The sequence below is a fragment of the Amphiura filiformis genome, chromosome 14 (assembly GCF_039555335.1).
Source record: "Amphiura filiformis chromosome 14, Afil_fr2py, whole genome shotgun sequence".
NCBI lineage: Eukaryota > Metazoa > Echinodermata > Ophiuroidea > Amphilepidida > Amphiuridae > Amphiura > Amphiura filiformis.
This window is the reverse complement of record NC_092641.1, coordinates 14,418,667-14,672,435: the sequence shown is the minus strand read 5'-3', so window position 1 is coordinate 14,672,435 and position 253,769 is coordinate 14,418,667. Positions and strand designations below refer to the sequence as shown.

At 36.4% G+C, this 253,769-nt stretch overlaps 4 protein-coding genes and 1 long non-coding RNA gene across 6 annotated transcripts; 4 read left to right on the top strand and 1 right to left on the bottom strand.

Annotated features, from left to right (window-relative positions):
- The first annotated feature begins 9,142 nt into the window (after positions 1-9,142).
- On the top strand, positions 9,143-13,355 carry LOC140169219 (uncharacterized). Its single transcript, XM_072192475.1, has 3 exons — positions 9,143-9,382; positions 11,582-13,144; positions 13,302-13,355. The coding sequence occupies exons 2-3, from the start codon at positions 11,735-11,737 to the stop codon at positions 13,353-13,355; spliced, it is 1,464 nt and encodes a 487-aa protein (XP_072048576.1). The 5' UTR covers positions 9,143-9,382; positions 11,582-11,734.
- Positions 13,356-24,639: 11,284 nt separating this feature from the next.
- On the top strand, positions 24,640-28,845 carry LOC140169763 (uncharacterized). Of its 2 annotated transcripts, none has more exons than XR_011861397.1 (3): positions 24,640-24,723; positions 26,072-26,190; positions 27,236-28,845. It is a non-coding gene; the product is annotated as an uncharacterized lncRNA (long non-coding RNA). The 2 variants fall into 2 exon arrangements; XR_011861396.1 differs by lacking the exon at positions 24,640-24,723 and adding an exon at positions 24,792-25,091.
- Positions 28,846-52,141: 23,296 nt separating this feature from the next.
- Positions 52,142-175,222, bottom strand: LOC140169762 (uncharacterized). Its single transcript, XM_072193068.1, has 29 exons — positions 175,008-175,222; positions 150,552-151,080; positions 150,279-150,444; positions 148,933-149,236; positions 140,172-140,317; positions 134,793-134,845; positions 133,076-133,222; positions 130,471-130,562; positions 128,432-128,507; positions 127,603-127,693; positions 125,318-125,441; positions 121,986-122,061; positions 120,400-120,490; positions 119,451-119,574; positions 118,386-118,461; positions 116,809-116,899; positions 116,038-116,161; positions 110,252-110,327; positions 109,130-109,220; positions 107,395-107,500; positions 101,820-101,886; positions 101,307-101,397; positions 78,426-78,536; positions 73,079-73,164; positions 65,261-65,400; positions 63,574-63,687; positions 62,339-62,510; positions 53,766-53,900; positions 52,142-53,332 (listed from the first exon to the last, which is right to left on the bottom strand). The coding sequence occupies exons 2-29, from the start codon at positions 151,054-151,056 to the stop codon at positions 53,154-53,156; spliced, it is 3,654 nt and encodes a 1,217-aa protein (XP_072049169.1). The 5' UTR covers positions 151,057-151,080; positions 175,008-175,222; the 3' UTR covers positions 52,142-53,153.
- Positions 154,167-155,288, top strand: LOC140169217 (craniofacial development protein 2-like). Its single transcript, XM_072192474.1, has one exon. The coding sequence runs from the start codon at positions 154,167-154,169 to the stop codon at positions 155,286-155,288; it is 1,122 nt and encodes a 373-aa protein (XP_072048575.1).
- A 9,324-nt stretch (positions 175,223-184,546) lies between the features above and the next one.
- LOC140169216 (vitamin D3 receptor B-like) lies at positions 184,547-226,672 on the top strand. Its single transcript, XM_072192473.1, has 9 exons — positions 184,547-184,659; positions 205,360-205,576; positions 206,904-207,187; positions 209,723-209,946; positions 213,054-213,382; positions 214,858-215,090; positions 219,911-220,141; positions 222,442-222,563; positions 226,311-226,672. The coding sequence occupies exons 2-9, from the start codon at positions 205,395-205,397 to the stop codon at positions 226,428-226,430; spliced, it is 1,725 nt and encodes a 574-aa protein (XP_072048574.1). The 5' UTR covers positions 184,547-184,659; positions 205,360-205,394; the 3' UTR covers positions 226,431-226,672.
- Positions 226,673-253,769: the final 27,097 nt, after the last annotated feature.

The window sequence follows — 253,769 nt, the reverse complement described above, 5'->3', positions numbered from 1 at the left end:
CAAATGGTGATGCTTTCCAATCGGGCGTCTTAAACGTGACGCTAGAAACACCTGTTAAAAGTGTTCCATGCAAGTATTATTAGTTCAGCTAGGTAAAATTGTGCGCGGCATATGAACCTGTGGCTAAAACAGCGCCCACTACAGCGTCGATTGAATAATAGTAAAACAAAATACTATAATATGGTGGCAGTATTTATGAGATTTCACGCTGCGAATGCATGTAAAAAAAACACAGAAGATTTTAGAGGGTTGTGGAATTAAACACAATTTGAGAAAATACTAATGTTAATAAATACACTTTTCATTTGTTGATTGACATTAGAATGAATAATATGATTATGAAACTGTATTTGGTCAATTCCAGCGAAAGCGGGACAAAATTCTCTCTATGTTAACTTTCCACTTTAAAATGTCATTAATAAAGGAAATCACGTTATTGATGGAGCATATCATGTCACGTCCAATGTGCTCTCTTTGGGCATATAGGCCTTTACTAGCAAGTCATTCCAGGGGACAAGTTATGATAGCTTAAATGAATTGGCGTTACCCACGAATTCAAAGATAAAGCACCATATATGTCATTGAATGTCCTTCAATCAAAATGAAATTATTACCGTTAGAAAGACGTTTGCATGATCTCTCATCATATGTAAAACGATTGAATTCCACCAAAGTTTGTGGACTCTAGAGGCCATTAAGTCAATTTGGCTAATAATTTTGTTACCCGCGTATCAGAAATAAAATGATCGTTCTGAAAAATGTTAAGTGAATATGCCATAAATGACTATATCATGAAACGAAGTTTCGTTCTATAATTCTGAGGTCCAAGTGATTATTTTATGCAAATACGTTTTACCCATAAAATTCCATAAAATCAAATTTGACGTTACCCACGTATCAACTGTTACCCACGAGTCCAGCAAATATAATTGCCATAACTTAAATTAACATTTAATGACTTTGGACACTGAATTTAGTTTGACAAGCGCTTAAAATAGTAAATCGTAAAAATACGTTCACCGCTTTAAAAAAGAATCTACGACGGTTTAAACTTTTGTTACCCACGAATCCCGAATAGATGCTAACCTTGAAAAATAACGAGATTGTTTATTTTAAGTTTAAATCAGCACATATTCAAGCCATGGGTATGCTATAATTTTGACAGTACTTACAGTTTATACACCTAAGAAACGCAAACCCCAAACGGTACTATAGTACTTATAGCTTTACCCACGAATTCGGCGTTACCCACGAATCCAAGGATTTACTCGTAAATTATATGTTTCTTATGTATCTTAACATTTTGAAAACATGCGAAATAGGTTCCAAAACAGTCCTGTTTAATAGCGTCCTCTTGAAGGTATACTGAAGCTGCATCATGAAGTTTTGATTGATTATCCTAAATTACCATTTTTTGGGTAAATGCAATTGGTTAGAGAAACGGGAATCATTGAAACACAATGGAGGAATAACCGCATGGTGGTTTCCAACCTTCTGTAATATTTTCTATTTTGCCGCTTACCAATACATACCTTCAAATATGTGTTACCCACGAACATTTTGGTTACCCACGAATCCCTACTTAAATTATAGTTAACAATGTATTGATAGTGTTTTAGTTCATAGGAACTGTCAAACACGAGTTAATAGAATATTGCGGCATGAAAATATGGAATGATTTTACTAAAATAATAATATAAAACTGTTTGCTCTGTCTATTTGAATTTGGCAACTTCATTATTCTCAAAATTTTTATACCCAAAATGCCATAATGATCCATTCTAAATATTCCATGTAGTCTGTATTTTGATTAAAATTCATTTTAGTGCCATTGCAGCCTGAATTATTGACATACGGAAAAGTATTTTTTATTTTTATTTAAAAAAATTAATAGGAATTGCTATTTTCCAGACGCTGTTACCCACGAATCCATCCGAGATCCTCATCCTGCGACGAGATACAAAATCTAACTTTATATTTATATGAAGCATTTATTCTAATCTTTCGAAATAATACAGTAATGTTAAATGACAGCCACTTTGGAAAGAGTTCGAAGAATTGACACAATCTTAACTGTACACCTGGTTCTTTCTTAAAATTTGTAATAACCAAAATATTTCTTTGTAGATATATGTAATAAAATTCTATTTTACGTTCAAAGTCTTCACCGATTTTTAGTGTATATGAGTCACACATATAATATTGAAAGATATTAAAGAAAGTGAAATTTTATGGCGTAGCCTACAACAGGTGAAAAATGCTTGAATTCGTGGGTAACATGCATATGCGCATTTAACACTTTATTTGGTCTAGCAAGAAAAGTTATTTTTCAATCCGATGGCACTTCCACCTGATGATGCACTAGATATGATCGTCTCATTTGATAAGTCTAGAATTGAAAAGGAAAACATTTTCAAAATGGCCCCCAGAGAGAATTTTGGCCCGCTTTGGCTGGAATTGACCATTTATCTCGAAAGTATTTACTTTACTTGTAGGCTCTTCATTAGACCAAAACCAAATATAATTTCTATGTAAAGGGTTTGAGAAGCCAGTAACTTAGACGTCATTTAATACAATTTAATGTAAGTAGATTTAGTCATTTTGTTTTGATATTAGTGCTGGAAGAGTAAGTACACAAAAGAATATTACTGAGTCAGCTGACTCATTTGGATGAGTCTCACAGCGGCATTCGTGATCGGGCCAAGCGTTTTTAAAATACGTAAAACAACAACTTGATTTTAATGCTAATTATTGCATATTCTAAGGAAGTCTGATTATCTTTGTGAAATAGCCGAGTGGGCGGGTTTTCGCTGAAATATTTTTGTGTAAAAACTGGAGCATTCTATGTTTAAAGGAATTTATAAATAATAATTTCACAACATTTATAACGATTCGTGATACCCAATTGTGGTACAGTTGGTGTTGTTTAGGAGGCGGAGAATTTTATTTCAATTTTAAATACGTCAAAATATTTTTTGAATTTAGTGAAAATGAACGCTCAAAAATGCACTGTCGGGTCGAACCCAGGACCTCCAGGACCTCAATGATGCAAGGCGAGGACAGAACCGCCCCCCCCATGATATAAACATGACTCATGTCAGTGACACAATATGATACAATCAGGCCGAAGTAGATAATCTTGAAAATTTAGTTATCATCGTTATCAGCCTGCCAGTAGTGTGCTATCCTTACATCCATAACTTTCTTGGTTGCAATATTGAGAGCTTTTTCAATGACAGTTTTATGTTTGTACTGTTTTTGCGCCCTTTTCAATTTTTTTTTTTTTTTTGCCATATACCTATGTTACAATTATCGACTTCAGTCGTATCATTGTAGCAGACCGCACTAGTATAATTATGCTGGCAAACATTTGATTATAAAACTCAAAGATTAAATTTATCACAGAAATCGCTAAACAATTTTAATAAATTGTTTTTTAATTAAACTTTAACACGTGCTTAATAAAATTTAATATTCCTGCTAATGATGTTTTCATTCGTAAAGTACTTGGATTTTGAGCTTTCGATCTACAATACCATTCTAAAAATAATTTGATTTGATTATAAAGCATAAGGATTTAACTAACAGCATTATAGCCATCAATGTTTACTTCGATTAATTATACTTTCAATTAAACTTTAAACACGTGTTTTATGACTGTTACGCCTAGGACCAGTGCACACGGTTTTAATCAGATTTTTTTTAATCAGTGAAAGAAAAGTTTAAATTAAAATTTCCAAAAAAGTTATCTATGCAGGTGATTAATTGACTTTGCATTGTATTCCTCTGTGTAAAGATATGTTGTTATGACATCATAGGCGTAGATCCCGGGGGAGGGGGTAAATACCCCAATATTTTGCCAGGGGCGATGATCCATACAATCATCCCCCCAATGTTGACGCCTGATGGGTTTCTAACCAAATTAACCACATATTTTATTTGGCCATTTTAGCCCCCAAAGTGCCGATTTTTTCAACTTTTGCGAATTTTGTTCAACTTTTGCACCATATGTTACCAGTTTAACTTCCATAATATGGCCATTTTGGCCACAAAAGTATCAATTTTTTGGTGCTGCATTCATTATAGTTCAAGATATTTGTTCCAACACCATCCCCCCATGTCGAAAAGAAATCTACTTATACAAATAATTATGCAAAAAATAACTAACTAACTAACTAACTAACTAACTAACTAATGAGCTAACTAACTAACTAACTAAATAACTAACTAAATAAATAAATAAATAAATAAATAAATAAATAAATAAATAAAGTGAGTGTACTTTTTTAACGACCCTGCACTCACAATAAGTATAAGTCTATGTATATTTTTTGTATATATTTTTTGTGTGGATCTCGTCCCCACCCGGGTCAAATTTCGGGGTGAGTCAGATCACAGATATTGGAACACAATATGTGTTCCAATATCTGTGGTCAGATATGTAGACTTTTGAAGATTTTTGCCTACAACTTTTAAACATTTTCTGCCACATATGCATGCAGTAGGCTATATAGAAACCGGGGTGCGTACCCATGTGGAAAATAAGTCTTTGTTTTTACACAGCCGTGACGTTAGTCACGGCTGTGTCTTTTTTCTTACAGGTTCTTTCTTCTTTCTTTCTTCTTCTTCTGCCGACCACTACATTTGCTCTAGCACTAACATGCTTGTACCGATTTTGACCTAACTTGGTCATAACCATCATTGACCATGCTCCTACATGTCATATGAAACTCGTGGGGTCAAAGGTCAAGCAGGGGTCATAGGGGTCAAAAACGTGATTTCAACTCAAAATGCTTCTTCTCTCACAGATTACGTAGAACCGTGACACCACTTGCACACATGCATTGCTATTATCCAGTGTCTATGGGGTCCTCACAGATTTGGGGTCAAAGGTCATTAAAGGGTCACTTCCGGTATAAAATGAAAAACCTTCAAAATGTTTTATTTGCTAAGAAAAACATAGGACAGTAACGGTATGTTCACACATAAATTGCAGTTACCCTGTGTATATATGGTATTTTTTTTATTTAGGGTCAAAGGTCATTAAGGAGCCACTTCCGGTATAAAACGAAATACCTTTAAAATGCTTCTTCTCCCACAAATTACGTAGGACAGTGACACCACTTGCACACATGCATTGTTATTACCCAGTGTTTATGGGGTCCTCACAGATTTGGGGTCAAAGGTCATTAAGGTCATTAAGGTCATTAATGTACATGCATATTTTCTCACATTAATGTAGTGTGCACGTTAAAGAACGTCACAGGCTATTCGAAAAGAGCAGGGGATCATCCCGGTCATGTTGACTGTACTTCAAAATACACTCATCTACTCTAGGTTCCAGAGTAAAAAAATAAGTACAGCTTGTCTGTACGCAGTGCGATAATACTCATACATATGAGGGAGGCACTTATAAGGAAGAAGAAGGGGTCACTTCCGGTATAAAACGAAAAACCTTCAAAATTTTTTATTTGCTAAGAAAAACACAGGACAGTAACGGTATGTTCACACATGAATTGTGGTTACCCAATTCATATGTGGTATTTTTTTAATTTGGGGTCAAAGGTCATTAAGGGGGTCACTTCCGGTCTGAGACGAAAAACCTTCAAAATGCCCCTTCTGTCACAAATAACATAGCAAAGTGGTGCCACGTGCACCCATATATTGACATTAGCTAATGTCTATGGCCGTTTTATATATTTTGGGGTCAAAGGTCATTAAGGGGTCACAACACGGCTGTGTTCGTGGTCTTAGACCACAGCTAAGTCTAGTTTCTTTTGTTTTTGGTGTGTTATAACAAAAAACAATAGGCCTACATACACCCCATAATTTGTTATAACAAAAACTATAAATACACGCCCCCCATAATTTGTTATAACAAAAAACAATACATACACCCCCATAATTTGATACACATAGGGGAAAGTGGGGTAATGCCGGACTGTGGGGAATCCCGGACACGTCGATTGCAGCTAAACGGAGAAGGGTGGCACTACTACCTTAGGGTATTAGCTACCTCAAGGTGTACCTCACGTCTCACGTGTATAATACCAGCGCTTTGGGTCTCGCCTTTCTTTGTGAAAATTACGAAAAAACAGAAATTGTCATTTTTGACTTTTTATCTGAAAAGTGATTTATTAGCTGGGTGACAGTTAATGCGACAAGGGACACAGATAAAGTATGGATGAAAATTATGTTTGATACTTGATTGTTAGCCGGATGTATGAATTTTGGTATCTTAAAAATGGATTAGTAGAACAAGCACTGAAAAATAAATCGGGACCGTGAGGGGTAATCCCGGACACACATGCGCCTCTATACATGTGTTTTTTTTCATAATTAAATGTCAAGCCATTCAAATCTGTTTCATGAGAAACCCAACTTCTCATCCCATTCTGAAGATAGGCCATTCATTGCTTTCTTTTGTTTCATCTGCCAAAGTCCTGGGCATCTTCATACAGCAAGATCTTAAATGGGATGCCCAGGTGGATCACATGTGCAAGTGTGCTAACAAACGCCTCTTCATGCTCCGTTCTCTGAAACGTTTTGGTTTCAACGTTTCGGAGCTGACCACAGTTTACGTTGGTTACATACGTCCCCTGTTGGAATACTCTGATGCCATTTGGCATTCATCGCTCACTGTGAAACAATCAAATACACTTGAGCGAGTCCAAAAAAGGGCATGTAGAATCATTTTGGGTGTTAATTATATTTCGTATGATAATGCAGTTAGTGTTTGTAAGCTAGACTCTCTCTCTGCCAGGAGAGAACAACACTCGCTTAAGTTCGCGCAATCGCTTGCTAAATCAGAGCGTACCAAGATGTTGCTCCCTCCTAGTAGAAGTGAAGTCCATGGAAGACAGCTGAGAAATGCAGCCCATATCTCCAAATTGCTTGCACGCACAAGCAGATTTGCTGAAAGCCCCATTCCCTACTACATTAATCTGTTGAATAAGCAGTAGTAGCTTGTGTGCTGGTGGCTTCCCATTGTGCCCTTTTGCATCTCTCTGCTGTTTTTCCATGCCAAGTTGCTTGTTTTTTACTTTATAATTATGTGTATTTGATTTCTTTCATAATATTTGTTTATTGTCTCTTGTATAATGCAATTCGGCCGTTTGGCCGCGATGTTGTGCAGGTTAATAAAATCATATCATATCATATACAGATGCCGGACACTTGTTATTTCGAAAATATAGATAACAACAACAGCCCCCCCCCATAGTTGTATGCTTGAGGTAACAGAAGTACCTAATACATTCAGGGGATTATCATCCTACTCCACTTTCCCTCTTAGCAACAATCATGTGTCCGGGATTACCCCGTGTCCGGCATTACCCCATCATTTTTTTCCATTTTGTTTTTTAATTATAACTTATTAACTATAGATGTTGAGTTATTAAAAACGGGTTACTAGTTAGAACATTACTCCTACTTTGCATTAATATATATATATATTAGACTTTATTTCAACACGGAAAGCCCAATTCAACCAAAGTTGTTCTTCCTTGGGGCCGTGCATAAACAAACATACATGTACAAAATAACAAACAATTACAAAAGCTTATTATCTAGGCTTAAACATATTACAATCACAAAATTATTAATTGTCAAAAGCCATTATGATACTCTTATGGTTACTTACCATGCTTACAGGCATGTCATTATGTTTTTTTTTAGATTATTTTTAAAAGTGGATATGATTTTCACTGATGAACTTTATTTAATCTGGTACCTGTGTAGCCTTAACGAAATGTGCCCAGGATTACCCCCACTTTCCCCTAATGCATATGAAATAAAAATGAATTTGGGGTTTTTCCCAAAAAAATTCTCCCTCCGATTTCATACTGGCCTTATCTTATTTTAATATTATTATGCCTTCTCTGCCTCCGTAGTACTGTAGGCCCTACTGGCATGTACGGCAGGCTACAAGTCATGCTTTTTACCTTGGCTAGCAGTGACACTTTTGTGTTTTAGGTCACGATATTTGCATGCAGCTTGTCCGTTTGCCATTCAGCTGATCCATACAAACATATTGGCATTGATCAATTGCTCTATTATCGATAATCATTGATAACAAACGATTAATGGAATTGAAATGTTTGACGAATGGTATTGATTTACTCTTTGATCTTTTTATCCTTGCAAGGAATCATTGGTTCGAGTGCAAAAAGTTCGACAATTTGCACTATTTTTGTACATTGCTGGATGGAGTCCACTTTAATATTACTAGATTTTGTCAACACTTTGAAAGAAATATGAACTGATCAAATCATATAGGTATGTCACATTTCTATGGGGTAGCCTATATTTGAAGTTTTGCTGGGATTCATTTTCCAAAAAGAACAAACGTTAAAAATACTCAAAATAATAATTTCATTGCCCTCGGATGTTGTTGGTAGGAATTGAACCTCTCAATATAATTCAATTATAACGAAAAATGATAACCTTAAATTATGATATCAATATCATGCATATTCAACTAAAAGAAAAACAAAACAAAAATCTATGTCAGCATTTACCTATCGGGATTATGCACTTTCAGTTTCTCGCGCGTTTGAACGGGAATTGGATTGCGTACTTTTTCGATGTCTAGTGAGCAAATTTCTTCAATATTTTGAGAAAATGATGTCAAATTTTCTATTCTATATTGTTTGGTAATAATGTCTTTTGCCAATAGTATGTTTAAAGTTGTAATTTTGTGTTTTTGATCGCAAAGATCGGATATTTTCGTTCCCGATTCGAATTCTGAACCCTTCGCAAGGGTGCCGATTTCGGCAGAACTTTGACGATAATTTTGCCTTTTGGACACTAAAATGCATTCGATCCTTAATTTTGTTTCAACCGAGTCTTAAATTAGCAAGCACAATAAGGTTGGTACCACTTTTATATACATTGATAAAATTTTAAAGATTTTTTTTCAAGTTTCTAACCGGCGCAAATCGTTAAGTGTGTATTTCCCATTGACATCCAAAATGGGAAATACGAGTCTGATGGACATAGGAACGGCGTCCATGAGACTCAGCGAGTCTACATTTACCAGTGTTCTTATACATACTTTTCTGCGTGAGTGTTCGAACATAATCAATATTCGATCAAAAAGAACGGACACCAGGGGGTTAAAGATCAGTAAGTGCCATGACTACGGGCGACGCCGCTCGTGTCACTTATGTTCCGTAGTCGACCGTTACCAATAATATAGAAGCATAACGCCGTGGAATATAATACAGGAGGAATAACTTGTATTTTTTAATACGAACTAATCAACTTTTTATATCGCAATGCTTCGTTATTGAGACATCGTTATCATCATGTTCGTGATCATGAGGAAACAATCGACATTTGGAAACATCATGTATCATTTACTTAATTAATAAATAGCAAGGTAAGTTATGTTATTTTCTTTATAAATAAGTTATACATGTAATATACCGTACTGACGTACACACTGTCAAAAATTAACCGATAACCATGATAACACTTAATAAACACTAAAACACGTTTGCTTTATATTTTACACTTAAAAATATAGGAGGCGTTGCATACGATTAACACTATAACACATTTATAGAGGTATTTGTGATAAAAATATAAACACTCCATCGATATCACCGATATAAACATGTTAAAATGTTACTAATCCATCAATAAATCCTTCTATAAACGTGTTATAGTGTTAATTGTATGCAACGCTTCCTATACTTTTACGTGTAGAATATAAATATCAACGCGTTTAAGTGTTTATTAAGTGTTATCCGTTGTTTTTATACAGTGTATGTACATGTGCTGTTTAATGCAAGTGTAAAATCAACAGGCCAAACTAATAAACAACAGCTATTATAGCGACAACAATGCATAACTTTGTTAAAGGTACATGTATAATATTCCAAATTCACTTTTATAACAAATTTCTTTGGCGGAAATTGGTGAGTTTGGGAGAAAAATATTTGTTTGGTATCTTATTTTATTACAACGGCATCATGTCAACGAAAATTGTACTTTTTTGGGGCCTTTTTTAAAAATAATTTTCCTTTACCGATATGAAGATGCGTTTGAAAAAGAAAAAAAATGAAACAATGCCGTCACATGTTACAGTGACATCCCAGCAAACACAAAGCGTTTTTGACATCATTCGCAAAGGATTATAAAAGGTCAGAAAACGTTTAAATGTCGGGTTATATAAAGGGTATAAAACGTTTTCATAACATTAAAAAACATTTATTGATAATATATTGCCCAGTAAATACAAAATGTTTTACAGAAAACGTTTAAATGTTGGGTTATATAAAGGGTATAAAAACGTTTTAATAACATTCCAAAAACATTTAGGAAAACTTGATACAAAACATTCTAAAGAGAATGTTATTTTGGGGTTGAAAAAATATTTTTGCGAAAAATCTTTGCTCTAAATATTTGCAATAACGTTTTAAAAATGTTTTCATGACCTTTATATAACCCGACATTTAAATGTTATTAAAACGTTTTGAAAATAACATCTTAAGAACATTTCTGTGTCTGCTGGGTGCAAATATTTTAACATTATGTTATTTAAGTGTTGACAAAATATTTGGCAAAAAATGTTTGAAAAAAATATTTACAATAGCATTTTGCAAACATTTTAAAAATATTGTTGTTGCGTGTTTTCATACAAAACGTTTTAAAACGTTTTAATGACCTTTATATAACCCGACATTTTAATGTTATTAAAACGTTTTTACCTAAACCAAAAGCCAAAATATAACTTATTTAAAACGTTTTTGTGTTTCTGGGATAGTTCATTATTTCGTTTTCAATATAGGCAAATTATTGCGGATATCATGATATGTGTCGTTGCTGTTTTGCGTCCAAAAAGTTATTTAGCATGTTTAGGGACGCACCATTAGGACATCAAGGGGGGTATGAAGTTGGGGTCGGGGAAAAAATTTCGCCGCCGAAGTTTGGTTTTTTTTTCGCCGGCGAAGGCGGCAATTTTTTTTTTCATTTCATGCATTTATACACAGTTAGGTGGGGATGGTTGGTTTTTTTTAGTGTTGGTTGGGAAACTTTTTTTTGCTCATGTAGTGAGGAAAGTTTTTCTTTTTTTCAAAACTTCCTAGCCCACCTTTGAAGTCTAATGGTGCGTCCCTTAGACCTTTTTGTTCTCATTGCTTCAGGTGCATCACATACACTGGCGTATGTGATATCTTATAATATATATTAGTTAATTAATTAATGATTAATTAATTAATTTATTAATTATTAATTATTAATTATTAATTATTAATTATTAATTATTAATTATTAATTATTAATTAATAAATAAATAAATTATTAATTAATTAATTAATTTCTTTTCATTTATTTATTTATTATTAAAATTATATTTGTCTTAGTTATGTTTCAGGAACCATAGGCACTACACCTCAACAAAAAGTGTTCATTTCGTCTTTGTAACAATACCATTTAAGCACGTGACACACAAACATACATGTATTGGCTATGGACTAAAATGATTTCACAAATTTCATAACGTTTTGATTTTTCAACTTCTAGAGCATTTATCTAATTGTCAGCTGATTATCATTATTCTTTTTTTTTCTTACAGGTGAAAGAAAAACACTCTTCAGGAAGAAAAGAACCAAATAAACGGGCCACAAATCCTACTACACGTACACAGGAATAAACCATGATATAGCTGGTCTTCGCAGCGGATTTTACTGCTCATATCACTTAAGCTTTCTACCTGACAAAGTCCAAAATGTCTATTAAAATGAGTGACATAAGCAAGGTGCTTGGCCTTCCCCAAGCAACCAAGAAGCCATCGACCTTAAAGAAGCTACGCGACCCACCTGCGCCCAGATACATCGACAAGCAACGTGCAATAGCCATAGCCAGACAACTCAAGCTAGAAAAAATCGGCAAAGTGTCACTCCGCGTATCCGATAGGTCTGGATTGTCTGAGATCCATCAAACATCCGAGAAAGCACTTTCACGTCGTAATATTATAGACCAAACTAAAGGCTTACAAACGGCAAGTGTGACTAAAGATAGCGCAGTTGGGAAATGTATATTGGGACCTAATAAATATCATAATAGACGATTGGCTAATAAGATGGATAAAATACTAGAAGATCAAGAGAAAAAGAAATCTATGTTAAATAGAAAGACGCGCGAATTTAAACACCAAAGAAGGAAAGCAACGTCTGATACAAACGACGCTAACAAGTCGCATGAATTGAAGCAAAGTGGGTCATCGGATATGAAATTACCGAGTATAAACGCGTCTGATGATCCAATCAATGGACGAAGATCAAAATCACCTGGTTATATGCGTCCGAGGAGTTGTAATGGTACTCGATATACAGAGACGTCAGTTGCAGAAGCGGAGAAGTTTCTAAACAGCAATGTCATTCGAGCAACGTTGGATGCTCCTGATAATAAGAGTACTGTACGTGCTATAGATCTTGTTGAAGCTAGTAATACAGAATACAGACCTATGAGTGCGTCACAAATTGCTGATGGTGACTTTGAGAGTAAGGAGCAAGGAGGTGAAGATCAAAGAACTGATGATGCTATTTCAAATCAGTCACCTTCAAAGAAGAAACCATTCAAACCATTAACACCACCTGCGAGTACATTTGCAACCGCTGGTATTACGTTGCTGCAAAATAAGTACGCGCAGGACAAGTCATCGACTGCAGATGAAAAATTGTCTGATATTGACTTGTCAACTGGTAATGAAACGCGAACATTGAGTCCAGACAAGACATTTGAATCCGGTGTGGAAGTCATAGGTATGAGAGGTCAAACTTTCTCTAATGAGCTACCACGAGCAGATGTATCAGTACCGAACGAAACATCAGCGTTGGGAGTAGATCAAGGTATCGATAAACAGAATCGTGAGGAGTGGAACTCTTCTGAAAACATCCAAAACACAGACGAACCCCAAATTGTTCCAAAGTTAGAGGACAACTTTGCTGCAATTGACACAACCGAAATTTCAACAACTTTTATAACAAGCATGGAGTCTGAAGACGAGAATGACATTGACATAAATACTGTTCCGAATTCAGACCCAACGAACATCCAGAAAGGTTCCGAATCCAGTTCGAGCCCACGCAAGGGTAAGATCAGACTTTCGGAAATCAAACAACCATTAGGATTGATTGTAAGAAAGCAAAAGCCTAGTTTCATGGAGACTATTCTCGATGAAAGTCCAAGATCCTCTCCAAGTGGAATGAAGAGCCCTCCGAAACTTCAGGGCATAGTTACAAAAGGCATTCTTAACCGGATGTCAACTTTGACCTCGGAAATGAATGATACAGATGACGCTGATAATAGTGCAAAGGAAGGACGGTCGACCCAAAGGAGTAGTATGAGCATGCGTCGTGCTGCGACAATCGCCGCGCAGATGATGGAATTGAAAAACAAAGCTCGAAAAGGTCGTAAAAGGAAAAATGTTGCTTTTTCTAAAACGGTTCGTGATAGTGCAGATCATAATAAACCGGATTATAAGGTGACTACGGACCCGAGATTTTTGAAATTACAATCGTCATTGATTCCCGATTCGGCTAATTCTCGTCATTTGTATGATGAAATGTGTAATGAATCAATAGCAGACAGACCAATCAACACACAACGAGGAAATGGGCTTAAAAGCACGTTAGTTTATTCAAGAAAATCCGAGAATATGGCGAAATTTGAAGAACTGTTCGGAAAATGTTCATTCTAGTGATTGAACAGATTCATCAGGATCGGTATAGTAAACTCAGTAGACAAGATTCTTAGTATCTGATCCAGAATGTTCACTTAACTGTGTACGTGTCAGCAAAACCTGTTGCCTTTATCAACACTTGATGAGTACCCATGAAGTTTTGATAAAGACAACAGGTTTTGCTGAAACGTATATACACGTAAGTGAACATTCTGGATCAGATACTAAGAACCTTGTCTACTGTGTTCGTTCTTGTATTTCGGTGGAGAATCTTAAGGAAAAAAGAGGTCTAGGCCTATAGGTTTTATATGCAGGACAGCTGGAGCTCTTTGAAATAAAAAGAACCACAATCTGTCTAGTATATTTATGGTTCTATATGTACACACATGGCAGCTTCCCAGCAAACACAGAAATGTTCTTAAAACGCTTATTCAAAACGTTTTATTAAGGGGGTACTACACCCCTGCCCAATATTGTGCCTATTTTTGCATTTTTCTCAAAAATTATAGCGCATTGGTGACAAATAAGATATGTATATTATTGGGGCAAGGATGTCAACTACTGTACTGCAATTTTATTTCAGCACTGACAACAGTTGTGGAGTTACAGTCAAAAATGAGGGAAAACCAAGATTTGATCAATAAATCAATAACTACTTGCCTTGAGTTGCTGAATTTTCAGTGCAGTAGTTGTAGTCTTTGCCCCTATAATATGCATATCTTACTTGTCACCAATGCGCTATAACTTTTGAGAATAATGCAAAAATAGACACAAAATTGGCCAGGGGTGTAGTACCCCCTTTTAAAACATTCAAATGTCGGGTTATATAAAGATCATAAATACGTTTTTAAAACGTTATCATAAACTATTCTGTCAAACATTTGTGCAACATATTTTGTCAACAATTAAATAGAATAGAAAAATTAGAAAAATATTTATGAATGTCATTAAAACGTTTTAATACCCTTTATATAACCCGACATTTAAACCTTTTCAATTAAACATTGAAAAGTTTGATGGGTTAAGATTAAAGAACCTTCAATCTTCTAATTGGAAACTTTTTTCTAAGAGTGTAACGGAAGAAATAGGGAAAGTGTTCTCGCCAAGGAATCGAACAAAATCAGGTGTGCGAGGCATGGGCTCAGTGGCATAGCATCATAGGGGCACGGGGTGGGGTACGTACCCCCAATCGGTATGAAAATTTATAAAATCCCATAGGAAATTTGCCGAAAACCGGCTTGTGCATGCTCCTCCATCAGGCCCGGTGCCGCCTCTCCCCAATCATGGTCGGTGCCCCCTGACCTCCCCAATAGTATGGGCGGCCACATGGGTCAAAAAGGGTCTAAGACTAAGAAAGGGGTGTAAAATTCAAAAAGGGTCTAAGACTCAGAAAGGGTCTAAACGCAGAAAGGGGTGTAAAATCCAAAAAGTGGTCTAAAATGCAGAAAGGGGTCTATACACATCAGAAAGGGGTCTAAAATTCAGAAAGGGGTCTAAAACTCAGAAAGGGGTGTTAACTCCAAAAGGGGTCTAAAGTTCAGAAAGGGGTGTTAAATCCAAAAAGGGGTCTAAGACTCAAAAAGGGGTCTAAACACAGAAAGGGGTGTAAAATCCAAAAAGGGGTCTAAAACTCAGAAAGGAGTCTATGCACAGAAAGGGGTCTAAAATTCAGAAATGGGTGTTAACTCCAAAAGGGGTTTAAAGTTCAGAAAGGGGTGTTAAATCCAAAAAGGGGTCTAAGACTCAAAAAGGGGTCTAAACACAGAAAGGGGTGTAAAATCCAAAAAGGGGTCTAAAACTCAGAAAGGCGTCTATGCACAGAAAGGGGTCTAAAACTCAGAAAGGGGTGTTAACTCCAAAAGGGGTCTAAAGTTCAGAAAGGGGTGTAAAATCCAAAAAGGGGTCTAAGACTCAAAAAGGGGTCTAAACACAGAAAGGGGTGTAAAATCCAAAAAGGGCTCTAAAACTCAGAAAGGGGTCTATACACAGAAAGGGGTCTAAAACTCAGAAAGAGGTGTTAACTCCAAACGGGGTCTAAAGTTCAGAAAGGGGTGTAAAATCCAAAAAGGGGTCTAAGACTTAGAAAGGGGTCTAAACACAGAAAAGGGGGTAAAATCTAAAAAGTGGTCAAAAACGCAGAAAGGGGTCTATACACAGATAGGGGTCTAAAACTCAAAAGGGGTCTAAACACAGAAAGGGGTGTAAAATCCAAAAAGGGCTCTAAAACTCAGAAAGGGGTCTATACACAGAAAGGGGTCTAAAACTCAGAAAGAGGTGTTAACTCCAAAAGGGGTCTAAAGTTCAGAAAGGGGTGTAAAATCCAAAAAGGGGTCTAAGACTCAGAAAGGGGTGTAAAATCCAAAAAGGGGTCTAAAACGCAGAAAGGGGTCTAAACACAGAAAGGGATGTAAATTCCAAAAAAGTGTCTAAAATTCAGAAAGGGATCTAAACACAGAAAGGGGTGTAAAATCCATAATGGCTCTAGAGCTCGGAAAGGGGTCTAAACGCAGTAACGGGATGTAAAATCCGTCGGAATCCAAAACCGAGAAAGGTGTGCGTCTAATCGGTGTATAAAAATTCAGAAACGGGTGCAAAACCCTAAAAGGGGTCTAAAGCTCAGAATGTGGGTATAATCGGAGTATACATGTAAAAACTCAGAAGGGGTGTAACATCGGAATAGGGCTCTAAAACTGCGATAGGGCTCTAAAACTGCGATAGGGGTCTAGAGAACTTCAACTATGAGAGACGACACCAAAAATACTGAGTTAGCTTTTAAAAATCCTCCAGTCTCGAATACTACGGCATGTTTAGCCGCCATATTAGATATTTGGCGAGTGCGAGGCCGAGGGACTCAGGCTAAATACTGAGTCACACTGTTGTCAGCGTATTTTTTTTGTTTGTGATCCCAAACAAATTAGCAGGCAAATTATATAATTATATTGGCCATAGAATTCCTGAGCATGAGCAACGTAGTATCCGTCTATCTATCTATCACATCTTTTTTTTTTAAACTATAAATGTTATTTGCTAATAGTAAACAAAAGCTATAGATTGAAAAAATCGCCAGCCTTCTACACTATAATGATGATATTGCCTATGTCATTTTTTGTAATTTTGAGAACAAGAACAAAATGTGGTTCGAGCATGCATCAGTTACGTCATCACCCTAATTATTTCGGATTATTCCCTTTCATTTGTATCATTATCATTTGTTCTTGTCCAAAGATTGGTGAATAAATATGTTCAAATGCATGCTTGAACCATTATTTTGCACTGTTCTCAAAATTATAAAAAATGACTTAGGCAATTCGTGTAGCAGGCTGACGAAATGTATTTTGAGCACCGTCGTCCTTTAAAGTTTACACGGGAGGTAATAAAAATAAAAATAAATAAATACATGATTAAATGAACAAAACAGACAAATAATAAATAGATAAATAAATAAATAAATAAATAAATAAATAAATACAAATAATAAATAAATAAATAAATAAATAAATAAATAAATAAATTAATAAATTAAGAAAGAAAGCAATAAAGAAATAAAGAAAAAAGAAAAAGAAGAAAAAAGGAAAAGATAGAGAGAAAGAAAGAAAGAAAGAAAAATAAAGAAATGAAGAAAAAATGAAAAAGAAACAAAGAAAGGAAAGAAAGAAAGAAAAAAGAGAAAAAGAAAGAAAAAGAAGTAAATAACTAAATAAATAAATAAATAAGTAAGTAAATAACCATGGTATTAAGAAGGGTTCATTGTATTTAGTCACTTATTTTATTGTTTCCGATTTTTGACAAATTACCAACCATTTTGGAACATCTGTCAAATTTTAGGAATCGATAAGAAGCAGCGATTTATGCCGGGTAATACCCAGGGAGCTAGGACCACTGTCTGTGCACCCCCACAGGACCAAACCAAACCAACTTTTTTAGGTTCCTGAGATGACCCCAAAACATAATCGGGATGTTCCCAAAAATATAAACTGGCCCCCAAGGGGGTAAAAGGTCATCGAACTTTGCATAGGGTCAAAATTTTAAACTTGCTCAAATTGTAATATCTTGGATGCTTCGTTACCTAGGTAACACAGCAAAATAGGTCAAGTAGGCCCTACCATTGAGGCCTATAATTGACCTTGACCTACCTAGGTAACACAGCAAAATAGGTCAAGGCCTATTGACCTTGACCTATTTTGCTGTGTTACCTAGGTAACGAAACATCCGATGGTGCAATCCTATCCTTATTTGATTTGTTTCATCAAAACGAACATTTTGACACCTTTTTTGGCAAAATCGGAGCACTTTGATGTTTTCGACCCCCCCCCCACGTGACCTTTGACCTTTTTGGTTATAACTCAAGAACGGTACATCCTAGATAGGTCAAACTATACATTTTCTGAATCCTTGTGACTAGGGGAATACATTGGAATGGTTTTTAACACAATTTGAGCAAGTTTGAAATTTTGACCCTATGCAAAGTTCGATGACCTTTTACCCCCCTTGGGGCCATTTTATATTTTTGGGAACATCCTGATTATGTTTTAGGGTCATCTTTGGAACCTAAAAAAATGGTTTGGTTTGGTCCTATGGGGGGTGCACAGAAAGGTGCCCTAGCTCCCCGAGTATATTACGGAGCACTGCCTAATACCTCAAACGGGGTGAACATCCCGTTTGGCGAATTTACCGAACTGGTCGCGCGACGTTATCAAAAATTTGTTCGTCAAGACCGGTCAGTGGGATATTGAAATGGCCGTGTGTCCGATTTATTATCATGTTATCGTCTACGACTGTGGAAACTGGCCAGAAACTGCAAGTTCGTGTTAATCCCGTCAATTTACGAGTCTTAGTTCATCATCATTCAGACTGAATCAGGAGTAGAACTAGGTAAGCTTAAAAATACTTGTTAGTTACTTATCATGCATGCATGCCATGGTGTATACATGTCAGTGCTGTAGTGTAGGTATGATAGAGTCCCGGGATAAAGTTTGCACGTGGACTATACCCGGGGGCCTATAGCATACATACATGTCAGACTTGTAGTACCCGTACCCGTATTCGAGTCCCAATTTGGGTACCCGTACCCATGGCTCCGTACCCGTACCCATGGCTCCGTACCCAAACCCAGGCCATGGCTCCGTACTCGTACCCGTAGTCCCGTAACACCTTCTTTTGGCTTCAGACCCGTACCCTTGCTCGAGAAGTCTAGCCAAAAATTTGCTCACCGATAGCTTCACATTCTAGGCTAGAGACCATTGCATTCAAAATCTAGTCGGATTCGCTGAAGCATGACACCGTATAAAGCAATGGAAGTTCAGAAGTAAACACAGCCGATCACAACAGGCGATCGCATCAAAACTGTTGCTAAAATTACACTTCAGCAAAATTTTAAACTGTCCAAAATAGGCAAATCTTGCTCAAAAGATACCGTTGACTCATCAAAATAACTTTCATCCAAATTTCAACATTAACAGAATAAATAACCTCCGGTGCAAAAAAAAAAAAAAAGTTTCTTTTTTTTTGGTTTTGGAGTGTCCCTACTTAAATAGGCAGTCGTACCATAGAGTTAAATGCTTCGAAGACATTTAAAATTGGCAGTTGCACTTGCAGTAAATTATGCAGTCATGTAGTTTAGCCTGGGAAAACAAGTATTAAACTAGAACAACTGTGCCCTTTGCAAGGGGATTGTGACGATCTGATCAAGCAGCAATACTGTGCTGGATAAGATTAATTTTAATAAGACTGTTTCATTAATTGCAATTTTAATATACATTGATCATGGAAAGCTGTCATTTTGAAAACTTGACCTTTGACCTCTGTATGGCCCCTTAATGACCTTAAATGAATTTAAAAATATTTAAAACATGTTAAGAATGTCATAAGGATCATAGTATTTAAATTTCACCTAAATTGAAGCATTTTGAAAACTTGACCTTTGACCCCTTTATGATCCCTTAATGACCTTAAATGAATTTAAAAACATCTTTAACATGTTTAAAATGTCATAAGGATCATTGCATTTAAATTTCAGCTCAATTGGAACATTTTGAAAAACTTGACCTTTGACCCCTTTATGACCTTAAATGAATTTTAAAATATTTCTAAAATCTTTAGAATGTCATAAGGATCATTGCATTTAAATTTCAGCTCAATTGGAGCATTTTGAAAATCTTGAACTTTGACCCATTTATTACCCCTTAATGACCCTCAAACTTAAATAGATTCAAAATAGGCAGTCATATGGCATGTATGGAAGACAAAATAGGCAGTAAATAATTTAGGATCTACCACCAAATAAATCTGGGTATCATCAGCATATATATGGTCATTTTCACAGTAAAGGGTGTAACTTTTGATTTTTTGGGTCAAAATTTCAAACCACTTAAATATGTTTCTGTTTACTGAAATCAAATCATGCATAGAAGCAACTTAAATTCCAGTAAAATAATGTTTCAAGGCTTAAACCTTTTGATTTCTAATAAAAAAATTGACATTTCCATAACATTTTGGTTAAAATCTAAGAAAAATGTATTTTACATAACCTATGAAAATTATGACATGAAAGCTGGAATACATGTGAAATCCCATTCCAAAGTAAGTCAACAGATATAAGTTAAATTTTATACCATGTTTTGCTATGTTTGTAATTGCAGTTTTGAAAATTTTTAACATCAAGTGTCATTTACAATGGAAATTTCCAAACCTTAAACATATTTTTTAAGTTTTAATTGGGTTCCTAAAATAATTTGAATGTCTAACTTCATGTACAAATACTACTTGATGAAAGGAACCTCCCAGCCAAGTTTCACAGAAATTGGAGTTATTTTTTTTTTTGGCAATTCAAGCGATTTGTGTTTCGGTGGCTTCAGTTAACAACACAGGTGATCATAAAAGTAAAATATTTGGCTAACCACTACAAGTTGACATAAAAAATAGGTAAAAAATATCACAATTACCAATTTTCATGCTTTGCTTCTAAGTATTGAATTTCAGTTGTGACAAAAATTAAATTATCACAGCAAGTCATTTTTTCTGTTTCGGAGGCTTCATCTTACTATAAATAGGCGAATGTTGTATGTATCTATCTATGTATCTATCTATGTATGTATCACTATAAAGGCTCCGTCAGTTTCGATCCAAATGTCGCCAAATTCATACGGGAGATCGATGAATATACGGGAACGTGTTTAAACTTTATTTGGTTGAAAACGGTCAAGAATTGGCTGCAAAAACAGTGAAAATATGGGTAAAAACGGGTTTTTTGTTATGAAAATCGGTTGTCGGCCTACGCGTCACTGCAGCTGGCCGGCAGCGCGTCGGCGCCTCGTGCGTAACGCGCACTACGCCAATGGGCGCGTAAACGGCGCAGAGCCACGCGACTGCGAGCCAGAGACCAGTGGACATGATAATACGGAAAGAAGGAAAAAATAATAAAGGACAAAAAGGTACATGGACGGGTCACTCACGTGATTATGATAAGGGGTGCATGAAAGTAACTAAATGAAACGGGAACGAAACAAAGAAGGAAAGAAACTAATCAGGAAATGTAAGAAAAAAGGAAGCCAAAATAATGAGAACAGAATTAAATAAAAAACATGGAAACGGGAAATCACAAGCAGCAAATAAAAAAAGAAGCTAACAGTGAAATGTAAGAAAGAATAGATTTAGAAAATAATGGGAACGGGGTTAAATGGGTTGCAGAAGAAACTAAAAAAAGAAAATGTAAGAAGAGACAGATTTAGATAAATAAAATGTACCTTTTCAATGATTCTACCTGTTCAGAAATTCTTCCTGTTATAGTGAACGCCCCCATTTTCTGATTACTCATCTAGCGGGGACCCGCGCGAAGCGCGGGTATCCCGCTAGTCTTACTATAAATAGGGGAATGTTGTATGTATCTATCTATGTATCTATGTATGTATCGCTATAAAGGCTCCGTCAGTTTCGATCCAAATGTCGCCAAATTCATACGGGAGATCGAGGAATATACGGGGACGTGTTTAAACTTTATTTGGTTGAAAACGGTCAAGAATTGGCTGCAAAAACAGTGAAAATATGGGTAAAAACGGGGTTTTTTGTTATGAAAATCAGTTACCAGCCTACGCGTCACTGCAGCTGGCCGGCAGCGCGTCGGCGCCGCGTGCGTAATGCGCATTACGCGAGTAAACGGCGCAGAGCCACGCGACTTGCGAGCCAGAGACCAGTGGACATGATAATACGGGAAGAAGGAAAAATAAAGGACAAAAAGGTGCATGGACTGGTCACGGGATTATGGTAACGGGTAAACATAGTGAACACGTCCGCAGACATAGACACGCTATGAGAGGACGTAATAAATACGGGAAAAAGATGTGTGTTGTATAAACAACATGAAGCGGTACTATAAAGAAAAATTAAATTAAAATGAGGACAAAAAAGGTATGAGTAGGCCTAATAGGCCAACGGGTTAAAGTAACTAAATGAAACGGGAACGAAACAAAGAAGGAAAGAAACTAATCAGGAAATATAAGAAAAAAAGAAGCTAAAATAATGAGAACAGAATTAAATAAATAAATAAATAAATAAATAAATAAATAAATAAATAAATAAATAAATAAATAAATAATATGGAAACGGAAAATCACAAGCTAAGCAGAAGAAACTAAAAAAGAAAATGTAAGAAGAGACAGATTTAGATAAATAAAAATGTACCTTTTCAATGATTCTACCTGTTCAGTAATTCTTCCTGTTATAGTGAACGCTCCCATTTACTCATCTAGCGGGGACCCGCGCGTATGGGGTTATATCAGATGAGAAATTGTTTTTAGGTACCGCACCGCTCCCCGAACCGCTCCCCGCAGCCCCGCACCGCTGCCCGCAGCCCCGCACCGCAGTCCCGCACAGCAGAGGCTTGGCTATAATAGTCGTCCATTGGCTAATTTTTTAATTTTAAATTTTTTAAATTTAGAAGCCCATTGGGTTAGGGTTATGGTTAAAGTTAGTGTTTATTATGAATATTTATAAGTACAGGGTGTCCCAAAAATTCCTTTACCATTAAAGTGATCTCTTCTACAAATTATCATGATAGGCCTATGGATGGATTCGTGCAAAGAGGAAACTTGAACAATTACCTTTACTTGACCAGTTTCCTTGTGAATGTTGAAGCATATCAAATCACGTGTAATGTTTTTTAATAGACTGTGTTTTAACAGTGTTGATCACAAAACGATGCATAGGCCTACAATGTTTAAAAATGCTTTACGATATCGACACCTTTTCCTAATTTCAAGTTGGTGTTTCTATCGCTGCTGAAGTTCAAGATTGTATAAATTAACAGAGCAGCTTTTCATTGCAGGGAAAAACACATCATATCATGAGTAAAATTAAATCATTTACTTTAATAAATTATTATATGCCTTTTCCTTGGTCTCAAATGAAATTGCTTTAAATATAAATGATAAACGCAGTACCTCAACTTTGAAGTGTATGCAGGATGAGGGTCCAACATGAAAATCTACACAAAGGGCTTGCCATTTCAACCATTTAGCTATTCAAAACCATAGTTTAACCATGGGGTGTTTTTGTGGGATTTTTAAAACCCTCCTTTTTCCACCCTCCCCCTCTTCCACACTCCCAGAATAATGAATACATTATGTAGTGTCAAAAATAGCTCTACGATGACCTTGACTGGGGTGTATATAACTTTTAGCGGTGCGGTGCGGGGCTGCGGTGCGGGGCTGCGGGGAGCGGTGCGGTACGTAAAAGCAATTTCTCATCTGATATATTATAGCGGGGCTGCGGTGCGGGGCTGCGGGGAGCGGTGCGGTACCTAAAAACAATTTCTCATCTGATATAACCCCATACGGGTATCCCGCTAGTGTTAACAATTGTTAAACATTGCAGAAGTAGTTTTTTTGAAAACAACAGTGTTGGGATCATCTAAGCTGTTATTTTCTTGTGTATATAATTGAATCAATGATTCTATGCGGCAGATATTGTAGATTTATCACATGTTAATTTTTTCACCCATTTGTTAAGTATGGTGTTTTTTGCATGTGAAGCCTCCGAAACAGGCTTTTTGGATATCAGTATATTTTTCAAACATTAACCATAATGTCAAAAATTTTTTAATTTATGACATTCTGCACATATCAAGTAATAATTACAATGCAGATATCAGTATGAAACACACCAATTTAGATATGCATAGATGATAATTAATCTTATTGTTGTTTCGGAGGCTTCATTTGTTTCGGAGGCTTCAATTGTTAACGGAAAGTTTGTATTGGGTCCCATTTTCAAACGGTGATATATGTGATGCGATCAAGCAAAATCAGTCGGAACTCGGCAATAATAAATTTTCAGTTTCTTACAGGATAGTAAAAAACATTTACAAAGCTGGATTTTGCAGAAAACCCCACTGAAATTGAACAACCAGTTCCAAAGATATGAGCAATTAAAGAGTTTCCAAAACAAGAAGAAACAAAAGGAAACATTTCCTTTATTTGGCTATATCTCAAAATCAATATTTCCGAGTTCCGACTGATTTTGCTTGATCGCATCACATATATCTCCACGATTTAAAAACATGTGACTTGAGGATCTACTTTGCTACATTTTGATAAATAGATTTGATGAGCTCTTTTATTTATATTTGGTATTATATAACTCTTACAAAGTTTCTTGTCATTTGATTGGCTCACTACTAAGAAATTTCTGCTATTTTTAACGGCCAGCTCTTGCACTCCACGTCTGTGCAATAGTAATTTTTCCATTGCACGGACGCGGAGTTGCCATAGCAACGCTGTCAGACGTGCGAGCGTATAGCGTGAAGTTTCCCCTTTGACTTGCTAATAGGTGCGGGCACACCACCTCAATGCCTTCGGCAAAATATTTCCCTAAGTTCAGGTGTGCCATTTGCGCATGCGCGAAAGTAGTTTGATTGACAGATTTCACCTCTGACCTCGATCAGCTGTTTTGCGACAGTCATAACACTGACAGAAGTATCCAGTTGCGAAAATCGAATTATTTGCCTCATTTTAGCGACGTGCTTGGACTAGTTTGCAATAGTAATATTAGTATTCAATTCACTGAATATTTAGAGAAGCATATGACATGATGGATAAGGACAGTTTAAGGCCACGGACATCGAATATACCACGAAAACTAGCTCGTTCACGTAGCGTTTTCGTTGACCCACTGGCCTACTACACGTAGATTGCCTGGCGATCGGAGTGTTATCGTCAGAGCACCTCGGACTACACGAAAACATGACGAGATTTGTCCCATTCACCACTGCATCACACAGATCTGTTGTTCATGCACTGTCATGACTGTACATTCATGATCATTGCAATACAGTGTATGTCGTGTATGTGTATACCCGTTCTCCTGGCTGAGTATGTTGGGTGTGTTGTTTGTACCTCGACTCTGCAAGGTGAGTTTCTTTTTATAACTCATTAATTTTTTTTATGCACAAGGAAAACTAAACGACACAACATTAATTTTAACTGGCAGTGAGGATTCGCTATAGACGAATCCAACGAGCCAAGTCATGGTCAGGATTTGGTCGGCCATTAGGCCAAGTAAAATAAAAAACATGTTTCACGTCCGGGTTTTCGAAAAAAAAAGGAGGAAGAGGGGTCTTTTTATTTTCTATTTTTTATCACAAAATTGGTGTAAATAGCCATACTTAGAGCTCAGTGTTTTAGCGTATACAATAATGCCTGGAAAAAGGGGGGAGAGTTACACCCCCTCAAATGATCACAAAACCTTCCTAACGTGTTTCTTGTATCTTAACAAGGCTATAGAAAGCATCCTAACTTCCTAGACATATATTTTGAAAAGTTATAACCGAATTTCAAAAATAAAAATATATTTGAAGAAACCTCAAAAAAGGAAGCGGGAGGGGACGTGAAACATGTTTATTTTTTTATTTGGCCTTATTAGGGTCCCTGCATGCACCAAACAGGTGTTGTGAGTGCCCAATTGGGTGGATTAAACCCGCTTAAAATTTGATGTGAGATTCTTTTGTGTTGTAAACTGTCATCATTCTTTTGTCTGTGTGTAACACGGGTGGTAGAATGCAGTTTAAAATATCCTTCAAGGGCGCATCATTTCACATTTTAGGTGAGATAGTTTGGTCCCCGTCATGCTATGGCTGCCATTAAGGTGCAGGAATGCGTGAAATTTGATTAGTCTATAGGAAAATATGATTTTGACTTCATCTTCAGTCTCAATCCCAACCCACAGCAAGTGAGCAAACATAAAGTCTTGATTTTTGCAGAGTATGTAGGCCTACTATATGTTTACAAAGCAATCGTGTAAAAAACAGAATTTTGAAAAATATTCAGGGCTTTCCCTTAGCAAATGTTACAATGGCTTTAATTACAATGTCATACTGTATTGTCTTTCCAGAAACTGGCACACGAAAGGTCCATTCTGCAAGGCATATCTTCCAAAAATCTGAACTATAAACACACGCTGAAGCAAAGCACCTGCAACCGAACAGCACAGCTTTCCTTATTGAGGAGGATGTAAGTAATTTCATTTACAAAGTTGTAGCCAAGGGGTGCAGCACACCACACAAAATGCCAATACCTTATTCCTATGTGTTCCTATATTTAATTCTCAGGCACGACAGGTATATATGAAATGAAAGTGCCCCTCTGACAAAAAATAAAAGAGAAAATCAGAAGGGCAAAAGAAAGAAATTAACCTGATCATGACCGAAAATAGTGTAAAATACGAAATTTTTGCATGCTACGTCCCAATTAAGCCTTTTTTAGAAGCTCAAAGACATACAACCTCTCTATGTATAATTGTATGATGCAACTTTTTTTGCAATGCAGAGTTTTTTTGTGTACCACCTAAGTTTTATTTTGCCCTCCTTACTAAAAAAGATGGCTATGCCCATGAAACTAGTAGACTTAGTAAATTACAGATTAGTGCTTTAAATCTGTCTCCGCTCTCACAGTTCATAAAAAAATTAAAATTGCAAAATGATTGCAAGTGACTACTTTTGACTTTATGACCTTTGACCTCACACCTATTGAAATAGCATATCATGACTCTGCTACAATAATTTATCATTTTGGAAGGAAAATCTAAAAATTTAAAAAGATAGTACATTAAGGCTTTAAGGGAGTACTACACCCCTGGCCAATTTGTGCTTATTTTTTTGCATTTTCATAAAAATTATAGCACATTGGTGACAAGTAAGATATGTATAGGGGCAAGGACTCCCAACTACTGTACTGAAAATTCAGCAACTCAAAGCAAGTAGTTATTGATTTTTTGATCAAATATTGGTTTTACCTCATTTTTGACTGTAACTCCACAACTGTTGTCTGTGCTGATATAAAATTTCCAGTGCAGTAGTTGTAGTCCTTGCCCCTATAATATACATATCTTACTTGTCCCCAATGCCCTATAATTTTGAGAAAAATGCACAAATAGGCACAAAAATTGGGCAGGTGTAGTAATGTCTTAAGGCACACAAACAGCCTAGATACCATAATCCTGATAATAATGTGTAATAATTAATCATTGGCTATTATTTTATTTTATTCCAATTTCCAGGTGCAGCAGTACTACTGAGGATACTGGTTTCATGAAAGACAAAGAGGATGATGGTTTGGAAGTCAACAGCTGGCATCTGTTATCTGTCGCATCACTCGCTAGCCGTACTATAGGGCTTTTTAAACACACTATATCCGAGAACTGCTAAAACCCACTAACCGCTCCACCCAAAAGGGGGAATTAGCAGTCTGGGTTTAGCAGTTCTCTGGATATAGCCAGGTTTTACGATATAGCATGGTTTTGGACCACCACAGTCAAAAGGCCGTAGTAGGGCTATCACTGCATGCATTGAAAACTTTCCCAACATTATGTCAACAATTAAATTTTTTGAAGAAAATCTTTTCTGGAGGGTGAACATTTGATGAGAACTTAAATACTTGCATAGTAATTTATGTGGTGCATAAACTAACTAGTAAATGTTTGCTCCAATTATTAAAATAATAAGGACCTCAACAAATGACTCTGACATCATGTGATGTAATCGTAATGCATAGTTCCTTACAGGCTGTAAAAGTTGCATGGAATTATTGGAAATGTTCTAGGCACTTTTCTTTGGTTTGCCTCAAATTCAGCAGTGACGTCAATGTCTTTTCATTGCTGCGCCACACGAACCACCCTTTTTTGCTACACAATTAACTATACGAACACGATTCAATACGGCGCCCACCAAAATATGCACCTACGTCACTACTGAACTTGAGGGGAACCAATGTATAGCCAAGGTTCCCTAGTCCAAAAATACGGATCGCTAGTCCGAAAAAATAGGAAATGGTTCACAAGTCCAAAAATAAATAAGGTTTACAAGACCTTAGCAATGGAAAATCTGCAGCCATTAGGACTAGCGACCATTTTTTTCTTGGACTAGTGACATTTATGACTAGCGCACCTTAGGATTAGCGGATGCAGGATAGAGTAATTGTAGACCAAATTGTTTAGTAGCTGCTACTGGTTTACCTTCATCCCCGTCAATATGATGAGTATCCAGTCCACTAATCAAGGGTTTAGGACCAGAAGGCCTAACTGCAATAGCTGCCCCATAGACATTTTGATAATTTATCTAAAATATGACACTTGGCAGCTATTGCAGATAAGGCCTCGTTAATGTCTGTTATTTATTAAATAAATACAAGAAGACCCTACATGTAAACCCTTAACATAAAACTAAAATAAAAGAAGGTCCTACATGTAAACCCTTGACTTATAAATGCTTTTAAAGGAGTGTAAGTGTTCATAGTTTATTATTGGCAGACACTGTTTCTTTCATGAAAGCTGTGACTGTGCATCAATGCATTCACACCCAAAGCCTTCAGGAAAGACTAGCCGATGTCAGTCAATGCTACAATGTAGTCTTTTGTGAAGGCACCATATTAACACACAAGCTGGACTCGAATTTCAGTCAGGGCCATTGCCTGCAGTTTTTCAGTTTTGGCCTTTGTGCCCCTGATCTTTGTTAACTTCAAGGTGTTCTTCATTCCTCTTGACAAGTGGTGCCAAATGGCCTTGACAAAGGGTCCCCCCAAATGAAGGTCTGAACAAAAGCCTTCTCAAAAGACTAGTGGCTGCCAATAGACTGTAAATAAATGGTCTTTTTGCACTCATTATCTCATACTTCATTAAAAAAGTATGAAGAAGGAAGTCCAACAAACCAAAACAGTTGAACACACCTACTTAATAGATAATAAATGATGGGGATTTTTTTACTACATGTATCCTCTATTGTGTGATGGAAGATATCCAATAAAGCTGCACAAAAAGTAACACAGCTGAAATATGCCTATAAGTTCAGAACTAGTAATCGTTTCCACAATATTTCTACATAGAAAGAAGGATGATTTATTTACGCTCATTTTGATACCCCATTTGTGAAATGTCGTTCAATACTGATAACACAGTACATAGTGCTTTTAAAGAAAAACCACAAATTTAAAAGTTGCCATTTGCAGCAATCAATGGTTTCAATCAATGACTTCATATCAATACAAATAACCGCAACTTTCAATTCGGGTATTTTTCTTTAAAAACCCTGCTGTGTTGTTATTATTGAACGAGATTGGACTAATGGGGTATCAAAATGCGCGTAAATAAATCATCCTTCTTTCTATGTTGAAATATTGTGAACACAATTATTAGTTCAAACGCTACAGGCATGTTTATAACAGCTGCGTTACTTTTTGTGCAGTCTTTATTTTATAATACAATTCAGCATATTCCTCTAAGTGATTGTGATCTGGGACAAATCCAAAATTGGATCTAATCTATTAGAAATATTCAATCTAGAATTCAATCTAATTTTTAATCTAAAAAACATTTGGATGGATTTTTAAAATCTAATTTGAATACATCTAATTTGATTTTAATCTAAGGGGTTAAAAATCAATCTAAGCAATTTTAATCCCATATATTAAAATTGAATTAGATGGAATTCTAATCTATTGGATTGAATATTTCTAATAGATCTTAATAAATTTTCACACATTCTGTTACACCTAATTTATGAGTCCCGACTTTCAACACAAGTATTGTTCTTCAATTAGTGAGATTGAAGTGCGTTTCTGAATCCGGTCATTATTTCAGTCCTTTTTAATCTTTCATTTGTTCCATGACTTCCATCTGCCTCCGCTGCAAAATGTGACATGAAATGGCTCACAGTGGCATTGGTTAATGGTGTCTGGCAGTTGGTTGTTACTTGTACAGTGTAGCTTTGACCTTTTAGTAGGCCTGAAAAAGAAAAAAAAGAGGATTTTAGAAAATTTGTCAGGGTAAAGCTGGGACAGTGGCACAATCCCCCGCATGGGGCTGTTACAGCGGCTTGGTTTGAAATCCTTGCCCACCCACTTCCCCCAAATGAGCACATGCATCTGTATTCCCCAGCCCCCCCCTTGGCGGTGGTGGCAGATTTACCCCAGCTAGCTGTTCCCTTGATTGCAATGAAAGTGTAGTTTTGCCACTGGTGCCCCAATCCCCCTCCACCATCGGTTGCACACCACAGGGTTCATTTATGTGCCATATTAGGGGCTGTGCAATAATTATCGGGGGTAAAAAATGTCCGAACGACCCACCAAAAATAGCTTGCCCCCCCTCTCAGCCTGCAAAATAATCGCTTTCCTCCCTCTTTTGCCCTGCCAAAATCTTTGCCCCCAACACATGCCAAATTTTTGGGATCCCAATTTGCAAACCTTAAAAGGTCTAGATATGTTGCGAGCATGAAAATTTGCATATTTCAGCGTTTCCATACTGTTTTCCTAAGCCTTTTTAGAGCATTTTATTTAAAAGGCACCCCATGAATGTGTGCCAAAAATTGCTTGCCCCCCCCCCCCCCTCGGATCGCTTGCTTGCCCCCCCAATTTTACCCTCCTTCCAGGGCTCATAATTATTGCACAGCTGAGCCCCTTATAGGTATAAGGGGGCTATCATTTTCTTCAGAAGGGGGGGTCATGAATATACTGGGGGGGTCATAGAATTTTAAGACCAAAAATAGGGGGTTATAATTTTGTAGCAATCAAAATAGGGGGTTATAGAATTATTAAGGGCTGGCGACTGGTGTAACTTTTCTTACACTTTTTTGAACAAAATGTGCACACAATCTTTATACAATGCAAGATTTTTTTGCTCTCCGTGCGCCTTCTTTACGCTTATGGTCAAAAATTTTAACGCGTTTCGTGTACTCCGCTCTAAAATTTTGACAGAAGGGGGGTCCTAACATTTTTGACCCACGATAGGGGGTCGTAAAATTTTTAGCCCGCGATCCGCGATGGAGGGGGGTCATAAAAAATTGACTTCAGTCACCGACATATTCATGACCCCCTGCCGAAGAAAATTACATCCCCCTGAAAGGTGAATTCAGTCAAATTTTGCCATCAAACACTGCATCATTTTATATCAAATTAAACTCCTTGATTATAAAGAAAGCCAAAACTGAAAATCGTTTTGTCATAGCACTTTCCGTAGCAAAATTACATCTTGTCACAGATTGACTTTCATGATATCATCAAAAACATTCAGCCAACATTAGAAGCTTCAATTGGCAAAACAAATCAGGATCTAGGCTCATGATGGAATTTCCGGCTCATGACAGAGCAGCTTTTCTACGGTGCGGGAACTGCTATCAAAATCCTCTAAAATTCCATGTGCGATTCTCTCATTACAAAAATAAATCATATATTTGGGTCAAGTGAAGTATTGACAACATATTCATATAGGTTTCCTTGACCGATCTTTTCTTTTACGAGGAAAATTTACAAAATATTGTTGTATTTTAGCCTAGTCGTAAGAGATTCCCATTGAGTTTACATGTACGAACCTGTTATTCCCACCTAGACCATGCCAAAAACATGCCCACATTTCAACTCGATTATCTACCAAACTGGTCATAGATCTCCTACAATTTTTTGATATGACATAAATGAAAGTGTTACTTACCTAATGTATCCATTTTCAGTCGAGATCTATGACTGGAATTCCTGTAATTCGTTGCCAAATATTGGTATTTTCCTCATTTTGCACCACACAAACCAATGGAAAAAGTTACTTCCGGGTTGCCGAGAAGGCAGGGAAAGTAGGCGGGGCTTGTGAGAAAAACTTCTAGAATCGTTTGAGTCGGGACGGTAGAAACACCGAGTGCATTAAAATATACGAACCCAATGTGGTGGTGTGAGGTGCGGGTGTTGCTTCTAAAATAAATATCGCATTTAGATATCTTTTGATTTATTTTGTGTTCCTGGTGATTTATAAAATTAAGTGGGAGCAATGGAACTTAAGATAATGAGTTTGAATGTTTTTATTTGTTCAATGGAAAAAATATTTGCATTCGGTGAAATATGAACTGTTTCATTCAACTCGGTAAAAGCCTTGTTGAATGGAACATTCCATATTTCACTTCATGAAGATATTCATACCTTTGAACTCGTAAACATTCAATGCTTGTATACTAATCATTTATAGTACTTTAGGCTAGGCCTCCCATGTAATTTTGGGGTAGGATTATTTTATATCATGATTATGGTAAGTGCAGCAGGGAGTTCAGCCCAATTTCAGGAACCTAAAAAACATGTTTGCTCTTGTAAAATGTTGCCACATTTTAAGATCTTATTTTTTGAATTTTCATAACTAGGTTTCAGTGATGTCAACTTGAAGTGAACTGTACAGTTGCAGCAACTACTTTCAGGAAATGTTCATTGTGACTTCAAATCATGGTGTATGAGAACTCAACCTAACTGTGAAGCTGTGAACCTGACTGAAACATCAAAAATCTGGTATGTGCAATGAGCTTAGTAATCTTTTTTATTGGTTAATAAAAAGGATTAGGCCACAAAGGTCTAATGTAAATGAATGTATACCTCACTTTAAATGGTCTATTGAAGGTCCAGAATACTTAGTCATTGATCCCTGTCTAGGTTTTCACAAGTTGCACTTGCAGCTACCTACTTGCAGCTGAATTGTACTTAGCTCTGTATATATTATATGCAAAAATCAAATGTGCGAATTTCAAATTTTCAACATAGTCATATTATTTCAACTTTACTGGATAATAAATTGAGTATCATAAGGCATTCAAATTTCATAGAATCATTCTTTTTCTAACTTACCAATTTGGGGCCCGGAGATAGAAAGTTAGGGCCCTGTGATAGTAACTTCGTATTAAACTTGGGCCCGACTTAGTAGTTTGGGTCACTACTTAGTAACTCAAGGCCCAAGCTTAGTAACACAGGGCCCCAACTTAGTAACTCAGCGCCCCTAGGTACTAAGTCGGGCCCTGAGTTACTAAGTCTGGGCACAAACTAATAATTTGAGGCCAAAACTAACTACTGAATCGGGCCCAAGACATTTTTTTCTTTTTCCATGGCACTTTGTGGGCTCAGCAGGGTTTACTTTAACGCACAAAACATGTGTATTTACGCGTTCAGGCACTTTTCTGACTCCTTCAAATCCATAGTCCCAAAGTCCAATGCGTACAAAATCTTGAAAACGTACACGTTCAGATATTGCAAGATTTGAATAGAGAAACACCAGATATTGTGCATTTATTCTCGGCTTTTGGCATTTAGGACCTACTCCCGATATGTAGGGCCCATCAAATTTTGGCAGCATTGATCCATGTATGTTTTAGTGATTGCGAGTCTCTAAAATTGCATAGTGTCAGTTTGAAATCTTGCAAATTGGGTTTGGTCCTTTTCTGTTTAAATGATGCACCAAATATGTCTTCAATTGGACTTTAAATGTCTTGAAGTATAGTGAATCCAGCACCTTTTGGATAAAAGAATAAGTTTATGGTACAAAAAACTTTGCCATTTTGAAGCTAAACTGTTGAAATATGGTACAAAAGTGGAATAAATTTGCACTTTGGGGGCTAAAATGGCCAAATATGAGGATAATTTGGTTAGAAACCTACATACAGGCGTCAACATTTGGGGATGGTTGTATGGACCATCCCCATGGCAAAATATTGGGGAGACCCCCCCCCCTCTGGATCTACGCCTATGGCTCCAAAAACACACATATTGTTAAAAATGTGTTCAAAAATAATATTATAAAAATACCCCATGAGCAATGTTTTTGACTCCTTCAGATGAAAAATTTATAATTGAAAGGGTCAAAAATTTTGAAAATACCCCTTCAGCAAAATGCTTAAAGAAAACCCTGGGGCTCAGTAGGTTGTTCAATTTAATATTGGTGAGAAAAATGTATTTAAACATTTTTTATTGATATTTTGGTTTATTTTACAGATGAAATTTGTACTGGAACTGGAAGGAACCACCTGCAGCAACACAGCAGCAAGCTAAAGCAAGAGAAAGATCGAGATGATGATAGTGATGATATGTGTAAACTTCCAGGATCTGCGGTGTAAATCACATTTAAATTTGAGTGAAAAACAATTGACAGAAAAAGACAACTTGTCAACAACATGGCAGGTAGGGCCTACATGTAGGCCTACCTATCAGGCACTAGTAGACATCACCTGCTGAATTTGACCAACGGGGTTCTTCAAAACATTTTGTACAAGGATGCGCCACTGCCACACAGACTAATGGATGCTGACATTAAAAAAAAGCACCAAAATTTGCCTAAATTAGGTGCTTTTAAAATTTGCAATATAATACACATTTTATGGCAAATGATTAAAATTGATATACAACAGTCCTCGAAGTAAACTTTCCAAATCTAATGATATGTACTTAAAGTGTATCTGTATGTAGCTGGGATGAAAAGCCGACGATCCATTGAAAATTTTGACCGTTCGTAAATTTGTATTGAAGATATGGATTTTTTTTCCCAAAACACAAAAAATTAGGTCTTTTTGGGAAAAAATGTATATCTTCAATATGAAAGGTCAATATTTTCAACTGATCGTCGGCTTTTCATCCCAACTACATACACTTTAAGTACATATCATTAGGGACCGTTCACAAACACTTGTAAGGGGGGGGGCCTGATGCAAAAAAATTTCATCACGAAAAATTTTCGGGGCCCCCCTTACAGACCTCAAAAATTTCAGGGTCCCCTCTTTTTGACATGAATATTATGGGTCAACCCCATAGAAAAAGCATATAAACTTAATTTTTCCAGGAAAATGTGTGGTCATTTTTTCAGGGCCCCCCTTAGGAGGGTTAAAATTTGTCAGGGCCCCCTTTTTTTGCATCAGGCCCCCCTTACAATTGTTTGTGAACGGTCCTTAGATTTAGAAAGTTTACTTTGAGAAGTGACTGTTAAATATCAGAAATTTAAAAAATATCAAATTTTAATAATTTGTCATGAAATTTGTATTATATCGCGAATTTCAAAAAATCAAAATTATTTGATATCAGAAGGACATTCCTCATATCCAGAATGCAATTCGATATGTCTGATGTACTCTCAGCTCCCACAAATAATACTGTACAAACATTAATATCCCATTCATTAAACAGGGGAGTCTATTCTTCCATTATTCACCCCCAAAGGGAGGGAATAATTTTACCTCTTTGGGGGGGGGGGGGGGAATTTTGTGTTATTGATTTTAAAAAAGAGAGGAAAAAAATCAACAGGATTCAAAGATTAAAATAAAATGAACTAATTTGGTGAAATAGATAGTCACTGGCTGGCAGTAATTGCTCTACAAGGTACCTGAATCAAGTGTCATTTAGGGAAGAATTATAATGGGTTCATAGCATTATAGGCCTACATGTAGCAGTCCGGTCTCTTGGCTTTTACCCATCCCCATCCCAAAAATAATTATTTTGAGGGAAACCAGGGATGCTTTAGCATAAAAACGAGTAAGTCTTCCCTGCCTAGGCAATATAGTGACTTGTGGTCATACTACAGGAAAGGTAATAATGCACACAAAGATTAAAGGGAGCTGATTCCTGCTTCGCATATTTCATACAAAATCTATTTTCTTTTCAGTTTGGACACCTAACTTTCTAGGGAAGCATTTGGGATTCTAAGTGAAGATAGAACTGCCAGTTAGCTAACTTAAGGGGCTACTATACCCCTGTCCAATTTTGTGCCTATTTTTGCATTTTTCTCAAAAATTATAGCACATTGGTGACAAGTAGGATATGTATATTATAGGGGCCAGGACTACAACTACTGTACTGAAAATTCAGCAACTCAAAGCAAGTAGTTATTGATTTATTGATCAAATGTTGGTTTTCCCTCATTTTTTACTGTAACTCCACAACTGTTGTCTGTGCTGAAATAAAATGTCCATACAAAAGTAACAAAATAACAGTACATTTAACTTTACATTTCTTAAACATGTCAAAAGCAAGTAATTCAGGATGAGTGAATGGGCTAAAAGTCCAAACACATAAGTGCCCACTCATCCTGCACATGAATAAATAGTTAAAACTCAAAAGTACATAAAATAGCAAAAAATACATTTCTCAAAATAAAACCATTATGAAATCTTGAAACAAATATAGGCCTATACATAAAATACAGGTATTTGAATGTATATAAGTCAAAGCATGTAATACCACAAGATCATTTAAGCATATTCAAATAAAAAGATTTACATTCATACTTAAATACAACAAGATTATTAACATGATGCAATTCAGAGGGAATTCCATTCCAAAGCCGTGGGAGGGAAACAAACATAGAATTAAAGAAAGATGAAGATTTGGCATTCTTCACTCATACCTCCCGACCCTGAGATCCCCCACCGGGCCCCCCTCACACAAACGAATAAACATACCAAAACACAATAAATTAGCATTAATTGTCGGTACTGTTATTGACCAGAGCACTACTGTAATGCTCCATAATTACCATTATGTTAAACATAATGAATCCATTGTCTTAAACTACTACATAGATCAGAATATTTGAATATATTACAATAGGACAGCCTACACAGAATACGAACGCAGCAACTAGGGAGCTACGAAAACTCGAAAAACTTGAACTTTTTATTATTATTAATATTTTGTATTATTGATCAAGAACAAGAAAATTTGAGAACGTAGATTGGCCCAGCCTAGTCACCCCATGCCAATCTGGTGTTCGATTCTCCCTCCCGCCGCCAAAGTTTCACTTGCCAAAAGACCTTCTCATCCAGACTACTAACCAGCTTGACCACAGCAAAAAAAAAATATATATAAAAATTGTGTGTTGTAGGCTCCAGCTACCGACGTGAAGTGATCTAACCCCGGAACAACCCTTCACAATCTCATTCCCGATGACGTAATCGTGAAGAAGTTTAATTTATTCTAATTCAACGAGGGCAGTATCAACCGAATAAATTTCCAAGTTTGGTGCAACAGCCTAGAATTATCCAAAATACTTCTTTGAACCAGAGAACTAAAAGAAGCAGGCCCAATCTCATTGATTATTTTAAATCCCAAGACTAATCTTTGACACTTGTAAACATCCTCAAGCTTAATCAATTTAAGATCTACAAGCCTCTCAGAATATGAAGGACGATCATCAAAATCAACTTCAGGAAAATCTTTGTAGAACAAAGTACGTGTGATTTTCCTCTGGATTTTTTCCAACCTATCAATATGATTCCTTTGAAATGGAGACCAGACACAAACACAATAAACAATATGTGGCAAAATGAGAGATTTGTAAAGATTAAGTAAGGCATCAGAAGTCATATTTCTAGTACATCTAACTATGAAACCAGAGAGCTTAGAAATTTTATTAGCAACATTACCAATATGAGAGTCAAAAGAAAGGTCCTTACTGAAAGTAACTCCAAGCAACTTGAATTCATCAACTTCTTTAAGCTCATCACTTCCCATAGTATAAGAACTACAGAATTTAGGAGACTTAGATCTAGTCATGTGCATGGTGGAACACTTTGAAAGGTTCAAAGGAAGTTTATTACAAACTGACCACTGGAAAATATTTTCAATGTCCTGCTGAAGAATGTTATGGTCTAAATCACCATAGATAGGACGGACAATTGAATTATCATCAGCAAACTGGAAAAGAGAAGAAGAAACCACATCATTTAAGTCATTTACAAACAGAAGAAATAGAATTGGGCCAAGAACAGAGCCTTGAGGAACACCAGAAGTTACATTACACCATTCCGAAGCTACACCTTTGAAAGTAATCCTTTGCTTACGCATGAACAAAAAGTTTTGAATCCACTGAAGAAGTTGACCTCTAATTCCCATAGAATGAAGTTTACCAAGCAAAAGATTGTGATTGACTTTATCAAAGGCAGAACTAAAATCCAAGAAGATACCATCAACAAGCCAACATTTACGATCATCCAATGATTTACAAAGCAGATGGAAAAATTTTGACAACATTTGCTCACAATTTCTGCCACTGCGAAAACCAAATTGATTATCAGACAAAATACCATTTTCATTGACATAATTCATTAAACGAGAAGAAACTAACTTTTCCATAACCTTGCCCACAATACTTGTCAAAGAAACTATAATATACATATCTTACTTGTCCCCAATGTGCTATAATTTTTGATTTTGAGAAAAATACAAAAATGGGCACAAAATTGGGCAGGGGTGTAGTACCCCCTTAAGACACGGTTTCAGATTTGAAGCAGGTTTGACTGCCAAAAATGGCAAAATATAAAGTTTCAAAAAATATTGTTTTAAATATGTTTTCTAGACTGAAATTTTGTGCAGAATTCATTTCTGAAGTCAGAAATGCACAATCTGTCATTGTTTTCCTGATATGAGCATTACAGTAGAGGCATATGCTTTTGACGGAAATAAAAATATGAGATCCATAAGTGACAACATCATCACAACATATTTGAACTCTATTGGCACACTTATAAAGGCTCTGCAAGGCTCACATCATGTTGTAGTGCAAGTCTGACATCTGATTGGTGCACACACATTGAATATAGGTCACATGATTGCGCAATATTACAGGTACTAATTGTTCCTGATTTTGCTCAAAAATGGGGTGGCGAGTCAATTTGATAAAAAACTTAGAACTTAAAAAATATGCATTTTGGCACAAGTTTGATACTATATCCCTGTAGTACTGTATCATGGGAATAACTGAATAGTTTTTCTGAAGTCAGAAATGCAAAATCTGTCATTGTTTTCCTGATATGAGCATTACAGTAGAGGCATATGCTTTTGACGGAAATAAAAATATGAGATCCATAAGTGACAACATCATCCCAACATATTTGAAATCTATTGGCACACTTATAAAGGCTCTGCAAGGCTCACATCATGTTGTAGTGCAAGTCTGACATCTGATTGGTGCACACACATTGAATATAGGTCACATGATTGTGCAATATTACAGGTACTAATTGTTCCCGATTTTGCTCAAAAATGGGGTGGCGAGTCAATTTGATAAAAAAATTAGAACTCAAAAAATATGCATTTTAGCACAAGTTTGGTACTATATCCCTGTAGTACTGTATTATGGGAATAACTGATTAGTTTTTTAAACATGTCGCCCTCATATTTTTTTTTTTTTGCGATTTTTCGAAATGCCAAATTTTACGTAATTTACAGATGTCACAAATTGTTAAAAAAATTAGAAAAGAAAATTGAGAAGGAATGGAAAGATATTAATGTTATACCCAAGTAGGAACTTATACTGTGCATAACTGATTAGTTTTTCAAGCCTATAGCTCTTGTAGTTTTCTTGTAATCCCGATTTTTATAAATGGCGGGAATTTTTACACACATCAAAATTTTAAGGGGTAGGGAAACATTTTTACATTTTGCAAGTTTTTCCCTTAGTTAAAATGAACAAAGTTAGGTATCAAATGAAAGCCCATTCAATACTGCATAGACTGGTAGGTCAACCATCACTGCAAAAACCTTCCTATCAAGAGTTATGATTTTTCAAATAAATTTTTTGCCGAAAACAGCTTATTTTGGCATGTCAATTGTCACGAGGCATGTCATATTTGAATGATTCTGGCACGCAAATGATTAAGTCAATCACAAAACAAATACCTGAATCCATCAAATAGTACCCTCAGCTGATATGTTAACATTTTAAAGGGCCATATCTATGTATATTGTAGACTCTATGAGTATACAAAGTTGGCATGTGAAAATTTTTGTCACCCAAAAGTGCATTTTTCGGGCAAAATCGGCCACAAATCAACATTTTGTAGCAAAACGATGTATGATGCACGCGTTTTGACAAAAAAATCATGTTCTACAAACAATTTTACCCTAGAAAAGACACCTTAGAAATTAAACATAGCTATTTTCACTCTGGAGTGAATTTTTACACACTTTGGCAGTGAAACCTGCTTCAAATCTGAGACCATGTCTTAACAGCTCTATGAACATGATGGATATTAACTTGTCCAAGTTTGTCTTCCCTTTAAGCTTCAGATCCAAACCATTGATTATCCTTCCCTAGATGAGTGGCAATCTCGAAACTCTGCTACAGAAGAATTTTAATTCTAAAGAGCTAAACAAAAGATGAAAACAGCTAGCAAAAAGCTGAAATCAGCCAGCAAAAATCTGTAATTTGGAAAGATCCTATACTTTTGTATGAGCAAGTTAGTGTACCAGGTACAAAAAGTTGAAAATCAAAACCAAAAAACTGAACTCTCACACATCCTGAAAATAATAAATCAGTCCTGAAAATAAGAGCCTGGAGGTGTTTGACAGTCTGAGTCTGTCTCCCCTTTAAACCGTTAGTCCTTAGCAGGGCCGTTCCGACCATTAGGCCAGGTAAGGCGGTCGCCTAGGGCGGCGAACGCAGAGGGGCGCAAAAAAGGGGGCGAAAAAAGAAAAAAAACGGGAATGGAGAAAGAAAAGGGAAAAGAAAAAATGAGGGCGGATAAAAAGAAAAAATGGGAGGGATAAAAAATACAGAAAAGCAGGAAAGCGGTCGTGGGCAGCAGTGGCGTATATATAGCGACGGGGGAGGGGGCAAATGGGGGAACCATCCTTAGGGGGCGCCGAATTGACCAATTCAGCATCGATTCTGCGCCCCTCCAAGCGATGAAAGTCAAAATTTTCGCGCGCTTCGCGCGCATTTCATTACAAAATCATTTCAAAGATCAATTAATAATTAATTACAGCCAAAATTTATTTGTGGTAGACCCTATTTAAAATCAATCAATTGACCAATTCAGCATCGATTCTGCGCCCCTCCAAGCGATGAAAGTCAAAATTTTCGCGCGTTCGCGCGCATTTCACTTCAAAATTATTTTAAAGATAATTAATAATTAATTACAGCCAAAATTTATTAGTGGTAGGCCCTATTTGTGGAAATTTTCGCGCGCTCAGCGTGCAATAGTTTCAAGAATCAGGGGGGGTGCGTCACAAGCCCTAACTACGCCACTGGTGGGCAGTATACAAATAGGTCAAAACTGACCAGTTTGCAAGGGGGTAACCACCTTTAACACTTTTTTGGTATGCTTTGGTGGGGCGTCAGGGAGAGGCTTTGCCTAGGGCGGCAAAATCCCTAGGAACGGCCCTGGTCCTTAGATGCAATTCAGTGTCCAGACTGTACCATCTAAGGAAGGATTTCATGTTTAAAGGGAAGACAGAATTAGAACAATTAACTTACAACACCTAACAGTTGATGGGCGTAGATCTCGGTGGGCGCCGAAACACTAAAATTTTGCCAGGGGGGGTGGTCCATACAATCATCCCCATGTTGATGCCCCCCCCAACGTATTTGTACAATAAACTTATTCTGTTGTCAAAAGGTGTTGGATTCACTATACTTCAAAAGTTTTTTTCCAACCCCATCTACGCCACTGATTAAAAGTTTCTGGGGCTGACAAAATAATACGCACCTATATTCAGTCAGGGAAGGGAGGGAACAAGAAAACTAGAAGGCTATATATTTGTACACAAATACGGCTATACCCGCATGTTATCGGTGTACCCAAACTTACAGTCCTTATTTGCTGAGGACTTAAAATAAAGAAATTGTAAAAAGTCGCCCAATTGGGCAGAAAATGTGTAAAAAGTGAAAGTCCAAGTCACAAGCTTTAATTGAATGTAGGTTGCACTGTCGTAGCACTTAAAATAAAGAAATAGTAAAAGGTCCCTCCCAGGGAGTCGTCTCTCTTACTCTCCATAGGTTGCTGTTGTCAGTCTCTCTTACTCACAGCGAGGCTATACAATATGATTAGGGGAAACTATTCCAGAGGGAGTATGTAAATTAAACGGAACAGCCAATTCAGAGGGAGTATGTAAATTAAACGGAACAGCCTTTTTGGGGGCCATTTCAGAGGGAGTATGTAAATTAAATGGAACAGCCAATGGGTATGTAATTTAACTGGAACAGCCTTAACGCTTCACGCTGGTATTTCCAATTATGATATAATACGGTCTGTCTGTTTAGTCCTACGTGTGTGGGGTGGATGGGTGCGTGCGTGGGTGTTAGTAACAATATAATTCTCAGGTGCTATCTGTGTACAAATTGCTGAGGACTTAAAATATAGAAATTGTAAAAAGTCGTAAAAAAAGTGTAAAAATTGAAAGTCCAAGTCACAAGCTTTAATTTAATGCAGGTTGCACTCTCGTAGCACTTAAAATAAAGAACTTGTAAAAAGTCCCCTGCCAGGGGAGTTGTCTCTCCATAGATTGCTGTTGTCAGTCTCTCTTATGATTAGGGAAACTATTCCAGAGGGAGTATGTAAATTAAACGGAACAGCCATTTCAGAGGGAGTATGTAAATTAAACGGAACAGCCTATTTTGGGACCATTTCAGAGGGAGTACGTAAATTAAATAGAACAGCCAATGGGTATGTAATTTAACTGGAACAGCCTTAACGCTTCACGCTGGTATTTCCAATTATTATATTAATAATTATAATACGGATATGTCTGTTTAGTCCTACATGTGTAGGGTGGGGGTATGTGGGTGTTAATAGCAATATAATTCGCAGGTGCTACTGTGTACAAATTCTGAGCCCGGAAGCTGCTTTATTTGATCAGAAACGGCCGGCCCTTTGTTTTAACATTTGGGGCCATGGGGCCCATAATATTTGACTTATGAGGTCCATGGACATATGTTGAAGTTTTATTCTCTAGTGCTATCAGTAGACTCAAGCTGGGCACTGTAGCTGCTTTATTTACTGAGTAACGGCCGGCCCTATGTTTTAGCGTTTTGGGGCCCATATAATGTAATATATGAGGCTCACATGTACATATAACAATGTGATTTTCAGGTGCAATCTGTGTACTAACTCTGAGCCCTAAAGCTGCTTTATTTACAGAGTAACGGCCGGCCCTATGTTTTAGCGTTTGGGGCCCATATTATGTGACATATGGGGTACATATACACATATGACAATATACTACTGAAAACCTATCTGTGTACCAAATGTGAGCCCTGTAGCTACTTTATTTGCTGAGAAACGACCGGCCCTTTGTTTTAACATTTGGGCCCCTGGGGCCTCTAGCCTTGTATATCTGGGGCCAAAATGGGCAAAAGGCATATCTACAATTTAGGGCTTATACATGTGCAACATATGAGCCCTAGTGCCCTTGTAGCTTTAGAGCTAGGTTTATCAATCTGTTGCCCCATATTTTTGGGGCCCATAATATATAACATATGGGGCTCATGTATACTTGTATTTATAGAGTACCCTTGGGACTATCAGTGTACCAACTTATGGCCCTGAGGCTGCTTCATTTGATGAGAAACGGTGTGATTTGTATTTTCACATTTGGGCCCCTGGGGCCCGTGACCTTTGACCTCTGGGGCCAAGATGGGCAAAAGGCACTTCTACGGGGTAGGGCCCATAAGTGTACCACATATGGGCCACAGGGCCTTTGTAGTTTTAGCGCTAGCCTTGACAGAATGATGTGTTTGATGGAGAAGGAGGAGGAGAAGGAGAAACCACAGGATAACAATATACCCGTCCATGCTTCGCATGCGGGTATAACTACAGAAAACTACACATAGATAGCAATCAGCATAACATTTTCCATTTTGATTCCAGTAGAGAAAGAATCTGGGTAAGGCTGTGATACACCGCGGTAGGGTGTAGGAATATTTTCTGGAAGAATAGACACCCCTGTCCCAAATCAACAAAAACATTGAAAGACAAAAACACCTCTTAATGTTAAGTATGCATATTCCACTGGGGCGCATCAAGCGGGTGGACGAAGTCCATGGGCTACGTCCCTGATCTTCAGAATAATACACTGCCAGTAAAATTTGTAACAAATCAATGTTCACTTGTTTTAGGTGTTATACTGTTACATTCAACTTTGGTGTATTTTTGGTTTGAATCATATGCTGATTGCTGACCACATAATACTTTGTGTGTGTTTTGGCACCATGTCAATCATGTGTTAAAAAAATAAAAAGACACTGAATAAGAATATAAGTTTACATAATATGTGTTTGTTTTCGTGGTGACGTGTGCATTATGTCATCAGTCATGAGTCATGTGTTAGAAAAATAAAGTGACAATTACCAAATTGAAATGTATCTATGTGTTTGTTTTCAATTCATGGTGACTGGTGTAAGGACCGATCAATATTGGACTAAATTAATGGGTGAGCTTTTTTTTAATGGAACGGGGTGATCGAACATGAAAAAAAAAAAAAGATATAGGCTACGTTTGTAAAATTTATGGGGAAAACAATTTTAAGCAAAAAATGTCGATGTTTTTGAGCTAAAAACAATTGAATTAATAAGTTGCCTCCAAAAATTAATGGGTTCCTTTTGTGATGCTTTATTAAAATATTTCACATTCACCCCTTGCACTAACAATGGGTGTCAAATTTGACATTCCGGCAAATACGGTCACCCCTCTACTGCAAGGATCATGATTCACGACGACCCTGTAAATTTTGTTTCTATTTTAGCTAAATTTCTCATAAAGGATCGTTTACCATTTAGAAAAAGGTGCAAGGCCTATATTTATCTCAAGAGCATTTATTTCGAGAGCATAGTATTATTATAATACTACTACTAATAATACTTAATAGGTCTATCTCCACGATACGGGTAAGTTTCTTTTTTTGTGTGTTATTTTTTATTCAGTGTTTATTTCGCTCGAAATTATCGGCTATCTACAGTAGACAGCAAAATAATTCATAGTCTCCACCGCGGCCGGTTTAATCCTACTCACTCCATTATTACCGGCGGAGGAGGAGACTATATGCCACTCTCAGCCTGCCAAAAATTCTTTCCCCCTCTCCCCTTGCGCATGCCAAATTTTTGGGATCTCAATTTACAAACCTTAATAGTCTAAAAATGATACATGTTGCGGGCGCAGCGAGCAGGAAAAAGTTGCATAAACGTTTCCGTATTGTTTTCCTTTTACTTTAAAGGCGCCCCCCCCTCTCTCGGCTTGCTAAAAGTCCCCCATTTTACCTTCCCAGGGCTCATTGCACAGCCCCTAAGCTGATTTAAAAAGGGGGTCATCGGGTGGCAGATTTGCCTCACTGGAAAAATGGGGGTCTATTGACAGGCACATGACAGGCACCAATATTATAGGAGTGCCCCCTCCCCCGGAACAACGGTTTGAACGAGTATGAAGGGTAGGCCAACAACTAAGCGTAGGCCTTAGTAAAATTGCACCAAGCCGAAAGTGTGTTGACCTTTGCTATATTTCTGCTCATGCATAGCGTCGTAACTAAAGGTCCGGCACAGATAGAGCAAACTACATTTTAAATTGGGATATATATTAATTAAAAGTTTATATTAAGGGAAGGGGTATGAACGTTTGGACAGTATTTATTGTGGGACATTAGAGCACATCAGACATATCGAATTGCATTCTGAATACGGAGAATGGCCTTCTGATATCAAATAATTTTGATTTTTTGACAATGTAATACACATTTTATGGCAAATCATTAAAATTGATATTTAACAGTACTCGAAGTAAACTTTATAAATCTGATGATTTCTACCTAAAGTGTATGTAGGTGGGATGAAAATCCGATGATCAATTGAAAATTTTGACCTTTCGTATTGAAGATATGGATTTTTCCCCAAAACACCAAAAAAATTAGGTCTTTTGGGAAAAACATCCATATCTTCAATATGAAAGGTCAACATTTTCAATTGATCGTCGGCTTTTCCTCCCAGCTACATACACTTTTAAGACTATATCATTAAATTCATAAAATTTACTTCGAGGACTGTTATATCTCAAAATGTGAAAAATATCAAATTTTAATAATTTGTCATAAAATTTGTATTATATCGTGAATTTCATAAAATTATTTGATATCAGAAAGACATTCTTCGTATTCAGAATGCAATTCGATAGGTCTGATGTGCTCTCATGTCCCACAAAAAATGCTGTCGAAACGCTCATTTCAGTTCCCTTAATGAAATATTTGATATCAACATCAATTATGGTCTAAAATATAATGGATCCCCCCTTCATGTCCTAAAAAGAAACCAAAAATATCATATACATCATTAACAGTGGCATAGATTTCTTTTTGACATTGGGGTTAGAGAACCAGTGAATCCAGCCCCTTTTGCCGCCAAAATAAGTTGGTGGTTTGTGGCAAAAAATTGCCATATTGAAGCTAAACTAAAATTATTTGATATCAGAAAGACATTCTTCGTATTCAGAATGCAATTCGATAGGTCTGATGTGCTCTCATGGCCCACAAAAATGCTGTCGAAACGCTCATTTCAGTTCCCTTAATGAAATATTTGATATATTCAACATCAATTATAGTCTAAAATATAATGGATCCCCCCCCCTTCATGTCCTAAAAAAGAAACCAAAAATATCATATACATCATTAACAGTGGCATAGATTTCTTTTTGACATTGGGGTTAGAGAACCAGTGAATCCAGCCCCTTTTGCCGCCAAAATAAGTTGGTGGTTTGTGGCAAAAAATTGCCATATTGAAGCTAAACTAAAATTATTTGATATCAGAAAGACATTCTTCGTATTCAGAATGCAATTCGATAGGTCTGATGTGCTCTCATGGCCCACAAAAAATGCTGTCGAAACGCTCATTTCAGTTCCCTTAATGAAATATTTGATATATTCAACATCAATTATAGTCTAAAATATAATGGATCCCCCCCCCCTTCATGTCCTAAAAAAGAAACCAAAAATATCATATACATCATTAACAGTGGCATAGATTTCTTTTTGACATTGGGGTTAGAGAACCAGTGAATCCAGCACCTTTTGCCGCCAAAATAAGTTGGTGGTTTGTGGCAAAAAATTGCCATATTGAAGCTAAACTGGTGAAATATAATACAAAAGTATATGACCAAAGTATTTATGAACACTCCCTTAATAATATTTTTATACAGTATTGAAATGCCCATGTTTCCATTTTCAGTTCCCGAATTTTTAATACTCCGAAGAGTAAACCACTGTTTCGCTTTTTCACAGTTTCAAGTTTCTTTACTCCGAAGAGATACCCCTGTTTTCATTTTTCACCGTTCCGAGTTTTTATTACTCCGATTAGATACACATGTTTTCATTTGTCACCGTTCCGAGTTTTTAATACTCCGATTTAGATACCCCTGTTTTCATTTTTAACCTTTCCGTTTTTATAGTACTATACTCCGATTAGATACCTTGTTTACAAGTTTCACCGTTCCGAGTTTTTTTCCCTTTCTGTGTTTAGACCCTTTCTAAGTTTTAGACCCTTTTCTTCTTTGACATCCCTTTCTGTTTTAGCCCCTTTCTGAGTTATAGACCCCTTTTCTTAGTTTACATCCCTTTCTGTGTTTAGACCCCTTTCTAAGTTTTAGACCCCTTTTCTTAGTTTAAATCCTTCTGAGTTTTAGCCCCCTTTCTTGTTTTTAGACCCCTTTTCTTATTTTATATCCCTTTCTGTGTTTAGACCCTTTCTGAGTTTTAGACCCTTTTCTTATTTTACATCCATTTCTGTGTTTAGACCCTTTCTAAGTTTTAGACCCCTTTTCTTCTTTTACACCCTTTCTGTTTTTAACCCCTTTCTGAGTTATAGACACCTTTTCTTAGTTTACATCCCTTTCCGTGTTTAGACCCCTTTCTGAGTTTTAGACCCCTTTTCTTTTTTTATATCCTTTCTGTGTTTAGACCCCTTTCTGTTTTTAGCTCCCTTTCCGAATTATAGACCCCTTTTCTTTGTTTACATCCCTTTCTGTGTTTAGACCCTTTCTGAGTTATAGACCCTTTTCTTAGTTTACACCCCTTTCTGTGTTTAGACCCCTTTCTGAGTTTTAGACCCCTTTTCTTATTTTACATCCTTTCTGTTTTTAGCCCCCTTTCCGAGTTATAGACCCCTTTTCTTAGTTTAGACCCCCTTCTGTGTTTAGAACCCTTTCTGAGTTTTAGACCCTTTTCTTATTTTACATCCTTTCTGTGTTTACACCCCGTTCTGAGTTATAGACCCCTTTTCTTATTTTACATCCTTTCTGTGTTTAGACCCCTTTCTGGGTTTTAGCCCTTTTCTTATTTTACATCCTTTCTGTGTTTAGACCCTTTTCTGAGTTTTAGACCCCTTTTCTTATTTTACGTCCCTTTCTGTGTTTAGACCCCATTCTGAGTTTTAGACCAGTTTTTGGATTTTACACCCCTTTCTGTGTTTAGACCCCTTTCTGAGTCTTAGACCCCATTTTGTATTTAACAACCCTTTCTGAGTTTGAATTAACACCCCTTTCTAAGTTTTAGACCCCTTTCTGATGTGTATAGACCCCTTTCTGAGTTTTAGACCACTTTTTGGATTTTACACCCCTTTCTGCGTTTAGACCCCTTTCTGAGTCTTAGACCCCTTTTTGAATTTTACACCCCTTTCTTAGTCTTAGACCCTTTTTGACCCATGTGGCCGCCCATACAATAGGATGACTCGCGCTACGCCACTGCATGCGCCGTTACTTTTGTGTCTATATGGGAGCTGCATGTCGGTCTAGTCATGAAGCTTGCTTGAACCCGAGCTCATGGGTTCCATTCCAGGACGGGAACACATTTTCTGTTTCATCCTTTAAAGATACGTTATGACGATTGAAATGAACTAATTCCCGTTATTTGATAAGCCTCCGTTTTTACTTAGAATTCACATATTAGAGTTAAATGCTGTGAACGTAAAGGAATGCCTCGACTTGATTATTTACTGTCATTCACATCATTTTTTTCTGAGTATACATGATAATAGGCTATCACCAAAAATTGTCTTCTATACTATTTCGGCAGATATACCCGATATTTGCGGGTAATTCACCCCTATGTACTCTATAATAATATAGACACAAAATATGTTGTAATGGAGATTTGGATTAATTGAGTGTTTTGGTATCAAAAACATTATATCACATTGCAACTTTTGCAAGTGCTCACTGATCATCGGTTACATACATTAAATATTCAGTTGATTTTGATTGTTTCTAAAACATTGGTATAGATTTGATCCATTATCATGCATTATAGTTAATGTTCAGCTGATAATAGATATTGCTATCAGTGCTATTCAAGCATAAAGTATTGTTTACTCCAGTAATCAGGTATATTATGAAGTTACAACATGTACAAGGAAAGTAAGTTTTGGTACCAAACAACATACAACTAAATTTCGTTGTGTATCTATACCGTAAAGATTCGCATAATTGGCGCCTATAAACAATTTCGTTGTATATCTATACCGTAAACATGGTAAAGATTCGCCTATGGCGCCTATAAACAATTTCGTTGTGTATTTATAAAGTAAAAATTCGCCTATAATGGCGTCTATGGGCTCCTTTACCTTAGGCAAATTTCACGTACAAATAGTGAGCTGCCTCCTCTTAAAATCCCACCAAAAATTATGTGTCCGTTCCCTTATTTGCTAGGGATTTTTATGGGAGGGCCGTGCACTTTTAGTTGGTGCCTACAGTTCAGTTATGTCAAGGAAGCCCATATGCGCCATGCGAATCTTTACGATATATGCCGAAATATTACAGAGGCCTATATTTTGTAATGCTACGCTTTAAAACTGATAATCTTCTTATAACACCTATATACAATAATTGTACTTCTTTATTCACTGTTTCATACCTCCGAGCCTAAATAATTACACCATCAAATGTTTAAATCTAAACGTGTTAAGTAATAGGGGCCGAAAGTCTAGCGAAATGCAGACATTAAAGCTACCCAAAGGTGAGATGTTTTAGCTGTTTTGAGAAACAAGATTCGTTCAATATCTAAATTGATATTATACAGGGTGTTTCAGAAAGATTGGTACTGGAGTTAATTTGGTTCATTGCTTACTGGCAAGGATAAATATCCAAATTGAAACTCAGAAATACAAAGTATACAATCCAAAACATGAGTTAAGCCATTGAACACATTATGGCCTTCACTTTGTAAACATGTTTAAAAGCTAAATATTACGTGTCGAATTCCCCAACATCAATGTTCAATGGCTAAACATTATCCACCAATACTCTAAATATGTTCGGCATTTAAAAACATACAAAGTGAAAGCACGAATGTGTTTAGAAAAGTGTTTAAATTACTACCAAACACTGGTTTTTGCTTTTTTAAATCATTTTTTTAGTATCCTTTTTAAATTATAGAATTTACGTCCGCTGTTTCCAAATTCCGGTACAAATGTTTCAGAAGTTCCGGCTTTGTAATTATACCCAAACCTAATTTTAAACATTTTTAAATACATTAACCAACGGTCAAGTAACTTCTTACAAATTGTTATATCATCACTATAATACTACTTCCTTGTTTTTTATTCTGTTGTGACAATAATTCGTTACATATCTTATCAGCATGATCACTTCACCTTGATGTTAATTTTATGAATGGCCAAGTGGTCCAAAAACGTGTAAGACAAGCGTGTAAGGTTACACGTGTAAGATTGAATCTTATACGCGTAAGATTACATCCTATACGTGTAAGGTTGCATCTTATACGTGTACGAATGAAGCGGGATTCTTAAATTGACGAATCACAGGGCAAGAAATCACAAACAACCAATCATCTCACGCGTAACAAAGTTGGACAAATAATATGTAAAGACGTTTTGGGATTTGTAACACCCACGACTTCTTATACGCGTAAGATTTGGGTTTTAGTGATGGATGATACGCGATATTATTGGCGGCGTACCGAAGTTAAGGAGAGCTTTAAACATAGTAAACGAGACATCTTGTTTTTAATTTGTATTAGTGCTACTTTTAGTTTAAGCTTAAATAAATGTTAGTACAAAATACTATGTCCGCATGAAATTGCATTCAGCATGGCAGACAGTCGTGTCATTTTATACCTCCATCTATGCAAGAGTAAGGCATCACTGATAAAAGTGATGTACCGTACAGATGTATGTATAAAAAGTGTTGACAATACAAATTACAATGATGCAATATAATTTGAGACTGATTTTTATATTTTGGTGCGCCTTCACATTCATGACATTACGTGTCAGTCTGAGACGTCGTATGTACCAGTCAAAATACCGTCTCTAGTAGGCAATTCTTACGCGTAAGAAATGCTATGGCGAGATTTCATTGGTCGAATATGAATACGCGTAAGGTTGTTTTGGTTTTAAATAATGGGTTCTTTATATATGATTCGTCAATTTAAGCATCCCGCTAGATTTTAAGACGTATAAGATGCGGTCTTACACGTATAAGATGCAATCTTACACGTATAAGATGCAATCTTACACGTGTAAGATGCCATCTTACACGTGTAAGGTTACACGTATAATCTTACACCCTTTTTGGTCCACCTAGGTATTCATACTAATTTATGTCCTTCGTGCTAAACGCTAGAAACGCTGTGCTTCATCACTTGTACGCCATGCGGCAGCGTGCTTATTTGAACGTTCAATTCACCATGTACGCCAATATTTACGAAGTTATACATCGGTAATAAAATAAATACGAGTTATACATAAAATTAAATTGAGTGATTATGCCGGGTTACTACTTATAAAATAACATAGTAATACTGGGATGTGTGCATCATCTTGTCATTATGATAGTTAAATATATCATAAATTAATTTAAAACAATCAAGTAAAGATCAAAGTTTCATTTTCCTACATCTTAGTTGTGTCAAATTCTTCCTTTAATCCTTCCCCTCCTTTGTTCCCTCCATCACGGTTGTTTGATGGGATCATTTATTAGTTTTTCAAACAAAACATCATGTACAACCAAATTGTAGGCTTAAACAGCTAAATATGATATCATGCTAATGTATACAGATACTTTTGAGTCATTCTCAACTTTAATTTCCCCTCTTTTACAAAATTATTCACTTTTATAGCATTTTTATAGCTTTTTCGTATATAAAATGTATCCATTAATGACAAAATTGGTGGCGCTATTTAGTTACAGAAAATTACTGTTTCAAGCTTTTAATACAAATAATTTCTTTTATTGTTTGATAAAATATGTTTATAAAATTTCCTTGTTGCTTGTTACATATATTCCAGCTATTTTAATGGCAGTATTAATCACCTACCCCTTGCAAATACAGAAATATGATTTAGGATAAATAGCGCCACCTATAGTTTGCATTTAGTTAATAATGAAGCCAATTCTATATGCATCAAACAACCGTGCCATGTTGCACGCTCTTAAATCTGGTATGTCTCTGCTGCCTGTCAATTTCACTTAGTTTCAGAATTTCAGTTATAATAATTCTTAACACTTTTATTATTAAGATTGATATTAGGTTAATACAATAATATTTCCCTCATACTGGTATAACTGGTTACTCAACAAACTATCATATTGTTAATACATTTCTCTGAGTTGGTCAAAACGTTTTAATAACATTTTTATTAGGTTATTTAAAGATCACGAATTGTTACAAAGTTGCAATATAACTCGTCGTCGCGTCGTCTTCTTCTTATCGTGTCCACACACGCAAGATGTAACGCGTCGTAATTGTGCATAATAACATATTACTATCTATATATTATTTATTAGTTTATTATCTACAGCCCTTTAATATTTCAATGCCAGTCCTCTGTCATTTGTCATTTTCCAGGTTTTGGAAATCATTCTGAAATCAATATTTCTCAATCTCTAATCATATTTACACACCTGCATTTGCCAAGTTTACTATAATATTCTGTGTACATGCAGTTTTAAATTGTCTTATAATATAATTGATTGAAACTTAAATTGTTTTGTTTCACCTTTTCATTTTAATATTACTATAATGTGATCATTGACTTGCCGTAACATTGTAACTGTTAAACGTTACAGCTGTGATTTCAAAGTTGTAATTGTGTATGTTTTGTACTTGTACAATAGGATAAACGTATACGTAACTCCTCCTACGGGTCTTCAACTTTGGGTGGGGATGTGTGCCTGGGACTCCGAAAAACTGCCAGACTTTTAAACCAACTTTGACCAAAAGCAGACCCAAAGTTATACCAATATTTAGAAAATATTCACAAACTTTGCTAAAAAACGATGAAAAATGACACTTTTTCGAAAATATTTTGGAAAAAAAAACAACCTTAGGGCCATCAATAAACACGTGGAATAATGCACAGCTCGTGGGCCTGGCTCGTGGGCCTGGCTCGTGGGCCTGGCTCGTGGGTGGTGTATTTGATTGTACAACATAGTCTATTCAAAGATAACCCTATCATCCAAATAATGAAACAGAAAATTAAATGTCGGTCGACTTTGTGGATCTTTGTGCCATGTTTGCAGCATTAACTCATAGAGTTTATCTGGACATCCTTCAGGCTTCGCCATAGGATATCCTTGTAGAACTTGTTCCACTGCCTCTCTGTTGTCCATACCTGAAACAAATAGGACAATGTTTATGGCGCATTTGATATATTAGTATGAAGCTAAATATATATGAGAACGAACAATGCAAAATTTATGGCGTAAACTTTGATTGATAAAAACTTCATCAAATCATTTTAGAACACCCGCAAACGCAAAACATTCATCATTGACATCTTCCTATGCTCATCGTTTTAACTCGCTTGTTGCATTATATGAGTTATATGAGTTGTGGAAGTATTTTACCATGTTTACTAGACTCAGTCATCTGGTGCTATAGGCTATAGTACGCATGATTGCTGCATGAGACCAATCCAATTTCACGCATTCTTAATCCACCCAATTGGGCAGTTACAACACCAGTTTGGTGCGGCAGGGACCCAGTAATGGCCAAATGAATTCTGACCATCACTTGGCTCGTTGGATTCGTCTATACCACTTTACCTGGATATGGTATATGTCCATATGTTACTAGCTCAGTCAACAAGATTCCAAATGACCATACGTCTGACTTGAAGCTAAATTTATCGTAAAGTATAACCTCTGGCGCTGTCCACTTGATAGGAAATCTTCTAGCACCTACACCATAAATGATAATAAGAATAATTTGAGAACGGGGCTCCCTATTAATGCTATGAGGAAAATGTCGTTATCTGTCCACAATTGAAATTCAATGCCTGGATTCCCAGCAAACACAAAAACGTTTTAAAAACGTTTTAAATAGGTTATATTTTGGCTTTTGGTTTAGGTAAAAACGTTTTAATAACGTTAAAATGTCGGGTTATATAAAGGTCATGATAACGTTTTGTATGAAAACACACTACAACAATATTTTTAAATGTTTTCAAAAAATGTTATTGTAAACTATTTTTGAAACCATTTTTGCCAAATATTGTGTCAATACTTAAATAACATTATGTTACAATATTTGAACCCAGCAAACACAGAAATGTTTTTAAAATGCTTTTTCAAAACCTTTTAATAACATTTAAATGTCGGGTTATATAAAGGTCATGAAAACGTTTTTAAAACGTTATTGAAAATATTTTGGGCAAACAATTTTCGCAAAATATTTTTTCAACCCCAAAATAACATTCTGTTTAGAATGTTTTGTATCAAGTTGTCAAGAATGTTTTTGGAAGGTTATTAAAACGTTTTTATACCCTTTATATAACCTGACATTTAAACGTTTTCTGTAAAATATTTTTGTGTGCTGAGCAGTGTATTATCAAAAATTTTTTTGAAGGTTATGAAAACGTTTTATACTCTTAATATACCCTTTATACAACACGACATTTAAACGTTTTCTGACAACCTTTTATAACCTTTTGCGAATGATGTCGAAAACGTTTTGTGTTTGCTGGGTTAACAGTGGCGTAGCGTCATAGGGGCGCGGGCACGCCCCCCCAATCGAGACAGTGCCGAAAGCGATTTGTGCCCCAAATCAACCCCCCCCACTTAACAGTGGTGCAACTCACGCTACACCACAGTTGATTAACCCCGACTCTACCAAACGCCACAGGCTGGGTGCCTCCCCTTCAGCAGGAGTGCTAAGTGCTCAACATTTGACTTCCAGCGGGTACATGGGAGTATTTGGGGGGGGGGGGGCGCCCCTTATATTGGTTTGACTTTGTAAAAAGCTTCTAATTTCGGTCTTACTAGATTTACTTCGCAACTGTTTTGCTTAAAGTATGCCCAGCTTAGAAATAAAAACACAACTTGCTTGATTTTGATTTTGATGCTATTACTGTTTACTATAGTATGCATTGAATGCAAGTAAAGTAGTTCTATATACAGTGGGAATTAACGCTTGAAACACAAAATTATTAAAAATGCCTTTATGTCTTTTAAAAACGCTTTGAAGAGATGGCGCTATTACGATCGCAGAGTAGGCCTATGATCCAGGTGGAGAGCGACATGTTATTTAAAACAGTTACCTTTACAAAAATCATTAAAATCCGTGCGTATAGGCTTGTCATCTTTGTTTGAAATACAAAATTATTGGCTTAATAAAAACACAATACACTGTGACTTTTGTGTCGCTTAAGTTTCCTTTAAATCAATAACCAGGCATGCAATATTGTCAGGTATTACAACCGACAGTTATAATTATCATAATGTCCACTTGGAAAACAATCCTTAACAAACCTATATTTTAAATAAAATAATTCTGCTCCAGCAACCCCACAACATGATTTCCTAACAATAGTAACTGAAATGGTAAGATCTTTATTCCTTTTTATTTGAAACCAACCCTCTTTCGTCCCATGCAGTACGATTTTACACCTCTCTCACTGCAATAAATATGCTTTACTTTTCCTAATCTTTCTTTGCTTACTATTCTAATGTTACATTATTGTTTTAAAGAAAATAAATTGTATCCAAACGGTTACATTTCAGCCCCGGGGTGGCACTTCGATATGAAATGGATAGGTGTATAGGGCTGGCCAATAAGGGGCATCCGGTGATAGCAAAATATAAAAAAATATAAGGTCATTGCAAGCCTGAGAGCATGATTTTTGGTATTTTATGAGAGCAACAATCAGTGTACAAAATATGGGGTCATTGGGTGAGAGAGGGACCGTTTGGATCATTAGGGGGCATTGGGTGAGAATATAACCTTTTTTAATGGGGTCTTTGGGTGAGAGCCAAAGGAAGCCTCGAGTGATAGACGACTCGTTGATGTTCAGATGGTGTTACGAGCCGTACTGACCCAAGGCCAAAATCACCTTTTACCCGAACTCACACGAATGCACAACACAAATACAATGTTTTATTAAGCTAACAAAATATAAGTCTTTAATTGAAAATAAAGTATGCTTGGTACATGTAACAACAATATACACTAAAATCACACAATCACAGTTTTATTCTATCAGTACTTAACCAGCGGTATTCTTGTTGGTGATCCTAGAGTTCTTGCAATGTTCTGGACGACTGATATAATATATCCTTATTCACTTGTCCAGCGAAAATCAGCGAAGTCCAGTGTACACTTGCGTTTATAAATATCCTTGCGTATGAAATCCTCACACGAAAATGATGCTGCTTGCTCCTATTACTTATCTTCTTGCGCTGCTTTCTCCACAATATATCTCCTTGCGCTGCTTTCTCCAATAATGGTGTTTATTTCACCAATCACTCTTTTTCCAGGGAACAGGTTTCTTTAACTCAGCTCCGCTGTTTTTTGACAGATGCGTGGCCTTCACAAACCCAGCAAACTCCAGCAATTCGACAGAAGAACTTTAATCCTTTGATGAGGAAGAGCACTTTTGTGTGCTCGCAATCTCCTTCGTTGCTGTATTAAAATAGCTCAATTATTGGCTATATAAAGTGGTTAAAATGTACTTATTTTTGAAGCACGAAGACCATTACACACATGTGGAGTCTACGATCTCCCATGACATTCTGCAATGTCCAAACAAAAGCCTAGAACTTTTATACCAGTACTCATGCAAAACCCATCATCTATTAATAAACCATTACTTCAAATCAGTCAAAGGACTTGACATCTCTGAAAAGTTTGGACAGAACTTTCTATAATAGCCAACCATTCCTAGAAATCTCATGAGTGCCTTCTTGTTCACAGGTGTTGGGTATTGATCAATTGCTTCAACTTTGGCTTTGATAGGTTTCACCTGACCTTGACCTACAACATCTCCCAAGTATGTGACTGTGGCATGGCAAAACTCACTTTTTACCAGAATGACTGTCAATTGTACTTCTGACAGCTTCTTAAACAAATGATGGAGTTGTTCCATGTGTTGTTCCCAAGTTTGACTGTAAACAATCAAATCATCTACATACGCTTCACATCCCTCTATGTCTGCCACAATTTGGTTCACCATTCTCTGAAATGTTGCTGGCGCGTTTTTCAACCCGAATGGCATAACTTTGTATTGGTAAAGACCAAATGGTGTACAAAAAGCAGAAATCTCTTTGGCACGGTCTGTGAGTAGAACCTGCCAGTACCCTTTCAAAAGATCCAATTTGCTAACAAATTTTGCATTCCCAATTTTGTCTATGCAATCATCAATTCTTGGAATTGGGTACGAGTCTGTCTTTGAATGAACATTTGCAGCGCTCATATCTGCTACTAATATGTATGAACCATCAGGCTTAAGGGCCCGCGCACTGTGTGTCCAAACACTAACTCAAAAGGACTAAATCCCAAAGTTTTCTGAACAGCTTCCCTAGCAGCAAACAACAACAAGTGTACTCCCTCATCCCAGTCCCTCTGAAATTCCAAACAGTATGTTCTGATCATGTTTTTCAAAGTTTGGTGGAACCTTTCTAGTGCACCTTTGAGTCTGGATGGTAAGCACTTGAGGTACACTGCTCTATACCTAATTGATACATGACCTGCTGAAATACTCCAGAAGTAATGTTTGATCCTTGATCTGACTGTATGGACTTGGGGAACCCTACACATGTGAAGAACTTAGTTAAAGCTTTCACTATAGTCACTGCTTTAATATTTCTCAAGGGCATGGCTTCAGGAAAGCGTGTTGACGCGCACATAATTGTAAGAAGGTACTGTTTGCCTGACTTAGTCTACACAATCAATAATAACCCTACTAAATGGTTCATCAAAGGCTGGATTTGGCTTTAATGGAGCAGGAGGTATTTTCTGATTTGGCTTCCCTACTACTTGGCACATGTGACATGTTTTGCAATATTCAGAAACATCCTTTCTGAGAGTGGGCCACCAGAAATGTCTCAGAATTCTTTCATGAGTTTTCTTAACACCCAAATGCCCTGCCATTGGACTGTCATGTGCTATGTTAATTACTTCAGTGTGGTATACATTTGGTACCACAATTTGGTGCACTACCTTCCACTCTTCATCGGCAGGTACATCAGGTGGGCGCCATTTTCTCATTAGCACACCATCTTGTTTGTAAAAACAGACAGAATTTTGTTCTGCTTCTAGGGTCAATGCCCTTTGATTGATCTCTTTGAGCTCTGGGTCATTTTGTTGCTCCAGAATCAGCTTGTCATGACTTTATGGGTCTTTCAATGTTTCCCCAATTTGTTCATACTCAGCGGCTGTGTCATTTTTAGGGGTATTTTTATCCCCAGGAGAAGGAAGTTTATCTTCTTTCTCATTCAACTTTGACACAAATGTGTCTTCCAAATTGTAGCCTAAGTCATCAATTTGGTTGTCCTCAATTGCTTCTACAGAGGCTCTCTTACTCATTGCACGTGTCACTGTACATGCAGGAAATATCTCCTCTTCCTAACTATTATTATCCTGTATACAGGGCTTATCTGCGACTATTGGGTCAGGAAAAACTTTCCCCACTGCCAAATCATTTCCCAGCAACATGGACACTCCTTTGACTGGCAATTCGTGTCTAACTCCTATGGTTACAGGACCAGAAACCAAGTCAGATGTCAAGTTAATTTTGTGGAGAGGTACATTAAGAATTTCCATCCCAATACCCTGGATCAAAGCATTACCTGCTGAAATATCCTCATTAAAGGGCAAAGTTCCTTCCAGAATCATAGACCGTGCACAACATGTGTCTTGCACAATCTTAATGGTCTTTGGACTACCATTATCACCAAGTGATACTACTCCCTCTAACACAAATGGTTCCAATTCCTCACACACCTTGCCTGTCTCACCTTCTTTTGTGAGAATTCTTGTTTCTTGATTTCACTGACTTGTTTCTTTGACCCAAATGACACTGCACATCCTACGGTATTATTAGCAGATGGCTGCTGTTTCTGTGCGTCTTGTCTGCCTTTTAAGAAATAACACTGGGTCATCGTATGCCCTGGTCTCTTACAGTGAGTACAAGTTACTTTGGTTTTAAATTCAGTCCTAAATTTTGATTTGTTACCTGAACTTCCTGGGGTCCCTCTACCACCAGCACTATGTTGTGAATTAGACGGAGCTTTCCCTTCTTGTGTGCCACCCTGATTTGCTCTAGGTTGATTATGGCTGAACCTGTTTGAATAATTTCTGTTATGACTAAATTTACTCGCATTCAATTTGTGAGTTAAGCCATAGTCGTCGGCCATTGTCGCCGCTTCACTTAGCGTTTTAATTTGGCTAGCGCTTTCATCCAAATGGGTTTTAATGTCAACGTGGACACATTTCTTGAACTCTTCTATAAGAACCAATTGCCTAAGTTGGCCGAAATCATCTTTGACTTCTTTTGAACCAAGCCACCTATCAAACATTTGTTCTTTTACTCTACATGAGTTTGAGCTTGCTTTCTTGAATCTCTGAACTTTAGTCTGTATGCTTCAGGCACCAGTTCATAGGCCTTAAGGACTGCTTGTTTGACTTCTTCATAATTATTACACTTCTCTATTGGTAGAGCTGAGTAGGTCTCCCTGGCCTTCCCACAAAACTACTTAGCAAAAGTAGGGTCCAATGCTCTTTAGGCCATTTCAAATTTGTAGCTACTTTTTCAAAATGTTGAAAGTACTCGTCAACTTCATTTTCTTTGAATTTAGGCACAAGCTTCACATACTTTGTAACATCAAACCCTGACTTTGAGGAGAAACTTGATGAGTATTTGTCACCTAACTTTGCCAACTTCTCTTGTTCAAACTTGCATTTTGCCTCAATTTCTTTTTCTTTCAAATGTGCTTCTATTTGCAGCTTTGTTTCTTTTTTCTTTTTCTTCCATTTCCAACTTTTGTTTTTCAAGTTCCAATTTTGCACGTTTTTCTTTTTCTTCAAGCGCCATCTTTTCATGGCGCGCATTTTCTTCCATAGCCATTTTCTGTTTTTCATTCTCTAACTTGATCATTTCCAGTTTTTCTTTTTGGTCCATTTCTATTCTCTTTTGATCCATTTCCATTTTCCTCAGTTCTAATTGAATTTCCAACTCTTTCAATTTAAATGCTGAGTCCCCACCGATTTCAGTTTCTACCTCCATTTTCTCTGCCAACAAGGATTCATCAAAAATGTCCTCCCCGACCAAAACATCAATCAAGCCATTTTTGATTGCCTGCTTTCTTGTAGCTTGCTTTACTTTTAAGCCATAATGTTTGGCAAATGCTAATAAATCAGGCTTCTTCAACTCATCAAACTTCTCCCAATTTATAGTTTCAAGAAACTCTTCTGCTTTGAACTCTGCCATACTGTACTTTCTTTTTCAAGACTCAGTATATTAATGTCAACTTTTTACAGTGTATTTCCCGGACGACGAGCCCCCAATTTTTGTTACGAGCCGTACTGACTCAAGGCCAAAATCACCTTTTACCCGAACTCACACGAATGCACAACACAAATACACTGTTTGATTAAGCTAACAAAATATATGTCTGTAATTGAAAATAAAGTATGCTTGGTACATGTAACAACAATATAGACTAAAATCACACAATCACAGTTTTATTCTATCAGTACTTAACCAGCGGTATTCTTGTTGGTGATCCTAGAGTTCTTGCAATGTTCTGGACGACTGATATAATATATCCTTATTCACTTGTCTAGCGAAAATCAGCGAAGTCCAGTGTACACTTGCGTTTATAAATATCCTTGCGTATGAAATCCTCACACGAAAATGATGCTGCTTGCTCCTATTACTTATTTTCTTGCGATGCTTTCTCCACAATATTTCTCCTTGCGCTGCTTTCTCCAATAATGGTGTTTATTTCACCAATCACTCTGTTTCCAGGGAACAGGTTTCTTTAACTCAGCTCCGCTGTTTTTGACAGATGCGTGGCCTTCACAAACCCAGCAAACTCCAGCAATCGACAGAAGAACTTTAATCCTTTGATGAGGAAGAGCACTTTTGTGTGCTCGCAATCTCCTTCGTTGCTCATAGCTCAATTATTGGCTATATAAACTGGTTAAAATGTACTTCTTTTTTGAAGCACGAAGACCATCACACACATGTGGAGTCTACAATCTCCCATGGCATTCTGCAATGTCCAAACAAAAGCCTAGAGCTTTTATACCAGTACTCATGCAAAGCCCATCATCTATTAATAAACCATTACTTCAATCACATTTTCACAACAGATTGCTGCAATCTTGGGATTTCCCAATATTAATTATACACATTAACCTTTCACATTACATCACTTCCTGGGGGGTTTTCCTGATGGTGCAATAATGAACTGGGGATTTCCAAGCTCCAAACATAAATCTGACTGTGTTTACAATAATTTGGGGGAAATTCCAAAATAACTTTCCACACCAACTATTACAAGTACAAGGGGCTTTCCCATCTCATGAAATATCTTCAGCTTGTAAACAAAGTTAAATAATTAAATTAAATTACTCAGGGCACATCACAATGGAAATATTATGGTGTATGTCTTTGGGTGCCATGCAGATCCAAAGGACAAGTATGGGGTCTTTGGGTGACAGAGCACGTGCTGGTAATGGGGTCTTTGGGTGACAGCGATGTTGAAAAAGGGGGTCTTAATAGCCCTACATACGGGTAACCTCAAAAGTGGAAGTTCCCCCACCCCCCATTACAGCACAACACATCAAACCTCCCATTTGGCGCACCATTCCTTTTTTAAAGGAATTTTTATTTAAACAACAGCAACAAAACAATTTGCCCACCAGTCAGATGAAAACAAATCGCCACATTGATGATTAAAAAAATCGCCACTTGCAACGGCAAAATAAAAATAAATAATAAAAAAAACACACCCGCCCCGAACTCCCATGCCCAATGAAAATCAAATGTTGCGTTCCTCTCTGCGTTAACAAAATCATAATTATCTTGAACTCTGTCTTGAACTATAGCTAAGAAACTTTATAATTATAAGTGTCCATAAAACCACTCAAGTAGTGAAATTGTGAAAAGGTATTGACCACAACAGAAAAAACACGTGACAAATAAAGACAATTAGGGAAAGTGGAAAGAATTAACAAAATGGAAGAAGGCTAAAATGGAGAAAAATAGAATAAAATGGGAAAAATAAAAAATAGAAAAACGCGAAAAATCAAAATCAAAATGGGCAAATAATAACAAATTGGAAAATAGAATAAATAAACAAATCAAAACATTGGAAAAATATTGCGTTCATCTCACTTTCTTCTTCATATAGGCCTAGATCCAAGTCGTCGTACAGTGAATCAAGCTCTTTAGCCATGCCAAAACCCCCAAGTTTTGCAATGTTGTTTTCGCCAATGTAAACATTCCTTGCGGCTACATCCCTATGGATAATTTTTTTCTTCTCTAGTTCTTCCATGGCCGATGCAACCTAGGGATGTGACAACAAGATGTACGAGTATAGTTGATATTAAACGGCGACAAACACTTTTAGAATAAAATTACTCTCTAAATGTAAAAGAGTGAAAAACTCACTCCCAAAAACCACTCAAAAATGAGTGAAATGTGTTTTTTAACTTCACAACCACTCAAAAAGAGTGAAAACCACTCTAAAAGAGTGAATTTCAACTCGTTCAAGGAGTTAAATAAAGGACAATTCTAAAAACGTGTTGTCCTTTTTATAAGTGAACCACTCTTTTTGGGAGTGAGTTTTCACTCTTTTACATTTAGAGAGTACGGTAAACATGTTGAAAGAAAAAGGTCACCATGATCTCATTTTCCTTCTCTTGTGAACCTTTTAGCTCTTGTGGACGACCGTTGTCTTTGGCTTAGGAAGATTTTAAACATGGGGGGGGGGGGCTGAAAGTTGAAACGATTTTTTGGGCCACAACGGGGTGTGCGCGAGGGGGGTTTCTCGCAGTCAGAAAATTTTGCAAAATATTGGGTCACAAAGACCCATTTTCCCTCTATCTTATCACAATTTTTTAACTTCACCTAGGATTATTGGGGGGGGGGGGGCTGAAAGGTATTCCAGCTCCGCACCAAAATTATTGCGGGGGCTGAGCCCCCTCAAGCGCCACCCCCGGTTCATAAGCCTATGGTTGTTGTATTGCAGTTTTAGACCCATTTCTTGGGACTAATATTGTAGCAAGCACTGGTGAAGCTCAGTAATAATGTATTTAATAAAAAGTGATAAATCAAATTTGCTTATTACCAAAAAAGCTTCAAAAGTGGCAATGACTACTTCTAACCAGTTTGATAATAATTGGTAAACGACAACAATTTTTGACCGTTTACCGTGTATAAATAAAATTGTAATAATAATAATAATAATAATAATAATAATAATAATAATAATAATAATAATAATAATAATAATAATAATAATAATAATAATAATAATAATAATAATAATAATAATAATAATAATAATAATAATAATAATAATAATAATAATAATAATAATAATAATAATAATAATAATGATATCCTACCTGCGCGCCAATGTCAATGAGATTTTCCATGGTTAGTGCTTTTCCTTTGCCTTCTCTTAGAAAGTCAAGAAGACAGCCATTGACCATAAACTCCATTACAATGTATGGCGGCTCCTGGTGTATGAAGTGTAGAAAAAAAATCATTCTTGTAATATATTTTACTTCTGTTATCTTAACCTTATAACCAGTATTGTGTGCAATTGTGACCAGATCGACAGCCTCATCCCCCATATTTGTCCTCATCAAAGCTGAGATTTGGGTTCTGAATCTGATAGGTAATCTCAACACTCCCTTCGGGGATCAGACGAGAGGATGATGGGGGTGCTTTCAACTTTCTTAGAACACTGCTCGTTGGGTGCTTTCTTCTTGGCTGTAGATGTGCTCAGCCACTGCTGTCTTGAATTGAGTTGTTGATTCAATGTCTATTTGTTGCTGCGGCAAGTTATTCCAGCTCTTGAGTGAGAGCGGAAAATAAGAGTTCATATATTGGTCGGTTCTACCGGTTAGTCTGCTGTATGATTGAACATGATTAAGGCGTGAGGATTTGCGTGTTTGGACCAGCCCAAACCTGTGACCATGCTCAAGGAATTGCAAGGCCCCACACACAGTGTCATCGCCCCGATATCTTCATGGCAGAAATCGCCATGGTAGGTTGAATCCACAGACACGCATGGTCATTTTGTTCCGACCTGTTTAATAGTTTTGAGACGCATAATGGGCCGAGGGATATCCGACTATGGCTATTGAAAATAGCCTGGTGACTGACCTCTCTGTGTATGAGTGAGAATGGTATACGCCATGAGGTCATCTGCTTTTAGACTGCCTCCACGAGTGGCCTACGCTGCGCTATAGTTCGGCACATATAAAATCTGAATTTTGTCAGTTTTTTTTAGCTCAATACGCACGATTCTTTCTCAATACGAAAGCTAACGACTATCCTTTCAACATATATATTCAAGTGCAAACAAAAAAATATGGACTATCGTATCCTTTCAACACATATATTCAAGTGCAAGCAAACAAATATAGCTTCTTTAGAATAAAACATTGCGGGAGATATCATTTTCTACCCCGGTATCCAAAGATTTATCGCCTGAATATCAAATCGTGCATAGCACATTCATGTGTATCGATCCCGGGTGTTGATTTTAGTGTCTCTGCTGTACAAAGTAATGATTAAGCAGGCGATGTAGGTGTGCCACATTGCTTCGTGTATTTTGACCAATTGCTGAGCTTCTTATCATGGTCAGTGAGCACATAACTCGCTCACTGAATAATGGGTCTGGTAATTAAAATTGCGTCGTGTATGTTCTGCTTCATTAAACATTTAATAAAGTAAGGTTGAAAGAATAAATAGCAGGACCAATATCGTTCCTCAGTGCAGAATGTATGGAGTACTACAGATATAACAATTTGAGGTCTTATATCTTTAATACGAAAGGTCAACATTTTCATATGATAGACTGCTCCCAGCTAGATACACTTTAAGTACATATCATTAGATTTATAAAGTATTTATTGGAAACTAAGTTAAGAGAAGATAAAAACATTTCCAAAGATTATGCTCAAAAGATTTTGTCGAATATTTTTAGTGATATTCAGCCATTATAGCCCTAGATGCACATAGGTGCGCAGAATGGGAGGTTGTGGTGGTGAGGGGGAGTGAATGAGGGCAGCAAAATTTTACCTTACAGATTCCAACGAAGTCAACGATGTTTTTGTGATTCAGCAGCTTCAATACATGTTGCTCAGCAAAAAAATCCGTTTCAGACAACGTACCGGGTCTCAGGGCCTTAATTGCCAGCACCTCTTCAGTGTTACGTATCGCTTGATTTTGAGTACATTGAAATTAAATAAAAGGCATAATTAGTTATTCTCTATAATTTTATTCAACAATCTCTCAAAACTGAATGTCCAAAAATCAAATCTATGTAAGAGGCACATGGGTACCTCCCCCCCCCCCCCAAGTGATAACAACACTGAAACGCGTCTTATCGCTTGCGGTAAAATATGTAGGCCTATATAGATGAGTTGACCTCAATATTTATCAACAAAGGCAAGGGACTGGTATGCTTGAGTGAACCCCATGCAACCACTGCACTGTTCAATAGCCTCATTGTCATGTGGCGGGAGTTTTAAAAACACGAGCCCTAAACAAAATATGATGCACGCGCATACTGCCAGGCAAAAAACAAAGGCAATTGTGATGATGTGTGCGCATACTGCCAGGCATTGACGCCAGATGTCAACTCATCTATAGGGCCTACAGTTAAAGGTCATATACATGTATATTGCTCGGACAACATCATATCATTGGCAAGCTAATATTATGAGGACAATGAAAATGACTCTTTTTTGGACCTAGACCTAGAAAAAAGTTGACGTCATGAAATGACTGTGCCTGCTTTGCGAGAAAGGACTATAAACTTTCTCAATGCACAGAACGTATACTGTTGTTGTTCACAGAAAAAAACTCTGAATTAAGTATTACAAATTTAATGGTTTTTAAACATATGGATAAAATCAGCCGCTTTTTTTAATTTTTTTTATATTAGTAAATTGCGATGTTACATTCATATGTGTATCAATATCATGAGAAATATTTGGGCTAAAAAATAAAAAACAATTTGAGCTTAGAATTTCAGCGTTATCAATCTGAGACTAGCATATAAACCGTGTTAAGTCCACAAACTCATATATCTGATTTCCCTGTGCGATATTGCAATGATATAGTTATTATAGTTTCAGTTGGATGAAATATTACAAAGTAAACGCATAGTAACAATACTGTGTGTCGCTTTGTTTCCCAAATGAGAACAATAGTTTGCATATTGTTATGCAGCATTGTTATGGTAAATAATAGAACAACTCATTGTTGCTAATGTCAAAGTTGTCAAAGTGATCACACAAGTAAATGAGAGCATAATACAGTGTCCGCTTCATTTACTTACGTCATCAGCAGCTGCCTTGAAAATTAATTTCGCTTCAAACGGGGGAAGAACACGTACGAGCCCGAACTTTACCCACACACTTTTTCTTTTTTCAGGAGAAATACGCATAAACAAATTGCAACGAGTGTCAACTTGTAATATAATAATTATTCTCTTCGAATAGAGATAAACTTGTTTTTGCAATAGACCTGCCCTTTAAGGATTAAATCAAAACTCGACCGTAAAGTCTACGGGAATAATACACAGTAATGAGGTCATTCGTTAGACCCTGGTTCCAATGACCGGCTGGTATCAACGAGTGAGGGAGTGTGGAGTGATTTCAAGTGGTTTTTATCAAATTTAGTATAATCGATTTTCCTTCCCTGAGTTCTTCTCAATTAATATAGCCTCTTTTAGCATTTTATGTTAATACGCAGAGACTTGAGGTCTTTTTATCTTTTCAGTATTGTTCAGACACGAAAACGCAAGGGATTAAGCTCGGGATTAAGAGAGTTGATTTGTATCTTGAATTCATTGTTAAGCTTGAAGTACCAATAAGCTTATTTCAATAGAGGTGGATGCCTGTGTCAATAAAGGCTAAATAAGGCAAGATTATGGAACACCGGTGTTCCAATGGTGTTTAATAGTGTTAAGGGGTTGTCTGGAATGGCAGGTGGGTCAGGGAACAAACACAAAATTGTGACCCGTTCTGACAAAATCAGGAACAAGTCGCATTTTGACATTTGCATAAAAATGTAAGCACCGGACAATATGCTTTAATATCATATCAAAATTATATACACAGCATCAATACTTTTCAAGATATGGGTTATTTTATAAATGATACCTTGATATTTTCGTGAAATTGCTGAGAAATTGGGCTAATAGTTTCCAGCTTTACACGGGATTGAATAGGGATTATCATAGTTTAGCTGTCAATTATTGATTAAATAAACCTCTCGTTAATAAGTACTTTCAATGATTTGAAAGTACATTTAGTCCCAAGGTCAAATACCATGAAATTAGCAATTCCAAAGTTTGATTTTTTTATGGGAATGTCACCTTTAATGGCCTATAACTCAAAAACATGCCTGGCGGCCTGTTCCGGGTTTTTTTGGAGCTGGTCACAATTGTTACCTTTTTGACCACAGCACATGTGTATGTATGATGTGCCATACAGAAACTAAGCAATACCTTAAAGTATCATTTTTTAATGTTTTTTGTCAAAATCACGCTTTTTCACAAGTTACAACTATTTGTATCTGGGTATACCGTCGATGACAGAATAGAGGCCCTGCATGCTTTTATCGATTGGCTCCAACAAAGGATTTGAACCTGTGTCCTTACCGTAATCATGGCGCAGTGCAGTCCATTCAATCAAATGTTGTCATTAACCTACACGTATTTGATCGTATATACTGTGCCAATAAAGTATCCTTACACTTGGAAAAATAATCACAATTTCAAAACTGAACAATATTGAGGTAAATTTGTTTTTTAATAGATGCACTATCTAATCCTGCACATTATGACACCACATTGAATCCAATGTGACCTCAAGAAAAAAGTTACAAGCAATTGAATAGACGAAGGTCCCGTTTTAAAAGTGACAAACTGGCCTTTACAAATATTAGGAAATCCGTCCTCGGGAACGTAATGAAATCGAATCTCAAAAATAAAAGTGCGCGAGCTGAAATGCAACCATCACATTACAGGCCTATTTAAATAATTTCCCATGACCTTACACAAGTGACCATGCTCAAATATAAAACTAGAGAGTTCGGTCATTGATGTGCACCATCAATGTTGAACCTGTGATCAATATTGCTACTGTCTGTCCAATTAACTTAGAGACTCGGTTTTTCCACCATGGTGGGATAATTCTGAATTGACACTTAATTTGGGTGTACTTTGTCTTGGGTCCAATCTCTATCATGGAAAGTTTGCTATATCTTTCTAAATATATGATTGTTTGTTCTAGATTTGGGTTTTAGCGTTTCATATTTGAAAGAACTAATGTTTAATTGCAACATTTCGAAACCACAAACCAAAACTGGGTGCTATGATGTACAAGATTGGGCTACAGTATGCATTTTACCAAGTTAGCAATAGGTAATTGCTTCATTTTGCATATGCATAACTTTCTTTATTATACTCAAAATCGGATTTTATTATACATGTTATAAGGAAGTTGTTTACGTGCATTAGGCTCCTTCACAGCCGGTTTCTGTCGTGTATGTTTGTGAGTGAGCCACAAGCAGACTGGGTTGCCAGGGACTACAGGACAAAATACCTGTTTCTGACTATAACTATTAGCAAGGTCTTGATTTGGCACCCTACCAGATAATACTGATAATGGTTAATTGGAAATCTGAAAATAAACACTTATTTTGTAAACAGATGATACTCTGTGATTATTTATGGATGGAAACTTAGGAAATTGCTGTTAATGGAATAATTGATATATTAAACATACATTTTGTTTTGTCAACTGTAAAAATCCATTCACAAATAAGGTTTTTAGGAACCATTTGACATTAAATATTTTGAACAATTGCTCTATGAAAAATGATATAAATGCACCCCTGTTGATCCAGGCTACTGATAAGCTGTCAACAAGTGACCACTAATTCAACAATTATAATGAGCAATTATCTGACCAGACAGGAACCAAGCTGGGTATAAGGTGCCCAGGCACCTGCACTGTTAACTAGGGTTAGTTTATACCATCACTAATTGATGTTGGAAGTGACACTAGTGGGAGGGGGGGGGTTAAATACCAGTAATTGTGGTAGATAGTTGCTTTGGTTTTATACATTTTGGTAGAGCAACTGGGCAGTTAGTAGTAACAATTATAATCAACACATTCAGAAAATAAAGATTGAATTGAGCCAGGGAACCCCTGGGATTGAGTAATCAGTCTTTTTGATTATAATTGTTACAGGTCATCTGAGCCTGAGGTGGAATAAGTATATATTGTTGGATTGTCAGAATGTTCAAAGTCATGTCATAAAACGTAATCACAAAGTCGTCTGAATATAGATTGATGGATTGATGCGAAACTCGGTGGATGTGATTTCCATTGATCCCTTTGTTTGTACAAGTATAAATTAAGTATAAATTAAATGTAGACCTATTTAACACACATTTTTCAATTTAGCTTATAGTATGTCATTGGTGGTATTCGTGGTAACAACATTTCCAACCCGGTTAGTTGTGCATGTGCTACACACAAAAAATTACTAGCATTCCAAGTACTTGTCAATGTAAAATTATGAAACATGAATTTCATCCATGGTGTTGTCTTTTTAAAGACATTTCTTGTTATTATTTATTTGAAAAAAGTCATGAAAGAAAATGTTCTAGTGAATCTCGGACCTAACAAGATTTTTGGTAAAATTTTGAAAATGTTTTTCTTCATGTCGACTTTTATTCAATTTTGACTACATTTCGACAATAAAACAGAACCATACAATTAATTCTAATGATTAAAAACTTTTGAAATGAAAGTCCATTTCACAGTTAATGGCGATTAAAATAGAGGTCACGCAGTGGCAAATGATATTGATCAGCAATGTATAGGCTTTCTGCTATACTGATTCACCTTTAGGCCAATTATACTAAATTCATTTTACCTTGACAGTCGTGGGGGTCGTTTAGAACGTTCCGATAGAGACATTGCGATTTCCAAACGTAGACATCGGACGTACGTTGATCTATTCAAAACCACTCTCCTGTATCGAAGCGAGGTCACGTATTTAGCTATTTATGAAGATGTGTTAAAAATGGACTAAATTTAAACGCAATATTCACACGAGATTGCCCATTGAAATGTGTGTGATACTTTGCATTAAAAATGACATTGCGATTTTCCATTTTGGATTCCAACGTAGAATAAAAACGCAGATGCTACGTTGAAATATGCTGATTTTACCTCATGTCTAAGTCCATGCAACGCGCCCAATTTTCCGGACGAAAAAGTCTCATTTTGAAAGTAAAGTCATGATGTATGTATGTAGTGATATTTAATCTACCAAAATATATGTTTTGGGGCAACTATAATATTTGGGGAGCACAAAAACTATTAGGTTTAATCAGCATGTAGGTCAAAATTTTAATCAAAATCAAAAGCGGTCTGTTTGAATTTAAGCAGAGACTCAGTTGACTGTTATTTTTTCAATCACTATGCCCTCTATCGACCTAGGTTAGAAGCTGTTAGATTAGATCAAATATTATAGTCTTTATTCTGGCTGTCTTGTTCTCCTTCGTGACGAATGAGCACAATCCAGTCTGGAATCGAGACTAACAATATTTAACACCGTGTTAACGTACGTAAAAACGTACGCGAAAACGTACGTTCCACGTGCTGCGTTTGGAAAATCGCAATGTCTCTAATGAGTCCAATAGGACCCAACTTAAACTGAATTTATAATACATCGCTGAGCGATAGCGATTGGTTTTTAGCCAATGAGGTAGGACATTTTTGTGGCGTTGGGAAAAGCGCGCTACTATATTGGTCAACTACCAATTGCTCACCGCTCAGCCATGGAGTATAAATTCAGCTTCACGCTAGAATGAATACGATAATGCGAAAATATTGTATAATTATGGGGTCACGGTTGTTCGATGTATATAGAATTGGCTTCATTATTAAGAAAATGCAAACTATAGATGGCGCTATTTATCATAAATTATATTTCTTAATTTGCAAGGGGTAGGTAATCAATACTGCCATTTAAACAGATGGAATAGGTGAAACAAACAACAAAGAAATTTTATAAACATATTACATCAAAAAAATAAAAGGAATTATTTTTATTAAAAGCCTGAAAGAGTAATTTCCAGTATCTAAATAGCGCCACCAATCTTGTAATAAATAGATACATTTTATATCCAAAAAAGCTTTAAAAAATGCTGTGAAAGTGAATAATGTTGTAAATAAGGGGAAATTAAAGTTTAAAATGACTCAAAAGCATCTGTATACATTAGTATAATACGGCTTTTTAAACTGTTTAAGCCTAAAAATTGTGTTGTACAGGATGTTTTTTTTTTGTAAAAATAATAAATTATCACATCAAACAACCGTGGGGTAGGGCCTACTATATACAGGGTGTCTCAATAAAAATAAGCCCTATGGAAAGTGGTGCATAACTTAAAATATCGGCTGTAAGATAAAAATTTTCTTAAAGATTCAAACACCATGAAGTGTGTACTTAACAATGGTTAAATTTGTACAAATAGACACATTTTTGGACCATTCCAATGGGGTAATACACATTAACAATAATGTGTAGTTTATTATAAAAGAAATAAAATGAAACGCCAAGTGTTGCTGAGTAGGAGCTCATAAGCAATCAATCAATCTCACAAAGAATGTTTTTCACACGTTTTTCTTTGGGTTAAGGGCTCGGATAGCAACGTTTGCACAGTATTTTTTGTGGGACCTGAGACACATCAGATATATTGAATACGAGGAATGTCCTTTAAAAAATCTTTATCTTCAATATGCTTATCATGAAATTAACGCGAATATCTAGTCACGCTCCTTTTAGAATGTTTACCTGATCGTCGGCTTTTGCAGGCAACAGAATGCAGATTGGCTCACGATAGATGTCGTATTCCTCTATATGGGTCACTTGATGATAAAATTACTTTAAATTCCTTGTAACAACATACAAATGTTCGTCTGGAAACAGGGTATGGAACTGATTATGGAACAGCTAGAGACTTCAGCGCCGTATCAAATCTCATAAAAAGCGCATGACTGGCGAGTATGTTTTTATGTTTCCCGCACGAAAGCTTTCGTCTACATCTATACTGTACTTCTTTGGAAACGTTGACCTTTGACCATTATTTGAATAATGCCTTGTTATGAACTTGATATGTACATTTGATTGGATACTGTATAGCAGCCACTTTATTGAGTTGTTTAGCACCTGGTCAGTAGATAATCCTACAGGGATACAGTAGTTTAACTATGGTGTGAGCATGGTGATAGACTCATTATTGATTAGGCGGACCCAGGGCGCGGATATTAAAAGCACAGGTCCTTTGCGTGTATAGTAGAAAATTATATAATAGAATGTTTGGAATGTATGCTTGATGATAGTTTATAAAGGGTATGTGACCATATTTAATGGTTTAATTTGTATTTTAAGTAATACTTATGGCCAATATATTTTTTTTGTGGTAAAATGTGGCTATTTTGCCGACCATTTTGAATGATCACCCATATATTCTTCCAACCCACCCTAGGATGCGCATGATAAGGACTCAAGAAAACATTGTGTCATTAATATTTATTCCAGGTGGCACCTAGCTCAATCTGAAGCCGGTCTAAAAGGAAAAAAAAGAAAGGAAAAGGGACAGAAAGAAAGAGAGAAAGATAGAAACAAAGGAAGAAACAAAAAGGGAGGGGGAAGAAAGGGGAACAAAGAAAGATAGAAAAAACGAAAGAAGCAAAAGGTTGAGAGAAAGGAAGAAAGAAAAAACCAATGAAAAGCCAAGAGAAGTAAATCGGGAATTTGATAGAAAAACTACTTTACTTTAATTCTATGCCATTTTATATCTACTACCTTTCCAGACATCACCGAATTGACCACATCCGATTTTTGAAAGAAGGAAGATCAAAGATTCGTCCACTCCACCAAGCTTGAGTTCACTAGAGAAATCAAAAATGAAGCGTCATTGATTAAAGTGTAAGTCCATTGATCTATTTGTTCAAATACCACAAATTTTCTATTACATAGTTTTCAATGGAAAACTTTGTAATTTCAAGCACGATTTTTACATTAACGCGCAAAATGTACAAAATTTGCCTTCACTTATTGTCGAGCCCTACAGTTGATCAGTTGCTCTTCCGTTCAACGGTTAGTGTACATGTATTTTAACATGTGTATAGTGGGTCTAGGTCCAAAAGTACGAATCAATATAGGCCTATAGAGGTTTTTTGGCAGCATGTGCCCTTAACTAGAACTCAAATGATAACTGATATAGCTGTGGTCTAAGACCACGAACACAGCCGTGTTGTGACCCCTTAATGACCTTTAACCCCAAAATCTATGAAAATCATATTGACATTGGCAAATGCTTGTGTGCACTTGGCATCATCACTCTCTCATGTTATTTGTGGCAGAACATGCAGAAGGGGCATTTTGAAGGTCTCAGACCGGAAGTGACCCCTTAATGACCTTTGACCAAAAATAAAAAATACCGCGTGTACACTGGGTAACATCAATTCATGTGTGAATATACCGTCACTGTGCTATGTTATTCTTGGCTGATAAACTTTTTTGAAGATATTTCATTTTATACCGGAAGTGAACCCTTAATGACCTTTAACTCAAATAAAAAATACCACATATACAATGGGTAAACACAATTCGTCGTCCGTATTCCATAGTGGCGTATAGTGGGCGCCGCGAATAAACAACTTTTCGAGAAAATCGGGTTTGAAGAAAAGCCAATTTAAAATCGAGTTGTGTAAATCAGACATTTATTATATTTTGTAAATGATGTGAAATTTCTGTAGTAAACTAAATAGATTTTATTGTTATATATTTTTCAAAAGAAATAAATACATACTATTGCTGGCAAACTGATAATAAAACTATACGTCACTATGGAAAACGAACAAAACGCAATACCCTAACCTTACGTTAACCGTACGCCACCTCGGTCGCCGTGTAATCCCTATGGCGTTACTTTTCGTCGTTCGTATTCCATAGTGGCGTATAGGTCCGATACGCGTACGCCACTATGACATACGATGTTTTTCATTTTGCCGATATTTCATAATTATAAAATGTGTATAAAAAGTGGCGTATGGTCGATACGCCACTATGGAATACAAAAATGTCACTTTGTAACTATACGCCACATTTAATTAATTAATTACTAATTAATTAGCTAATTATGACTGATGAGACTTAGAAAAATGAAAGAGAACATCATTAAAAACATATGTGCCAATTTTCAAAAAATGACCAAAAATCACTATACGCCACTATGGAATACGGACGACGAATTCATGTGTGACCATACATCACTCTCCTATGTTTTTCTTAGCTAATAACATTTTTTTTAAAGATATTTGGTTTTACACCGGAAGTGACCCTTTAATGACATTTGACCTCAAACCTGTGTATGATTCATAGACACTGGCTTATAGCAATGTATGTGTGCAAGTTGCGTCACTGTCCTGCGTAATTTGTGGGAAAAGTAGCATTTTGAAGGCATTTCGTTTTATACCGGAAGTAACCCCTTAATGACCTTTGACCTCAAATCTGTGTATGATTTACAGACACTGGGTAATAACAATGCATGTGAGCAAGTGGCATTATTGTCCTATGTAATTTGTGGGAGAAGTAGCATTTTGAGTTGAAATCACATTTTGACCCCTGTGACCTCTAAGTGACCTTTGACCCCACGAGTTTTATGTGACATCTAGGGGCATGATCAGTGATGCTTGCGACCAAGTTAGTTTAAAATCAGTTCAAGCATGTCAGTGCTAGAGCAAATGTAATGGTCACTGAAGAAGAAGAAAGAACTAGACATACATGTATACTGCGCCAATAAAGTATCCTTACACTTGGAAAAATAATCACAATTTCCAAACTGAACAATATTGGGGTAAATTTCCCCAATGCTTATCCTGCACATTATAACACCACATTGAATCCAATGTGACTTCAAGAAGCAAAATTACAAGCATTTGATTAGACGAAGGTCCAGTTTTAAAAGTGACAAACTGGCCTATTCAAAACTCCACAGACTAGACATCTGGTTTGAGAGTGATGAATGGCTGATTTATGCGTTTGGCTTTAATTTAAAACAAAAGGAGCAAAAGAAAACTGAAACAAAAGAACTGAAAAATAAAATGAAAGTTATGAAAAGTACAGAGAAGTAAAAACTTAAATAAAAACTGCTTTAAATAACGCTTCATAGAGGAAACTGTGTTGTCTCTTTGTTGCGGCTTGTTGGAATCTTTTTGCGCCTTGTATAGGCCAATTTGTCACTTTTAAAACTGGACCTTCGTCTATTCAGTTGCTTGTAACTTTACTTCTTGAGGTCACATTGGATTCAATGTGGTGTCATAATGTGCAGGATTAGACAGTGCATCTAATGAAAAACAAACTTACCCCAATATTGTTTAGTTTTCTAATTATGATTATTTTTTCAAGTGTAAGGATACTTTATTGGCGCAGTATAGTTGTGGTCTAAGACCATGAACACAGACGTGTTGGGACCCATTTATGACCTTTGACCCCAACATCTACGAAAACCCCATAGGTATTGGCTTATGTCAATGCTTGTGTGCGCATAGTATCACTCTGCCATGTTGTGACAAAAGGGATGAATGTTTTTCGTCTTGGACCGTAATGACCTTTGACCTCAAATCTGTGCATGATTCATAGACACTGGGTAACAGCAATGCATGTGTGCAAGTTGTGTCACCTACCTTCGTAATTTGTGGGAGAAGTAGCATTTTGAAGGTAGTTCCTTTTATACCGGTAGTGACCCATTAATGACCTTTGATCCCAAATAAAAAAAAATACCACATAATTTGCACATACCGTCACTCTGCTATGTTTTTCTTAGCTAGTAAGTTTTTTAAAGGAATTTGGTTTTATACCGGAAGTGACCCCTTAATGACGTTTGACCTCAAATCGGTGTATGATTTATAGACACTGGGTAATAGCAATGCATGTGTGCAAGTTGCGTCACCGTCCTTCGTAATTTGTGGGAGAAGTAGCATTTTGAAGGTATTGATGACCTTTGACCCCAAGTAAAACTACCACATTAATTAAACATTGTTCATGTGTGCACATACCGTCACTCTCCTATGTTTTTCTTAGCTAATAAATTTTTTTGAAGGAATTACACGGCCGTGACATACGGCTGTCTTTTGGTTTTATACTGGAAGTGACCCCTTAATGACCTTTAACCTCAAATCTGTGTAAACTGGGTAATAACAATGCATGTGTGAAAAAAAATTTGATTCAAACATTCATCTTAGTAAACTGATACACTTTCCATGATGCATAAGTCATTTTTCAAAATATATCCTATGTAAAAAATAAATTTTTTGGTCAAAACTGAACAATGATCTCAATGATTCCAGATCAAAATTGTTGTTCATAGATAATCTAGGACCTCAGGTTTAAAGTCGGTGGCAATATAGTGCTAACCCACATTTCTTTTTTGAAGAAAAACAGGGAACATAATACAGCTGTAATCATGCCAATAAGTTCATAATTATTATGAAAATTATGATTATGATTTTATAAAAATGGATTGTCCAATATATATGTTTTAACTGCAATTGATTCGAAACCAGTAACAAGTGCACCGAAAAAAGGATGAGGGTTAGGACTATATTACACCCACCATTTCCTTTCAAATTTCATGTCATTAAATGAAAAAAGCACACTTATATTGTCCATTATACCGCAAGCAAAAGAATTAAGGTAGCAGTTGTGTTCCCCTCTGTATATACACAAATGTGTCAAAATTAAAACAAGCAGCCAATGCCTGTACTCTTTAGCTCTGATTTAAGACCTTATTTGTTGAAATTGGTTGAGAATTAAAGAAACGGTGATCCAAAACCTATAAATGAAGATATCAAATAAAAAGTTGCACTTTTGTGTTCTAATCAATGAAAGCACGACGCTAGTTTTTCGTTTTAATCAATGAAAGCACGGCGCTAGTTCTCTTGTCCGCGGACGCTTTGTGTACAATAGGGCATGCAATGTGGCAAACTGCAACTTTCAAATTTGAATCTTTCTTGGGTTTCTCGTGTCTTTATTTCTTGTACAATTTCAACGAATGACGTCTTAAATTCGAGCTAAAAGATGCAGCTATTGGCTGTTTGTTCCAATTATGACATATCTGCCTTTGTTTAGGATATACAGGGGGTGAACGTAACTGGTACCTTAATTATTTGGCTTGCTGTACTAGCGTCACTAGAATGAGCAATGACCAATTCTCTTTAAATTGCAAATCTTGTGCAAAAAGTTACTATTTCGCCTGTTTTGTCATACGCGCTCTTTAGCAAAGTCATAAGCGCTCTTTAACAAAGTCATATTTCATTGAATTTACAACCGTATGACAAACAGGCAAAAATAGTAACTTTTTACACAAGATTTGCAATTTAAAGAGAATTGGCCATTGCTCATTCTAGTGACGCTAGTATATGGACATTATAAGTGTGCTTTTTCATTTAATGACATACAATTTGAAAAATAGTGTAAGGAACACTTGAGGTTTTGGCTTTTAAAACCTATGTTTTGGTCAAAAAAAGGGCTTGGATAGGTAATTTACAACAGATGACTGATTTACCACATTCGCCTTGCTATAACATTGAATTGCGTTATCTGTTGACCTAGTGTTTTTTGGGGGAAGTGTTAGCTTTCGTTTGATATTAAAAAAATCGACAAAAACCAATGAAAGAGGCCCATTTTTCAGCTAGAAGCTCCACAGCTCTTATGGTGCTATGCACTCAACCGTGTAGTGTAATCAAAAACTGTGTGAAGTCAATTCGCTGCTTGCTTGAAAGCTCTTGGACGAAAATGTGTGCTCAGGTGTAATGAGGTGGAAACTGTACGCATGATGGTTTATAAGAGAATCGTTTTTGTATAGAAACCTTTATTATGTTACAGAATAGGCACTGTTCCACTGCTTGGATCTTCCGGAACTTTTGACATGTTTTGTGTGAGCTTTTGGGAGATGGATGCATATAAAATGGATTATATTGCAATTCGCTGTAGAAGTATAGTAATGTAACATGATTAATTACCATAGCGATGGGTCAAAAATGATAATGCCCTGCACTAGAAGTACGCTGTACTCTAGAGGTACGTTGTACATCTGCATCACAGCCTGCTTATAGTGCCGGGCAATACATTCAACATTTTTACTCACAGTTTTAGGCTTTGCATTTTCTGTTCGGTTTTATCAGGCATTAGATAATTACTGGGCACGTAACCACAACTACCCGTCGTCACTAATTCAACTTGCCACCAATCTCCCGAGCTGCATGAATCAATAACATGAACAACAATAACAATACCAACAATGATTTATTGTAATAATAATGACAATAATAGAGGGCCTTAAACTACGGCTATAGGTCAAAATCGATCAATCGGCAGTACTTATTTTGATTATAAGTAATTATAATTTTTACGAATGCTTTAACTTCCATTGTTAATTTCTTGAGTAAAGACTACTCTCAGAAAAGTGGTAATGTTTTTTAATCTCGCATTAATTCCTTTTATAAACCATGACAGGTTGCTTGAGGGATTTATGGTCAAACACGAAATTCCTGAAAAAAAATTGGTGTCAGTTCAATCTGACACGGTTATTATTATTATTCAATTGCGTGAGATAACAAGCAGATTTTTAATGGAAATACATGTATTGCAGAATTTGAATTGAAGGGCTGGTTCGCATTCATTTCTTTTTATTTAATTTCTTATTTAACCTTAGGGGTTTTCAACTGAAATGTTTATTTATCTGGAAATAGTTACAACATTAAAACATCCACTAAATGAGTAACCTATGAGTAAATTTTAAAAAAAAGTTGAAAAAATCTCTCTCATTCACAGTGAAGCTATGCAATTTGATAGATTGAAATTCACAATATGCAATTTGATTAAGGGGAAGCTATTCCAGAGAGTATGTGAATTAAATGGAACAGCCATTTCAGAGGGAGTGTGTAAATTAAAAGGAACAGCTATTTTGGGGCATTATTTCGGAGGGAGTATGTAAATTAAATGGAACGGCCAATGGCCAATGGGTATGTAATTTAACTGGAACAGCCTAATTGATATCGATATCAATATTGACGTCACAGATTCGATTTGTCACATGATCGTCAAACCTGCCTTAGAAGGTGTCAGTTCTTCTGGAACTGACACAACAGGAACTGACACAAAAACTAGACAGTACGACAGCAACTAAGTATGTCATATTTAGGCCTAATCCTACATTCGAGTTGATATCTTTTTTAAAAATTGCATTCAAGTTCAGTAGCTTTCAATATGAAATAAAGCATATCAAATAAGTAATTTTTAAAAGTTCAAGAATATATATCAAATAAAGGAACGTCAACACAGATTTTCACGATTTTTTTATTTGGACTAGACCCATCCCCTATCGACAACATATTTTAAGAGCTTTTATGCATACATATCAAATCATGAGATGCACGAATTTCAAACATAATATTTTGGCATTTTTGGAATTTTTACACAATGGACATCGCGGATTAATATCAAACTATTATATTTTGAGAATTGTCTAGGGACATATCGCCAGAAGCTTCACGAATTATTAATTCAAGACCTATCTTTCTTTAACACACAAAATAAAGACAGATATGACAACTAATAGCACTTTTAACGTGGGTCTACTTTTCAGCATAGTGGTAAGCCTAACATTTCCCGCCTATTACGAGCTGATCAAACTATAACTTTAATGTCTTATCAAGACATTAAGTCCCCCATAGAACACCACAGTTAAGCGGTCAGGATATTAAGTGTTTTCTTTCATTTTATCTCGCTACTTCTGCTTCAAATGTAACGGAAAACCTTCCTGACAGTTATTTACTAATATTATAAATATTGTTATAATTTTTGTAGTAACAAAACTTGCCCGACATTTGCCCGAAATTGTATAAATATGAAAACTAGGATTTTAAAAAATGAGTTAAAGTAAAATCAAAAATCAACTAGACTTAGCTGTGGTCTAAGTCCACGAACACAGCCGTGTTGTGACCCCTTAATGACCTTTGACCCCAAAATATATGAAAACGCCCATAGACATTGGTAATGTCAACGCATGTGTGCACGTGGCATCACTTTGCCATGTTACTTGTGGCAGAAGGGGCATTTTGAAGGTTTTTCGTCTCAGACCGGAAGTGACCCCTTAATGACATTTGACCCCAAACAAGAAAATACCACATATGAATTGGGTAACCACAATTCATGTTCAAAAAATGGTGACGAAGTGATCAACGAATTAACAACTAGCATCCACCTTTTAAATGAAAATAGGGCTGAAAATAGCAATGACAGCTATACTGATTATGTTTTAAATGATATTAGTGAAGTTTGTATGGGCATTGAAAGCAAAAAATAGTTTGAATATATCAAGTGACAATTCAAACCAAATCAGTAAAGACAGTGATATTAATGATATTAATCACTTGAATAATTTTAATCCCTACAAAGTTCTTAATACACATGGGAAAAATATTGTTTTAGCAAACCTAAACATTTGCAGTCTTACTGGTAATATTGATGAGCTAAAACATATACTTAATGATAATCCCATTGATGTAATGGGACTTGGTGAAACTTTCTTAAATGAACATATATCAGATGACATTATAGATATTGATAATTATTTTTTGTATAGACATGATAGAGTACTAAATGGAAATTATGTTAATAATAGGCGTGGCGGTGTAGCTTTTTATGTAAACAAAAACTGTATTCACAAAGTAAGAGATGATTTAGCTTCAAATGAACTTGAACTGCTTACTATTGAACTAATGCCTCTTAAAAGGAAGCCCATTATAGTTATATTATGGTATAGAGTGCCTGGATCAGCTATTGATCTATTCAATCATCTTAATCATCTTCTTCAAGTAGTTGAGTCAGAAGGTAAAGATTATATACTTATGGGTGATCTAAATTGTGATCTATTAACAAGCACTCCTCATTGTTATACAAATAGACTCAAAGAAATTTGTAGTAATATGAACCTTGTACAATTAATTAAGGAACCAACCAGGATAACTAAGAATAGTGAAACACTCATTGATGTTATATATTGTACAAATCCTTCTAAGATATGTGATTCTGGAGTAATTCATGTTGGTTTAAGTGACCATTCAATATCATATGCAATATGGGGTAAAAAACACAGGATATGTAATGAACCAACAAATGAAAATGATGATGATAAAATGCATGCAGATAAACATAACTTCAGAACATCTCGTTCTTACAAGAAATTCAATGAAACTGACTTCTTAAATGATTTGTGTCAAACAAACTGGGATAGTGTATTTAATACTGGTAATGTTAACACTTCAGCTGAACTATTTGAAAAATTATTTCTTGAAGTAATTGACAGGCATGCACCTAATAAAAAGCATAGAATTCGTAAAAAGTGTTCTCCATGGATCACCGATGATGTGCTAAATATGATGCGTAAACGTGACAAACTTAAACAAATTGCTATTAAATCAAGTAATGATAACAAATGCTGGGAAAATGTCCGTAAAATTAGAAACGAAACTAACAAACTTATAAAAGATAAAAAGAAAGAGTTTCTTAAACAAGGTTTTGATGCACACAAGAATAATATTAAAAAAGCTGGGAACATCTACGGCATATTGTTCCATCTAAAGGTAAAAATACAAAAATCTCTGTTATTAACTCTGAAAATGGCCTGGCACTAACTGAACCTAAGGATAAAGCAAATGAATTGAACAATTTTTTTGCCAATATAGGCCCTAAACTTGCAAGTAAGATTGCTAAAAATAACTTTTGTAATTATGAAGTCAATGAAAAGCAGCAAACTGATCAGTCACATTTTGAATTTGTAAATGTATCAAATGACTATGTATTCAATCAACTCAATAAGTTAGCAAATGATAAAGCTACTGGTTTAGATAACATTCCATCTCGACTGCTGAAAATAGCATCACCAGTAATCACACCAACTGTAACTTATTTAATAAATAATTCTTTTGCATCATGTACTTTTCCTACATGCTGGAAACGTGCAAAGGTGATTCCTGTATTTAAAGCTGGTGATCCCAATGATCCTAGCAATTATAGACCTATCTCAATTCTAGTTGTTATCTCTAAAATTATTGAAAGGACCGTGTTTGATCAACTGTACGAGTACTTAAATGTAAATTGTTTAATTAATATAAACCAATCTGGTTTCCGGCCATCTCACTCCACTTCTTCTTCTCTTATAAACATCACGGAGGACTGGTATAATGAAATTGATAAAGGTAATTTAATTGGATTATGTCTGCTGGATCTGAAGAAAGCATTTGACACCGTAGACCATAATATCTTCTTGAGTAAGCTTAAAATGTATAAAGTAGGTGAATATTGTATTAAGTGGTTTACTAGTTATCTTTCTGGTCGCACCCAATGTACATCTGTAAATGGGACTCTATCAGACTTTAAAGAAACTGTTTGTGGAATGCCCCAGGGCTCAATTGACGGACCACTCGCTTTTCTCATTTATATAAATGATTTACCAAATTATGTTTCTCATTGTAAAGTTAATATGTATGCAGATGATACTGTGTTGTACTATGCCTCTAACTCATCAAATGATATCACGGAATGTATTAATAATGATTTAAAAATTATAAATAATTGGTTACAAAGTAATAAACTTAGTCTGAATACTGATAAAACTGAATTTATGCTAATAGGATCTAGACAAAGACTCAATACAATTAAGAACAGTGTTAATGAATTATCTATCAACATAAATGGTGTAACTATAAAGAAAGTTAATAAATGTAAACATCTGGGTGTAATTATTGATGACACATTAACTTGGAATGAGCAAATCAATAATGTACGTAAAAAAGTCTAAAAGGTATGTTCATGCTCAAACAATGCAGGGCAAATAGTCTCCCTAAGGATATTTTATGTACTGTGTATAATGCTATTGTTCTGCCGCACTTAGATTATTGTAATGTTGTATGGGGAAATTGTGGTGTTACTGTTTCAAAGAAACTTCAAGTTATTCAAAACAGGGCTGCAAGAACTATCTGTGGTGCACAATGGGACACACCTAGCATAGATGTCCGTGCTGAACTTAATTGGAAACCATTAATTGACAGACAAAACTCAAATTGTTTAATTTTAACCTACAAAATCTTAAATCATCTTGCACCTCCTTATTTGAGTAATATTTTCAGTCACTTAAACAATACCTATAATTTTCGTCAGAGCCAAAGCAATGTAACTATTCCCCTGCCAAGAACAGAGTACAAAAAGCGCAGTCTGTCATATAGAGGTGCTGTAAGCTGGAATGAACTAGAAAATAATATCCAAAACTCTCCAACATTGTATACTTTCAAAAATAATCTTAAAAAATCATAAAGCCATGCCTGTAAGCATGGTATGTATGTATGTAACCATAAGTATCATTTTGGCTTGACAATTAATAATTTTGAGTTTGTTATATGTTTAAGTCTAGATAATAAGCTTGTGTAATTATTTGTTATTTTGTACATGTATGTTTGTTTATGCACGGCCCCAAGGAAGAACAACTTTTGTTGAATTGGGCTTTCCGTGTTGAAATAAAGTCTAATATATAATATATGTGTGTGAACATACCCTTACTGTCCTATGTTTTTCTTAGCAAATAAAATAAATTGAAGGTTTTTCGTTTTATACCGGAAGTGGCCCCTTAATGACCTTTGACCCCAAATCTGTGTACACCCCATAGACACTGGGTAATAACAATGCATGTGTGCAAGTGGCGTCACTGTCCTACAGAATCTGTGGAAGAAGATGCATTTTAAAGGTATTTCGTTTTATACCGGAAGTGACCCCTTAATGAGATTTGACCCCGAATAAAAAAATACCACATATACATTGGGTGACTGCAGATCATGTGTGAACATACCGTTACTGTCCCATGTTTAACTTAGCTAATGAAAAATTTTGAAGGTATTTCGTTTTATACCGGAAGTGACCCCTTAATGACCTTTGACCCCAAATCTGTGTACACCCCATAGACACTGGGTAATAACAATGCATGTGTGCAAGTGGCGTCACTGTCCTACAGAATCTGTGGAAGAAGATGCATTTTAAAGGTATTTCGTTTATACCGGAAGTGACCCTTAATGAGATTTGACCCCAAATAAAAAAAATACCACATATACATTGGGTGACTGCAGATCACGTGTGAACATAACGTTACTGTCCCATGTTTTGCTTAGCTTATAAAAATTTGTTTAAGATATTACGTTTTTTACCGGAAGTGACCCCTTAATGACCTTTGACCCCAAATCTGTGTACACCCCATAGACACTGGGTAATAACAATACATGTGTGCAAGTGGCGTCTCTGTTCCACATAATTTGTGGAAGAAGATGCATTTTAAAGGTATTTCTTTTTATACCGGAAGTGACCCATAATGAGCTTTGACCCCAAGTAAAAAAAATACCACATATACATTGGGTGACTACAGATCATATGTGAACATACCGTTACTGTGCTATGTTTTACTTAGCTAATAAAAATTTTGAAGGTTTTTCGTTTTATACCGGAAGTGACCCCTTAATGACCTTTGACCCCAAATCTGATAGGACCCCATAGACACTGGGTAATAACAATTCATGTGTGCAAGTAGCGTTGCTGTCATACGTAAGTTGTGGGAGAAGATGCATTTTAGTTGAAATCACGTTTTTGACCCTATGACCCCTGCGTGACCTTTGACCCCACGAGTTTCATGTGACATGTAGGGGCACGGTCAATGATCATTGTGACCAAGTTAGGTCAAAATCGATGTAAGCGTGTGAGTGCTAGAGCAAATGTAATGGTTGACAGAAGAAGAAAGAACTAGACTTAGCTGTGGTCTAAGACCACGAACACAGCCGTGTTGTGACCGCTTATTGACCTTTGACCCCAAAATATATGAAAACGCCCATAGACATTGGCTAATGTCAACGCATGTGTGCACGTGGCATCACTTTGCCATGTTACTTGTGGCAGAAGACGCATTTTGAAGGTTTTTCGTCTCAGACCGGAAGTGACCCCTTAATGACATTTGACCCCAAATAAAAAAATACCACATATGAATTGGGTAACCACAAATCATGTGTGAACATACCGTTACTGTCCTATGTTTTTCTTAGCAAATAAAAAATTTTGAAGGTTTTTCGTTTTATACCGGACGTGACCCCTTAATGACCTTTGACCCCAAATCTGTGTACACCCCATAGACACTGAGTAATAGCAATGCATGTGTGCAAGTGGCGTCTCTGTCCTACAGAATCTGTGGAAGAAGATGAATTTTAAAGGTATTTCGTTTTATACCGGAAGTGACCCCTTAATGAGATTTGACCCAAAAAAAAATACCACACATACATTGGGTGACTGCAGATCATGTGTGAACATACCGATACTGTCCCATGTTTTACTTAGCTAATAACAATTTTTGAAGGTATTTCGTTTTATACCGGAAGTGACCCCTTAATGACCTTTGACATTAAATCTGTGTACACCCCATAGACACTGGGTAATAACAATGCATATGTGCAAGTGGCGTCTCTGTCCCACATAATTTGTGGAAGAAGATGCATTTTAAAGGTATTTCTTTTTATACCGGAAGTGACCTCTTAATGAGCTTTGACCCCAAATAAAAAAAATACCACATATACATTAGGTGACTGCAGATCATATGTGAACATACCGTTACTGTGCTATGTTTTACTTAGCTAATAAAAAATTTTGAAGGTATTTCGTTTTATACCGGAAGTGACCCCTTAATGACCTTTGACCCCAAATCTGTATACACCACATAGACACTGGGTAGTAACAATGCATATGTGCTAGTGGCGTCGCTGTCCTATGTAAGTTGTGGGAGAAGATGCATTTTTAGTTGAAATCACGTTTTTGACCCCTGTGACCCCTGCGTGACCTTTGACCCCACAAGTTTCATGTGACATGTAGGGGCATGGTCAATGATCATTGTGACCAAGTTAGGTCAAAATCGATGTAAGCATGTGAGTGCTAGAGCAAATGTAATGGTTGACAGAAGAAGAAGAAAGAAAGAAAGAACCTGTAAGAAAAAGTGACTAACGTCACGGCTGTGTAACTAGACCACCAGCCATGCCGCGACATGGCACACAAGACGGCCCGAAAATGGATTTTCAACTTTTTGACCTTAAACTTTGACCATTTGGGCCGAGGCTATTATAGACTTCCCCCACCATTAATGCTGCATCACTGTAGCATATAGGGGCTTAATCCGTCTTCCATAGGCTGAGATATAGCCACTTTTCCGTAATTAAAAAAAAAATTGGCAAATTTGACGTTTTGACCCCCTTAATGACCTTTGACCCCAATTTAAAAAAAACCTCATCTACACCGAGAAAATGCATTGTTACAGTTTAAATTTAAAAAATCTACTTTGCTTAGTTATGGAGATAAAAATTCTTGAAGTTATTTAGCTTTAAACCGGAAATGACGTCTAAATGACCTTTGACCAAAAAAGAAAAATACCGTGCATACATCGGGTAACACTAATGCATATATGAAGTTTATGTTACTTTACGTTTTGAGATAAAAAAATAAAAAAATATTTGATGATTTTTGGTTTTTGACCGGAAGCGACCCCTTAATGACCTTTGACCCCAAAACTGTAGACACCCCAAAGACCCTGGTTGGTAGCAATGCATGTGCTAATGACAACACTCTGCTATGTAATTTGTAAAAACAGTGATTTTTTGAATATTTTAGCTTTCAGACCGAAATGACCCCCTTAATGACCTTTGACCCCTTATCTGTGAACACCCTATAGACACCGACCAAAGTCAAGTTATATGACCTAAGCATGTCACCATCACATGTTATTTGTGGAAGAAGATACATTTTATAGTAAAAATCGCATTTTAGCCATTGTGAGCAGGTCAAAGGTCAAATGGAGTTCAATGTCATGTAACATGTGGGGACATGGTCAGTGGTGTTTGTGACCAAGCATGGTCAAAATCGGTCAAAGCATAGCAGAGCTAGGGCGAAACGTGGCAAATCACGCAAAATGTCACGTTTTGCTAAGAAAAAGCAAAAAAATCACGTTTTTGACCATTGTAGCTAGGTCAAAGGTCACAGCCAGGTCAAAGTCAAATGGAAGTTTTGCGCAAGCCCAGTGGTCATTTGGGTCAAGTATGGTTGAAATCTGCCAATGCCTTGCGGAGCTAGAGGCACGAACGTGGTTGACAGAAGAAGAAACGAGATCTGATTGCGTTCGCCTGCGACCGCGAGTATGCACAGCCAGCAGTGACAGATGAGTTATGACCCCGAATCTGTGAGAACCGGAAGTGATCCCTTAATTACCTTTGACCCCGCAAAAATATTACATAGTGCTTAGGATGTCATAAGGAATATTCCTGGTGAATTTCAGCTTAATCGGAACTTATACATGAATTTTGATTTTTTTTAAATTTATGATTGACCTTTTGACCCCCTTAATGACCTTTGACCTCAATGAAAAAAAACCTAATGTACACTGATAAAATGCATTGTTCCCATTTTAATTTAAAAATTCTACTTTGTTTAGTTGTCGAGATAAAAATTCTCAAACTTATTTAGCTAAAAACAGGAAGTGACCCCTTCATGACCTTTGACGCACAAAATAAAAATACCATGCATACATCAGGTAACACTAATTCATGTATGATGATTATATTACTCTGGTCTGTTTACATTTTGAGATACAATTTTTTAAACTTTTTGATAATTTTGGTTTTGACCGGAAGTAACCCCTTAATGACCTTTGACCCCAAAACTGTAGGCATCCTAAAGACCCTACCTAGTAGCGATGCATGTGTGCTAATGGCGACTCTCTGCTATGTAATTTGTAAAGACAGTGATTTTTTTGAATATTTTTTACAAATTTTTCAGACTTTACCGGAAGTTACCCCTTAATGACCTTTGATTCTAATTTTGTGGTATAACTTTTAGACACTGGCTATAGATGATGCATGTGTGTAAGTGACGTCACGGTGCTATGTAATATGTGGGAGGAGTAGCATTTTAGTGAAAATCCAAGTTTTGGCCATTGACCGGAAGTGGATGACATTTGACCGGAAGTTGATCATGTGACATCTGTGGCACCACCAAACGGTTCTACTGACCAAATATGGTCAACATGCCTGAAAGCATGTGGCTACGATGGCTGATTATGATGTTGACAGAAGAAAGAAAGAAAGAAACTAGATATGGTTGCGGTCGCCTGCGACCGCGAGCATGCACAACCGCCAGGTATTTTAGAAGGTATTTTGTTTAACACCGGAAGTGACGCCTCATAACCATTCCTGGTGAATTTCAGCTTAATCGGAACTTATACATGGATTTTGATTTTTTTTAAATTTATGATTGACCTTTTGACCCCCTTAATGACCTTTGACTTCAATGAAAAAAAAACCTTATGTACACCGACAAAATGCATTGTTCCAATTTTAATTAAAAAATTCTACTATGTTTAGTTGTCGAGATAAAAATTCTTGAAGTTATTTAGCTAAAAACAGGAAGTGACCCCTTAATGACCTTTGACCCCCAAAATAAAAATACCATGCATACATCATGTAACACTAATTCATGTATGATGGGTATATTACTCTGGTTTGTTTACATTTTGAGATAAAAAATTTTGTAACTTTTTTGATATTTTTGGTTTTTGACCGGAAGTAACCCCTTAATGACCTTTGACCCCAAAACTGTAGGCATCCTAAAGACCCTAGCTAGTAGCGATGCATGTGTGCTAATGGCGACTCTCTGCTATGTAATTTGTAAAGACAGTGATTTTTTGAATATTTTTACAAATTTTTCAGACTTTTACCGGAAGTGACCCCTTAATGACCTTTGATTCCAATTTTGTGGTATAACTTTTAGACACTGGCTATAGATGATGCATGTGTGTAAGTGACGTTACGATGCTATGTAATATGTGGAAGAAGAAGCATTTTTAGTGAAAATCCAAGTTTTGGCCATTGACCGGAAGTGGATGACATTTGACCGGAAGTTGATCATGTGACATCTGTGGCACCACCAAACGGTTATACTGACCAAGTATGGTCAACATGCCTGAAAGCATGTGGCTACGATGGCTGATTATGATGTTGACAGAAGAAAGAAAGAAGAAGAAGAAGAAGAAGAACGCGGTAAAAAGAATGCACATCGCCGATGGCGGATGTGCAAGAAGAAGAACGCGGTAAAAACAATGCACAGCGCCGATGGCGGCTGTGCAACGAGATCTGATTGCGTTCGCCTGCGACCGCGAGCATGCACAGCCAGCAGTGACAAATGAATCTGTGAGAACCGGAAGTGATCCCTTAATTACCTTTGACCCCGCAAAAATATTACATAGTGCTTAGGATGTCATAAGGAATATTCCTGATGAATTCAGCTTAATCAGAACTTATACATGGATTTTGATTTTTTTTAAATTTATGATTGACTTTTTGACCCCCTTAATGACCTTTTACTTCAAAGAAAAAACCCCTTATATACACCGACAAAATGCATTGTTCCAATTTTAATTAAAAAATTCTACTTTGTTTAGTTGTCGAGATAAAAATTCTTAAAGTTATTTTACTAAAAACAAGAAGTGACCCCTAATGACCTTTGACCCCCAAAATAAAAATACCATGCATACATCAGATAACACTGATTCATGTATGATGATTATGTTACTCTGGTCTGTTTACATTTTGAGATAAAAATTTTTTAAACTTTTTTGATAATTTTGATTTTTGACCGGAAGTAACCCCTTAATGACCTTTGACCCCAAAACTGTAGGCATCCTAAAGACCCTAGCTATTAGCAATCCACGTGTGCTAATGGCGACTCTCTGCTATGTAATTTGTAAGGACAGTGATTTTTTGAATATTTTTTACAAATTTGTCAGACTTTTACCGGAAGTGACCCCTTAATGACCTTTGATCACAATTCTGTGAGGAACTTTTAGACACTGGCTATAGATAATGCATGTGTGTAAGTGACATCACGGTGCTATGTAATATGTGGGAGGAGTAGCATTTTTAGTGAAAATCCAACTTTTGGCCATTGACCGGAAGTGGATGACATTTGACCGGAAGTTGATCATGTGACATCTGTGGCACCACCAAACGGTTCTACTGACCAAGTATGGTCAACATGCCTGAAAGCATGTGGCTACGATGGCTGATTATGATGTTGACAGAAGAAGAAGAAAGAACTAGACTTAGCTGTGGTCTAAGACCACGAACACAGCCGTGTTTTGACGCCTTAATGACCTTTGACCTCAAAATATATAAAACGCCCATAGACATTGGCTAATGTCAATGAATGGGTCCAAGTGGCACCACTTTGCTATGTTATTTGTGGCAGAAAGGGGCATTTTGAAGGTTTTTCGTGTCAGACCGCAAGTGACCCCTTAATGACCTTTGACCCCAAATGAAAAAATACCACATGTACAATAGGTAAACACAATTCACGTGTGAATATACCATCACCCTCCAATGTGTTTCTTAGCAAATAAAAAATGTTGAAGGTTTTTCGTTTTATACCGGAAGTGACCCCTTAATGACCTTTGATTCCAAATTTGTGAGGACCCCATAGACACTGGGTAATAACAATGCATGTGTGCAAGTGGCGTCACTGTCATACATTATTTGTGGGAGAAGAAGCATTTTAAAGGAATTTCGTTTAATACCGGAAGTAGCCCCTTAATGACATTTGACCCTAAATAAAAAAATACCACATATGCACAGAGTAACTACAATTTATTCTTGAACATACCGTTACTGTCCTACGTTTTTCTTAGCAAATAAAAATTTTTGAAGGTTTTTCGTTTTATACCGGAAGTGACCCCTTAATGACCTTTGACCCCAAATCTGTGAGGACCCCATAGACACTGGATAATAACAATGCATGTGTGCAAGTGGTGTCACTCTCCTACGTAATCTGTGAGAGAAGAAGCATTTTGAGTTGAAATCACGTTTTTGACCCCTATGACCCCTGCTTGACCTTTGACCCCACGAGTTTCATATGACGTGTAGGGGCATGGTCAATGATGGTTGTGACCAAGTTAGGTCAAAATCGGTACAAGCATGTAAGTGCTAGAGCAAATGTAGTGGTCGGCAGAAGAAAGAAGAAAGAAAGAAAGAAAGAAGAAAGAACCTGTAAGAAAAAAGACACAGCCGTGACTAACGTCACGGCTGTGTAACTAGACTTAGCTGTGGTCTAAGACCACGAACACAGCCGTGTTGTGACCCCTTAATGACCTTTGACCCCAAAATATATAAAAACGCCCATAGACAGTGGCTAATGTCAATGTATGGGTGCACGTGGCACCACTTTGCTATGTTATTTGTGGCAGAAGGGGCATTTTGAAGGTTTTCGTCTCAGACCGGAAGTAACCCCTCAATGACCTTTGACCCAAAATAAAAAAATACCACATATGAATTGGGTAACCACAATTCATGTGTGAACATATCGTTACTGTCCTATGTTTTTCTTAGCAAATAAAAAATGTTGAAGGTTTTTCGTTTTATACCGGAAGTGACCCCTTAATGACCTTTGACCCCAAATCTGTGAGGACCCCATAGACACTGGGTAATAACAATGCATGTGTGCAAGTGGTGTCACTGTCCTACGTAATTTGTGGGAGAAGAAGCATTTTAAAGGTATTTTAGTTTTATACCGGAAGTGGCCCCTTAATGACCTTTGACCCTAAATAAAAAAAAATACCACATATACACAGGGTAACTACAATTTATGTGTGAACATACCGTTACTGTCCTATGTTTTTCTTAGCAAATAAAAATTTTTGAAGATTTTTCGTTTTATACCGGAAGTGACCCTTTAATGACCTTTGACCCCAAATCTGTGAGAGAAGAAGCATTTTGAGTTGAAATCACGTTTTTGACCCCTATGACCCCTGCGTGACCTTTGACCCCACGAGTTTCATATGACATGTAGGGGCATGGTCAATGATGGTTATGACCAAGTTAGGTCAAAATCGGTGTAAGCATGTAAGTGCTAGAGCAAATGAAGTGGTCGGCAGAAAGAACCTGTAAGAAAAAAGACACAGCCGTGACTAACGTCACGGCTGTGTAAGAAGAACCTGTAAGAAAAAAGACACAGCCGTGACTAACGTCACGGCTGTGTAAGAAGATCCTGTAAGAAAAAAGACGGCTGTGTAACGAGCGTTTTAGCATCAAAAGGAAAGGACAATTATCTATTATAGAAAATTGTTCAATACTATCGAAAGAACCTTTGAAGAAGTATTTTGAAAGTATTCGGTCAGACATCGAAAGTGACCCCTTAATGACCTTTGACCCCGCCGAAAAAAATACCACGTGTACACTAGGTGACATCAATTCATGTGTGAATATACCGTCAGTGTGCCATGTTTTTCTTGGCCGATAAAATTTTTTGAAGATATTTTGTTTTATACAGGAAGTGACCCCTTAATAACCTTTGACCCCAAATAAAAAAATACCACATATACATTGGGTAAACACAATTCATGTGTGAATATACCATCACTCTCCTATGTTTTTCTTAGCTAATAAATTTTTTTGAAGATATTTCGATTTATACCGGAAGTGACCCCTTAATGACCTTTGACCCCAAATCTGTGTACACCACATAGACACTGGGTAATAACACTGCATGTGTGCAAGTGGCGTCACTGTCCTACGTAATTTGTGGGAGAAGATGCATTTTTAGCTGAAATCACTTTTTTGACCCCTATGATCCCTGCGTGACCTTTGACCCCACAATTTTCATGTGACATGTAGGGGCATGGTCAATGATGGTTGTGGCAAAGTTAGGTCAAAATCGGTACAAGCATGTCAGTGCTAGAGCAAATGTAAAGGTTGACAGAAGAAAGGTAGACGATCTCGTAAGAAACAAAACACAGCTCTCGGCTGTGTAAAGAGAGGTGCTAGCGGGGTTCGAACCAAGATCGAACTTCCAAATATTTACCACTAAGCCATACCAGTGATTTGATAGATTCGGTAATATAAATAGCAATGTTATTCCCACTCAGTGGCTCACTCGTGTATTCTATTTCTGGAATAAATTAAGGTTAAATACAAATAAATCAATGCTTCCTAGTAGGCTATAATAGGCCTGGTAGGCCTATTTATACCCTGATTATGCAATATCTAGGCCTACAACAATAACAAAACCAACAACCAATAATCTAATTTGTAAAAGTATATTTATAGGCCGCGCCTAAATAGACTAGTATAGCCTAAAAATTCCTGAATTATATAATGAAAAAAAACGGGCAAAAACAATCAATCGCTGCAGTCAGAAAGAAAGAAACGAACAAGAAAAGGGAAAAAAAGTGAGAGAAAAATAAAATAAAATAAAATAAACGGAATGGACCACGTAGGGATTCGAACACGTACCAAATTTTCCAGCTCAAAAGTATAGTATTATATAGTCAAACGTGAGTCCGGCGCGCTAACCGATTGAGCCACTGAAGGGACATATGAAATTGATTTATCTCAAACTGACTATTATGGAATAGTGCATAACAGGCTCTTATGATAAACAAGCTCATTACCGCTGTAAATGTTGGAGGTATCGATGGCGAAAAACCTCGTTTTTTTGCAAAAGTAGCTTAAATTTGGAGTGAAATTCAAATGGTAAAGTAAGCGACAGACATTTGAGAAATAATGTAGGCAGTTAGAAATCAAAATTAACGTTCCACAATCCAGATATCGATAATGTTACATAGCAGTGTTTTGTGGTACAAGATTCTCGAAAATTGTTCCCCAAAACGGGTTAATACAATTTAATCGGTACTGTAATTGGTTCTTCCCCATGGCAACATTATTTCTTTGGTCGATTTGTAGTACAATACAAACAAGGAAAAACAATCACTGTGGTTTTAAACGGAGCGAAAATTTGAAAAAAACTGCATGGAACGCATTTTTGATCTTGTGAACATGGTGCGTAAAATGATTTAAACGAAGGATTTTCTAAAAATTTGTATAAACACACAAAAATAATGTAAAGATACATCCATGCACCAACATTTGACTCACTGCGATATTTGATTGCTGAGAAAACGCGGTTTTAGAGAACATCTTTATTTTTTTATACATTTCTTCGTGTAACCTTAACACTGTCCAAATAATGTAACACAAACCTTAATGCTGACTTTAAAATTGTTTGAACGTTGGGAGTATTATTTTCAAGGTAAATAACCAACAATGGACAATTGACAATTAAAGTTTCTTTGCAGGAAAAACATCGGCCGTACAATATATCGCGTGACAGTAGTCACGCACAAAGATAAACATTTCAACATGTTCAATATACGACTAGGAATATACCCCAACCAAAATTCATGAAATATTCAGGCAAGCTAACTTTAGTTATTATATAAACATGAAACCCATTTTGGATTTAGGCGCGTTTTCTTGCTTAATGATATGAACATTTTGGTGTTCGTGACATGCAATTTTTCTCATTTCCCGAGCTACTTTGGATATGTTCAAGCTTCTCTATTTTCCATTTAATTCAACTTTTACACGTTATTTATTGCTTTACACATATGTTTCATATCTTATCTGTGGTTAGGGTACATAAATGGAACAATATACGACCCGTGTCTTCCATTTCTGGAGCTATTTTGATAAAACGCGTTTGCCGGCTAAAATTTCAACATTGTGTTACGTAACCCGTGCTCACCAATCCGTATAAATTGTCTGTCGAACAAAAGAGGTCACGAAGTTGCCGTCGTACTGTAGAGAGATTGCCCCAGTATGTCCTCTAGAGGGTGAAATCCATTGTGAGTTGGCCAACCGTAGAATTCCCGTACCGGTTGCGGTTGGTAGCAAAATAATGCCGTTCCATGAATGTTGTGTTTGTCATGTTATTAAGCGATTCAAAGTATCCAAATTGAAGGAGTAGAGATATGTAATAAAATCAATTTTTTTGGTTACAAATTTGACCTAGTATGAGAAGAAGTGAACAGATTTAGAAATTTTTCGACGCGAAATCGAACGGACAGATTTCCTATTCATTAGTGTGTGGAGAATGCCGAGTTTTAGGCAAGATCATGTCGTCTTACGACATAATGCAGTATGAATGGTCTGTTTTGGGCGGGCAATAGCAGTTCATGTCACGTCGTTTATCACCATTGCTATTCCATTGCGTTAAACAGCTGTCCGATTGTATTTCTTATGGATACTACCCAGCTAACACCAAAATGTTTTTAAAACATGATAATGCATGTGTTTTTGGTTTTAGTTAAAACATTTTGATAACATATCAATGTCGGGTTATAAAAACAGTCGTGAAAACGGGTTTTTTTTAAAGTTTTATACTGAAAAAATAGGGCCTATACAACAACATTTTAAACCAAAACTTAAAATGCTAGAGTAAAATATTATTTAGCAAACACTAGGCATATTAAATTATCTATTTTCAATTAGCTTTAAAAAGACAACAACAGTATTATTTATATGATAATGGGGTTTATTTCTGGTTGTTAGAATAATACAGGGTGTCCCAGAATGATTTATACCGTGTTTGAAAAAATATTAAAAATAATTATATAGTCAACAGTGTATCTAATTTTAATAAGGGCAATACAATGACACACACGTCTCCTACTTATTCTGTGACTTTTATATCAATAGCTTGACGCTAACACCCCGCCGCCAACGTCCAATACGCGCTAGCGAGCAAGAAACCAAGACGGGGATCCCATGATGATGATATTTCGGCCTTGGTAAGACAGATTAATCGGCTGATTTTGTCATCAAATAGCAAGATAACGGGACGGCCATTATCCCAAATACCCGGTTATACATGAAGATAGATTATTAAAGTATGAATTTCTGCAGTTGATTCTTGTATTGGACTCTTATTGTGAGTTTTAGGGCCATTTTTTGGAAACTTTTAAGAAGTGGCGACCTCACAGCGTTGTTTTAAGTATTATTTTTTGCTCCGGGGGACCCACGCAGATATATATGAGCTACGCATCGGCTTTTAATAAACACGTAGACCATCGCACGTCGTTTTGGGAATAAGGGGTAAATTTTGTACTGTTTTGACATTAATGGCGTGTTTTTGGAACAACGTTCATCGCCATTTAGGCCTAGGGTACTGTTTATGGATCTTCATTTAACATTGCCAAACGATTCTTATTTCACTCCAGGGCGTTGTGCAATATTCGCCTCATTATGATTTTTATATCCTATACCACAAGACCTTGTGACTTTGTATATAATATCGTCGGTGTGCAGCGTGACTTATATAAAAGCTATTATTGAGATTAATTTGTAGTTTACACACTGTTATATATTAAAAGTTCCACTAAGGTATCAGTAAGGTCGTGTGGTGTAGTAGTTAGTTCACTCGTCTCTCACGCCGGCGGTCAGGGTTCAATCCCCGTCTATGTCAGTAATTTATTTGCACATCCATTTTAACTCTTATTTATTTTCATGTGAAAATGTATACATTGCATTGGGAAATATATTTTGTTCTCTTTTTCTGTAACGGGGCCAATAGGAGCTACCGTCGTCGGGCAAAAATGATGCCTACCAAACCTAATACCCTTGAACATAGGCGTCTGGCTACAGAGCTATGCGCTCTGTAGCCAGGCGCACCTATACGCCCTAACCCTAAACCACCACTACTAACCACATCCCCAAAAATCACATCTGGATTCATTTTGGCGTGACATTGATATTACTGAAAATGTATGTGTGTAATTTACAGCGCAAAGGCATCATACATCATAACACATGGATCCTGTAGGAGCAAACTTGGATCACTCCCCTGATCATGTGATTGTGCCGAAACCGTCTTCCAATACTGCTTTCAACGCATGAATAAACTACTTGAAATTCAGATGCATCAGATGACAAAGGATACATTTAAAGTATCTTAAAAGAAGCTTTATTACCTGCTCTTGATTTCTTCTTAGCTGGTTTAATCAGACACAAAAGATAATTATGAATATTCTATGGTAAAATATAGTATACGGCCCGACGATCCCAGCACTCAAACACATGGAATGGTTTCAAAATGGCAGCAGTTTCCAAGAAAAACATGAGAGCAATGAGCCCTGAATGTGATGTGCAATTAGCCCTGGCAATGAGAGGGTGAATGAGATCGAGGGCGCACAACACTAAAATAAACTTTGATTTAGGTAAATAGCACCAACAGATCCTTTATCACCATCGTCCAGCCGTAAGACAGGCGCGACCCATTACCAGATTACAATCGGTCGAGGTTATCTACGAGATCCCGTTGCAGAATTGCCCTAAACTTACATCGGTGAAACAGGCCGCTTGTTTGAGACTAGGCTAACAGAACACATATCGGAAAGTGAGAAAGTGAGCGCCAAAAGCTTCATCAGGTCGCAAAGAAAAGCATTAGCTTCAGAAATCCACAAATCAGCTACTGCAGAACATGTTGCACACCAAAATCACGTGATTTGGTGGGCTCAGGTCATTTATCAAGAATCCGACAAAACGACACGCTGGTTAAAGGAAGCAATATGGATTAGAAGTAGATGGAAAGACATCATGAACAAGGACGAGGGGCTTACAGATTGGACAAAATTTATGACCAGGTCATATATTCTCGGGCAACAAGAACGTTTGGTGATGTCATCAAATCCAGACAGAAGTGTTGCCGGTTCTTAAAACATCTAGAAACACAAGTATCAGAGTGAACAAGATTCCTGATAGGAATTGACATAATATTTCTGAGTGAGTAGTATCATTTTATTGAATCTGAAAAAGAACCTTTATCAATCTAATGAACTATGAACGATCCTGATGAATCTGTTTCAAGGGAATAAATATATGCTGTGGCACTAAGGATGAACCTTCTTTATACTTTTATGGCAAATCTATCTCTGCCGGCATTTCAAATGATGAAACTCACACACCGCAATAATTGTCTTCAAAACCGCCGCCAACGAAAGCATAGATGTCACTCAAGCGTAACAAATCCTTTATTCCATGCAAGGATTGCTTCGTAACATCATAAATAATCGATAGATATCGACTTTTTAGTGAAGTAATAACAGGACACAACAAATGTACCTGCATAACATTTTCCAATTATGTTTGTGCTGAACGGTTAGTAATTTTACAGGTTTTCAAAATAGGTTTTTTTTGTCAAAACTTGGAATTCACCATTTTACCCAATATCTTGTAACTTCCATTAGAAACGTGCAATTTCTAAAATCTAAAATTCCTAAGAAAGCTAAATATATGTCGATCTTAGAAATTAAAGCAATACTACCAATAATAATGCTCTTAGTCCGATTATTACGTCACTTCGACGGCGAATAGATACAGCCAGTCGTATTTGCATATAAAAACCAAGGAAAGTGGTTTCGATCAGAGAAGATAAGAATATATTCTCATCTTCTCTGGTTCGATGCACCAAAGGCGATTGAATGGGTGCTTCCTATAGATATATTTGTCTCAGCATAGCGCCACCATGAGCTTGTTGCAGTTGTGTTCGGATGTAGTATCCAGCCAGACTGTTTGCGGCTATCACGAGCATACCAGTAACAACTAGCTCTGTAGGAGACTAGTTTGGATGCGAACACAAGTTATATGATAGTAATGTTTTCAGGTTCACATGATTTATGTAATTGAGAAAGAAATCCCAGGAAATTCGATGGTTCAGACCGTATGGTTAAGAAATGTAACATACGTTACCATAAAGTGCGGAATTAAAACAAAAAAGTGACTATAAACTATTGAGCAAATTATACAGGTGTACTTGATGTATTAATATTATTTCATTAACCCATTTCCAACATACTTGTCGGGCATTTTAAAGTTAAAATGTAACCTACGTGACAAAAACATACGTTACCATTATTTTTTACTAAATCGCGCCCGATTACCCGTGTATTGTTTTCTTATAACGACACTATGCATTATAAGTACTTAGGATTTAGGAAAGGGCATTACAGAAAAAAAAACGCTCAATGAAAAGTATCCTCTCTGGGAGGGCGGGTTAGTGTAGTGGTCTTCTCACTCGCTTCCCACCGCTGTGGCCGGGGTTCAATTCCCCGCGGTGCCACATGTGAGTTTGGTTGCCGATCTCCGGGTGCTCCGGTTTTCCTCCTGCATCTAAAATCGGACCTCTTCCAATATCCCTGTCCCGTCATATCCGGATGGCATCCCTTAAACTTAGTAGCCTCTGAGCACTATTGGGCTTAGCAATTTTAATTTATGAATGCTAACAAATTGATTTATTTTTTGACAAAACATGCATAGATATGGAGCTGGCCAGAACCAGCGATTGACCACCAATTGAGTTTTGATTTCATCCCTAACCTGATCTATAAAAATAGTTTGTGTTATTCAGATTTATTTTATTTTAGCCTGGCTTCGGCCGAATGTTATAAATAAAATATAAATAAATAAATAAATCCTAATTGTAAATTTCATCTAAATTTTCAGTTCTTTTTCAACTCTTTTTTAATCCAATCAATTCCTCTTTAACAAACAAATCTTTTTGAACTAAAAGCCGGTATTGCATTGTTTTATGCCAAAACAATTAGTTTATGCATTGTAAACAAAAGAGCTTGCAGTACTCCTTTCAATCTAATGGTAACGTGTTTTCCTTAGAAACATAAGTTACCCATGAAAAACACAATGGGCAATATTGAAATTGATGTACAAATAAAGTTCACAAAATTTGATCGTCATATTTTCCAGAATGAAACTTAGGACTGCCCTTGATTTATGACTAAAAATGAGTAGTTTAGAAATACTTTATTTTTGCCGATTTTGCAATTCTAAGTACTGCCGATTTATCGGGTTTTTGGGTGATTTTTGTTCAGTTTTGACAAAAAAAATGTAATTTTAACATGGGAAATATTTTTGAAAAATGACATATGCATCTTGAAAAGCGAATCAATTTACTAAGATGGATGTCTGGATCAAAAAAGTCAATCACTACATTTTGCTGTGACCTTTTCTGTGGGTTTTGACCTCTGAACTCTTGGAATTCATAGGTAGGCCTAAAATGCACGTTTTTAGTGATTTTTGGTCATTTTGGCCAAAAATTGACCCCTTTTCACAAGTTTGAGCAATTTCTTGCATTACAAAAGTTTTAATTACACTTACCTTTATTGATAAACAATGCTTCTTTAATGTTAAGCTATTGAGAGAATTCAAAGAGAATGCAGTTTCCATGACAACGAACAAAAATGCTCATTTTAAAGCAGATATTCCGTGTAATAGAGCTAATTTCCCAGTTAAATTCACAAAAGATGGGTGTAAATGACCGTTTCCATGGAAATTGTCTATTCTTTGAATTCTCCTAATAGCTTAAAATTAAAGAAGACCTGCATATCAATAACATAAAGTGTAATTCAAACTTTTTTAATGCAAGAAATTTCTTAAAATTGAAAACGGGTCCAATTTTGGCCAAAATGACCAAAACGACTAAAAACATGCATTTTATGCCTACTTATGAATTCCAAGAGGTCATAGGTCAAAAACCATAGGTCACAGAAAAATGTTATGATTGACTTTTTTGATACTAACATCCATCTTAGTAAATTGATACATTTTCCATGATGCATAAATCATTTTTCCGACATGTATGTAAAAATTACATTTTTTGGTAAAAACTGAACAAAAATCACCAAAAATGGCATTTTTACCCAGAAATTAAAATGTATTGGATTAAGCTATAATTTTGAAATAGCTGATTAAAAATCCCTAGAAGCAGAAACCAACTGGCAACTCAAAAAATCACGCTGGAAATCTCTCTAGCGTCGGTTGTGTGTAGATGCAGTCACTCCATCATCAAGTGCTGACAAAGGCAATAGTATTTGCTGAAACGTACTCAAGTAAGTGCATTTCTGGATCAGATACAACGAACATACAGTGACCCAAAGAATCTACATGCCAAGTATTGTGCTTTTACATGAACTTTGTCAACAATCAAGTTGACAACATTCTGTTTGCTTTGTTCTGTTTTAACCTAATCATGGGCCTACCGTGTTATCATGACAAAATGTACATACTTCTCTATAATATAACATCTTTCGCCTTCTTGGACTGTCACTTCGTCGTCTTCCCTAGCAGAATAATTGAATCGACAAATGCATATTTCGCCTGAAATTATAATGAAGAAAACAAAACCGCAGTGAAAAAATACTTGTGACGTGACGTGACGTGACGTAATGGTTAGGGAATAATATCTTGTGCAAGACTTGTTTCGTAGCCAGTGGTGATTGGTGAAAATAATTTGGGATCGCCAATAGACACTTTTGTGTGCACTGCTTATGCAGGTAAAGAAATAAAGAGTATGTAGCCATTAAATACTTCAAATAAATCTTGGATTTGACCCTTGCCGTTTTGCCCGTTGACGTTGTCACATGAATTGATATATGACCGTAAGAGAGTTTTGAAAATTTTGCTCTGCACCCTCCTCTATTATTGTAACGGTAGCCAAACTGTCTCTACTCTTGAAACTTAATGGTATGGTGATGCATAATAAGGCTACAATGTAAGTGATCGAATATGATTTAATTTACCAATCTTTGAATCATCTGTTGTCCTGAAATTAGAATCCATTGCATCACTACTGGTTGCTTTGCTTTCCTAATAATGAAAATAACAATAATAACAATATCAATACTACTACTACTACTACTACTACTACTGCTGCTACTACTACTACTACTACTACTACTACTACTACTACTACTACTACTACTACTACTACTACTACTACTACTACTACTACTACTACTACTACTACTACTACTACTACTACTACTACTACTACTACTACTACTACTACTACTACTACTACTACTACTACTACTATTGCTACTACCACTACCACTACTACTATTACTACTACTACTACTACTACTACTACTACTACTACTACTACTACTACTACTACTACTACTACTACTACTACTACTACTACTACTACTACTACTACTACAACTACTACTACTACTACTACTACTACTACCACTACTATTATTACTACCACGACTACAACTACTACTTCTAGTTCTACTACTGCAACAGCAGCAGCAGCAACTTCATCTTCAACATTAGCATAAACATCAACATCATAAACAACATCATGATCATCACCATCATCGTCGTCACCATCATCATCATCACTTTTTCTACATCTTGTTTTTCATCATCATTGTAATTATCATCACCATAATCATCTCTATCATTTACATCGCTTTATATGGCGTTAACAGCTAGGCCAAAAACAGAAGCAAGTCTGAAAAGTGCAATAATACAAAATAATATTTGCTATGGTAAAATAATAATAATATCAAATAAATGACTTAAAGGCTTAATGTACGATTTCCTTCCAATTTTAATTCTGTCATTATATACTCAAAATGCTGAAATAATACTAGTAATAATGATCGAGAATGGTCTCTGTCCATTTTGAGCTGAAATAACAAGGTAACGTGAAAGAAACACTGCTTGTTATTTTGGCCGTTTAACACGCAGTTCTATGGGCGGACATAAAGTCATAATTTCTTGAATTATGACTTTATGTCGAACTTTGTTCTGTTTACCTACAAACACAACAAATTTGGCTGATTCCATTTAGGTGCAAGTTGTGAAAACATTACAAATATGCCAAAAAATATGTTTGAAAAAATTAACCAAATTCATATTATAAGATCGTACATTATGACTTTAAGGTTAGTATCTAATGCTACAATCTTATGCAGCCAATACGCTACAATCATAAAAACACTCAAAACATCGGTGAAGCAAAATATACTTATCTTAAATTAAAAAAACCTTTAAAAGAGAGTGCCCAGGCCATACGGAAGTCACATGACCCCCCAGGAACTGCCCCCACCTTAGCTCCACATAGCTGCAAAGAAGTAGGCAGTGTATGGATTAGGCCTATATAAAACACATGTCTTCTGATCAGTCAGGAAGGTGGTGATACATAACCAAAGAACTACTCCACAACTGGAGGTCAGGTTTTGAGCTATGATTGCTGATATGATCTACCACAGCGGCCTTCGCCATACATAAATTCGCCCAGTCTCATTTCCCAAATTATTATGAAATTTAAAAAAAAAAGTGAATTTCAGTTTGGCAGAGGTGGGCCTTGAACCCACACCGAAGCTAATACAGGATCCCCAAGTCCAGCGCGCTAATCCATTAAACCACATGAGTTGTCGGTAGCCAGATCGAATTTTAAACATATAGGCTATAGGCAACTCCAACATATCTCGGATATAGAATAGAAATACAACAATACGTGTATTGTGCAGTATCGATTTTGACTGCATCGTTCATGGTATATTGGTCCGTGCAATGTATAGAAGATTTTCGCATAGAACCCCTAAGATGTTTTTAGAAAATAGAAGATTAGATTACCATAAAAACGATTCAGTAATCTTTATCGGGGTTCTGTGTAGATTTTTCATCATTTTTGGGCGTTTATTTCCACTAAATTCAAAAAATATTTTGACGTATATAAAATTTAAATAAAATTCTCCCCCTCCTAAACAACACTAACTGTACCACAATTGGATATCACGAATCGTTCTACATGTTGTGCAGTTAATATTCAGATATTCCTTTATACATGGAATGCTTCCGTTTTTACACACAAAATATTTCAGCGAAAACCCGCCCACTCGGCTATTTTATAAAGATAATCAGACTTCCCTAGAAAATGCAATAATTAGCATTAAAACAAAGTTGTTTTTACACATTTTAAAAACACTTTGGCCCGATGGCGAAAGCCGCTGTGATGATCTACCTGTGTATGCTACTAGCCATACTGTACTAGCCCTCTGACTGCAGTCAGAGTAACATCAGTCCCCATTATTTCAGTTGCTTAACCCAATATGTTTGTATAATATATTATTCATTAAATGATATGAATGCATGTGGTGTTACTATGCTATAGAACATTTGGCTCATATGCTAAATGCAAATGCTTCAGGGGGAAGGACCCGTACGAGGCAGCATTTTACCGACACTATTTCTCTTTTTTCAGGAGAAATGCGAATACAAAAATTGCAACGAGTCTCAACTTTTAATGTAATAATTATTCTCTTCGAATGGAGTTAAACTTGTCCGAGCAATATATATATATGCCCTTTAAATGGCAACAAAGAGTATATCTTCCATTCATCATCTGAAAAGCTACTATTCAATTTTACTTCCCATTTTTGTTTTGCTCTTGGTATCTTTGGGGACATAAGTTGTTTGCAGATTGATCTGCAACCTTTTTTATCTTTTAAAATAAAACTTAAATGAAATGGGATAAACGGCTTAGGAATTGGAATAAATGTAGTGTTTTCCTGAAATAGATGCTTGAAATTACTCTTAATTGCGCGAATTACATTGTTGTATTAAAAAAATGTAGCCTTAATCAATAATTCGTGTCAATTTCATGAAGAAAGAGAAAACGGTTTTGGTTAACATGGACAAGGTCAGAGACAAAATCAATACCTGCTGTACAGGCCCGTACGCAGGATTTCATTGGGGGGGGCTATTTTGTGAAAGTGGACTTTCTTCCCAAAATTCGGACCTTTTTTTTCCAAAAAAGCGTTTAAAAAAACTGATTACTTTTCCCAATTTGGTGGTACATGATCTTAAAACATCATCAATTGTATTAGCATTGTGCTTTTTCTTTACCTTAGAATTTTTGAGAAAATATTCAATATTTCCATTTACAATTCGTCTAATCCATGTACATTTCAGTGCTTCAAAGAACAAATATACCTCAACCAATCTTAATCCACCTTCAGAATAATCATTTGACAATTGATCTCTACTTATTTTATCTCTTGTACCTTTCCAAATAAAATTATAGATTTGCTTTTGTAAATCCTTTATAAAGTCTTCTGACGGGTTAGGAATAGAAAGAACAAGGTTGTTAAACTTTGGTAACAGTAGGAAATTGACTATAGTTATTCTTCAAAATAACTGCATCTTAAGTTTCTTTTACACCAATGATGCATTAACTTTGTCACCGACTCCATAATATTATCATCATTTACTTTCAACCCTGATAAACGCTCAAACAAAAAATTTTTAACGTTTGTAGTTAACTCTCATTACTTCCATTTAAGATCACAGTCGAGTCATCAGCGTATTGGGTGATTTTACAATTTTCATTTTCAACTGTAATACCATATACGGTATATCAGTATTTTTTCGGATGAGACAGCCCAACATTTCAGCACAAATTAGAAAGATATAAGAGGTCAAAGGATCCCCCTGTCTGAAACCTCTACCTAAATCGAATTTCGTTGATGAGTTTGCATTTAACCAAAACAGAGGATTGACTTTTGTTATAAAAAAAAGTTTGATCCATTTTGTAAAAGAATGAATTTATGAGAAACGGAATCAAACGCTTTTTCGAAATCTATAATCAATAGCATACCTGCGTATAAAATTAAATCATAAAGTAACCTTATATTTTCTCCAATATCCCTTTCTTTCATAAAATCCATTTTGATCATCATTTATTAGGCTTGGTAGAATCAAAAATTGCCGTGATAGTACGGCGAATCCTCTCGTTTTTTCAACAGCTACGCATGGCGATTCTGTTCGAGATCATCACTGAGCGATCTAGCGATCGATTTCTAGCCAATCAGATAGGACTCCTTTTCTTGCGTTCTGTGAAACACCAATCGCCCGTCACTCACCAACGGAGTATTAAGCTGCAGGGGAAAATATTTATAATACAGGGTGGCGCATGATGCAGTCATGTCTACAGTAGAATTCACCACGACCTTTGCAGGACTTAAACCCCATTAAAAGCTATTAAACCAAGATAACACTCATTGAAAATAACTCAACTGATTAAATCAGATCTTCTCTGGTTGTGCACATGTGTCTGTTTTACATGTGCGGTATCGCAATGAGCTGGTATTATAGGTTCAGTTGGGTAACCGATTATAAAGGAAACGCAAGGAAACAATGGTATGTGGACCTTTGTTCACGAAATGAGACAATGGTCTACTTTTTGTTAACCAGCATTCTTGAAAATGAGCAACATAATGATTGTTGACTTAACAATAACACGGTTTGGAAATAATTTCTACATATTTTTTGGTGTTATCTGTCGTTTACATATCCTTAAAAAATTTAGGACATGTTACAAAACTATATTTTCTAGAATTCCATAGAATACTTTAAATGTAGCTTGTACCGTTTTTTTGTGGCATCCTTCAGAACTGAGCGGTCCGTTACCAATATTTTCGGTCAAATCTCCATCCAATTAACACGGGGAGTTGGCTAGCTATGAGCTAGCTATGCCTTGCCCTCATTCATATTTTACGAAAGTGCGACTATTTCTGAACATCTAACCTAGCTGTAATTTTAGGTCATGTTAGAGAAATATATTTGCTAGAAGTTTGGAGAATACTTTAAATATTGGCCGGTTATTTTTCACACAGTGATGTTCACTAGGCAAAATGCATATACTTCAAACATACACTATTTGTAAAGGTCGCGCGTCAATGGTGAGAGCACTGTATAGGAAAACGGACAGTAACTGCAGTATGGCATGACATCGGCAGAAGTTATGAAACTGAGTTCATGCATTCTTCATGGAAAGACAATTATATCTAAGGTCTTATCAAGGTCATTTCAAGGTCAAGGCTGGAATTGGTGGTCTTTTTAGAACGCAGCATATCTAGATTTTTTCTTTCTTTTTCCATTTTCTTGGGGGAAGGTGATAGGAACTTAGTTGGGACAGGCTCTGATCTAAAAACCAGTAGCGTAGCGGGGGCAGGATTTGGGATTTCCCCCTGTGCCGTTGGTGTTAAAATTGGTTTGTTTGTTACTTCCAGACTTGTTTACTCCAGTGATTATTAAAAACGTAAATTGTTGCTTCCTGGTTTCTTTGGTTTTTTTCTCTTCTGATTTAAATGATTTTTGAGCACAGATATTTTATTTTAAAGCAACGTGCGAAAACCGGCCGCCAGCAATGCGCGCAACTGAGAAATAACTAGTAATTTTTTTAACCGCTTTTGAGGCAAAATATTTGTCATATTTTAACAAGTTGTATCTGTAATGTAGGTCTGATAAATTGCTTAGAAAATATTTTTGGCAAACAAGACAAAATGTTGTACTTACAAAACCAGGCTTCGCCGCTTTGTCCAGCCTCAAGTAGTTAGTTGGCACTCTTCCAACATAATCCGTCTTCATCGATTGAACTACCCACCAATTGCGATCTGATTCGCTACATGAATCAATGTAAAGTAATTTTGGTATTAGGGTAATTCTGTGTTAGATCACTCGATTGGATAAACCCCCTCCCTCGTAAAATTGTCTAAAATTTGGTATATGGGGTAATTTAGGTTGCAAAAGTTGAAAAGTTACCTTGTGGATCACGTAACCTTGAAATGAACTTTAGCTCATATTTAAGCGACAAATTACAACTTTTTTGCGATTCGCGTACGCTTGTGCAGTTTAACCTTTAGCTTAATACATATATTATATTTCACAATTTTAGATTAAAATGGCACACCAACCTACATCCCCCAATGTCATAAATAAATACGCCGCTGTGTCCCCCACTCATGAAATTATGCACGTCTTTGTTGATCAAGGGGCTGGGAGGCCCGTGAATCCATTACTCCCGGGTCCGTACTGCTCTCGGCAGCATTGGTTATGAATGAATAAATGCTTATCATTTTGTGATGTGCCCTGAGTAATTTAACTTGATTATCTTTGTTTACAATTAAAATCTATGTCATGAGACATTTGAGGGATTCCCCTCTCAGCAAATTGAATGGATAGCTGGGATTTCCCCTTTTCAGTGTGTTGCACAATTGGAAAGTCCCCTGAGATTGTAAAGGAAAATGATGTAATGGAATTCCCTAAGGAAGTGATGTAATGAGAAAGGTTAATGTTATAATTAAGGCTTGGGAATTTCCAAGATCACATTTGGCTATTAATATTTGGGATTTCCCAGGGCTTGATATATAAGAAAATGTAAACACATTATTATTCACAGTTGATAGTGTTGATCTGGGCTAGCTAGCTAATATGCTTACAGTCCAATTCCTTCAAAGAAAGGAAATTGCAAACCAGAAATATTTTATGTAGTCAAAGTACTACTATTTGCCAGTGTTGTCGGAGAAGATCTAGAATACGTCAAAGAACGTACTTCTTCCAAGAAAGGAATATATATTCTTCTGTCGACTTGCTGAAGTCTGGTATTTTGATTCAACGCAACTGTCAATATAAGTGGGGACAACTGAAATCGCAGTCCTGCTTCCTGAAGATATTGTGTGAAAGGTGGAAATAGCACCATTTTTAGAGAAAGCAGCGCAAGGAATTAAGTTTGGAGAAAACAGTGCAAGGAGTTACGTTTGGAGAAAGCAGCTCAAGGAGATAACGGTTTGGAGGAAGCAACGCCATATTTGTGTGAGGATTTCATACGCAAGGATATTTATAAGTTACGCAAGTGTACACTGGATTTCGCTGATTTTCGCAGGACAAGTGAATAAGGATATATTACGTCAGTCGTCCAGAACATTACAAGAACTCTAGGATCACCAACAAGAAGACAGCTGGTTAAGTACAGATAGAGAGTAAAACTGTCATTGTGTGATTTTATTGTATATGCGATATTGTTATTATATGTACCAATCATACTCTGTTTTCAATTAAAGACTTAGATTTTGTTAGCTTAATCAAACAGTGTATTTGTGTTGTGCATTCGTGTGAGTTCGGGTAAAAGGTGATTTTGGCCTTGAGTCAAGTACGACTCGTAACATATTTTAATATGTACAGCTTTTGTACTCTTGGAAATATATAATTACGATGCATATGAACAAATATTTACAAAATAATTTGTACGTACCTATCTATAACAGTAAATCTATCCCCTTCATCAAATGACAAATCGCCATCTCGTACAGCCACAAATCTGAATACGGCAATGTATATTTTGCCTGAAATTGTAATGGGTTACAAACATTGTAAACACTTAAGGGTGGTCATAACCCTGGAATTATGGAAATTTTCGGGCTTCATAACTGCTAAATTATTAGTCTAAAGAATATAAAAGTATACATTTTAGACTGGAAATGACTTGCTGAATTCATCTGTGAGGTCCAATTTGGGCCAAAATGCTCATTATTGGAGAAAATCCAAAAAAACGGGTTTTTTGACCCAAATTTTTTCGTGCAACGTAACAAAAAAATTGTTTGGCCAAAAAATTTTTTATTAATTTTTAAAAACTAGATAAAAATATCTAGGGACAGTTTTTTTATTTTTTTGAATTTTGACCAACTTTGAGAAATTTGCACCAAAAATGGTCAAAAAATGCAAAATTTTCAAAAAAAACCCATAAAAAAGCCTGATTTTCGCCCAAATTTCAAATATTGTTGGTGAAAAAAATTATATATTCTTTAGACTAATAATTTAGTAGTTATGAGGCCCGAAAGTTTTCATAATTCCAGGGTTCAGACCAACCTTAAAGCCATATTATAACATTTCTGTAAAAATAGATTAGTATTTATTTTCCATAAAATGTTAGCTTTTACTGTCAGATATGTCCTTTAATTTTGAGCCGAACAAGTGAGGTAAAGTATAGAAAATTGGAATTTACTACTAGCGCCCATGCATGTTACTCCCGCGGTTGTAATACGGTACGATCCTCGGGGGGGGGTGTATGTGTATCCCGCACGCAAAATTACAGCACCTAAAGTCTTGATTTTTGCAGAGTATCTTTATTGACTAAAGTACATTACAATCGTGTAAAAAAAAATTTTGAGGGCGTTCTCCTCAGCAAATGTTATAATATGGCTTTAAGTCGCAAATTAGAAAATAATATCCATTTAGAACTATTTCTGTTCGTGTAACTTGCAATATGTAAAAATTGCACAGTAATATGTTTAACATGATCTAATCAAATTTAGCCGAAGTAAAAGATTTGTTGAAACAAAATAAGTGAGCATGATAAGTACAGAATGAAACATACCATCTTCTGATTGACCACCTGTCGCCATTGAATTCGAATCTGATGTGTGAATATCACTTGACTTTGTCTTCATGCCCTTTAACAGAATGTACATTCATTCAGGAAATTGAACATCACAAAAAACATCACCGGGTACGCCCTCTGTTTTATTTGATCACTCACGAAAAATTGATTTCTTATGTATTACTTTGTTTCGTGATGAAAATCGTGATGTTTTATTTCATCACACTCTAAAACAAATGTTTTCTTATGTATTACTTTGTTTTGTGATGATAATCGTGATGTTTTATTTTACCACGCTTTAAAACATATGATTCCTTATGTATTACTTTGTTTACTTACGACCTCTGTTTTATTTGATCACTCACGAAAAATTGATTTCTTATGTATTACTTTGTTTCGTGATGAAATTTGTGATGTTTTATTTCATCACTCTCGAAAAATTGATTTCTTATGTATTTCTTTGATTTGTGATGAAAATCGTGATGTTTTATTTCATCACGCTCTAAAACAAACGTTTTCTTATGTATTAGTTTGTATTGTGATGAAAATCGTGATATTTTATTTCATTATTTACGAAAAATTGATTTCTTTGATGTATTACTTTGTTTCGTGATGAAAATCGTGATGTTTTATTTCATCACGCTCTAAAGCAAATGATTTCTTATGTGTTAGTTTGTATTGTGATGAAAATCGTGATATTTTATTTCATTATTTACGAAAAATTGATTTCTTTGATGTATTACTTTGTTTCGTGATGAAAATCGTGATGTTTTATTTCATCACGCTCTAAAACAAACGTTTTCTTATGTATTAGTTTGTATTGTGATGAAAATCGTGATATTTTATTTCATTATTTACGAAAAATTGATTTCTTTGATGTATTACTTTGTTTCGTGATGAAAATCGTGATGTTTTATTTCATCACGCTCTAAAACAAACGTTTTCTTATGTATTAGTTTGTATTGTGATGAAAATCGTGATATTTTATTTCATTATTTACGAAAAATTGATTTCTTTGATGTATTACTTTGTTTCGTGATGAAAATCGTGATGTTTTATTTCATCACGCTCTAAAACAAACGTTTTCTTATGTATTAGTTTGTATTGTGATGAAAATCGTGATATTTTATTTCATTATTTACGAAAAATTGATTTCTTTGATGTATTACTTTGTTTCGTGATGAAAATCGTGATGTTTTATTTCATCACGCTCTAAAACAAACGTTTTCTTATGTATTACTTTGTTTTGTGATGAAAATCGTGATGTTTTATTTTACCACGCTTTAAAACATATGATTCCTTATGTATTACTTTGTTTACTTACGACCTCTGTTTTATTTGATCACTCACGAAAAATTGATTTCTTATGTATTACTTTGTTTCGTGATGAAATTTGTGATGTTTTGTTTCATCACTCTCGAAAAATTGATTTCTTATGTATTTCTTTGATTTGTGATGAAAATCGTGATGTTTTATTTCATCACGCTCTAAAGCAAATGATTTCTTATGTGTTAGTTTGTATTGTGATGAAAATCGTGATATTTTATTTCATCACGCTCTAAAGCAAATGATTTCTTATGTATTACTTTGTTTCGTGATGAAAATCGTGATGTTTTATTTCATCACGCTCTAAAGCAAATGATTTCTTATGTGTTAGTTTGTATTGTGATGAAAATCGTGATATTTTATTTCATTATTTACGAAAATTGATTTCTTTGATGTATTACTTTGTTTCGTGATGAAAATCGTGATGTTTTATTTCATCACGCTCTAAAACAAACGTTTTCTTATGTATTACTTTGTATTGTGATGAAAATCGTGATATTTTATTTCATTATTTACGAAAAATTTATTTCTTTGATGTATTACTTTGTTTCGTGATGAAAATCGTGATGTTTTATTTCATCACGCTCTAAAACAAACGTTTTCTTATGTATTAGTTTGTATTGTGATGAAAATCGTGATATTTTATTTCATTATTTACGAAAAATTTATTTCTTTGATGTATTACTTTGTTTCGTGATGAAAATCGTGATGTTTTATTTCATCACGCTCTAAAACAAACGTTTTCTTATGTATTAGTTTGTATTGTGATGAAAATCGTGATATTTTATTTCATTATTTACGGAAAATTGATTTCTTTGATGTATTACTTTGTTTCGTGATGAAAATCGTGATGTTTTATTTCATCACGCTCTAAAACAAACGTTTTCTTATGTATTACTTTGTTTTGTGATGAAAATCGTGATATTTTATTTCATTATTTACGAAAAATTGATTTCTTTGATGTATTACTTTGTTTCGTGATGAAAATTGTGATGTTTTAATTCATCACGCTCTAAAACAAATGATTCCTTTTGTATTACATTGCTTCGTGAATATAATTGTGATGTTTTATTTCATCACGCTCTAAAGCAAATGATTTCTTATATATTACTTTGTTTCGTGATGAAAATCGTGATGTTTTATTTCATCACGCTCTAAAGCAAATGATTTATTATGTATTACTTTGTTTTGTGATGAAAATCGTGATATTTTATTTCATCACTTACGAAAAATTGATTTCTTATGTATTACTTTGCTTCGTGATGAAAATCGTGATGTTTTATTTCATCACGCTCTAAAGCAAATGATTTCTTATGTATTACTTTGTTTCGTGATGAAAATCGTGATATTTTATTTCATCACGCTCTAAAGCAAATGATTTCTTATGTATTACTTTGTTTCGTGATGAAAATCGTGATGTTTTATTTCATCACGCTCTAAAGCAAATGATTTCTTATGTATTACTTTGTTTTGTAATGAAAATCGTGATATTTTATTTGATCACTTACGAAAAATTGATTTCTTATGTATTACTTTGTGTCGTGATGAAAATCGTGATATTTTATTTCATCACGCTCTAAAGCAAATGATTTCTTATGTATTACTTTGTTTTGTGATGAAAATCGTGATATTTTATTTGATCACTTACGAAAAATTGATTTCTTATGTATTATTTTGTTTTGTGATGAAAATCGTGATGTTTTATTTCATCACGCTTTAAAACATATGATACCTTATGTATTACTTTGTTTACTTACGCCCTCTGTTTTATTTGATCACTCACGAAAAATTGATTTCTTATGTATTACTTTACTTTACTTTGTTTTGTGATGAAAATCGTGATATTTTATTTCATCACACTCTAAAACAAATGTTTTCTTATGTATTACTTTGTTTTGTGATGAAAATCGTGATGTTTTATTTCATCACGCTTTAAAACATGATTCCTTATGTATTATTTTGTTTACTTACGACCTCTGTTTTATTTGATCACTCACAAAAAATTGATTTCTTATGTATTACTTTGTTTCGTGATGAAATTCGTGATGTTTTATTTCATCACACTCTAAAACAAATGATTTCTTATGTATTACTTTGTTTCGTGATGAAAATCGTGATGTTTTATTTCATCACTTACGAAAAATTGATTTCTTATGTATTACTTTGTTTCGTGATGAAAATCGTGATGTTTTATTTCATCACGCTCTAAAGCAAATGATTTCTTATGTATTACTTCGTTTCGTGATGAAAATCGTGATGTTTTATTTCATCACTCTCGAAAAATTGATTTCTTATGTATTTCTTTGTTTTCTGATGAAAATCGTGATGTTTTATTTCATCGCGCTCTAAAACAAACGTTTTCTTATGTATTAGTTTGTATTGTGATGAAAATCGTGATGTTTTATTTCATCACGCTCTAAAACAAATGATTTTTTTTATGTATTACTTTGTTTCGTGTTGAAAATCGTGATGTTTTATGTATTACTGTGAAATGGTGATGTTTTATTTCATCATGCTCTAAACTAAACGATTTCTTATGTATTACTTTGTTCCGCGATGAAAATCGTGATGTTTTATTTCATCACGCTCTAAAACAAATGATTCCTTTTGTATTACATTGCTTCGTGAATATAATTGTGATGTTTTATTTCATCACTCTCGAAAAATTGATTTCTTATGTATTACTTTGTTTCGTGATGAAAATCGTGATGTTTTATTTCATCACTTACGAAAAAATTATTTCTTATGTATTACTTTGTTTTGTGATGAAAATCGTGAGAGTTTTATTCATCACTTAAACACCTGCCGTCCATTCATAAAGTTTACCTTGGAACGGGAATCCAATGGACAACTTCCCATGCTTGAAGTTTTATTTCATCACGCTCTAAAGGAAATGATTTCTTATGTATTACTTTGTTTTGTGATGAAAATCGTGATGTTTTATTTCATCACTCTCGAAAAATTGATTTCTTATGTATTACTTTGTTTCGTGATGAAAATCGTGATGTTTTATTTCATCACTTACGAAAAAATTATTTCTTATGTATTACTTTGTTTTGTGATGAAAATCGTGAGAGTTTTATTCATCACTTAAACACCTGCCGTCCATTCATAAAGTTTACCTTGGAACGGGAATCCAATGGACAACTTCCCATGCTTGAAGTCATGTCCAACGCGAAGAGAACGGCTCATTATCTTTTCAGATATATCGCAAGCCTACCCACACCAATCAATACCAGAGGTGTGCCTCCCACCACCCCTTGCAGCACAATTTGGGTGTTTTACGTACCCTCGTTGACGGAGTTTCCTCAATTGTTACTAAGGAGGAGGACCGTTGACCATGAACTCAACAGCATTCACGGATCTTTAGCTGGATATGGATACGACACATGAACATTGGATACAGCTACCAACAAAACCAATGCCAAACGGTATGTGATCAGTTCATGTGATCAGAACAACAAATCAAGGGTTGGGTTACCATTCCATAGACTGGTGTTTTGGAAAGTCTTAGGCAGGTATTGAGATCCCATGCCATTGTAACCCATGATAAGCCCCAGAATACTATACGTTCCTTACTTGTATTTGCCAAAGACAAACCTGATAAACTGGACAGATCGTGACCTCAAATGTTTAGACTGTTCTTCATCATTATGTAGGGGAAACTGCCTGACCATTAAGAACACGTATTAGCGAACACGAACGCCCCACTTCCTCAGTAGGTGAGCCCATCACTAAGGAGCACCATAGCATCGACTGGGATGATATGCGAATTCGTACCGTGAAGAGGACTGGTTCAGGAGAGGGGTCAGAGAAGCGATCCAAATAAAGAGAACTGGCAGCGACCTCAACAGCAATCGGGGCACCGTGATCTTCCAGTTGTTTACAACAAGATTTTGTCACTTTACCAAAATTAATCAATATATGATAGTCAAGTGTCAAGTCACGTGGGATAATCTCTTCAATGGCTAAAGAGGACCTGTAGACATGGTAGATGCAGGTCGCAAGCTACCACAGCTCTGCAAATAGTAAGTTTTGTGACTGTTGTTTTAAATCTGCTACTGTACTATAGAACAATCTAGTCAAAAAGGTTATGATTTAAACACGGTCAATTGAGGAGAAGTGCGAATGTCCCACAAAATGTTATTTGTGAACGAGATCCTAGAATAAGCGGGTTTTGGTCTGAAGAACGGAATAAAACCTCGCCCCATATATTTGCTATCAAAAAGAAAGCATCTCTTAGATAGCAACCCTCATGAAAGACATAAATGTCTGGTAAACTCGCTTAATCATCATCGCCATCCTCCTTATAAGCATCATTATTATCTTGTTTTGGGGTTTTTTTTGTGTGTTTTTTTTATTTATTTATTTATTTATTTATTTATTTATGTATTTATTTATTTATTTATTTATTTATTTATTGTATTCTAAGCAAACAAGTAAAAATGTATACTTACAACTCTAGGCTTCGCCCCTTCGACAATTTCCTCCGTTTTTTCCAGCGTTAAGCACTTACTTGGCACCTTTCCAACATAATTCGTAGTCAGTGATTCGACTTCCCACCAATTGCAATCCGATGTGCTACATTAATCAATGGAAATAAATTTTTGGTATTAATGAAAACCCGTGAGCTCCGAGAAATTGTTTTATTTCTCTACTTCCCTTTTTAAAACATACTGGCTAAAAGTAGACGCGTTTACTTGATTTGGCAATCTGTGTTTATATTTATTATGATCTATAAAGCGCCATACTTTTTACTTTTCTTACTTCATTTTGCCTGGTTTTTACCACGTCTTATAAGTTATTTCATATTTTGTTACCTAACGGTTCACGGGTACATAAATATTTCCCGGCACTCTGGCCATATTCAAGGTCAAGGGTTAGCACAGTGGTCAAATTTCCAAGTTGCTCAAATTTGGTTTAAAAGCACACCATCTGTATTAAATACTCAAAAACCTTCAAATCATCACCACACACATTGTCGATCACATGGACAGAAAGATGAGACTCAAAAACCGTCGACCTCACAGGGTTGTCAACTTCTCACCCGGCGTTCGTACCACATAAAATCTAAACCCAAAACCTCATCCCTCTTACCCAAAATCATGCGCATATTGCGGGTGCCGCGACATCCGAAACTGGTTTTATTATCGTTTCAATCTATGCTGCTTTTGGTGTCTTTTGGTAACTGCCTTTAAAAATATGAAAATGCACCAAAATGTACTTACCTATCTAAAACAATAAATCGATCCCCTTTATCGAATGACAAATCACCATCTCCTGCAGCCACATATGCGGATAGAGCAATGTATACCTTGTCTGAAATTGTACAGGGTTACACACATCTTTAAGGCGATTTAATACCCTGATGTTCATCAGTACCCATCTTCTTTTTTTTGTTGCAAATTTATAAAGTATATAAATATGTTCATCATCTCATGTCCTGAACTTATAAAATATCTCTACATACAAAGTGGTTTTAAACCATTTTAGAAAATCATTTTAGCCCCATATATTTTTTTGTTTACTGTATCCTGGTAACTGAGATGTGTGTTTCACAACAAACCATAATTTATTCTATTGAACATGTCCAAGTAGAATACATGATTAGAATACATTAAATCCTTTGTTATACTATCTATAGAAATGTACTCACTGATTATAACAATGAATAAATTAAATACGCCTAATCTCTTCCACATAGACAATTTAACACTACACCATGTATGTATCTTCTATAATATGTTGTTAGGAAAAGAGATTAAAAAAGGCTATAAGGTCATCAAAGGTCAGGTTATAGGTCAATTGGTTCAGGTCAAATTTTGAATATGCATCAATTTTGAATACATGTGATAGTCTGTGATATCATACATGTCATAATGAGGCATCAATTTTGATATTTTGTCTGTTACTGGATATATAATGGAAATGTGTAATGTGGATATACTAAAATACCTTGGGATATAAATGGTGAGTACAATTTAGATTGCCTAGTTGAATTGGATTGGGCAAGTAAATATAAAATAGTTACCAAAATCACAAAAATGAAGCTTACGGAAAATTACCTAATATGGTGGTATAGGTGACAAAAATACAATCTTTTTCAACATTGCTGTAGTGTGGTTGTGGTAACCTGTTACCTATGGCTTAATTAAGTTTCAGTGACATAGTGTTGCAAGTTCAAAATACAAAATATAGCTCGACATTGAAAATAGAAGCATTTTAACCGGTTCGTTTTTTGATAGTTGTGGAGCACCAAGTTCATGAAGTCATAAAAGAAATCAGGGACCACTTATTCCCATTTTACATATCAACATTATTTCCCTAATGTGTTAGCAACACATATCCAAAATTTTAACGAAATCCGTTGATAGTAAGCTTTCCAAAATTAAGTGAATTTAAATCATCAGTGATGTACCTCCTTTTGGCTTCTATCTTCAAAAGCATGTAAGCTACCGATGCCACCAATAAAACGAGAAGATTTGCCCCTTCATTTTGCATACCACTTTGTTCATTTTTTTTTTTTGTAATTTCTTCACAAAATGCAAAAAAATGCAAAAAAAAATTAATGGGTGTAGTACCCCCTTAAAATGAATGTGTTATTATTTTTGTAATTCTATCGATAAACACTTAAATCGCGGATTGCTAAGTAATATTATTTTATTGATTACTACTATATTCTTATGATATTATGGTACAGTAATATGCTTGGCATGATGATCTGATCCACTTAGACCAAAGTAAAGAACAATCGAATTGGAAATTGAAACAAAAATGAGCATGATAAATACAGAATGAAACATACCACTTTCTGATGGACCATCTGTCGCCTTTGTATCAGAATCGGATGTATGGATATTTGTTGGCTTGGTCTTCAGGCCCTTTAAACAAATGTACATTCATTCATTCATTCATATTTTATTTACACATTCCTCAATACAGTGAACATGATATTGGTGCATTAGGGGTTGTGCGATAACATTAGGGGTGGTGCAATAAATTATGTATACCATGACCCGGAGCTGGTGTATAATAGGGAGGCAGAATTGTTTTGGAAGACCAAAAAGGGAAGCAATCATTTTTGGCAGGTCAAAAAGGTGAGGGAAGGACTTTTGCGACAGATATGTGGTCACCATTTCGATATTACTCCACAAAGAGGCGTCGAAAAATGTTACGTCTAACAAATATTTTAGCTCATATTAATAAATATAATACCCTCAATGTTGGGTACTATTTATCAATATGAGCTTAATGTTTGGTATTATTTCCTCATCTTTTTAGTCAAGTTGAGTAAAATATTTTTAAAAGTGTAGGAAAACGTTCCGCAGTGCTCGCATCAAATTATTAGACAGTGGATTTAGAGAAGAGAAAAACAAGAGAGAGCAGGAAATATGGAATATCAAAGCAAACTTCAAAGTACAACAATATAATCAAAAAGGGTTTTGATTTAAAAACGGTCAATGGTGGAGAAATGCCCCAATGCGAATGCCTTAAGGTAGATCATTCCAAAGTTTTGGTGCTGCTATAGAAAAAGCATGTCACACAAAAATGTTGTTTATAAGCGATATCCTAGGATAAGCGGGTATTGGTCTGAAGAACAGAATTAAACCTCGCCCATACATCTGCTATTTAAAAGTATGTAATCGGTAATTTTTCATTTATTTATTTATTTATTTATTTATTTATTTATTTATTTATTTATTTATTTATGTTCACTTGTAATTAATCATTTTATTCTTTCTTTCTTTATTTATTTATTTATTTATTTATTTATTTATTTATTTATTTATTTATTTATTTATTTATTTATTTATTTAATTTTATTTTATTTTATTTTATTTTAGGCAAACAAGTAAAAATGAATACTTGCAACTCTAGGCTTCGCCCCTTCGACAATTTCCTCCGTTTTTTCCAGCGTCAAGCACTTACTTGGCACCTTTCCAACATAATTCGTAGTCAGTGATTCGACTTCCCACCAATTGCAATCCGATGTGCTACATGAATCAATGGAAATTAATTTTTGGTATTATAAATGAAAACCCGTGAGCTCAGAGAAATTTTCTTATATTCTCACTTCCATTTTACCATACTGGCTTAGAGTAGAAGCATACTTGATTTACACGATGTAAAATACCATGAATAACAGTAACATGTGAACGCTTGCGGCAACAGTATTACACATTGGGGAATATAAGCTCATGGCGTCATTTATTTTGGACGAGATAAGCCCCACTCACGTGATTGTGGCTGAAAATTGGCTCCTTATTGATTTATATGTTAAGATGGTTAAGATGACATAATTAAATCCAAATACCACTAAAGAACAGTATATACCGGGGTTTAATGTGCATCCTCCAGGACTCTACAAACTTTTTTTTATTTTAGCTCATTTTAAGGTCCTATAACACATTCAAGATGTTAAACATATTTCCCGGCACTCCGGCTTTGTTCAAGGTCAAAGGTCAGCATAGTAGTCAATTTTCCAATTTGCTCAAATTTGGTTTAAAAGCACGCCAATTCTGTATTAAACACTCAAAACTTTCAAATCATCACCAACACACCATGTCGATAACACACCGTTCTTGGCAGAAAGATGAGACTCAAAACCGTCGACCTCACAGGATTCTCAACCGGGATGTGTACCCACATACCACATAAAATCTAAACCCAAAACCACATCCCTCTTACCCAAAAACATGCGCATTTGGCGGGAGCCGCAACATCCGAAACCGCTTTAGTTATCGTTTCACTCTATGCTGCTTTTGGTGTCTTTTGGTAACTGCCTTTAAAAATATGAAAATGCACCAAAATGTACTTACCTATCTAAAACAATAAATCGATCCCCTTTATCGAATGACAAATCACCATCTCCTGCAGCCACATATGCGGATAGAGCAATGTATACCTTGTCTGAAATTGTACAGGGTTACACACATCTTTAAAATGAATGTGTCATTATTTTTGGTAATTCTATCGATAAACGCTAAAATCGCGGATTTCTAAGTAATATTATTTTATTGATTACTATTTCTTTTCGTGTAAGATTTTATGGTACAGTAATATGCTTGACATGATCTGATCCACTTAGACCAAAGTAAAACACAATCGTGTTGGAATTGAAATATACAGGATGGTCCAAAAAGAATTTTACCCAATTTGAAAGCTTAATTTCGCGGAATTTAGAGCAGCTGTTCGCAATATTATTACATATTTCAAATATATATTTTTTCTAAAAATATGTGGTGAAAAATGAGAGAAAAAGAAGCTAAATTAACAAAATGGCAGTAGTTTTCCGTCAATGGATCGAAAATAACTTTGTCCACACGTAATTTAATGGGATGTATCCTATTACCATCAGCATATAATTTGTAAACACAGTCGGCTTGTCATCCAAAAGTGGTAACTGTGTTATGCATGAATGAATTACAATTTAATATTTTAATCCTCACTATTCATGCTAGATACAATAATGTACCTGAACTTTACTCCCGTGATTGACAAAGAATTATGAAATTAACAACAATCACAATTTATTTTTGAATAAGTTTTTCATCAAATACTCTTAAAAAGATGTTGATCAAAAATATGCAGCAACAACTATTTGAAACGTCATTCATGATATGTTAGGCAAACTTTTGCGTCTATAACCAACTCTAAAGTGTTATGCAGGAGTTTTGCCAGTTCTAATACGTCCACGCCCGTTCTTTACATCTATTCAATACTATATACTTCTAATGTAGACTTATGGTAGGTTTGGATGGAATTCTCACATTCTTGAAACGAATTCGAATTCAAAAAAACTCTCTTTTCTTAAGTACACTTCTGTCAAAATATTGTATTGTAAATTGCCTTTTCTTGACACCTTGAAATCCTGTCTAGAAATCCACTCAGTCAAAAAATGCAAAAAATTCAAATTACAAAATCGCGTCATTGTGTAATTGCTACATTAGTTTAATAATGTTTGTTAATTTCTGGTATATTGTTTCATCTAACATGACTAACAGCTGGTATATTGTTTCATCTAAATGAGGATTAAGATTTTAGATTGTAATTCATTTATGCATGTAAAATTTTGAACGACAAGCCGAGGGTATTTACTCATAATAATGCATGCCTAACGCAATACTATTAGTAATTGGATACATCCCATTGAATTACGTGTGGACAAATTGATTTTCGACCCTTTGACGTAAAAAGGCTGCCATTTGGTTACTATAGCTTCCTTTTATCTCATTTTTTCATCACATATTCTTAGACAGATAGGTATTTAGAATATATAACTCTTCTGAGAATAGCTGCTCTAAACTCCGAGAAATGAACCTTCCAAATTGAGTAAAGTTCTTTTTGGACCACGCTGTATATAATTGAAACAAAAATAGCATGATAAATACAGAATGAAACATACCACTTTCTGATGGATCATCTGTTGCCTTTGTATTCGAATCCGATGTATGACTATCAGTTGACTTGGTCTTCAGGCCCTTTATTAGAATGATTCATTCATTTATTCATTTATTCATATATTTTTAATATTCCCCAATACAGTGAATATGATATTGGTGCATTAGGGGTGGTGCAATAATATTAGGGGTGGTGCAATAAATTCATGAATTACGTATACCATGATCAGGAGGAGGTGCATTATATGGAGGCAGGGTTGTTTTGGAAGACCAATAGGGGAGCAAGCATTTTTGGCAGGTCAAAAAGGTGGGGAGGGACTTTTGCGACAGATATGTGGGCACCATTTCGATATTACTCCAGAAAAAGGCATAGAAACATGTTAGGAAAATGTTCCGAAACGTTCGCATCAAATCATTAGACAGTGAATTTAGGCAAACGAAGAGAGAGCAAGAAATATAGAATATCAAAGCAAACGGTCAATGGTGGAGAAATGCGAATGTCTTGAGGCAGATCATTCCGAAGTTTTGGTGCTGCTATAGAAAAAGTATGTCCCACAAAATTTTGTTTATATACGAGATCCTAGGACAAGCGGGTTTTGTTCTGAAGAACGGAATAAAACCTCGCCCCATATAGTTAGGTGAAAAAGTTCAATTTGGTGACCACTCTCTGGCTAGTAAGGTTTGACGATTGATTCGACTTCTATGGACAATTTAGAAAAGAAATAGCCACCATGTCCCTCGCGAAAATCCCGGCATTTTTCGCTAAAGGCCAAAATCCAAAATGGCCGCCGCCACCATTTTGAAAATTTAAGTTTTGAACCAGAGCACCTATAATCATGCACAAAGACACTTTTTCGGATATGTCGAGTACAAGGATTCCGATTCTTACATTAGTTTGACATTACGGCATCATATTCACCCAGAAATCCAAGATGGTGGCCGGCACCATCTTGAAAAATTTAGTTTTGAACAAGACACTTTTTTGGATAAGTCGACCACAGGGATTTCAAATTTGACATTACTTTGACATTACGAACTCATATTTACCCAGAAATCCAAGATGATGGCCGCCGGCGCCATCTTGAAAAAAAATAAGTTTTGAACCAGATTACCTAAAATCGTGTACTAAGACACTTTTTCCGGTAAGTCGACCCCAAGAAATCCGAAGCTGACATTAATTTGACGTTATAACATAATTTTTGCCCAGAAATCCAAGATGGCCCCTATTTGGTAGAGCGTAAATGTGATTTTTGAATGAGAGCAGAAGCATAAGTGCGTTATTTCCGCCTTATCTGGGGTTTATGTCCCTTATATGGGGGTTAAGCTGCCTTATCTTGGGTTTACATCCCTTATCTAGGGATAAGGCGCCTTACCTGTGGTTTAGACGGCCTTATCATGGGTTTACGTTCCTTACCTGTGGCTAAGATGCCTTAACCTTAGCATATCGCAGTCTAAACCCAGATAAGGCATCTAAACCCCAGATAATGCGCCGTAACCCCAGATAAGGGACGTAGAGCGCCGATAAACAGTTCAAACCCCAAATAAGGCGCTTTAACCCTAAATGAGGAACACAAACCTAAGATAAGGCATCTAAACCCCACATAAGGTGCCTTAACTCTAGATAAGGGTCGTTAACCCCAGATAAGGGTCGTAAACCTCAGGTAAGACATCTAACCCAAGATAAGGCGCCTTAACCCCAGATAAGAGACGTAAACTCAGATATGGCAGTCTAAACCCCCGATAAGGCGCCGTAACCCCAGATAAGGGACGTACACCTCAGATAAACCAGTCCCAACCCCAAATAAGGCGCCTTAACCCTAAATAAGGAACATACACCTAAGATAAGAGAATTAAACCCCAGACGGCGCCTTATCTGGGGTTTAGACTGCCATATCTGAGTTTACGTCTCTTATCTGGGGTTAAGGCACCTTATCTTGGGTTTAGATGCCTTATCTGAGGTTTACGACCCTTATCTGGGGTTAACAACCCTTATCTAGAGTTAAGGCACCTTATGTGGGGTTTAGATGCCTTTTCTGGGGTTTATGTTCCTTATTTAGGGTTAAGGCGCCTTATTTGGGGTTTAGACTGCTTTATCTGAGGTGTACGTCGCTTATCTGGGGTTATGGCGCATTATCTGGGGTTTATATGCCTTATCTGGGTTTAGACTGCGATATGCTAAGGTTAAGGCATCTTAGCCACAGGTAAGGAACGTAAACCCTGGATAAGGCCGTCTAAACCACAGATAAGGCGCCTTATCCCTAGATAAGGGATGTAAACCCAAGATAAGGCAGTTTAAACCCCATATAAGAGACATGAACCCCAGATAAGGCGGAAATGTCACACTTATGCTTCTGCTCTCATTCAAAAATCACATTTACGCTCTATCAAATGGGGGCCATCTTGGATTTCTGAGCAAAAATTATGTTGTAACGTCAAATTAATGTCAGATTCGAATTTCTTGTGTCTTTGCACACGATTTTAGGTAATCTGGTTCAAAACTTTTTTTTTCAAGATGGCGCCGGCGGCCACCATCTTGGATTTCTGGGTAAATATGAGTTCGTAATGTCAAAGTGATGTCAAATTTATATTCCTTGTGGTCGAATTATACAAAAAAGTGTCTTTGTACACGATTTTAGGTCCTCTTGTTCAAAACTAAATTTTTCAAGATGGTGCCGGCCACCATCTTGGATTTCTGGGTGAAAATGATGCCGTAATGTCAAACTAATATCAGAATCGGAATCCTTGTACTCGACATATCCGGAAAAAGTGTCTTTGTGCATGATTATAGGTGCTCTGGTTCAAAACTTAAATTTTCAAAATGGTGGCGGCGGCCATTTTGGATTTTGGCCTTTAGCGAAAAATGCCGGGATTTTCGCGAGGGACATGGATGGCTATTTTTTTTCTAAATGGTCCATGGAAGTCGAATCAATCGTCAAACCTTACTAGCCAGAGAGTGGTCACCAAATTGAACTTTTACACCTAACTAATATATTTGCTATTTCAAAGAAATCATCTCTGAGATAGCAACCCTCGTGAAGGACATAAATGGCTGGATAACTCGCTTAGTCTTTGCCTTCCTTCTAAGCATCATTATTATTTTTCTTTTATGCCAAGACGCCAAGAACCTGTCTTTTTAGTTGCTACAATTTTTAAGTAACCATTTTCTGGACCGGTAGATTTTGCCATATTTTGAAAAGCTTCTTCGGTAGGATCGGCAATTTTTTATTTTTTTATTTATTTATTAATTTTTATTTATTGATTGATTTATTTACTGATTGATTTATTTATTTATTTATTTATTGCATTCTAGGCAAACAAGTCACAAATGTATACTTACAACTCTAGGCTTCGCCCCTTCGACAATGTCCTCCGTTTTTTCCAGCGTTAAGTAATTACTTGGCACCTTTCCAACATAATTCGTAGTCAGTGAACATACTTCCCACCAATTGCAATCCGATGTGCTATATGAATCAATATAAATTAAGTGTCGGTATTAAGGGATCGGATATCAACGTTTGCACAGTATATTTGTGGGCATGAGTCACAGAGGTCCATTATAAACAAGAAAAGAAATGCTTTACATGTTCACGTAACCTCCTTCAACTCATTTGCATAGTTTTGGATACCAGGATCGTATTCTGATTCGTTGAACCTTCTAATTAGCATACTTTTGGATACCTCCATATTTGGTATTACCTATTTAATTATTAATACTGCTACGTTGTTTACATAGTGACGTCATTAGAAATGGTCGTTTCGTCAAAGATCCGACAAACAAACATTTCCACTTTTCTTTCCATTTCCATTGTGAAATACCATATATGGTATGGCCATATACCTGACGTGTTAGTCCAATATGATAGGAAAATATTTCTGGAGATGACCCCATGTTCACATTGGCTTAATAAGCTGTATTTTCGCTGGAAAGGGGCCGGAACTTGTCGGCCATTTTGTTTGCAATAGGCATGTTCTTCCTCCTGCGTTACCCGGAAGTGACAGCACCAGTACAAATGACGTCATTTCTGGATTTCAGCCAGGACGGTTACGTTCAGGGCCATGCATCAGTATACGCATAAGCGTATCTAGGTTTTACGAAAGTAAAACATCTATGGCATGAGTGCACATCAGACATATTGAATTGCGTTCTGAATACGAGGAATGTCCTTGTGATATCAAGTAATTTTGATTTTTTTTTTTAATTGGCGGCGATATAAAACATGGTAATTTATGGTAATTTTTTTTTTTAAAGATGTTTTTCATATTTAACAGTCATCGAAGTAAAGTTTATAAATCTACTGATATGTACATAAATTGTATGTACCTGGGAGGAAAAGTTGACAATCATTTGAATATTTTGACCTTTCTTATTGAAGATTCAGAAGCCTGTTTTCATCCAGGATTTTGAGGATCCAGGTTTCTGATCCATATAGTAATACAGAGAGGACAAGTGTTTGGTATGTGGTATCTTGCTTGATGTCGTTTGCTTTCCAGATGCTGTGGAGACTTCGACCTGCACCTACTGTTTTGCTGATTCGGTGGCTCACGTCTTCCTCACATGTCCCATCTCCAGATGTGGTGCCTCCCAGATACACAAATGATTTTGTTTCAGCTTATCTTTTCCAACTGTAATATCTAGTCTGTGGTTATATTTGGTTATGGCTTAAACTTGAGTTCGGGCTATATTTAGCATGTTTAGTTTGAATCCATAGTTGTTGCTTTCTTTCTGGTTTTTTTTTAACCAGGATTTGGAGTTCTTCTGTTGATTCTGGTGTTAGAACTATATCATCCGTAAATCTAAGTTTGTTTTTGAAGCCAGAGATAACAGCTCCTGCGTCTTCATTTTCTAGTACTGAGGATATAGCTAGTTGCAGTAGTATGTTAGCCTCGAACCAATCAGACAGTTCTTCATTGAATCTCACGGCACTTTGGGATATTTCACATAGTGATTTCAGCAGGCATATTATCTTCTTAGGGTATCCTCATTGCTTTCCATAGTCCTTGCCAGGTGAATCAAATGCTATTTGGAAGTCTATGTATCATAGGTACAAGTTTGTGTATTCTTCTCTAGGTATTTTTCAATGATCTGTCATAGTGTAAAGAGTTGGTCTCCGCAGTCCTCTTAAAATCCTGTTCAGGAGAATAATCGTGATATTTTTACCCATGTGACTTAATGGGTGTTAAGAGGACATATATCCTAATACCACTTAAGTACAGTATATACCGGGTTTAATGTGCATCTACAAACTTTTTAGCCTCCTTTTATGCTCCTATAACACATTCAAGATGTTAACAAGAAATATTTCCCGGCACTCCGGCCATATTCAATGTCAAAGGTCAGCACAGTGATTAACTTGTAAAGTTGCTCAAATTAGGTTTTAAAGCACGCCAATTCTGCACTAAATACTCAAAAACCTTCAAATCATCAACAACACATGTCGTTCTGGACAAAAATATAAGACTCAAAACCGTCGATCTCACAGGGTTCTTACCCAGGGTTCGTACCTCTAACCAAAAAACGTGCGCATTTGGCGGGAGCCGCGAAATCCGAAACCGCTTTAGTTATCGTTTCAATCTATGCTGTGTTTTTTTTGTCTTTTTCGAACTGATTTTCTAACTACTCACCTATCTATAACAATAAATCGTTCCCCTTCATCGAATGACAAATCGCAATCTCCTGCAGCCACATATGTGAATAGAGCAATGTATACCTTGTCTGAAATTGTAATGGGTTACACACATGGTCGATCTATTGAAGTTAACTCTTTATTTATTTTATCTACTACTACGTATGCATATCAAATCGTATATTATTTTATTGATTAATATTTCTGTAAATTTTTATATAGGGTCCACAACTTATAAGTTCCCCCTAAATACTTTTTGTAATAAATCGAACAATATTTGACAAAATTCAAACGTGTGAAAAGGTATGGGTAGTCTTATTTGTTTTATACATGGACCAAATTATAGCGTCACACGTCATTGCGTTCAGTCACAATGGTTCATTATGTAAATAAGAGACCGTTTTAAACAATGTCAAAAGTTGCATGTGAGTCCATATGAGTCGGTTCTCACACAATACAGTAGGCCAGGTCTATTCATCATAATTCGTGTGTTGGTTAAAGACAACCTGACTGCTATGGACTCAGGTGTAACTTTATAAACGGCCTCTTTTCTTACACAATTATACCATTGTGACTGAACGCAAAGACGTGTGACGCTATAAATTGGCCGATTAGTGTAAAACAAATAGGGCTATACATATCTTTTTACATTTGTACATTTTGTAAAATATTTGTGGATTTATTTCAAAAAGTATTAGTGGGGAGTTGTGGACCCTATAGTACAGTAATATACTTGACATGATCTGATCCACTTAGACAAAAGTAAAAAACAATCGAATTATAAATTGAAACAAAAATGAGCATGATAAATACAGAATGAAACATACCACTTTCTGATGGATCATCTGTTGCCTTTGTATTCGAATCCGATGTATGGATATTGCTGGACTTGGTCATCAAACCCTTCAACAGAATGTATGATTTTAATACATTGTGAATGATTTTGAGCAAGAGCAAATTATAACTTTCTCATTCACCACAATAACAATACTTCACTTCATTTTGAGAGGAAGTTGAGGAATACCTACGAAATAGCCAAGATATGACAACACTTCGACCGAGAGAATAGGAGGTTTCATGGCCATAATATTCCATCATCTCACAGAAATGGAAGAAAATGTGCACGGAAATCAACAACACTGCACCCAGAAGTGGCACTACGGGGGAGGGGAAGAGGGACATTTGCCTCCTCCATGTTTTCTTTTCCCCAGTTTGCCCCCTCCCTAAACGGAGGCACAAAATACCTAAATTTTCACTTTTTGCGGCAATTTTGAGCAAAATTTTGTCAATTTTGCCCCCCTCAAATGTGCCCTGAGTAATTTAATTTGATTATTTATCTTTGTTTAGAAAATTACATGAGTGATGACATTTTGGGGAATTCCCCTCTCGAATTGAGACTCCCCTCAGGAAGTGATGTAATGAGAAAGGTTTTAACCTTTCTCATTACTTAAGGCTTTGAAATGGCCAAGATCACATCATGTGTATTAAAATAATGGGATTTCCCGGTGCTAGGTATATACTGATATACGAAAATGTAAACATAATTCTTCACAGTTTATAGTGTTGATCTGGGCTAGCTAGCTAATGTGCTTAGAGTCCAATTCCTTCAAAGAAAGGTAATTGCGAACCAGAATTATTTTATGTAGTCAATGTACTGCTACCTGCCAATGTTGTCGGAGAAGATCTAGAATACGTCAAAGAACGTACTTCTTACAAGAAAGAAATATATATTCTTCTGGCGACTTGCTGAAGTCTGTTTTTTTGATACAACACATCTGTCAATATAAGTGGGGACAACTACATCGCAGTCCTGCTTCCTGAAGATATTGTGTGAAAGATGGAAATAGCACCATTGTTGGAGAAAGCAGCGCAATGAGTTAAGTTTGGAGAAAGCAGCGCAAGGAGATAAATGTTTGGAGAAAGCAGCACCAGTTTTGTGTGAGGATTTTATTATACGCAAGGATATGCAAGTGTACAAAGGACTTTGCTGATTGTCGCAGGATAAGTGATTTACATCAGCCGTCTAGAACATTGCAAGAACTCTATGATCACCTACAAGAAGACTGCTGGTTAAGTACTGAGTAGTTAAAATATTATTGTGATTGTGTGATTATTTTTATATATGCATTTGTTGTCATATATTGTACCAATCATATCTTTACTTTCAATTAAAGACTTAGATTTTGTTAGCTTAAGGGGTACTACACAAATGTGTGTCTATTTCTGCATTTTTCTCAAAAACTAATAAGACAGTGGTAACAAAAGTTATGTATATTATAGGGGCAAGGAATCCAATTACTACACTGGAATTTCAGTGACCCAAGACAAGCGGTTCGTTATTTATGACAAGAAATAAGGTACCTCTAGGATGTACCTCATTTCCTATCATATAAACTGAACCGCTTGTCTTGTGTCACTGAAATTTCAGTGCAGTAATTGGATTCCTTGCCCCAATAATATACACAACTTTTGTTACCAGTGTGATATTATTTTTTGAGAAAAATGCAAAAATAGTCACAAATTTACCACAGGGGTGTAGTAACCCCTTAATCAAACAGTGTATTTATGTGGTGCATTCGTGTGAATTTGGGTAAGAGGTGATTTTGACCTTGAGTCAGTACGACTCGTAACACCACCTCCTCACTCTCGATGTTTAAAACCATTCCCTATCCCGTAAGGTAGTAGGGTCAAAATAAAATGAGCGCGCTATTGTCAAACAATTAATGGGGCCATTTGACGGTATCTTTGAGCATTTTTCGACGACAATGAGGAAACAATGGATGTATCATCTATCCCTTCCCATTCGTTATATGAGGGTTAGCTCTTCAACACCACACAGCCAGCGAGATAGAAGCCTGGCGCTTACCTGTTCGATTGTTTCCCTAATGGCTTTGTCGGCTTGCGCAATACCTTCCTCATACTTGGACTCATAGATTTGGCTGAAAAATTTCAAAATTCCTGGAGGAGAAAATAATGATGTGTTATTAAAAACAACATATAGGCACACCCCACACACAACCCTTCTACTAATTCGCCAGCGAAGTGTTAGGTATAATCCGATTATCACTATGTCAACTGGATCACGCTTTTGGTTTCTGCACCACGATCGAAATATGATCGCAACACAAAGTCTATGGCATGTACTATCAATTCCAAAAGGTGCGTAATCCAATTACCTTCGTTGGCGAATACCCATACATACACACCACTTACTTGCATCCCGTAACAACGGTCTGGAACTATATCAGAAATCTGGAGGGGCACCTTTCAAGAAAAAGTGATTTTTCTGCCGAAAGGGAAGTATGTATTCGAATTGACACTTGAAAACACTCGCTATTGGGCGGCCTGTTGTCGTATTGTCCTTTTATGCATGTGAGGAAGTTAATCAAAACCTGAGCGCTATCAATATTGGGCGGAAATTAAAGTACGTTTTCCCAAGTTGCCAATTATTCCCCTCAGTTCTTGCTGCATAAAGCAACGTTCTGCAGGGTTTATTGTTCTATTGTTTCCGATTAGAGCGCTGACATATTGGAAAATGTTGCCAATCAATATTCATGAGAGTGTACATTCAACGTTCAGTTTTCGAAATTGGGTGACTTGTGTTTGGCAGGTGCGAAATACATCTGACTGGGAGTTTTAATTACGTAACGCAGAACGGCATTGATGTCATCGAATAGCTGCTTAGTGCTGTTATGTGTTTAATTTCTTTCTCTGTACTTATTCTTTCCTCTTCTTCTCTCTCTTCCCTTCTTCTTTCTTTCTTTCTTTCTTTCTTTCTTTCTTTCTTTCTTTCTTTCTTTCTTTCTTTCTTTCTTTCGTTCTTCTTTTCCTCTCTCACTCTCCCTCTCATTTAAATAATATGTTCTTATCTTTCTATCATTTCATTTACTTCTCATTATTTCTTGCTCTTCATTTTTCCTCTTTCTCCATTTCTTTCTCCCTGCTCCCCTCCCACGACTTTTCACAGGGGTGAATCTGCCCAACCCCCGTCCACCCTTTGGGTACGCCACTATTTCTATACCAATCTCCTTCTTAAAATCAAATTAAATGAAAATTTGTGAAAAACAACCTTTATAGGCCCATACTTATACGTATAGCGATTACCATTATAGAGTAATATAGGTATGTGCAATGACGTTCGCTGAGAAACTGTGGCCCCAAAATATTGGGGAAAAAGACGAACTTAACTTCCTGGGTCATAAGATAACAGAGAAATTCATAGAAAAATGGCTGAGATAAATTTATCTCTATGAATTGCCGCACTCCAAGTAACGTATATTTGCAACCCTGCGGTGGATTTGCGAACAATTTGTCGACATAAATGACGTTCGCAGAGAAACGGTGGCCCAAAATGTGTTATTTTGGGTAATTGCCAAATTCACTAGAAAAATACATGTGATATTTTTTTTGGTAATTGCCAAATTCATAAATACCTATGATAAATTTATCCGTACAAATTGCCGGACTCCGAGTGACCTATGGTATATTTGCAACTCTGCGGTGGATTTGCAAACAATAAATGACGTTTCGCGGAAAAACGGTGGCCCAAAATGTGTTATTTTTGGTAATTGCCAAATCCATAGCACTGGTCAGTAACCAAACAGTTGTCCAACTGACACAACAGTAAAATGCACTGACAAGGAACAACTTCCGGGACCACATTCACAGGCGAATAATTGGAACCCAGCAAAAGAAACCTGTGAGAATGCGTACAAGTTCCTTACACACGTAATTATTTCAAAGGAGTAAGTGGAATAGTGTGCAACGGGTTGCTTCTGCTTTTCACACACTTTCTTTAAGAAACAGGTCTTGTTCCACACTATTCCATTTACGCACTGATTTCTTGTGTTGGGTTCCACTTGTTGGGCTGTGAATGTGGTCCAAAAAGCTGTTCCATGTCAGTGCATTTTGCTGTTGTGTCAGTTGGACAACTGTTTGGTTACTGACCAGTGGTTAGAGTAAAGTATTGAAGTAATCCTGTGTGCAATTTTTGTTCATTTTTATGGACAGGATTTTAAGATATGACCTTGTGAAAAAGTATAGGTTTCTTTTTGAGGCCAGTTTATATCTTCAATATGAAAGGTCAAAATTTTCAACTCATCGTCGGCTTTTCATTCCAGCTACATACACTTAAAGTACATATCATAAGATTTAACAACATTTTACTCAAGTTAGACTATCTTTTGAATAAAGTGCTCAATCCCAAAAGGGAGAGCACAATTTACTTCGAGGGCTGTTATATTTCAAAAATATCAATTTTTAATCATTTGCCATAAATTGTGTATTATATCGCGAATTAAAAAAAAAAAAAATTATTTGATATCAGAAGGACATTCCTCGTTTTAAAAACGCAATTCGATATGTCTGATATGCTCTCAGGTCCCGCAAAAAGTACGTGAAAACGACGCTATCCGAGCCTTTAACAATATTATTATTTAGAACACAATAATATGACAATGTTTTTACCGTACCCCTTGAATTTGGTCGTTTACTTGGGTTACCATCCCAACACTTCTGCATCATGTCAATAACTTCCCTAGGCGTGTCAGGCTTGATATCTTGTAGCGACGGTCTCCTACCATCAGTTACCCATCCACGTACAACATGCGCATTTGCATCTAAAGAAAAGAAACATCCAAAGACATTTAGGGAAGACAAAAATATTGAAAGAGAAAGAATGGAATTTAATGGAACAGCCTTTTTGGGGCCATTTCAGAGGGAGTATGTAAATTAAATGGAACAGCCAATGGGTATGTAGTTTAACTGGAACAGCCTTAACGCCTCACGCTGGTATTTCCAATTATTATAATAATAATTATAATACGGATATGTCTGTTTAGTCCTATGTGTGTGGGGTGGGGCGGTATGTGAGCCCGGAAGCTGCTTTATTTGATGAGAAACGGCCGGCCCTTTGTTTTAACATTTGGGGCCCTGGGGCCCATAATATTTGACTTATGAGGCCCATGGACATATGTTGAAGTTTAATTCTCTAGTGCTATCAGTAGACTCAAGCTGGACACTGTAGCTGCTTTATTTACTGAGTAATGGCCGGCCCTATGTTTTAGCGTTTGGGGCCCTGGGGCCCATATAATGTAATATATGGGGCTCACATGTACATATAACAATGTGATTTTCAGGTGCAATCTGTGTAGAAACTCTGAGCTCTAAAGCTGCTTTATTTACAGAGTAACGGCCGGCCCTATGTTTTAGCGTTTGGGGCCCAGGGGCCCATATTATGTGACATATGGGGTTCATATATACATATGACAATATAATACTGAAGACCTATCTGTTTACCAAATCTGAGCCCTGTAGCTACTGTATTTGCTGAGAAACGGCCGGCCCTTTGTTTTAACATTTGGGCCCCTGGGGCCTCTAGCCTTGTACATCTGGGGCCAAAATGGGCAAAAGGCACATCTATAATTTAGGGCTTGTACATGTGCAACATATGAGCCCTAGTGCCCTTGTAGCTTTAGAGCTAGGCTTGTCAATCTGTTGCCCCTTATTTTTAACATATGGGCCCCTGGGGCCCATAATATATAACATATGGGGCTCATGTATACTTGTATTTATAGAGTACCCCGGGAGCTATCAGTGTACCAACTCGCAGCCCTGAGGTCGCTGATGAGAAACAGCATGGTTTGTGTTTTTACATTTAGGCCCCTGGGCACATCTACGGGGTAGGGCCCATAAGTGTACCACATATGGGCCCTGGGGCCCTTGTAGTTTTAGCGCCTTGACAGAATGATATGTTTGATAGGAGGACAAGGAGATGGAGAAGGAGATGGAGAAGGAGATGGAGAAGGAGATGGAGAAGGAGATGGAGAAGGAGATGGAGAAGGAGATGGAGAAGAAACCACAGGATGGGAAGATACCCTGCATGCTCTGCATGCGGGTATAAAGAAAAGAAGAAAGAAAGAAAGAAAGAAAGAAAGAAAGAAAGAAAGAAAGAAAGAAAGAAAGAAAGAAAGAAAGAAAGAAAGAAAGAAAGAAAAGAAAGAAAGAAAGAAAGAAAGAAAGAAAGAAAGAAAGAAAGAAAGAAAGAAAGAAAGAAAGAAAGAATAAAAACAATAATCAAACAGACAAGAAAAAGCATTAAATGAAAGAATGATAGACAGACAAACGAACGAGAGAAAGGAGCTGAGAGCATGCAGACGTTGACATAACAAGAAAACTGTTGACACCTACTTGAGGGCCATGGTGTATTGCCGCTGGCGAATTCATACATGGCGATCCCGTACCTGGAACAAATAATGCACATCGTTATAATTTTATATACGTAGTGCTTTGACTTTTCCTTTTCCATGTTTATTTTTGTTGTGCTGTTGTGTACTCTACAAGTTTTATTCTATAGTGTAGCGATTTATATGTGTTGGTATTAGAGGTCAAAGAAAAGTTTAAAACTATTCAACAACACTCACAATTGTGTCCGAATAATTTCAGAGTAACCATACTCCGTCATCAGCGGTGTGGTACTGGTGAATGACTGATGTATGATATTTACTTCTTGAAGTCCTTTTTGACCTTTTGGAAGGTGTTTATATATCTCAGCGTTAAGGAGGTGGTTAAATTTTTGAAATATTGTCTCACCACAGCCTATTTCAAATAGTAGAGATCAAAGGTAAGTAAGATCATATATGTGCGATGGGCCTCCCGTTAGTCCTATCATTACCAATCTGTACATGGAATGGTTTGAGCAGAAAACAATAGCCTTGGCCATTAACCCGCAAGAGTTTGCTTGCGTTACGTCGATGATACCTCTTCTTCTTCGTCTTTGTGGTGGGATGTATCCCTAGTGGCCTAGTATTATCACATCCATGGAGCAAGTGCGGTGCAGAAAACAAACTAAGAAATACAACACCAATGAAAACCAAACCAAATTCAAAAATCTTCGCAAACGTGTGCAAAGAAAAATGCAGAGCGCCAAAAATGACTATACTTAATGAGTCTCCTATCAAGACCAGACCAATCTGGTATACTGGACGGCCAAACAACGCCCGTCAATGATGGCAATGTTTGCGTCACAAAGAAATTCTGGAGTTACATCAAATCAATGAAAACAAATGGTTCTGGTGTAAGTTTACTTATGGTGAATATCAAAGAAATATCAAATGCTAAGGGAAAAGCTGAAGCATTAAGCGATCAGTACTGTAGTGTTTTTACAATTGAAGATGTTTCAAATATTCCACCAATGCCTAGAATTCAGTATCCAACAATTGACGAACTTAGTATTGATATAGACGGTGTAGAAAAGTTACTGAAAAATATCAATATTAAAAAATAAATGGTCCAGATGGAATACCATCTCAAATTTTAATAGACCTAAGTGAAGAGCTGGCACCAGTCGTAACCAAATGATTTGCACAATCCTTAAATTCGGGTAAACTTCCAACTGACTGGCTCACGGCCAACATCACTGCTATATTCAAAAAGGGTAGAAAGAGTGATCCAACCAATTACAGTCCAGTGTCGCTGACATCTGTATCGTGTAAGTTACTAGAGCATGTATATAATGAACCACCTTGAAAAATATGAAATTTTATCTTCTTTTCGGCATGGATTCTGATCCAATCACTCATTAGATTCACAACTTCTCATTACAGTGGAAGATTTCGACAGAAATCTCGACCATGGCTTACAGACTGACGTTCTCATTCTAGATTTCCAGAAAGCCTTCGACAAGTGCTTTATCAACGATTAATACAAAAATTGAATTTCTATGGTGTCCGTGGTAAGATCTTGGACTGGATAATGCAGTGGTTAACTTCAAGGACACAGCGTGTTGTTGTTGATGGGGGAAATATCCAAACCTGTGCATGTAAAATCGGGCGTTTCTCAAGGGACAATCTGAGGACCCCTTATGTTTCACGTTTACATCAACGACATCTCCGATAATGTTAGCACCCAAACAAACATCAGACAATTTGCAGATGACTGTGTACTCTATCGAGTCATAAAATCAAACATCGACACAGAACATCTGCAAAAAGACATTAAGTCTCTCATTGACTGGGCTGCCACTTGGTAAATGTCTTTTCGCCCGGCTAAATGCAACATTCTCCGCGTCACAACAGACATCCATACCTTCGTATTGAATTAACCCACAACCTCAAAATGGTCTGAACACATTAACAACCGATGATAACTCTCAAAGCTAACAAAGCCCTCTGGTTCATTCGTCGCAACTTATTTAGATGCCCACCATCAATTAAACAGCAGATGAACTTTGCACTAGTAAGACCAATTCTCGATTACGCGAGCGTAGTTTGGGATCCACACACTGCAGCGGATATTAATAAACTAGAGATGGTGCAAAGAAGTGCAGCACGATTTGTAAATAATAACTACAACAGAACAGAGGGCACAGTTACCAACTTGTTAGATCTGTTATGGCGCTATATTCTTTCTATTTTTCAATCATTTAAATATATCGCTCCGCGGTTTTTCTCTCATTGATCCGTGCTCAATATTAATCCGTGTATTTCCCGATCAGCTACTGTAGGAGTAACACTGCATTGAGCGAACGCGCAATCAATGATCTATGTTGTGATACTTTGTTGATATTTGAAACGCGGAATTTAATAATATATTGTGAAGTCACATCTTGTCTTCTGTCTATTTCACTTCGTGTATGCAGTTATTCCCCGTGATCCATTGGCCATGTATCTGGTATGATTTCTAAAACAAAATAAATGGCTAGTGGATTGCGTATAAGTTTGGCTTCATAACAGATCAGTTAAACTGGACATCACTCCAACAACGAAGTGAAACATCACGTCTATTCACCATGTTCAAAATTCAAACTCAAAACTTAGCCGTCCCCATACCGGATTATATACAACCACCAAGGGCATCACATATACTCGCTAATATCATCCTCTTAAATTCCGTGTCATGGCTCCCAAAACAAACGTATTAAAGTTCAGCTTCTTTCCGCGCACCATACTGGACTGGAATTCATTACCCTCATCATTACTCGATTGTAACAAACTGGTATTATGACGTTAAACGCCAAAAGAGGAAACCGAGATCTAACACAAAATAACTAGCTGAAACCAATAATTTAATTTCTTTGCAATATATTTAATTCTTATTTCAAATTACTACAAATCAAATTGATTCTGAATAAAATGTACTCACTAAATAAAGACGTGATGTCGACCAGCCAGCTCGCAATCAACTGACTCAACAAGGGCGGGGCAGTCTTTGCCAAGCTGGCTTAGTCGTCAATGCGCCGACTCATAAATAGTTTAAAAGGTTAGGTTAACGAGGTCATGGTGTCTCCATCCGATTATAATGAAATCGGGAACGGGGCTCCATAACATCCGCCTCCCTTTTTTGAATCGTCTCATACGATTTGATTTTTTAAATTAATCAACACATTATTTTACACTACACTTACTTTTTAATTGACATCATTTATGAAACTTACTTAATTTATTAATTCCTATTGAGTTTTAATTGTTAAGACCTTATATTCCTACCAGCGGTACTTTTTGCTTCCGGAGTACGGGCCTCTAGTAATTTTGATAACAAAATGCGCGCAACCAGAGTCGCCGTTCTCCTTCCACAGAGTCATTTAACTAAGAAGCATATGCATCCCGCGCGGATATGCATACTCCGCTAATCGAACAAGTAGCTGTCGTCAAGTCCAGTAAGATGAAAGAACTAGAAGATCCTAAGGTCATGGGGGAGGGTACCCTCTGAATTCCATTCTGTATAAAACTCAATCATTTACATCTGGTCTTAGAAACAAAAGTATTAATAAGTAGTGTAGTTGTTTTTGTATGTTTAAGTAGCTTTAAGTGTAAGTTCATTATTTGTCAGGTTTTGATCTGTATCTGATGACCGGCGTAAGTATTGTTTTCTCAGTCAGATATTGCCTTTTGGAAACTTTACTGAGTATCTTGGTAGATGTAGAACATTTAAACAATCAAAACCAGTTCATCAAATTTAACAAAGGATATCAAATTCGTGTTAAGGACACGTTGGTAAAAAGACAAACAAACGATACAGTAAACGTCAGTGTGCATAGAAAACCAACACACAATGACATATGACGCACATCACCCACTAGAATATAAGCAGAAGTGTCCTTAGGACCTTACAAATACGGATACATTTGTCACTGACTCGGAAGACAAAGAACACGAACTCAATCACGTCTAGTTGGCTCTTAACCGTTGAGCGATCAATGTCATTGTTAAACCGTTGAAGATCTGTTAGAAAAAATCAAACGAGCGTTCGGCAACTACAACACCTCCACTGTCTTCAAACCACATTAAACCCACCGAACGATGAAAAATGTTTCCTGTGGAGATTGTGAGTAAGTATACATTGGAGAAACGATGTTTTAGGAGAACGAGTGAAAGAACATACCGCCGACATCGCCTCAAACAGATTAGCAATATAGCAGAGAACCACAAATACACAGGGTATGATGCTGACAACGTCGACGTGCTTTGTAGAGCAGAACAACAGTTGCCAAGAAAAGTGAGAGAGGCAGTTTTCATCAAGAAAGAGACCAGCCCTACTGTTAATAGGGACACGGCCGAGAACTTTCCAAAATCGATGACACTTTCCTTCTAGCAACCCCTTCGCAAAGGTCAAAAAGGACATTGTCAAGAAGTAAAGGTCATACATCAGTCATTCACCAGTATCACACCGCTGATGACGGAGTATGGTTACTCTGACATTATTCGGACAAAAACGTGAGTCTTGTTGAATGGTTTTAAACGATTCTTTGTTTCCTTGCATGCAGTCCCATCAAACACAAATATGTTCTTAAAACGTTATAAACATGTTATAAACACGTATTGGTTATATTCAAAATGTTTTAATAACATTTTAAATGTCGGGTTATATCAAGGTCAAGAGAACATCTTTAAAACGTTTTAAATGGAACAAACACTACAACAACATTTTTAAAATGTTGTCAAAATGTTATTTTAAAATATTCTGAGGAAAACATTTTTGGTAAATATTTTGTCATGTCACGTCATGTTAAAATATTTTGTATCTACTTTCCAAATTGCTTTTGGATTTTTTAAAACGTTTTATACCTTTAAAGACCTTTCTGTAGAAAGTTTCTGACAATACTGTGTTTACGGTGTAGTTCATTTTTGTGTAGTTCATTTCTAATTGTTTGTACGAGACTCGTTTCCACAAAACCTGTAATGACGGTGAAAGATACATTCATGTATACCTTAAAAATATCTAAAACTGAGTTTTGATGCGATACCATTTCTCTTATTTATGACGTATTTTCCATTATAAGGTCTATGTAACAAAACATGAAGTATATAAGAAAATATAGTCAAGTTGCTTGTTGAATTTTGTTAACCTCCTTTAGTGCTGTGCATTTGGAAAATGTAGGTATATTTCTCATTGACACTAACACTGAGCCCAACAAAATAATACCATAGCACACATTGTACAACAAACAAGTTTTAATAACATTTTAAAGCTGAATTTTGAATCGTTATATCAAAAAGCAAACTTTGAGAAATCCTGGATTTTGTGTTACCGAGTAACATAAGTACTATCTATTCTGTGCTCTTTGCTTACTCATATATATCCACTGGTGGTTTGGGTGTTGCAACAGAACCTGCCCATGTTTCTGGTGGAATGTGCGAATACGTTCCTATCAAAACAGCTTTGGACAGGGTTTTACTGGTCACTGTACCACCTGCAGTAATTCCTAGATCTCCGATCTGTAAAAAAAAAAATTACAGAGCCCGATAAAACAGACAAAGATTTCAAATATTGAGTAACATTGTCAAACGCCTTCTAGTAATCTATGAATGTCATGCACTATCTCTATGAATTGGTCGACTACATGGAGATGGTATCTGGTGGATAACCCACTTCAGATTCTGGTTTATTCACTGACTGAAATCCAAGGTTGAAGTAGGTCTGTTTGTAATGACTTTTGAGAAGAGCTTATAGATATTAGATAGCGCAAAAGCGCAAAATAAAAAAGTAATTTTTTACTCAACTGTTGAGTTCTGACCTTTTTACTCAATGTTGAGTAAAATAGTTTTTGCAGTCGCTCAGTGGAGCACTATACATAATAAAATCAAGTGATCATTTGACAGATCCTTGGGGAACACCACAAGGTAGCGGGGAAGGACCAGAGACGGAATCTCCGATGACAACGGCTTGTTCGCGACTATCCGAATATGAAACACACTATTGTAAAGCAGTGCCACATACGACGTATGCCATACCTCCTTTGGAATCTTTCAGATAAGATGATGTGGTTTATCGTATCAAAGGCAGAGTCGAGTAACACAAGCACTGCTTGATGGCCTTTGTCAAGCGCAAGTAACAAGTCGTTTGTAACACACAGCAGAGCAGTTTCCGTTGAATGGAATTGCAGACTGGCTTACAGAAAATAAACTATTTTCTTGTGTTACGAGCCCCAATGACTCAAGGTCAAAATAACCTTTTACCCAAATTCACATTTATTTATTATTAACAAAATCTCAGTCTGTAATTGAAAGTAAATTTGATTGATATATGACAACAAATGTACATACAATATAATCAAATATAATTACTCTTTTGACTAATTACTACTTAGCCGGCAGTCTAATTCTTCTTGGTGACCATAGAGTTCTATTGCAATGTTCTGGATGGCTGATGTGTATATCCTTATTCACTTGTCCTGCGAAAATCACTGTTCAGCGAAATCCACTGTACACTTGCATTTATAATCCTTTGCGTATAAAATCCTCGCACAGAAATGGTGCTGTTTTCTCCAGATACTTAACTCCTTGCGCAGTTCTCCAAACACTTAACTCCTCGCGCAGTTCTCCAAACAGTCTTCCTTTACAAGATTTCGCTTCGTGAAGCTCATCCGAATACCAGGGTACTCTTGGCCTGATAGTAATCACCTTGACATTTTGACTCCCGTAAGACCAAAAACGTGTCATTTGCATGTTTCATGATTAAACTCAATTCAGTCACTTTTGCTACACAAAGACACGAAAGTTACCCAAACTGTTTTAGAACTACTTTACACAATTAGCCATATCTTTGCTTGTAGAACACTGATTTTATTGAACAAAGCGTATAATGTGAAGTAGCTAAAGAAATTGTTTTGACGATCAAGTACAATTTAGTATAATCAAGAGGTGATGCGTTTGCCTAATACTATTTTCTAAATTGTATATTTTTTTTGTTACAGCCTGCAGACTTGCTGATGTGTTATTTGGAGTCACTATACACCACTAAACATCCCATTAAGGTAACCCAGGCAAGAAGAATCAGTACAAATGGGTAAAATGAGCATTTTTAGATTACTCTTTTATAAAATAATTTGCAATTTTAGCTTTAATTTGCTTTTTATTTGATTCCAATCGGACGTTTGGTTCCAAATCTGTGGGCGTTCAAAGATAATTAGGTGACGCGAAATTGTGACCCTTTTCGTTTTCGCCTATACAAACGTATGTATTGTATTTCTTATGTACTATATTGTTTTTACCCTGCGATATTTAAGGTTTTATCAATAAAATTAATAAAAACAGGTTATATCATTGGGAAAGTTTGTTTTATTGGCGGTTTGGGCTAAAATAATAATTGTGTGAATAAAATATTGATTCAACGGCTCGAAATTTGCATAATTACCGCAAAAATAAAAAATAAACAGTGTTTCTAGACTTTAAATGCAATTTGCGTCAGAATTTCATGATTTACGGCAAAAACTTTTTCAAAAAAAGCAAAATAAAAAATGAATTTGCCGCTGACATGGACGCGCTAAGAAAAAAGAGCTCACTCGCAGATTACTAGTAATTTTTGGGCCACCTTCGTCTCAGATTTCTTAACAATCATGGTTGATCATATCTTGCTCACCGATGGACATCAACTTTTTTGTAGTAGGCCTACATGCTTTACCTGACCTTTGATGTACCTGTATTTTTGCGTGCATTTCAATTGGAGTGTCTTTAGTGGTGTGCCCCGTGGCAATATCTGATACAAATTAGGTTGGCGATTTGACGCAATTATTCTGTCGGATTGTGTTTTTAATTAATATTATTATGACTCTCTTGGTAATATATACCCCGGGAATGATGATAACAGGAAGGTCTGAAAAATATCGCAAGCACATGGTAAATGTTACGAGCTGCTAATAGTCGTCAGGGTCTTTTAGCGAGCTTTTTAATTTTAATTTACTATACCATCCTCCACTATATCATGGTATTTGGTCAAACTTGAACGTCTAAGAAAATGAGTACGCGTAAGATGATTGGTTGTTTGTGATTTCTGGTCATTAGTCGGTTAGGCATATTAGTAGACTTGTTAAGGGATTGAACACTGCATTTTTTAGTACAAAGGTCCCACTTGGCATGAATGTTCCTTGGTGCACGAGAAAAAGATTCATCCAAAGAGACACTCTGTCTCTATGCATAAAATCCCCTAATTAGCATAAATTATGCTAATTATTACCCAAAATATGGTATTTTCTAACTTTTGAACCATTTCACCTAAAACAAACTATAAATAGTTAAATTTGGCTTACTTTAGGGTAAGAAATTCATTTTGGGGCTTGTTTTGGGGATCCGTGCCCATTTTGACCCTCAAATTCAAGATGGCTGCTGGCAGCCATCTTTAAAATAGGAGTTTTTACAACTTTTGAACCATCTGAGCTACAAACTTGAGTGACATATCAATTTGTACTAATTTGGGGTTCGAAAACTCATTTCTGGCACTGTTTATGTGATATGAGGTAATTTGAAAAGGGTACCAGGGAATGGGCTATTCCAGAAAATAGGTGCACACCCCCTATAGAGGAGTAAATTTTCAATCAAAGAAATGTCCGGATTTCCAAGTGTGCTTTCTGAAAACGACTGGATTTCCAGTTGCTAATGTTACTGGAAAAAGCTTGGAAATCCAATCAAATGAAGGAAAAATCACAGAAATGTTGAAAATATCCAAACTCCTCTATAGGGGATGTGCATTTATTTTCTGGAATAGCCCAATGTGAATTCCGAGGTACCTTTCATTGGCAATATGGTAGAAGGATGAATATCAAACTTACTTATGAATATGTATACCTTAATTTTAATCACCATTGAGGATACACTTTATAATGCATGTTTTTACGCAGTTTTACTACTATTTTCAGGTCATTCTATTGATTGCAACAAGCGTTATTTGATTTAAAATGGCCAGTATGGATGGATATGATGTGACTGAAATATGTGTTTTATTTGTCAGTTGGTCAGAGATGAACCAATTATAGATCCCACATCGGTAAAGTTATGTGGCCAACCTAAAACAAATAAAACCTTGTTACACAAATCGGCAGAAAAATATCTCAGATCTCAGTGAGCATGGTGATTTGCCAAGCTTTGTAGTATATAGCTATAGTAGATGGTATCTCTGGTTGTGGTGGCGGTGGTGCGAGCAGTGTAGAAGTAGAGCTATTGCAGAAGCGCTGTCAACCAACAGAAGGTGAACATGGTGAATCAGGCAAGACTAATAAAGGCTGAGAGGAGTACACACCGAAACAGCCCGGTGAAAACAAGGTGAATGAGCTGTGGCATGGTTTATGAATCCCACATTGCATGCCTTTAGCAGTCTTTATAGAAAGACAGATGTAGTTAGTGAAAGCATACCGATGGTGAAAGCCGCGCTGCCAAAATGATAAAACCCCAAGGTTTCAAGAAACTTCTTGATTTATATAGCTCAGTATGGTTTATGAATCCCACATTGGATGCCTTTAGCAGTCTTTATAGAAAGGCAGATATACATCAAAATTATCACAGGCCTGAGCATCACTGAGGCTACCAGGGCTGCCGCTGACCGCATTCGATGGCATACTCTCATACGAACCACACCTGCATACGTGTATGCAATGTGACCTTAGAGAGAGAGAGATATAGTTAGTGAAAGCATACCTATGGTGAAAGCCGCGCTGCCAAAATGATAAAAGCCCAAGGTTTCAAGAAACTTCTTGATTTATATACATTGAAGACCATCCAGCATCTGGCACTGCTTTGACCTCGGCTAAATTGACAATCTATCAAGGAAACACAAATGTCGTCTGTTTGTTGGGATCTGGTGTTTAATGAAGATCTCAGTCAAGCAGATGTTTTCAGGCTTTTTCTCAAATACCTCAGAAGCAGACTCTCTTGTTCCAACATTATTCTGTTAGATGGCCCTTGCATTGATGCCAATATACATCCTGCTTCTTCAGATAAGCTTGTGCTATCACTGGCTCAAACCACCCGATGTTCAACGGTATAAACGATCACCAAATCCCCAGAGTGTACCACATTATCTGGGTGAAAGGCCACATTATCTCTTATGATGGCAATAAAGGTACATTATGATGACAGGTATAAAGGAGAATCTTGTTGGCATGCCAGCAGAATGAGGCTGAGCATTGATGTTGCCAACTCATTACTCATTGGAAATGGGAAGATGTTGTAGTTATTGAAACCACCAAAGGAGTCTTCACGACTGGCGGAAGGGACAACAATGATTATGATCCCCAATCAACAACTGCGTCAGCTCAGTCTGTTTTGCAGTGGACTGGCGTCAGCATATGCCAAAAGACTGAGCGACCACTCCCAGTGGATGTATCTTTGCCTAAGGATGAAATTGTTCATGTTCCATCACTGAATGACATCAACAGCCATCCACTTGAGGTGTCTTTTCTTTGATTTTATGGGCCCAATAATGTATGTTTTTATATTTTACGGGCCTCCTAGGTCCCCGGGCCCGGGGGTAACGAACCCCCTATCCCCCCTTGTCGGCGGCACTGTCCAGATCACTGCAGCAGGTCCTCCAAGGCTATCAGCGGTTGAATTATGTAGATGATCACTTGGAAACTCAGCTGACTAGTGACGACTGGACTTCTTGGGCTGCCTACAACGCAGAGCATTCATCCAGGTCCTCCCTCATTCATTTCAAAGGGCTATGCTCCCACTGCTGACAGAGTCAGCAAACAGTCCCATTACAATATGCTTCACTGTATGTTTACCATCAAACACACCATTGAGTACCGCAGTCCAGGACAGACACCCGTCGTGGTAGCTGATCAGCTACTGTACACACTTGCAAGCGTTTGCGGTGGAAAGTTTCAAATACAGACATTACTGAAGTTATTAAAGTACCTTGTCTTGCTTGGGGCCATGCACACTTGCACAGGTCATGGAGGTAGTCGCTACAGGTTGAAGTGCAGTGGGTGGACCACAGCTATGAATAAACAGTGGGAGAGCACATTCCTTCATTTGTGCATTTCACATCTGCAGGATTAGATATGTGCACCAAGTATCAAGCACAGCTGTTCATTCTGATGAGGAAACATATACCCAATAATAATGTTGAGTTGAGGCAAACTACTGCTACTGGCGTTGCTCCTGACTTGCCAGGTGCTGCCGCTCGTCAACCCTTGGAAGAGTGGGGTCAAGCCTTTCCCAACCCGAAACAGACTTCTGGTTTCAGTCTTCTTTCTGCCAGCATGTCAACAAGATTCTCCTTACCCGTTTTCATGTGCACCTTCATAGCCATTATACGTGTTATAAGAGACAATGGAGCCTGTCGTTGATGCAGATGACGTGGCACATTCTGGGATTCGCTGGTTATTTGCATACAGAAGTGTACATATTGGTTTGTGCCAGCGATAACCATTTCCAATTAGGAAAGATTTCAATGTTAGAACAACAAAGTCTGCTTCTGAGGAATTTGAGAAAGCGTCTGAAAACATCTGTTTTTTATCCAGAATATCTCTTCACAGAATCTTGATTGCTTGTGCCAAAAAAGAAGATTTTCTAAAGTCCTTTTTGTCTCCAGACTCCCAACAAAAGAAGCACCTTGTTTCAGAAGAGTCCTTATTTCCAGTTGTTGGGATTCACAAACCAGAGCTCATTCGCCTGATATCACCGTGTATGCTCATTTGGTTGGTAGATAAAGAAGCAAAGTAGATTTAAACTGTCATTCAACACAAATATATCGATATGTACAACACACATCTACATCAGGAGGGATCCGATCAGCGATGAACCGATGGAGTTGAATGTCCTGCTCTCGACCTTTGATGTTCTTTCTGTTGATCAGATTAGGGCATTATATCGTGAAGGAAGCTCATTCGGCTTGTTTTCACTGGGATGTTTTGGTATGTAATCCTCTCAGCATTTCTTCTTGCTTGCCCGATTCATAGTACAAAGTTGAGCAAATCGTCATACTCGTAGATATCCGATATATTTGTGTAACAAGCTTCTAATTTTTAGGCAAGTTAGATTTAAACTGTCATTCAACACAACATATATTGAGATAGTTACCTCAATATTTCGATGTGTACAACACACATCCTCATCAGGAGGACTCCAATGATGAACTGATGGAGTTGAATGTCCTGCTCTCGACCTTTGATGTCCTTTCTATTGATCGGATTAGGGCATTATATAATGAAGGGAGCTCAAGTCCTTGATCACGGTTGAGTGCTGAAGTGTGTTTTCTGATTTGAAGGGCCTCCCGCACCAGGCGGGGGTATTCTCTGTCTTCACGATTCAAAACCTTGACATTATCCCAGTCAATTTGGTGATCAGTATCTGTACTGTGTTCAGACACGGCAGATGGTGTCCTGCTGGGGGCAGTGGACTAAAGTTCTTTTTAAAGAAGTCTCTGTCCCAGTTGTCTTCCAGACTGTCCGATGTAAGATTTTGTGCATTCGGTGCAGTTAATCTGGTATATGCAGCCACAGCGTTTTTCAATTTGGTTGAGGGAGGTCAGATGTTGGTTCCGGAGGGTTGAAATTTTGAGAGGGGGGTTTATTTCGACTGGTGGAAAGGTCAAAAGCCCACTGGCGGTACCCACAATTTCCAAGCGCACCCTTGATATGTTCAATCTCCTTTTCACTTTCTTCGGGATCGGTGACAGCGGTATTAGCTCTGTGAGTGAGAGTTCTTATGACACTAAGTTTATGAGAGATCGGGATGATGAGAGTTGAAGTGAAGATATTGGTCGGTGTGTGTAGGTTTCCGGTAAATTGTGACGTCCAGTGAACCACTTTCTTTCCTAAAATTTTCTAATTTTCTAATTTTCTAATTTTTAGGTTGCCAACATAATTTTACAGATGATCCGTAATTGATTCATCTCTGACCGACTGAGAAATAAAACAAATTCCAGTCATATGTGTATCCACACTGGTCATTTTAATTAAAATGACGCTTGCTGCTATCAATAGAGTGGACTGAAAATAGTAATTCAAAAAACCAAACATGCATTATACACGTGTCCTCAATGGTGCTAAAAATAAAGGTATATTAAACATACCTTTGATGTTCATCCTTCTACAATGACAGGTACCATGAAATTCACATTTAAAAACCCTTGTACCCTTTTCAAATTACCTACTATCACATAAACAGTGCCAGAAATGAGTTTTCCAGCCAAAATTAGTACAAATTGATATGCCACTTAAGTTTGTAGCTCAAACGGTTCAAAAGTTGTAAAAACGCCAATTTTAAAGATGGCGGACAGCGGCCATCTTGGATTTGGGGGTCCAAATGGCCACGGATTCCCAAAACAATCCCAAAAATGAACTTTTTACCCTAAATTAAATCAATTCCAAATGTTTACACATGTCTATAGCCGTAATGGTCCAAAAGGTAAAGAATACCATATTTTGGGTACTAATTTGCATAATTTATTAATTTAAGTGGGACCTTTGTACTAAAAAATGCAGCGTTCACCCTATTTTCACCCCTTAGCAAGTCTACTATATATAATCTAAGTCATCTTTAGATGCTACCTGCCATCCATACACGTGATCGCAGTACGAGCAACTGAAGTTTCGATTTTACAGTAAGGAGATTTTTCATGACAGAAACTATTTTTTTTGCTCAATAAAATAGTTCTTAGTTATTAAAATAATGTTTAACTGAATAAAAATGAGAACAAAAGAACGGAATTTGTGTCATAGATGGAAATTCCTATCGTTTAATAATATTCTCTATATGTGACCATCCACCACAAAGTGGTAGTAAAGTCGGCTCTAGGTAATTTTCTGTTTATTTCAGATTTTGAAAGAATTCAATTTCAGCTTTAAAATGACACCTCAACCAGCTTCATCTGACATCTGGAAGTGAAGTTATGGTTCATCAAAGGTCAAATTCCTACTATATTTTACATAGAAATTCATATACTGTTTTTGATTGTATCTCAAAATGGAAAATGCCGACTTAACGACCAGTTTGTGGTGGATGGGCACATATAGGCATAATCAGTCTTGTACGGGGTCTTGTATTGCTCACGAGGTACCCTTTATAATTAGACATGTTAAAAATGACAAGCAAACCAAGAACAACATAATTACCTTGGCATTAAATCCATGATCCACGAATATGTTGGCCAGTTTAATGTCCCGGTGAATCAGAGGAGGAACTAACGAATGAAGGTGATGAATGCCGCTTGCGATGTCACAGAGCATGCGCACACGTCTTGCCCACCCGTCATGTACCAAATAAGGAAGGAATGACTTCAAACTTCCGTGCTCGAAGTAATCCATAACAATAGCTTGTATGGACGGCTCGTCTATGATGCCTATCAGACGCACAATTGAGGATGAAAATATTGCCTGACGCATTTTCGAAGCTTCTTTTAAAATCTGAGCATTGTTTCTATTAAAAATAAGAAATATGTATGCTAAAACCGAATGTTTAAATTTTAAATGTTTTCATCTTGATATAATAATAAAAATAATAATAACAACAACAATAACAACAACAACAACACTAATAATAATAATAATAATAACTGTAACGCTTATTTTAAATAAACAATAACTTTAATAGTCCATATGACTTTCTCGAGGCAGTAAAGTAAAATCAAGTTTTGTGATTCAAATATGTTGCGCTATAGTTGGATTTTTGCGTCATTTACTTTCTGAAAATGTATGTTTTTATATAAACTTATAATCATTCCGTTGCGAGATACAATTTAAAAAAATATTAGTTCGGCCTCCAGTAAAGCATATTGACGATAGAAGCGATGTAGTCAAAGACAACTAACACAACCGTGCTGTTTCTAGTTATTTACTATCTATAATCCAAAACACCAGACACTGACTGTTATAAAGTCCACACAGATATATGCAACTTGCGTTACTTTTATTTTAAAGGTAATTTTTATTTCAAACCTGAAGTGACCCCTTAATGACCTTTTACCCACAATCTGTGAACAACTCATAGACATTGCATATTGTCAGTGAAAAATAGAAGAACAGAACCAATTATTATTTGAGATGTAAGGATGACAAAAAAACATTGGTTCCCCTAATGTAGCAAAATCAAACCTCTAACACATTTGATAAAACAGTTTTGAAGATATGACCTCTAATGTAAAATTGGTCGCAGGACAAATTTTGCAATGTTGGCGCAGGTGCAGGCCACTTGCATCCAACTATTGGTCAATTTTCTATTGGTTTTTTAATAAAAACTCTGAACATTCTTGAAAAGATTGATACATGCATTGTATAGGAAATTTCAGAGAATTTCAAAAATGACATTCAAATTTTGGTCTGTTGGTTTTATATTCATTGCCTAAACGATATAATTTTTTACATTTTATCACATTGAATTATGTACGGCCTATAACGTAGGCCTTGTGGAATTATGTGAAAATCCCCTTGACCACCATGACTACCAATACTTTGTCTCTCACCCTATGTCAAAGATTTTGACTGCAACTCTTTCGGCATGTCTATATTTTGCCAAATAAACTGTTCCAAATCCACCTTCCCCCAATTCCTCTCCTATATCTAAGTCATCAGCAGAGAGAAGTGGCAATGATGATCCGTCAAGTTGTGAGGCACGAGATGATGGGGATTCTGGATTGTAGTAAAAAAATGTTAGGCAAGATTCTCATCACAGAAAAAGAAACACCTGCCACCATACATTTTAAGTGCATTTTAGTATTATATTAAAAGTAGTTTACCTTCAGCAGGAGCACCGGAAACAGCAATATCAGACTGTTTGACATAATACATCAGCGTCTTAATTGACTTCTCTTTCTTCCCACTGTCAATATCCTTCTTCATCTCAACAAGAACTCCAAACTGAATAGACCTTTCCAGTATATCCAACCTCCGATTGAAATTCGAAAACTTGCGTTTCACCTCTCCTTTCTCCGTTAATTTTCGTCGTGATGTCATGGTTTTCAGGTCGTCAACAAAATCTTTTATCTCGTCTACACAGGTGAGCATGTCACCCAAGGCATGCGAGAATAAAACCATTTCCGCGGATTGTTGCTGGTCCTCTTTGAAGGCTTGCTGGCGATCGCCCTTCATATCAGCTAGAACTTGAAGCGAAGGTTGCAGAAGTTGAGTCCTATGGTCTAACTCTTCGGCACTTTCTTTGAATGTCTTGATTTCCTTTACGGTCTTGTGAATATAAAACCCCACCCTTAATATGTTCTCAGCGATATTGATTGGGTCTGCCATCTTATCCAGAAAGATTTTCTTCACCTGTATTAAGAACGAAAAGATTGTTTAAAGTAGCTGTTTAAAGACTGTTTAAAGTGACCAAAGTAAATTGAAAGAAGTCGGTCTGCATGGTGATTAATTATTGACAGGGTATAAAGGATAGAAGCTGATCTATTCGACCAGTTTAGAGAATGCAGTCCCTCTATGAGCTTCTATGGAAAATACTGTTCTAATTCGGAGGCAGGTAACTCTCTTTCAGAAGGATCCAGAAGCGTGTCTGTCACTACATTATTCTTGGCAGGATTTACATCATTATCCCGATGCTTTCCCACACTTCAACTGGACTCCCAGGATCGGAGGGACCAGATATGAAGGATATTTGAAGTGAGTGCTCCTGTGTGATTCTCAAGATGGTTGCCTGCATGCCTCTGAGTATAGCTTCTCAATACAACTTAGGCAAAACCCCATTATGGATCATAAAAGACCCACTAGATACAAATGCTCCCATATCTTACTTCCGTTTTAAATAACGAGTAGACCAGGTATATTACCATTTTTTTTGTGTATGTTTAATGTGATCTATATATATATTGATCTACATTTTGTGAAATAAGATTTGTTTCATGTAAGATGGGAAAACAGTAGTTGAAATGACATCATAAATAAAAACTATATTTGTTTGGGGAATTCCCCAGATATCATTATCTAATTTGTATATACATTACATGCGGGATCCCACAAAAAATACTGTCGAAACGCTCAAAACGCTCATTTCAGATCTCTTAACCATTGATTTCTATGTCGGACAGTAAAATACCTATATATTCGCCCTACCTAATTGTAACTTTCGAGGGCGTTCCGACATTTTAAGGTGTTTACGGTTCAGTGCATTAAAACAAGAAAAGTCTCAGGTCAACATATGTTGAGTTTTTGATCATTTGGCTAAATCATCTAATTTCTCCTGATATTGGTGACGCTTACTGTGAAAGTTCTGAATATGAGAAAATCACCCCTCCCGAAATTAACAAATTTCCGAATAAAAACTGTGTAGTAGGTAATTAGTGGTATTGAATTATTAAACGTTAATGATAAAGATATTGTGCCAAGAGCAGTGGACATTAACGTTGAAGATGGTGAAGAGGAAGATTGTTGTAACAGGGAAATGCATGACTTGGGAATAAATGGGAATTTCAGCAAAGCAATTACCAACTGGATTGTCTGTGTCAGAAAATATAATGCTTTTAAAGTTTCTACTCGCATGATACGAAAATTGTAAATGATCTTAGTGTAGGATACTTTTGAGTTTTGGACGCTCTGCATAATTTTATTAGATTCCTTGTGCCATAAAACATACGGTAAGACACTTTATTTGCATGTGGTTGCAACATATCAATTTGTAAGCGCTCTTTAGCAAAGTCATAGTTCAATGAATTTACAACCGTATGACAAAACAGGCGAAAATAGTAATTTTTTTGCACAAGATCTGCAATTTAAAGAGAATTGGCCATTGCTCATTAAAATGAGGCTAGCGTATGGCTAATGTATAAAAGTGTGCTCTTTCATTTAATGACATAAAATTTGAAAAATATTGTAAGGAACACTTGAGGTTTTGACTTTTAAAACCTACATTTTAGTCAAAAAAAGTACCACATTTGCCTTGCTATAACATTGAATTGCGTAATCTGTTGACCAAATGGGGAAAAGTGTTTTTAGTGGGAAGTGTTAGCTTTCGTTTGATATTTTAAAAAATCCTGATTGGATAAAGGCAACACTTCAACAAAATCCTATTTTCCACTAGATCTCACACAGCTCTTATGATGCTATGTACTCAACCGTGCAGTATAACACAGACTGCGTACTAGGCTAGACTCGCTGTGCTGGAAATATCTGTGTGCTCGGGTGTATCGAGGTGGAAACTGTGCGTAGATGCATTTATAAGAGAATCGTTTTTGTAGTCAAACCTTTTCATATGAGTCATGATAACAATTGAAAGTGACGGCAATTTTGGACGCCATCTTAATTTTGGAGACTTATGGCAGCCATTTTGGACGCCATCTTGAATTTCGGAGATATCTTACGGAGGATTTTTGGGGACTTTTAAAGCATGTTATTCTACAACAGATGCTTTTGATGGATATGCAAGCATCGCCTCAACTTCAGTCGCTGAGCCCAGAGTTGTACATCCAGTGATGTCATATTAATGATATCATACCAACTACAACTTCAACTAGCATTCTTGGTGTACAGTAACAACTAGAAGAGACTAAAAGTATCAATCTCAAGCTGTATGAAGCAAGCGACTTTCAATCTCTGGATGAATACCGCCACATTGCATGCAAACGGGCAATATAGCAAATGAAACTATTGCACCAGAAGAAACATGCATCCCTGTTGCACCCGACATAATTACTGAACATGATATGATGGTTGTGTCAACATGGTCAACAGGGCAGGCAGTAGAAACTTGGTCACTTTTGCACCTCAATTATGCAGTAAATACAAAGGTCAAAGTTGCGTCAGCCAACAGCAGACTGATGGAAGCTGGCAGTCGGATGATTTGATCTTTCCAATGACTGGCAACAATGGTCGAGTTAGAGGACTACTGTTGGTAAAGAATGAAACGGGAACCCACTTCACTATTTTCCCCAAGACAACCTAAATGATGAAGTCTTCTAAGAGTGGGGCAGTCACCAACCAGGCAAACCAAGGTGATACCTCTGGTCCCGGAGGGAAAGGAACCGGCAACAAACGTATACCTTTGGAAGGTCCTGTAATGACGCTTCATATGCTGATGAAAGGGCTGGAACAAATGACATCGACAAATTCTTAAACTTAAGGCATAATAATCGTTTTGGCACATGGAATGTGAGAAGTATGACAGATGATAGCAAACTGCACATTATATAGAAAGAGAAATGGAGGGATGTAATATTCCGATCTGTGGATAAACTACCGCTCAAAGTAAACAAAGGAAATGTAAACGGACGGATTCATATGGAAAACGACACGGAACTGTTAAAAGACAACAAAATAGTCCAACGACTAAGAGTGCAACATGGAATGTCAGTGGAATTGGACAGAAGGAACCAGAGATTGTTGAAACAATGCAGAGGTAAACCATCTCAATCATGGGAATATCTGATACAAGGATTAAAGGAAAAGGCATGAAGGAATCTCACAACGACTATGTACTCATCTGGTCTGGAGTGGACAAGAACAAAAGAGCCGTCCATGGAGTGGGTTTCTACCTACACCCAGAATTAGCTAAGAACATTATGGAAGATGACTACATATCCGAAAAAATAATCAGACTCAGAATACAACAAGAGAAAGAGGTTACAACATACATCCAAGTGTATGTCCCATGCAATGATTCCTACTCAGATGAAGACAAGGATACATTCTTTGCAGAGTTATCTGATGTTATAAACAGTACAAAGAATCAGGATATGCTGGTGGTAATGGGAGACATGACTGGACATGTGGGAAGTGAACGATCACCGTGGGAAGATTACCTAGGACCCCACAGTCCACCAAACTCAAGGCGGAATTACAATGGACAACTCATCTTGGAACTTTGTGCCCACATGATCTCTTTATCACATAGGAGTAGCCAAATATTCACACGGTACAAGTGGAATGACCTCACCAAAGCTTCTCAGCTTGACTTCATCCTAATTAAAAAGACAGATCGATGCAAAGTGAATGACTCTAAAACAATGCCAAACATCCACATAGATACTGATCACAGACCAGTCATGATGGAAACAAGTGCCAGGAGAAGACCACGGCCAAATAAAAGGCAGCAACCTGAGACAATAAACCTCAGAAAATTAGCAGAAGAACATGTGAAGGCAGCCATCGAACAACAGATGGATCAGCTATTCCAAAAACTATCGGATCAGGAAGGAAAGACAGAAGAAGAGTGGGCATGGTTCAAAGATGCTCTAACAGACTCCCTTAAAGCAAATTGTGGGACTAAGAAAAGAAAAACGGGACAAGTGAAAGGGACATCCTGGTGGAATGACACGGTCAAAGCCGCAACCAAACCAGCCTGGAAGCAGACTACAACGAGTACAGGGAAGGCCGGCATAACTGCAAGAAGACTATCAAAGAAGCCAATTACCAGTCTTGGAAAACATATGGGGAAGATCTGGCAGAAAAATCTAATAGCTCAAGCAGAGAGTTCTTTAAAGCAGTTAAAGCATACAAACAGCGGGACGAGCCTTTTGACCCAACCGCCATCATAAACGACAAGGATGGAAACCCACTCACAGACAGCTGCGAAATCACAAACAGATGGGGAGAATACTTCGAAGATTTGCTCAACCCAAGCGGTGATGGTGACAGACAACAGCAGCAGCCCTTCCATCCTCGGTTCCAAGAGGAAGTTGATCCACCCATACTCCAGGAGGACGTCAGAAATGCTATTAAAACCAGTCCCAAAAATAAGGCAGCTGGAATTGATGACATCACAACAGAAGCCATACTTGCTTGTGGAGATACAGGAGTCAAATGGCTGACAAGAGTATTCAACAGGGCTTGGGATGAGCGAGCTGTACCCGATGACTAGCAACGTGCAATATTTGTCCCCATCTGGAAGAAAAAAGGGAATAAAAGAGATTGTAGCAAATATAGAGGAATCTCTTTACTCAGCCATACTGGGAAGATTTATGCAAAGATCTTAGAGAAACGAATAAGACCAGTTGTTGAACATCAGCTGAGTGAAGCACAGTTTGGGTTCAGGAAGAACAGAGGGTGCACTGATGCCATATTTGCTCTGAGACAGCTGTGTGAAAGGAGTGTTGAATACAACCAAGATCTGTATACTATATTCATAGACCAGGAAAAGGCATTTGATCGAGTAAACAGAGATCTACTCTGGACTGTGCTAGAAGACTACGGTGTAAAAGGGCAACTGCTGGACAGTGTGAGAGCCATCTACAGGGGCAGCCTCTGTACTGTTAGGACAAGGACAGGACTCACAAAGTGGTTTCCTGTGAAGTCAGGTGTCCCACAAGGATGCGTCCTATCGCCTATCCTGTTCCTCATTTTTATGGACAGGATCAACCAAGAAGGAAATCTAGATGAAGAGGTTCTCAATGAACAACTACTGTTTGCTGATGATCAATGTCTCATCCACCATGACAGCCTTAGCTTACAAAACCACACCAACAGACTGCACGCAACCTGCCAGAAGTATGGCATGAACATAAGCATCCCAAAGACAGAAACCATGCTGATCAGCCGATCCCAAAAGACCTTGGACATCAAGATTGACAACACAACCCTCAACACAACAGCAATCGAAGGAGTTTAAGTACCTGGGCAGCATCTTTACTGAAGACGGGAAGATAGACCGAGAAATTGAAACCAGGTGCCAGAAAGCAAACAACATCACCTTCATGCTTGGGCCTATACTTGCCCACCCAGCCGTGCCAATGGATGCAAAAAGACCAATCATCAATGCAATCTATACACCGACTCTCTGCTACCAGGCACAAACATGGGCTATGAACATAAAGACTGAACGGAAGATCACCACCTGTGAAATGAAATGCCTACGAAAAGCTGTAAACAAGACTAGACGGGACAACATCAGGAATGAAGTCATCATAGACATGGTTGGCACCAAGCCTATGCTAGACCAGATTGAAAGCCATCGCATCAAATGGTTTGGTCATCTTATGAACTAGAAACTAGAAACTAGAAACATTAACTGGTGGTTGACTCTACATCGCTCTCGCAAAAGTTTCGCAAAAATATATGTTTTTGATGCACAGTTTTATCTGTTCTTGTGTACGTGAGTTCTTTTTGCAGTTCTGATCATTTTGAGAAGGCTACATTTAAAAAAATCTTCAGAAACTTGTGATTTTCTTGCATTTTCTGCTCGTCTACTGGCCTTTTGCTATACTACCGTTGCCAGTATAGAACGCCGTTGATTATCGATCATTGATTAATCGTTTCGGATGTATGTATTGATTGTTGTACTTTGTCACCACAGAAATTCGCATCTGTAACAACTCTTTACCTACACACTTAAGAAAAAAAGTGTGATAAACACTTTTCACTGTGCATCCTGAAATGATATTGAAAATGGCCCCACTGTATCGTCAATGTTATGATTGTAAGCAAAGAAAAGGGAAAGAAGTATCTATTCGTCAATGTGAGGAATTTTTATGTAATGCATGTGATGATATCCGACACGGGATCCAACCCAAGCAAATGCCCTCTCCAATAAAAACTATAGAGGAAACTGGACTTGGCAAATATGTTGCTTCTCTGACTGCTGCTACCAATCAAGCACCTATTGAAGATGGGGCGACTCCCCCCAACACTAGCTGCTTCAGTCCCAAATGCAGTGCTGACCCAGAGGATTCCCGAATAAGTTGTGCCATCTGTGCAAATCATTACCACATCTCATGTACCACCCTAAAAAAACGGCCCTCCAAATCTACAAAATGGACATGCCAAAAAAGCAAAGACTTTCATGAAACAATGAAAAACTTACAAAAGACAGTAGCTTTTCTAACGAATCAACAAAAAGAAATGAACACTCAACAACAGACAATTCTGAAAACCCAAGACATCCTCAAAAAGGAAAATGAATCGCTCAGAAAAGACCAACAGGCACTGTTGAAAACTCAAGAAACTCTACTAAAAGAAAACGAGACGCTAAAGAATGAGATAAAAGAGATCATAATGTTGTGGCGATATATTATTTTATATCCCGTGCCTTCTATTTTAATTTATTTATTTAATCAAAATTATGGTGTCATTCACCCCGAGTGAGATCACTCTCTCGTATCATTTCGATTAGACTATCGTTAAACGTCACAATGGTCTTTTGTAAACGAAGGTTTTGTGGACGACGCAAACGGATGTTTAATTGTAGTCTGTGGCATTCACTCAGAAGGTTAACACCTCTCCATAAACTCTCCGTGTGCGTCAAGATTTGAACACAACTTCTTAGTTTAGAGTGAGAACAATTCTCGCTAATTATTACTTGATAATGGAGTTTGTTCTACTCCTAGTTCACTTGTTAGTTTCAATATAAAGTTTCATACCGAATGAAGAAGATGTAGTAAGTAATAAATATAATTTTAATATCCGTAAATTGTGGTTGTGATTGTCTTCATGTTTGTGTGATAATATTCGTGCTGGGCTGATTCTAAAAGTCTAATAAGTCCCTGGTTGAACCTCTAGTTCTATGAAGAACTTTATATTAGCGCCCTTACTCATGCCAAATCAACGATGCACTGTTAAAATAAAATTAAACAAGTTGTTTAAAATTTTAAACAACCACAAGTTACCAGGTGAATCGCTCAATAGTTGTTTAAAAATTAAACAACTCAAAATTGTTTAATTATTAAACAGTTTGTTGTTTAAAATGTTGACCAAGATTTAAACAACTGTTGTTTAGTGGTATAATTAAACAACTTAGTTGTGTAAGCCTAGATTAAACAACAGTGTTTAAATTGTAAACGGTTGTTTAAAGAAGGTTGTTTAAAAATATGTTTTTATTCACTGAATGTTGTTTACGTTTTATCAAACATTTTACTTGTATGTGTACACGTTTTACATTGAAATCGTTCGCTATTCTATGTATACATGCTGCTGCTAAAACTGAATGTGATTTTGTGATCTGTGTGGTAAAAAACTGAGCATAATATTGCTGATGTTAACTATAAGCTTACCTGTACAAGCATACTGTATCTTACAACACAGTAAGCTTACAGGCATAGTATCAATTTTTTTAACCACATGTGGATCACAAAATTGCTTCTAGTTTGTGCACAGCAAACATTTACATAAATAGAGAGCGATACAGGCCTAAAACTTGTACACTTGCTGTATAAAGTTCAATAAAATTCCTTCGCTTCTCTCCACACATGCATGCTTGTCAAAACGGCCATCTTGGATTATGCAAATAATATTAAACAACTCGATGTTTAAAATGCCGATTTGGCGGTAAATTAGCATTTTTTTAACAACTCTGTTTAAATTGATTATTTTGCCTTTTCATTTGTTGTTGTTTAAAACAATCAAGCTCCAATTTTTTGATTTTGAACAACTCTGTTTACTTTTCTGAACAACATTCTTTTAAACAGCAAAATTTTAAACAGTGTTCTAACGGTGTGTGGAGCCGAGGAACAGAAGTACCAATCAGAGAGACTAGCCGAGACGAGTGAACCAAGACGCATCTACCAAGCCGTGTGATTATTCCCTGGTACCTATCTCGCATGCCAAAATATTTAGCGAGTCCTATTCCCAAAGTTCTTTATTAGAAATGGTGGAGTAAGCCAAGGCGTTTTGATATTTTTATATCAATGTTTTTTTAAAGATCACACTTACAAGAGACAATTTTTACCCAATATATTAATACATCTTGTTCATCGACGGCCGAAGACGTCAGCGGAGTTTCTGAGTGATGCTACGGGCTACCCTTACCATTTTTTGTTTCAAATTTTATTTTGGTAAGTTAATATGATGGTGGTAAGTTTTGTTTTGGTGGCATCAACATATATTGTATGTTTTATCTATAGTCTAGGCACGTAGTAGGTAGGCCTATTTCATTTCAAAATTTGGCGAGTTGAGTAATTTTGCGCTAAACATGGGCGTTGGCTGCCAATCGATACCAGCTGTGTATGTGACGGGTTTGCTTTAATGTGTAATCAATGGAGTGTACAATTGTATTCATTGAATTGAAGCTTGCTTTCTTTAGTCAGTCCTTATAAGCTTGGCTTTGTATTGTGTCTGATTGTTCATTCAGCCGTCATAAACTGTGGCGTGGCATGTATTTAAAATTCGCGCGCATTTACTCATTCAATTGAATATGCTTTCTTTGTCAGTCAACCGGGTTCATTCATGGTCATCGTGTTTGTAGTTTACTATGATTGCTAATATGAATTATTTGGTCAGTGAATTAATGGTATGTAAATAGATAGTGGAAACTTGTATGTAGGTTATTTGCAAAACTTTGTTGATGTAAATTAATAAGTTGACTTTGAAAATATTCTAATTAATTTTGCTTTATTAAAGCGAGTCAATTTATCAACTTATTTTGATGACAAATATTGTGATGGATTTAATTTTTGTAAACATCCATGGCTTCTGGTGATGATGAAATTAAATTAGAAGAAAAGTTGAATGATAGCTCTGAAGAAATTTCTAATACATCTGATAGTAGTTCTGATGATGAAATATTAGATTTTGATTTAAACATGGCTACTAAATACGACATGTACGATTTAAAATCAAATATTCAGGAGATCCTGAAGATGATTTAGATTCTTTTATTACCAAATTTTCAAATTATGCTGCACTTCGAGATTATACTGCGCCAAAAGCAGCATTGGCTCTGACAATTAAAATTGAGGGCAATGCTAGCGTATTTCTTGAGTCAAATTTGGCGTCCAATTCAGCTGACAAAAAACAAGCTGAACTCCCTTTAAAGAGTGACAAAGCACATCCTGAGACTGAATCATCTGGCACTCTCATCATTGGAGACTCAATGCTGAGAGATATTCACAGTGATATGTTTGAGAAAGCTGATGTCCAGTCCATCAGTGGTGCCACAGTGTTAGACATTTTCAGGGAACTGAATTTGCAAAACAGACCTAAAAAGCTACAAAAACATTGTCATTCATGCTGGCATAAATGACATCTCAAACAAAACCCCCGCTAAAGAGGTTACCGAATCCATGGAAGCCTTAATCACACTCCTTCTGGTTGAAACTCCGATGTCAAGTATCTATGTATCTGCTGTCTGTCCACGAGGTGACAAGCGCTACAGAGATGAAATACAGCAGCTAAATCATGAACTTCATGATCTTGCCCGTCGTGTAGACAGCAATTTCATCGATGCAGGAGATAACATGACCTATTGACTCGTCACAGTTTGTAGACGGACTGCACCTTAGTGCGCGAGGTAATGAAACCCTAATATCCGCGTTCACAAACGCTGTTGATGATCTAAAGCACTCCGGCAATTGGACCCAAGTCAAGTCACAGTCCAACAGAAGACGTCGCCGATCTGCTCCAAAAAGTCAATATGAACGTCGTGACCAGGGACATTTCCGCGAACGCGCCTATGAAGCTCGAGGCTCCAGACATCATGGATACCAAATTGCGAACACTCGAACCCGCGATAATACCGCTGAGTAGGCCTATTCGGCATCACAATATCGCAAACGCGCCTACGGATATCAAGTTTCCAGACATCATGGGCGAATTTCTCGACGGGTATCTTAGCAATTGGCTTGTCTAGCCTCAAGGCTTAAGAGGTCGTAAGACCAGGCTTAACTGAAAACGTATTTCCCAAAGCACGGCTACCATAGCCTCGAGGCTTCGTTAGCCCGTGGGCCAGGCTTGTAGGATTAGCCCCAGGCTTCAGTAAAATTTGCATTTCTCGAAATCCGTCTTCTGTAGCCGTAGTCTACGCAAGCCTGTTAGACCAGGCTTACGGCGGCTTTTCTTGGCCCTGCCTCAGAGCAGGTCTTAGATCGTAAGCCTTGGTCTATTTCAATTTACAAATTATTTAAATTGTAACGCAAAGTTTATCTTTCATATTTTTGACGGTCTTTCAATTAACACGAGTAAGCAGTGGCGTAACTATGGGGGGGCGGAGGAGCTCTTGCCCCCCCCCAGGAAAAAGGTAAATTAGGCCTACTTCTGAGAGTTATTAATTAACCGCATATTTGGTCATTTTAACCTTAAAAACTCAATTTTTAAGGTTAAATAAATTGCATTTATCCCACTTTTGTACCATTGGCCTATATGTCACCAGCTTTAATAGCTTAAATATGGCATTTGTACCATATTTTTTTTCAATCCCACCTCCCCCCACGTCAAAAAGAAATCTACGCCAATGTTCCGGGGACACATTCCAAGCAGATCCCATAACTCCTCAGACCCCCTCCACCCCTTGCAAACCCAAACAGCATAAACGATGCCTGCCCCTCATTTATTATGTTTGCCCCCGCTTTCCCCCACCCCACCCCCAAATGAAAATGTCTAGTTACGCCACTGTGGGTAAGTAATTGTTCGATTTGGTTGAACATTTCAGCATTTTATTTTAGTGTTCATTTGAGTTAGTTGAATTTTTTTAAGTAGCTGTTGCTATCATAAGACCTACTCATTTTGAATGATGATTTTTTTAACAACGAATATAATTTTTTTTAAATTCTTTTACATCATCATGATCATCATGATCATCATAATCATCATCATCATCATCATCATCATCATCATCATCATCATCATGAAGACCTATATGATACCACCTGTCCCTATCCAAGCCTTAATAGTTTGATACTCGTACTTTTCATAAGTAGGCCTAGTATTACAATACTATTTTGGAGTGCCTATATTATACCAGGTTGGGCATCAATTTAATACAATAGAAGAAGGACAAAATTGGTAAAGATAATAGTAAATATTTGACACGAAACAATAATGCATGCAGTATTAAAACTGAATTTACGGATAAGATGCATATAATATTGCTATATCTTCTACTATAATTATAAATATTGTACCAACAGATAACTTCATGTGAGATCTGAGAAGACTACCGATATCAGCAGTAGATAGCACGTTGGTTGCTTTCCTTTTTAGGGGAATCACAGATTCCTTTCCATTAGGCTTACAGTTTTACCCTTTTTGGGATGCAAAGAAAAAATCACGAGGATAAAGCATAGACGTATCATTCATACAAGTTGGACTCATAAAAAGTCAAGTGGAAATAAAATAATACATAAATGACACAAAAACAGACACAATATTCTTGCATCAAGTTGTGTAGGGGAAAGTGGGGTAATGCCGGACTGTGGGGAATCCCGGACACGTCGATTGCAGCTAAACGGAGAAGGGTGGCACTATTATACTACCTTAGGGTATTAGCTACCTCAAGGTGTACCTCACGTGTACTACTACCTGCGCTTTGGAGTCTCGTCTTTCTTTGTTAAAATTTATACGGAAAAACAGAAATTGTCATTTTTGACTTTTTATCTGAAAAGTGATTTATTAGCTGGGTGACAGTTAATGCGACAAGGGACACAGATTAAGTATGGATAAAATTATGTTTGATACTTGATTGTTAGCTGGATGTATGAATTCTGGTATCTTAAAAATGGATTTGTAGAACAAGCACTGAAAAAATAAATCGAGACCATGAGGGGTAATCCCGGACACACATGCGTCTCCATACAGATGGGGTAATGCCGGACACTTGTTATTTCGAAAATATAGACAACAACAACAGCCCCCACAGTTGTATGCTTGAGGTAACAGAACTACCTAATACATTCAGGGGATTATCATCCTACTCCACTTTCCCTCTTAGCAACAATCGTGTGTCCGGGATTACCCCGTGTCCGGCATTACCCCATCATTTTTTTCCATTTTGTTTTTTAATTATAACTTATTAACTATAGATGTTGAGTTATTAAAACTGGTTACTAGTTAGAACATTACTCCTACTTTGCATTGATATGATTTTCACTGATGAACTTTATTTAATCTTGTACCTGTGTAGCCTTAACGAAAGGTGCCCGGGATTACCCCACTTTCCCCTACGGTATAAGCCCAAGCACAAGACCGCGGGTCCAGGCTAGTCTTTGCGCCGGGAACATTGCGATAATGAGACGGCAACCTTGTTAGTACGGTAAACCGTGAGGTCCACAGCTTATGTACATCTACCTCCAACAGCCTATACAATTAAGTCGCTGGTTGAAAGGGACGAGGTTGTCAAGCGTTAAGCCTGCAAGGCCACTAAGACTAGGTTGAATTTGCGTTGAAGAAATCCGGCTAGAGTTAAGACTCGGGCTTCGAGAGCGGGCTAGGCTTAGTAGCCTCAAGGCCACCTTAAGACTACGGCTTAATAAGACTCCTGTCGGGAAACTCGCCCTAAGGATCCCAAGTTGAGAACACCCGGGCCCGCGATAATACCGCAGGGTATTCGGGTTGCTTTAATTGCGGACTCAAAAATCACAATCAAAAAACTTGTAGATTTGACCGTCCTATATGCTGCCGTGCATGCAATAAGTTGGGTCATAAAGAGCGCTATTGCATAAACTTGGCAAATAGCAAATAGGTTTCTGGCCACGTAAAAATGTGTGCCGAAATAGAGCAGTGTGGTATTGTAAAATATATAATGAAGTTCAAGTACAAAACAATGGTGAAAATGATATTTCATTTAACAATGATACAGATGAGACTGTTTTTAAATTGAATGCATACAATAATGATGCTAATAAATATGATACCGAGTGTCCTATTGTGTATGTTAATGAAGCTCAGGTACAAAACAATAGCTACTTAGCTATTTCATCTAACAATGACACAAGTGAACCTGAAGAATGTGCTATTACATGCGTAAATGAGGTTCATGTTAAAAACCTTAACAATAATCATGTTATCTCATCCAATATTAGTGATGCAAATAATTGTATTTTATCCCATAATGATGTATGTGTACTTGATAACGACGCAGAGTGTGTTTATGTTAATGAAGTTCGGGTAAAAAACAAGAGTAAACATGATTATAGTGTTATTTCATCCAATAATGATATTGATGTAACTGGTTTATTTATTTCATCTAGTCATGATATAGGTGAAACGAGAACTCAATCTATTGTGTGTAGTAATGACGTTGAAGTTCAAGCAAAAAATAGTTTTCAACATGGTCATGAGTTTATTCCATCTAGTAATGATACAGATGAGACTGGTTTAGCTGTTTCTTATAACAATGACACAAGTGAAACTGAAACAGAATGTGACATTACATGTGTTTATGAATTTGATGTTAAAAACAGTAAAAGTAATCATGTTATTTCATCCAATAATTATGCAAATGAAACTTGTTATAATTGTATTGTATCCAATAATGATGTAATTCAGTGATAACGATGAGACTGGTTTAGCTGTTTCTTATAACAATGACACAAGTGAAACTGACACAGAATGTGATATTACATGTGTATATGAATTTGATGTTGAAAACAGTAAAAGTAATCATGTTATTCAATCCAGTAATTATGCAAATGAAACTTGTTATAATTGTATTGTATCCAAATGATGTAATTGATAACGATGCAGAGTGTGTTATTGTTTATGGTAATGAAGTGCAGGCAAAAAATAATAGTCATCATGATAATAGTGTTATTCCATCCAATATTGATATTAATGTCACTGATTTATTTATTTCATCTAGTAATAATACAAGTGATACTGGAACAGAGTGTATAACTGTGTGTGATAATGACAACGAAGTTCAAGCAAAACATACTTGTCAACATGGTCATGAGGTTATTCCATCAAGTAATCACATTAATGATACAAAACTAGAATTACGCGGTTCGTAATTAAGGTGGCCCCCACAAAACTATACACCACATGAGGTCACCATATACTATCACCGTACCAAGTTTGATATAAAATTGGACGGATTGAGTGTGATACCTGAATTTATCGTTCGAGCTAGAGTTTTCAAATATCATGCGAGACGAAGTCGAGCGTGATATTTGAAAACTCTAGCGAGACTGATAAATTCAGGTATCATGCGAAATTATCCGTCCAATTTTATCATTATTATGTCTTCAGAATCTTTTTTGGTCAAAACCATGATTTTTGGTCAAAAATGCGATTATTGGTCAAAAATGATTTTTGACGTGATTTTTGGTCAAAAATTTATTTTTTGGTCAAAATGTGATTTTTTGGTCAAAAATGTGATTTTTGGTCAAAAAAGTGATTTTTGGTCAAAAATGTATTTTTTAGTCAAAAATGTGATTTTTTTTGTCAAAAAAGTGATTTTTGGTCAAAAATGGCATTTGTCACATAAACAACAAAAAAATCACACCAACAGAGACTTTTACATATAAAATAAAGTATATGAACTATGCACTCTATGAAGAGGCTACAGATATGAAAAAACCCTGTAGCTCCAGGTGACCGATACACAAATTAATCAGACAGCTGGGTTATGTACAAAGGTATAGGATGCAAGATTCTGAAGACATAATAATGATATAAAATTGGACGGATTGAGCGTGATACCTGAACTTATCGGTCGAGCTAGAGTTTTCAAATATCATGCGAGACGAAGTCGAGCGTGATAGAGTCCTCCCATCAAAGAGAACTTGTAAGCCATCTTCCATCGTATTTGAAGGTAATGTTTTAACATCTGATGATGATATATCAAATGGTCTTAACACGCATTTTGCAAATGTTGCAACTAAATTGATAAATGGTCTCGATAGTACAAATACGAGTAATGATAATGATCAAAAAAAGAATGATGATTTTATGTTCAGGTCCATCCTTGACTTACCTCTCATATCACCTGATTTTGTTGATAAAGAAATTCGTAAAATGAGTGCAACCAAGGCAACTGGTCTTGATGACTTAAACTGCAGAATTCTAAAGTTAGCTCGTCCTGCAATAATTGAGAGTTTAACATACATTCTAAACCTTTCTTTTTCAACAGGCGTGTTCCCATCTGCCTGGAAAGAGGCTAAAGTTATTCCGCAAGTTATTGCACAAAGGTGGTGATCTTGATGACACAAACAACTACAGGCCTATTATCTATCTTGCCTGTTGTCAGTAAAATTATTGAGAGGGCCGTTCACAATCATGTGTATTCTTATGTATCGCAACATGAAATTCTTAATGAGCACCAGTCTGGTTTTCGTCCTGGGCATTCAACAGAATCAGCCCTTGTTGATATGGTGGACGACTGGCTCTCTAATATCAATTCTGGTAAAATGACGGGCATGGCCCTTATTGATCTAAGGAAGGCGTTCGATACCGTGAATCATGATATCCTGATTAATAAACTTTACGATATTGAAGCATCAAACAACACCCTCAACTGGTTTAAATCCTATCTGAGTGGCAGAATGCAAAGAGTGTCGTTTAACGGAGTTATTTCAGATACATTACCCATTAATACAGGTGTTCCACAAGGCAGTATCCTTGGCCCACTTTTGCTTATAATTTTTATCAATGATATGCCTAAAGTAATAAAACATGGAAAGATTTCTATGTATGCTGATGACACTACATTGTATGTCAATGAAAGTGATGTTAACATTATGTCAAAGAAGCTTACGGAGGATCTTGAGGCGATAACTAAATGGCTGCATAAAAACAAGCTTTTCCTCAATACAAATAAGACTAAAGTAATGTTATTAGGCAGTAGTGCAAGATTACGTAAAGTTGATGAAGATTCTTTTTCAGTAATTGTTAATGGTTGTAAACTAGAGAGAGTTAACAATTAAGGCTAAATGTTTATGTGTTTTAATTGATGATGAATTACTGTGGCATAAGCAAGTAAATTGTGTTATATTCAGAAATTGTTCTGTAAAATATCTGATAGTAACACCCTTAATATCTTGTACAAGTCATTGATTCAACCCTGTTTTGACTATTGCTGTGTTGTATGGTTTGGTCGATATGAAAATGATGTACACAAACTCAATGTCTTACAAAAACGATGTGCTAGAATTATTTTGAGCGTTAATTCCCAAACCTCGTCTAATGTTATGGTACCAGTATTAGGATGGAATTCACTTTGTGATTGTTGCAATTATTTTAAAGCACTGCTGATGTTTAAATCTTTAAATGGCCTGGCGCCATCATATCTTTCTTCCAAATGTAAATATGTATCTGATAATCATGGCATTCATACAAGACAAGCTGCAGCTGGTCTGCTAGCGTTGCCACCTTGCTCTAATGGTAATGATACCGAATATTTTAAATTTTCTTATCTTTCTCGTACAGTGGTGTTGAGGTATGGAACAAAATTGATTATGATGTAAGGAACGCCTCAAATTTAAAATGTTTTAAGAATATGTATAAGTTTAAGTAAGGAAGTACTAGAAGTACTTCCATGGTTTAAGCTAAGTGTATTTAAAAATAGAGATGTTCAGTTGTTTGTTTGTTTTTGGTCAAATAACTGTTTCTCTAGTTGGTGCTATATTATTTTGTCATGCTGGTTTGATTTGATATGTGTTAATAACTTTTGTTGTATTATAATGTAATTTTAAATTTCTGTTGTGCAATTGTTATATGATGCAGGGCCCCGTGTAAGAACAGCATTTTTGCTGATCGGGTTACCCTGGGTAAATATGATGTAAATATAAAAATAAAATATAAAAAAAATAATGCAGTCAATGTACTATTATCCAGTAATATCGGTCAAGATCTAGAATACGTCAAAGTGCGTACCTTTTCCGAGAAAGGAACACATATAATTCTTCTGTCGACTTGCTGAAGTCTGGTTTATAAAACAGCACATCTGTCAATGTAAAGGAAAGAGGGGGCAACCGCAATGCATGCCTGTTTCCCTGAAGAAACTGTGTGAAAGGTGATGTGAAAATAGCACCATTCATCTGTGCGAGGATTTTATGCAAAGGATATGAAAGTCTGGATGGAAAAACAGTGTTCTTCGCAGGACAAGTAAATCAGGATAAACATGGCAGACCCTCCAACTTCTGGTAGTTTGCAAAAATTTCTCACAAGTACAAACCATAAAAGTGCAGAAATGAGACCGGAATGCAACCGTGTTATTGTCGAGTTCACGCACCAACAATGTGTTCACGATTCAGTGCACAGGCACAATCATCAGGGAAAGTACCTTCTGTATTCCCATGTAAGATTTACAAATTTACGTCTACTTGGTATTTGTTTTGGTAGCCTAAGTATGAATTTATTTTATTAAAAAAACTCACATCCCAGCAAACACAAAACGTTGTACAGAAAACGTTTAAATGTCGGGTTATATAAAGAGTATGAAACGTTTTAATAATATTCAAAGAACATAATTTGAAATCTTGGTGCAAAACATTCTAAACAGAGTGTTTTGAAAAAATATTTTGCAAAAATGTTTGCCCAAAATATTTTTAAAACGTTTTCATGACCTTTATAATAACCCGACATTTCAATGTTATTAAAACGTTTTGAATAAACGTGTCAAGAATATTTGTGTATTTGCTGGGATTGCAGCCGAATTGCGTAATTTTGTACAATATAAAAAAAAAAATATATAAATAATTACCTTATATTACATAGAATTTAGAAAAGTAAAATGCCAAAGTTCTAGAGAAAGATGTCAGGTTTAATATAGTTAATGGTTCAGGCCTTCATAAGATTTCGGTCAAATTTCAATTTGATACTTCTTTATTTTCTGGCTATTGTAAGCCAAATAAATGAGGTAAAATAAAAAACAAACGTACTATCTTAGTTGCTGTGACTTTAATTCGCTATTGTCTTAGCACTATGATTTGGCTGAATAAGTTGAGACATAAGTAAGCATTGAAATATACCAAAAAAAAATCAGGGTTGAAAAAAAATGACCAAATTCATTTTAAAAGATCATACATTAGGCCTATGGCTTTAAGTATAGGATAATGGCCGCGGATTAGAACGTGAGTGAATAAGAATGGCCGCGGCGCGAAGCGCCAAGGCCATTCTTATTCACGAACGTTCTAATCCGCGGCCATTAACCGACTTAATACACACCTATGACGTCGCGCTATTGTTTTATGGCTCCATTATTTTCCACGAATGGAGTGTTATAGAAATAGGTTGCTCATTTACAAACTGATCAATTGCAGATTGATACCGTAATAATAACAATGATTGTGCAGGTGCGATTGTAAAATACATTGACTTAGCTTTATGTAAAATTTCTATAGAATTACCCATCACGATCCAGGTGTTTAGTTCAAATCATCCGTAACCACCCTCTTGAATTATAAAGATTTAAAATGTTTGTTACACAAATTAAATAAACGTAGATTTGCAAAATCATTCAAGTGATTAGACCATCAATAGGTCTTTATGCCCACTTCTAATGTGTTAACTATTGAAGTAGCTGTGTTGAGGTCTCTATTTTGCATAATAAGGAAAATTGGCAAAATGGTCATTACAGTAGTGTACCTCAAGAAAGCTATACCTGCCGCTATACCTGAGCAACCATGCAGTTGTGAACACTATTTTTTTAGCATCGTTGAATTTGGATAATTTTAATGATGGAACCATTCCGAGGATATAATCGTTGATTCTCAGCATTTAAGGTAATACATTATTTTAAAGTGTTGCGATTTGGTAGTTCACAACATCTTGCGAATGGTAGTGAGCTTTGACAAAAATTGCATTGCTCATTTCCTTGCGAGCGTGTAGAAGAATTCAAATATCACAGAAATACTTTTGTAGGTCCTGTGGTTCTTGAGTTATGTTGTAAAGAGAGCTGAAACAACAACACTTTTGTAAAATATACATAACTCATTAACAACAATAAGTTAAGCAAGTTTTCAAAGTATATGATTTGAAGAATGAACTTTTGCAAAATAGCAAAGTGTTATTTTTCAATAATATATTGACACAGACAATAAAAATCGATTTTATTGGCTGCTTCGACCAACAATACCGCATCTACCCTTAAGGACTTAAATCAGGCATGATTCTTCTTTTGGCCGAAGAAAGGTAAGAGAATTGTAAATGTGTAAACTTTGTTTTATTTGGTTGGCCCTATTATAACCCATTTTACCTAGGCATACATGTTTCTGAACTTCGGCGGCAAAAAAAAAAACCTTCGCCGCCCTCGCCGCGAAATAAAAGCCCCGACTTCAACTTCCAGTCCCCCTTACAAATCCAAAATAAAACCTAACACTTTCATTCCCTTTTCAAATAATCGCACTCTAAAGTCACTTACACACATCAAAGTGTTATAAACACTGACGATATAAACGATTTCTTAAACGCCATGTTTAAATATTAAACATTGTTAGTGTTTAGAGTTTAAAAGTCCTCAAACGTTCGAAATTTGTAGTTAGGCCTACTACAACTGGGTTGGCCCTATATGTATTACAAACCATTTTACCTACATGTCCCTGTACTTCGAGGGCAAAAAAAAACACGCCACCACCAACAACAACCACCCCCCCAAAAAAAAAAAGAAGAAAACTTCGCCGCCTTCGACGCGAAATAAAAGCTCCGACCTCAACTTCCAGACCCATGGAGTATCCGTAACATTATAAAATTAATTATCGGATAGGCCTACTGATCATGCTGATCGATAGGCCTATTCAAGCATGCCAAAATACCGTCAGATGAAACAAAATGCAGCTTGTACGAAAGCCAAATAAAAATTATACAGAAAATAGGCCTACTGTGGCTTTTATCATTATTAAACATGCCCAAAGCAAACAATTAAAAAATAAACAGATTCATAGGCCTAAATGCATAGGTACAGAATGTAGCAATATGTTGCCCAAATAACAAATTATACGTAGGACCTGCTCCCCATTCCAGAAAAATACATAATTTTTTTGGATTAAAAATATAATATCCAGTTTTGCCAAATGAAACATAGCTTAATCCTAATCCTTTAGGTTATAGTCCTAACTGGCAATGAAAGTCAAATTTTAATATTTGGTCACTTTTTGGAAATAAGGGCCAAAAACATTTTTAGGGTGTTTTTCGACCTTTTTCGTATTCTGTGACAGTCAGGCCCAAAGACTTGAACAAAGACTAATTTCAAGTTCATGCATTCTAATAATTTTGAAAACACATTTTCCAATCTTTTTAATATCCAATTAGCAAAAACGACAGGTGATATTAAAATTATGAGCTAACTCTTAGCCTATACTCAAGATTTTGAATGCTTAGACTTGTGCCAAGTCTTACAATTTTGTCACTACAATTGTAAGAAAACATGCAAAATTGCATGTTTTGGGACCATTTTACCTCAAATTGACCAAATATTGAAATTTGACTTTTATTGCCAGTTAGGACTAGCTAAAGGATTAGGATTTAGCTATGTTTCATTTGGCAAAACATGACAATATTATTTTTATTCAAAAAAATTAGTTCTGTATTTTTCTGTTATTGTGAGTAAGACACTGAAAACGTAGTATAAAAATATAAAGAAGAAAAAATGTTATAAAAGTGGCGTAACCAGTGGGGGGGCCGGGGGGGGGGGGCAAGCTGCCCCCCCCCCACAAAAAAAAAACTGGGAAGAAGAGCAAAAAATTGGGAAGGAGGAAACGGGGAGAAGGAGAGAAAAAAGAAAAAAGGGAAGGGAGAAGAGAAAAGGGAAAGAAAGAGGGAAGAAGATCTATACTACTTTCATTGTGAAATTGTGTACTCTGAACACTGGATTTTTAGCTTCTAATATGCCAAAAACATGAGCCTGGACCCCACCAGGGGCCCTATGCTCCGTTTATCACTTCGCGGCAAGCCGCTCGCGATGCGCACATAAATAATACAACTTTTGGTCAAAAATTGGGAAATTTTTCAAACTTGCCCCCCCGGAAGGTCAGGTCTGGTTACGCCCCTGAGCGTGGAAAGAAAGGTCCAAATAATTAAAAGTATACGGGTCTAATAAATGAAGCATAAAATAAGTATTTTCCAAAGTGAGGCTAAAAACATATCTTGCATAATAAGTAGGCCTACAACTTAGCCAACAATTTAACCTGCCCGTTATGATCTTGCCTTGCTTTTCACAGATTGCATTGTAAATTTATGTTTAAGGTCTCGGATAGCGACGTTTTCACGTATTTTTTGTGGGACCTGAGAGCACATCAGACACATCGAATTGCAATTTGAATATGAGGAATGTCCTTAATTTAGATTTTTTTAAATTCGCGATATAATACACATTTTATGGCAAATTATTAAAAATTTATAGTTTTGAAATTTAACAGTCCTCAAAGTAATTGTATAAATCTAACGATATGCACTTAAAGAGTATGAAGTTTGGGTGAACAGCATACGTCCATCATATGAAAATTTTGACCTTCATTATTGAAGATAATAGCTCAAAACATTAAACAAAATGTAGGTCTTTTTGGAAAAATGTTTATGTTCAATATGAAAGTTCAAAATTTTCAATTGATGGTCGGCTTTTCATCCCAGCTACATACAGTTTAATTACATGTCATTAGATTGATATAAAGTTTACTTCGAGGACTAATAATTTGCTATAAAATGTGTATTACTAGTATCGCGAATTTCACACAATCAAAATTATTTGATATCAGAAGGACATTCCTTATGCAATTCGATATGTCTGATGTGCTTTCAGGTCCCGTAACAATACTATGCAAATGTTGCTATCCGCTTCCTTAATTTATTGTATTAATGAAAATCATTGTCTTGTTGCTTTTCGTATCATTGTTTTGCATGAATGAAGTGATAATAACAATACTGCACATTTCGCAAATACTTGCTTTACGAAAGTGCAATTGTTATTAACACTACATTCGTAAATGCCAGTACTTTTTCCCTGAAAAGTATTTGCTTCTCAGAGAAAAGAGAAAGGCATTTACGAATGGCGTGTTATTGTGATCATCGCTCCATTCGTGGAAAATAATGGAGCGGTAAAACAATAGCGCGACGTCATAGGTGTGTATTAATGAAATAGAATCGATAATCATTTATGGTGACTCGCCCGCCAGCATTATTATGGCACGCACATCACAACTTTCATTTAAAAATGTAGGTACATTTGCATTAGGAAATATATTTTGTGGTCTGTTTTCTTGCATGGGTGCAAAAAAGAGCCAAAAAAGCACTTCGGAAATCGCTTCGTTTTACGAGGTCGAGGAAAACTTGTTTACAATGCTTTCAAAAGATTTACAAATAATTGTGTCCCATAATGCGCGAGGTTTTTTTTTAAGAGGCTTGTTCTATTGTGCAAAATTTACGCAATTCAGCTCCATGTGAATTCTTTAATGAAAAAAAAAATAAACAAAAAATAAATTAATTAATTAATTAATAAATAAATAAATAAATAAATAAATAAATAAATAAATAAATAAATAAATAAATAAATAAATAAATAAATAAATAAATAAATAAATAAATAAATAAATAAATAAATAAGGAAACAAAATACTAACCAAAAAAAATCAAATCATGTAGACGTGATTATGAAACTACTAGTAGGGAATACAGAAGGTACTTTCCCTGATAATTGTGTTTGTGTGCTGAAGTGTGAAATCATTTTTGGCGCATGAACTTTGACAATAACGAGATGAATAAAAAGCCTGACCGACCCATAATTTGCGTTTTAGATATTTTTTTTTTTCAATTTGGCTAAAATCATGTAAAATCAGTTGTTTTGGGCCAGCATTTATAGGCCTTTTGGGAAACTTCATGTTTATCTTCAATACGAAATGTCAAAATTGTCATAATGATGGTCGGCGTTTCTTCCCAGCTTACATACACTTAATAAGTATTATATCATTTGATTTCTAAAGTTTACTTCGAGCACTGCTAAATGTCAAATGTGAATTTACAATAATTCGCCATAAAATTTGCGTTATAGGCCTAATCGCGAATTTCAAAAATCAAAAAATTATTTGATATTAGATGGACATTCCTCGTATTCAGAATGCAATTTGATGTGTCTGATGTGCTCTCAGGTCCCACAAAAATACTGTGCAAAGGTGGGTTACAGAGACCTTAGGTAGGCTATAATAGCAGCATTTGCCCTATATAAATAAAAGAAAGTTTAAAAAAGTTTGTGTGTGTATTCTTATACCACGCTATGCAACTCCAAAATTGGACAATTTCTCATCTTGTTATGAACATATCAGATGTTGGTCAAAACGTTTTCAATTCAAAGGTCATGAAAACGTATGAAATACAAAACAAAACAAAATTATATTCTGGCCCAAAATACGATTTATTGGGTTAACATGCTTAAGATGCGAAGAGCAAATATTGCTCTATCTTTTCTTCTATTAGGATATTTAGGGGGAAGTCCCTTCATGGAAAAATCATATAGGGATACACCCCACCAAACCCCAACCACACCCGCTTCCACCGCCCATGCCCAGACACTATTATGGTTTAACATGAATTTATTAATATTATTGTAAAGTTAATGTTTAATAATAAATATAAAGAGTTATGGACTATACGAGTAACCATAGGCCATACATATTGTGTGAACTTACCCCAAGAAAACTTAGTCAATCATGAAAGGCTGTCGTAGCCTAACCTTAAACAGCTAGGGGTGTGTATCCCGTGGTACCGTGTCCTGTGAGCTCCTCCTGGGGTACGCTTGAGCCGAAGGAAAGCACAGGTACATGACTAAGGCCCTAAATGAGGAAGTAGTAACATACACCGTTGTATCATTTACATGTAAAAAATTATTCTGTCTATAACTACTAATAACGGGTTGCCAAAATCAGCTCAAATGAACCATGAATAATGCTTAAAAACAAAAAGTTGACTTGCCCTCATCGACGAACCCAAAAATCTGAAATAATAGGCCCTACAGTCTCGTTTGTTTTGTTTTGCTTTTTTTTTTTTTTTTTTTTTTTAATGTCATATTTTCAACATGTCATAATGTTCAAAATATGTTTTTTATTGATGTTACACTGCTGTATAAATAAACGCATAAAATTGTTAATTAGGCCTACTCACACATCCTGACTCACACCTGTAACCAGGGGGCCTGGGACGCCCTCCCCCCTTCCAAAATGCCCCAAATGTCCCCTTTTGAGACCTACAACCAGGATTTATTTGGAGGCTGATTTTGAAAAAGTGGCCCTTTTCAAATTTCAACCTTTTTGGAGTCGGCGGAGTTTGAAAAAGTGGACTTTCGTTTTCCAAAATGTGGGCCTTTTTTTACCAAAAAGGTGTAAAAAACCTCACTTTTTTCGATCGCTACGCTCGCAAATGTGATAAGTTAACTTTTTAGCCTAATGAATAATACTGAACTTGATCAAGCATTAGTGGATATGTTTCTTTCATATTATTTGTGAGTTTAGTAGGCCTAAACATTGCAAAAACTTTGTCCTCGGATTGGAAGCAGGGACAATTAATGGTATTGGTAACGTAAAGTGCCTAATTTATGTCCAAATGTATTGTTGACTTATACAATTGGTGAAAATAGATCCATTTATGATGTCACTGAGGTACAGCAGTGTTTGGAATCTCTACATGAGTGGTCTGACAGTAACAAATCCAAGTAAATGCCAGGCCATGAGTGTGTACTTTGGTAAAAACAATCCCAGAGATGTTGATCTACGTATCTCTGAGGCAGTAATCCAGAAAGTCAAGTTGCTGGGAGTTTTCATCCAAAATGATCTGAAATGGCAAGGGCAGGTAGACAATATGCATTCCAAAGCTGATGGAAAAATGTTCATGTTACGTAACCTTAAGGTTAGGAACTATTTTAAACTGTTGCGATTTGGTAGTTCACAGCATCTTGCGAATGCTAGTGAGCTTTGGCAAAAATTGCATTGATCATTTCGTAGCGAGTGCGAAGAAGAATTAAAATATCACAGATATACCCTTGTAAGTCCCGTGGTTCTTGCGTAATGTTGTAAAGAAGACTGAAACAACAACACTTTTGTAAAATGTACATAACTTATTCCCAGCAATAAATTAAGCAAGTTTTCAAAGTATATGATTTGTAGAATGAACTTTTGCAAAACATCAAAGTGTTATTTGTCAATAATATATTGATTTTGATAATTAAAATCGATTTTTCGGGTGCTTCGACCAACAATAGATCGTGTAGCCTTAAAGAAGCGGATCTCAACGCAGGTTATAATTATGACTATGAGACCAGTGTTGGAGTACGCAGCCCCTTTATGGCATGCATGTTTCGCTCAGAGCCAGGAGGACCATTTGGAGAGAATTCAGAAACGATTTCAGCAAAATGAACGAGTTTTGTCTATTTTGTACTGTAAAATTGGGTAAAAAGCTAAAGTATTTATCAATGCCCCATCTATTGCTGAGAGCAGGTTGTTTATCAATGAATGCCCATCTACTGCTGATAGCAAGACGTTTACCAATGCCCGTCTTCTACCGGTACTGATAGCAACTTAAAGCAAGTAGTTTGTCAATCCACCCATCTACTGCTGATAGCAAGTAGTTTATAGCAATACTTTACTAGCTTTTTACCCAATTTTACAGAACAAAATAGACAAAACTCGTTCATTTTGCTGAAAATGCGCGCGTAGCGCGTTGAAATTTCAATTTTGAGGACTAATTGTTCAAAAAAAGGTGTCATTCAGTGTAGGCTGCTGAAAAAAACGGGGTCATTAGGTGCAGGATTTGTCAAAATACCGAGGTCTTTTCATGGAGTGCCCCCGGTGGGTTGATCCATTTTATTGTGCGAATGGATGGATGAGAGGGGCTGGTGTGATTTGGTAGTTCATCTACTGCTGACCGATAGCAAGTAGTTTATCGATACCCATCTACCCATTTCCTTTCTTGTCTTTCTCTCTTTTAGCGCTTTGCCTACTTATGTAAAAGGCGCTTTATAAATCGCATTGTTTATGTTTATGTTTACTGCTGAAGTAGTTCATCAATGCCCCATCTACTGCTGATAGCAGGTTGTTTGTCAATGCCTAACTACTTTACTTCTGAAGTTCTGATAGCAAGTAGTTTATCGATATACCCATCTACTGAGCCTCTACTGCTGACAGCAAGTTTACCAATATCAATCTACTGTTGATAGCAAGTAGTTTATAAATGCCCGTCTTCTGCTGAGAGCAAGTAGTTTATCAATACCAATCTGCTGCTGATAGCAAGTACTGCTGATAGCAAGTAGTTTATCAATACCAATCAACTGCTGATAGCAGATTGTTTGTCAATGCCCATCTACTGCTAGAAGTAAACTACTTGCTATCAGAAGTAGATGGGCATTGACAAACAACCTGCTTTCAGCAGTAGATAGCAAGTAGTTTACCAATGCCCGTCTACTGCTGATAGCAAGTAGTTTAGCAATACTAATCTACTGCTGATAGCAAGTACTGCAGATAGCAAGTATATTATCAATACCAATCTACTGCTGATAGCAGGTTGTTTGTCAATGCCCAACTACTGCTGATAGCAAGTAGTTTATCAATACCCATTTACTGCTGATAGCAAGTAGTTTATCAATGCCCCATCAAGGCCCTACTGCTGATAGCAGGTTGTTTGTCAATGCCCATCTACTGCTGAGAGGAAGTAGTTTATCAATACTATTACTATAATTAGCAGTTAATTATTGCAAACTGTAAATATTATCTTGTGATTTATGTATTTGTGTTGTGTACTTATACATGTATATTGTTTACATTGATTATACCCATTTCTGAATACCAATCTAATGCTGATATATAGCACATTGTTTGTCAATCCATCTACTGCTGATAGCAAGTACCCGGTAGTTTATCAATGCCCATCTACTGTTGATAGCAAGTAGCCTAGTTTACCAATGCCCATCTACTGCTGATAGCACTGAAGTAGTTTACCAATGCCCATCTTCTGCTGATAGCAAGTAGTTTATCAATACCCATCTACTGCTGGTAGCAAGTAGTTTACCAATGCCCGTCTTCTGCAGATTGCAAGTAGTTTATCAATGTCCCATCTACTGCTGATAGCAAGTAGTTTATCAATGTCCCATCTACTGCTGATAGTAAGTAGTTTATCAATGCCCGTCTTCTGCAGATAGCAAGTAGTTTATCAATACCCATCTACTGCTGATAGCAAGTAGTTTACCAATGCCCGTCTTCTGCAGATAGCAAGTAGTTTATCAATACCCATCTACTGCTGGTAGCAAGTAGTTTACCAATGCCCGTCTTCTGCAGATTGCAAGTAGTTTATCAATGTCCCATCTACTGCTGATAGCAAGTAGTTTATCAATGTCCCATCTACTGCTGATAGCAAGTAGTTTATCAATGCCCGTCTTCTGCAGATAGCAAGTAGTTTATCAATACCCATTCACTGCTGATAGCAAGTAGTTTACCAATGCCCGTCTTCTGCTGATAGCAAGTAGTTTATCAATATCCCATATACTGCTGATAGCAAGTAGTTTAATAATGCCCATCTACTGCTGACAGCAAGTAGTTTATTAATGCCCATCTACTGCAGATAGCAAGTAGTTTATCAATGTCCCATCTACTGCAGATAGCAAGTAACTTATTAATGCCCCATCTAACTGCTGATGTAGTTTATCAATGCCCATCTACTGCTGATAGCAAGTAGTTTATTAATGCCCCATCTACTGCAGATAGCAAGTAGTTTATCAATGTCCCATCTACTGCTGATAGCAAGTAGTTTATCAATGCCCATCTACTGCTGATAGCAAGTGGTTTATTAATGCCCGTCTTCTACAGATAGCAAGTAGTTTATCAATGTCCCATCTACTGCTGATAGCAAGTAGTTTATTAATGCCCATCTACTGCTGACAGCAAGTAGTTTATCAATGTCCCATCTACTGCAGATAGCAAGTAACTTATTAATGCCCCATCTAACTGCTGATGTAGTTTATCAATGCCCATCTACTGCTGATAGCAAGTAGTTTATTAATGCCCCATCTACTGCAGATAGCAAGTAGTTTATCAATGTCCCATCTACTGCTGATAGCAAATAGTGTATCAATGCCCATCTACTGCTGATAGCAAGTAGTTTATTAATGCCCGTCTTCTACAGATAGCAAGTAGTTTATCAATGTCCCATCTACTGCAGATAGCAAGTAACTTATTAATGCCCCATCTAACTGCTGATGTAGTTTATCAATGCCCATCTACTGCTGATAGCAAGTAGTTTATTAATGCCCCATCTACTGCAGATAGCAAGTAGTTTATCAATGTCCCATCTACTGCTGATAGCAAGTAGTGTATCAATGCCCATCTACTGCTGATAGCAAGTAGTTTATTAATGCCCGTCTTCTACAGATAGCAAGTAGTTTATCAATGTCCCATCTACTGCTGATAGCAAGTAGTTTATTTATGCCCCATCTACTGCAGATAGCAAGTAGTTTATCAATGGGCCATCTACTGCTGATAGGAAGTAGTTTATTAATGCCCATCTACTGCTGACAGCAAGTAGTTTATTAATGCCCCATCTACTGCAGATAGCAAGTAGTTTATCAATGTCCCATCTACTGCAGATAGCAAGTAAGTTTTTAATGCCCCATCTAACTGCTGATGTAGTTTACCAATGCCCATCTACTGCTGATAGCAAGTAGTTTATCAATGTCCCATCTACTGCTGATAGCAAGTAGTTTATTAATGCCCCATCTACTGCAGATAGCAAGTAGTTTATCAATGTCACATCTACTGCTGATAGCAAGTAGTTTATCAATGCCCATCTACTGCTGATAGCAAGTAGTTTATTAATGCCCGTCTTCTACAGATAGCAAGTAGTTTATCAATGTCCCATCTACTGCTGATAGCAAGTAGTTTATTAATGCCCATCTACTGCTGACAGCAAGTAGTTTATCAATGTCCCATCTACTGCAGATAGCAAGTAACTTATTAATGCCCCATCTAACTGCTGATGTAGTTTATCAATGCCCATCTACTGCTGATAGCAAGTAGTTTATTAATGCCCCATCTACTGCAGATAGCAAGTAGTTTATCAATGTCCCATCTACTGCTGATAGCAAGTAGTTTATCAATGCCCATCTACTGCTGATAGCAAGTAGTTTATTAATGCCCGTCTTCTACAGATAGCAAGTAGTTTATCAATGTCCCATCTACTGCTGATAGCAAGTAATTTATGTATGCCCCATCTACTGCAGATAGCAAGTAGTTTATCAATGTCCCATCTACTGCTGATAGCAAGTAGTTTATTAATGCCCATCTACTGCTGACAGCAAGTAGTTTATTAATGCCCCATCTACTGCAGATAGCAAGTAGTTTATCAATGTCCCATCTACTGCAGATAGCAAGTAGTTTTTTAATGCCCCATCTAACTGCTGATGTAGTTTATCAATGCCCATCTACTGCTGATAGCAAGTAGTTTATTAATGCCCCATCTATATACTGCAGATAGCAAGTAGTTTATAAATGTCCCATCTACTGCTGATAGCAAGTAGTTTATCAATGCCCATCTACTGCTGATAGCAAGTAGTTTATTAATGCCCCATCTACTGCAGATAGCAAGTAGTTTATCAATGTCCCATCTACTGCTGATAGCAAGTAGTTTATTAATGCCCATCTACTGCTGACAGCAAGTAGTTTATTAATGCCCCATCTACTGCGCAGATAGCAAATAGTTTTTAATGCCCCATCTAACTGCTGATGTAGTTTATCAATGCCCATCTACTGCTGATAGCAAGTAGTTTATTAATGCCCCATCTACTGCAGATAGCAAGTAGTTTATCAATGTCCCATCTACTGCTGATAGCAAGTAGTTTATTAATGCCCATCTACTGCTGACAGCAAGTAGTTTATTAATGCCCCATCTACTGCAGATAGCAAGTAGTTTATCAATGTCCCATCTACTGCTGATAGCAAGTAGTTTATTAACGCCCGTCTACTGCTGATACCAAGTAGTTTACCAATCCCCGTCTTCTGCAGTTTATCAATGAATGTCCCATCTACTGCTGATAGCAAGTAGTTTATTAACGCCCATCTTCTGCTGATAGCAAGTAGTTTATTAATGGCCCATCTACTGCAGATAGCAAGTAGTTTATCAATGTCCCATCTACTGCAGATAGCAAGTAGTTTATTAATGCCCCATCTACTGCAGATAGCAAGTAGTTTATCAATGTCCCATCTACTGCTGATAGCAAGTAGTTTATTAATGCCCCATCTACTGCAGATAGCAAGTATTTTATCAATGTCCCATCTACTGCTGATAGTATAGTTTATTACTGATAGCAAGTAGTTTATTAATGCACCATCTACTGCTGATAGCAAGTAGTTTATTAATGCCCATCTACTGCTGACAGCAAGTAGTTTATCAATGTCCCATCTACTGCTGACAGCAAGTATATTAATGTCCATATACTGCTGATAGCAATTAGCTTACCAATGCCCGTCTTCTGCAGATAGCAAGTGGTTTACCAATGCCCGTCTTCTACAGAAAATTAGTAGTTTATCAATGTCCCATCTACTGCTGATAGCAAGTAGTTTATTAATGCCGCTACTGCTGACAGCAAGTAGTTTATTAATGCCCCATCTACTGCTGATAGCAAGTAGTTTATCACTGCCCATCTACTGCTTATAGTAAGTAATTTACCAATGCCCATCTACTGCTGATAGTAAGTAGTTTACCAATGCCCGTCTTCTGCTGATAGCAGGTAGTGGTATCAATGACAGTGGCGTGTGGGGCGCACTTTTTTTTTAAAAATCAGCCGTTTTTGGCAATTTTAGCCATTAAGCCCCCAGGAAAAGATCCTGGACACGGCGGTGATGTTGGTGGGTGTGTAAGGGTATGGGAGGAGTTGTTTCGGTGTGTGCATGTATGTGTTTGAGATATGATGTTGAGTTGAGTACAGTTGGGTATGAGCTACAACTTTATTTCATTTCACCTTTAATTTTTGTTTGTACTCTTTTAATATTATTTCATTGAGTATGTGTATCGTGCAATAATTTATTAATGATTTTTTATGTACATTTGTACTTTTTTTTCTTTCTTTCTTTCTTTCTTTTTTTTTTTTTTTTTTGCTATCTTTATTAATTTGATTGTAATTCACCATGTAATTCTGACTTTTTGGCTGCCATTTGAGTGTTTTAAAAATGGTTCATCTCTCACCCAGTGACCACATATTTTGCATATTTTCCTCTCCTGATGCCAAAAATCCAGGGCAAAAATCATGCTCTCACTCATGACCCCTATATTATATATTTTGCTCTCATGCACCGTCGAGTCACAAGCCCGATCATAATTTAATCCTACTCCTTACCGTAAAAGTGTCATATTGAACTGCCCCGGGATTTAGGAGTTTTACTTGGTTACTAGGGGTCATCATGGGGCTTTAAGCTACTCACTTGATCATGCCAAATAAAAAATTTGATGGTTATAAGGCTATTATAGGCCTATATAGGCCTACGATCGATCCACCATATCAGAGCTAGAGAAGGCTTAAGACAAAATCTGAGCATGCTATAATGATATAAATATAGGCCTACCTGTAGACTCCCGCATATCTCGTGGGACATTTGAATCTTAACAGTAGGCCAGGGTCTATAATGAGTCGTTTTTACATGAGACCATAATAGCTACCTATAAAGGTCTCGGGTTTATTACGCGGCTTTGGTGATCCGCGTCGTATTTTCAACAAGTTGATTTCCGAAGAGCTCTGCTGGGTGACCCACTTCCAACTAAAATGTCCTCCTGCAGCATTTTTATCCGGCCCGATCAATCGTCCATTTTGCTGAAAATGCGAGCGTAGCGCGTTGAAATTTCAATTTTGAGGACTATTTTTTCAAAAAAGGTATCATTCAGTGTAGGCTGTTAAATTGATAAAAACGGGGTCATTGGGTGTAGGATTTGCCAAAAATACCGGGGTCTTTTCATCGACACAAATTGACCGTCGTTATACATGTCAATATATGGGAGTGCCCCCCTCCCCGCACAATTCGCAAACGCAAACTCGCAATCAACTGAAATGTTGGGAATACGCTTTGTGGTTATCTACTGAAATATGTCATAAGAGAAAGCTAGAATCACAAAATACTCTTTTAAGGCTAAAAAAGAAAACTGTTTGATTGGGGTAACATAGGCCTAAAAATAAAAATAAAATAGGGTAGGCCTATAGGCTATGGGTTTAGTGGGTTTTTCTGATTTTTCTTTTTTTTTTACTTTTAAGGGAAGGGGTATGAACGTTTGAACAGTATTTATTGTGGGACATTAGAGCACATCAGACATATCGAATTACATTTTGAATACGACGGTCCTTCTGATATCAAATAATTTTGATTTTGTGAAATTCGCAATGTAGGCCTAATACACATTTTATGGCAAATCATTAAAATTGATATTTTTGATATTTAACAGTACTCGAAGTAAACTTTATAAATCTGATGATTTCTACCTAAAAGTGTATGTAGGTGGGATGAAAAGCCGACGATCAATTGAAAATTTTGACCTTTCGTATTGAAGATATGGATTTTTTCCCAAAACACCAAAAAAAATTAAGTCTTTTGGGGAAAAAATCCATATCTTCAATATGAAAGGTCAAAATTTTCAATTGATCGTCGGCTTTTCCTCCCAGCTACATACACTTTAAGACTATATCATTAAATTTATAAAATTTACTTCGAGGACTGTAATATCTCAAAAATGTGAAAAATATCAAATTTTAATAATTTGTCATAAAATTTGTATTATATCGTCAATTTCATAAAATGAAATTTATTTGATATCAGAAAGACATTCTTCGTATTCAGAATGCAATTCGATATGTCTGATGTGATCTCATGTCCCACAAAAAATACTGTCGAAACGCTCAAAACGCTCATTACAGTTCCTTAAAGCGCAGTGTAAATTGCGTTTGATAAAGGTCTTGAAACTTTTCTTCTTCTTTTTTAAAACATTTGATTAATCATTTTATTTATTTTATTTTTTTTATTAATTTTTATTATTATTATTTTTTTTTTTTTTGTAATAAAATTGAAATTTTTTTGTTTGAGGCCTAAAGCTAAATGAGTGTCGAAACTCGATCAAGTTGTCGAAACGTGGTATGGGCGGACTACGATATGTTGATGATATCGCCCAACACTAAAAAGATGACCTGAAAACATGAATCGTGAGGTGAAGGGCGAAAATGACGACGTGAAATCACAGACTTTTTAAGCCAAATTATTCGTTTTTTGGGGCGTAATGGTTTCAAAGAATGAACCTTAAATCGACTTAGAGTAAACTGAGACATTGGTACGTACTAATAAACTCCATGACCGTGCATCGTAATCATGTCATTGCACTGTGGAGCTTCAGTTTTTCATGAATATAAATTTGTTTACGACTTTACCATCATGACCATGCATGCATGTTTACGTGCACGTCGTATACAAAATGGTATAAAGACGTATTAAGTCGTCATAGTCCAGTTCAGCAAATCCGTCAAAACGAGCATATATACCAAAACGGGATGTACATCCCGAACGGGATGTATAAGCGGGAAGTACATCCCGAATGGGATGTATAAAACGCCATGCTTACAACCGGCGCCAGCAGGGCCCAAGAACCAGTAACTTAACTCATTTGCAGTGATTTATTCCAGGACATTAATTATAGCATTTCTTGCAGCACATGTTCTCAAACGCGATGGAAAGCAATTTATTTTTATTTTAAAGATCAAGTTGTAATTAATATATTTGTATGCAATATCAGATTTAACCAGGGACTCAAACAGAAGATAGATCAGCCAAACATTGTTCTCTGACTTAGTGCAACGTAGAACCTTCTTTTTTCCCCGTTTTCAGCGCCTTAAGCAATGATACTATATAAATAAAGAACCTTAAAAAGTTACATAAAGCATAGACTCTACTTTTTAGAGTACATGTACATGCATATAAGAACCTAAAGATTTAAATAGGCCTAGTAGAACAGCGACTTTCAATCTAATTCTAATTATTTCAAGGACTCACATCGCAAAGTTAAGAAAAGTGAAAAGTAGTATAGGTAGTCAGGCTCACATCACACACTATAGGTGGCGCTATTCGTCCATAGGGAAGTGGAATGTGCCTGTACGGTCCAAAAATGGCTTTACTGTGGGGCTCAATGGAAAAAATTACTAAAAATTAATTTTGACAACCAAAACCTAAGTGATGTTGACTTATGTTGGTACTGGCATAATAATGGATTCATAAGCTATCACATAGTGCAATCTATGTTCCACCAAGTGGGCGCTTTCGTTAAAGCGCAAAAGCAATTTGTGTGTAAATCAAGACCATCCAAAACAGCTTTCTTACAGTAAAGAATAGGAGGTCATCTGGGGTCACATACAGTAGTGTACATTGTACATGTGCCTGCTGTCACAATTTCACACACAAAATTTTGGACAATTTGGTGACACTATTTTAGTCTGTAACTTCAAAAGTATATGCACTAGAAACATGATTGACCCCTTATTGTTTAGGTAATTTGATTCTCTTTCAAATGAAAGAACTTTCAGCTAAAAATATTGAACTTCAAAATTTTATGAACATACCTAGTATAGGCCCTATGTTTTGTTTTTTTTTTTTGTTTTGTTTTTTTTTGGGGGATAAAACCATTTGCTTGGCTAGGCTAAAGAAGATTTCTCTTTATGATATAGAATCTTTGAAGGGTTCTTAATGTTCCATCTTTAGACAAGGAAATGCTTTATTGTAGAACCTGGAACCGGCTTCAAGGGTTCTAAGTAGAACAGAAAAAAGTTTTTAGGCGAAAAAAATATACATTGTAGAACCAAAAAGGGTTATCACTTCTTTTCACTTTGTGATTAGTCCCTGAACTATTGATTATTATAAACTCAAAACTCGAAATTTGACACTCGATACTCAAACCTCGAAATATGAGACTCGAAACTCTAAATATAAGACTCGAAACTCGAAATATGAGGCTCAAAACTCGAAATATGAGACTCGAAACTCGAAATATAAGACTCGAAACTCGAAAAATGTAACTCGAAACTCATAATATGAGACTCGAAGCTCGAAATATAAAACTCGAAACTTGACTCGAGATTCGAAACTCGAGACTCGAAAATTTGACTCAAGACTCGAAACTCAAGATAAGCAACACACACAAGTAGCACTTTTGAGTAGGCCTATTCTATACTGATTTTCATTCAATATGCAGAAGTCGGTTTTAGTGGTTTTGTAATTTCATCCTAACCCTATTATAGGCCTAACACTGACCCCAACATTTTATTATAAACTGTAAAAAATAAAAATAAAAACCAAGAATTGTGAAGCAGATGCATGAAATTGCACTATAACATGGGCACAGGCCTATCCTCGATATTGCTCAACATTTAAATATCTTACCATTTTTAAAACGAGTAGCCTACGTAACAAAAGGCTATAGGCCAAAAATGGCCAGCCTAAAAATGTTATCTGCATTTATGTCTAGTCTAAATATCTATCTAATGCATTTCAAATAAACCATGATGATAACGAAGTCAATGAAATAAAGTAAAATTTGACGAAAATGGTCAAATATAGGCTAAAAAATACATGGGGATCTCAATTTGCAAATCTTAAATCATGGTATGTTGCGATCGCAGCGAGTAGGAAAATTTGCATATATTTAAGTGTTTCTGTACTGTTTTCCTAAGCCATTTTGAGCGTTTTATTCAAAAGGCGCCCATGAATGTTTGCCAGAAATCGCTTGCCCCCCCCTCCTCTCGGCTTGCCAAAAATTGCTTGGCCCCCCCACCAATGCTTTCCAATGGACATTTTATTGTGAAATGTCATTGTACAAGAATACATTTAAAAAAAATTCCACATAGCCCCGAATGAAAAGTATTTAATTATATTTGTAATCACTCAAAAAGCATTTTGTGTGAATTTTACATCCTAACTAGGTGCTATTAAATTTTATGAGCCTTTTTATTTTACATGTAAAGTCTATGAGGGTGACGATTAGAAATGGACGGCAATATTGAAAAACCCTCATTTTGGGCCATTTTAGACTTAAAAGTGAAGGATAAGTCATTCAAATTGTCATTTGGTATTTTTGAAATACCAAATTTGGCAAAAAAACAAACGAAGAAAACAGCAGTAGGGGAGATTGGGGTTAGTTGGAACGCGGGGTAAGTTGAAACATTGTATTTTTTTCTGACACAAAAAATTAATTTGGCAAAATACTGGCACCTAGTAATAGGTATTAGTAAGGGTCATCCACCAAATTAGCAACAGCACTGATGCCCCACCAGTGTTGGCTTGGGAATGGAATATCTGTTTTTTGACTTACTGACTAATTTTTATACCCCTCAGAAAAGATGCGTTATCTCCATGTTGTTTGAAGATTCAGGGGATTATTTTTTGAGTATCATAAGCACTAGTAGTAAGTCCCAGAATAATGTTAAATAAAAGTTTTATTGTATTTCTTATTTTGTGTAATGAACTTTGAAATGTAAAACTAGGCATCGGGGTTAGTTGAAACTTTTGAGGTGGGGTTAGTTGACACGTGAAAATTGCATAGAAAAATATGGTTAAAAATTTGACTTTTTAAAAATTTGTAACATGTTTACCATTTCTTCAATATTGCTTTAATATGGCTAAAAAACAATAATACAAGCAAAAAGTGCACACAGAAAGTACATTTTATAATATTTTAGGCTTCTCATATTTTGATGCATGGTGACACTCGTCACCTTGTGTCCAAAGTATTGACCCGCACTCCCACATATTTATTTATTCATTTTTTTCACACTGATTGTATATCAAAGGGTGCCTTCAAGGGAAGTATAACCCTAACAACACAATAATAATTATTTTGAAATTTTTACAAGCCGTGTTTCAACTAACCTTCACCCTATGTTTCAACTTACCCCAGGGGTGGGGTTAGTTGAAACACTTTTTTCAAATTTTCAAATTGGATTATATGAATAATCATAAGCAGGTCCAATAAAGTTTAAGGCTGTATTTGTAGCATGTATGTATATGTTTATACTGATATGGTTAGTGTTTCTTGAAAGTAATCGGTTTGCGTTAAAAAGACGATTTTGTGAAAAATGTTTCAACTAACCCCAATCTCCCCTACTGACGAAGTTGAAGCCACATTCATATACATGTAGCTAAATTAGATACTGTAAGTATCTAAATAATCGTGTAAAATGTCTTATTTTGTCTTAAATACGGCTTTAGGCTGAACCACTGCATGCTGTGTTAGCACATCTATGACAAACCAAAGGTACCAAAATCTGAATTTTGATGATTTTTACGAATGTCCGGATGAGCAAATCACTGAATGGGCCTTTAAATACATTTATAGCAAAAACTAAAAATGGCTATTCTGGCTTATTCTGTGAGTCTTAACCATGTATCATAGGGATTTTTAAGTTTTTGTCCAGTGCATAATTAGAAGTAACCTGGCAACCTCAAAATGGTACAGATTCCAGTTTCGCTCCACTAGTTGCTATCTCTCCCACATAAACCCACTATGCAATGACTATAAAAGCTTTTCCATTAGCTTCTATGCGACACCTACACTACACCGTGGTGCAGAAAATAGGTTCGCTCCACTTTTTCATAATCTTCAACACAGTTCAACATCTTATGTGGCCCACAGAGTCAAGAAGAATTTCCTTACTCAATAGTCAAAAAGTTGAGGTTTCTGTGGAGTCTAGACATCATCAGCTTGTTTATTCACAGATATCGGAATATCTGTGGTTTATTGTAAGAAAGTTATTGTGGTTTCAAGGTTTTTGGATTAAGTTTAATGGAAATGTCATGGTGTGTGATCATTCAGGGTGAGTCAGTGCCACAATTATGTCAAAATATTGTTCAAACTAAACCTGAATAATAATGTAACCTCATGCAGACCTACTAAGCACTAAGCAAGAACTTATTGCACCCTATATATTTTTGGTGTGCTAATGCATGCATCATGCACCAAAAATGCTATTGAAACTAGTATAAATATACCAGCTAGCATGACTAGTGTGTAGCTCAAGATATACTAGTATTCTGCAAGCCAAATTTATTCAATTTCAAGATGACTTCTGTCGACTATTTGTTTCAAAATCGCCTTTCTACACATGATGACAATATATTAGGTAAGTTTTATTTGAAGAATCAAGGATCTTGTTTTAACCTATTTATGTTCAGGTTTTTTTTTAATTTACCCTAAAAGTATGCAGCAAATCGCACCATTTTAACTTTATTTTTCAAAATATCTCAATTTCTGAGGGGGCCACATCCCCCCTCAGACACCCCCCTTCGTCGCACAAGTGCTCCGGGCGGCGCTTCGCGCCGATTTGCACCAAGTAAAAAAACTACCACCAGCCGCCACTGGCCCGGGGTTCCCCACAGCCGGGGGCACTCACATTCGAGCTATACGGGTATGTGCATGGGCGACGACCCCCTTTTTCAGAGCCACTGGCCGTTCCTTAGACCCTCAGATCATCGATTTCCCGTTCCATAGACCCTCAGATCATCGATTTCCGCTCTCATCGGCATCTTGAGAGACGTGTTTTCTGTCCTACTATTTCAAGCCCAAAAGCAGACCCAAAAGCTACTTTTGCGAGCCCAAAAACTTCAAAGGGAATTTTCCATTAATTTCTTCCCCATTGAAACACATTGTAAGGAATAAGGTGAACTTTGGGTGGGATTTTGGGCTCCTTTAGTAGTGGCAACACTGGTTGACTGATAATAAATAAACATTGCAGCAATGCCGATCGCGAGAGTCCAGCTGGTGAACATTTAGCTAGAAATAAATGATTTTGAGATCTCTTTTTGGAATAAAATTGCCAAATATGAGGAAAAGTACCTTAATAATTATGTACACATCCTTGCAGCTCTCCATAAACAATGAATTAAAAGGTAATTTACGATCTACTGGTCTAGTAAAATCGGAGTGGAATGGCTGTCAAATTCTGCACACTTCACTCAATCATCTCATGGTATAAGCATGACAGTTCAATGTAGTCTAAATGTTTTTCTATTCGGCACTGAAAAAAAGAATTCTTGTGGGTTTGTTTTTATGGTGGGCTTTTGTAATGCTGCTATAATTATCAGTAGGCTAATAGCATAGATTGTAGGTCTACAGGGTCTAGTAATTTTGATTTGAATGCTGTTTTGCTTTGTTGAGGTTTCCATCGTAATGGGCCAAACCAGACCTATTTTGCATTAATGATTTTCCTGATTAATAATTTAATGCACAATTCAAAGTGAAATCGATTCCTTCAAAAATCTGTGACAAAAACGCAACAAAATTGAACCCTGGTTTGGCCTCTGCGGGTTTAGTTTCCGAGATATTTCAGATTTTGGCGGCCGATCAGTTCCCAAGACCCCCCCAGTCAATCAGTTCCCAAGACCCCCCTTTTTGACCGGCCAATCAGTTCCCTAGACCCCCCTTTTTGACTGGCCGATCAGTTCCTTAGACCTCAAGTTCGAAACTGGCGGTGGCACACCCCTACCAAAAAAAAATTCGAGTGCCCCCCCCCGGGCCCCACAGTCAGGAAAGTTTTACAAAATAGGTCACAAACAACCATTTTCCCTCTATTTTATCACAATTTTTAAACTTCACCTAGGAAATACCTTTCAGCCCCCGCACCAAAATTATTAAGGGAGCTGAGCCCCCCCCGTTCCTGAGCCTATATGATTTAAGCATCAAAAAGATATTTAAAATATTACAATTCTGAAAATTCACCAAATGACGACTCAGCACATGCCCTGATGTGCTGTAGGGATTGGTATGGTGTATCGAGGCCCGTACGCAGGATTTTGTTTGGGGGGTGCTGATTTTGAAAAAGTGGACTTTTTTCCCAAGGGGTGGCAATTTCGTGAAAAGTGGACTTTCTTCCCAAAATTGGGACCATTTTTGACCAAAAAAGCGTACAAAACCTGATTATTTTGCTCGCTACGCTCGCAATTTGTGAGTATTTTAGGACCTTTTGTATACTTTTGCAAATGGGGAGGGGGGTGCGTACGGGCCTGGGTGTACGTGTATCAGAGAAGATCTTCTCTGGGTGTATATTGTGTTTTCCGCGGAAAATCCGAGCAGCTCAACTACCAAAAAATGGCGGAGAATATATCATAAACTTGAAGGAAAGTGGTTCCTTGAATGCATGATATTTTAACAATGAAAAAAATCATGAGCCGAATTATTCCTCTCTGCCTTTTAACGCATAACAGAATATTGGAACTTGATTACTGGTGAGCCGGGCTGGTGACATCCCTTAATTTAGGCCTACTGGGAGCTACTGGGTAGGCCTACGGTGGGCAAAATAATTTACTGGGTGGGCTAAATTAATGTCCTCGCACTTTTAACGGAAGGGGCTCAGGGGCTATGCAATAATAATTGTCTGTGAGTTTGATACATTCTTAAACATGTTAAATCTGGTGTTCGCTCTATTCAATGTCAAAGAAAATCCCTCTCACTGCTAAAAATTGATTGCCTCCTCGGCCTGCAAAAAAAGATCTTTGCATATGTTAACATTTTCTGTAACGTTCAGTTTCTAAATTCTTAGCTTATAGCTTAGGCCTATAATAGGCCTAAAGCGTTTTAAAGTGTATCCGTAATATATATCCCCCTTTTGACTTGCACCCTTTCCATTTTCAACTTAAATGTTGATAAACATTTTGAATTTTTTTTCAAAACCAAGTGAATTTTTACTGACTACATAATTATAATGTGTCGTCCTACAAAAAATATTGTATAGTGAGTAAAAATTTACTTCGCTTTTGTCAAAAAGCAATCCAAAAATGTGTAGGCCTAAGCCTACATTACTGAACAAACCTGCATGATGAATCTATTCAACGAACTTAAAAGTTGCTTGCCTTGCACAGCTGCACCCCTACCAAAATCCTCCCTTGCTTAACAAAATTCTCCCAAACAAAAACAACAACAACAACAGCAACAAAACAAAACAAACGAACAATGAAAAACAACAGTAAACAAACAAACAAAAATTTGAATGAAGTAGGCCTATTGTGCGTTTGCGAGCTGTGCGGTGCGACTTGACTGATCAATATTTAGGCCTAAAATTGCATCCTTCAACCATTTTCGCCAGCCCATTCGGGGCTGGTACCTGTTTCAGGTTTGGGGTCAGTTTACTCAAGAGATTATATTTTAGTGGTATTGGAATGATTTTTTTTTTTACTTTTTGTGGTTAAATTTTTTTTTAAATATTTTAATTGGATTTGTTAGAATAAGAAAGTATGTTTTGCCGTTTCAACGAACGAAAACGAGTGAGTATTACCAAAGTTATGTTTGAACTAATTAATTATGACTTTAAAAGTTTAAAGGCCTAAATGTAACAATAATAGTTAATATATATAGCATCATATGGTCAGCAGAAGAAAATCTGACATCACCTATGATGTCATATCAGTGTCCTTGACCGGGGTCCTTACTCCTTGACCACTGAACAGCGTGATATCATGTTGATAACAGATCTATAGAATCAAAATCTTCATCATATCCCGGATCATATCACAGATTCTCAACAATCTGTGATCATATGGACCATATTGATGTGAAAGTAGTTATCTATATATCCTGTGTCGCTTTTATGGATAAAAATGACTCAAAATGTTATTGATGAAATGGTTGCTATCATAAACATCAGTTTTGTCTTTTCAACGGGAAAAATCCGATGCAAAATAAAGTTTTTAGGGCCTAGCTATAATATGGGCATAATTTATGCATATAGTATTGAACAATGTACTCCATTTGACATGCACTTATAGATAAATAAATTGTGTTACTTTATTAATTTATTAACTTCTTTATTATAAATAAAATGACACATAACTATTTTATTCATAAAATTACAGTCAACAAAGCGATTGCAGAGAAACCACACAAGGCACTAGGCAGCCTGTTATAGAATGGAGTATGTAAGATGCCATGTCCATAGCTTCGCAGGGAGTTTCCGACTAGCAATCAACATGATCAGCACATTCAGAAAAACACAGTTTAAGAGTGAAGATTGTAGTGAGTAACCAGTCCTTTATAAATGTGCTGGCCACTATCTATTATAATATAGTAGGCTTAAACTATACATTGCGAATTAATTAAGTTATTTTAAAATAAAATGTACATGTAAGTTAACTCAAACCGGCAGTGTATATATCGAAAGCAGTGAAATCGGACATTCCTAAGCGAAGATATTGAGTTCGTAAGTTCTGGTATTACAAAATTGGAAATTGAGATATCGTGGGTAAAAAGCTGAAAAGACAAAAAAAACCAACGACAACAACAACAACAACAACAACAAAACAAACAGACCAGAACAATTTGGAGTACATGTAATGAATTAAAAGAGTTGACATGAGATTAGGAATTAATGTTTTCTGCTGTTTCAGTGTGCATGTTCTCATCGTTGATGGTTTGGTGGACTGTCATGTAGATGTAAGCGTGATCCTAAAAATGCCTTTCACATTGACCAAAACTAATTACAAGACCTCTTCTACATTGAGGCTGGCTTTCCCTTTTAAAGGGAATTTTTATTACATCCGAGATCATATGTGACGTGTCATGTCAAAAGGAGACACTTTTGGGCAGGTTATGAATTTTGAGGTTTTTACATATCTTAAATATAAAGATATTTTGCTCTACAATGCCATTTTCCCCAATGAAATCGGACATTCCTAAGCGAAGATATTGAGTTCGGAAGTTATGGTATTATAAAATTGGAAATTGAGATATCGGCCTTTAAAAATATTATTGACAATGTTGAGAGTAGGAATTAACTTGGAAAATGTCTCAAAAAATACAAGATGCCAGTTATATTCCAGTCTGAAACTATCACACAATATTTTTAACATTAATAACATCACAAATTTGCAACAAACCCAAATTGTGAAAAAATCACCCACCGGCAAACTTTTGGCTATTTCTCCATTTATGATCCTGCCCAAAAGTGTCTCCTTTTGACATGACACGTCACATATCTTCAAAACTGTTTTATCATGAGCTCTATTTTTTGCAAATGATAGATAAAAGCCGTGACTTTCATCTGAATGTTGGAAACACATTTTATAATGTCGCCACATTCGTTTGGGCCTGCTTTTTCTGCGACAACCTAACTAGGGACCCTGAATTCTTACAAAATTAGTTTTTTTAACGTAAAATCCAACTTTGAGGCTCTATAACTTTTTTTTGCAACGGTAAACCCCTTTTTTCCCACGGTTAACCTATGGGTAAAATTTTGTAAGGAATCGATTAAACATGTTTAAAATTTTCCGAAACCATAAACAAATTTCCGCCAGCGTGTTTGTCACACCCTACCCTGGTACGCGTTAGCGAATACGAACTGCCCACGTGTTTCATTTCCAAATGCGCCATATACATCCCGATTGGGATGTACATCCCGATCGGGGTATACATCCCGATTTGACGGATTTGCCGAACTGTAGTCGTAAGCTTTCCTCATGCAATTGGACATCATGACATGGATGCATGCATTATGTATGTCAGTATGTGCATGCTTGTTTGTGCATGTATGTACATGCATGGTGATGATGTTATTACAGGTGCACAGTAAACCTCACATGCTCATCATTATGATTATGATTATATTATCTACTATTTAGGTATGCCAGGTGAATTCAAATTTGCCATCAAACTGCATCATTTTATATATCAAATTAAAGCCCTTGAGTAAAGAAAGCCAACACTGAAAACCTTTTTGTCATAGCACTTTCCGTAGCAAAGTTACATCTTGTCAAAGATTGACTTTCAATTCATCAAAAAGATTCTGCTAGCAAAATTCCCAATTAACAGCATTACGGGGGTGTTTCTAGATCTTAGTCTCATGACGATAGCACCTTTTTTTAATGGAACTGCTATCAAAATCTCTCTGAAATTCCATACATGTGCGAGTCTCTCATCACCAAATAAAATCATATATTTGGGTCAAGTGAAGTATAGACAACATATTTAGGAAGGTTTCTTTCTTAAAAAGCTTCTTTTTACATGTAATTTCAATGTAAATTTGTATTGCCGGTTTAGGCCATTTTGACTGACTAGCAAATGTGTTAACTGAGGTTTCCCTGTCATACCTATACTATTTAGCCTATGCTAGGTGAATTCAAATTTGCCATGAACTTAAATTCTAGTTTCTTAGTCTCATGCAGTCATGGCGATCTAGCAGCTTTTTTTAATGGAACTGCTATTAAAATCCCTCTAAAATTCCATGTGCGAGTGGCTCATCATCATTAAAAATCATATTTGGGTCAAGTGAAGTAGGCCTATAGAGAAAATATATTTATGTAGGTTTCCTTCACCGACCTGTTCTCGAAAAAAATTCAAATTTCTATGTAAATACATGCATTGTGTACGGGCCTGGTTATGGTAACTAAGGTTTGCTTGGGATACCTACATATGTACTACTATTGCTCGAATGCTCGATATCAAGAAGTCTAGCATGCTAGCCACACAATCCCCAAATGTAATTATTTTACTTTATATAGTACTAGTAATAGTAGGTAGGTATGCTAGGTGAATTCAAATTTGCCATCAAACTGCATCATTTTACATATTAAAACCTTCTTGACTTAAGTAAAGAAAGCCAAAAGCAAAACTGAAAACATTTTTGTCATGTAGCACTTTCCGTAACTTTACATCTTGTCAAAGACTTTCATCAAAAAGATTCTGCTAGCATTGAGCAAAATTCCCCAAAACAGCATTGGGTGAACTTAAATTCTAGTTTCTTAGTCTCATGCAGTCATGGCGATAGCAGCTTTTTTTTAATGGAACTGCTATTAAAATCCCTCTAAAATTCCATGTGCGAGTGGCTCATCATCATTAAAAATCATATTTGGGTCAAGTGAAGTATACTAAAACATATTTATATGTAGGTTTCCTTCACCGACCTGTTCTCGAAAAAAATTCTCAAATTTCTATGTAAATATGCATTGTGTTTGGCTTTGGGCCCCGGTCTAGGCAAATTTCGCTGACTAGCAAATGTGTTACGGTCAGGCCCGTACGCAGGATTTTTTTGGGGGGGAGGGGTGCTGATTTTGAAAAATTGGACTTTTTTCCAAAGGGGGGGCGATTTTGTGAAAAGTGGACTTTTCACCCCAAATTTTGACAATTTTTGACCAAAAAATCGTAAAAAAACTGATTTTTTGGCTCGCTACGCTCGCAAATTCTAACATTCTGGGACTTTTTGTATACTTTTGCAAATTTGGGGAGGTGCGGTCGCACCCCCCGCACCCCCCCTGCGTACGGGCCTGGTTACGGTAACTTAAGGTTTGCCTGGGATACCTACATACTACTATTGCTCGAATGCTCGATATCGAGAAGTCTAGCATGCTAGCCACACCCGGGGGGGGCCACTGTCTGTAGTGGTGAAGGGGGGTATCAGGCGCATCCGTAAATTCACGTAAAAGGGTATTTTTTCAGATTGGGGCACGTTACGTGCGTAACGTGAATAGGGTATCAAATTCATGTAAAATTTGTGTAAAAGGGTATGTTTTTGGAGCTCTTACGTACTTTTGGTAGTTTTGCCAAGTTTGGGATTTTGTGCTTTCTCCTTCATTCTTGAAAAGTGAAAGAAAAGTCTGCGATCTTCTCCCTACTTCAATGCTACAACCCAAAAGCCATCCTTCAGCTGTACGTGATGACAGATCCCTACTGGCCCAGCTAGCATACTAAACACGAGGTCCCTGGACAAGGTCACAACCTGGTCAGAATATAACCAATCAGCATGCGTTATGCCTTTTTCTTAATTGTGGAGTCAATATGAGGAAAAATATAAGAGGCTTTCCAATTGGCTGAACCTGTTTAAACTCATCAATATTCATGATAGTCTTGATAGCTTCCAGCCCAGAAAATTTGGTCAAGATCAAAAGCAAACACGAACTTTGTAAACAAGCTATGTGAACGAACTTTTGACATTTTACCGGGGTATTTACAAACACGCCGATTGAATAATTTGGAACTATTTGATGGCTTTCCTTTCATATAAATCAATGAGTTTTAGGATATTGGTTGGATTTACCACTAAATCCAGCATGATAATTAATGCTCTAGGATGTTTTAAATGGAGACGAAATTAGGAAATAGACCAAGCGAAGCGAGACTGGCCGTGTTTGTCTTCCAACTTCATAATGTGTGGTTTGCAATCGCCATGGTCGTCATTTGCGTTGGACTTGCAGTTCAAAATCATCTTTGGAAATGTGGAGAATTGGGTACATCAAAAAAAAAAAAATAAATTCTAATATTTCAATCCAAAGGGTTGAACCTGTGATCCAAAAAGGGGAAATTATTGGCACAAAAATCTTGAAAATATTGGACATACTGCATGACCTGTGAGGTAAGCTTTAACATGTTTCTTGAACCAGACTAGACTCTGGCTATGCAGAGCCGCCGGCATATTTTTTACTACGACACACCATAGATCATCAAAAAAAAGCTCCTGAAGGCAGCAACTTCTTATTTAGGGTTAAAAGCACCTGTTTCTGTTGTTTAGGGGTAATAATTGCAACAATCACTTGTTTAGGGTTGGGGGAAAGACAACTACTTGTTTAGGGTAGCAAATCGTGCTACTTATACTTGTTTAGGGGTGAGAATTTCAGTGACTGTCTCAGAAATACTTATCCCTCTAGAAATCCCTCTAAAATTCCATGTGCGACTTGTTCATCACCATAAAAAATCATATATTTGGGTCAAGTGAAGTATAGAAAACATATTTATGTAGGTTTCCTTCACCGACCTGTTCTCGAAAAAATTCAAATTTCTATGTAAATATGCATTGTGTTTGGGCCCCGGTCTCGGCGAATTTCGCTCACTAGCAAATGTGTTAACTAAGGTTTGCCTGGGATACCTACTAGTAGGTACATTTTGTACTATCCGGGGTGGGGGGGCACTCAACTTTAAAAGTAACAGGTATTCACTCGGTCGGACATCCGGGAACATTGTCCCCTTAGTCGGTACGGGCGCACAGAGTTTTTACGAGACATACTTACTTGTGAATAGCGCCATCGTGTTCAGCGTGAAAAGAACCCCTAAGTCGACCATGGCGATGATGGCGGGGGGTTACGGCAAAATGGGATGTTACTGATATTTTTCTATTTCTTGTTTTTTCATTGAAATATCTAATTCGAACAATGCAATTATTTAGCAACGTAATATAAACAATTTTTTATTTGACTTATTTCAAACAAAATATATTTTATTTGTTCCAAGAAAGAATTTCCAACAACTGAGGAGTCAAATTTTACTACAGTTAATTTCCTGACTCCAAACAAAATTGATAAAAGTCATTTTTTTAACCACATTCCACTGCATACATTTTCAAAATATCGTGCTCACATTCGTGGAATTATTTATCGATAAGCTGCTCAAAAAAGTAGCATAATTTGCTGAAAACTGAATCAATTCCCATCAGGTTTTCTTTCGGTGGGTGCCATGATGCTTATTAATATTCTGACGTAAAAAGGTCATAGGTTGCGTATTTGCATAATTCGGAAAACTCCAGAAACTTCGCTGCTAAATTTCATTCATAAATCCAAAGTCGGAAGCTTTTTCCGATAATGGTGGTGACGTCATCTAAAAATGAGCCATCTGCGCTTGCGCCGAGTAAAAATAACAGCGGTCATTTACACACTGCTGAATGCATACATTGCACTTGACCCAAATATGATCTTTTTTTGTGATGAGACAATCGCTCGTGGAATTTTAGAGGGATTGTGATAGCAGTTCCACATAGAAAAGTTGCACTAGCATAAGATTATAATGCTGTTTTGTTTTTTAATTGATGCATGAAATGTTGGCTGAATATTTTTCATGAAAGTCAATCTTTGACAAGATTTAACTTTGCTACAAAAGTGCTATGACATGCTATGGTTTTCAGTTTTGGCTTTCTTTACTCAAGGGCTTTATTTGATATATAAAATGATGCAGTTTGATGACAAATTTGAATTCACCTTTCATACCTACTGACCGTATTTCGTCAAATAGTCGCCCCCCTCAAATAAACGCCCCCCACCACTTTTTTCAACCAAGATGTTTAAAAAATGCCGATATTTCCATGCTATCTTGTGTAGTAATCTTACCAAGTTGCCCACATGGTTGATAATAGCGTCAATAATTGGTGAAAATCTGTATTGGAGACCCGGAAGTGAACCAGAAGTCAGTGTTTCTAGTTCATAGTTCGTCATTTTAGCGTGAGTTTTTAGTTTACCTAATGATTTTAATGACATTGTGAAAATGTAATGCGCCCGGGAGCATTTATTTGACGAAATACGGTAATTTTAGTACATGGTTAGGCACTCCTCGGTTTAAGGGGTCTAAAATTATTTGGCCCAAACGCTAACCCAAAAACTTAGCCCTAACCCTAATTCCAACCTTCGCCCTAAACCCTACTATGCACCAATCAATTTGAATCCTGGCTCTTGTCGACCCGGAACTAGTGGGGATTTAGCAGGGGAAGTACATTTTGCAGGGCCTGAGACTCATTGGAGCAGAGGTGAGGAGAATGAAAGTTGATTCTCCTGAAGATATTTTGCAAGAATCAATTGATTCTCACTAAAATAGACAACAGAACATTGCAAAGTCCTTACGGCCGAGGTCCAGGGGCAGTTAAGGGCCCTGGAAGCTCCAGGATTCTAGATGCTCTCTGGTGCAATATATATAATCCGAGCCTTATTTGGAGCCTCCATCTTATAAAATTTATGACCAATATTTCAAGAAATATATCCAGTTAAATGTTTAAAATCTTCATTGTGAAAATGTTTCTCAGTAAATTTGTTTCAAAATGGCAATATGATTATTGCCAAATGTTCAATTGACAATTATACTGATATTGTACAGTTTTAAATAAACCAGCAAAATATCTGTTAATTTATGCCACAATAATGAAATGATTTTTAAGTGGTTGAAGCCAGAGGGTTTCTACACATTTTACACTACAGGAGACACCATTTCTGAGGGAAAGTTACATTCAAATTGAATGGATTAAAAAATAAGGTTATTTTGAGAAAATTAGCCTAGATAACAGCCTTGAAGAATATTTATCATGTAATATTCTTCAAGGCTGCTATCTTAGCTTGTTCAAATCAAAATTATACAGTAAAATATGCAAATTAGATACCTAAGCCCAGGCAATTTTAGCACCCCAAAGAGACCATTTTAGACATAACAACCTGTTTTAGACTTTTTTGAAAAAATGTTTCCTTCATCCTAAAAAAGAGGTTTTAAAAGTTTAGATTCATATACTGTAAAACAAGTTAATTTCATGAGCAATTTAATTTACGCAAATTTCATGAGCACCTCCAATTCATGCGAAATTAAATTGCCGCAAAATTACATTTGTGAAAATACACTTGTAACTGGTGCCGAATTTAGCAACCCTAACCAATTAAATCTTGAATGTCACTATTTTGAACCATAATAAAGGGTTCACAAAAAATAACTCCCCCCTTAAAATTACAAGACAAAATTACAAGACATTTTTTTGCATAACTTGACATACATTTCGTTGATTTGAACAATCTAAAAACCTGTGAATAAAGGAAACATTTTCCTACCCTCCCAAAGTTCTTTCCTTAAAAAATCTTTTTGTTTTGGCCAAAAATAATCACATTTTCCAAAAATGATGCTTTCAGAAAAAGTTGCACTTTTCCACATCCTATACATTTAATGTACAAAAACATTCTCGATATCAATGTTTTGATTTATTTAATGGTGTTTTTGTTTTCTTTAATTTTTATGTATATGATTACCCAGTCACACATGCAATCATCTTGCAGTATAAAACAATGACTAATTGACATGTACGGGGTTTTTCTAGAAGATTTGATTGAGCCAGTGTTTCAAAAATGGTAAAATCAATTTAAGAGTTACAAAACATTTCTTTTCATAACTTAACATTCATTTTGTTGATTTGAAAAATTTAAAAACCTGTGAATAGAGGCATCTTTTTGCTACCCTACCAAAGTTATCCTTTCTTAAAATCTTTTTGTTTTGGTCAAAAATAATCACATTTTTCAAAAATGATACTTTAAAAAAAGTTGCGCTTTTCAACATCCCATACATGTAATGTACAAAACTTTCTCGGTATCAATGTTACGATTGATTTAATTGGGTTTTTTTCCTTCACCTTTTTGTCTCTGAACTCTGAGTCACCCATGCAACCATCACGTAGTGCAAAATAATGATTTGTTGAAGCTAATTTTGACATAAATGAGGATGTTGAAAAGTGCAACTTTTTCTGAAAGCATCATTTTTAGAAAACATGATTATTTTTGGCCAAAACAAAAAGATTTTCAGACGAAAGAACGTTGGGAGGGTAGAAAAACAATTCCTTTATTCACAGGTTTTTAAATTTTTCAAATCCACGAAATGTATGTCAAGTTATGCAAAAAAGTGTTCTGTAATTTTAGGGGGGAGTTATTTTTTGTGAACCCTTTATCATAATGTTATGGCATAAATTATTATTTTTTAGTCATTTACCTTGTAACATCATTAGCATAACTTTTTTTATCATGACAATATGAAGGATCATAAAAATTCCAAAAAACTTTTTTCACAACAATTTGCTGGATGATTGATTTGCTTGTGCTGATACATTCAGTGCTTTGAAAATAGTGATCCTGATGTTTTTGGCACAAGTTTCCTTTCCCTCGCATCATTTGTGTCAAAATAGCTTGAAAATGTTTTTAAATATTTTTTCACGCTTTAGAAATTATCAAAATATTATTATTTAGTGTTGTAGAATGAAAAAATAAAGTTTTAAAACAAAACTATGTACAAAGGCATGATGGGATATGTCCAAAATGGCAACCTCCATTGTAAAACGTGTTGGCCAAAGTTCGCAAATTATATTTTGTTTCTAAATTAATTGCAGCATTCTGTTGGGAAAAGTAAGATAAAAATTCTACTCGAAAACAAGAGAAAATTGAGGTCATGAATTCGGAAACTTTGACAGGGAAAACAGTGGTCAGTGCATTTTAAGCTTCTAATTTTTTTTTTTTTTTTTTTTTTGATTCAGCGAAATTAAATTGCCGCGAAAATGTGGCTTATTGGCGATTCGCGAAGGAAAGTTGCCTAATAACATGGCTTACATGACTGAAATTTATATGCGCAATATAAAAACGATGATTCATCAAATTTTTGACTCCCCCCTCTTTGGGTATGTGGGAGGGCCCACATGGGGGGGGGTACTAATGTGCACGAAGAATACATTGTATGACAAGACTTTTAAAGAGTTAAACATACATACATCAGAGTGATTTTGTAATTTCACTACAAATAGGGACTAAAATAGTAGGCCTATCCCAAGGGAAATACATACACACAATCACAGTGACTCACTCACCTCACCCAACCTCCCCCATCCCCACCCACAAGGTCACCCCGACTGATGGCCACACAGAGCCAAAGGATACAGCTGAAAGGTTCATATCAAACCTTTGACCCAAGTTTGCTTCTGTTTAGACTTAAACATGACTTGATATTAGAGTATACTATAGGCCTATTATAGACGAATCCAATTTCATGCATTTTTACACTTCAATGGCAGCCATAGCTGGGTCCCCGTTGGGTATATCCCACCTGAAATACAGTGTATGAAATGATGCGTCCGTGGCGGGGATTTGAAACTGCATTTCATCACCTGTGTTACACATAGACAATAGAATGATGAAAGTTTACAACACAATACAACATAACATAGATTTTTAAGCTGCTTTAAGGGGGTACTACACCCCTGCCAAAATTTGTGCCTATTTTTGCATTTTTCTTAAAAATTATAGCGTATTAGGGACAAGTAAGCAGGGTTTTCTTTAACGCACAAAACACGCATATTTACGCGTTCAGGCACTTTGCTGACTCCTTCAAATCCAAAGTCCCAAAGTCCAACGCGTACAAAATCTTGAAAACGTACGCGTTCAGATATTGCAAGATTTGCTTAGAGAAACACACGATATTGTTCATTTATTCTCGGCTTTTGGCATTTAGGACCTACTCCCGATATGTAGGGCCCATCACATTTTTGTAAGCTTTGATCCATGCATGTTTTAGTGTTTGCGAGTCTCTAAAATGTAGAGTGTCAGTGAGTTTGAAATCTTGCAAATTTGGTTCGGGTCCTCTTTTCTGTTTAAATGATGCACCAAATGTCTTCAATATTTGGACTTTAATTTTGCAAAATTTTCCCTCTCAGGGGTGAACATCCCCCCAAACACATGCGTAGTGGATAAACAAGTTAACATTTTCGCTTCTGCTTTCGACATTTGCTAATAGGCCCTATTGTTAACACAATTTATAAACCTAATAGGGAAAACGTGACAACGAAATTCTTCATGGACCGACCATCATTTCACAATTTTCGGCTTTTCAACTTAAATTTTACACAGTAATAGTGCCAAAATGGTCCACCAAATCGCTTCAATTAGGTCTTCATTTTGCCAAATTTTCCTATTTCTGAGGGGGGGTATCATCACCCTTCGTAGTTGATTAACAAAAGGCCACATTCACTTCTGCTTTCGACATTTGCCAATTTATGTTTAACACAATTTATAGGCCTACCATATAAATAGGGAAAACTTGCCGTCCGAAGGCTCCATCATGATCATGTCCATGGACTGCTCATTTCACAAATGTTCGGCTTTTTAAAACTAAAATTTTACACATTAATGGTGCCAAAATGATCCACCAAATTGCTTCAATTAGGTCTTCATTTTGCAATGGTGAAAAAAATGTCTTGAAGTATACTGAATCCAGCACCTTTTGGTGAAAGAATAAGTTTATGGTACAAACAATTTTGCCATTGTTGAAATATGGTGCAAAAGTGGAATAAATTCGTGCAAAACAAGCAAAAAATGTGCACTTTTTGGGCTAAATGACCAAATATGAGGTTAATTTGGTCAGAAACCCACATACAGCGTCAACATTGGGGGATGATTGTATGGACCATCCCCTGGCAAAATATTGGGGAGATTTCTCCCCCCCGGATCTATGCCTATGGCTCCAAAAACACACATCTTGTTAAAAATGTCTTCAAAAATAATATTATAAAAATACCCCTTGGGCAATGTTTTTGACTCCTTCAGAGGAAAAATTCACAATTGAAAGGGTCAAAAAAATTTGAGAATACCCCTTCAGCAAAATGCTTAAAGAAAACCCTGCAAGTAAGATATGTATATTATAGGGGCAAGGACTACAACTACTGCACTGTAAATTTTATTTCAGCACAGACAACAGTTGTGGGGTTACAGTAAGGGAAAACCAATATTTGATCAATAAATCAATAACTACTTACTTTGAGTTGCTGAATTTTCAGTATAGTATGTTGTAGTCCTTGCTCCTATAATCTTACTTGTCACCAATGTGCTATGGTTTTTGAGAAAAATGCAAAAATAGGCATAAAATTGGCGGGGGTGTCGTACCCCCTTAATCCACCCAATTGGACAGTCACAACACCAGTTTGGTGCGCCGGGGACCCAGTCATGGCCGACTAAATCTTTTTTGGAACTGCTGTTACCCGGGTAGGGAATTTTTTGCCCGAGTAATAGGATTCCCGGGCAGGACTCCCAACCTTATTTACGGTACTGATCTCTAGTTGCAACTACGACTATTGAAAACCAATAGTCGACTAACGCAACTATATTTTGGCCCCCACACAATAGGCTTCCCGGGCGGGACTTGAACTCCTGGGACTCACTCCCAACCTTACCTCACAGTAAACTACACGTAATGATAGGATTCTAACCTTATAGGAACATAGGCAAATGAATTCTCCTTGGGGAATGCTCATACTAAGCATGGTACATGTACACCCTGGATCGACTTGAACCCACGCTGATTTGATTATCCCAGCCGACAGATCAGCTCCCGATACCGCTTGGCCATCTCATTGTTGACAGAATGGCGATATCGTAGGCAGCGATATTGCCCATGCTTATTTACAGAAAACAAGTTTGCAATAATTGACAATTTGATCATTCTAGCCCTCTCCATGTTTGTTTCCCTCAGGTTGTCAGTCGTACCCTGTCCAAATTTGTTCTACGATGGAATCTAAAGAGTCTGCATCACCACCTACTGCTCCTGAATCGTCCACATCCCCGACAACCAAAGAGCCGAATGTAAAGGTGAAAATGAAGAAAGAAAAAAAGGGGACAAAGAAAGATGTGCCACCAGCTGTGGCTATCAAAAGGGAAAAGAGCATAGACGACGATGTTTCTGATGATAGGTAAGGAGTTTCTAATGATATGCAAGATGTTTCTAACTTAGATAGGTGTTTTTGATAATAGGTACTTGTTCCTTTAGATGTTTCAGATGATACATGTAGGGAAGTAGTAAGGTGTTTCTGGTGATGAGGTGTTTCTGACAATAGGTACAGTATTTCTAATGATCGATGTTTCTGATATTCCATATTGGTGTTTTTCGATGATAGGCAAGATGTTTCTGATGATACATGTAGGTATTGTAGGGCTGCTAGGAATATGCGATTTTTGAAAGTCTTACCCACAGCCTATATATGAGTATTTTTCCCAAAACGTTGGTTGTTGATTTTGTTGTTGTAGTTATTTTATGTATATGTGACACGATCAAGGGAAATGAGTCGGATGTTGCTAATATTGATTTTGAGATATTGGCAAAGAAAGTGTTACAATTCTTTTGTTTTATATTGTTTTCAGCGATTGATAAATTGACGTAACTTCACAAAGAAAATTCGTATCAACATGGGGTTTTCAGTTTCTGAAAGCTCTAAATGTCCTCTTTAGAAATATGTGTAAAACATTTTCGACCAGGGCCGACATGTGACTCATTCCCCTTGATCATGTCACATATATTGCATAATCAGGGTAATACTAAAATTGCAGAAAAATGGCTGCCTCCCACCCATTAGCCCCTCCCCATCATGGTTGCCCCTCCCCCAGTCCTGCTCCATAGGATGACTCATTGTGAGCTACGCCAGGTTTCCGGTAACCTAGTATTGTACAAACCAGGGTTGTTGATTTTTTTTATTTTTTTAAAAAAATCAAAAAAATCAGATTTTTTTATTTAAATCGATTTTTTTTGATTTTTTTAATTTCAAGAACTGCTATACCCCATAATAAGTTCAAAAGAGACCAGTGGAATGCTAAACATATGCACAATACTATCAGGTATTTACAAAAATTCAAAACGTGTTTTTACATGTGAAAATTTCAAAGAAAAAATTTGGCAAAAATCATGAGGAAAAACCTGTTGAATTCGGCACCTTGGAGATGAATTTTTAACAAAAGATAAAGTGACATCATAAAGGTATTTTGATTATATCCAAAGGTTGTAGAAACATCAGGAATGATGTAAAACAGTCAAATTAAGAAAGAAATTAAGTTATATTTATCAAAAATGGTAAAAAATGAAAAAAGTTGATTTAAATCAGTGATTTAAATCAAACAACCCTGAAAACTGCAGGTAGGGTGTTAGCCAGGGGCCATCCACCCTTGTTTTGGACAGCTCAAGTCAAAAGTAGACACTGGAAAATCTTACACCAAGGATACACCAAATAGTTTCCTTTTCTTTTCCAGTAATATGGCTCCACTTCAAAGTGAACCAGACAGCACTCACTCACCAACGGATCCAAAAGCTGAAATGATATGCATGGTTTGTGGCGATCGGGCTAACGGCATGCACTACCGTGCTCTGACCTGTGAAGGGTGTAAAACTTTCTTTCGACGAAATGCTAGAAAACGAGATAATTTGAAATGCGAGATGGAGGAACGAGGGACTTGTGAGATGGATCTGTACATGAGAAGACATTGTGCCTACTGTCGTATGAAGAAGTGCCTGGATGTTGGAATGCAAGTTGGACGTAAGTACATGTACAGTATTGAGGCTAGTAAGCACCCTTGGGCGTGAAATTTTAAAAGAGGGTTTTAATACGCGGATTTAGGGTTTCTCTACCGGAAGTCAATTTGTGCCGAAATTCCTTCCCACAATGCAATAAGCGTTTTGCATAACAATAGATACAGTTCGAGGTTAATCAATATTCTTTGTTATGCAATACGCATATTGCATTGTGGGAATGAATTTCGGCACAAATACATTGTAAATCCGTGTATTAGAGGTATATTTTCAATGAAAAAAGCTTGAAAATTAACTGAAAATTATACGAGATACTACTCACTTCCAAATGAGCATTCTATAATTTGGCACTGAACTGATGGAAGTTGAGATTTTGACCAGGTCAGTGTAATTTAAATTTTGATGTCAGACATGCAGCAATTGCCAGTTTTTATGCTTCACATGATACAGCATGGAGATTTCTGCATTTTGGTCTCTTTTTCTAAAAAAAAAAAAAAAAGTAAAATTAAAAAAAAAATTGGGTTGGGTGTTTTTTATGAACAATACAGCAGTCATGTTCAATTTAGTGATGAACTGATCCACCCTATGTCTGAATCCTGATGTATATGCTGGCGAAGTTACGTAATTATTCAGATTAATTGCCATAGCAATAGGTGAAAACAATTTTGAACATATCGCACTGCACTACAAGCAGGTTACACTCATAACCTGTGTATGTCTGCAATCATAGATTGACTATGCTGGTCTTTTCAAAGATACTAATCTTACAGGTGCAAGTGATCAGCATGATATGGTTCAATGCTGAGGTACCTCGTGAACGTATCAGTGCAGCACAGTATATTTCAAAAATTGTTTTCACCTATTGCTATGGTAGTTAATCCGATTATTACGTAACTTCACCAGCGTATAATCAAATAATGAATGTTTTTTCATGGTAAGAATATTTTCATGAGTTGAAAAATGGCAAACATTCAATTTTCCGACTGATTAATTGTATTGACTAACTAATTAATTGTAATGCCTTTGCACAAGTTTATAAAAATATTGTACGAATCGTAGTTGAATACAATATTTTTTCAGCAAGTGCAACACATTCACCCAAAAATAAACCATTCAATATTATCATTATAAAGGCCTAATATTGCCCAGTGGTGTCAAATGTACAGCCACATATCTCATTTTACACCACCATCTGTCTGTAGATGAGCAAAGAAGCCAATATCACATAAGCTTGCTATGATTTCACCCAACCACTGGTACATTAGAACTGGCAGTTAAACATGTTCTATTGCTCCTGGTAATAAAACCGGGCACATGCGATCAATAATCATCCCTTAATTAAATGAAATATTTGAAAGTTATTTTATTTCCCCCCTTGCATTTAGGTTTGTGGGATAGGGCACATCTTAAAACAAGGAAACCAATAAAGAAGATCACCCCCCCCCCCACACCCAGAAGACTTTTGCTGCTCATGAAGAACAGGCCCTGTCAATCAAATTAGCTCATAAATAATTAATGAGCTCATAGCCAGATATGATTAAAAAATATTTTGATTTACATTTTTGAAGTGTATTGTAAATACATCAATGTGGCATTTTCATGCAGTTTTAAATACACTGCCATGTTTCTACATATAATAATCCGAAATCTGAGTTAATTTGGACTGTATTTAAAAAGTTTATGGACATTTTTGGGCTATTTTTAGGGCAACATTTGGCTAAATGGTTAAAATAGGCAAATTTCCAACATTTTAAACCATTTTATGATGTGTACATTTATGGTAGTTATATTAGGAAAAAAGGTTTTTTGATGATACATGTAGATAAGGTATAACTTATCAAAACTGTTCAAAAGATAAACCTTAGTTGTGTAAATATTTTTTACATGCATATTAAGCCATTTTGTGCTATATGACACGAAATTGATGGGGGGTAATAGAATAGGGGGTTAATAATGTTCCAAACAAATAAAACCAGGCGCCCAATCCCCTGTCCTTCCAGGCTGCAGACAGTCATCCTCTTACATGTAAATCCAATATTTGAAAGCTCTTCCCCTTTTGGGTGTGTGGTATAATGAAACATCTATCAAGGAAACCGATTTAGAAGATCAAAACCCCACAGAAGAATTCTGCTGCTGAAGAACAAGGGTAAAACTGAACTGAACTGAAACCCACTAAATCTCAGCTATGAAAAGCACTGAGCATGCATGGATTACACATGTTGCAATGATGCAATTAGCCTGGGTCGTACCCAGGGAGTCGCTGACCAGGCCAGCGAAACCCCTGTGGGTACAGGGGTGATCTTGTGCGTGGCATGCAAGGGTTCGTAGGGTCAAATCCTGGGGGTGCCAAGTGACTTAGCTTTGTTCATCTTCTGTCCTTTTTTGTTTGTTCTTTCTCTTCCGATAGCAAAAAACCAATGGGTTCGGGTAGGGTTAAGAACCAGGCCCAATCGCCTGTTCGTCCAGGGCACCGGCAGTCATCCTCCATATTAAAATTCAATATTTAAAGCCCTAAATATTATTTTCCCCCTTTTGCTTACAGGTTTGTGGGATAAAGAGCGTCTTAAAACAAGGAAACCAATCAAGAAGATCAAAACCCCCCAGGAGACTTCAGCTGATGAAGAACAGGTGTCCGAGACATCGCTATCACCTCAGGTAGTCAAACCACCGCCTCCTGAATTGTCTGAGGAACATCAACAGTTAATGGCCTCATTATCACTTGCCTTCAATGAGACTATGGAGAGAGTCAAAGAAATACCGGAAAAGGTATGTTTGTTTGTTTGTTTGTGAAAGTCATTTTAATGAATAAATTTTAGCTGTGGTTTAGAGAGACATGCTGATCCATAATCCCTCAGATTATGCCACTTTTCAGGATTTAGCCTGAATTCAGGTTTTTTGTGAGTCCAATTCACATGTTTTTATTTATTTTCAGCCCGTTTTGGGGCTCTTTGTCCTGCATTCAGGAGAAGAGTGGTTTCCGGGCAATTTTCAAGCCAGATTTTAAAACAATATTGGAACCGACAGCGCCAGGAATAGCCGATCATCATCACTGAATGACACTCATACTAACACATGCAATGTCTATATCCTGGTTCAGGAGCTAATTTCAAGCCAATTCTTCACTTAAGGTGTTTTTATAATGTCTCTCCTTGTTTAGGGGCGAATTTCAATTCCTCGCTTAGGGTGTTTTTATTTGAGTAGAATCCTTATTTAGGGTTAGTTTCACAAAATGTTGACATCCTCACTTAGGGTCATTTTTGAAAGTTAATTCACACGGATGCTTACAACTTTTATACATGAGTGCCCTCCTTCTTGGGTTTTGTAATAATAAATAGTAATAAAGTTATTTAAAGCACAGTGTGCACTCAAAGGAAAAAAAAAAAAAACATGTTATAAAGATTGCAACCTAAATTCCATATATTTGTATATAAAAAATGGGTACATTATGAACATTGGATATGAAATACAGTAATTAAGATCATTTTCAAAATGCTTTATGCGTAAGATGCGTTTTCAACTTGTGTGACAGATTGAACAGATTTGAGTTTTGATAACAGATTTAAGCAGCCCTCGAATTAACCCACGGCACCCATGGTATTTTGCCGTGGGTGCCCATCCCCACCTCCGTATGCCCTCAAAATATGTCCTTTACCCAAGGCAGTCACTTGCAGTACCCTCTAAATAAAGTCATAATGTACAATCTTATAATATGAATTTGGTTAATTTTTTTCAAACCTGATTTTTTGGCATACATGTATTTGTAATGTTTACACATGTCACAACTTGCACCTAAATTGAATCAGCCAAATGTGTTGTGTTTGTAGGTAAACAGAGCAAAATTCGACATAAAGTCATAATTTTAAGAATTATGACTTTATGTCCTCCCATAGAACTGTGTGTTAAACGGCCAAAATAACAAGCAGTGTTTCTTTCACATTACCTTGTTATTTCAGCTCAAAATGGACAGAAACCATTCCCGATAATTATTACTAGTATATTATTTCAGCATTTTGAGTATATAATGACAAATTAAAAATTTGAAGGAAATCGTACATTAAGCCTTTAAGTTGCTGTCGGTGCCCCAGCCCTGCCCCTTCATTATAAAATCATCTATCTATGTTTGTGTGTGTTTTCTTCACTTTTGAGAAATTGCCTTGGTGCCCTTCTCAAATTTTTAACAGTTGCCATGATGCCCTCTTGAAATATTACAAACTGCCATGCTGCCTTGCCTTTTCCTGGAACATAGGTAGACTTCCACCCCCACCACCCGGAGTCTGTTGAAAGGCCTGTGCAGCCATGGCTATACTCTCACCCATGCTACATTTCCATAAAAAATGGGTACATTATGAACATTGGATATGAAATACAGTAATTAAGATCATTTTCAAAATGCTTTATGCGTAAGATGCGTTTTCAACTTGTGTGACAGATTGAACAGATTTGAGTCTTGATAACAGATTTAAGCAGCCCTCGAATTAACCCACGGCACCCATGGTATTTTGCCGTGGGTGCCCATCCCCACCTCCGTATGCCCTCAAAATATGTCCTTTACCCAAGGCAGTCACTTGCAGTGCCCTCTAATTAAAGTCATAATGTACAATCTTATAATATGAATTTGGTTAATTTTTTTCAAACCTGATTTTTTGGCATATTTGTAATGTTTACACATGTCACAACTTGCACCTAAATTGAATCAGCCAAATGTGTTGTGTTTGTAGGTAAACAGAGCAAAATTCGACATAAAGTCATAATTTTAAGAATTATGACTTTATGTCCTCCCATAGAACTGCGTGTTAAACGGCCAAAATAACAAGCAGTGTTTCTTTCACATTACCTTGTTATTTCAGCTCAAAATGGACAGAAACCATTCCCGATAATTATTACTAGTATATTATTTCAGCATTTTGAGTATATAATGACAAATTAAAAATTTGAAGGAAATCGTACATTAAGCCTTTAAGTTGCTGTCGGTGCCCCAGCCCTGCCCCTTCATTATAAAATCATCTATCTATGTTTGTGTGTGTTTTCTTCACTTTTGAGAAATTGCCTTGGTGCCCTTCTCAAATTTTTAACAGTTGCCATGATGCCCTCTTGAAATATTACAAACTGCCATGCTGCCTTGCCTTTTCAGTGAAAATCCAAGGCAATTATCAACTTGCCCTAAAAAGGTGCCGTGCTCCTTCTGATCCTTAATTCAAGGGCTGGATTAAAAGGTTTGATACCTTCCACGGGCAGCTAAATTGAGTATTGTCAACCAAAAGCTGGTATTTTTTTTTAATAGAAAAAAAGGGTAGCTTACCCTCACTGCAGGGAATAATCTGTCTACTTTCCCTTCTGTAACTCACTTAAAATTCACGGCTGTTTGATGTGATCATTTATTAAATTTTCTTACCAAACATTATATAACATCAACTCTAGACCTCATCAATACCAACAGCTTTCACACTAATATAAACATATATTTTTAGCTATTTTTGAGATAGATTTTCATTTCTTTATCAACTTCTTCATGTTTTTCTGCTTTTTTATGGTTAATTTTTATTTCGGAAACTTTTTCCGAAAATATAATGTGTGCAAATTGAGGATTTACATTGATTTTACATTTTATTTAGCCAAATAATAGAAGTTAGTCCTTACATTTTATGATATTTAAAAAGTTTTTTGAAAATTTCCTTGCTATTTGTTCCTCTTTTTCTTATGTTTTTAATGAGATTATACCAGTGTCTGCCCCTTGTAATAACGAAAACACAATTTAAGATAAATAGCGCCATCATTGTTCACCTTTTCTTGATGTTTATTTTTGCTCAACCTCACTCATTTGATTCTTCCGCCTGATTAATTTGTTCATTTTGTTCTCTTCTTTTAATATCCAGCCTTCAATGAGTATAGAAGAAGCTCGATTACAGCAGCCACAGAAACACCCAGACGAGGAAGATGAGAATGATTTAACCAGAGCATTATTAGCTAGTATGAGTAGCATGGGTGAGAGTATAGCCATGGCTGCACAGGCCTTTCAACAGACTCCGGGTGGTGGGGGTGGAAGTCTATCTATGTTCCAGCAGCCACCTGTAGCTGGTGGAGAAATGCCTAAAGCGGAGGATATACCAAGCTGCTCCAAGGAGTCTGTACCACCAGCTTCAGGCAAATTCACTCAGGGACAACAGGGTATGCAAAAACTTTATAACTCAATAAGGCGACGGTGAAAAAACCTTTCTCTACAGACCCAATTGATCCAGATTTTGTGGTGTTTTGGGTTTGTTTGAGTTTTTTGCTGTATGTATGTAAAATTGGATGCAGGTCAATCTTCTGAATCTCATTAGTGTGAAAACCCAATAATTATAACTTGGTTATAAACTATAATCATTACCCTAAGCCTAAACCTGAACTTCATCCTAACCCCATCCTAATCCTAACCATAAGCAGTCAAGTTAGCTCAGTCGATAAGGCATTCGGCTATGGTGCGAGAGGTTGCGGGTTCAAACCCCGGCAGCGGTGAGTACGCTCTTGTGTAAAAAATCAAGTTACAATGTAGCTTGAAATTCCCCAGGACAAGGAATTTACTGCTAATTGTCTCGTTGTAACCCATGTTGTAATCTATTGTGGAATGTCTAGGGTGTGTGTTGCTTAGCTGCAAGTCCCTGTATTGTTGTTTAATGGCTTATGGAATGATGTGGGGCTGTAGTTCTGGATCAACGTCTAGGCATTGTACCTGTGCGTAGCGCACTATAAATCATTGCGCTGTTTTATTTTTTTTAAACTAAGTTCAAAAATCCTAACCCTAAATATTGCCGTATGTATGTTTTATATCCCCTGCAAAATAAAATACCATCACATTTGACATTTTGTTACTGTTCCTGGTATATGTGACCATATACAGCAAATGAGCCCAGAAGTAGGAAAATTTGATTTTGAGCTACAGTGCTAAATACCGTATTTCGTTGAATAAACGCCCCCGGGGGCATTACATTTTCCCAGGGGGGGGGCGTTTATTAGAGGTCATTTTTAGCACGAAAATTCCCGTTAAAATCATTAGTTAAGCTTAAAAGTCACGCTAAAATGACGAACTATGTCCTTTTGACACTGACTTTTGGTTCACTTCCGGGTTCGGATGCAGATTTTCGCCATTTATTGCTGCTACTCATGACCATGTGAGCAACTTGGTAAGCTTACTACACAAGATAGCATGGAAATATCGAATTTTTGAAACATCTTGGTTGAAAAAAGTGGTGGGGCGTTTATTTGAGGGGGGCGACTATTCGACGAAATACGGTATCCAAAAATGGTCATTATTTTGAGAAAAAATGGATTATCACAGATTTTAGATAGTTCATACTTCTCTTACACAGCTGCAAAGTTACACAGCTATACAAAAACTAAAAATAATTAAAAATTGACATTTTTATGGAGCTGGTTTCAGTAGAAATAATTGAATTTAGATAACGGTAAGTTCAGTTTTCTCAGTGTTGCGATCTTAAGGCAAATTTTGAATAGGCGTAACATCATTTCAGAATATCATACAAAGCTGTTTGAAGTGTCATTTTGAAGCTGCAGGTTTGATCTTTCCAAATCTGTAAAAATTAAGGGACAAATAAAACAGATCGTGTCCAGATCAGGACTCCCGTCAGAATTCACATGATAATCAAACTCTTAACTGATTTGTCTTACATGTACATACAGCTTTTTTGGCGTTCATCAGCAGAATCAGGGTGCAAAAGCAGACGTCTTGGGAGCGTCAGGTAGCGCTGACAGTCCTGACAAAGAAGGTGCAGAAGAAGATCCATTTACGGAGGCAGTGTACAAGCATATCATGGAAGTATTTCTCTTATTACTGAAGCAGATGATTGCCTTTGCTAAAACACTGCCTGGATTTCTTGAGCTTCAGTGTGAAGATCAGGCTTCACTTGTGAAAGGTAAGGGTCAGGTATATTTAGAGGTTAATAACTGCGCATCGGTTATTTGCAGGGCATTGTGAAAAATCTAAACATTTTGCCTTTGGAACCGAGGAATATCCCGATATTCCGAGGTCCAAAGCAAAATGTTTAGATTTTTCACAATGCCCGACATATAACCGATGCAAAGTTATTAACCTCATTCATAACCGTCACTTTGATCTTTTAACTTTACAAAATAACACAAAATTTTCCTCAAAAGTTTGTAAAAATAAACAATTCTTACATCTTCCCTTTCCCAAAATCGATCAGGCTAAAACAAAACGGCCAATAACAAAAGTGCGTATCAGGATCTGTGCAAATATGGTAGCGCATAATCCAAATCGGCAGCCAGTGCGCAGCAGCAGTTCGTTGGACGCTTTGTCAATACGGCGCATATGAGAAGTCAATTGTGTGCGACATTGGAACAATTACGCATTTTGCGGTCAATTGTGAGATATTAATGACCTCGATTTGCGTTAAGCGTTTTCACAAATAATAAAATATGATTGGATCGCACGCATCGCGTTTATTAATGAGGTTATGAATGTAGACTATGTCATAACCTTATATCGTTCAGTTAATATATGAAGAGCTTTGTTGCAAAACCCTTACATCCACTTTTGACTTTTTTGAGAAAAACGTTTTTTTTTTAATTAGCATAAAGTATTACTTGTTCGATTTGATTCAATTTGGGTTTGGATAAAGTGTTGATGAATAGAAACTAAAAGAATAGGTTTGGTACAATTTTCAACCCTCCCTATTTATTTTATTATATCTTTTATATCCTGCCTTTTGTGGATGTAAGGGTTTTTGCAACAAAATAAATTTACCCCTTTTCTATAAACCACCTTTGCAATCATATTTGAGCCCATTTGTTTGCACTACTTTATGTAACTTGACTAATGCTTGACTAATGCTTTCAAAATCAAAAAATCAAAATTGAAATATCTCATTTACTTTTTTAATTATGAATTTTTAATTAAATTCGGGAAAATGGCATTTTTGAGTATTTCCAAAGCTGCTTTTGTTAATTAAAATGATTTTTTCAAACATAGTGACCAAAAAACAGTTCCCTTTGGTTTTTATAGGTAAAGAACATTCATACATCAAAAAATTAAAACAAAACAATTCTATATTCATTTTATGTTCAGATTTCGGGAAATTCCCTAAGATTTCCTGAACGGGAAATATATGATATCTCCGGAAGGGAAGGTGGTATGAAGGTCAAACAACCACCAAAATGTGTATATTTACCCACACAATAATATCATGCCAATAACTCAATTTCAGCCAGAAGTGGATGTAAGGGGTTTTGAAACGGAGCTCTTCATATAAAAGCAATATGTAACATTTCCATAAGAAATAGATTTGTATTTGTTTTCCATAAAATGTTTGTTTTCATGCCGTCAAGCCTAGTATGTTCCCTTTTAATTTTGCAGGTGAGTCATGACCGAGGTCGGTCCTTTAGATGTGTTAAGACAATCTTTTATGCCACGTACCGTACGTATAATGTATGAACATCAAGTACGCAAGTTTGACTAATGTTTCGTTAAATTTAATGCCTCACTAAGATGTTCTCTTTATATTAAAAATCTCAGATTTTGTCAAATACAGCACATAAAGGCATGAGGTATAAAAGTACATAACAAGTGTATAATAATCAGAATTTAAAAAAAATAACTTGAGGCATCCTGAGCAAATGTTACAATATGTGCTTTAACATTCTCCATTTGTTTAAATAAGGGGTTCTAAATAAGTGCCTTGCGAGCCAGATCCAGCCTGCCTGCCAGTTGTACACATGAAAGAAAAGGGCTCAAAAGCTGTCAAATTTGTCACCTGTGACAGCAGCTAGTGAGCTTACAGCCCTTTTCTATCTCATCATGTATAATAGCATGAGCCAAATTTTGTCTAGCGATCTGTATTAGCAATTATGCATTTGGTTTTGGGGACCATATTTAAGACATTTAAATTGTTTTTGAATATGAAAAATCAAGCAAGATGAAATGACTAACTCAAATTGATAATCAGTCGACATGACAAGCAAAGCTTTCCAAAACAGTTCTATTTTGACCTTTGACGTACTCTGCAATGGATGTGACAATAATAAAGATGGAAGCATATATTGTAGCATGAATCTGGACACCAAATTATATGAAAAAGTACCAATTTAATATGGCAATTCCAGTTATGCATTGTAATGAGAAAATATTTTTTGGCAAACAATTATGTCTTTTATGAGTTATGTGACTATGCCATGTCAACTATAATGTCCGTAAAAACCTAATAGTTAGCATATGTGCTTACTATCGAACGCTTTTGAGAACATAAAACATAAAAGTCTGATGCTTTACCAACTGAGCTAATTGGATTGAGACACACATTTGCAGGTTTACTTCTTCATATATAACTGTGTGTCAATGATTTGCTCAAAACCCTTCACACTTTTTTGGATGGGGTTCTTCATGTTTGCATGTTTTAAAGCGCTCGATAGGAAGCATATGACCAGCTCCAGCAAAAACCGGAACAAGTCGCCAGGCATGTTTTTGAGTTATAGGCCTTTTTAAAATATGACATTACCATAAAAAAAAATGAAATTTTGGAATTCTTAATTTCATGGTATTTGGCCTTGGGACTGAGTGGATGACTTTCAAATCCTTGAACATACTTATTAAAAAGAGGTTTATTTAATCAATAAATGTCAGTTGAGCTATGACAGTTGAGCTATTCAATCCTGTGTAAGGCAGGAAACTAATTGGCCAATTACTCAAGACTAGCAATTTAGCAAAAATATCAAGGCATCATTTACAAAATTTTATCCATATCATGAAAAGTATTGATGCTATGTATATAATTTTGGTATCAATGCTTATTGTCCCGTGCTTACTTTTTTATTCAATTCATGAAATGTCAAAATGTGACTTGTTCCTCCCTGCTTTTATCGGAACGGGTCACATATGCTAACTATCAAGTTTTTATGGTATATCAATAATATAGCAACAATATGTAATAGGAAATACTCTATTCTGTCTAATTGACCCCCCCCTCTAATAAATGCCACCATAATTTTTTCAACCAATCTGATAAATGCTGTCAAAATACCATACAATTCCTGCATTTTCGAACACCTGGTAAAAGAACATATCTTTTACAAAATCACTTGTATCTTTTGCAAAATTTATTCATTTCGCTCATCAATTGAATGAGAACGAAAATGATGGTGCAGATTTCCAACTTCATACCAACAACTTTACGAGAAATATATAAATACATCAACGAGTCCAATTTTCAGTATGTTGTTCTCAAAACAACAAATCTTGAGTTATGTTGCTTTGCCCAGTGGCGGCGCCACAGTGGGGTGGGATGGGAGTGGGGCAAATACCCCCCAGTCAGAACTGTTGCCCCCCCCCCAATAAAAACCCAAAATTACGAAAATTTCCACTTTTTCGGCAATTTTGTGCAAAATGTGTTGATTTTGCCCCCGAAATTCACTTTGCCCCTCAATGCCCCCCCCCATATCAAGGCCAGCTCTTCAATCATGTATTTTCCATGTGTAATATTGATGCAGGGTCATTTGTAGAGTACATGGTGGTACAATCAAGCGGGAGATTTGATGAAGAACAAAAGGCGTTTATTGGCGCTATCTTCCCCGGTAAATATGTTTTGTCCGATGTTAGAATGGCGGGGTTTTCTGGCATGACGACCCAAGTGGAGCATTTTGTGAAGAAAATTACCGAACTGAAACTTTCAGCAGAGGAACAAACTGTGTTGTACGCGATATGCATTATGACTCCAGGTAGGATCCGGCATGTGGCGCGCAAAAAAATTCAATGATGCACCTGCCTACATCCACTAGTTATAAGGTGCGCTAGTCCTAAAAGTTATGCTAGTACCCTCACTTTCGGACTAGCAAACTCTTTTTGGACTAGCAAATCTTATTTTCGGATTAGTGAAGTTTAAGACCAGCACCTGCACACGATGCACCTTCTTGTGATCCCTTCATCCATCCAGGACTGCTGTATTACACATTACCGCATGTAAAATATGTGTAAACAACATATCTGCTATTATGTGTACCACATACATTCTATGCACTATAGTATTGTATACGTGTATGCTAAGCCATGCTCTGCTTTAAACTTTTGATCTCAATACAAGTATATTTACCTCCATAATTTTCAGCTGTTGCTACCACAGCCTTTGTCAGTGGAATGACCCAATCGTACACTCTTGAAGTATGACCTAATGACTGGGTCATTAGACCTTTGGTAACTTGTAGCACCCTCCGTCTTTGTTCAGAGATGATTGGTTGGCCCTGATGTGGATGGCTTCCTTGACTTCTCTCTCAAACCAGCGGGGTTCCCTATCCAAGATTTGGACTTTGTCCAGGTTGACATGATGGCCCGGTGACTCTATGTGGATATGTTTGGAAACCTCTAATTCACCTCTCTCTCTCTCACTCTCTCTCTCTCTCTCTCTCTTGAAGTTGTGCTAGGACGTCTTTGTTCAAGAAATCTGGTCTTGAGAGAACGTTCAGTCTCTCTGATGTACGATTCTTTGCAGGTGCCTCGTGTAGGCTGCCCTGGCATAGAATCATGTACACCGGACCAGTTACATCGTTTTTATCGGTTTTGTCTTTTGGCGCCACTAAAAATTGGCGCAATGTCTGTAGGTTTAAATGTTACCCATATACCATTTTTGGATTCCTTCTAAGTGCTTCCATGAAGTATGGATTACCAATACAGATAAACTTTGATGCTAATATTTTGATCCTTGTTTGAATCCCTGTGCTTCTAATGCAGGAACTTTTGTAGAATATTTGATACTGACGTCAGGTGGAATATTTGATGACAACCAGAAATCGTTCATCAGTACTCTGGTGCCTGGTGCACAGTATAACCAAAGTGACGGCTATTTGGCCGGATTCTCTGGCATGATGGAGCAGGTGATGCAGTTTGCAGGGAAAATGGCCAGACTCAAACTGTCCCAACAGGAATGCGCCACGCTCTATGCCATTTGTGTTCTGACACCAGGTATATTAGTTCGGTATATACGGGAATTTAATGATGATCCCCCCCCCCCCACATGACTCGTCCAAACCAACTTTTTAGCTTCCTTTTATGGTCGTATAACACAGTGCCCCTGTGTAGCAAAAAAAAACCCTGACCACCCGCCAAAAAAAAATTGACCTTTTGCTTATAACTCATGAATGGTCGCAGGTAGGTCAAACTATTTTTTTTTTTAATCCTTGCAATGAGAGGAATAATTTGGTGTGCTTGATAGTCAGATTTGAGCAACTTTGAAATTTGATCACTCTGTTAACCTTTAACCTTGAATATAGCCAAAGTGCCGGGAATTATTTTTTGTTAACATCTTGAATGTGTTATAGGACCATAAAAGGAAGCTAAAAAAGTTGGTTTGATAGAGTCCTGTGGGGGGTCATCATTAAATTCTCGTATATACCGGACTGTATAAACTTATTGTAGGCTGGTGGGGAGGGCATCCCATGCTCTGTGCACTTGGGTGTAAAGAAGAGCATGCAATTAAAGTATGATGGAAATTTGTCACTTGTCTCGGATATGTGGTCAAATTCAAAACATTTTTACAGCGAAATGGGCTGAAAATGGGCCAGGCTATTCCAGTTTAAATCCATACACCCTTTATGGAATTAAGACATGACCTTAATCTTCCACACAGGGGGTGTAGATTTCAAATTGAGTCACCCATTCAGGTAACCCTATTTGAAATTCACACTCCCTGTGTGGAATATCAAGATCACAGGTTTATTGATTTCAACTGGAATAGCCGGCTATTTGGCATGCAACCCTACATACAGCACTTCTTGTCATCTCACTCACACCATATAATAGTCCATATATCTACCTCCAGTCTGCGGTACTAGCTTTGAAGTTCAGCGTGTTCTACATTAATTAGCTTTCAATATTTGTGTGCGTGTACATACTTGTAAGCGCGCAATCAAAGTAGCACATATCGTCGTTGCGCAGGAAAAACCTCCTATGTGTTTGTGGCCACTGAACAAACAAAACTGCCAACCAGTTACATAAGGGGTTTTTACTTTAAACATGTTCAGGGGCCAATGACACATAGGAGGTTTTTCCTGCCCAACGACGATATGTACATGTACATGCAAGAAACAACGCTAAGCCAATGCAGCACACGCTGAACACTAATTGAGGTTGATAGACTATAGCTTTCAGTACAAGCATTACATATATCACATTGCTTTGTATGTAACACACTGCCTGGTCGTAAGATCACATGAATATTGGATAAATAAATACCATGTGACCAATAAGTACCATGTGACCAATTTTATTCCTGGTCTAGTCAGTCATCCCAGAGAATTCGAAGATATCTTACCCTTCCCAGAATCCTTTGCAACATGATGCATCACCTCATTACATCAAATGACACGCCTATTACTTTGTACAGGCTCCCTTCGTTTTCATTTTGAGAAAAGACTGGATAAACATGGGTCGGTAGTCAAGAAATAAACATATTTTTTAAGATCTGAATGTGCTCTGTTCATTGAGGTACTTTTGTTCACTATATCAATCCATGTTGTTTTAGACAGCAAATCAGGACAAAAAATTGAAATGGGGAAATGCATTATGGGAAGTTTAAGATGTCTTCTCTGCAGTCATCATATGCAGTTTGACAAATGACAAGTAAAACTTTCATCCACCGTAAGCAGAATTCCTTTACAAAACTCGCATACTACTTCTTCTTCTCGAGTCGGCATGCTCAGGCTAATTGCTGTATATTTGCCAACTTTTAGCAAAGTTTTTCTAGTGATGGCATGAGGGCTCACTTGAAATAACTGGAATTTTAGACACAAACTAAAAGTGCCCTCCAGTAAAAATCTCACCAGCAGGCACGGACTCTTCTTATTCTTGTTGGAATTTTCAGAGGAAGCTCTCTATTTGTATGTGAAGGCAATGTAGCCCATGTGCACTGAATCTTTACTATATAATCACTCTGTGAAAGACGTATTGTTCCATTTCACTTGACATTCCAGCTCATGGAATAAACAATTTGTCGTTCATCTCATGATTATATTTCTCCCAACACACTCGTAGATGGTTTCTACACTTCAATACATGTCAATCAAATGTCATAAGATTAAGCCTTGTCTCATAACATTTGCATTGTGCACTGTCAAATTTTCTTTCATTCTCTTTTTCTATCTCTCCTCTTTCCACTTGCCTATCTATTTCTTTCTCTGTCTTGCTCCCACTAAAATAGCTCACAGTCTCATCCATTATTATTTATGCAGCCCATTTATCGTCATTGCCTGCCACCTTATTTTCAGATCGTCCAGAGCTGTCCGATGGTGCTAAACAAATCATCAGTGCTAACCAAGAAGTTTTAGTAGATGCTTTATCAGCTAGTGCACGAACCAATCATCCAGATCAACCACAGTTCTTTCCAAAGGTAAGGTCAGAGGTCACATATTTTATGCAGGTTTTATCAAAATTATTAGTAGTACCCATTAGTTCTGAACGTTTATGATACGTCAGAAGTCCTTAATCCTTCATAAGTCAAAAAGCCTTCATCGTAACTTCCATAGAATATGTTATTGTTAATAAGATCTACGGTGATTTTGTACCTACAGTGGGTCGAAGACTTATAGTATGAGAGAAATCAATCTCGGATTTTTTTTAATGCAGTATTATAGTTGGCTTTTGCTATGAAAAAGGTGATAAATCCAGGCCCAATTACTGATAATTACCCCCTTTGGTCAATTACACTTCCAGCTAGACAAGCCCACCCCAATGATAAACCACAGCAGACAATCCAAAATATAGGAAATTGTTATGTAATAATGTTATTATGATACCTGTTGGCACACTTTTTGATAGTTCTATAATGGGAAATCAGCAGGAGCTAATTGGAGGGATTAGTGGTTTTGATTTTTATTCCTTTTTCATAGAGCAACCAGAGTATAAGTCCACATGAGGTAGCGAGGAAGCCGAGCAGTCCTAAAATCTATCAAACTGCTCATCACCCAAAGCCATTAGTGTCAAACCGACACGGTGGCAAACCTTCACAAAAAATTGTTCTTGAGTTTCCTACCAAATTAGGTTGAAAACCGAAATATATGGGTTTGTTGATCATATTGAGACATATAAATTCTGATTTTCCCGAAGCCTCGACCTGAAGCCTCTTTCCCATGCTTGAAGTAGGCATGCAGCACCATATAATTCAGTTTTCATGCTAAGCCATTGTAGTTAGGGGAAAAAGTTCACTTTGGTGACCACTCTCTGGCTAGTAAGGTTTGACGAATGATTCGACTTCTATGGACCATTTAGAAAAAAAATAGCCACCATGTCCCTCGCGAAAATCCCGGCATTTTTCGCTAGAGGCCAAAATCCAAAATGGCCGCCACCACCATTTTGAAAATTTAAGTTTTGAACCAGAGCACCTATAATCATGCACAAAGACACTTTTTCGGATATGTCGAAAGTACAAGGATTCCGATTCTGACATTAGTTTGACATTACGGCATCATTTTCACCCAGAAATCCAAGATGATAGCCGGCACTATCTTGAAAAATTTAGTTTTGAACAAGAGGACCTTAAATGGGTGTACAAAGACACTTTTTGGATAAGTCGACCACAAGGATTTCAAATTTGACATTACTTTGACATTACGAACTCATATTTACCCAGAAATCCAAGTTGGTGGCTGCGGCGCCATCTTGAAAAAATAAGTTTTGAACCAGATTACCTAAAATCGTGTACAAAGACACTTTTTCCGGTAAGTCGACCCCAAGAAATACGAATCTGACATTAATTTGACGTTACAAAATAATTTTTGCCCAGAAATCCAAGATGGCCCCATTTGGTAGAACGTAAATGTGATTTTTGAATGAAAGCAGAAGCATAAATGTGTCATTTCCGCCTTATCTGGGGTTCATGTCCCTTATATGGGGTTTAAACTGCTTTATCTTGGGTTTACATCCCTTATCTAGGGATAAGGCGCCTTACCTGTGGTTTAGACAGCCTTATCCTGGGTTTACGTTCCTTACCTGTGGCTAAGATGCCTTAACCTTAGCATATCGCAGTCTAAACCCGGATAAGGCATCTAAACCCCAGATAATGAGCCGTAACCCCAGATAAGGGACGTAGACCGCCGATAAAGCAGTCCAACCCCTAAATAAGGCGCTTTAACCCTAAATGAGGAACATAAAACTAAGATAAGGCATCTAAACCCCACATAAGGTGCCCAAACTCTAGATACGGGTCGTTAACCCCAGATAAGGGTCGTAAACCTCAGATAAGACATCTAAACCCAAGATAAGGCGCATTAACCCCAGATAAGAGACGTAAACTCAGATATGACAGTCTAAACCCCCGATAAGGCGCCGTAACCCCAGATAAGGGACGTACACCTCAGATAAACCAGTCCCAACCCCAAATAAGGCGCCTTAACCATAAATAAGGAACATAAACCTAATATAAGAGTAGTAAACCCCAGACGGCGCCTTATCTGGGGTTTAGACTGCCATATCTGAGTTTACGTCTCTTATCTGGGGTTAAGGCGCCTTATCTTGGGTTTAGATGCCTTATCTGAGGTTTACGACCCTTATCTGGGGTTAACAACCCTTATCTAGAGTAAAGGCACCTTATGTGGGGTTTAGATGCCTTTTCTGGGGTTTATGTTCCTTATTTAGGGTTTAGGCGCCTTATTTGGGTTTAGACTGCTTTATCTGGGGTCTACGTCGCTTATCTGGGGTTACGGCGCATTATCTGGGGTTTATATGCCTTATCTGGGTTTAGACTGCGATATGCTAAGGTTAAGGCATCTTAGCGCCAGGTAAGGAACGTAGACCCAGGATAAGGCCGTCTAAACCACAGATAAGGCGCCTTATCCCTAGATAAGGGATGTAAACCCAAGATAAGGCAGTTGAAACCCCATATAAGAGACATGAACCCCAGATAAGGCGGAAATGACACACTTATGCTTCTGCTCTCATTCAAAAATCACATTTACGTTCTACCAAATGGGGCCATCTTGGATTTCTGGGCAAAAATTATTTTGTAACGTCAAATTAATGTCAGATTCGGATTTCTTGGGGTCGACTAACCGAAAAAAGTGTCTTTGTACACGATTTTAGGTAATCTGGTTCAAAACTTATTTTTTTCAAGATGATACCAAGGCGCACCATCTTGGATTTCTGGGTAAATATGAGTTCGTAATGTCAAAGTAATGTCAAATTTGAAATCCTTGTGGTCGACTTATTCAAAAAAGTGTCTTTGTACACGATTTAAGGTCCTCTTGTTCAAAACTAAATTTTTCAAGATTTTTCCGCCACCATCTTGGATTTCTGTGGTGAAAATGATGCCGTAATGTCAAACTAATGTCAGAATCGAATCCTTGTACCGACATATCCGAAAAAGTGTCTTTGTGCATGATTATAGGTGCTCTGGTTCAAAACTTAAATTTTCAAAATGGTGGTGGCGGCCATTTTGATTTTGGCCTCTAGCTAAAAATGCCGGGATTTTCGCGAGGGACATGGTGGCTATTTTTTTTTTCTAAATGGTCCATAGAAGTCGAATCAATCGTCAAACCTTACTAGCCAGAGAGTGGTCACCAAAGTGAACTTTTTCCCCTAACTATTGGTCTTGTGCATCAGAATTTTGCGAGGAGAGACGTCACCAATGTCCGCATGGGAGCCCACCCGCCCCTGCCTTGTTGGGTAAAAGAAGATCTAAATTTGTCACCTAGTTACAAAGAGAAATTGATAAATTACCTTTCTTTCTTTCTTTCTTCATTTCCTTCTTTCTTGCTTCTTTTCTTTTCTTTTCTTTTCTTTTCTTTTCTTTTCTTTTCTTTTCTTTTCTTTTCTTTTCCTTTCCTTTCCTTTCCTTCCTTCCTTCCTTCCTTCCTTCCTTCCTTCCTTCCTTCCTTCCTTCCTTCCTTCCTTCCTTCCTTCCTTCTTTCTTTCTTTCTTTCTTTCTTTCTTTCTTTCTTTCTTTCTTTCTTTCTTTCTTTCTTTCTTTCTTTTTTTCTTTCTTTCTTTCTTTCTTTCTTCTTTCTTCATTTCTTTCTTTCTTCATTTCTTTCTTTCTTTCTTCATTTCTTTCTTTCTTGTTTGATTGATTTCTTGATTGGTTGATTTCTTGATTGATTTTTTAATCAATTTCTTTATTGATTGATTTCTTGATTGCTTACAGGTGGTTAATCTGCTGACAGAACTGCGGAATTGCACAGAGAGCTTCATGGATCACATGATGCAACTCAAACTGAAAGGACAATTTATCCAGCCTATTCTTGGCGAAGTATTAGAAATGTGATCAAAAGATAAACATAGCAGAGATCACAATCTTGCCTATTCTGGGATGCTTTAGTTCTTATACGGGATATTCTAGTTCAAATCCATATGATGCAACTCAAAACTGAAAGGACAATTTATCCAGCCTATTCTTGGTGAAGTATTAGAAATGTGATCAAGAGATGGACATGACAGAGATATCACAAACTTGCCTATCCTGGAATGCTTCGATTCTTAGATATGGGCTATTCCAGTTGAAATCCATACACCGGATTCGAAGAGAATCACAGAATCTATTCTCGTAACATTTGTTGTGAGAATCAAGTTCTTTCATTGAATCATGCAGTAAGTGGAGCAAATCGGATGGTTTTTGATTCTCGTAAACTGGCACAAAATCTAGGCCCTGCACCCCTATGGTAGACATGACCTTAATCTATTACACAGAGGGAGTCACACATTTATGTAACAATTTGCACTCCCTGTGTGGAAGATTAAGGTCATGTCTTCAATAGGGTGTATATATTTCAACTGGAATAACCCGATGCAGCAGTTCAAATGGAAAGGACAATATTCATCCATCGTATTCATGGTGAAATGGTGGAAATGTGAAGGAGTGTGGTAAAATACTAGCAGGTGAACAGACCACAGTCTGTTATTTCTTGTATGCTTTGAGGCTGTGATACACTCAACACCGAAATGAGGCATCTCAAACTGAAATGACAATTCATGGAGGCTACTCTTGGTATTGGAAATGGGAAGAAGAGTTTGGCAGGATTGGCAGCAGTTGTACAAATACCGATCACAGTTATGTTTGTATGCGTCGAGGCCGAGAAACGCTCAGCACGTCAATGAAACAAGTCGATTCTTGGTGAAAAGTATTGGAAATATGATATGTTATATTGCGTTATACATTATTATTTCAGCAAGATGAAGCGGAACAATGTGCTATTCCAGTTGAAATCCATACACCCTATATGGAAGACATGACTTTAATCTTCCACACAGGGAGTGTGAGTGTTAGACAGGGTTACATGAATGGGTGATTCCATTTGGAATCTATATACCTCCTGTGTTGATTAAAGGACATATCTTCCATTGGTGTGTGGATTTCAACTGCAGGCACAACATTTTTCAGTTTTTAGCTAATTTCAGCATTTTTAGTTATTGTTTTTAGTACCTATTTCTGAATCAAATTCTCAGAAAATGGTAAAAAAACCACATGGTTTTCAGTGGGGTTTTTCAAGACCAGTTTTCATGCCTGCAACTGGAAAAGCACAATGGAGCATTTAGCAGGAATGCACATGAATAAGTAAAAAGTATTCCTGGCTACTTGGATGCTCAGACTGCACATCGTCACTGGGTGGGAAAAACCTTGTATGTACTTTTTGCCCCTGAACATGGATGAAGCAAACCATTCAATATAAAGTCTACACCTACAAGGCTTTATCCATGTTCAAGGGCCAAAAGTACATGTGAGGTTTTTCCCGCCCAGTGACGACATATAACAGCTCAATTTGAGAGAACAACTCATGGAGACAAGTCTTAGTGAAGTATTCAAAATGTATGTTTATCTCAGCATTACGAGTTATACATTGTTATTTTTGCACAGTGAAGTGTGCAACAAGCAAGAAGTGGATGAGGAGAAAGGGGAATATTTGTGAATGCTTTGTTGCTCAGACGCACTGCAACTCAAACTAAAAGGTCATTGCATCTAACAGATTATTTGAGAAATAGACCTTTTCAAATCAAGATTGGAAAACCGCAGTATTTATTCAGTAAGCAAGGGGGTCAAACTGGTGCTCAATGAATCAAGCGGAATCACATACCCTTTTGAGTGAAAATACAACGTATTTAGCCAAAATCAACATGAGTCATCACAGAGAAATATTTTCTAAAGGTATTGAACTAACACTTCCATTATTTGGCACTTCACAATGTGACAGTAAAAGAAAGAAAAATGCAAATGTTTGTCTTCTGCTTCACATTTGATTTGGTCTTCATGTGGCCTACGCAATATAAGCACAAGCCATACCCAACGCTTGACCGTGTCTTTCACGCAGATTTGTGTTCAGACATAATAGTTGCGTTTGTGTTAGCGGCGATGACCCGGAATTGTAAACGGGGTCATCCATAACAAACTTCGGAAAACTTCGATTTGAAAAAGTCTATTATACTTGTATGTTGCTGAAAACAATACGAATATGAAAGAAACTGTAACTCAACATAGTTCTATAGGCTATTTACCTTCCTCAAGTCTGTGACGCCCATGTATGCAAGTCGTTGTTTCACATGTCTGTCTACACTGCTTTTAAACGCCCATGTCTGTACGCCAGCACACACGTTTTAATGCCGCAAGTGCGACCAGTGAATTTCACACGGGGAAGGTAAAAGCACTATTTATATAGCAACAAACTGAAATTTTGCTGAAATAAGGATAATTTTTATACTTGTACAATTATGTATTACTATTGAGTTACACTTTTATGGTATGTGTTAAAACCCCATGGGCATTAAATTACAGTGCCTTTGATTGGTTAATTATATGATATACTCATCTGAATAACCAATCAAAATAGAGCTTAATTCCTTACAGCTCTACTGACTATTCTAACCATATATCTGATTGGCTCAGTGGATGCTATATCCCTCTTTGCAACCAATCAAAATAGCTATTAGAGGCTGATGCATCGTCAGGTAGTGTCCATGTGGTTATATATTTAAGGTTCACATTTTTGTTACATATATTTTTTATATCATCATACTCATCATTTAAGGTACCCAAATGCACCAAGCTGAACCCCCTGCTGATCTAACATTGCCTCTGATTGGTCAATTACATGATATCTTCATTTTAATCACCAATCAGAATGGAGTTTTGCAATTAATTCCTCCCAATTTTTTTTGTGTGGTGAAATTATTGTAACAATGTTGCTGATGGTCCAATTGATGATGAAAACTTCTTTTTGACCAATAGGCAGGTACTTCTCATGGGGTTAACATTACTGTCATAAAGCTTCAGTAGAGCATTACTGATGTGTGTGACCTCATCAGTACCAAGTGATGCCCTGACAAGAAATATAGATCATGATATATCGGAACATCTCATTGGCTATTTAAGCAGAATCATGGTGCATGTACTTAGGCACCAAATTTGTTTGATCTTTGGATCGACCGGCGATGCTGCTTCGATGCTTGTTATTAATGAACTCACAACTAATTAATGACAATTAATGCAACATTTATATTGGTCGATATATCAATACATACTAAGATTCATATGTTATCACAATTAACAATAGTTAATAAATTGATTTCATAAATAATATAACAGAGATGCCACTTTTCCTGATTTATCAGGAATTCCTGATTTTTGCCATTTTTAGCCAAATATTCAGGATTTTTTTGCAATGAATGAGTGGCTACGTTTTGCAACTTCCTGATTTTTTTCAACAAGCAAGTGGCATCTCTGTAATAATGATGGACCAAGCATCGATGGTTGATCGAATTATCGAACTAATTTGTTTCTATTGCCTTACTCAGAATTGCAACTTCTCAAGTGTTGAGCTGGTAAATTTATCAACAAAACTATTTGATCGACAGAAATTGTGCAAGAATAGTCTCGGTCAGAGATTAGCGCAAAATATTATTACATATTTCTATATATTTTATCAATATTATTTCAATTTTTCAATAATATTTCAGATTTTACAGCCTGCAACTTTTCAAGTGTTGTGCTGGTAAATTTATCATCAAATTATTTTACAGAAGCAATCTGATTGACAGAAATTGTGTAAGAATAATCTTGGTCAGAGATTAGCGCAAAATATTATTTCAAATTTCAATGTAAAGAATTATGCTTTACAAGTGGTGTTTTACATGTGGCTAACCAAATGCATTGACAATTTGTTATAATAGGGTTTTGTGGAAAAAGGTTATCCGACTCTATTATATTATGTTGGTAAATATGACAATTCTAAAGAATTGAAGATCTGTAAGTTTTGACAGTTAATGATATATTTGTTTGCAATTATTCAAACTTAACAAAAACATGGGCTATTATTTTCTCAACAAAGCCACAGTCCAGTAAGGCATATATTCTTATAATTATTATTCAAAACCCTGTATGCGGGCAGATTTTTTTTTAAAGGTTTCTCAAAATGGCGGAAGATGAGAGCACCATATAGATTGTTTGCATATATCCGTAGACCACTTTCTGATAGATGGGTTCATTGATGAAAGGTGTTTTTTCTCCAAAAGCAACCAGCATGCCAACATTCATACGCGATTCTCACTTGGTGTCGTCAACTCGCTGATTAAGGATTAAGTTGATTTGCAAATTGAAGAGATGGGACGCTGCAGTGGTGTTATATTGGTATATCCGACGTTGGCGAACATGAATTTCGTGATTTTGAGATACAGAAAAGACACTTTTTTGAGCTTATACATGCCTGACGATTTCTTTTTGACGGAATAAGATTGATAATGGAAATAGTAATTAAAAAGTTTAAATATTTTTTTTAGTTTGGGTGAGTTGGTCAGACGACGTCAAGCAAACAATCTTTTGGGGGCCGTAATAAGGCCAAAAAAAAAGGTTTGTCTCAAAGCTCGCACGCGCATTTGTAAATTCGTGAGATTTGGAAAAAAAAGAAATGCAGAATTTTTTTTTTTTTAGTTTTTCCGGAAAAATTCGCAAAAATCATATTTTTTTTTCCAAATACCATGAAAAAATCGAGAATAAAAAAAAATTAATTGCATTTCGCATTTGTTTTCAAATCACTCGTGAGCTTTGAGACAAACCATTATTTTTTTTTGGCCTAAGATATCAACAGTGCATTAGAAGAGAGGAGATGTTTCCGATATATCACAAGGGATATTGATTATTTCTATATCCGAAAGAAAGCTCTGAAATTGAATATGATGGTATTTTGTATATAGTGGATTATCTATGTATATTATGTTCCTGAAATTTGTGATACACAGCTCAATGGGTAAGAAATGTATAAAAAAAGACATATTTTTTCACTATAAATAATCCGCACCCAATATTACATACCCTGTTGCATGTGTTTTCCAGTACTATATTAATTATATTGTTGTTATATAGGGTGACTATAAAATTCCCACAAAACTTAGAACATGGTGAGAATTGTGGAAGTTGAGTTTTGTTATCAACAGAACTAATATCAAAGACAGAATTAAAAAAACAAGTTTGTGTTTAACATCATCTGTCAACCAAACTCCCCATGACCCTTGATTGGTAAGTAGCGTGCAGGTTGATTCACCTGGTGCCGATCTGAGAAAAGGAATTGCAGAAAATGGAGGAAAAAAGGCAAAAAGTAACTCTAAGGCATAGTTGACAGAAAAAAAAAGTGCTGTTTTACCACCTCGTTAAACTCAATCATCATGACACTGACAACAAACTGCCTGAGTTTGATTGACAGATGACATCGGATGCAAACTAATTTTTTTAAATTCTGCCCAGGGGGGCCACTCATATAAAAAGTTGTAAGCATGCGTGTGAACAAAAACGCGGAATATGGGTGGTTTTTTCTACTGCAACACAGGCCCGCACGGGCCCGTAAAAAAATCATTGATTATAGCAAATAAGCTATGCTAAGGGTAGTTAAATCTAATCACATTCCTATACCCCTACAATCGTCATAATAAAATATACTGCCCTAATAATGCAGGCGATAATTATGTTGAATAATGATAACTGAGTAGGCCTAAGCCTATCAAATCCAGTTAGGAGGTATCCAATTAGAGTATATAGGCTATAATAATAAAGGAAATAAGAAACCTAGAAAGTTGATGTCTTTTACTTTTTTCTTCAAAATTGATCGTGCATCCTTGCTAAGGTTTGGATTTAATCCACTTGTAACTTTGTCCTTGTTAAGGGTATGGTTAACAAACCATTATCCTTGTTAAGGGTCATTTTGAAGACACAATGGTTGTCCTTGTTAAGGGTGTTTTTCTGAAGTGCATTCACACGCATGCTTACAACTTTTATATATGAGTGGCCCCCCTGGGAAATTCTGTCTTTGATTATAATTTGGCATGAAAGTATTTAGTTTATCACAGGGTGGGGAAAACCTCATTATGTGCATTTTCACTGTTACTTAAATAGCAAATAGGTAATCGTTCAATTGAACAATATTGATTTGATTTAAATGGGTCACAAAAACTACACAAATGTTCCAAAATGGTGTTTTTTACTGGTTAAGTGTAGTTTATGATCCTGGCAAAATGAAAAACAAATTTTGATATTTTATTACTGTTCTATATTTGTTACATGGGTGCACATATGAGATTTTTCCTGCCTTACGGACTGAAATATTTGAGTTTTTTGGCTTCGCAGGTATTCATCTGATTGGGCTATTCCATTCGAAATCCACACCCCGCCTATGGAAGACCTGATGTTAATCTCCCACACAGGGAGTATGAATTTCAAATACCTGTATGGGTGAATCCATCTGAAATTCACTGTCCCCTGTTTGAGAGATTAAGGCCATGTCTTCAATGTATAGATGTCAATAAGTATAGCCCATTTTTTGTGAAGCCACTTTCATTCAGAGTATATTTACCCAGTTATGAATTTAACTATTTCGTTATGAAAATGTTATCAGTTGTGTTATTGTTTAAATTGTGTCATGAGGCTTTGGCTGTGCCATTTACAAAGCACCACACATGATATCGTTAGGCGTGAGGCGTATCATACTGACGGATATGAATTGAGTTAAAGTTATAGTGACCGATGATGAGATTTCACACAAAAAAAGTTTCACTCTGACAATCTATTACATGTGAGATTTCAATTTTACAGCATTTTAACATTTTCATGTCTACTTTTTAATAGACACATGAATTGTTGAACATGGTAAAGTTTGTAATATATCTATACCCAGTACAATTTACCTACGCAATGTTTTCCCGATGTACATTTCTTGTGATCCATCACTATGTGATACACCCCAATTTAACAGAGCTGTCACTATGTGATGCACCCAACGATATTATACTGTAGATACCAGTCTGTTAATGTTTTTTGTGTTTGTCTATAAATTGATGGCTTTTAAAGTGAAAGTCAAAATATGATATATTTTTTTGTTTTATCTGTATCAGTATCACCAGAAAAGTTGTTATTTTGTATAATACATAATCTATGTGCCTATACATGTACATGTAGTATATATATAAGGTTCCATTATCATGTGAATGTTTACCATATCAAAAACATGAATTGTATAAGGTTCCCATTATCATATCAAAAACATGAATTCAAAACTTTTTTACCCGTAAGTGTTTAAATAATTATGTGTCAATCAAATTTGGCATAACCAAAGAAATTGGGCTATTCCATTTAAAATCCCCACTACCCCTGCGGAAGATTTTAGAAATACCTTCCACAGTGGGAGTATGAATTCCAAATGGAATTAACACATTAGGCACCTACATTTGAAACTCACCCTCCCTCTGTGGGAGATTCAGGTCTAATCTTTCTCAGAAGGTGTGTGAAATTCTAATGGAGCTGCCAAATGTGTTCATTCCATTGGAAATTCATACTCCCCCTGTGGAAGATATTTCCAAAATCTTCCACAGGGGTACTGTGCATTTTAAATGGGATAGCCCAATGCATATTAATGCCATAACTTACACTTAATTGGAATCAGCCAAATTTGTTATGTTCGCAGGACAACAGAACAATTTAATTATAACATTTTCATAGAGCCAATTTATTTTACCTCATCATTTCAGCTGAAATTGGACAGAAAACCTTCCTTAAAGTTGTTACTGATATTATTTGATCGTTTTTGGCAAAGAAGCAACAAAATTAAAATTTGACCGAAATCATATATGTGACATGATCAAGGGAATGAGTCGCATGTCGACCGTGGTCAAAAATGAGGTTTACATATGTTTCTGAAGAAGACATTTAGTGCTTTCAGAAACCCCATGTTGATACTACTTTTCTTTGCAAAGTTACATCAATTTATCAATCGCTGAAAACAATATAAAACAAAAAGAATTTTAACACTTTCTTTGCCAATATCTCAAAATCAATATTAGCGACATCCGACTCATTCCCCTTGATCATGTCACATATTATGCCCTTTTAATGCAGAATGTGGCCACTCCCTGCCATGTTTGAATGTCACCTGTAACATGATTATTATATTATGTGTCTATCAAATTGTAAGTATGTGTACTTGCTTATTTACACCAGTACAGAGAGTAATTTTATGCATTGCATTAAGCCAAGGCTTCCTAAAGTGTGGGTCACGACCTACATGGTGGTCATGAGCACCACAAAAGAATTACGATGCCAGTTATATGTCACTCCTGAATATCCTAAAAAAGACAAATATGTCAAAGTTAAAACCAGCAGCCAATATCTATACCCTGTAGCTCTAATTTAAGACCTCATTCGTTGAAATCGGTTGAGAATTAAAGAAACAGTGGTTTAAAATTCAAGGCATTCTTGGTTGCAATGTTCTGAAAGTTCTGGAGCAGTTCAGGTTGAGCAACCTTAACAGGTCTGGTGTCAATGTCTCAGTCAGAATAGCCAACAGCACCCCCACGTGTCAGATATTGGGGCTGAAGACATCCAAGAGAATTCTAGATGAAAGCTTCCTCTCTGCAAGCAATTCATATATATAGTTTGTTCTAAGAAATAAGAAAAGTTAAACATTCTGCACTTTTCTTGTGTTTTGCTTTTGCTTCCTTCAAGTTTGCTATAGATGTTGCACTGTATCACTATATCTGATCTTGTTCTGCTTGAATCTGATTTTATGAATCGCACTGAACTGTGGGTAATGTTTGAAATAAATTTATGTTTTCAAAATTGTGGAATGATGCCTGTGTTACAAAAAATAATTATCCAGTAGTTGATTGGTTGTGTTATTGTCAGGTATCATGTTTAGGGTCAATTGGTCTAATTGTCAAATATTTATTGGCAGTTCAAGTATCGTATTAACTGGAGTACAGTCACTTGTATGTTTAAAATATGATTTAAAATGATTTTTTTTAAAATAATAACTATGAACATTAAGGGCCGTATGCACACAAAAAAATGAAACAAAAGAGTTAGACCATGTCTAAAGTTAGACCTGGTCTAAGTGGAATTTAGTCCCAGGAGAATGGATGTTTCCTTTACATTTACTAAAGTTATGTTGCATTATTTTTAAATATTGCATTAAAATCTCCAGAATTTGCAAGCTACTTTGGGAAGAAAATAAGAGTAAAAGGGCCATTCCTGATGGAACTAAATTCCAGTTAGACATACCAGGTCTAACTTTAGACCTGGTCTAACTCTTTTATGCATGCAGACCTATATCTTGAAAATCTATCTTTGTTTTCTTAATTATTACAACATATAAAATAGTTTTTTCAAATTCAGCTAAATATTTCTGAAATTCTATGTCATATGTTAATCAAACTTTAAGCTTATTATATGTATCAATTCATATATGCTTGTATTCTTAAAACTCTTGATATTATTATTGAAGTATGTAACTAGTGTACCCAATTTGATCTGTTTAGTGCAAGTAACGATGTACCTGTTTCAGAGATGTTTTGCACCTTTGTGCCAATGTAGCATACTGTGTATTGTAAAAATACACTGTAAACTGAAAAGGTCCTAAGAAGGACAAATCAACCAAAGAGTTAATACCAATACAATGGGGAATTATCTCTACACTCCTTTGTGCCTCAATTTAACTTAGGCAAAGTTAGGTCACTAAAGAATTGAATTTAGGGCACTTTTTAGGACACCCACTTCACTTAACAAAGGCAATCACTTCACTTTTAGGACAGCCACTTCACTTCAAGTGGATTTCCTGGGAGTGAAGTGGTTCCATTATTATGTGAAGTGGGTGTCCCAAAAAGTGCCCTAAATTCAATTCTTTAGTGACCTAACTTCACCTAAGTTGAATTGAGGCACAAAGGAGTGTAGAGATAATTCCCCATTGTAGTAGGGTATTAACTCTTAGGTTGATTTGTCCTTCTTAGGACCTTTTCAGTTTACAGTGTAATTGGCCAATTGAATCAGGTTGTTGGTCCTTTAAATGGAAGATGGTTATCACATTACTAGTGTAGGCAGTACTGTCTGTATTAGTGGTCTGGCTTTTGTCAGATGTGTCTTTGACCTGATGAAGTTCGAAATACATCTGACAAAAGCTTGACCACATGCACAGAGAAAACGTAGCGGCTGCACCGGTACTGTGACAACCGACCGTGTACTATAACTTTAAATTTTAACTTATTCAAAGTTTACAAAATGTGGGTACCACAAAAACAGGGATTGCATACTGTCTGTGTTAGTGGTCTGGCTTTTGTCAGATGTGTCTCTGACCTGATGAAGTTCGAAATACATCTGACAAAAGCTTGACCACACGCACAGAGAAAACGTAGCGGCTGCACCGGTACTGTGACAACCGACCGTGTACTATAACTTTTTAAGTTATTCAAAGTTTACAAAATGTGGGTACTACAAAAACAGAGGGATTACATACTGACACATCACCAGGGACAGGCGATTTTCGCGGAAAAATTAGCAAATTGCATGGAGATAGCGCGGAACTTTTTTTCAGTGCAAATCATGTATCCCTGCCCATAGGAAAAAAAATAGCTTGGGCAGAACTTTTTTTTCGCTTGTCCCTGCACATCACTCCCCAACTTGTAACTCATTTAAATGCTTGATGCACATCACATATTATTTATACTTTGCTCTGATACTGGGCTATTCCAGTTGAAATTCATACACCCCCTGTAGAAGACATTACCTTAATCTCCCACACAGGGAGTGTGAAGTTCAAATGAGATAACCTGATATGGGTGAAATATACACCCCCTATGTAGGAGATAAAAGCAGTGTCTTATATATCTGTTTGTCAACTCTGCTGGATGTTATTGATCAATCTGAAATGAACTATTCTGTTGTAGTTACACAGGTCTTCGATATTTTTATTAGCAATTCATATTTTTTAGCAATTTTAAGTAATGTCGCCATGACCTTTTTAAATATTAATGGACCTTGGTAACTTTTTAAGATTATTTGGGTGCTTTTTATGTATTTGTCCTGAAAACATATCATGGAGTCAAGTATTGACAAAACAATCCATTGTACTCACATGCACTCTAACCTTTCCATTCTATAAATAAGTTGACCTCAATGTTTATAAACAAAGGCAAGGGACTGGTATATCAATATGTTTGAGTGAATCCCATGCAACCACTGTTCAATAGCCTTATTGTGATGTGGCGGGAGTTTTAAAAACACAAGCCCTGAACAAAATATAATGCACGTGCATACTGCCAGGCAAAAAACGATGGAAATTGTGATAATGCGTGCGCATACTGCCAGGCAATGACGTCAGAAGTTAACTCATCTATATTGTCGTCTTGGAGCACACTAAGGCCAGGCATGAGAATTTTCAGTTTTAAAACTGAATTTGTAACCTTTTAAGATTGTTTATTTGGGTGCTTTTTATGTATTTGTCATAACAATATATCATGCCTGGATATCATGTAGTCAAACATTGGCAAAATTCTTTTGTACACACATGCACTCTAACCTTTACATTCTATATTGTCTTGGAGCACACTAAGGGTAACTACATTAGTTGCCTTGAACCCGGGCCTGGAGCACAAAACACAAAAACGTTTTTTAAAATGTTATAAACGCATTGTGGTTTTGGTCAAAACATTTTCATAACAGTTGAATGTCATAAAGGTCATGAACAGGGTTGTCACTAGACTTAATATAGTGCCAGCTAAATTTCCATGATATTTGTCCAAAATACTCTTGTGGATCATTTTTTTTCCAGCTGTTTTTAAGGGTAAAAAGAACAATTTCTCTATTTTAGTACCAAATTGCAAGTCCTCATATTCCTTTGAGTGCCGGTCGGCGGTTGGTCAGCCTGAGTGCTGGTTACTACCGACCGGTACCGACCAGTGCAGTGACAACCTTGGTCATGAAAAGAACACATATTAAAGAACACTACAACAACATTTGTAGCAACAAAATATTTTTTGCCAAGCGTTTGTGCAAAATATTTTGTCAATGCTTTTTAAAACTGTGTTTAGAATGTCAGCAAGTTTTCACAATATTATCTGAGTGTTATCAAGATGTTTATATCCTTTATATAACCTGACAGTTTAATGTTGTCTGTAAAAACATTTGAGTGTTTTCTGGGTATACAATTATTATGAAATGTCTCAGGAATCAACATATCATATTACTGAGCTATTCAAGCTCCTTAATCTTCCACACAGGGAGTGTGAATTTCAAATGGGGTTACCTGAACGGGTGACTGCATTTGAAATCTATACCCCCTGTGTGGGAGATTATGGTCATGTCTGGGTTAGCCCATTATTATGAAATAATAATCATTTACAAAATACTCTAGATACATGTCAACAGGCTGTTATTTTAAAAGTAAACATGACTTGAGGTGAATAATCTTGTATTCCGTAATTACAATTTGGGCAACAAGAATAGGTTCTTGATGTTGAACATTTTTCGGGATTGATTGAACCCCTAGACTCACATGGCTATATGGAATTTTTAACTGGAATTTTAATTAAAAAGATATTTTCTTTGCTTTGCCAGAAGAAAGAGAGAGCTCCTAATCATTTAGTTCAAACCTAACTTGGAATAAAAATCCGATATTCAATTGATTTGTTGAAAAAGGACCAAAACAAACATTTTGGAGTGTTTTTTGTATGCTGGAACAATCAACCGCCAAGACTTGTACAAAGACTAATTCCATCTGTGATGCATTATTAATATTTTTGCACAGGGCTTTATATTCACCTTAGGAGACAAAAACAACAACACCACTTCTGTGGGCATGTGGACCTTTCAATTAGGGTTATTTGGGCGGGCGTTTTTTTTTGTGTGGGTATTTTAAGAAACATACAAAATAGTATTTTGACACATTTTTCCAGACCTTGATTGAATGTAGAACTTTAACTTTTATTTCCAGTGAGGTCAAAGTAAAGGATTAAGCTAATATATGATCTGGGAAAAAAAAGATTTATAAATTCAAGAAAACTGGTTCTCTATCATACTGGAATCAGGAGAATCATAGTTCCGACACAGAGCTACATTTAAGCATTTTAATGTTCCAGTTATTTGTTTATTTTTAACATAATAGCCTTCAATGTTGAGAAGTGTTTTGTTTTTTGTTCGGTGTATAGTGATCAATGTAGCCTCTATATTGATGTATATAACATATATTTTTATGTAAATTTGGACTAATGTGGTGATATTATATTCACATGTATTAAAATATGTTTGTTGATATTTCTTGAAATTTGGTAAGTGGATGGTTTACAGCAGTTTTCATTTGCAGGTTTTTAAGACGGTTACTGAAATAATTTGAAATAATCTGGCGTATAGTATGATGTAAGGTTATAGCAATTGGTGCGATGTTATCATATTCTGTTGTCTATCTACCATTGAAATGATCTGTATCCAAATTGTGCTATTCCAGTTGAAATCCATACACCCCCAGTAGAGGACATAACCTTACTCTTTCACACAGGGAGTGTGAATTTAAAATGGGGTTAGTTACCTGAATGTGTGACTCATTTGAAAACTAAACCCCCTGTGTGTGATGTTAAGATCATGTCTTCCATAGGGGGTGTATGGATTTCACCTGGAATAACCCAATTTTGAGTTGTCTTGGGCTATTCCTGTTGAAATCCATACACCCCCTATGGAAGATATGACTTTAACCTCCAACACAGAGGCAGAGGGGTTAGATTTCAAATCAAGTCGCCCATTCAGGTAATCCCACTCCCTGTGTGAACGATTGAGGTCATGTCTTCCATAAAGGGTGTATACCATGGATTTCATTTGGAAAAGCCCAGTTGAAGGATTTTAAGATGCTTACTGAAATAATTTAAAATAATCTGGTGTTGTGTATGATGTAAGATTAAAGGGTGTGGTCAAATGTTTCATAATGTTTTTTCTATCTTACATTGAGGCATTTAAACAATGTTTCCAAATTTTGAGTTGTATAATTGCTCCAAAGGTGTATAACAGTGCCCTATTACATACAGTCTGTACAGTCTGGTGGACAGTGGTTACCACTTTCAACCATTATTTAAACAAAACATCTCTTGAGTGTTAAATATTACTGGTGGTATTGAGCAAACTATGAGCTTTCTTCTGATACGGGAAGGTCATAACACATCAAAATGATTGACCTCAGTCACAATCGACTATTAGTGGCATGTTTTGGTGACATTGGATTAAGTCACAATTTTCTTTGTTTTGCCTCGTTTGTTTGGCTACAAATTAAAAGGGGACATATGAACCGGACAGGACAGTGATAACTAACATTTTGATTGAAGAGAAATACAGATCTATTTCTTTTGGAAACATTACAATATTGTTTTAGGAGGGGGAAAGACAACTTTGAAAGAGTCATTCATATTATACTTGTGGCTGTAGGATAAACTATTACAAGATAGATTCCAGCATCAAATTATGGCACAGGGCCATTAAACTTGCCAGCTCAATTTTCATGATATGAGTGTTTTATTTTCAAAGAGGCTATTATATAGATTTGTGCATATTGAAATTTTAAAAATTATGATAATGAGTAACTCCTGTATGAGATAAGATACCAGTTATGATCCTATACCATAAGTATGGGACTACAATCTAGACATACTAGAATTTACTGAAGTTTTTATCTCATTTTTCAATTTCCTGATGTATATATCATGCTTTTTTGGTTTTAATAGGGAAAGGTAGGCCAAGATGGTTCACAAAATTCTTTTTCATGGATTTCCAATTAAATAATGCCTCTTATCTCACTTTGGTACCAAAAATAATGCAGGCAATTAGTATTGTTATCAGGGCAGGCCCTACTTTTTACAATAGAATATGCAGACAGCATAAAATGTTTGAAGATTTATTTTGGTATAATTATGTCTAAATCTTAAAACGTTACTGGGTTATGTCAAACAAATTCTTGGGAATATACTATAGTCTGTATACCTTTCTCGAGTCAGTATTTAGATATTGTATTTTATTATATCTCTAAATGCAATGATGAGAAGTATTAATCAGAAAGGAAATAATGCAAGGAATCCAAGTAGCATAACAGATTCCTGCAAAATTAACAGTTTTTGAGAATATCTCAAAATTTGATTTTACTTGACTTACTCGAGGAAGGCATACGGACTATAAAAAGTGTGTTGATTAAAAGCTGCAATTGTGTAATGAGTAAAATTGGCAATTGTTTCTCTTTTAGTATTGGAGCTTATGAATTCAAGTTATGGTGGATAATTATATTTGAATCTTGAGTATTATGTTGGCTTTTGGTTCAATGTATGCAAATGAAATAAAATCATGTTTACAAAAACGGATCAGTGTGTGTGTTGCTTATGTAAGTGATGTCTGCATAACTGTAGAATATTCATATCATACACAAAATGTTTTTACAAAATAAGAAAACGTTTTGATGAATCCTTCCATTTTCAAAACGGTTCACAGAGGTGGTCAGAAAACGTTTTTAAATGATAGGTCTACTTCCGATACTAGTCAAGTTTTCATACACTCATAGTGAGAATCACTCATAGCAAACGTTAGGAAATGCGACCCCTGCATTGATTGTGGTTGTGTACACTGCACGGACGCGTACTACCGGGTAGTATTTTCAGACGCGTTCATTTTTCCTGCGGGTTGGTGCATTTATATTTTGCTTGTGATCCTGTGCCATATACTGGGGTACCCAAAAAGGTGGCTTTGTTTTGGTGTGCAGTTTGGATTTCAAAGCACTGTCTCTTGAGTATTCCTTCACTTAGAAGATTCAATTAGGTCTTAAATTGAGGCTAATTTATTCTATATTACTCATGTTTTTATCCTGTTTAAAAATATTTTTCAATTATTTTCTTATGACGTTTGGCATGAAATGTGCCAAGGGTGGCTGAGGATTAGGGGGAGGGATTCATATTGTAAATTTGATTAAAACCCCCCTTTAAAAATGTGAATGTAGTAAAAAAATGTCTAAATGAACTCCCAGACATCTAAACCAAGTAAATAAATACAGAAGTTCATTTAAAAGACCAATACTTGCTCAGAATGATTGTAAATGTGGAAAAAAGAGGTGGCGTTACATCCTCCCTACTTTAATTGTTTTTGCCCGCAGTCTCTCATTTTTTAACCGATTTCCATAAAAAAAGGTGTCAAAATGCTCAGAAGGATGAACCACTTCAAATGAGATGTGTAGGTGAAATGTTTGAACCATTTCATTTTTTTACTATGTAACACAAAGGTACCCCAGGTTGCGACACAGGACCTTGTATTTTCCAAAATTTTAGTGATAATTTGGTTATAAGAATAGCAAAAAAAAAAAAAAAATTCTTGTGTATGATAAAAAAGTTAATAAATGTTGCTCAAGAAATTCTACAAAATGATGCACTTGTACTGCGATGTTCGTGCTTCTACTACTCCCAGCAGGGCTCGTGCATTCACTCCCAACATATAAATACAGCATGTGTTATGTGTTTTTTTTAAAAGTTTTAAACTATTTTTCCACAAACTCTAAACCACCCAAAACCTTACTACATGTATACAAACCCACCCAATCCCAACTGGCCAAACACACTTGCCCCAACCCCCAAAAAGGAATTAGGGGAGAAATTGATTTCACCCCAAAATTGGACCTATATTTACTATTTATTTAGCTTTTAAACTTAGTATATGCATGAATATATTATTTCAATTACTTTATTTAGCCTCATCTCATCAAAATGTCATTTTTTATGGCCAATATAGGAAGGAGAAACATTTCACCCAAAAAATACATTCAAGTGCAAAAGCTTTTTTTCTTGTAGGTAAGAGTTTTTTTCTTACATGCAACAGCTTTTTTCTTGCAGGTTAGAAATTTGATAACTAGGCCCATGCATGCATTTTGTATATGATGACCTATTTATCAAATTTCTAACCTGTAATAAAAAAAAGCTGTTGCATGAAAGAAAAATATTCTTACCCAGAAGAAAAAAGCTTTTGCACTCGAATGTATTTTTGGGTATTTTTAGAATTTTAGAAGAAAAAAAAATTCCAAAATTATGCGAAAGGTTTCTCTTTTATTTTGTTAGCGATAAAAATAACAATTTCGATGAAATGAGGCAAAGTAAAGTAATGAATTTTAAAACATTGAATAGAGGTCCAATTTTCAGGTGAAATCAATTTCTCCCCTAATTCCCTTTTGGGGGTAAGTAAGGGCAAGGGTTTTGGATTAGGGTAAAGGTTAGTTGGGCTTGGGTGGGTGTATATGTAGTAAGGTTTGGGGTGGGTTAGAGTTTGTGTAAGGGTAGGAAAAACATTTAATTTTTTTTAAAAGTTAGGTATTGGTTTCGGGATTGATTTTAAACCGATATAGGCCTAAACCAGGAAATTCGGAATATCGAATATGCCAATTGTCAAGCTGAACAAAATGTACATTTTCACTTTTTCTGAATTTTGAAACATGCTTAGCAAGTGGACTAAAAATGATAGAAATCATTTTGTTTTGTCATACATTGCATCAGTAGGCCTATACTCAAATAGCACAATATCGGTGATTAAATATACATTTAACAGCTAGCTATATTTAGCATGGCGGCCATCTTGGCAAAAATAGCAAAAAATTGAAAAATAGTAAATAGTAAAGCCCTGCCTCCTCCTTTTAAAAAAAAGTTCGGACGAGAAACTTGTTTCTTTTTTTACTCGGCCTAAAATTTAATATTTTACTTTCCCCAATTATTTTAGTTGATTGATGTGTCATCCGACCTTAACCTCGATGTTGGGACCAGCCGCGCATTTTGCAAGCTCAGAAACTGTTTTTAATTTTATTTATTTTTTGTCTCGTATCGTGAAGAGTTTGGCAGAATGTCGAATAGCGATTCGCCTTGTGAAATTCATGTTACGCATGAATTATCTGGAAATGGAAGATATACTAACTCTGTATGTAACCCTCATTAGGTCACTTATTACGCTGATATATTTCAATTTCACCACTAAATAATTGTTATGCTGTCCGAGTTAACACACAAAAATTTTTATTGTCTAGTTATAGAGGAGTTTGTTTCCAAAAGGCGCTTAATCCAATAGCTGCCTTGTGTCACATTTTCTGATAATAATTGCAATGGATATTTTTGTAACTCTAGCTTATTTTCTAACTATTTTCAACATCATTTTGTCCCCTACAAAACATCATTTTGTCCCCTTTGAAGATAACCAACAAATTGTTATAACTATTCTAGTGGTCCAGTGTTATTAGATTGGCAAGGTACCGCTTCTCTTTGGAACATCTTCATATGAAGTTTACTTTTTGATTTAGCACCTTTTGGAATCAGACTCTTCATATATGGGTAGAAAAAAGTTTTTATAACATTCTAAAAACATTTTTGAAAACTTGATGCAAACCATTCTAATTTCTAAGTGATGTACGATCTTATAATATGAAATTGTTTGTTTGGTTTTTTTTTGTTTGGTTTTTCAAACCTGATTTTTGGTATATTTGTAATGTTTACACATGTCCCAACTTGCACCTAAATGGAATCGGCTAAATTTGTTGTGTTTGTTGGTCAAAAGAGCAATTTGGACAATATGTAGAACTCCATGTTAAACGGTCAAATGTTAAAAAATAGTCAGTGGGGTTTCTAAAACACACTATGTGTGGAAGATTTTAAGGGCATGTCTTCCATATAGGGGGTTTATGAATTTCAAATGAGCTGTTGCCAATCTAAAGGCTGATCTTATCTCATTGCCTCATAGGGCGAGTTTCCCGACAGGAGTCTTATTAAGCCGTAGTCTTAAGGTGGCCTTGAGGCTACTAAGCCTAGCCCGCTCTCGAAGCCCGAGTCTTAACTCTAGCCGGATTTCTTCAACGCAAATTCAACCTAGTCTTAGTGGCCTTCCAGGCTTAACGCTTGACAACCTCGTCCCTTTCAACCAGCGACTTAATTGTATGGGCTGTTGGAGGTAGATGTACATAAGCTGCGGTCCTCACGGTTTACCGTACTAACAAGGTTGCCGTCTAATTATCGCGATGTTCCCGGGGCAAAGACTAGCCTGGACCCGCGGTCTTGTGCTTGGGCTTATACCGTATACACAACTTGATGCAAGAATATTGTGTCTGTTTTTGTGTCTTTTATGTATTATTTTATTTCCACTTGGCTTTTTATGAGTCCAACTTGTATGAATGATACGTCTATGCTTTATACTCGTGATTTTTTCTTTGCATCCCAAAAAGGGTAAAACTGTAAGCCTAATGGAACGGAATCTGTGATTCCCCTAAAAAGGAAAGCAACCAACGTGCTATCTACTGCTGATATCAGTAGTCTTCTCAGATCTCACCTGAAGTTATCTGTTGGTACAATATTTATAATTATTTAAGTAGAAGATATAGCAATATTATATGCATCTTATCCGTAAATTCAGTTTTAATAGTATACTGCAGGCATTATTGTTTCGTGTCAAATATTTACTATATCTTTACCAAAGTTGTCCTTTTATTGTATTAAATTGATGTCCAACCTGGTATAATATAGGCACTCCAAAATAATATTGTAATAGGCCTACTTATTAAGGCTTGGATACGGACAGGTGGTATCATATAGGTCTTCATGATGATGATGATGATGAAAATGATGATGATGATGATGATGATGATGATGATGATGATGATGATGATGATGATGATGATGATGATGATCATCATGATGATCATCATGATGATGATCATGATGATGATGAAAGAATTTTTTAAAAATTATATTCGTTGTTAAAAAATGGTGGCGTAACTAGACATTTTCATTTGGGGGGTGGGGTGGGGGAAAGCGGGGGCAAACATAATAAATGAGGGACAGGCATCGTTCATGCTGTTTGGGTTTGTAAGTGGTGGAGTGCGTCTGAGGAGTTATGAGATCTGCTTGGAATGTGTCCCCGGAACATTGGTGTAGATTTCTTTTTGACATGGGGGTGGAGGTGGAATTGAAATATAATTATGGTACAAATGCCATTTTAAGCTATTAAAGTTGGTGACATATAGGCCAATGGTACAAAAGTGGGATAAATGCATTTTATTTAACCTTAAAAATTGAGTTTTTAAGGTTAAAATGGCCAAATATGCGGTTAATTAATAACTCTCAGAAGTAGGCCTAATTTACCCTTTTCATGTGGGGAGGGGTGACAAGAGCTCCCCCGCCCCCCCCCCCGTCCCCCCAGTTACGCGACTGCTTACTCATGTTAATTGAAAGACCGTCAAAAATATGAAAGATAAACTTTGCGTTACAATTTAAATAATTTGTAAATTGAAATAGACCAAGGCTTACGATCTAAGACCTGCTCTGAGGCAAGGCCAAGAAAAGCCGCTGTAAGCCTGGTCTAACAGGCTTGCGTAGACTACGGCTACAGAAGACTGATTTCGAGAAATGCAAATTTTACTGAAGCCTGGGACTAATCCTACAAGCCTGGCCCACGGGCTAACGAAGCCTCGAGGCTATGGTAGCCGTGCTTCGGGAAATACGTTTTCAGTTAAGCCTAGTCTTACGACCTCTTAAGCCTTGAGGCTAGACAAGCCAATTGCTAAGCCACCCGTCGAGAAATTCGCCCTTAGCGATTGACTGATCAACCAATAAAATGCGCCGTATAATCCTTTATTAAAAAGTACAAGACATTCCATTGGTTTGATAAAACACGTTACGTCATTGGTAGCGAGTGAATTTATCAATTCAACTTGATGCGACTGCGTATAACGGTTCCGATCAATTGCTCACTTGTACGCCACGTTCTTTTTCAACCACTGACGCATTGGCGAGTAACACAATTACGTTATCACTGTGCGATACACTTGACTCGTCGTAACTCCCGTTATCTGTCATAACCAATCAGAGTAAAGACACATACCATTTTGGTGAAACATTGGAAATCTGAGATAAATATTCCAAGTGATACTACTCTGTGTTTTATATTGTAATATTTTCGTGGAAGTAAGAGACACATTTGACTCAAAATGGCAAGAGGAATTTTGGTAGCTTTTCTTGGTTTAGCTGTAGTATGTTTGGTATTTGAATCAACACAGGCAAGGGGATTCATGAAACAGAGCAAACAGGTAAGTACTAAGTTTTTTCGTGGATTTCTCCTTCTCTAAGAGCAATTGTATGCATTTTTGATATTTCTATACCATGTATACACGTGTATGTATTAAAGAATGTTTTGTTGGTAGTCGTAATCCCGGGATCGTAATGTTTCTAGAAAAATAGTGGTGTTTGTGTTGCGCATTCCGATAGCTAGGATTTTTTGACGGGGTACAGAGCTTGTGGTCCTTTTTTTATACCAAAAAAAATTTTATATGAAAAAATGGACTTCCTCTAAAATGACTTTATATTGGGCTGGTTTGAACAGTTTAGCGCGAAAAGTAACCACTTGAAAACTTTTCTCTCTCTACTTTGGACCTTCTTGGGCAATGTGTCCAAGGGGTATTCCAAAATTGACCGTTCTCAAAGGCACTCAATAGGATATGCTTTTTAAGTTTGGGCCTAAAATAACAATAAAAAAGATCCCATAAAAACGAGGTTTTTACTTGATTTTCCTGGTATTTCTCGAGTGGGACTTTTCATTGTCATTATTGGTGTTGGGGTATGGGGTTGTGGAATATATATATATATAGACACGTGTCTCTTTGCCTGTCTTTTCGATTTCTTTAGCAGCTTGCAGCTTCAGTACAATACATTTTTATGCACGTTTTTTTAAAATAAATAATTCATTATGCTGTCTTCATGTATTTATTCTTCTTACATTACAATGCACGTTTTTTAAAACAAGGTGACTGTTTAAAAACATCTTAAAGGAATATTTTGTGATCCTAGCATCCTCTTTTTATGACATTTTTCAGTAGATATCTACGAAAAAAGCTTATTCCCAAAATTTCAGTTGATTCCGATTTTGCGTTTGCGAGATAAATGCATGATTATGTGTGATTATGATTCTGGTATACCAGAACGAAATTCAAATTTCACGATATCTTTGCTTTGCTAAACGAAATAATCTGCAAGAAATTGTTTGTATATAAACATTATGTAGCCAGAGGTTTCCAGTGATATAAAAATCTCAACTTTTTTGGAGAAAAGTGGGGGGATGATGCTGTGGATTCCGAAATGCCCTTTTAATTGTTACTTTTAGAAGTTTCCGTTTCTTTGAAAATATTTGAAACTTGTCGTCTGCATTCGACACACACGTGGAGAGCATGGTAATCCACGGTTGCTTGATGGTATGTAAACTGAGATATTTTAAAGAAAAGTTGAACAATGATGGCGCTATTTATCTAAAATTTTGTTTGCATCTTTACAAGGGGTAGACACTTGTAAAATGGTATTAGAACATCAGCAAACAGACTAACAAATGACAAGGAAATTTTCAAAAAACCTTTTTATCATGAAATGTAAGGTATAACACATATTATTTGGCTAATTTAAATTTAAAATATATGTAAATAGCGCCCTCAATGTGCACACAAATGTACAGTTTATAGAATTAAAATTACCACAAAAAAGCAGAATAAGATTAATAATTTGACATAGAGACGAAAATCTATGTTAAAAATTTTTACAAAATAATATGTGTGATAGCTGAGTGTTAGTGTGATAGCTGATTAGCATTATTCAGGTCAAGAATTGAACATTTAATATAATAATGTATTGTTAGAAATATTAATAAATGATCACAACAAACAACCGTTAATCATGTTAGTAAACTTGTAAGTGAAGCATAAACATTTTGTCAAGCAATAGATAATTTGCCATGGTATGAAAGGCTGGCTTACTAGGATGACAGAGAGTCGAAATACCATGATGATGTACTGTATATCATGACAAAATTAGACCAAATTCGTTGAAGAGTTTACTAACTCAGTATACTCTTAAAGAAAATAATCCGTTACTTTTGAGGACTGCATTACCATAATATTTTTAATGTAACAGAGACTATAATAACTTCCTGATGTTTCCTTAAACTCGTCTGACGAACAATTAACTGCCAGAACCAATTATGTGAATACCTCAGTATTATTGCTTAAAAATTGTACAAGGAACCGATGACCTCCTAATTACAATATGGATGCTTTTGGCAGCCATGTTGCAAAAGAGGGTCATCGGTTCCTTGTATAGTTTTTTAATTTGCTTAGTTGTATTTCTCATGCAAGAAAACATATAATTAGACACCAAAATGAACAAAATCAGACGTTGTTAACTATGGTCAGAATACAAAAAGGTCGTTGACCTTTGGATATTTTTCATCACAGCGCCCTCTAGAAAGGTCTGACGCATAACAAACTATACATTTTTGGAATTCTCATGACCATACGAGTATTTTGATATATTACTTGACATAATTGGAGCATTCTGAAAATTAGACCCCCATGTGACCTTGATTGACCCCTCCCCGGAATGCCCGGAAGTTTCAGGAGGTGAGCCCAAGCTAAATTTATTCAGAATCAATTAAAGACCCCAAAATGACTTTCAAACCTTTGTTCTATGATTTGGTCATGGGGTCTACAGACTGGTCCTTTACTAATTATAACCGTGTTTATATGCAGTATCGTAATTTGAAGGACTTCTAGGCCCATATATTCATCGATGCACCTTATAACCATCGTTCCCCCTTCACATGGATTAATAGCGCGCGAGGGTTCATATTATGCATGGGTGAATGATTATAATACCTCCCAAGTGTTTTTGAGTTAACCATCAAGTACTCGTCCTTCTTTTGTCTCCATAACCTTATTCTGCGACACTTACGAGGGTTGGTCAATAATATCCCGCAACCATTATTTATCTCCGCTCATGCATGACTTAGATGACTGTTACTTACGATCAATAAAGTTTGTACCTTTGTCTTTGAAAACGCACAACAATTAGTATCAGAGTACCTTTAATTATGTAATCTCATTTGCATAAAGTCATTGCTATATGTACACTGACAATTGTCAACATTGGCGAGAAATTTGAATTGGCTTTGAGGAACGTGTAATAAAAAGAAGCAGAAGTAAGGACCAAAGCAGTTTACAAGCGTTATTTTTGGTATGAGGTAATCTGAGTATATTCAATTGATAATTGTGAAAGAAGAAATGTATCTGTCAACAGATGAGGAAAGGGACCGTCTTTGAACTTCACCAAAAATAGGCCTATAACAACAAGCAAAAATGGTGTGAAAATCACGAAAAAGAGCCCACACGGCAGAAGAAAGAATCCAAATTATCTCCAAAATAAAACAAAAACAAATATGATTATTGGTATGGTATTAGAGATCATAGTCAGGACAATAGAATTTGTTGCAACAAAAATAGAAATATGCGCATGCGTTGATGGTATGCATGATTGAAAGTACCAAAAATGTATGAAAAAAGTAAAAATTCATCAAAAACGCGCTAAAAATATGACTAATACAAGGTTTGCGGAACAGTAGCTGTGTGAGTGAATTGCTATACCGAGTCTTATGCTAGAATTAGACATACCTTTTGAAAATCAAATTTCTTATTCAATCCAGAGCCTCTCTATGGTGTGCTACTTTAATTACAAAAACAAGACCTTTTGAAATTAAGGGTTCATTAAGATAGAAATGTTTATGGTTTCACCACTGGGACCTCCCTTTTTTATAATCAGTAGATACCCAATCAAACCAGGTACCATTGGTGAAATTTTGTCATCGATTAATCTTTCTATCTCTTATTATGTAAAGAACAATGGGTGATAAAGCCTACTCAAAATTGGAGATATTCAACACGATTTCTTTTCTTTAATAAAAATTGTATTATGTCTAAAAAGAGTCCAGCATCATGCCTATGTTATCGGTCTATAAAGCTGCAAAAACCGTGCCAGATTCTATACTTTTATTCTCGAGATATTTGGAATTATGTAACAATGCCTCAATTTGGCGCGAGATTTTCTTGACTACTTTTCACCATAAATCAGGCAGTGCCCATACGCTATTGTGTTTATGCTAATGTCATTACGTAATTAAGCATTCAGCATCGCTAATACATATTCGTTTTGAAAGACAAAAGTACAAACTTGATTTAGCGTAAGTAACAGCCATCCAAGTCATGCATGAGCGGAGATACACCATAGTTGCGGGAACTTATTGACCAGCCCTCGTATATTGCTAAGCACTTGACTATAGCAAAATCAATATCGCCAAGTGACACTTAACTTATTTACGTGCTACGGAGGACACATGGAAATCGCGCTATTCCTTTCTTACTTGCCATTTTTTACACATACTAAAAACTCAAACGGTCATTCTTCGACTACAATCATGGGAAAATGGTGGCACACTTTGACTTCTTTCCCTTCCCCATAAGCCCACTGAACAAAAATCTATGGATTGGATTGGATTAGACTTTGGGAAGTCCCGCCTATTTTTCAGTCGCACTGCTGCTCAGCAGTGTAAATCTATTACCATTTCACAACATTCCATCAACAACATTTACATTAACACAAACTAATCTACTACCATCACGGTACACATAAACTGCCAGGGAACCTAGTGTTGTTGTCAACATGTCCGTGAAATCCAACATTGAAAGATGTGGGTGAGGAAGGGCGAGGTACACGGAGAAGTACTTCAAATGCGCGACAGACTTGTTTCACTCGTCTTCATAATATTATTGGGGTATGGCATACATTTGAATTGTTTTGAGTTTGAGCAAGGGTGCCAACTATTATTGTTTGCTGATTGTAGCAGATCACCGTCTTGCTCATTTTACGAAATGTCATTTTAATTATTCCCGATATGTTCTTTAATTAAAATGTATAGGCAATTTATTCTAGGTCGCCCAAATGGTGTCCCTATTAGGTGACCCATTAATAAGGAGTCGCGCATCCGCAGTAATGCGCTAATTAAGAGTCAATATACGATTTACTATACTTGCGCAACTAATGAGGTATATCCATCATTCCGAGTTGTGCACAGGCGGCATAGGACACGCAACACGGACGTACGAGGCTGGCGAAGATACAGGGCTGACAGCCCCATTCACAATACACGGTTAGCGATTATAAATGGACAATTAACATACTTGCAGTGGGGTACTTTGCAGAACCCCAACGGTTTTAGAGTAAGATAATTTTGCTTTGACACCACATAACAAATTTAGAATTGTTTGTGAAGATTTCATGATTATGTGTTAATCCAATGGCGACGTCAAAAATAGCGATATCGCATCCACCATCATCTGTTGTGCATATACCCTGCTAATTAAGGTTTTTTGCCTCCGTTTGGAAGTTTGGATTTTAAGTGGAATATCTCACTATTTGTATACAACTCCAGTAACCTTGCTGCCGAAAATTTCAGTAAACTACATGTATTATGGCACATTATAGCGAACAGATAATTTTTTTATACTAACCATTTTGAAAAGTCATTGTTTTATCAATATTATAGGCATTAATCACGTTATATTCTGGTTCCTATGTCGTCTATAGTAATTTATATTCCAATAATGTGTATAGATTATTTGCATAGGAAGTCTCAATTAGGATAGCAACCCAATGTCATTAAAAAATAATTCGATACATGCGATGTCACTAATGTTACTAAAACAATTTGATACATATGAGACTGGACACTACGAATCAGCCGTAAAAAAAGGCGGCCCGGTCAATTTTGTTTTATTTCGTGTTTAGAAAATATATATCATAAGCTTTAAAATAACATGACATAACATAACAACGGCGCTTGATATAGCGCAATACCAAAAATATGAACATTGCGCTTTACAAATATACAAAATAGTATATCATTTGACTTCAAACGATATCCAGAAGCGGGGTTATGGTTTAATGAACTCTGTTCCTTCAACAAAATGGTACCTTTTTCGGTTCTACATGTGTCTCTTTTTCCACATTGCTTGGTAATAGTCATAATTGGCGGTCATTTCAAATCATTCAAGTCAACGAGGTTCAGGAATGTCCTCTCATTGTTAATTGTTGGTTATACATACCTAGACAAAATACAATGCGTTGTAACCTACCACTTGAACAGGATTTAACCAAAGCAAACAAAGGCTAGAGCTACTTAAAGAATCTATAGAAATAGTTATAAGATTATTATCTTCTTCAGCAATATGATTATTGATTGGTTGGTTTAAAAATGCTATCAAATGAGAAACTTGTCGCACCAAATTGAGGTACCTATGAATACGACCTTCACGCACATTTTACACTGTAACTCATAATACAATTTGCCGACTTTACGGCTCATTCGTAGTGTACGGGCACATATAATTTGTAATATATAAATTAGTTGGTGTCATCATGGTCACAATCAATGATGCAGATGGAGGATCAGGAGGAATGTAAT

Excerpts from the sequence above, each read along its gene's own strand:
- LOC140169219 (XM_072192475.1), top strand. The coding sequence starts at position 11,735 with ATGTCTATTAAAATGAGTGACATAAGCAAGGTGCTTGGCCTTCCCCAA. Across the intron at positions 13,145-13,301 it reads AACAACCATTAGGATTGATT|ATGACGCTGATAATAGTGCA; the intron begins GTAAGAAAGCAA and ends TGAATGATACAG.
- LOC140169762 (XM_072193068.1), bottom strand. The coding sequence starts at position 151,056 with ATGGCAGACCCAATCAATATCGCTGAGAACATATTAAGGGTGGGGTTT. Across the intron at positions 149,237-150,278 it reads GTCAAAATCTTTGACATAGG|AAACAATGCTCAGATTTTAA; the intron begins GTGAGAGACAAA and ends TATTTTTAATAG. Across the intron at positions 107,501-109,129 it reads AGATTTACTGTTATAGATAG|CGAATCAGATCGCAATTGGT; the intron begins GTACGTACAAAT and ends TGATTCATGTAG.
- LOC140169217 (XM_072192474.1), top strand. The coding sequence starts at position 154,167 with ATGGGAATATCTGATACAAGGATTAAAGGAAAAGGCATGAAGGAATCT.
- LOC140169216 (XM_072192473.1), top strand. The coding sequence starts at position 205,395 with ATGGAATCTAAAGAGTCTGCATCACCACCTACTGCTCCTGAATCGTCC. Across the intron at positions 207,188-209,722 it reads TGTTGGAATGCAAGTTGGAC|GTTTGTGGGATAAAGAGCGT; the intron begins GTAAGTACATGT and ends TTTTGCTTACAG. Across the intron at positions 215,091-219,910 it reads TCAGGCTTCACTTGTGAAAG|GAACTTTTGTAGAATATTTG; the intron begins GTAAGGGTCAGG and ends CTTCTAATGCAG.